The sequence below is a fragment of the Meleagris gallopavo genome, chromosome Z, assembly GCF_905368555.1.
Source record: "Meleagris gallopavo chromosome Z, MGAL_WU_HG_1.1, whole genome shotgun sequence".
Classification (NCBI taxonomy): Eukaryota; Metazoa; Chordata; class Aves; order Galliformes; family Phasianidae; genus Meleagris; species Meleagris gallopavo.
In genome coordinates this window covers 31,637,709-31,881,501 of record NC_139435.1, presented here as the reverse complement: position 1 = coordinate 31,881,501, position 243,793 = coordinate 31,637,709, and the positions used below count along the sequence as shown (strand labels likewise).

At 38.9% G+C, this 243,793-nt stretch overlaps 3 protein-coding genes, 1 non-coding gene and 1 pseudogene across 8 annotated transcripts; 4 read left to right on the top strand and 1 right to left on the bottom strand.

Annotated features, from left to right (window-relative positions):
• Positions 1-3,391: 3,391 nt before the first annotated feature.
• Positions 3,392-80,190, top strand: FREM1 (FRAS1 related extracellular matrix 1). Of its 2 annotated transcripts, XM_085213549.1 has the most exons (37): positions 3,392-3,753; positions 21,765-22,266; positions 26,589-26,683; positions 27,243-27,544; positions 28,039-28,235; positions 28,855-29,178; positions 30,947-31,055; positions 32,314-32,445; positions 34,714-35,058; positions 35,697-35,839; positions 36,281-36,477; positions 37,643-37,733; positions 38,540-38,707; positions 39,153-39,361; positions 40,637-40,730; positions 41,315-41,567; positions 42,885-43,082; positions 44,231-44,416; positions 44,938-45,134; positions 45,664-45,886; positions 47,070-47,214; positions 50,447-50,588; positions 52,842-53,037; positions 53,779-54,043; positions 58,524-58,938; positions 59,604-59,805; positions 60,326-60,470; positions 61,926-62,055; positions 63,287-63,359; positions 65,801-65,950; positions 67,119-67,357; positions 68,053-68,100; positions 68,356-68,538; positions 68,805-68,930; positions 69,636-69,751; positions 74,903-74,988; positions 75,916-80,190. In XM_085213549.1, the coding sequence occupies exons 2-37, from the start codon at positions 22,036-22,038 to the stop codon at positions 76,113-76,115; spliced, it is 6,555 nt and encodes a 2,184-aa protein (XP_085069675.1). In that variant the 5' UTR covers positions 3,392-3,753; positions 21,765-22,035; the 3' UTR covers positions 76,116-80,190. The 2 variants fall into 2 exon arrangements, with proteins under 2 accessions (XP_085069675.1, XP_085069676.1); XM_085213550.1 differs by lacking the exon at positions 3,392-3,753 and having other exon boundaries at positions 21,482-22,266.
• Positions 11,798-15,712, bottom strand: LOC146542193 (uncharacterized; annotated as a pseudogene).
• A 5,295-nt stretch (positions 80,191-85,485) lies between the features above and the next one.
• On the top strand, positions 85,486-86,485 carry CER1 (cerberus 1, DAN family BMP antagonist). The gene is made up of 2 exons (XM_003213532.5): positions 85,486-86,010; positions 86,192-86,485. The coding sequence occupies exons 1-2, from the start codon at positions 85,486-85,488 to the stop codon at positions 86,483-86,485; spliced, it is 819 nt and encodes a 272-aa protein (XP_003213580.2).
• Positions 86,486-94,096: 7,611 nt separating this feature from the next.
• Positions 94,097-137,885, top strand: ZDHHC21 (zDHHC palmitoyltransferase 21). 4 transcript variants are annotated; one of them, XM_085213833.1, is made up of 9 exons: positions 94,097-94,228; positions 97,039-97,162; positions 102,028-102,229; positions 103,926-104,024; positions 106,462-106,573; positions 108,169-108,307; positions 117,496-117,612; positions 131,243-131,286; positions 131,769-137,885. In XM_085213833.1, exons 3-9 carry the CDS (start codon positions 102,076-102,078, stop codon positions 131,899-131,901), a joined length of 798 nt encoding a protein of 265 aa, XP_085069959.1. In that variant the 5' UTR covers positions 94,097-94,228; positions 97,039-97,162; positions 102,028-102,075; the 3' UTR covers positions 131,902-137,885. The 4 variants fall into 4 exon arrangements, with proteins under 4 accessions (XP_085069959.1, XP_085069961.1, XP_085069960.1 ...); XM_085213832.1 differs by having other exon boundaries at positions 94,103-94,286; XM_085213835.1 differs by lacking the exon at positions 117,496-117,612 and having other exon boundaries at positions 94,101-94,286.
• A 61,747-nt stretch (positions 137,886-199,632) lies between these two features.
• TRNAH-GUG (transfer RNA histidin (anticodon GUG)) lies at positions 199,633-199,704 on the top strand. The gene has a single exon. It is a non-coding gene; the product is annotated as a tRNA-His (tRNA).
• Positions 199,705-243,793: the final 44,089 nt, after the last annotated feature.

Below are 243,793 nucleotides of genomic sequence, written 5' to 3'. Positions count from 1 at the left end.
ACAACAGTAGGCAAAAAAATGGCACATAGACTCCCTTTCACTCTTTCATTTTTTAACCAAAAGAATGCACTCTTCGAGATCTTAGTAAATATAAATGAAATAAATAGCATCATAATTGTGTGTAATATATTCAAGTTGAGAATCTTAGGGGTTTATAAGCACGCATCTTGACTTCTTAAGAGTAATCATGCCTTCAAATGGGCTTGATATAACATGGACATCAATGAATCAATTTGTTTCTGTTGACTGAAATAAGTTTTTCTTTCGGCAGAATAATTGAGCCACAAAATGCTTTCAAAGAAGTTGGACTAAAGATTTAAAATCAGTATCCAGAATACTTATTTGTAACCATGACACTCAGTCTGGCGAGCATTTTGTCATTCTGACATGCCTCAGCTATATTCATTACCTTTTTGAAGATGAAAGTCGGGGCAGCTGCGCCTGTGGAGAGAGAGCTTCAGCTTTCTAGTATGTGAGTGAAACTGTATGCTGGTTACATACTCACTTTAGGTTACAGCTTCATGGTCTCTTTTTTTTTTTTTTTCCCAAACAATACAGCAGTGCCCTGGTTCATAAATTAAGAGGTCAACTGTTTGTCATTAGAGCTGAAAATATCTCCCTAAATGGTAGGTATCTGAGAAATTCTTAAAAATGCTGTTGAGTTTTTACGACAATGGTCCTTTGATAAGAATGTTTTCTGACACTTACCAGGGAAGAAATGTCAAGAGTATGATGCCTTTTCATTTTGGACTCATTAGCTGAGAAATCTGTGCTACATTGTTTGTATAGAAGTGTATGTTACTCAACACTCGTACTGTTGATTGTGGGGAGAATTGAAGCCTTCTCCTATGCAATTTTTGGTAATGCTGATAAGTAATAATTTTCAGTCTTTCTGTTTCCTAATAAAAATTTTCTGAAGAGGGGAGGTGAAGAGGAAGGTCTTCTCCTAGATGATAGGTTATGCAGGAACAGCACATAGTACTGAGGAGGGTCAGACTGGACAGTAGGAAAAAAAAATATTTATGATGAAGATGGTCAACACTGGAACAGGTTTCCTCAAGAGGTGTTTTATCACAGAATCATAGAATCATAGAATGGCTTGGGTTGGAAAGGAACTTAAAGATTATTCGGTTCCAAACTCTAGTCATGAAAGGGTCGCCCCTCACCAGCTTAGGCTGCTCAGAGCCCATCCAACCTGGTCTTTTTTACTTCCAGGAATGGGGCATTCACAGCTTCTCCTAGCAGCCTATGCCAGTGCCCCACCACCCATGCAAGGATACCTTACAGACAGACAGAAGGATCAGCTCTCTGTCAGCATGACTGCACTTATTTTTCTGTTGACCATCGGAGAACTAATTGTTTCTGCTTTTCCCCACAGTTCAGCATATCTTCCTGTGTGCATCTTCAGGCTTTGGATGAACATGTGTCTTTTCTTGCATTCAGAACCTCATCCTCCTTACAGAAGTGCTGACTGAGTGAAGATCGGTGTACTCTTTACAGCAGTAGACATTGTATTAATTTAGGACATTCCTTATTAATGTAATTTGAAATAAAAGAGGAGATCACTCTCTTCTTGTGTGTTCTTGTCTATCTTATGTCTCTGTTGTTTTTCTCTACAGATAACAGCCAGGAAAGAAATAAACTGATTGTTACTATATCCTGTTAAAGAAAGCTTACAAGCAACAGCTGAATGAGTATCTTTACGTCAATAGTCAGGGCTGTGAGACTGCAGCTAACAATTAGGGAGGTATAAACTGTACTTATGTTTAATTCACAGGAAACAGAGCATTCTGTTCCCCGTGTGGACAGATGTTGAAATAAGAAGTTAGTGTATGCACAGAAGGTGTATCTTCTCTTCAGTGCTCTAGTGTTTCTCAAGAAAACTTTGGTAATTTTGTTTTATTCTTTAGAGAATGTGACATTGATAAACTGCAAAAATCAGTCATAGTTAAGGATGGCAGTAAGGAATGAAAGGCCAAGCTCACTGCTGGAATAATCAAATGTTGGGGACAACAGGAATCCACTTTTCGGTAAGCACAAATACAAACACACAAATTACCGCCATCCACATGGCTCAGAGCAGATAAGTACTCATTACAAATGTTTCTGAAACCTAAAAAAATCCAAGGATTAGTATGGGTCAGAAAACTAGGACATTATACCTCTCTGATACTGTTATAGTTGAAGGACTTTCTTTTTTGCCTAGTGTTTTTTCTTAAGCAAATACAGCCTGGAGTGTAGCATATTACACATGGTATAGCTTTGAGTTTCATTCTAACTTTCAACAGTCACTGTTTACTTCATCTGCCTTTATGCTGTGCCATGGGAATATTTACTGGTTCTTTTCTTTTATACCACTGATGGTGTCTTTCTGTTTTTTTTAGTGTACTTTCCTTTCAGTGTGACGGTTGAACTCAGCCTCCTTGATCATGCAAGAGGAGGCGACATGCCATGCAGTTACATGCAGTTACACAGTGGAGTTGACGCCCGCTTACACAAAGCAGCCAACCTTTCCCGTCACCTCCCTTTGACTTGTAGCAATAGTCCTGTGGCTAAAAACCTTTGCGTTCTCAATGCTTAAAAATGCCTTTAACTTTAAAATACTGAGGTGGGAATAAAGGTGGTTTGATCTGTCCCTGGTAATTCTGAGAAAAGTTACTCTGCATTGCAGCCTCTGTGCTTTTTAAGTGTGTGCTGTTGAGCTCTCTTCTCGGGGTACACTAACGAACCAGAGTGGCAGAAAATCTCACAGAGGGTCCCAGCAGACACTCTTATCTACAAATCTGATATAAATCTGGGGACAGAGGCTGGAGGGATATCTTGAGATACTGTACCACTGCTGGGATTTGGCCTATCTTCCTCTTTCCTGTGGTTCTGAATGGGGAGAAAAAAAATTGAATAATCATATCAACAGCAACAGTCAATAAAACAAATGTGTATTAGATTGAATACTTAAAGCTTTCATATGCAATAGGACTTAGAACCACATTCAGCCAAACATTTGAGTTTCTAAAACGGATCACATTTGTAAACATGCAATATACATTACAAAAAGTCAATAATTCACTTGATTTTAATTTCATGATCTGTCCCCCCCAAAAAAAGGATCAAATCTGCCTTGCTGTTATCTTTGGGAAGAAATGAATCATATCTGTATTTTAGTAAGGATTCTCTCTCCTTTTTTTGTGGGGATAAACTGGAACTGAAATGATTTGAGCTCACAACTCTCTCTCTTGTCTTTAATTCACACAAGAGTTTGTGTGCATGTGTGTGTCTGTGTGAGTGCATGCAAGCAGACAGGCAGCCAGCAGAAGTGGGAAGAAAAAATGAGCAAGCGCTATTAACAGGAGCTCAGTTTCTAGTCCCAACAGACTTAACTAGCAGAAGGGGAAGCAAAGATCTGGAGGCTGGCTGCCAGAGAAGCACTGCTGAGTGTAAACACTCCAAAGCATCTCAGAATGCCCTCATCATAGGCAGCCCAAAAGCAGTTGTGCTCTTGGGCTCTGCAGCCAGGAGCAATCCTGCAAGCAAAGAGTGTTTACTGTCGATTATTAGGACGACGGAAACTACAGCCAAGCTGACCAGAAAGACTGGAATTTCATCTCTCTCACTCTCTGTCTTTCCCTCTGTCACGCACACGTTGGGTTTCTTTCTCTGCCAGCCTTTAAAACCAGAGATTACTGGGTCAGTGACACTCATTCCTTTCATACAGCATGATCTTGTGCTCAGCCTCCTGAAGTAACGCTGCTACCTGTAAGTATCTGCTTCAAGTTTGTCGAATGCCGTGAATACTATTGTGTTTGTGCTTGTAATAGTCTTTAATGGCTTAATGAATGCCTCAGTGAGGCACTCGCTCCGTTTTTGTACTTAGAGTGGGTGAAAGCTCAGTTCTATAAGAGGGAACAGGCGCTGGGTTTCGCTGGTGGTTTGTGGCTCCAAGTAACTTAGTTTACACTAAGGTTTGATACAGATCTCTACCCTACGCTGGCTGTCTTCCACCAGCACTAATAAAACTTTATGCTTTTATGTTTTATAAAAGCTTGGAAACAGTTAGTGAGCGTTCTTTTATTACAACTGTCTTTTTAATAAAAACACACTGAGGGAGAGAAATGTGATACACTGCACTGAAAAAAAAAAATAATGAAATCTTTCAGTATTAGTGAGCTTCTGGAAGAATTTTTTTTTTTAAATGAGTCCTTCAAAATTGTATACTTTTATTTTGCAGCACGTATCTATGAGAGCTTTCACATGTTGGTGCGCATTTAGACAGCTGACTTTATTCATTTGAATTAGATGGATATTCATTGATCATATATACATGTAAATGTTTATGTGCTTCTGACCACACAAAGGCATGCTTGTGGTCTTTTTGTTTCTTGCTCACCTTTATATACTGTAATTAAACTCTGAAATAGCTTTTAGAGATTAGTTTCTCTCACTCTGTGCTGTGCTGAGATACTTCAGCAAGTCCTGTAGGCAATCACAAATAGTTTCTTGAAACAGTTACTGAAAGGATATTTCACAAATTGCATTTTTTGCTGTTCATAGAATTGCAGAAGTTCATCATCTCAGCTCACTCAGGACTTAGGTCAAATGCATCCGTGCTGTTGTCATGTGCCCGTGTGTCTGTGGGAAGCACCGACACTGTAAACCACCTGCTGCTAGCACAGCAAAAGTGTGCACACATCTGTAGAAGTCATCCCATCTCATTTCTCTTACATGGGTGTGACTGTTGTGGGCCTGCCAACATTTTTTGTTACAGTTCTTCACTGGTATTTATTTTGCATGCAACATGAGTGAGCGCAGCTTGCTTTGAGAGAAAAACTGGTTTGCATCAAAGCTCCTCAGAGTTTGAAAATTTTCTTCAGCTTAGATCCCTGCTCTGAAAAAAGTTAGGCAAGTGTTCTGACAATGAATAGAAGGCTTCTTAGGCAATCATTTGAATTTTTAATTGGAGCTGCTCCAGGCCTTTTCCCACATCAAATTAATTTTCTGCAGTCCTTGAAGGATCTGCTGTAATAATGTCTGCGATATTAACTACAGCATAACAGAAATGAATTTATTCATGGGGAAAAGAAATACTGACCAACTGCATCAGTCTACCTAACAGTGAATTTAGATGGCAGCAGTAACATGTAGTAACAGCAGCACAGTAACAAAGCACTAACTGATTAGCACTACTTTAAAAGTGGAATCTGCTTGGTTATACCTGCTGAAAGGTTATACCTGCACTAAGGTAGGCTTCTCCCATTTTCTGAGGCTCTGTGGCCATGACTGTGTCCCCCGATTAACTTCCCTTGAGCTAATGATGGCTGCTGCAGCAAGGGTATCCATACACAAATTCATAGCTTCACAGCTTGTGACATAACATCTTCAGGATGATGTGTCTGTCTTTTGGGCAATGGGGCAAGAGACCTGAACAGGCTGTCTTTGGGAAGTTGCTGTCCCAACTGCTATCACTAGCTGCTATCACTGTGAACAGCATTTCAAAGAACTCTGATAGCTGGCTATGAAAATAAACCTTTGTTGGACTCTGATTTTCTGACTAATGTCACCTCCAGTTCTCTGAAGACACTGCATCACCAGATGAGCCCACAGGCTGTAGCTGTAGCATGCAGGCATCCAGAATGCATAAGGATACGCCTTTATTAAAGAAAACTCTTCATAAAAGAACTTTGTGATTTTGCAGCAAGCTCCTCTCATACCGCTTTGGAAACTGAAATTTATGTCTGCCATAAATCCATTCTCTTGCCCTTCGATATCTGAAAACAAGAGATTGTCTCTTTTCGGAGAGACAAAGGATTTTTATCCCAGATCATAGTAGTAATCTTGATGAAAAGCTCAAACAAACCTTTAAGTTGAACATGTCTAAGGCTCAGAGAGATTAACTCTGTTTGTGGGAAAGTGTAAACCACACCATCTACCAGCTGTTAAGATTTAAGCATTCAAAAAAAATCCTCTATGCAGCATGTGCAGAAAATTGCAGCTCTTTTTTAGTTCCATAAGAAGCAGTACACCCCTCAGCAAGCTTGTCCTTGTGCAAGTGGTCTGCAAACCCTCTTTTACAGAAATTCAGAATTTTTTCCATTAAAATCAAGGTTCATCATTCCTGTCAACCCAAAAGCCAGACAACTAGTAACAGTGTGTAAAAACATTGAAATCACAGGCTGTGCTCCCCATAGACTTTTATCCATAAAAGGATGTCAGCTGGAGTTTGAAACCCCACTGCCATGTTGTTCCTCTGCAACGTGAAGCACAAGGCCAGGCATTACCACACAGCTTCCTGAGTTCATCAGCAGGTACATACTGCTGCGGAGACCTGCAGTGTGCCAGTGGTACTGCATTTCATCACCACTTTTGGATGACTGTTTTGCAGAAGTATCAGATCATGCAGCTCATAGTGCAGTGAAACAAGGTCAGTCAGACACAGGCTCCTGTCCCTGTCTGTCCCTGAGACTTTTTCTGTTCCTGTCCAGTGGGCTTTCAGGCCAGGGATGTGTTCAGCCCCTGGTGGAGCTGTCCTGCCATGAGCAGAGCTCCTCTAGCGCCTCATGTTTGAGATCTGGCCATAGCTTGCAAAGGCCATGGAAAAGAATGAGGCTACAGAGCTAGAAGCTTTGTGTTGTCAAAAAAGCAATGAATGCAATAGCCCAGTTTTTGCCTTCAATTGACAAATTCATGATTTGAGCTGAGGCTAAGAGTTTTGTCTTTGCAGAACAGAGTACAATGGTCATTGACTAGTCCTAGGCTACTTGCTGTGTTTGTCCTGTTTCTCTTCTATCCATTGCTAGTTGCTTGCTAAAATGAAACATCTGTTGTAAGTTAAAATCTCTTGGGAAATTCCCTTTTTTCACCTTTCTATGGTTTCCATTATTAGAGGTGTTTTTCATAATCTTTTTCAAGTTCATTTCTGTGTGGACAGAGAAAACTATTCCTCCACCTACTTGTTGTTACAGATTGCTCTTCTGTGAGGTAGTTCTTGTTTCCTCTCTGCAGTGCATATGATTGTATACAAAACCAGAAGAAAGGCTAATCTAGTCATTTGGTTTTACTGTTTACACACGTTTTCTCCTAGTTTTTACCCTCTGACCCATGACTGAGAATCTCCAGTATCAATATCAATCTCTCCCTCCTCTCTTTCATATTTAAATTTAGTTATTAAGTATTGTCCAGCTGCAGCAAGAGGATAACAGAGGAACATCTGGACATGTCTGGATGTGCTTTACATCCTGCACATTTTTAATTTCATGAAGAAGGGTCTATTCATTGACTGTGCAGTGAAACACTTGTTTCCTTACTTTCCAGAAAAACGTGCAAAGGATTTGTTGGGGGGGAAAAAAAAAGAAAAAAAAAAAGAGTATTTGGCACTAAGAAGAAAACTGCCACCTAGCATTCATTAAATCAGCAAATACGTTGTTGAGTACTTAATTTGGCTGTGGCCTGTAATCTTTGTTTGTAGTGTGTGGAACAAAGATGTTAAATAACAAACATTTGAAGGAGGTCATGGATGAACTGCACATTCTGAAGTGGCAATCCCCTAGTTAAACATTTTAGGGTCCTTTAATTGCCATGGGCTAACTTTTAATTGCCATAATAACAGTAATCTCTGTTTCCTAGAAACTGTGCAAGGCCACTATTTGTTTTCTTTAATCTTTCCTTTAAAAAAAAAAACAAAAAAAAAACAACAACAACCAATAGTCAATCTTGTTCATTAAAGCAAATCAGGCCAACTCCCCACCCACAACAATTGTCCTCCTTTCAAGCTTTGTGAAAAATGAGGCTAATTTTGAATGCCATTATTCAGTGAGATCTCTCAGGCAACTGGTGGTTCTGTCACATGGAGAGAAGCTCTTGAAGTCTCATCCAAATCTCACTGATGATTTTGGATGTCATTGCTGTTCAAGTTAGCTAGTGATTACAGATTTTTTTAGTTAGATTTCAGGTGTTACAACTGAGAGCTACTGGTGTTTTTTTCTGATCTTATTTTCAGTAGTTCTGCATTAGTAGATGTCCCTCCACATCTACTTTGGGATTAGACTGTAACTACATGCCATTAACTTTAATTACATTCCTCAGAACCAGACCCAGGGATACATACTTTTATAACTTAGAATTTAATAACTTAGAAATAACTTAAGAATTGCCTGAAACTTTCATTGGTATCTACATTTCTTTAAAGTAAATTCTATTCATACAAGCCTTGCAGTGGTACATACATATTTTTGAAAGATTATCTAAAAGACCAGTTCTACTTTGACACAGTCTGTTGTTGGAAGGGCATCTAACATTCCATAACTTATGGATAATTTTAGGGACTTACAGTTTCCTTTTCCTTCCCTTCCTGTCTTCCCTTCTCTGAAAACCAGTTGTATTTGGTGAGAACACTTATGTTTGTAATTAACCACTGCATAATTTTTCACATATGCACCAATAGCCCTAAAGGAAAATAATTTTAGCATTTGTAGAAAATGTTTAACAAATGGTATCTGAAGTTCTCTGTCACTCTCCACTAAATTGCCTACAGTATGCTCTGTTCCTCCTTTACCTCCTTAGAGTCACATCCATTGGCTTTCCAGAGGTTCCCTTTCCCTCTGCCTTCTCACTCAATATTATCTGAAAAGCAGAGAAAGGGTTCCACTGACAGATGAGAAGCTTTTCAGAGCCCCCTTGCTGAGTGTCCCTTGTACCTTGGATCCTTAGGGTCATGTTTTGGGCCAAGAAGAATAACCATTGTCCAAATAAGTGGAGGCAGACTCGTTTTCCAGGTTACCAACTTAGGGGTTGGTAAGTCTACATCCAATCATGCCAAAGAGGTCTCTTTATATATCACCATATCAGTATAATTTTAAATTTGGTATCTTGGGAATCACTCTACAATTTGGAGGACACAGTGCAGTGTTTTGCAAAATATAGCAGGTAATTAGCTTTGTCCCAGGGTCTAGAAAACTGTGTCATCACAACTATACAATCACAGCATGATTTAGGTTGTAAAAGACGCCTGTGTTACCAGACAAAAACACCAAACTGAAAGGTAAATCCTTAAGACCAATGTGATATTAAGAAGCAGTCATTCTTTCAGTGCAGCGCCAGATGCAAGGGGAGCAGCTCCACCTAAACACGTGTATCTGGCATGAAAAACCTTCAGCTTACCTACATTACTTATGTTACATACGTAAATGTTTTCCCAGACAGCACATACATATTCAATACTTCACCTGAAATCACTAACATAGGGTTCTGCCTCCTTGCACATGCTTGGTCTCATTGTGGTGGTGATCCTGGGACCTCTGGTGGTCATTTCGGTGTGTCCTTTGGATGAACACTGATCTTTTTATCTTATTAGGGATGGAAAGTTCCTTTGTGGGATGCTTTGCTGACTGCAGCCCAAAAAGGCTATTTATTACTGGTTCCTATATTTGCAGTGGCTTTGTGCAATGGTCTTGATATGTGGGCAGGAAATACCTGCAAACAATCTATCTCCTGTTATCCAGAGAGGTCATGATGCTTCACAACATCTGCAGGTAACTTCTCACAGAGAGACTACAGCCTCTCTGGGCAATGTGTTCCATGGTGTGCTCGTTGTGTTTCTTTCCCAGTATCTGAGGTGAATTTCCCTTGTAGCATTTTTTTTTTGCTGCACCCTGGCGCTCTGGTATGCACCTCCAGGTTCTCTTAGATGTCTGAAAGTAGCAATAAGCTTCCCCCTAGGTCCCTACTTCAGGCTGGGCAAACTCAGCTGTCACAGACTCTCTTGCATGCAAGACCCTGGTCATCAGTAACCCCACCCAGACAGATAGCAAATACTGCAGAATACAACACTGCACTGACATGACTGCTTTGCTTCTGGCACACAGCTCATCTGGTTAAGGTATTCTTGCCTTCCAGCCAGACTCTTAGAAAATCAATGAGGAAACAATCTAAAAATGCTGCACTAATCTTCCTGAAGTGCTGTTAACAAACACCATTGTTTCATTAAGCCTCTAAATTTATCTGAAATAACATGGTGTATTTGAAATTAATGCCTCAGTCTTTTGTTCTTTCTGGATGCAGAGGTGATGTATCAAGGAACAACAGGGGAGAACCAGGCCCAGCTATGGTATGAAGGGCAGAAAGCAGGGAGGCTGAAAGGATCTCTTGTAATTTCATTTTGCCATCCCCAGATTGAGAATGTGAGATCATGCTTCTCAAGAACTTCACTCAGCTGCAGAGGGAGGCAGCCCTTTAGGATCACTTGCAGAAACATATGGGGCAAGCATATGTGTACTGTGATAGAGGAACAATGCCTTCAGGCAAAAGCAGTTAAAGCAAGCCTGTAAGACACTGACAGTATGGGACCTATTTTGTGGTAGGGAATGTCTTACACTTTCACCATGAAATTGGACAAAGTGCTTGTGGCTCCTCTGGGAGCCTTTCTGCTCTCAGTGTTTGGTGCAAGGTAAAAAAAAGGAACCACAGCCTGCACCTGAGGTTGGTATCTGCACTCAGTCTTGGGTTCTATGGTGGGTGACAGAATTTAGACTGACTTTCCCCAGGATCAAGCTGTAGATATAATACTCAGTTGATGCCTGCTTGAGAGATGCAGCCAGATTTCTCTTTTGATTAAGACATTTAAAGCCATAATGAGAACAATGTATTTCATGAATGTTGTCACTGCTGAGATGGAGACAAGGCTGTTTTAAACAACAAAACGTTTTTGTAGCAGACACTCAAATGGATGTCTGTCATTTTGTGTGAGGAATCCTCTGCTCTGCAAATATAGCCATTTTCATGGTAAATAAATGCCCCAATCTGGTGTTAAGGAACATCAAGTTACTGAAATTGTCATCAGCTGTAAATCAAAGAATCATAGAATGGCCTGGGTTGAAAAGGACCAGAATGATCATCTAGTTTCAACCCCCTGCTATGTACAGGGCCACCAACCACCAGACCAGGCTGCCCAGAGCCACATCCAGCTTGGCCTTGAATGCCTCCAAGGATGGGGCATCCACAACCTCTCTGGGCAAATCACTAGGTCTGTGCTTCAGAACTGACAACTTCTTACCATTTTGCTGAGCTTCCAGTCAGAGTCTAGAACTCATAACTGGTTTCTTATCTGAGCCTCTGAATAGCTTAAGGAACTGGGGCAGCTCTGTAGAGGCATTTACGCATGCCTTGCTTCTTCACCAGGGGAGTCAAAGGATTTTAAGTCCATTGCAGGCCCCATGTCAGGAGTTTCCTGGCATGCTAAAGCCAGGAATTAGGACGAGAGCAGAGCAAGTGAAGGAGATTGTCACTCAGAACACCTCTCCGTGTTTTGCAGATGATATTTTTAGGAAACAGTTTATTTCTGAAAAAAATACTAGCAATCCATGCACTAGGTGACAAGTACCAGTCAGATATCCAGGTAAAAAGGTGCATGTGCTGAGAACCCTACTTTCTCATTTGGAGGCTGAAGCCTAATCTATTTTTCCCCTCTTCTTTCCAAGCTGTCCTTTATGGTAATGCAGACTATGTTTTAAAACTGTGACATATAGGAAGAAGAGTGCTGTCTCAGTGTGCTCATTTTGATAATGTGTTAAACACGCCATCCTGACAGAAAGAAAAAGAAGCTGCCATATATTTAGGGCAGATTTATGTATTTGGATTTTAGTAAAAGCTGTCTGTGAAAGTAAGCTCTTTCAAGTAAATGGAGCTTTTGATTTTATTTTTTCTTTCTAGTATATATTAAAAAACTTAATGAAATAATGAATTCCATTCTCCTTTGTGAGAAACATGCTCAAGATCAAAGACTTCCAATCAGGCAAAGATCTCTGTGAAGGGCATTTTATTCATTATTGCAATAATGGGCCACACACCCCTACTGACAAGGGAGAAATTGCACAACTAGTCAGTGAAATCCACTCCGTTATGCACCCTGGGTCCGACGCAGGTCAAGCCTCTCCTGGCACTCATTGGTTGAGCGTCTCAGGCTCACAGTCTTCCGATGCTCTTGCTACGTTACACTCCCATAGCTACATTACACTTCCAAGCTACGTTACACTTCCATACAATGTCTGTTACCAATCCATTGTCTTTGGGTATGTTCTGTACTTTTTACGGCGATAGGAGGACAGTATTTTCAACTGTGTGCACACTAGTTCTGTCCTGTTCCATACTCTCCCCTACCCTATATAATTATCTTACCTAGTGCATATGCCAATTATACCTAGGTTGGAACGCCCCAGTCTCAACTTTACTCTGTTCAGCAACTTTCTTTGTAAAAGGCAACTTATCCTATGCTACATACAGAAATACTGGCAATTTCCACTGCAAAAACACAATCTACCTCTCACAATTCCCCATCTTTTTCTTTTTACCCTTTTGTGTTTTTGCACTATGAAACACTTCTAATATAAGAAAACTACCTTGCTAACTGACCTGATGATTGATAATAATAATTTATCAAAACGAATCATCTTACTATTCTCTGTATTTTAGTATATATATTGATTATTACGAATAACAATTTCTTCACTCTTGTATGATTCATCCCAGTATGAACATGTAGTAAATCTTAAATCAGAGCATAATCAGCATTACAAGTTCTAAGCTACAAATGCTTTGCAATAGCAAAGAAAGAAATTCTAGCAGATGGTTTACAGAGCAGGGATCGTCTCCACCAGGGAATCCTGCGATGCCTCATTGGTCCATGGAGAGGCAGCAGGTTGTTATGTGACGCCTCATTGATTTACATGGCTGCATTTTGGCAGATAGGGTACCCGTCCTTCCTTGGAACTCTTCTGGCCTTACAATCCCAACTATCAGGGGCATCATGTCCTCCCCATTATGGTAATGGTAGCTGTTGGGGTACCCACATTTTGTTAATCAGGAGGAACAGCACATCTATCCTCTTATTGCTGTGCTCATAGTAGTCAACCATTAACTCCAAGAACTTGTTGGGCAGGTCATGCCTTGGACGGGTGCTGTTGAACACGCTTTGAGCCAAACATTCTTCATCTTCTCCTGTCTCAGACGGCTGCCTCTGAACAAGCTCTGAGTCAAGCATTGTTCCCACTTCTATCACCACCCACCGGTGCAAAGCTTGTTATCATGTCCCACAGTGGTTTCAGGAAAAAAAGCATTAAGGGGAGTGAGGGGAGAAGGGAAAGATACATGTTAAAATCACACAAAAGCAAAGGAACAAAATGAGTGCTACCAATGCGCATAACAGGACTCACCTTAACCTTGGATCACCTGGAGGCTAGGAAAAGTAATCTAACACCTACGCCAACTTTCAGACTCCTTGGGTAATTTGAGCCAGGCTAGTTGCCTCAGCATGTGCCAGACTTTCATATACAATATAATTACAAGCAATAAACACATTAGCATTAGGATTAAGAAGATCACAACAGAGTGAGGCACAGAATTAAAAACTCCGCTTGCTGTTGGTGACCAACCAATGAGTGTTTCCCGCCAGTGATGTTCTCCATCCTTCTTCACCCTTTCCAGGATATGGTGTATCTCTTCTGTATCACGGTTAACAGTAATCAAAATTTTTGTTGTTTTTTTTTTTTGTCCATTATCTTGGATGCATTCTAGCAGGTGGTACAGATTGTCATGTTGCAATAATTTCTTTACCAAAGCAAGATTCATTCCAACTGGGGCAGGTGGTAAATCATGGACTAATGTGTGATTGGACCACAACAACTGATATGACATAACTGGAACTGAATAATTAAAATCACATCCCATAATGTTGGTAAAGTTACAAACACAGACATTTGAATGATTGCTTGTATCTATAATAATATTACCTATGAGTATAAAATTATAAGAGGTTCTCATACACACACATCCTTTTGATGAGCACTATTTCAGGGGTATCATTGGGATACCTCTAAAAATGGAAAATATTTTGCTCAGTGTCAAGACAAATGTCTTGAGTCTTGATGGTACTACTCTCACAAATAAATCCTTGTTATTCCCATACAGCACATGAACTAACATCAACATTTGCCATTTGTTTCCGTTTTGTTGGGTCCATACTCTGTGTTCTAACAGGTAAAATATAACCCCATTGTGATTCAGATGCACTGCAATGACTGGGTATATGGTATATACCGAAGCACTGTGCACTGTTAGGACAAAAGCTGTGGCAAAGCTATTAACAGGATCATAAGTAAAATTAACTAGATGACATTAAGATTGAAATTCTCTTTCAAATTTGTTTACATTGACCCAAATCACTGTTGGCGTTCAGTCGAGTTAGAGAGCTCTCACAGTTTCTTGTAGCATCAGAATAGTTCTCAGAATAGTTCTGCTTTATTGTGTTCAACATGCATCTTATATACCATTCACTTACAAGCAAGAAATTTTTCCTGTCCCTCTAATCAGTTAATTGGCCTAGCTTCTCCCAAACAACAGTGATAAAGGATGAAAGGTTTCTCAAGTGTGATAAGATTAACAGTGCATACAAACAGAACCTCCTGTTTACCCTTAGATGCAAACAGATACCATTTGCTCTCTGTCTTACACTCCAGACTCCCAAGGTTTCACAGTGATAGGGTCTATCAAGGAGTCTGATAAACTCTTTGGTGACTTTGGTGATCTTCCCCCACAGCACTGACCCAAATCATCTTTCAAATTTCACTGGGTTGTTTCCTTTACCATCTACAACTAAGAGCTAGGAATATATTATTTTGAGTTATGGCAAGTGCGTCTACAATTAATTGGTGGTCTTTTATATTAATTCTTTCCCACTGAGATAATACATTAGAAAAAACTGCTGATTGGTTCTCAGTGCTGACAGGGAAGACTGCAGGGGCATTTCAATATACATAGATCACTTGTTCATCTAACATTCTACTTTTATTCTTTGTCCTGCATCTCCCCAGAGTACTATCCAGTACTATCCTGCCCTCATTCATTTTCTGAACATATTTCATCACTTTGCTTAACCATGGTTGAAAGTGTTAAGCCTCTGTTAAGATTAGAATTCAGTCCCATACACCCAGTATGCCCAATATGTGCACAGGACTGTGGCCAGCCAGTGAACATGATAGGATCAGCATAAGCAATTACAAATATTAATCTGGAGAAGATGCCTGTCCAAAACAATGACATTAATGATACCACAGGCATCCCAGAGAAAGGAGCAGGGTGAGAAGGGAACATGTGAGGAACAGCAACAGGATCAGCATTTGTGAGTATCTGGAAAACAAAAGAGAGAACTTCCCAGTTCCAGAGGAACCAATGTTAGAAAAAGCATAACTGGAAAAGAAAACAACAACAACAACAACCATTCCTGGTCGCAAGTGAACCAAAGTTGGAAAGTGGGTGAAATCCAGATGGTTAATTTTGTACATTTTTCCTTGATCGTCTTGAGCCTTCCAGATGTATTTGTTAAGGGGCTCTTTGACGGTTAAAGGGACAGGACCAATGTTCAGCAAATCAATCAACATCAGTTGTCCTGGGGAGTAATCATCCCAATAAGCAGCTCTTTGAGTAAGGGACCAAAGGGCACAGTGGTTGCCAGTGGTGAAAAAAAATTCCAGGTCCCCAGTAACCCTCTGATTTCTTTTCAATCAACAGGATCTGTTCTCCCCCTATTAGTGGCACTTTCCACACATACTCTGTCTCTGATTTCCTAGGGTGCAACCAAAATCTTTCTTTAATTTGGCCACCTTGGTAGCAGAATAGATGACTTCCTCAATAGTAACATCAGAGTACCAATCTTCATTCTCTTCATACGCATGCCCACTTTCTATCAGAAGGCAGAGAAGTGTCACCAGGTTTTCTGATTTGTCTATTTGGGCTCTCACATTTTCCAGATTTTCTCCTGGATAAAAGTCACTACCTGGGAAACAAGCATTACTCTCCCTCTCATTTACCAACTGTTCTCTAAGAGCTTGCTAAAGGAGGACTTTTGAATGTTCTCCTTTATCTGGCTGTCCCCTAAGATCTTCTACTTGGTCCTACAGGTATGTAGCCAACTCCTGCAAGGATTGAACAATATGGGTTTCTGCCGTGTGCTGTTTGTTGCGGATTTCTACGGCAGCAGTGAGAGCAGTTCTTAGAATTGCACAAATGATTGATTTTCCTTTTTCCTCCCCCATACGAGTTTGCTTGTGGAGAGAATTTATATGATCCACAATTCCCTCTAAGTTGGGCCAATTATTCTGTGCCCACTCCAACTCCATGGGGGAGGGTTTGGCACCACGCTTTTCTAAGAGACCGAGGAATGGATTCTTCCTCATTCCCCCCCTCTCCCCCTTTTTTTTTTAAATGACCATGCCTCAAAATATGTAACAATCTCTTTGGGGGGAAACATATATTATCAATAACTCAACACTTTGCTCCTAATATCCCTGAAGGGTACACACAGATTCTAAAAACCTCAAAAGTGTAGTGATCTCCTTGGGGGGAAACACGTAAAATTAACAAATCAACAACTCACTCCTTCTACCCCTGAAGGCTACAAATGTACTTTCTTCTACCAATAAGGCAGTTGCTACTACCACCTGGACACATTTGGGCTAACCTTGAGATACAGGGTTGAGTATACAGCTTAGGCAAGTATGCAATAGGTTTTCTTTTGTCTCCCTATTCTTGTGTTAGAACTCCTAAAGCAGCTTCTTCACTGACAATTACAAAAAGGTGAAATGGTTTCTTTAAGGCAGGCAGTTCTAACACAGGTGCTGTGATTAAGTCCTGTTTCAATACTTCTACTAATTCTTTTCCCTCCTTTGTCCATTATAATACACTGGGTTCTCCCTCTGACAGTTTTAGATAAAATCACTTTGGTGGCTTTTTTTTTTTTTTTTTTTGGACATATGCTTCTACTCCTAATTTACAGTATCCAATTAGACCCGGAAACTTTCACAACTCCCTCTTTGTCCTGGGCAGAGGAAGCTGCACAATACCCTGTTCTTTCAGAATTAATTCTCCATTTCCCTTCAGAAATTACATGCCCAAAGTATTTGACTTCTTTTTCCAGTACTGCAGTTTATTTTCAAACACCCTTAGCCCATGTTTCCCAAGAAATTCAGAAGTTTACTTGTAGTCTTCTTTACTTTGGACTCCTCTGTTCCACAAATCAGCAAATCATCCACATACTGTAACAGCTTTACCCCCTCTTCAACCTGAAACTTTTCCAAAACTTTCTCCAGCACTTAATTAGTTAAAATAAAACTAAAATATAAAATTGTATAATATATAATATATAATATAATATAATATATAGTAATATAATATAGTATATATGTATAAATAATAAATAAAATATAATAAAAAGAAATAAATTAGGCGATTCTGTGAACCCTTGGGGTAAAACAATCCACCTATATTGCTATTTTTGTCCCATTTCTAGGTCCCATCGTTCAAAGGCAAAAAGATCTTGACTCTCTGAGTCTAAAATGCAGGTCCAGAAAGCATCTTTTAAGTCTGTTGCACTAAACCATTTATGTCTGTGTGGGATCTGACTCATTACAGGGGTCAGGAACCAGGGGGTTTCATTTGAGAATTATTTCATTAATTTTTCTTAGATCTTGTAGCAGTCAATAGGTGCCATCTGCCTTCCGTAATGGCAAAACTGGAGTGTTATATGGTGCCACACGGAGTCCCAGAAGACCATTCTTAACTAATGTTTGTAATGTTGTATTACAGGCTTTAGACCCATTATCCTTTCTAAAGGAATGGGATATTGTCGCTGCTTCACAGCTTCACTCCCTGTTTGGGCAGTTATTTTTTCTTTAAGGGACTAATTGTGAGTCCACCCTGGTTTTCTTCCCCTGCCCACACCTGTTCCACAAGTTTTCAACTGCAATCCTAATTTAACTATTAAATCTCTCCCCAGTGAATTGGTCCCTGCTTCTGGCACATATAACAATTACCCTGTGATGATTTTATCTTCCCGTTTTAATTCAATAGTCTCATAAAGTGAAACTATCATTCTTGATCCTTCTACCGCTGTTATTCTGAAGGTGTTCCCAGTTAAATTAAGTCCCAGTATTTTATAAGCTAAAGATGACTAAGAATTGATCAAACTGTTCTGCTAATCCAATAAGATCTTTCATTAAAGATTTAATTTCCTTTTTAAAATTTCTCCCCAGTAAGTAGGGAGTTTACATATCTTGTATCTCCTGATAACACTGGAATGTCACTAAGAGGATACATGAAAGTATTAGTGGGGTTAATGGAATTAGATTTAGGAAAAGGAGAATTTATAATGCCCTTTTTGCATTGTTTCTATATTTTCTCAAGCTGGCAGAACTTCTTCTTTTCAACATCAGCACTAATCACAGAGCTTGGTTCAGGTGGGCTGTTAAGGGGCTGATCCGAGCCAATATCCTCTGCTCTGTCAGCTGTCTCCGGCCTCCCTCCTGTAGTTACAGGACTTGACTCAAGGCTGGGATGGTAAGGGGGGGAGGGAAGCGCCATTCCATAGAGGAATGCGAGTGAGTTTAATCTTAGGGAGAAGTACAGGGAGTAAACAGCGAAAAGGATCCCATCTGGGATTTCTCTGTTCTTCCTTATCTACACAATTTTGTCTAGCCATGATTAACTGCTATACTCCTTAAATATAACAAGCAGCATATGCGGACTCCTCTTCAAAAAAAAAAATAAGACAGTAAAGTGATAAATAGAGGACTTTTACTTTTATGTGCATGTTTGAAGCCTGATAAATGCAATCCTCGTCAGAACCTTATTTTGGCCAAAATACTTATTCCCCTGCAATTGGCTCTTTAGGCCATACAACAATACAATACCTAATCATTTTCTGTTTATCCTTATCAATGGTTTTTGAATTTCTCTTCCAATTTTTCAACATATTTTCCAGAGAACTTATGGCAAGCACTCCTCCAGGGGCCCTCTCTCTGCCCCCCCCCCCACCTCAGAACTCTTATTCCCCATTTCCCTCAGCAACCTATGCTTGTGCTACTGCAGGAACTGCTCTCCTGCAGCGTTGCACACACCAATTCTGAATTCTAGGAAATGAGGTCCATCATCAAGCAACCCTTTTGCAAGACGCTTGCATACAACATAAGAGACCCAGACCTCAACCTCCAAGGCAGTACTTGAATGTTCTTACTTTGGTCTGTGCACAGAGTTGCCAGGAATTACAAGGACAATCACACATCACCGCAGTGCCCGCTGTTTGTCCCTATCCCCCAGCTGTTCACGGATCTTGTCTCTTAAAAACATCCTCAGGTCCACAGATGGTTCCACGATGAACCACCGCTGCCAACTCACAGGACTGCAGAAATAAGAGCGGGGTGCACTGTCCTGTCCTGTAGGTGCAGGCTCACAGCAGGCAACACTGTTCCTGGATTTCAGCACCAAATTGTGAGAAACATGCTCAAGATCAAAGACTTACAATCAGGCAAAGATCTCTGTGAAGGGCATTTTATTCATTATTGCAATAATGGGCCGCACACCCCTACTGACAAGGGAGAAATTGCACAACTCCACTCCGTTATACACCCTGGGTCCAACGCAGGTCAAGCCTCTCCTGGCACTCATTGGTTGAGCGTCTCAGGCTCACAGTCTTCCGATGCTCTTGCTACGTTACACTTCCATACAATGTCTGTTACCAATCCATTGTCTTTGGGTATGTTCTGTACTTTTTACGGCGATAGGAGGACAGTATTTTCAACTGTGTGCACACTAGTTCTGTCCTGTTCCACACTCTCCCCTACCCTATATAATTATCTTACCTAGTGCATATGCCAGTTATACCTAGGTTGGAACGCCCTAGTCTCAAGTTTACTCTGTTCAGCAACTTCCTTTGTAAAAGGCAACTTATCCTATGATACATACAGAAATACTGCAGAATGCATACAGAAGTACTGCAAAAACACAATCAATCTCTTACACCTTCTGGCTAGAACTGTGATTTTTTCTTATCTACCTGCATAACTTTAAGCCAAAATGGAAATATTTTTAGATAAAAAGCTAGAAAACAAGAGTAAAGGTTTGGGGTCCAAATTACATAGTTAGCACACCTCTAACTTTCAACATATGCTAGTTGCAAAGACTTCAATCTTAAATCAGGGCTGAAATAAATGGATGTCTCTTGTGTTACTTTAAGAAGCTGATAATTTTGATCAAACTCCTAAGTGTTGTTCAGTGAAATGTAGGACTGGATCGATATGTACATGCCACTGAAGACCATTCAGAGGTCATTCTGCAGGAATCAGTAAAGAGAACACTTTTATGTGGACATTAATGGAGGAAATAGAGATACACGCATTTTTTCTTTTAAATCATTTTCACATTTTCTCACTGTTGATAGGGTCATGGTTATACTGTATAATTAAGTAGTCAGAATACTAAGAATCTGTAAGAACTTGAAGGAATTTCTTGGAATTTTTTAGGATTTAATCAGACTTAATTAAATCAATGTTGTTGCATATTCTTCGGGCTATAGATTAAGTTTGGAGAGCTGTATAAGGATTTCAGCAGTGCTTATTCAACAATAAAATAATTGTGCTTTTCTTTTGAACTTATAAATGTGAAAAATGAAGATTAATCTCAGCTTCAGGTATCATATCATAGAATCATAGAATGGCCTAGGTTGAAAAAGACCACAACGATCATCTAGTTTCAATCCCCCTGCCATGGGCAGGGTTGCCAACCAGCAGATCACGCTGCCAGAGCCACATCCAGCCTGGCCTTGAATGCCTCCATGGATGGGGCATCCACAGCCTCCTTGGGCAACCTGTTCCAGTGCGTCACCACCCTCTGAATGAAAAAATTTCTCCTAATATCTAACCTAAACCTCCCCTGTCTCAGTTTAAAACCATTCCCCCTTGTCCTATCACTATCCACCCTCGTAAACAGCTGTTCCCCCTCCTGTTCATATGCTCCCTTCAAGTTCTGGAAGGCCACAATGAGGTCTCCCCAGAGCCTTCTCTTCTCCAAGCTGAACAATCCCAGTTCCCTCAACCTTTCTTCACAGGAGAGGTCTCCAGCCCTCTGATCATCTCAGTGACCCTCCTCTGGACCCGCTCCAAGAGCTCCACTATACTGGATATGAGAGACTTTGTGTAATTTTCTTTTCTCTTATTATCTATTGTTCCCTATCACTACTTTTTTTTAAAATTATTTTTATTTTTTATTTTATTAAATCAAGTTAAAAAGGAGTACATTATCTTTTTTTTTAATTTTTTTTTTTTTGTTGTTGTTAAAAAGAAACACTTCATCTTTGTAGTTCAACATCATATACGTCTCTATTGACACGCAGGAATTGTCACTATAAAAGGAAAAATAGAGAGGTACAATGAATGTGTTCTAAACTAAAGGTTAAATGCCTCCTCCCTCTCCATCTCCCACCATTAAATGGCAAAACAGTAATGGATTTAACAAAAGCCCACACTTCCTCTATTTTACGTTCAGCTAAATTGAATCCAAACGAATACTCCCTTCTGTACTTTGAAATTACTCAGATTCTTATTAAAGATTAAGATTATATAAAGATAATACTCTTATTAAAATGCTATTCAGCTTAGCTAAAGTGGTCCAGCAGTAAAAATCTCACAGTAGCAGAGGGTCCCACACAGCAAATGATTGTATGTGCTTAGGTGCCTTAAATCCATTTTGAGAGCTGATTTGTTGAGGTAGAAGTCTCATTGGTACAAAGCTAATATTCAGAGCACATGCATTCTCAATAATTGTCTTCAAAGGTAAAGTTCATTTGCTTGTTGAAATAAACTGCAATTATAAAGCAATGATAAGGAAGTGCGTTTGTTTGTTTGTTTTCAACAGACGTTCAATATCTTATATCATTTCTCCCTGTTTATTTTTAGGATTTGCAGACATTGAAAGTGGTCAGAGAGAACATTCGTCATTTCCTCAGCCTTGACCAATGAACTTTATAAAAACTTGAGGACATTTTGAAAGGCATCTGTTCAAACTGCAGTTAAAAGGTTCATCATAATAGAAAAGTGGTACGTTTTTACCTGTGACTGACGTTTTGGTGCTCCATTATACAGTGAGCGTTTGCTGGAGGAGGAAGAGAAGACTCCTTTTGTCAAGAACTTTTCCACCAGCAGAAAAGAGCTGGCGTAGCCTCACAACATGAAGCCCTTTGAGAAAACCTGGTTGTTACTATTGCTGTCTGTTTTCCTAAGAGCTGTCTGCTCCTCTTTTATAAGTGTCAACCGTGGCATTAAAGTGATGAAAGGACAGTCTGTTTTCCTGTCAGAAGATGACCTCAAGTTTTCCATCCCCAGAGAGAAGGATGTGTGCAAAGTCGAAGTTGTGAGAAACGAGCCAATAACGCAAAGGGTTGGGAAGCTAACTCCACAGGTATTTGGGCCCTTTTTTGCTGTTCTGAATATTGCTTCACATAATTCTTTTTGGGTACTGCTTAAAGCACAAAAATCTGAATGTTCCGTTTGAATAAGATTCACTTTTTTTTTACTAAAAGTAGCCAGCTGACAGAGAATAGCACTCCTGAAATAAAAAAAAAAGCTGAGTTCAATAACACAAAGGTATAGAAATGATTTTGGTCAGAGCCTTCTTTCACAAATGTAGAACGAGCATTTCAAAACTTTGGGGTAGGACACATCTCTCACAGTCTCACAGTTGCCTGTTTTTCTACCATATCAGTATCCACTCCCCTTGGGTAATGTGTAGCCAGCTAGAACATTCTGCATTTCAGTCACACAGCCACTACCTTGGGAACAATTAGGAAAAAAATCATCGCCTACAATAAGCACATTATGTACAGTATTGTTTACTCTGCTCTGCAACAGCCAAATTGCTAACACATGGCAAATACATTTTAAAAAATTGTTTACTTTTAAAATTTTGAGCTTGTAGGAATGGTGAAATGTGTTTTATATGTCACTGTTCTGCTACTCATTTGCTTAAAAAATCTCCTATCTAAGTCATTGGAAGAAGGAATTAGAAGTAGTTGATGAGAAAATGTAACGGTAGAGACAGAAGATTAATGATTTTAAAATGAACCATAACCCAACAGCTTTTGTCTATGTTTGAAAAGTTAAGCATATACTTCCGTGCATTGGCAAATGTCTAGTTTTTCACTTCCTCTCAGGTTTCTGGTGGTCTCTGCAAGGCCAATGCAGAAATACCAGTCTCATGTTTTTCAAAGCATCTGGCCTGCTTGTCGACTTTCTTTCTTTTTTGCACCATTTTGCACCACTATTACTTCAGGCAAACCAGCACTTTCTATCCCAAGGAAAGCAGCAGACAATGAGCAGTGAGTGTGTGTTCTCCTCCAGAGCCTGGCCCCAGGAGGTGCAGGGCCTCTGCTGGGAATCTTCCCCAGAGCTTCTATAAGCTCAGGGCCCCTTATCCCCTTCCACTTCCCTGGCCTAGTTAGGTCCACTAGAAGAAAAGGAGAGACTTACATGCCTCTTTGCCAGGAGAACACTTTCATATGCAGGGCAGTTAACTGTGTGGTTGAATTTGCTTTCAACTTCTGCCTCAGCCACTAATGTGCAGTAGGACCTAGGTACTTTGAAAAAGCCACTTTTCCTCTGCAACCTAGCGTGCTTTAAGCACAGAGTCAGCATTTTTCAGAGGCATCAGGAGATACGTATGCATCACAACTTACTTTCTGATATACCTACGGTCCTTGTCTTCCTCTGCTCTCAGACTAACCTCTTTTAAATGTCTGTTCTGTCATGGTCCCAATCTGAGAATGCACAGCTGAGTCTGTGCCTATGCAAAGGTCTCTAACCTCTTGGAGGCTATGGGTGCACCTGAAAGGATGAGCATTTCTGGGCAGGTGGATGTGGGGTACCAAGCTGGAGGTGTGGGATGCCTCCCCTCCATCTACCCTGTCCTGAGTCCCAGGAAAAGTTAGGAAAAGTGCCTTCTCCCTTTTCCATCCTCTTCGAGGTAGGACCACTGCAATATGCTTCCAAATCAGCTTATCTACAGTCCTATTCCCCAGGTAAGGAAGCACAAAACAACTTTCAAAAGATGAGGGTTTCTGTTTTTTATGACATAATTGGATGTGCTGCCTGAACCTTAACCATTCCTGAAAGAGTTTCCCAGAGTTTGGCCATCCTGTTGCCACTCACGCTCCTTCTATCAGGAAATAATGCAGCCAGAAAGTATCCCTGATCAGATCTGTTTTACTGTCATTAAAGTGAGTAATGTACTAGGAATGTGTGACAATGTAATTATAATTTGTAATTTAAAAGCAGTTGAACTGGAAAAAAACAAAGCTTGGTGGTAATTAGGAGAAGATTCAGATCTCCTTTGTTGTACCTACTGAGTTTATAGACAATTAGAGCTGGCTGTTCATATAAAAGGAAAATATATTAGAAAACATAAAACAGATGTTTCTTTTTTGCAAAGCAGATTGAGTCTTATACACATATATGATAATCAATCAGTGTTAACAGATTTTTGTGGAAAGGTCTTTCATTTTCTACCCCCTCGTTGACAATTAAGAGGTGAAAATAATAATGTCTAGTAAAAAAAAGAAATCAGTTATCTGAGTTATATGAGTAGCCAGCCCCTCAGTTGTAAGCAGTCTCCTCTGGTATCACTGGAGGAATATCTGATTGCCATGTGCATGTCAGGCCTACAAGTCAGAAAAATCCTACAGACCTTGAGGGCTCTACACTGATTTACACCAGTGATGTTACTGAACTGCAGGAAGCTATAATATGAGCAGCTTTTCTGTATCATTTGTATTTTTCTTTGACTTGACCACTTGACACCTCTGACTACTTATCTTTTTTCCTATAATGTCACTTAGGACTATCTAATTCATTACTTACCTCTCACTTTCATGTTTTGTTATCTTGCATGAAGAAAGGGAGATAAAAGAAAAAACAAGAAAACACATATTGTTTCCCAAGTTCTGGAAAATAATGAGTGTCTCTGTGATATTTGAAAACAACTGCAACATAGTCAGAACCTTCACCATATGTGAATCAGATTTTCTTGAGTTCTTGTTCTCTTTTTCTAAGCAATACCAGCAAATAAAAAAAACAACTGTACCTTCCTTGGTGCAATATCATGGATTGGCCCAAGGTCATTTTAGCCAGTTGAAACAGAGTCGTAAATTCATGTATATGTATCTGATAATAAACTAATTCATTACTTACTGGAAAAAAATTACTTTGTACAATGTACTTCTTGATAAAAGATAAAAGCAGGCAGCACCTTTTAAAATCACATGAAATATAGAACAATTATCATATATCTTGAGACTCTGAGAATAACTTTAGTGGAAATGAACACTTCCAGTAACAAGAAAAGGTGATAAGCCCTAATTTCTAAATTAACTATTAATGTGCATATAAATGTGCAAGACATGCATCTTGGCTGTTTCATGGATTCACACTGAAGAATGTTAAGAACTACTGGTTTTTGTTTCTATCTAGCTACTGCATAGAATTAGAACTTGCATGTTTCTATACTGAATAAATAATTATAAGGTTACTTCATTTTTACGTTGAAATACAGAGCATCTAAATAATTTCTCCATTTATCACAATTCCAGTTAACATTTTAGAATCTCACCAGAATGCCCTTTCCATTTTACCATTCCCCAAAGTGGCTGGGAAGAAGTAGCTAATGAAAACAAGCCACATTTTTAAAAGACGCTTGGTAGTATGAAATTTCCTCTGTTCTCTGCAAAGAGTTGTTGTTTGCATCTGTGTGTTAATTCTCATTAGTTATGGCCTCATCTGAATTATTAGTGAATGCTAAACAGATTTCATTTTAGTCCATGGAAGAACTAATCACATGTAAGTACTGCCCTTAGAAACTGAATCAAAACCAAGCTTAACTTCACCTGGAATCACAAGAGAAACGTAGTGATTAACTTTTTTTTTCTTGCTGACAATAACATGCTCTTTTTGCAAATATGAAATATGAACATCGTTTGCCTATGCATAAGCTGTACAGTGGCCAGGCAAGTTTTCAAATTTTATTCATACCAGGTGTGGCATAAGAATTAATCTCTTTTAAATTAGTGCACATTTGATGTGAACTTCATTTTTGATGTGAACTTCATTTGATGTTGCTTTTATGTCACAGGATTAGACCGGGTGTTGGTACAGTACAGAGAAATGTCACCTGGTCCAGAAAAGGGCTGCAAGTACAAAGTCAGTGTTCCAAAAACATATGATGTAGCAAAGTTTCCAACAGAAAAATTTCACAGACTCAAAGTTGTATTCCAATTATAGTGGCCAATCCAATAATAGGATTTACTGTATAATCAAGCTACAGTCACAAGCAATTTTAAAAGCAATTAAACTCGATACAATTCTGCAGGAACTGCTGGCAGTTCAGACCAATTGAAAACAGTTCTTGTCCTGAAAACAGATGCATCCATACATCCACAGTCTGCAATGACAGAGAAGTGAGTGCTCAAACTGATTACTGAGTGAGAGGAGAGAGGAGGGAAGTGGTGGCAAGAAGCAATTGCCCTGGCATGCCTTTCTTATGGCAGAGTGCTAGCATTCCCAGTTACTGTGCTTGTTCTGGCTTTCTCTGAGAGACCAGAGAATAGGTGAATAAACTAGATTAAAGACTTCCCCAGGCCAATGCATTCTTGACAGCCAGAGAGAAGTGAAACAGAAGCTGTGAAGTTAGCTTCCTCAATAGCATTGTACTTGTCTGTTCTTTCTCTTGCATAGGTTTTTGACTGTCACTTTCACCTTAATGAAGTCAAGTACACCCACAACGGCTGTCCGATTTTAGATGCAGACACAGTCATGCTTAGGCTGTACAGGTAAGCAGAACCGGGTCATCATACTTTGCTGTATTTTCAGAACACAGCACTCTCAGGAAGAGCAAGTAGACCATTTTTCATGGAAAAAAAAAAAAGGTTCTGTTGTAACATTAGGTAACTACATAGATTCAGCTGCAGCAGCAGAAAAGAACAACCATCTATTTTACATTATTTGCAACGCATTTCAGGTACGCAAAAATGTGAAAGTGAAAATGTGTTTGTTATTACCCGGCTTGTTCGTTACAGAAAACCAGTGATTTTTCTGATTGCTACTGAAGAGGTAGCAGTACTTGAGAGCACAGCATGTTCTGTGTTTTACTGCTAACAAGGACATGTGTCCCTGTATATAGGCAATTAATAACCTATTCCTTTCTAAAATCTATTTACAAGTCGGAAGAGATGAGCAGGTGTATCTCATGGTCTCTGGAGATCTGGATTTGAGTGCACAAGAGAGAAAAGGCTTCAAGTAATTCTGTTTAGAAAGTGAGGTTAACACCAAATTCACGAAGAGCATCAGAAAGGGGATGAAGTGCAATTATTTTTTTCTTATTACCCATAGGTTTACAGAAAATGAAACATTTGTAGAAACATTCACTCTCCACGTTCAGTTACTTGAACCAGACTGTAACATCATCAAAATGCGCTCCCGAACTTTGGAGGTGCCTGAATACTACGGTCTGTCCAGGGCAATCGATAAGAACATCCTCACTTTTGACTACAACAGGAAGATGAATTTGGAATGCACCATTTCCATAGCCTCTTCAGAAACCCACCTGCCTGCTCATGGCCAGCTCATGCTGGGGGACGTGCAGCAGGAACAGCTTCGAGGGGATCAACCACAGAGCTTCCTCCTTGGCCCTAGTATGATGTACTTTAGTTGTTTGTATTAGCAGGTTCAAAGAGTCCTGGTAGATTAAGTCAGCTGCTTGCTCCAGACATGCTGGGTAAGAGTGGGTCATGTGAAGTTTAATGAACAGCTTGAGCTGTCTTGCACACTGAAAGGATCATGAAGTCTGTGTGGGGCAAAATTCAGTTCACCGATGGTCAGTAATTCCCAAACAGGAATCTGGTTTTTAGCTCCTAGATCTATAGATCAATGTGATGATTCTGGCAGTGCCAAAATCCTGTACAAACAGCACTGGGAATTGTTGGAGGTAGCACTTCCCCAAGAACCAAGGGAAGCTGGAGCAGAAAGATCTCAGCTAAGAACAAAAACCTGTAGGAAAAGTTAGAATGGGAAAGGAGTCCTAACTGTCATCACACTGGCTTTTTGTCAGGCTTAGCCCTAAGAACAGGCTTCCCACACTGGTTTCTGCTCAGCTAACTGTTTCTCTATGGCTTCTGTTGGATTACAGAGCACAGCCCAGGCCAGCAGTGCAGAAACAGGACCTGTGTGTTGGGACTGAGAGTCATCCATAACGCAAAAATGAGCTGTGAAGAGTTTTTGAGGAAGGGCATTCGATATAAGCACCTTGACCCTTGCTCGCCAGATATTGATTATATTCCAGTGAGGCTGGATCTCACAGACAGCAGAAGCAAAACTCTGCACAAGGTAGAATTTTATGCAACCTTACAATGTTTGATTGTCTTCCTGATTAAAAAATAAAAAGAAATCTGTTGCTCCCTTTTATCTTTAAGATAGGTAGTGGGCCTTCGTGGGTGTTTCATTGTTTTTGTTACCAGCTGGAGAGATTAAATGCATTATGAAAGATGCAACTCTGGATGTTTACTGCTAGTCTTAAGTAGTTTAGACTACTTAAATATTAACCCTGGCATAATTCCACATCTTTATAGAGCATGAACTGCACTGACTTCAACATATATGTAGTAATTTATAAGCTAAGAGCTGTGTGAACATATTCAGCTAATAATAATTAATGGCTCATGTATATGCTTCTGTCAGGTAAAATTATTCATGAAATTCGCATCGAATTAGGCAAGTTGTTTCAGCCCAGAATTAAGAACACTAATAAGACGAGTGAACCTGGAAGACCTTTACTGAGGTCAAAATAATTTATTCTGGGCATTTTTTTTCAATAAGATGTTTAAATTCTTCTATAATATATCACTTTAACAAGTGTCCCAACTATCAATGTGAAGGTAATGAAAATTGAACTTACTTGGTTTGCTCCACTTCTTCCTTTTAGTTCTCCTTTTTCTCTTTGCTGTAGACTGAGTATGCGTGGCTCCCTATTCAGATTAAAAGTGCTATGCCCAATCAAAAACCCAAGGCTGTTCCAATGACAAAGTTCATCTTGGAAGTAGACCAATTTATTTTAACTCCCATTACAACCACAACGGTTGATGCTGAAGACAAGGAAACTCCAAAGTCCCTGCTGGTGTTCAACATTACAAAGCCACCTCTGCAAGGCTTCATTACTCATCTATCAGACCACACAAAGCCTGTTGGTTCCTTCACATGGAAAGATCTCAGTGAAATGCTTATTGCTTATCAGCCTCCAAACAACAGCCACACAGAGAAGAGGAATTATGAGGTAAAAGTGTGATGCCTGAACATTTTCTGTTTTTCTTCTCAAGATTCTATAAGCTGTAAATAAACACTTTTTTTTCCTTTTTTTTTTCTTCCAGAAAAAGTAAATATTATTTCTCTAACTGTACACAATGCAGGGTCTGAGACAATATCTTTTACCACTATGACTGATATCAGCTTATCTGTCTAACGCAAACCAGGTCTTTGCTCACAACTTAAGTAATTTCTTTGAACTCAAAAATTTATAATCCTTCAATGAGTGAATATCTAAACAGTATTTTTTAGATCTTCTTGTTCATCTTCTTGTTCATCTGCTGTTCTTCTTATAATTATTATTTCTATTATCCCTATTTAATGAAGGGAATAGAAGCATCATTCTTTTAAACACACTCTATAGCCTTTGGTAGGGCCAGCTATTCTTTTTCCACTTCTGTTTTATGCCTATGTGACAGTAGTGAACTCTGTGCTCTTTAGACACATACCTAAAACCACAGAAGGCGGACAAAGTTCAGGACTGCCACTGGATTTCACAGCCTACTGCAGCAGTGGTGGTGTAGGGGTAGCATGAAGGGGTCCCTAGTAGTTCCTGCTAGGATGATTAAAACTACGTCACTAACTCTGAAAATATGATAGAAGCAGTGAGAATAGGCTGGTGCAGGTTTGTAGTAAGTAAGTAACTAGACCAAATGCCAAAGTATGTAAGGCCAAGGTTGTAAAAACACATTTCTGTTTTATGTGAAAGAACAGAGCATCACTTCTACCTTTTCCACTTTTGTTGTAAGTGATGTTTGTCGCTCCAGATCTGCCACAGAGTGCTGAAAGTGAATGTCTCCCACTTTAGGGACAGTGTTACTTTATTTTTTAAGTAACCAAAACATTTTGTGGAACTCAATAGTGTGCCAGTACAGACCACAAAATAAGAAAAATAAGTGGTAACCATAAAAAAGAGGGATGGGAGGAAGAGAAATCAGTTGAAGGAGAATATAAATACATTGAAATTAAATCTGATTAAATAGTTAAGAAATAACCCAAACAAAACAAAATAGTTGGTACTAAAGCAATGAAACTGTCCAAAGAAACATGAAATCAGAGGAAGATAATACAGAGAAAGGGTAAACTGGAAAGCAAAGCAGATGTAATACAGTCTGGCATCTCTTGCTGATAGAACTTGCCTTTTTTAACCTAAGCTGTCAGAGAAGCTGCCTTTTTGCTGTTTCCTTAATTTGAGGAACTATCATGCTACCAAACTTTCTCCTACCAAACGGAGCACATCTTCACCATTCTACTTTTGGAATTCACTGCAGATTTAAGAATTACAAGGCCATTGAACAGTTTGATAGATATACTTAAATATATAGATATAAAATTTTAAAATCTGTTTCTCCATGCCAGTCTGTATTTTATCTTCCAATTTTTTTGAGTCCTACAGGTATGTAAAAGTGGGAAAAGCCCTATTCTTTTATTACTGATATTAAAAAGTCTTATGTTAATTGTTGTGTTAATTGCATCCCAATCTATAGTTAAAGTTGATTGCTGCACACTGCAAATTACCCTTCCCATCTTTTGCTGGGAAGAACATTGCAGTCAAGATCAAGTACAGAATCTCAAATACACTTTATAAGCTAAATCAAGTTTCTTTTTTTAACTTATTACCTGATCTTAAAATCTCCTAGGATTTATCTCTCAGATAAAAACCCACTGCATGTGTTTTGAGGTACAGTTGTTTTTCAGGCTCTTTTTGCCAATAAACTCTTTGTCTGCTTATATTATAGCTAGAGGTTGAGGTTCACGACTTCTACTTTGAGAGGAGTTTACCACTCACAGTGCAACTTTCTATTAGAACAGCAGATACAAACGCTCCTCGGGTTTCATGGAACACAGGTGAGATCTCTGTTCCTCAGTTTATTCTGCTACAGAATTTATCACACTTTGGACACAGGAAATCTTGACAGAGCTATAAAATTCAGTTCTGCATCTGGAGTTTAAGGATCACTAAGTGAAAAGAGTGCAAATCTACCTTTTTTTCCACTTGTTTTTTTTTGGGGGGGGGGGAAATGTAGAAACTCAAATGTTTTAATTGAAATAAAAAATAAAGTAGTTACAAAAAAAAAAAAAAAATCAGGATTTTTGTATACAGCATTTTCTCCAAGAATGAACAAGACATAAAAGAGTTTAAGTAATAAAGACAAATATATGACAGAGTAAAGGTAATAGAATAGTGTGCTGTCTGTACTGCTCTAAGTAGAAATCTCAAAAAATGAGCAGAAGAGTCACAAACTAGACAGATATGCTCATTCAAAATCTGAGGGAGAATGAGATCGTAAAGCAATAAGTAGGAGCTGGGAATTGATGAAAACTGGAAAGAGAAAATACAAGTGCTAAAAATTGAGTATATGAAAAACACATATCAGAATATACATGATACCATGCAGGAGAAAAACAACCATGGCATGGAAGGATTGACTTGTGCAAGTCACTGTTGTATTACAGTCTGGGAATACAGGTCAGAGCATGAGACACCAACAGCAATTTGAAGCCTACAAATGTTGAACTCATTTAAACAAGTTTATCATTTCCCACTGGGGAAGGGACAGACTCTTCCATTCACATTAAAATTTACACTGATATTTAGCCACAAAAGGCAAAGGCCAAACAAGTCTGAAACTATCACCACAGAAGGAGCAATCTCTTTGCAGCGGAATAGGATAGGATTTGAGAAAAAGAGAAAAAGAGAAACTCCACCTGAAATGGCTGTCTGAATAAAAAGAAGAGATACTGTCCTCCATTGTGAATATCAATATGATTTTCAAATTCGGACTCACTAAGAAATGGAGTGCCCAGCTTCAGACAATGTGAGACCTCATACACAACACTTTCATCTCTACAGATGTCCAGAGATCATTCCAAATGGTCTGTTTGGTAACTGGGAACCAGAATATGCTGTTTCTCTGAAATACAAATTCCTTAAATTCAGTAACAGTAGAGAAGATGGTATCAGGCTTTTAGGCTGTTCTTGAGATGTCTGTCTCAGATATGTAGATGGAACCAAGCACGATTTTTTCCTGACTCCAGAAATGTTTAGAGAGGGGCACTAGCAACCTTGAGTGATGCTTTTGTGAAATAACTCTGCTGTTTGCAGGCCTCAGCCTCCTGGAAGGGCAATCCCGGCCGATCACATGGCAGCACCTACAAGTGGTAGACAACGATGATATCCAAAATGTTCGCTTGGTCATAGTTGATGGCTTACAGCATGGGCGGCTCACGGTGAGAGGTAAATAAATTCTTGTTTACACTTGGGTCCTGGAAATACCTTCTCTAGTGATGACTGGTGGCAGACCATGTGACGGTCATGGAGACACCAAGAGATATACATGAGAGGCAGATGTGCAGGGGAATGAAGGTGCAGTGGAAGAACAGGAATTTTGAAAGTTCACAGGCTCCTAAGGAAAGTCGGTTGCATAGCATAGACATTTTGGCAAACAGTGCATTTATGTGCTCTCCATCATTAAGTAGGGAAAAAAAAAGTCTGGTGTTTTTCCTACAAGCCAATTTCACACATGCAATTGGTTAATATTTTCCTCGCTGCGCATGAATTCCGCCTGGTGCTGTGAGTGAGCACAGGCAGCAGCTCTCATGCGGGTGTCTCCCCAGAGACGGTGCTGCAGAGTCAGAGAAATGGCAGCGGGGCGGTGTGCGACCTCGAGCTGCACCAGGAAGGAGGCCACAGGCGCGAGAGGAAGAGCTGCTCCTACGCTTCTCACTTCGGGAAAACGCAGCCAGAGGGAGCCGGGGGAGCACAGGAGAGGCCTTGCCCATAGCAGGCTTGCCGGCAGCCTTCCACTCCCTCTGCTGACGGCTTTCCTCTACTGCAGCCTCGGAGAAGGCACAGGCACGGCTGTGCAACTGCAAAACAAAACAAAAAAAAACCCCACAACCCAACCCCAAGAAGACAAACAAAAATCAAAACAAACAACAACCCAAACAACAACAACAAAAACATGTGTTTAAACTTTTTACTTTCTGAACTTTCAACTGAATCCCAAAGCTGAAAATTTAAAGAAATCATTGTCATAGAGCAGGCATGGCCTAGGTTAAATGCAGGTGTTATGTTTTGCCATTTAGGTAATGGGGATGCTTAAGGAATGATGAGTGATTTTGATTCATTGGCAAATACAGAAAACATTTGGATGTGGTTGCAATTTTCTAGCAGTTTAAAGGCTTATTTGAAAAAAGAGGTGATTAAATTACTTCTAATTTTCTAGCCCTCTGCATTTTCACTGTCACTGATTTTGCTTTGCAGTCTGATGAGTCACTGCAGTGCTGCTCTCTTTGGGAAAAAACAGTTAGGTAAAAGAAATCACTGCTGTTAGCAGTGTGGGAAGATGCTGCCACTCTTAATGCTGGCTTTTTGATGGTTAAATGTTTTTAAGTAAAACGCACAGCCTAGAAACATAGAACAATCATTTTAATAAAGCAATAAGGTGATGCATAGAATTTGACAGAAATAGAAACTACTGAGACATATGAAGTATGTTTCATCTCAGGAAACTCCTGGCATGCAGTTTTGGGGTCTGTGGGACCAGCTGTCTGCCACGTTATAAGCAGAAGCTCTCAGTGCCCTCATTTCCAGAGGAGCTCATGTGGGAGGTGGACCAGGGACAGTCTGATGTGAGTCAGCACCATCTTAATCAGAGCAGGGATTCCTTCTACCTGCAATGTGATCAGTGCAGTGCTTTGAGTGCACATGCACGAAGTTTTGTAATGCCAGTCCTAGGCAAAAACCCTGAGAGAGAAAGAGGCATCCATGGTATTACTCTGTGCCTCCTGTCACTTCTTTTTGTTTGATGGAAATGTAGTAGTCATCACTGCACCCTAAAAGCTACCTGTAATTCTCTTCAAGGAACAAAGGGAGTGAAAATGCACCTGCAGCTGTGAGTGTCTCTGTGCATATCACATGGCTTGGAGGGCCAAAAATATTTTCCTTAGAGGCCCTTGGTATACCATCTATTCCTGCATCAGCTGGGAGTTCACAAAACTTTTAACCTGCCTGAAGTATTTTATGAGTGTATAAAATGCTCAGTGAAGTGCCGATGGTCTCTCTTTCATGCATGATCACCTGCAGAAAAAAAACAAGAGCCGCAAATGTAATTTTTTATTTTCACTGGAACAAGGAATTATAATTACAGAGCACAGCATCCTTGATTCTTGAAATAAAAGCAAAGTGTCCTGATAAGAAAGCAGTTTGATATTAAAGTGAAAACAGTCATAGTTAAAAATCACTGGCATCTCAAACTGTCTTAATGCAGTACACATTTAGAAGATTTTTCTGTGCCACCATGGTTGTAAATTCTTCATTCTTAACTGTTCTGATATCTGCAAAATTATTTCCAGTAGAATAATGTGTTTGTTTCTTTCCTCCCCCTCCTCAGTTAGAAATACATTCTCCTTGTCTTTACCTTAGTAACTTATATTGGTGAAAGAATTTTCTTCGGGGTTGAACTACACATTTGTAATGCATTTGTTTCTGCTGTTTTGACAGGAGGAAAAGGATTCATGTTTACAGTTTCTGATATTCAGACTGGAGTGGTTTACTACCATCACGATGACAGTGATTCCACAAAGGATTTTGTGGTGTTCAGGATTTTTGATGGTCTGCATAGTATTCGCCATAAGTTTCCAATCAATATCCTCCCTAAAGATGACAGCCCTCCATTTCTTATCAGCAATGTGGCAATTGAAGCACAGGAGGGACAGACGATCCTGATCCAAGTCTCCATGCTTCAAGCTTCTGACATGGATTCCAGTGATGACTACATAGTATTCAATATTACCAAGCCACCACAAGCTGGAGAAATAATGAAGAAACCAGGGCCAAACTTAATAGGTAATGAAACACATCCACAATAGCACAATTTTCTTTTTCCTCTCATTTTTTTTAACTGTATTAAACATGACAACTAAACTTAACTTCAGCTCAGGGTGAATAATGGAAACTTTAGACTTTTGTTATTACGTGTGCAAATTCTCACTTTTCTTTAATGTTGGTCTATGTTTGCACCAGGCAAGTTATAACAGAACACAACTTAGCACATAAGTTTTCCATTTATTTCTCCAATTTGTTTTTTTTTTTTTTTTCCCCTCAAGAGGAACTGAGCTAGTCAGGAGATATTTTATCTACAAGGCTCAAAGCCAGTAGATGAACTGAGCTCAGAGTTCCTGTGTTAGACTGTGGAGTCTGGCTGTAATGCAGATTCTTTTATCCTCTACATAGAGGTGTTAGCCAGTTGCTGTGTTGCTGCATTTTTTTGAATGGTTACTGAGTGATATGGAAATGAAGGTAATGATCTGCAGGAAACATGAAAGACAATGAGAAAATGTTTCAAAGATCTTGCCTTAGCTGGAGTGAGAAAGGAGGCATGATGCCTCACTATTTACTATTTACTTGCACTGGTAATTGATAGTATTTATGTAGGATTAAAGTAATGCACAATTCAATAGAAGATATATTCTTTCACTAAACAGGGTATCCTGTCAGCAGTTTTCTTCAGAGGGATCTGTTTAATGGAATAATTTACTATCATCATTTGGGAGGAGAAGTATTTGAAGATTCTATTGAGTTTGTGCTGTGTGATAGCCATGACCCTCCCAATCTCTCAAAGCCACAGGTACGACATTGAAGCATCTCTGGGAGGGAACTTTCAACTTCTGCAAGACTTTCAAATAAAACTGGGATAGATCTCTCCTATTTGCCATCAACCATACTTCTTGGCTTACTTGTTTTTCATGGGGTAATGCTCTTTGTCTGTTATCAGTGAATTTCTCCCAAACCATAACATTAAATGCTGTAAATATTAGATTCAGAGCTGATACAAACAAACCAAACAGACCTCCTGAAGCCAACAGTGAAAGGACTGTTCAACCCAGGAGTTGAACATCCAGCATTGCTTGTGGAAAAAAAGGAATACTGCTGAGAGTTTTGAGATTTGAGCATCGTGTATCTCGTATTCCAGTGATATAGTTATTTCTGTATGCAAGTGTGTAAACTATTGCTTCAACACTTTCTCATCAAGGGAATGGTTGTTGATTTTGCCATCTTCTCATTTTAGGTGATGATGGTGCACATTTTACCTGTGGATGATCAGCTACCCAGAGAAGTTCCAGGAGTGACCCGCCACCTGGTTGTTAAGGAGACTGAGATTGCTTACCTAACTAAGAAACATCTCCACTTTATAGATGTGGAAGAGCACGATAGGGAACTCACGTACACCATAACCTCTTCCCCATTTTTCTCTTGTGTCAATGGGTAGGTGTGGCCTGCTGTATCTTCGAGGTGGGATCGAGCAAAGAGTAAGAATAGCAGTTTCAGTGGAGACAGAGTGCCTGTATTTCAGGATTTCCATCTGTTTGCTTAAAGAGCAGGTGATAATAGCTGAGTGCACATCTCTTGTTAATATTTAAGGCTAAGTTACAGCTAAAAACAGCAGAATAGTACAGTTGAATTGTTTAGCAAGAAATGCACCTGAAGTCTCTACCTCAGATTTGCATTTTACGCTGAGCAGTTGGATTCTACATTTCCTTGGATACAGTTCACAGAAGCTTTTGTAATTAATAGATTTGTGTTGACCTGGAGCTACTGAGACTGAGAACATGAGGTGCTACAGCTATTTCTAGGCAGTGTGCTACTGCCATGGTGTTGTGAGGTCCTGGACCAGGAACCTGTGTATCAGAATGGCAGGCAGGATAGGCTGCAGGGGACAACAAGGGCATGTGGTAAATTGCTGTAAGAGCAATTTACATGTTGCTGAAGCTGTTTCACTGTTCGGTAAAACATATTTTTGCAGTTGGTTGCATTGACAACTATGTGCTAAACTTTAAAACTTAGAAAACTTTAAACCACTATATGGTTTATGCTGCAGATCAGCATCTGCAATTCTAACCTCAAGCCACAAAGAATCATTAAGTAGCAGAGGGGGAATGGTGTTTAGACAGCTTCTTCTCCAGCTGATGAGGCACAGGCACTGCTGTTGTCTCCACTGCAAAGATGGCTTGGTCAAACTTCTTGACTGGAGAAGTTTGTAAGACGAAAGAGAAACAGAATAATTTCATTTTTTTTACATACTGATAGTTGCAGGCATGTAAGCATTAAGAGTGTGATTGGCTAGCATTGCAGGTGGTGTAAATAGGCCCAGCTGCACCGAAGCCGATAGCTGAGATGTGCAGAGACACATCAGCAGAAATCCCAGTGCTTGCTTTTAAGATATGCAGTAATTTCTTTCACAGTGCTGAAAGACTCACTTGTGGTGAGAGTTCTGTCATAAACTTTGAAGAATAGTAGGGATAGAAGAAAGAAAAAGTTTTTCCTTTCAGTGAAGTTGGGAATGGGAAGTTAATTTGAAACACAAGACCAAACTTCCTGACTGCTGTTTTTCCTGTTCTTTAGTATTGCTAACATGCATGTTTTTGTATAGCCACTCCGATGCTGGGAAGCTGTTTATGGTGGACACCATACCCAAACTGGTCAAGGATCCTGCTGCTCTTGCTCTGAGATCATTTACTCAGGTTTGTTGTTTTACATGGTAGTATAAATGGTGCCAAACACTCTTAAGAACAGTCAGACACGTAGCTTTTTCCTGACAAGAAAACAAGAGGTGAAAAGTGAATTGCAGTACTACTACATGAACATTGCTTTAGAAGAGCTAATTAAATTCTTGCTAATTCAATTCCAATTTTTAAAACAAATTTTCATCATGCTTCATATCTGCAAATGTAGCTCTCCATCTGAAAGCTTCAGGGGTTGCAGTTGCTTAGAGTGGGCTGAATTTGGCTTCTTTATAATGCTGAGATGAAAAAAAAGTGCACAAAATACAGAAATGGAGCCCTGACAGTTCTCTGTTTCTCCTTGGTGTCTCCACTGGTAGTTGTGGAACAGGCCAGAACAGACCTATGTTCGCTTTTACAGGATTTTGTTCTGTAGTTTGACAGATATCTTTTTTTAGAATATTGTTAATGTGTCCTGTTCTGTATCATGAAGAATGGTTAAGGCTGTGTAGTGGTGACCACTGTAATACTGTACTGGTGAGAGCTCTGAGTCTACCTGGTCTGAATCTCTGGCCTACTATGTGTGTCTGAATGGAAGATTTTGGTGACTATTTTAGTCTCTTTCATTGGCCTGTCTGTGTGGGCACCCTACCTCGGTGGGCAGAATGTCACAAACTGTCAGTAGATAAAGAGTGTAAGGAGTTTATGGAATAAATTTAGAAAGTTCATGTAACATCTAAAGAGGGGATGAAAAAGTTTTTTAATGTCCTGGCTAATGGCTACACCCATCTTCTCCTCTTATGTGAATGCCTCTTCACTTTTTACAGCATGCTGTGAACTATATGAAAGTTGCTTACATGCCCCCACTGCAGGACATTGGGCCCAATCCTCAACAAGTCCAGTTTGTATTTTCTGTCAGCAATCAGCATGGTGGCACTTTGTATGGAATCTGCTTCAATATTACTATTCTTCCTGTGGACAACCAAGCCCCAGAGGTAGGACGATGGAGAGGTGAAGGGTGAAGAGTTTGGAAATGGCTTGGGGTAGAAACAGAAATGTAAGGAAGTTTCCTGACTGGACTGACTTAAAAGAATAATCTTCCATGGGAAAGGGTTTCTGTGTCTGGCATGTTGGCTTCAGTGGGGCAGAGGAGGAAGGCAAAGTTTGGTAAGAATGCAACGTGATTTTTTGCAGCACGTAAGCTAACAGTTGCAATCACAAGTCCTAAATCCCTCCTTATTTGCTTATGGGTTTCTGAATGAGATCAGATCAGGGATGTGTGTATCAGGACATATTGTTTGCAAATTCCTTATGTTTTTCCAGCACAGCAGAAAAGAGTGCAGCCTTTGCCATTTTGACTTTCAAGGTGTCACATGAACTAGTACTACAGAAAATTGAAGTGCAGATGGAAACATCAATTCAGCATTCTCCTCCATGCAGGTTTTTACAAGCCACTTGAGAGTGGAAGAGGGTGGCCTGAGCACTGTCACAGAGGGACACATTCTCGTCTCTGACGTGGACACAAAACAGGAACATCTCTTCCTCCTTCTGCAGCGACAGCCTCAGCATGGGGCAGTGGAGTTGAATGGCGTTCCTATGAAGGAGGGTGACAAGCTTTCCTGCCGGGACCTGCGTACCCTAGCAGTCAGGTTAGAAGAGTGACTGCTTTTCTTCTTGTGACAGCTGAGTGTCCTGTCTAGATGAACAAGATCCCTGTGGAGAGGCAGAGCAAGGTGTGGAGGCTACAGCACTGCATTGCTCAGATAGTGTAGCTCCAAGCCAAAACTTCTTGTTGAACCTGATGACCACAACGGTCACTGTGGTGTCTGAGCAAAAGTGTTGCCAGTAAATGGAGCTGCCATAGCCATATGTAAGTAGGTGTCTCTATAAAGTACTGCCCTGTGCAGGTGAGGAGGCAATTCTATGTTCAGCCATATAGCTCTTGTGAAGAGGGCAATGTTTACAAGCTTCTTCTTTTATGGAAGTTATGTGTTTATCAGACTTACAAAAAGGCTTGTTTTGACACTGATTAATCTGAAGATGCAAATATTGCTGCTGTATTTGTGGTGAGAACAGGATGCTGGCTTCCTACATACATGCAGAATTACAGCTTCTTGACTTTATTTCATTCTGTTAGGCAAAGAAGGCTATCCTACAATGGCTGCTCCTAAAGTATTGCCTCCTGTTGTATCGTGTTGTCATCAGGGATGGATATTGGTGGTATGGCAGCGGAGGTAGAAGCTTCCCACCAATAGACCCTTATACTTTGTTGCCGTGTGACACATGGCAGCAGAGGGGCAGTCTGACATAAGGGTGTCTGAGATGGAAGTTTATATGAGACAATGGTGTGGAACTGAATTCCTCCATGTAGAAAAAATGGCACTCTGACATTTGTTGACTGTTGCTGAATGTTTATGGAGACTAAACAGAAGATCTGAACACAGTGAGGCTGTAGGTGGTATAGTATGCAGGTTCTTTTTATTGCTGGTGAAAATACACCATGACTATGTTGAAAAATACTGTTTGAGTAGTTGAGAATTTCCTCTATCCAACAGTGTTAATTGTGCTCTTTGTATCTGATGTAGTTTTCATGGAAATAAATAGGCATTACTTCACTGGAAACTACATACTGCAGAGAGAAAGCCTCTTTAATAGATAGCTCAAAAACAGCCATACTGCAGATGACAAAGGTTCAGTGAAAACTTTTCCTAGCTGATAACTGTCTTGTCTTGGGAGTATTCTTCATGCCAGGTATCTCACAAGTTCCTTGAATCCACTGTGATTTAGGACTCCAAGTCTTAGATAGGCACCCTTGCACAGGGATTGGCTTTCTGGTTTGTAGAGATCCACGCTATCTGGCATGACCAGATACCACAGCTTCTTTGTCTGTGTGAAATTATTTTAGCTCTTTTTTTTTTTTCCAGTTATCGGCATGATGGTTCTGAGACCCTTACAGACGAAGTCGTTTTTGCAGCCACAGATGGCATCCACTTCTTAGAGTTCACCCTTCAGGTCAAGGTCAGTGTGTTGCAGACTTCTGAGAGCATTTGTCTATGTAAAACACTGCGAAGTTTACCTTCTGAAAGTCTTTAGACCTTGGAAGCTGAGAGATAATGGGTTTGTTAGGCTTCCTTTTTCACACCATCCTTCAGGTTACTGTGCCAAATGTAAAAGCCAGTTTTTCTCAGACTGTTTGAAGGGCATTTGTGTTTGCTTTAACTTGAGCTCTTCTGCCTGGAATTATTCTCTCTGTAATTAAACGAAGGAGGAAGTTTTCATTCTCCAACTATAAATATCACTGCCAAAATTGTGCAGTCAAGCACAAAAAATACAGTGGATTTTCAGCTTTCTCACTGAGAAACTGAAGACAGAAGCAAGTTAAGTGTACCATTTCCTCCACAGAGTCTGCTTAGTTTGGTTTACCTTTGTTCTTGGATTTTAACCTTGGCCCTAATTCAGTTGTTTCAATGCAATTCACAGAGTGAACTGAGTATTCTGACCCTAACACTTTGTTGCTGGTTTGAACCGGAAAGCAAAACATTTAAAACAGCAGGTTTTCATTGGAATGACAATAAAAGATGTTAAATTCTCTTTCTGATTAGGTGTTGCCCATGAATGATGAGCCACCTGTTATGCGAACAGGGCTTATCAATGTGGTACGCTGCCTGGAGGGTGAAGAAGTGGTCCTCTCCTCAGAGTACATATATGCCACAGATGCAGACAGTGATGACATGAAGCTGGTCTTTGTGCTGGTTCGCCAGCCCTCCCAGGGGGTGCTGAGAAAAGCTGGAATTGTTGTGGAGCGTTTCTCCCAGGCTGATGTCGTCTCTGGCTTAGTCACCTATAAGCACACTGGTAAGGGAGACTGGGAGGTGCTCAGACAGTTTTGGTGGAAAATCTTCACCTAAATCCACAAATTCTTTGCAGTAGGAGCTGCTGAGAAACCACATGTGTTGTGATTGGAGAAAAAACTACGCTGGTTTTGAAACAGGTCTTACGGTGTAAAACTACCAACTGCTTCAATGTCATTTCTAAATTCCTTTTTGAACTGAAAATTATGGTAGATCAAACACATGAAATCATAATAATCCTGGAAAATATCTTTCACTGCTGCAGATACAATATGATTTTTTTTCCCCAGGAAGATTATTGATAAAACAGGAACTAAATGGAGTATTTTTATTTGTTTCATGACATTAAAGAAATCTTTGACTTTCTTCCATAATCGTGCATAGCTCAAGTAATGCAATGTTTGATATGAGGATGCAGTATTTTAATAGAAAACTGCTGACAACCTGAGGTGCTAACTGGTCGACTTGCCAGTCAGCAGAGGTACTCATTTTTGGAGAGATTACAGTCCATCTTTGCCTCACGGTAATTTGAAGAATTGTTTCAGATTCTTCAAGGAAATGGCAATTCTAAAAATACATCATTTTGTGGTTTTGTCTTTAAAATCCCCAAATATGTTTTGTAAAATTACTCATAGAAATCAATGGCTGGTTAACTCCCTTTCCTGCTTAATTTGGTTCTTTCATTAGCACGAAAGGGATTCTCTTTTCTTCACCCCTGATAACAGCTTTAATCTTTTTTTTTTTTTTTTTTTTTTTTCCTCCAAAGGCTCTGGTTTTCTGTGTAATTAGTCTGTAATTTTGTGCTAGCATGGGGAATATATGTGATATTTTCAGGCTTGGCACTGTCTAAAATGAACAGCTGGTATTTGAGAAGAGAATGAAGTACTTGATTATGGCTACTCATAACAAACTTTTCTTCAATATCATTAAGATACTGGGAATGCTGTTTTAATGGCAGTGCTTCGCAGGGGCAACAAGGGGCAGAATCTGACTTTCATAAGCACAATTGCCTGTATTTCATGTTCCTTAACTTTTACATGGTAAATGTGCCACCAGTACTTATTGTAAATGGGGCAGGGAGTCACTGCCCTTCATAGTCAATGTATCAGCCTAAGAACTGGGCTGAACTCACCCTTGGGTACTTCTTGCAAGGACTGTCAGCTTCCTATCATTTTACCATAATTTTTTTTTGAAGTCATTTTGGTCTCTCTTCTGCCTGCAGACTCTCCTAGCAGGATACAAGGCTCTTCTTCATGAAGTTTCAGTTCCTACAGTAAGACATTTATTCTGAAATGTAACTTTTTTTTTTTTTTTTTCCCAGGTGGGGAGATTGGCTTGAATCTTTCCTTTGAGATCTTAACTTTTGTTGTTTCTGATGATGAAGCTGGCCCAAATGTGAAAGACTGCTGTTATGATAGACCTCTTCCTCCTCCAGTTCCTCTTCACCGTCCCCTCCCAGTGTATAACCTTAACATCACTGTACTTCCAGTGGACAACCAACCTCCATCTATTGCAACTGGTGAAAGTTTCCTCTCACTACAGCATATTATTATAACTGTACTATGCAGTACTGATAGAGTCAGCTGAGATCAGCATGTAAAAGTTTTGAATCAGAATTTCCATTTTTTTTGCTTTTGCTAGTGCAGTATAACCGCCAAATTCAGTTGCAAGTACAAATGTCAGTGATGACTTGTGGCTCTTCAGCTGCATGCTTAAACCATGTGGCTGGAGATTAGAGTGCTTGCATCTGCTCCTATCCATCTATATACATGTATTGTTGCACACATAAGCTATGTCTGAGTAAAACTGAGCAACATCTCATCCTTGAACTTAGGTTCAGGCAATGTTAGGTTTATACAGTGCCAAAATATAACTCTACATCAATCTTTGCATGTTAAAAACACAATGAAGTAATAGTTTGAATAAATATTTAAATATCAAGGGACAAAATATTTTATTTCCTATATTCTGTTGATGAATAAAGGCAATCCTAGACTATGTCTGTAACTGACCAAACTAATAATGAAGCCACATTTTCACCAGTACTTTTCAGAATCAATAACACTCAGATGAAAAAGAAATAGTAGTGGTAATGTACATTTAGCCCAACAACAGGACAGAAAGTGAAATTTCCATTTAATCACAGGTTTTGGACAAGAATACTTGTTAAAGTTCTGTATATGTTTGTCATTTTCAATGTCATTTGTTTGTAGACAACATGTATATGTTCTGTATTCCAGAGAATATTTAAGCATATGTATGAGTAGCTCTGTAATTTACAGGCTATCACCTAAGCAATGTTCTGGAAATGAAGCATTGTCCCAGTAGGGAAATTAAGCAGTGGTGCATGAGAAATTGTTCATTATGTGCAATTCGTAACAGCTATCATGTAATTAATGCTCTGACAAACAGAGGTAACAACTGATTTTGAACAGCACATAAACTGTACTTAATAACTTACCAGTAAAATCAATTTGCAATACCCTTCCCCTCTGCTTTGTGATGGGGAACGTTGACAGTGTAAGCAAAAATCTCAAAAGCAAACCAAATTCAGTAACAGATAATTTATTATCTTTTCTTCCTTATTTATTATTTCTGTTCTCATTAACACATACAACAGTAAGTGGGCTAAATATGCAGTAATGCTTCTTGTTTGTTTTTGTGCAGGTGCAAGGTTTGTCGTGGAGGAGGGCTCCTCAACAGCCCTTACTTCTAACCATTTGTATGCCACCGACCCTGACACCACTGCAGATGACTTAGAGTTTGTCTTGGTTTCTCCTCCTCAGTTTGGTTATATTGAAAATATACTGCCTTCTCCTGGGTTTGAGAAGAGTAACGTTGGTATAAGTATAGGTAAGTGTATGCAATATACAGTAATAAAGCAGAGGAAGCACAGAGTGCTCATAGAGGGCAATACAATGGACTGTGGAAAGGTAGATGCAGGTGTGAGCATTAATATGGTCTTATTGATGAAAGCAGCTGCTGGCAAATTAAGAGCAGTGGGACTGTGCAGGAGGACTTCAAAGAGAGTCTGCAGTTCTGCAAATGTGAAGGAGAGGTACTTGGAGTAAACAAGGCAATTCTTTTATGCATCCCAGCTGCAATCTATTAGAGGTAGCAATATGAAACATTAATCTGCTTTCTCTGCCTCCCCCTTCACTCTCTCAAGCAAGCTTCTCCCAGCCTCTCTTCACTTCTGTCAATTAAGTGCTGTAGCTGAGAATTTGAAAAACCTGGATCCTGTGTTTATCTCCAAGGCAAAGTTTCAGAAGTGATTTGGTTATTGAAGGACATCGTTTCAGAATTGTTTACGCTGTGTCAGACCAGTGGGCAGGAAAACAATCATGCTAACTCAAAATTTCTAAAATTTCTAGCTTCGTTTCAGTTGAAGCACCTGAAAACTCTGAATATAAACTATGTACAAGCCAGGCACATGCGAATGGAGCCAAGAGCAGACCTCTTTGTACTTTATGTCACCGATGGCCTGCATCGTTCGACAGAGATTCCATTTTTTGTGCTGATCAACCCAACCAATGATGAAGTCCCAGAATTCATAGCAAGAAACATTACTGTAAGGAAAAAAGTAAAATGCTTGCCATAGAATTACTTTATACCAGAAAATACTTTCTAATTTAAATCAAAACATTTTTTGAACACATATTTCTCTATATCTTTCCTTTCCTTTGCATGATTCAGCCTGTTTTAGTAAACAGTTCAGATAAATCCCATTAAATCTGTACAACACTCTGGACGAGCTTTGGTGAGACTGGAGCTGTGCACAATTCTGTTTGGTAACCTGTAGTGAAGTAAGTGAGGGCTTAAAGAAATAAGTTATCTAGAATGCAGAAGGATCTTTATACTTCTGTTTTCACTAGTGTCTTTCATAACTTTTGCAGAGTAATTTTTGTACCTGGTAGTCGATCCCCTCTCTGTAGACTGTGGTTTTAATATGCATAATAACTGTGTGACAAGCAAGCCACTGAGGAAGGGACAGAGGAAACAGACTCCTAAACAAAAATTGCCTACTTAGGAAACCATGCTAAAATATTTTAAGTTCTTTTTATGTAAAAGAGTATGACATTTTTTTATTTTATGTTCAGGTTCAAGAAGGTATGATGAAAGAGCTGGATCTCTCTGTTATCAATGCTGTTGATCTGGATGTGCCTCAAGACCACTTGGTATTTGATGTTGTGCAGCATCCTTCACATGGATTCCTCATTAATGGAGTTCATGGCAATGATATTCTACTGTACAAAGAGCTAATTCACCACCAGAGCCGTGAGTTGCTTGTTCATGACTTTTCTATGGAGCTACTGAAGAATGGTAAGTGCAATGTTCTTCTGACACTGGTCTTTCATTCCTTTAGTAATTTGTAACAGACAAGGAGGCACAGTAAGAAATCTGCATCAGTAGTTTATTCATTTGCCTTAGGGGTACTTTCAAGAGAAAGTTTAAGAATAGAAATAAACCTATCTAATGCTATCTAATGATTTGAGGAGCTGTAAATAAATTCACCCTGAGAGGCCTACATGTCAGAAAGGGTAGTAGTATGTCTAGAGAGTCCATCTGCCCTTAAAAAAACAAAGAGAGTATTAAAACATACCAACAAGACATTTCAGAATGTTTCACAACACCTAAAATAGAGACAAAGAAACTATTTAAAAACATATTAGGTGATTATGAGAAATCTTGGGGTTAGATATTGCTGTAAATGAGAAGAGTATAAAATGGACCAATAGCTTACCATTATCAGTTATCCTACTTTGAAGTAGCAAACATCTTTCAAGAACAGGTGATTAAATTTGTATTTAACACTTAAGACTATGGTAGATTCTTCCATACTGAGACCACTGTGTGGAAATTGTATCTATCGGTATCAAGAAGGACATAAATTTAATTCAGCCTCACAAAATGTAGTTCAGTCCACAAATCCTGAGGAAAAGACTTTTTCCACCCATCAAGAAATATCCTTCAAAAATATGTAAGCAACAAAAATTACTAAGACTTCTCAAGTTTTATTTTCTACTTTCTTCCAACTACAGGGCTTTTTAATCATTTCCATAATGGAGAACCAGTTATATTCAGGTCAGCCATAGCCACAACTGCAGCTTTCTTTTCCAAGAATTTAAATCTTCCTGAAGATTATGTGAGATACAGAGAAGTGTTAACTTATGACCCTACTCTTTCTACGTTTCCTGTTAAAATGAGTTGGAGTGAGGGGAGCAGACTAACAGAGACCATTTTATGAAGGATACTGCTCCTTCAGGTTGATAGGCTTAGTGTCTTTGAATCACTAGTATATTATAAGATTAATAAACAGAAGCAGCCCACCAAACTCATCTTTTGGTGTTGAACAATACTTACTGTGACCAGGAAGTGTATAGAGGGGAGATGCAAGAGGAGTGATGGAAGCAGAGCAAAACAGTAAAAAATATTTTGCAGGAGACAGATTTATTTGCTTTATCTCTCTCTCTCTCTTTCCTAATTTTTTTTCCCCGATGTGTAGGTATGAAACTGATGTACATGCATGACGATTCAGAAAACCTCAATGACAGCTTTAAAATCCAGCTATCAGATGGGAAACATAAAGTCCTCAGAACCATTTCAGTAAAGGTCATCCCAGTTAATGATGAGAAACCAGTGCTGAGCAAGTAAGCCACATGTTCCTGTTTCTGACAGGAAAAAAATCAGACAAAATGATCCAAAAATGATCAAAACAGCTAATCAGTGACTGATAGGGATAGGAAACCATAATTAGTCACAGCCTAATGCCAACACAGATGTTTCCATGTGGGTCATTCACTATTAGTCTGTTTTGTAAAAGCATTTTTAGAGAAAGAAGGACATACTGAATGTTGCTATATATTGAGAAAATAGGGTTGGTATTTGCATTTAGAGAGAAAATGTTAAAAAACATGGACAACAAATTTGTTTTATCTTTCACAACCAACCTCAAAATTGGACCAGGGAGCCCCAGTACTTACACATGTCCACTATGTTAGCCATCCCAGATGCTTTGCTTTCCTCTTCCCTAGGGAAATTGCCTGTATCAAACACCCCTCTGGAAGCAGCTCTGGATTTTGGCATGAGAGAGACTACAAAGTTGATATCTTCATGCCTCACTGGGGAAAGTCTCTCAGTTTGATGATTATCTTATTTTCTACTAAAAATACTCTATTTCTCAGCCATAATTCAACTTCTGAAGAGGTATACATTAACTTCCTTTACTGTCCAAAACTAGAATTCATAAATGAATTAGATCTGGTCAGAAATCTCCTGGCAGACATTTTTTAGATAAACAGCTGGCTGTGAGTGATTTGAACCTCCTGGACATTACAGCAGGGAACTTGTCCCTTGGGATCCTCATTTTTCAGCCACCGAGTATTGTCAGGGGCTCCATCCCCCTGGCTGCTTTCCATCCTTAGGCAGGCAGATGGAGAGCTGGGGGCCTGAAAGCTTTGGGGATATGGCTCCAAAGCCTACATTTTAGAAATGACTCACAGCCTGTCAAGCAGGCTGCCATTAAAATAGGAATTCTGATCCCTCAGGATGTTTAGCTACAGAATAGCATACTTTTGGCTTATCTTCAAACCAGACCTACATTTACTATTCTAGAGAATTCTGAATGTTTTGTTTACAATGTAGATCTTCCTTCAATAACAAATGTTAGTTTTCTAGTCAGGATTATCAAGGGGCACATAGGGATAACAAGGGGGAAAGTCAATTTTGAATTAGAATAGAGGATATAGTTTATGTAGTCATATCAGATTCTGATAATCAATGATTAAATGCCATGCTAGTTTGTCCTTTGCTTGTTAAAGGTTAGTTTGTTGTTTTTCATCATTTTTCTCTGAAGAAATATGATAGAGAGCAGGAAGCTGAGGTTTTATCTTTGCCCAGCTGGATCCAGAAACCATTGCTTCTTTGGCTGGGAATGCTAATTTGCCACTTCTGTTGTGAACAGTAGCATACACTGAGCCATTTTCTTGCCAAACAGCTTTTTCATTGTATGCTCTTAATGCTTCTTACCTGTTAGACTTCCACTGTGATGCTTCTTAGCTGTTAACTCTTCCACTGTGATATGGTATAATGCCAGCAGTTACGTAATAGTACTCTAACATGTCCAACTTGACAAAGAAGTAGTTTAACCATCAACTGTCCATCTTTGCTGTGGGGTAGGAGCTCCCTTATGCTGTCACTGCAGTGTGTTACAGGTGGACATATGAGAATACCCTTTGATCTAATTGTACCTTTTTGCCCCAAGGAGTTTCAGTTCTCATCTCCATTAGCTGTGGTCAACACACTGAAGAATGGCTGGCAAATTGTCCCTATCTACAGTGACTGCCAAAAACTCAATCTGTCACTACTTGGATTGCATCCTTTAGCAAGGAGTGCCCTTGGGGAATGTAAGGCCCTCATGCATTCCCCTTGAAAGTTTAATCTCAAGATCAGATATGTGGGTGCTATAAAGACTTAACTGACTAACTGCTATGCAGAAAAATGCGTTGGAATTAGAATACATTTGGAGAACGTAACTAAATGTGTTTATCTTCTATCATTGTTTGTTTGAGCTTTAACTCCCTAGCTTACACAGTGTCTGGGTCAGATACCTGGTCTTTCAGTTTGCAAAGCCCCGGTGTGATTATCAGTGACATAAGTAAAACTTGGAGTTGCCTGACCTGTCATAATATGACTTGATGTGCCTTGTTACATGCTCCCATTCTGGTTGCTTCTCATTTTGCCAGACATGAACTCTCTATGCCTCATACTCAGTTTGAATATGGAAACATTATGAAAAAAGCTCATTTTTTTCCAAGGACAGTAATTATATTTTCAGATATCAATAAATAATTTTTAGACCTTGTTTGGAAATCTTAGTTGTTACTCTGTCTTGAAGCAAGCCCTTCATATGTAGCAAATGAAATGGCTGTTCCAGGGAGAATGTCTTTGGCAATTTTTGTGAAAATCCACCAGTATTTGGCCTTTGCAATAACATGGCTTGCACCTGCTCAGTTGAGTCTGGTAGAGCCTATCTGCCAAAATACATAAGGAATCTGTCCTTTTCGAACCTGCTCTGTGCCCTCTGTGCAGATTACCTTGAGCAGGTTCCATCCCTGGGGTGTCTGAATATGCTGAGTCCCCTACAAGCTCTATGAAATTTTTCTGTAGAATTATAATGTGATTTGGATGCTACATTACAAAAATATAAGGTATCTAACAGAAAAAATAGTAAAGCAGTATATGCAAAGGCAAAATGAAGGATAGTTGCTAGCTGAAAACTGAAACAGAAGAGACACAGTCAATTTTGCTGAAGCGATCATCTGGACTTATTTTAAACCATGTGGGATTTTCCCTAGAGCTCTCCTAAATTTTGCTTTGGCTAATGATGACCATTTCTTCTGGATCAAGAACACAGAAAAATTCTGCAATGAGGAGCATAGAAAAGTCACTTAGGGCTTTGTTGGGCAGAGTCTATTAAAGATAAAAAAATAGCATTCAACTGAAAAAGAATCTTTGATTTAAGTAACAATGGAGCTAATATTCTATGGTCTGTAGTAGCAGTAGCATGTTAACACAGCCTCTTTGGTTATCTTCCTGTCACTGTGAGAAGGTAAATGGAATAGGACCTGGGGGAAAAGACAGATGTGGTAAATTCCAGAATATTGTAGGTAGCTGCTTTGTTGTTTTTCACCACTGCTAGAAGTAGCTGGTCTATCCTGTTTGGTTCTCTTCTCTATTGAACTGGAGTAGGGACCCTCATTCCATTCTTTCTTCAGTTATTTCTGTCAGCATGTGGCTAATCTGTATTCCCAGAAGAGAAATTATATGTTGCAAAACTTGTATTTCTTTTGTTATGTCATATATAACTTCTAATTTTTGCAGGAAGGATAATATAGAGGTGTGTATGGGTGAAACTCGAATTATTTCTAGTGCTGTTCTGTCAGCTGAAGATAAAGATACCCCTAGAGAGAGAATTTACTACTTATTTGAAAGACTTCCAGAAAATGGCCAGCTTCAAATCAAGGTTAGTCTTTGTACTTCAGTATAAAGTAGGCATGCAAGCAACTCTGTCTTGTTAAGACACAGTGAAGCTTGTCTTCCTATTCTCCAAATCTCTTTCATGTTTTAAAGTAGACTGTTATGGCTAGTTCAACAGTAATTTAAACTAAACAATGCTTTCTCAGAGAATTTTACACTTAAGGCCAGTATCCTCAACAAGAGCAGAGGGAAGATGAAAACTGTAGCAGATCGTTTGAGGTGACAATGAAGAGCATGCTGTAAGAGTCAGCTCAGAGTGATCGAAAGCAAATGACAAAGCAGGGGGCAAAAATTCCTAGGTCAGTAAACGTGACAAGTAAGACAGTACTTCAGAGTTCAGAAAAAATGCAGGAGATATGGCTGAAAGAGGAAGAAATAAATAACGATTTAGAAAAAAAATATGGAGAGAAAGAAGGAAAAAAGGAATAAAATAGAAAATATATAGCAAGTATAGATCGACGTAACATAAGCCACTGTAACAAAAAGAAAAAAAAACACCTCCTTTTAAACGTGTGCATATAATAGAAAATAATTGATTTGCAAGATCTGTGAATAATTGTGGATCTCTGCAAGAATCTGTAGACCCCATGAAAATTTTGACTTATAACAGACTCATATACTAGGACAAAAGGCTGACAGTTTGAATATAGAAGGTACCTGGGCGTACTTGAGCGCTGTGTGCTTGATGTCATAGAAGCATAGAATGGCTTAGGTTGGAAGGGATCCTAGGGATCATCTAGTTTCAACCCCTTGCTGCAGGCAAAGTTTCCACCCACTAGATCAGGTTGCCCAAGTTCTCATCCAGTCAGGCCTTGAACACCTTTAGGGATGGGGCATCCTCAGCTTCTCCACACAGTCTTTTCCAGTGCCTCACTTTCCTCTGAATAAAGAATTTCTTCCTAACATCTAACCTAAATCTGGCCACTTTTAGTTTAAACCATTCCCCCTTGTCCTATCCTATCAGAGTGTATAGTCTGGCTCTCTCCTGTTTATAAATCTCCTTTAAGAAATGGAAGGCCTCAGTGAGGTCTTCCCTGAGCTTTCTCTAGGCTGAACAAGCCCAGCCCTTTTAGTCTTTCTTTATCATCTCTCTGATCATCTTTGGGTCCTCTGTTGGACTCACTCCAACTCCATGTTTTTCTTGTGTTGGGGGCCCTAGCACAAGAAGGCTCAGTAGTCCAGATGAGCTCTCATGAGGGCAGAGCAAAGGGAAAATAATCACCTTCCTCACCCTGCTTACTTCTCCTCTTTTTATGCAGCCCAGGGAATAGTTGGCCTTCTGGGTTGCAAGTACATACTGCTGGTTCATGTCAAGCTTTTTGTTTACCAAAAGCCCAAGTCCTCCACAGGGCTGCTGTCAATGAGTTCTCCTAGTCTGTGACACATATTGGGGATTACTCTGATCCAAGGACAGTACCTTCCACTTGGCTTTGCTGAACATCGTCAGGTTCACATTTGCCCACTTCTCAAGCTTGTCCAGACTTATTTGGATGCCATCATTTTCTTCAATTGTATCAACTGCACCACCCAGCTTGTTGTTATTTGCAAACTTGCTGAGGGTGCACTTGATTCCACCGTCTATGTGGGATGGGGGAGAAAATTGAAAACAAACAAACAAACAAAAAATAAGGTAGAACTCATCAGTTGAGATTAAAAACTATTTACTAAGACAGGAAAGGAAGAGGAAAAATTGATAGCAATGATAATTGTGTGTGTATATATATAAAAGTACATGTTCTGATACTTCCCTGAGCACAAGTGATACTCAAGAAATGACTCATCAGCTGTCAACCAATCCCCATCTAGTTCCCAAGCAGCGGATTCCCACCTGGCCAACTCCACACTATTTTTCATGATATGGTTTGGGAGAGAAATAGGAGCAGCTTTGTCTAATTAAGAAATAGAAATCATAAGCTGGATCAGCAAACTAATTTTCATCTTGTTGATGTCTGTGTATAGAAATGTACTTACCTGAGTAAAAGTGACTGAAATTCCATTTACCTGCTTTTACATATGATAGCTATATTTTCTCCAGCATTCTTATGGATCGTTGGGAACAACTGCAGCTATCTACCACCCTTCAAAACACAAAATATTCTGTGTGCAAAGACTCTAAAGCTTAGGAAGACAGCCAGGAAGCTGTCACTATCAGCTGTCATAGCTGCTAATAACCAGAATTAACTGTGGAGGATGCAAAGGAGACTGCATCTGTTTACTGAAGGATGTTCTATCTTTCTAGGTAGGCAGAGACTGGGTGACTCTCCAAACCGGAATGAAGTGCACTCAGGAAGAACTGGATATGAACCTTGTGAGATACGTCCACACAGGAGCTATAGGGTCCAAGAACCAAGACTTGTTCACATTTTATCTGTGGGATGGGTACAACAGATCCCCAGCTGTAGACTTCTACATAAATATCAAGAACTTGGAAAAGGGTAAAGATTTGCCTGATTGTGTTTCACAGTACCTGTTTCTGAAAAAATGTCCTGATACATGCCCTGATACATCCCCAAGCATTATGCAGGCCCTTGGCAAGTCTTCCTGCAGACCCCAAAGTCTATCTGCTCAGATTTCACTGCTAGCCAGAGTCCTGATGTTCCAGCTGCTGCAGAAGTGATTTTGAGATCTGAAAAGGCACTGCCTAGAGCAGTGCATTGCACCTTCCAGGAATCCCAGCTGATGTTCAAACAGAGTAGAAAATATTCTTCTGAAACTAGCTTTATGTGAGTAAACTGCAGTGCAGAAGAATGGTAAGAGTGTAATAAGGTAAGCAAAACACTGTTCAAAACTGTCCCTGCCTTCCAGGATTATGCTATGGTCTTACAGTCACCATTCATGGGATAACTCTTAGAGCACTAAATTAAGTGAGTTTGGAACTGAGATTGGAACAGATGTCCAGGGATGTTGTGCTGCTTCCACTCTTGCCAGTTTTCAGGCCCCAGTGGAATTAAGCCCTGTGCAGCCTGGAAATTGCTGGTGGTGTGGCTGACTCTACTCTGAGCAGAAGATAGCTAGTTTAGAGATATCCCAAAGTCCCTCCCAGTGTGAAATTCCCTAGAATCCTATGATTCTATAATTTTTCTCCTAGTGAGGGACTGTCTATAGCTAAATGATACGTATGAGATCAGCTTTCACTTCAGTACCACTATTTTAGTGTTGTTTTGTTTATCCTGCAGGAGACATTGCTGTTTTCATAAAACCTCTCAAAGTACCAAAAGGGGATCGAGGCTACATTACAACTGATGTCCTCCTTTCACTGGATGGTACTGACAAGCCTGAAGAGCTTCTCTATGTGATAACATCCCCACCTCAGTATGGACGAATAGAGTATGTTAGCTATCCTGACATCCCCATAACGAGCTTCAGTCAAATGGATGTTGCAAGTCAGATAGTCTGCTATGTTCACAGCACCAAGGCACATTCAAGGCAAGATGCATTCAGGTAAGACACTAAAAAAACCTCTCCACGTACCCTTCTCCTACGTGTTGTTGGGTATCTGCTGATAAAATATATATAAATAGGAAGAGGGAGCTCTGAGGGAATTCTCAACATTCATGTGACAAAGATATTTTCACTGTAATACATGTAGTTTTGACTGCCTTAGTAATAAATACACTTTCTAATTGATGCTGAAATAGTAGCTAGAGCCACATTTACTAACCTATACTGGTTTAAATATTACTCTAACACCCAAACATACACAGATGTTAACATTTAAGTGGGTGAGATGGACTTAGAATATCCTCAGTAGAATTTTTCTTTGATTCCTTCATATGTCTGACTTTTCCATCCAGCTCTTAGCCAACTGGTTGCCTGCCTTTTCATGTATGTCTATTGTGTTGTAGGCTTTTTGAATGCATAAGTGGTTTTTCAACACACCGAAAACGAGTCTACTTATCTGTTCTGATATAACAGTAGTTCAGAAATTCATGCAGACAGCCAGCTTTTTTTGAGCAAACCTGGCTACATATAGGCCACATTCAGCTGTCTAGTGATATTTAAGTTTACTTTCACCTGATTCTGAATTTTTCTCTTAGACTAGCTTAAATTAAGCTCCATCTCAACATGAATATTTTCTAATTTTATAAAATAAACCTCCATTAGCTAGAGAATGGAATAATGTAGTGAGTTATTTCTAGGTAATGACTGTAGAGGTGTCTTTAGAAGAGAGCAAATTCAGAAAAAAAAAAAATAGCTCAGAAGTAAATAAAATTTTTTGGAAGGAAGAATGCTAACTCCTTGTAACATTCGGAATTTTGCCTAAAATGAGCCCTTGACAGGAAAAGAACTTCCTGTAAAATTCAAGATTTCCATGTGAAAAGTTAATTGTTTTTCATTTACAATTATGAAAAATGAAATGTTTAGCTCCTAGCAGTTGCAACTCAGAACTATTCACACACTTCTAAGAGTGTGAAAAGATTCCTGACTTGAAATAAATTTTCCATGATGCACATTGAAGCTGCGAGGATGTATTTCATCAACTGTTTTTTTCCATGCAAGCCAAGAAAGTGGGGCATGAAAATATCAAATAAACCTGTTTATTTTGGGACTCTCCTCAGTTGAAAAACTTAAAACTATCCCTTCTATTAAATTTAATGTGATGGAAATTCTGGTTTTGAATTTACTCTAATTCTGAGATTTGTCTGATCCACTTATAATAGAAAAACGGGAAGGAATATTCTTTGGCTGTATGGAAACTTAGCAATACAGTTGTGAAACACTATGACCAAAACTAGAATTACCTTAGACAATGAAAGCACTAGGATAGGTAGTGTACAAGTGGCTTAAATCAGTAAGACTTGTGAACCAGGCTAACAAAAGTAGACCAATAATTCTACGAAAACTGTGCTTATAGACAAGGCCAATGTCCTTTGTTTAGGCCAACAGCTTGGAACAAAATTAGAAAGTCAGCCTTATTAAAAGTAAGACTGTGATTCTTTAATAAATATTTTCAATAATATTTTAATCACAATACTTGATGTTTCTTGATGTTAACATTTGGCCAAGAATTTGGTTTTGTATAGACATAAATATTTTGTGGCACAATACTATTACTATTTAAACAAGGAATGGTTATGTTAATTATATGGGTAATTATGGGGAATGGGTGGGTAGGAGGCTGGGAAATGATCTGATCAGATTTTTACCTTCCATTGAAGTACTTTCTTTGGTCATAAATTTGTGTGTATTGTTTGGTGCTGCTGGCCTGGAAGAAAGATTTGGCAGTGCTTGTTTGGACAGATGACTTCAAGTGATTAGCAACCTGACATCAGATGCTGGCAGCAGGATGCTAAAAGTACATGCTAATGTCCTCCATTTTGACACGCTGGCTCAATTTTGTAATGAGCTGGCACTATTTATGATTCCATTTTTATCTTTTAAATGCCATGACAGATGGTAGGTTCTACAGCCAACTCTATTGCCATCGAACTGCAGAAAGCATGAAATATTGGTAATGGTGAAATCAAACCACGCAACATGTCCTCCAAACTGTGCCTGAGAGTTGTCCCCTAAATTTCATCAGAGTGAGGAGAATATTGGCTGCTCTCCACTCCCAAGGGGAAAATGAAGCAGCCATAAACCAGAAATAAACAAAGCCTCCGAACCCCCAAGGTACAGGAGAAAAAGGACTTCTTGGGCACAGACAGCTTGATTTCACATCACCTGTGAAATCAAATGGCATACAACATTTGCATTGTAATGTTCAGCCTGATGTATGTAATCAAAAGGTTTGCTCCTGCCTGGTATTCTGTAGAAGATTCTGGATGAATCTTCTTTTCACAAACTGAATTATCCTAAGTCTTTCACTTACATATGGTTTGAGATATCATCCAAACATTTTACAGCTGTCAAAGGAGGTGGAGGAAACTCACTTCAGCTGCCATCTCCTAGATTTTTTGAGATGCAGATAAGTTCTTGACAGAACGTGTTTTGCCTTTTTTTTTTTTCCCCTTAGCATACTATTTATCATCACTATTCTAGTTCTGTGTTTGATTTTAGCTACATTACTAATAGCACAATGCTTTTAGCACTGGCACAATAGCATTAGGTCAGTGCAGACAGATGTCTTTAGGTTCCCAGCTGGGAATACCATCCTCAGTAAACATATTTCTAACTGTTATATTGTCCCTGTTATGCCTGTGCTCATTCCCATCTGCTTCATGGCATATTGCCTGCTTACAAGTTGATCAAGCCCTAATCATCCAGCATTGGTGAAGGTAGTGAGGAGTTTTAGATGGACAGCCTGTGTGATGCAGTAAGCTGCTCCCTGACCTACTGAAGGTGACGTATTCAAATCATACAACAGCAGACCAGGTTCTGACTCTATTTCTTTTAATACTTCTCCAGTGTCTATAGGCAAGAGAGTAAGAGGAGAGAAATAAACTAAATGTCAACCCATCCTCATTCCACTGCAATATGAAAGTGTGATAGATGGAGAGCAGCTAACTAGGTTGGCCCACATCTATTCTGAGACATGCACTGATACTATCCCAAACAAGATCAACAGTGGAAGTGTGGATATATGTGCCTTCAAAAGACTGTGCACCGGTGAATAGGAAAAATGAAAGGAAAAGAAGAAATTAGAGGATGAAGAATATGAACATTTTCTTTGCAAAGCAAAGAAAAACTGGCTCAGACAGAACAAATGTGGCTTAAAACCACTCCCCAATAAGCTTTTCTATGCACTACGCACAACCACAGAAAGCTTGGTAGAAAGAAAGATAAGCCTTACGTACTATGTGATGATGTGACATAAGAGATCGTGAAACATTTCCAAGGCAATTTTTATTTTCATATACCCTCACTGGATTTTGTTACAAGCATGTGCAGTGTTATTTCCTTCAGAAAAAAATACTTAAGTAGTGATCCTGGCAGTGAAACTTAGATCGATTTTCCCTTTATTTTTATCCACAACAAAATTTGATAAATGTCTGCAGAGCATGCTGTCACTTGTATGACAAAAAACCATATCCAGCTGGTAGATTTCCAACATATTTTCTCTCCAGGCGTGGATAGTTTTATCTTTTTCTAGTTTAGGCAAGGAAAAGTACCAGTAAAGTCTAATCATGTCTTTAGTTTATCTGGAGCTACTACTGCTTGGAGGAGAATTATATAAAACTATGCTGCTGTTAATACATTTTAATACATTGCCAGCATGGCAATAACTCTGCAGATCTGACTGCGTGGTATGGACAGCTACATTTTAAAAATTAATCTAGCTACTTGACAGTTCTGCCCAATATATTCCACACAATCTTAATTTCAGTGAAATTTCACTTAAGTTTTGTAAAGAAATGTTAGTCCTTCTGAATATGCAGAAATTCATAAGTATAATCAGTGCTTAAACCACTATGAGAACCAAGATAAGAATGGATTTCTATGTTTCTTTTCCAATTTTTCTTCTTTTTAAGGTAGTTTGGGATTACTGGGTATGACAAGCATGCAGCAGTGAATAGAACAAACCCATTGTCCAGGTAGATTATGTACTTCACACATCTCTTTCTGTGAGCTGTAGATAAAGCTAGCACTTTCACTGAAGATACATAAGGATATGTATAAAATGTGCATCTATGTCCTCAGCCAGCCCATCATTTCAGATCTGCTCCATTTGTATCTGAGCTAGAAGATTAGAGGACTTCGAAGACTGACGGTGTATCCTCAAAGCCATTCCTCTGGCATCGCATCAGATTTCTGCAGATGCAGTGTAAATATTTCTGTATACCTGCCCATCTGTTCTCATGCTTTTAAGTTATACATCTATTCCATGGTCTGAGTTTGAGCTCAAATCAGCTCTAGTTCTCATGTGATTTGCAGTATCACCGCAGGCAAGCCCTGTAATAAAGGTGTGCATTATCATTTTATTTCAGTACTTGGTGAATCAAGAACACATGCTGAAGACTACCTTGCCTCTCTTTGCCAGATTCATCATCAGCAATGGATTGAAGACTAAATATGGAACATTCATAATCTCCCTGGAGGCAGTTGACCAAACTTTGCCTACACTATCTAGGAACATGGGGTTAAGATTAATGGAAGGCAATATGGTACTCCTTTCTCCTGATGTCCTGCAGCTTACAGACTCTGACACTGCCACAGAAAACCTTACCTTCCTCTTGGCTCAGCTCCCCCAGTACGGTCATCTCTATTACCGAGGGGCTGTACTACAGCAATACAATTTCACCCAACGTGATGTGGACAATATGGATGTTGCATACAAGCACCGAGGTGGGGATTCCAAGATTGACAGATTTACATTTGTTGCAACAGATAGGACTAATCAAGGCTTCATCGTGAATGGGAGGGTGCAGATCGAGCCAGTGGCATTCACCATTCAGGCAAGTGTGACCACAGGCTTAATTAAAAGAGATATATAGATAAGGTAGAAAATGCAATGCTTTTGACTAAGCTTAGAATTGCTTTTTGCTGAAGTCTTTGAATTAATAGTGATATATTTAAGCTAAAATTCTTTCTTTTTGTGTTCAGTGAATCAATAACGTGGAGAACTAAAGAATTACTACATTACATTACTCAGAAAAATATATAACTATGCTTATGTAAGTGCAAAGAAAGGGATTATATTTAAGAAAAGAAAGACATCCTGCTTAAATTTGCTATAATATTCTATATCAAAATTTCAATAATAAGCTGAGTCTAACTATGGTAACAAATAAACTGATGGAACTTAAACTTGCTATGAGGAAAATGGAGAAGGACTATGGGGAATGTGGGAGACAAGACAGAGGTACACGGTATTTGTGTTTATCTCCCAAGTGTGTTCTGTTTCTCATTGCATGAAACAATTTGCTGTCCAAACTGAGCCTGGAAACCTCTCGTGGGAACTTAATACTTAACTGTATATCAGATTTCTACTGGAATAGACTGCTTGTCAAAGTGACTACTGCTCTCCTAAGTGAGCTATTGTGCTTTTAGCAGAAGTAGTACAGACAGAGAATGTTCTGATACTGTAAATTGAGTATATATTTGTCTAATTTTGATTTAGGTAGATCATTTGGACAAAACGGCACCAAGAATCATTCATCTCCGTTGCTTATCTGATGTGGAAATGCTGAAGAATGGCAGTTATGGGATCTACATTACTTCCAGGTCCCTGAAGGCAACTGACCCCAGTACAGAGGATGACAAAATATTTTTTAAAATCTTACGAGGTCCTCGTTATGGCTACCTGGAAAATATAACAACAGGTACTGTGTTCTGTAATTTTTGTCCTTTGAGACATACCAGACCAGATTTCAAAAGTGATCCTGTTAATGCTTGCTTGATACAGAAAATCAAAATTTCTTGGCAAATGTTGGACTAGTTTTGAATGCAACAGAAAAGCTTTTGAACTAAGACTTGAGTCTCATGTTCATCATTAATACCTACAGAGTTCCAGAAGACTGTTAGTAGCTGCAACTGAGAATCTTCTTGTGGGTAAGGAAACCTGAAAGATCGTTGCAGGGAGTAGTAAAGCTAGGTGTACTCTGAACTTTATGAAAAAGAAATAGGTGAACTAGGTCACTTGATAAACAGAGGAACTAATTGGCTGGGGCTTATAACGAACTGCGATGTTACTGTATAGCCGTATAAGCAGATTATGGGAAGTTCAAAGTCTCTTAAAAGTGTTTTTCAATTCAAAAAGTTGAAAACAGATGATGCAAATGAGCTAAGTGGTTCTTGCCTAATGGGCTTTTGGCTTATCTTAATTTTTCTTTTCTTTCTCAGGTGGACTTATCCATGAAGGCTTTAGCCAAAAGGATTTAAATAGCAAAATTATATTTTATGTCATCAATCCATTGTGGGAAGTGCATTCAGACAACTTGGAGTTTCAGGTCACAGATACCAATGGAAGTTCAGCGATTCCCCAAATGTAACTTTGATCTTCAGTTTTGAGGACTGCAGTGTAGCAAATACACCACTGCTGAGGGTTCTGAGATGGCTTGTGGCTTAGAACAAATGATTTTGTGCCTCCTTGAAACTGAGCAAAAGTGAACCTAGATATGATTTTAAGGACTTAAACTACCATTTCTTTTTTTAAAGAATACAGAAATCTATTCCCCTCATGGTGGCAAAGTAAAAAATGTTATTTTGACCAGAGCACATTTAGAGTCTCGGAGAATCATATAATGGAGTTTACTGTAAGTGAGTTAGACCCACAGCATTTGGAGATATAAGACAGTAGCTTAGGGACAGGTCTGCTGCTTCACGAGCCTGATTTTGCAGCTGTAAGTCACTCTTTCTCCTGTGCTGACAGCAGGTTGATTCTCAAAGGTCTAAGATCATGATGGTGGGATACTTACGCCAGCAGTAAAAGCTAATAGAATCATGCTTTTCAAAAGAGCTCTGAGAAAAGGTGGAGGGAGTATATTAATCTCTTTGTCATGTAATTCTGAAATTTCAACTAAGCATGCTATCAAAATTTCCTTCTGACACGTGATAAGCTTAATATACAAAAATTGCAGAGCACTTAATGCTAAAGACTAAAAATGGGATGAAGCTCTTCTGAGGAGACAGTGTTTCTTTTATTTCTACATGTAGGATTGAATGTTCAATCAATTTATTTAATCTGAAGTAGTTGAGAAAAAGAACCAGTGTTATTTAAGAAGGAAGAAGCAGAAAGCTGGCTTCAAGCTGCAAGCTGCTCTGCAGAGTGCTTGCTTGAGTGACAGAGAGGATGCAGACTGAACAGCGGGAGACAGTGTTTCCGCAGTTACACACTGTGCCAAGAGATGTCCCTATATACAAACACATCTGAACAAAGCTAACCGGAGCACTCCCTGGCTGCCCTGTGCTTGCTTACAAAAGCACTGATACTAAATGCATTATTAAAATGCAGCCTTATTCGTGGGAAATTATGGGTTCTTGAATATAAGTAGCAGCGCTTACTGTACATATATATATATATATATACTAGGAAGAGAGAAAAAATCCACTATTCCTGTGGGAAATAGGATTTTCAGAGAACTAGAACTTCTATGTAAAGTGTGCTGGATTTCAGAACAAAGAGAAATTTGGCTTTTAAGGGCAAAAAGTTTTGATTATTCTAAACTTCTAAGAGATTTAAACTTAATTCTTAAACTTGCTACAGAACCTCTTTTGTTTGCTTTGAGTAGACAAGGGATCAACTGGGGAATTTATTTACTGCTTCTCACTTTCTAATCTGTCAAGTCACACACAAGTACATTTACCAGGAGGCAAAGACTTAATATGTGTATTGGCTAGTCCGACAGTCAAGAGGCCACCTTACAAACCCTTCAGGCAGCAGGGGTGGGGCAGCAGGGCTGATTGCTTTGTTCTACATGTTTTTTTTCTCCTCTGCTTGCAGGCTGGAGCTACGGTGGTCTCGCATTGAAATGCAGCAGACTGAATATGAAGTGTGTGAGAACATGGGGACGGTGTCTCTGAAAATCACCAGGGCAGGACACTCTACTGACTCTGCCTTTATCGTGGTGAAGGTAAAGATGAAACAACACGTTTTTAACTGGAAACTGAATAACAGGCAGTGGAGCCCATTAATTTCTTCTTTGGAGTGAGAGGTATTTCATTAATTAGTAAAAAGGCCATGCAATTTAATCCAGACTTACTGTACAGACAACTGAAAACTTTCTGCCAGAATAGTTTTAAGAAGAAATGCCGGTAAGCCCAAGCTGGAATGTTTTGGAGTAATATTGTAGTTTTGATGAGCTTCTGTGACAGAGCAAGTGGGCTCTCGTGCTGTGCCCAGGCTGCGTTTCCATGACCTGCTGTTTGGGTTTACAGGCTCTGGGCAATCCCTGACTGGGGGACCTAGGATCTCTTCCCCTGCACAGGCTGAGGAGCCCAGCAGCTATTGCAGCTTCAGTGTCACAGTAAACCAGTCTCCATCTCCTCATAACTCTCTGCCCAAGGAACTCCCATGCCTTCAGTAACAGGCTATGTTGTATGTCAGAAGAAATAAATTGAAAGCTGCATATTTTTATTTTTGTAAAATAGGGTTTGTGCAATTTGACATCGCAAGTTTTATTTTTCCTCCTAGAATGGAAGTCCCAAGATTTTCTAGCAGTCCTTGCTAGCAAAATATTAACCCTTACAGTTATGATGTAGCCCTAATTGGAAATGTAGTTCTGTCCTTTTTCCCTCAGAAGTCAGTGAGAGTTATGCTATGACTTCAGCAGGAGTCATTCTGCCTTATTCTTCACAGACTCCAGCAAATTCAAAGGCACTGGTGTCCCTGAACATGTATACTTTCTCACATATCCCAAAGAATCTGTTGAGCTGGCAGGCAGATCTCTTTGCAAACTCTTCTTCCAAGGCCTCTCAAAGGGCAGAATGGGCAAGCACATCCTGGCTGATGCTGCCCTTCCAGGAAGCCATTATGTGCCCTTCCCAGAGTTGGGTTCCCAGGACTGGTGATCAGCAGCATGATTTGATGCTGTCCAGCTGCAATCTGATACAAGATTTTAAGATAAGCAATTTTTTTTTTTTTTTTTTTGATGGTAAGTTTTAAATCATAAGCAAGGATAAAATGACAGTTGCGTATCACAAGGTTATCCTGTAAGCCTTCATCTTGTTTTTCAGCCTAAGCATAGGTACAGCTTGGCATGTCTCACTGGGACCCCATGAAGAGAAACCTTCAGCACAGAGCAGAATGCACTGGTTTGGTGATATAGGTCACAGCTTGCCCTGTACTGCTTAATTTCTTTGCAGGTCAATGAAATATCTGCTGTGCTGGGAAAGGACTTTGCAGTGACTACCTCCAAACTTATTCAGTTTGATCCAGGTATGAACAAAAGCACTGACTCATTCTAAAATGAATTCCCTGATTTTGGAAGTGTAAACTCTCATTTTGGAGAGTGAAACCTGTTCTGTGTTCATAGACAGAGGAATTGAGTAGGAATAAAAATGCCCCAGTTCGTTTTCTGGAAGTGCAGTAGGTCCCCTTAATGTCACACTGTAGGTGTCTCTAGGCAAAAAAATAATGTGGGAGAGAGTTGCAGGATTGAGCATTTGGAGATTCAGTTTCATCTGAAAAAAAATTGTTTTTGCCCATCTAAATAGATTATCTGGTAATGAGAACCCATTTGTAATCATAATAATTCCATTTGCACATGCAAGCCTGATTTTTGGAACACATTCTGCAGGCATAGACTAGGATTTATTATAAAAAAGAGGAGTCCATAGAGGTCTCTGAATGTATCCTGCAATACCAGTAGAAGTTGTGCCACCACTGCCAGGAGTAAAATTCCAATGGCTTAAAGTCACAATGGCTACAGAAGAGACAAAATATAGGAAGTGTAAAAGGCTGAAATAAATAATATATATTTGTGCTATTAGATTAAGTGCTCGTCTTCATTTTGGAAAACAGATACGGGTAATGTGGTAAGTCAGTTCCAGCCTGACAGTTTTTATTCTAGCATCTCAACTTTTATTTTGCAATAAAGGCATCACATGGTAATGAAAATATATACTGCTGTATCCCATGGATGAATTCATATGCGTAATTCAGATTTGCTTGGCTAGCCTATAGTAAAATCTGTAGCTGTGAGTTCTGTTGGAGTTAAGGCACAAATATGATTGTTTTGGAAATACAGCTGTTATAAGCCATTTTGAGAAAGCTGAGTTTAATGAAAAGGTACAGAGCAAACAACTTCTGATTCATTTTCAGTGGTGGATATGGAATAATACCTAGCAGACAGCTGTATAAACTTGAGGAGAAAGGTGGAAATTAGCCCTAATTTTCAGTGTTCTGTAACACTCATGAAATCTTTGAGACTAATAAGCCACTCCCTGAGACTTTTTATTTAGTATTAGTTTTATTATATTATTTCTATTTAAATAAGATATAGAAGATAGATGAGAGAGATCTGTGTAAAAAAATACTGCACTTACCCAACATTCTGGCTCTCTTTCCTCTGAAGTACTGTGCAATCAGACTTATCAGCCTTTGGACTGAAATGGCTAGAGATTATCAGAAAGAGATTTTCAGTGCAAGGCTTTTCCATGGAATTTTCCTTTTCTGCTCATACAAGCAGATTCTTCAAGCAAGTTATCCAAGTAGCTTGGTGCTTATTTCTGTCTATGGTGGTGAGCCACAGAAAAATTAACTGTGAACATGGATGGAGATGCACACTGTCTCCCTTTTCTGGACACATTTCAACCAGCTGTGTTCTATCGTGTTGTCTTGAGCAGCTCTTTTTGAAAGTCCTTTGCTTAGGCTTAGCCGGGAAGGACCCTACTGCTTCATTCATTCAGGGCATTTATTTCTGGTCAAGAACTCTGATATTTATTCATTAATCACATATTTATTAAATGTTCAGTAAGTGTAGTAGTAGATTTGTTACAAAAACAATCAACAGCTATTCCTATTCACGGTACTGATTTGCACATTAGACTTGACTCAATAAATTGTAAATGCAAGTTAGGGGCAGGAGGAGGCCCTATCCAAGTTTGTGGGTCTACTTGTGCTAACTGAGCTGTTCTTTGCAAGAGGATTCAAACTGAAAAGGAGCAGGGCTATGGTAAGTGTCAAGAGGTTGTAGAGATTTTATTTCACTATATTGCCCTTTGACATTAATTCTGGATGTCAGCATTGAGTTTTTAGTGACATTTTCTACGATGTTTTTATGATAGCAGTGTGTATATTTAAATCAGTTTCTGTTGTGCTACCTCTGACTTTTTCCAGACAAATTTCAAAGCTTTTTTCCTAATAACTAGCCTAATCCTTTATGTTGGAATGATCTTTTCTCTTTCCCACTAACCCAAGCTTCAAGTTACCTCAAGTAAAGAACAGTTAACCGAGTCAAAATTTTGTAGACAGGTGTAAAATATGTCTTCTGAAAGACATATTTTACTTCAAGCCAGTGCATTCTCTTATCCTTTTGCAGGTGTGTTAGATGAAGTTTTCAGCATATATATATATGCTATATTTTATCTTGAAAATTCCAGAAGTCCAAAATTTGTGTATTGTAGTGTCATTTCTCATGTTTGAAGCAGCTTTTTTTGTTACAGTATATGCTCTCAAACTGAATCAACATTGTTTGGGAACAAATTTGAACCTTAAGTTATTTAGAAGAACAGCAGGAGTCCAGTCAGTTGGTAGCAGAACAATAGCATACACAAGCTACTTCATTCTAGCTGCAGACATGTTAATTAATATATTTCTGACACTCTGATTGATTGAAATAGCAATTAAAGAGTAATTAAAATGTTTATTTCTGTTAGGAATGTCAACCAAGATGTGGAATATAGCAATTACTTATGACAGATTAGAGGAAGATGACGAAGTCTTTGAAGTAGTTCTGAACTCCTCTGTGAATGCTGTTCTTGGCACCAAGACAAAAGCTGTAGTGAAAATTTTGGACTCAAAAGGAGGTATTCTCTTTTGATCTTCATCTTTAAACTGTGGGATAGTCTTGGCTAGGTAGCTACTTATTTTCAACCACAAGTTGTTCCTAACACTTACCTTCACATCAAAATGCTTACTTTCTTTTTAGAGAAAACAAGCCTGGCAGTTGCAGACCATTTATTTCCTCACACAATCACATCCATCCTCTTAGGAAACACAGCATGGGGAAAGCAACAAGTACAAAATGAGAAGAGTGGAGGGGAAACAAGCCACTTTTCATAACAACATGAGTCCAGCTCTCATTTATTGAAGTGAAAAAAAGGATTTTTGACTCCATTAGAGTTGTTTTTTTTTTTTCCCCCAGTGATTGTATAACACTAGTTACACGCTTCTGAAAAAGATTGACTTTCCTCTCAAAAAAGAATCTTAACAACTAGACTCAGCTCTCAGAAGTATATTTTCTAATGCCTAACAATCACAATCTACAACATTACAGTACACAGCAGTGATTACTACAGAGTTTAGGCCTTTATTTCCTTATTATTATTGTGTTTTTCAGTAAGTAAATGTGGTGCCTAAAAGCTTACCAGAAAGCAGCAGAAAAATACATAGGACACAGCAAAGCAGCTGAGTCCTATGAAGGCTGAAGAATGTTTTCCCTTCTGGCACTTACTGAAACTATATTTTAAATGGATTTGTTATAATGAATGAGGCTTGATTTAAAAAAAAAAAAATCCTTTTAAAAATGCAGATTTAGTTTTTCTCATAATGTAAAGATATTCATTGACTCAGCTAGATTGAAGGAACAACAGTGTCTGAGTTTATGGATAGGAAATTGGCTAGTCATAATGGGAATATCACTAACCTTAGTTAAAGATACCTATCCTTGCCCAAAAACTCAACACTTCAAATCCTAATTTCTACCTGGATACTGCTATATTCAGCAGATGTTTGGTAGGGATTGTGATCTGTGGTTAGATAGACACAGTACATACACAGATTGTTGCAGTCATAGACAGTTTTAATTAAAGAAATTCCATAAAAAAAGATGATTGAACAAATAGAAAACCAACCACATCAAGTGAAAGAATCTTCTAGCTTTTAATGACAAGCTGTTCATGTGGCCATGTCAATGTGACCTGTTATCTGTTCATGCAGCTAGAACTGACCATCTGCCATTTTTTGTCCTTTCAGGTCAGTGTAGTTCTTTACATTCTTCCAGCCTACGCAAGCAAGACTTCTGGAGGAGAACCACACTGTTTGCAGTTTCCTCAGGCTCCTCATCACCTTCCAGGCCTGGCAGTGTTCACTTGGAAGGGATCCCACCACATCCTTCCAAAAGGATGAGAGAACACAGAGGTGACATACTGCAGGAGCACAGGTTGGCCAATCAGTCAAGGGCCAGGCTGAGAGTGACTGGAAATGGCAGAATAGTAAGAAACTTCTGTATGATTTAGCTGATTTATGAATTAATTGGTATTTGCTGTCTTCATTTACTTGTTCTGTTTTTGTAGTGACTGTGCAATAACTATAAACAACCAGTTTGCTCTGAGTCTGATGTAAGAGCTGTAGAATTATTTAAAATACTTTGGGGAGGGCTGGAAGGGCATAGGAATGTTTCCTGATTTTTAAGATCTATGTATGTAAGAGGGAGGAATGAAAAAAGAGTTGGCCAAGGAAACATGCAACAAGCAACACCAGTAATTATGTAGGTTCTGATCTTGTATAAGTTATAGGTCAGCTAAAGAAAGACACAAAGTTTCACTGGAATCACTAGAGTCAAGCCAATGTAAATCTGGTCTTGAAGTTGTAAAGATGAAAATATTGTTATCTTAAGCAGGGTATAGTTACTGCCCATCGAGTTTTCCTGTTCAAGCAAAGTTGATTTAACTAGCTGGTTTAGTTCACATTCAGATACTATTATCTTAAAAGTTAATCTGGATTATAGCACACATTTAATATGTGCTATTTTCAGAAGCTATTGATTTTCAGAACTAAACCCAAGATACGCTGTATGTGATTTGTAACCTAAACTACACAGTAAATCTTGCATGTTGGGTTTTTTTTTGTTTGTTTCTTTTATGTATAAATACACCCTTTTCATTCTTATATTCTACCTTTTTTTCAGGTTCATTCTTCATCTGTATTTAGAAATGGAACAGATGTGGTTTACAAAGTAAGAGTATAATTAGTATTGCTATGATTTATTTGTTGATTCTGTTATTTCCTGGCTTTATGTAGACCAGTACTTTCTTTTTCTATGTATCTTTCTTTTTCCTTAGTATAATTTGATTTACAACAATTTATATTATTGCTTGAGCGGATTGGTCGCAGGCAGGAGAAGAAGGCAGTATTGAAAAAATTGCTTGTAAGTGCTAACTCTCTCTTTTACCTCTCCTGTTTTGCTTGTGTCTGATACTGTGAAACCAAGTACCATGGGATGGTATCACTCAAAACAGAGGATGGCACCTCATCAGCTAAAGCAAACAAGAAAGCTGAAGTGTCAGTAATTAACCAAGCACAATCACAGATAAATGCCGTTTCCACTAGGAAGACAGAAATCCCACAAGCTGATAAGGCAGAACTGGCATCTGATCCAAGCTCAAGACGTCAGGTATGAAACCTTTTGTTTTCACAGACATTTTTATCATCTGTTTTCAGTCATGCTCTTTCCCAAAATGAGTTAATGCCTCTGAGATCTGAAGCCTGACTCTTCCTGTTCCAAAACAAAGTTTAAACAATACACAGACAAATAACAGTGCAGTCCTTTAAGAGTTTTCATGTCAGTAAGTTTTAAAATGAGCTGTCTCATCAGTTTCATGGAGCTTGTTTTATGTAAGTATTTTCTTTTGAATGTTCAGATGCCATTCCTTTTTCTAGGACATTCACTCCTTTTCAAGGGCCTGTACATCAGATCTGAAGGGGCTCATGCATTATGAAGAAAGCACTCAAAAGTTATTTCAGTGTGATGGGATAGAATGGAAATTTTGGAGTTCCCAAAGCAAGGTAAAAATGTCATGAGTACGCATCTAAATCAGAATATGGAATCTACAGTAAGCAAGACTCTGAAGTTACGAATCACCCTGTAACAATAATTGATTTGCACGGGAGATAAAAGAATTGTCCAGAGTCACATCTGCTGTCACCAGAAGAGATGATTCTCAGAGACAAGATGAGAGCTTTATTGCTAGGATTACTTTTCATCTGTCACCCATAGGTGCTTCTGGACAAGCAATGTGAGCACAAACATACTGATACTTCTGGGAATAAGTATGAGAGAACCAGTGAATGAAGTCTTGACATAATTGGTGTGATTTAATAAAACTGGATATCTTAGGCATTCTATAAACATGCATCCTCACTCACCACTTACAGTCTCATACTGAACCATGCTACACTGCATTCCCTACACAGACCACAGAAGCCAGAAATATTATCCAAACTAATTTACACTCTTGAGAAGATTTCTGGATCTGAGATTTTATGTTGGTTTTAGACTACTGATTACAAATAGTAGGATCCTCCAGTAGGCATGTAGTTCTTTACATCTTTTAAATGATGTTTTAGCTCTGCTGGGATTTGTCAATGTCCATGTTCAGTTGGATTCTGCAGAGGCCATAAGCAGCACTTCCAGCCTCCAGCTTGATTATTAATGTGTAGAGCTGACTACTATGAGCAAGAATTGTTTTTCCTTTTCATCTTTCATTTTAGGAGGCAAGTATGAAAAAATGTCCTTCTGGATGGCGTCATCATGATGGCTGCTGCTATTTCCTGGTAGTGAATCAAAAGGTCAGCTGGGATACTGCTGCTCAGGCCTGCAGAGAACAGTAAGAGACTTTTTCAAACATGTTTGTTGTGCACTGGTTGTTTCCCTGAAATGGTTGCTGTTCCTAAGGTGGTAGTGATTTGGCTAAGTCCCACTTCTATTATGCTTCACAGCACCAAAATGATTGAACAAGCCCTAGGATTATGGCTCTGTGGAAAACAGAAATATTATTAGTCTCACTACATTTTGCTTTGTTATCCTACTTTATTCACTACATTAATTCATGGCTGTTTCCCACTGGGAGATGTGTGGCTTAGTTTGGAAGAAGAAAAATACAGCAAAAATTCAGTTCTTCAGCCTTCTCTGATTCAATACTTCCTTTGCTCTCCCTTCAGTAAATTAAAATGACAGCAGAGTTTGCCAGCTCTTGTGTTCCTCATAATAGTCCTCTCAAGATGCAGCTCCTCAGAATCTGTAACTACTCAAAAATCTTAACATCCAATCTTACAGAAAATTTCTGATTTCTAAGGATAAATGAAAACTGATTAATTATAATAATAGTTATCTCGAAGAAGGAGGCAAATATAAAATCCACCATTTAGTTAGTCTTGATCTTTGGAGGCTTGCTTTGTGGCTTTGGATTTCAGAGTTTAGGACTGAAAGAAATGCTAGCCATGGCAACGCTGAACTTACCCTGAGATTATGTATGTTCTGTATCTTGTGCTGAATACTGAGCCCCAGATTGAACAAAACAAGAGAGTTTGATAGTCCATTTCCATTGCTCTGTGAAATGAAAATTGAAACACAGATAAGTTGGACATGAAAGAAACAGAATATATTCAGTAAGCAGCTAAAGAGCATGCAGGGAATATGAAACATGGACCAGCAGGCATAACAAACCTTGATTCATTCTAGACAGTTACATTAGCTTATTCTGTTTTGGTAGTGGGCAAATGGAAACTTGACCTTGTAGGTGATGGAAGATACTTTTCATGGAAACTCAACACACATTTCACATTGTTGATTATTTTACCTAACGATTCAATTTATCCAAGTAAAGTTGTCAGTTGTGAATGTTCTAATTTTTTTTTTCTGAAAGATTCAACATTCAGTTGCTTCCTGGGGAATTCACAGTGAATTAATCATATTAATCCCTGGGAGGCGTTTCCATTTCCTAAAAGAGTGTGTTCCTCAGGACACATACTGTTTGTAGGAGATAACTTTGTGCTGAAGGCTACAGTGTGTAATATGGAAGTTAAACTGAGTAACAGTAAGTTAGTCACAGCGTGAAAAAGCCACACAAAGAGTCAAGGCATATCACAATCCCCAAGCAAATGAATCCTAGGGCAGTGACAATTTAATTAATGTCAGATTACCACAGACTGGGGAAGTTTTATCATGGTAAATGAAATACTCCTGACCTCCACCTGGAATTGATTTACAAAAGTACAACCCCAGGCACACACTTAGAAGTGTTGCTAGAAGATAACTTAATACTTATTTTGTGCTTTTGCTCTTCTCCCTGAACCCCCATCATCCACCCCTACCAGTTCTGGTATTTCTGTAATTAATATTCTTAATACTTCCACTGTTGACATTTAAATGACTGGTGTTTTCCAACAAGAAAATGAAATCAGCATGGTTGCCATTCCTCTGTTTTTAGTATATCATACAAACATTAGATACTGAATCAAAAAATAACAAAAAAAAGAACAGTCAGAATATCAGCTACTTTTCACTGAAAATGAATAATTCTTATTTAAACAAAAAAGATGTTATTTTCAATTCTTATTCAGTTTTGTTGCTAAATTTGATAGTATATAAAACAGGAGAAAAGCACACTGTTAAAGCTATAACAGTCTGCAACTAATCAATCAGCCATTTGTTCTTTTAGAGAAAACACTCTCATCCCAAGTTGATGGACTTGAGACCAAACTATTCAGTGAAAGCAATGCTACTGATTTATTGTGGTCACAATTACTGTCTGGATGTAACTGTATGCACATGGGCTTATGCAAACCTGTTGGGCTTCTTTTGCTGTATTTTCCATCACTGAACTTTGACATGCATTGCGTCCCTTTGTTACAAGTGGCATACCAGCCTTTGGTTTCCATATGCAAAGGTAAAAGACAACAGAAAGATGTGCTTGTCTTGACTCAAGCTGCTGTGTGCCATGGTGATAGTGAAACTGAAAACAACTCAGCTCACTGCTCTGAAAACCTTACACCATTTTAAAACCTCCTGCAATACACTGGAGAGAAAAGCAAATTCATTTCTATAGATTTGTTTCTTATGGATGAAGGGACTCTTGGCAATGTGAAGAGAAGCATCTGAGAGATATTATGGCTCAGTGATCACAAAGCAGCCTGATTCAGTAGTAGCCATTTCAGTCATTTATGCTGCAGTTCTTGTTTATACCGTAGGAACACTGTTTCCACAGGCAGCAGGACTCACTGATAGGAGACAGTTTCACTGCTGCCATCACTGAGGGGACTCTTCACTGGAAAGACAGTATCCACTGTTGCTTGTTCTGCCCTATTAGTCAAATCATGCCTTCATCTTCCTGAAGTTAAATATTTATTGAGAATCTAAGTATGATCCAATTTTTGATCCTTTACAAACAGCTTATTAAGGAAAGAGCTGTTCTTTTGTTCTCTGTAGATCAGCAACATATGGCTTCAGCCCTTGGAAATTACAGGAAGAATCATACTACCACAATGGTTAGATCCTTCATGACAACTCAGCACTGTATGATGCAAAGCAGGATGGACCCTGTTGTTCTACTCTCCTAACACTGTGCTTAGTCCTCCAACTTTAACTTAAAGTTGATTTAACTTACATTAGTACTGATGACTCAGATATCTAAAGTCATTTTAAAGGCTGAGGGTGTTTTGTCTGACTTTCAAAAGCCACTCCAGAAATGTATGGCTGCTGTAAACTCTACATCATGTCTATCAATCTCATCTGAATGTTTTGAATACCAAGAGGTGTCAGAAGCAACACTAGGCAGCTATTTCAAGGCACCAGGATTACTCCCCAGGCAGTCAGACAAAAGCCTGGGTTAATGAGAGCAGAGATTTTCAGTCACTTCCCCCTTCCTTCACTGTCAGTTTGGGATGTGAATTTACTGAAGCAGTTCATATCAGGTGTCCTCCCATCCTGTGAAGATCTCCACAACTAGTTGAGTGTGCTTTTGCAGAAGTTCATTTATCAGAGTGGTACAAAGCTGCTTAAAGTGTGCTGCTTAATTTAATGTAAAATCAGGAGTCTTCATGCTAAGTGTTTTGCATATAGCTTTTGAAGCACAAAGGAATAATTTGCAAGCGGACTGACTTAGCATAGGAATCAGAGGTGTGATTTGTTTTGGTTTTGCTTGTTGATTTTTTTTTTATTTTTTGCTTTTTTAAAATATTTACGAAGCAGTATGATATCCTCTCTGGAGTAATTCATATTATGAAGTGGTAGATGAATACAACTCCACAAATAACATTATCTGATTAATGTTTATAAGTCTCTTAAGTGTGGGAGTCAAAAGGACATGGCCAACCTCATTTCAGCAGTCTGTGGGGACAGGAAAAGGAGGAATGACTATAAACTGGAGCATAGGAAGTTCTGCACCAATATTGCAAAAGAACTTCATAGTGAAGGCAATGGAGCACTGGAACAGGCTGCCCAGGGAGGTTGTGGAGACTCCTTCTCTGGAGATATTCAAATCTCGCCTGGACGCCTACCTGTGCAGCCTGTAGAAAGGAGCCTGCTTTGCAGAGGGGCTGGACTTGATGATCCCTAGAGGTCCCTTCCAGCCTCTACAATTCTGTGATGCTGTGATAATCTTGTCATTTCCTGTGTCTGAATCTCTAAGGGTACAGATTAGTAAAATTATCCTAAGTGGTACTTCAGGACTGCTTTCATTTCTCTACAATACAGCAAAACCTCTGACTAGGTGTAACAATTAGAATGGTTGTTCTCCCTTCAGCCATGTGTTTCTCAGACTGTATTTAGAAAGCACTCCTATGGAGAAAAGATTAGATAACATTATAATTACTGCAGTGCTTTCACAATGCTGAAGTCTCTCTGTGGTACTTGAAGTAAAAGTCTGAAACTGTTATTGCTCAAACCACCCCTGTATATAAAATATTATATACAGTCAGTGATACAAATTGACACTTACTGTTTGTTTTTAGTTTTCCAAAAGCAATTGAAACAACAGGGATAACCCATGCTTATCTAAAGCGAATGACTTAAGTTCTGGTGCTTTGATTGTCCTTAAGAAGCAGACATATAAAATGCTCTAGTTTTGTTCTTGCTTAGCTAATGGCGATGCCACAGAGGCTGCTAAGCAAATTCGTCCTCAGCTTCAGCAACTGGTCAACCACTGCCACAGTAAATGGGAGTGGCATTCTGCTGCTGAATCAGTTATCCTGGGAGAACGGCCTGAGTAAAATGCTCTGCTTTCCTGGTTATTTTATTTGAGGAAGAAGCCAAAACATTCCAAGATCATTTGCCAAAATAACTGTTTATTTCCTTTTTCACTGGAAACTTGCTAGACGGACATGGTGGTTGGGCTCAGAGAAGTGGAAACATGCCACTCTTTTGACATAAGGGAATGGAGAGTATGTGCTAAACTTTGCCATGAAGCCTGGTCAAAGCCTCTGTAGGGAGGTGGCAGGACAGCACTGCAATCAGCCAGTGGAACCTGGGGAACCTGTACCATAAGGGGGTGCACAATGCCTGATCCATGTCAGGATGCTTCTAACTACTTTTCTGCTTGGTCAGTGTACCATTTGTGTTTCTGAGGCCATCCTGCCACACATTTACTTGCTGTGAACAGAAAATGTCAGCAAGGTTCTCTACACTTTGTTCTTTGATGGTGCCAGAACTTAGGAGGCTCTTGGTGGGGCATGTTACTATGTAGTTCTTGGTGCAGGGCAGACATGATTGCACACAGTGTGAGGGCTAACAGCAGGTCCTGCAGGCCTTGGTGTACAAAGTAGAGTCGTGGACCCACTGTACAAAGGGGCATATGTCATGACTTCAGTTCTTCTACAAGTGACACTAAATACAATTATTCTTTCCTTCCAGTACTGAGTTTCCTGTGAAATTTCAGGTATATGCTTTATATTAGAATCAGTACTTCTTGTTGGTCAGTCCATGTGAGATGTCTGTCACTCTGTGGAACTCTAATCACTTCATCCTCTCTTGTTGATCCTAGATACCTGGGGAGCCTAACAAGTGTGGCTAATGAACAACACATGCAGTGGTTGTGGGAATTCAGCGGGAGGAAGCCCTTTTGGATAGGCAAGTACATTAGCTGACAGTAAAGTCTTGTTTCCTCAGAAGCTTACAGTTTTTCTGCACTTTGGAAAGAAGAAACTGCAATAAAGGTTTAAGCCCAGGTTTCAAATGTAGCATCATATTCCACTTTCTGCGGCTTTTGGTATTTCAGATCAACTAAAAACCAAAACCCATCAATTACCTGGCTTTTTTTTTTCTTTTTTTTCTACCAAAATAAAAAGTTTATCTAAGTTGACTATTGCTGAGGTGCTTTTTGCCTTGAAACCTTTCCCACTTTAAAGCTAGTTAGAAAATCAAAGGTACCAACTTCAAAAACTGCAGTCAATTGGAATCATGTTTAATGGTATAATGATTCTATTAATCTGATGGAAATAAACTGCTCTGATGAGAATAAAGACTATAAACCCATTGTGTCAAATTTCTGATGGTAATCTCTTCTAGCTATGAACACAGTTCATAGTTGAAAATATACCACCCATTTTGGTCTTAAGAACTCAAAAGCTAAGTGAAAATGCATGTTTTAAGATGTGTTAACTAATATGCTTTCAAAAAGGTGAATAAAATTTACAAAGATCTGTAGGATTTTATTTTCAGGTGGAATCTGGATGAAGTCTGAAGCTATAAGATATTTTGTTTGGCTTCCTCAGTGGCAAAAGAGAAACTTGTGAGATGATAAGCAGGCAAGATATCAAAGAAAGTATTTTAGATCAGCCAACAGTGAGGAAAAGGATATTTTCTTGTATTCAGATGAATCTAGTTGCCATACAAATACTCAAGTGTATTTTATTTGTATTCCTCCAGATGTTATTTTTTCTTTCAGCATAATACTGTATGCCTTTTAAACAGAAGGACAAAAAAAACATGCTTCCGTTGGCATAAGGCTGCAGAGATGATGAGTCTCACTCATTTGTTCTTATTGATTTCACACAGGCTTGAATGACCAAGTCAATCCTGGACACTGGGAGTGGAACGGAGGAGAACCTGTCACCTACATAAACTGGAGAAGGGGCTTCAATCACTTTCCAAAGAGAGGCAACAACTGTGTAGTGGTGCAGAAAAGAGGAAAATGGCAAGCAACTGATTGCAGGAAGGCCAGACAGAACAGCTACATATGTTCAAGAAAGCTGTAAAAAATGGGGATCCCTGTGAAAGCATGTGGACATTCCTTTTGTTTCTGTCTTTCTGCAGACAAGTGAGGGTACGCAGATAGAAAACCATCTTAATTATCACCAAAGATTATTTTATATGCTGCCAGAGATGCAGATGCTTTGGACTCTTACCAAGAAATAGAGGTCAGTTGTAAACAGCGAGTTCTGGTCAAGGCTTTGATCTCTTTCCAAATACATCTATCTGTCATTCGATTCATTTGTGTTTTCACACTAAAGAACTAGGCCTGACAGCCTACATAAAATTTCTGTGCAAACATACTTATTAAAAAAAAAGTAGCACATCAGTCTGTGTTTCAGTCTTAAAGACTGAAAGATGTGGATTGGCTGATAGTTTAATTAAATTGCAATGAAAACTGCAGCTTTGTCCTGCAGTCATAGAGAAGGAAAGACAGCTTGGGACCAAAATGAGGGCAGACTCTGCTGGCTGGCTATAAACACGTTCTCTTGGGTGAGGATGGGAGAGACACTATCAGAATACTAGTGCTTCTTCTGTGGATGCCCTTCTACAATGTTTTACAAAAAGAGTAACCACAGAAGGGTTTACTGACATACCAACACCAACAAAGCTTCTTTGTTACTTTTTCGGCCTTCCAAGAACAGTTTCAGATCCAAATGAATCTTCTCCTACAGAGCTGCATGTTGTTTGACATTCTGACTAAAATCATGCAATGCTTTTTGGAGTTCCAGGATGGTGGTATCATTTGTGCAGTGTAATTAAATAATGTGGGCTTTCTAGATCTAATGCTATCTCAAAGAATGATTTACACATGCACACAAAATTAATACGGAAGCTTAATCCCAGAATAATATCATGGGATATTCAGTGATACATTAACATCAATAGGATTAGTATGTGTGTACAAGCCAGTGTAACTGCGAGAGGCACATTATATTAAAGCAGCTATGGATTTTCGAAAGTATTAATCTAAGTCCTTATTAGGGATTTGAGGTTTTTAAAAATAATAATAAAAAATCCAGATTTATTTCTGAGAAAGGCTTAAAAATCAGCATTTAACAGAAAAAAAAAAGCCAACCAGCTGCCCGTAACTTCCCATTTGGTAACACTTTGACCTGTCAAAAGACTTGTTTTAGGACCTTCTTACTGCCAGCCTCAGAATTAAAACAGAAACAAGTCCTAAGCTTCCTAAAAAAAAACCCAAAAAACAACTGCTCCCAAATATTCCCTCTGCCCAGCAGGAGTGTGTGACAGGTGGTGTGGCACAGCATATGGAGAATTTGCCCTGTTCCATATGAACTCTCAGCCCTCCTGCCTGCCTGCCTGCTGCCAGCAGTTGATTCTGTTCATGCCCTCTATAAATTCATAAATTTGTCCAGCCTCTGAACCAATTGCATTTGTGCACCATCTTCAACTCTGCTGTTTCTAAGGTTCCACAAAGTCTGGTGAGGGAACAGATGCAGCAGAATCACCTCTCTAAGCTGAAGAATACCATTCTGGGTTGTATTTATCCCTCCTTCTTGTCTTGTGGTATGTTAGAATAGGCATGTCAGTAGCTGGACAACCCTTCTATGTAGTGAGGACCTTTGTGAAGTTGCTATGGTAAATAAGCACAAGTGCATTACAAGTTCAGACGTAAAACACTGCGGACAGAACCTTGTCACCCTTAATGCTAATATCAACAGATACAACCTAACATATTTCCAGGACTTTTTTGTTATCTTTTTGCCACGCTTCTAGACACTTCTATAGACACTAACACTTTTGCTTAAGGCATTACACAAACCAATACACATATGCTGTTTCTAGAATTTCCCAAGCCACGTGGCTTCTGAGTACCTGTCCAGGTCTGTATTTACTTCTCATAGTTTTCAATGAAAAAAAGCCAGTAAGAGTCAGTAAAGCATGTGTGGGATCTCTGATTGCGTTCTGGAATCACTGAGAAAAACTACTAAGCATGTTAAGATAATAGAAACTTTTATTTCTTTGGAGATTTCCTGCTGTGTTTATTGGTGCTATCTTTATTAAACTTATGAGGATTGTCTAAAGACCTCTCCTAATTATTTAATGAATGACCATAACAGAGAGGAAATTTTGGCCATAGAGTTCTTGTTTCTTGACCAATAAGTAATAAATGGCTAATGCCTAGACTGAGAAATCAAAGATCTCAGGTTTTTGAAGAGGGGATAATTCTTCTATATTGTACCTTTCTTAAAGTACCTTGAAGTGATTGAAGAATATGAAACCTTCACTGTGAAACAGATTGTTACTTCTGCAAAATGTTTTTACCGGTTTCATTAAATCTACAACAATGTGTTAATAAAGCTAAAACTTTTATATGATAATGCAAGGACATTTCTAACCTGAAATGCTCCAGAATTATGTTTCAGTACAACAAACTCTTCTGAGCATGCACTCAGAAATTTTAATGTGTTCATCTTTAAAAATGAAGTGTTTTTTAAGCAATTCTTGCATCTTTTATTAGAATACCTGAGTTTGAAGAAAACAACAAACTCAAAGCAGGAAAAGCATGAGTAACTTTTTTTTTTTTCTATTGCATTTGGAAGATGATGTCTCTAAGAAGTTTAGGAAAGAAAGGGAATAAAACCCTAAAAAGTTACTGGGAACATTTTCAGTCTTCAATACTGTTCGAATTGGACTTTGAGTACACTCAGGGGGAAAAGGAGCATTCAGGGGATCAGCATAAACAGAGTAATTTTGAGAGGCTGAAAGTCATGTAAACTCTGGTGTTCACATATGGATGTTCTGAATAAACATGAGAACTATTTAATCAGAACTATCCATATGCTTTTTAAAAGCAACAGAATTAAGAGGCAACAGCATAGTCTTTAGGCTGGCTTTTTACAAAGGGAGATGTAATGTGAGCTTCTTATTTGTCTGCTTCTTTTAACCACCTCCTCTCCCTGTTAAACGTCTTATCTATTGACCAACTTCAAACAAGTTGGACAGAGAAGATGACTCAAAGATGACAGCTGTGTAAAACATTGCTAGGCAAATGGCCCCTAAAGCACTTTCCAAATCAATGTTTTCTGATCTGAATTCTTGTGCTTTTAAACTACTGAGATCTTGTAGTGGGTGGATACCTTCTGAAGTAATCCTGCAACCAGTGTAAAGACCTCTCTTCGTCCCCCAGATTCAGCCAAACACAGGGAGACCAAGATTCAGTAACTTAGGAACAAGCTGTGTGAGTGTGTTATTACCAACTTCATAAAGCTTTAATTTGGAAAAAAATGTGTGAAGCTTTTCAGATCTCTTCTGTGCATGCTTAAACTTAATGAATGCATTCAAGTCTTCACTCATTCTAAAATTATAAAAATAGATTAACTGAGTAACTATTGTGATTCTGCCTTATTTACATCACAAGACTGGTGCTATCCTAATGACTGTATTCAGAATGCCATATATATTGTTATGCCTGATTTTGTAATGTTAATACAAAACTGAAACATATTATTTTGATTAAAATACATTTCTTCAGCTTCCTTCCTTGTGCTGAAGGTTGCTTTCTTTCTTTAGCTAGTAATAAAAAAAACATCGGGTTGAGCATAGCAGAAATGTACCTACACAATATACGCATTTACTTTGTGATATTTCTGAATTCTGTCTCTTCTTTTGTGTTTTCCTGAAACTAGTCAGGCACATTTGTATCATGAACAAACTATATTTTTAAGAGAAAATACTGGGATGTTACTTTCAGAAGTAAATTTAGGGAAGTTGTGAGCAGATATGCAAGAGGAAGAATGAATTCAAAGAAGAATGCCAGTCCATAAAATTTTAATATGATTCTTCATTTAAACTGTAATGTAGAAAAAAAGTCACTGTTCCCAAGTAACATCCAGTCACCCTTGTGAAAGAGACGCAGATTTCACTTCTCTTTTATTACAAGAAGCAATGCTCCTTGTAATCATCTTTGACATCTCTGCTACTCTATCTCCCCTGCTTAACTACTATTTATTTTTGTAGAGCTGAGAAGTCAGCAGAAGTCTAGAAATATGATCTCTAAATAACTGGATCTAAACAGAATAAGCAAAGGATACATGCATACGAACAAATATTTCAGAAAAGTCTTCATACATTTTTACACTAATAAAGCATACATGCATCTTTTTTGTTGGCTTATGCTAAAAACATTTTTTTGTTGTTGTTGTTGTCAAAGTGAATCACCATAGCTCTTAGAAGTTATTCATGATAATCTAAGAAGGAAGGCATGTTTTCCCGAAGAATGAATTTTCCCCTCTCCCTTTGGCTCACAGTCCTATGGCATAACAAGCTAAGGCAATCGAGGATCTGTCTAATATGGCCCCTCAACCTGAGTTCAGAATGTGGTATGCTCTCAATTACTTGGTAGATACGTACTGGTATGATTCAGGAAGTGCTTCAGAGGTGGGCACCTTGTCCAAATATTCCAAGTTGAGAATTAGAACTGTCTATTTCTGTTAGAGCAATGAGTCAGCACAACACATAAAAAACAAACAAATTTAACCCAGCTCTGCTGGAGACAAACTGAACATTTTGCATCTAAATTGTAGCAACAGTTTTAAACTTGGATTCTAGCTCTGTTTGTGTAGCTTGGAGAATGGAAAATGTAAATGGAAAGGTATAAAATCAGGGAAGAAAGAAATAGCATAATGGAGGACTCTGAATAGCAAAAAAGTGAAGATCATAATGTACAGTACCAGGTTGAACAAAATTAAACAGATTTATATAATATGCTCTTTCATATTATACCTCATACAAGCCTTTTGGTTTCATAATTGTAACTTCCCCACGAGGCCTGTATGTGATCTGTTTCCCTGAAACTCAGTAAAACAAAGACCACAGATGGCTTTCTTTGATAAGTGCAATAATTGGAGAATAAACTGCATAGTGCTAATTCATTAATTCTGAGGTCTTCGTATGGGCTCTGTAAAAGATATATCTGGATACAAGTTTGTCTGCATAGAATGTGTTTCTAAAATGATAGGATATTTAACTATAAAATATAAAATCCATTTTAATGATTTAATCATCAATCATGCTATGATGAGATTATTTAGCTCAACAGAAGGCAAGTAATTCAAACCCTGCCTAAGAATTATTTTTAGGCATCAACTGGCAGTGCAACTAATTACTCAGTTTATGTCCATAATGACTGAATAAACTCCAGCTCTGAAACAAATGAATAATACCACTTTGCATTTGCATGGCACTTATCATCTATAGACCTGACAGTGTTTTAAAAAATGGGCAAACATTCATGGTGACTATTTTTAGTGAAAGCAGAATGTCCTGAATGAAATGTGACTATGAAGACAAATAAAAGCCTGCTTGAAAGACACTACTCCATTTAGCCACAAGTTTCAGAAACCAAAACACAGTGAAAACATGTGCTATGCTTACATGAAAGGGTAATCAGGCAGGAAAACAAGTTTTTATAAAGGACACTTTATACAAAAAAGGTTGCTTTTCGTAGAAATCTGAGATAAGCAGTATGTAGGATATAATGATAATGTGCCCAGTTCAGACTGTTGTCAGTTATTAGTCTATGCAGTTGATGTCATCACAAAGAGACATATAAATACTCGCTATTTTTAACTTCAGAGTGATTGTACTAACTCACTTTCTGAGCTGGAATGCCCTCCCGTAGTGCAAGCAGGCTCATGGAGGAATGGAGATGCTGAGGACATATCCTGCTACCTGCATGGTTATGCACACAGCTGACTCCAAAGCAGCTTTAGTCTGTGTGCAAATATAGAACAAACTGCACCCTGATGCATTAGGACCCATTTTGTCCCAAATTTGCCCTCTGAAAAATATCTACAGCTTGGTAGTGAACTGAGTACTGGCTCTAGTGGAACTAGAGCTGGCACACAGCTTTTGGCTCCAAGAAGATCATTAGGTAAAGAAGAAAATTCAGGAGCTGGCTTAACCTAGAGGAGATCAGGGCTCTGTTTTCTGATTTTAGGTTGCACAGTGATTTGTTGGCATTATTTCGCTTCAGCCATCTTTCTTGTTACATGATGCAGGATATAGGATAGAACAGCACAGCAAAAGGAACACCTAAACATACACTCCTAATCCAGAAGCGTGTCTTTGTGGGTGAGAAGGCCAACCAAGTATTCTTGGGTGTGTTAATAATAAGCACGACCAGCAGGTCGAGGGAGGTGATCCCCCCCTTCTATTCTGCACTGCTGAGGCCACATCTGGAGCACTGTACCTAGTTCTGGGCTCCTCAGTTCAAGAAACACAGGTAACTTCTAAAGAGAGTCCAGCAGAAGGCCACAAAGATGAGTAGGAGCCTGGAGCATGTTCTGTACGAGGAAAGGCTAAGAGGCCTGGGGCTGTTCAGCCTGGAGAAGACTGAGAGGCAATCCTATCAATGCTTATAAATATCTAGTGGGCAGGAATCAAGTGGATGGGGCGAGGCTCTTTTCTGATGGTGCCCAGCAACTCAACAAGTGGTAAGGGGTACAAACTGGAACACAGTAAGTTCCATAAAAGCATGAGAAAAAACTTCTTCACCTTGAGGGTGACAGAGCACTGGAACAGATTGCCCAGAGGTTGTGGTGGCTCCTTCTCTTGAGATACTCAAAATCCAACCAGATGCTTTCCTGTGTGACCTACTGTACGGAACCTGCTTTAACAGTGGGTTGCACTCAATGATCTCCAGAAGTCCCTTCAAGCCCCTACGATTCTGTGGTTCTATGATTCTGTGATATGCATCTTACTAAGTTATTATGCATTCCTTTATTATGCATTCCTCGTTAATATTTGCACTGCACCAGTAATCCACACCATTTAACTTTAGATACACCTGTCCAGAACATTCATTCCAGTACCATCATTTTAATTTTTATCCAATTGTTGGCAGTAAAATCCTTACAGTATTTGCATCATATTTGTTGCTTGCAACCTGGTTTATTCTTTGCAAAGAGCTGTAGGAAGAACCATCCATATGCTGCAGCAATAAAATCATTTCACTCATATTCATGCTACAAAGAGAAGCTTCTGGCAGAAACTAAGTTGGCACTATGCCATGCCTCAACCACATAATAAAAAATGCCTTATATGTATGCTTTTTCTTTCAGGTGGATTAGGGTAAAATTTAACCAACAATTAAGAAGTCTGCTCTCTTTTACCTTGAAGTTGATTTTTTTTTCAGAAAGTTTTGAAAAGGGGCAAATTGGGCTCTTTGGGTACTTCGTGATCATATCTGTAAACATGTGTGAGATACTTAGTGAAGTTTTGTGTATATAGATAAAATTTAATACAGGCATTAGATGGTCAAGATCACAGGTGGACTTTTCAAACAGAGAGCTGGTACACCACTTGATTAGATTTGGTAAGAAGACACTTCTGATAAAGGAAGTGAAAAACAGCTTAGGGGTAAACAGAAATAACTGTTTTTTCGTATAGCTATAATATAGAAGCAATAATATTTAAACTGTTTTACTGAGTTTTTTATACTTCTAAATTATGAAGCAAAGAGCTAAAAATTGATACATATTGTTTTAAACAATAAAATCTGTGTTTGAAAGACATTAATGTTAACCCCTTCTGTGTCAGTATAACACAATACACAAGTTCCAGTATCATCTCTGTCTTGTAATGTTCTAGCAACTACAATATTATGAAAAAAAAAATACAAAATGTCCAAAGGTAATGTAAACCATGCCCACAGCAAGGGATTTGGTCCTTTCCAAACCAAGCCATTCTATGATTCAGTGATTCCTTGAATAATTCTGGACTACTACCAACCTGTAACAAATACGAGGAATTTTAGACCCAAATGTCATTTGTATCAGCTAGATTTGTTGGGCAATGAAAATAGGATGTGAGGATTCAAACTGCAAGTTTAGGCTACTTAATTAACTATCTACAATCATTTGTACAACTGATTGTTTTTCCTGACTTACTGCTTTTACTCCCTTATACTGTACATGCTTATATAGATATGATGCAAGGACATTTTGTAGGCATTCTTCACAGGTGGTCTTGTTGTTGTAGTGCCAATTTCACTTTTAACATCTGTGTGAGAATCTTCCATTCCAGGGCACACCTGAGATTTTCAGGAAGGCACCAAACCCAAGGCACAATTAAATTTCTCTTGGCAGAAGCTACAGGGCAATAATATTTGTGGCTGATAGCCAATAAGATCATTCCACTGAGATCAAAGTACAAATACACTCACACTCATATTATTTCAGAAATCTGGTACAGACTAGCTCAGTTTTCAAATTAACGAATGAATTAGCTACAAACTTAGAAGAGCCTACTGAGATTGACTCTTTCCAGTAGGAAATGTAATATGTAGAGAATAGAGAACTGAAACTGCAAGCTATCTGAATTTTTTTAGTGTTTTTGGATTGAGAACAATGTCTGAGAAGTTTATTGAAAGTATCTTTTTCCCAGTACTTCCCTAAGTATGCCGTACTAACATCTTTTTTCACATATAATGTAAAGCATAAGTTATCAAAACATGGCCTTCACTTTAGATTTGATAGTTGTTATGTATGTGAGACATGCAAGTCTAGAATAATAAAATACATAATTTCTAAAGTCTTTCACTTAAATCCTCATTTTGTTTGCCAACTTTACTGTATGCGTGTAATGAGGTGACTGAACAGGAAGCAGAAGTGTTATTTTTGAGAATCTAGAGTGCTGCTTCTAAAATAAGAACTTACTCTGATTTGGTGGTATTTCTGCAGTCCAGTATCTGCCAAACTCCTGCAGAAGAGGTCAATCTAGGGCTAGTGCTCTCTGCCGGGTTCCTCTGGGTGTGCAAGCACAAATCTGCCAGTTTGCAGCAGTGCTGAGGCAGGCTTTGAATCATATTCCAAACGCTAAAGAACAAAATTAGAAGCAGCTTTTGAAAACACAAGCTGATTGACATCTCTACATCTAGCTTCGTAGCTTTTAGAAAACATTAGTCAGTTTGCCTTTTCCTGTTGCGATGAAATAATCCTCCCTGTTTTGACAGTCTCTAGCTTTGTGGAATGGAAAATCAAAATAAACAATGCAGACCACATTGAACATGCTAATACACAACCTCAAATGCTTCCTAGGCCTCAGCCAGACGGCTTATCCAAACATTTCCTCCTGTTGACTCTCTCTGTCTCCCACGCCATCCTGGGCTACTAGATTTTAGATAGGAACTTCTAATACACATTATAGAGATTGAAAACAATTTCATTAGCACAAACTCCGCTATCGTAATTGTAATCTTCAGTAAATTAATGCAATTAACTGCACTAGGTCTCCTCTGAGCTGTCCCCTCCTCTCAGTGCACAAGCTCAAGCAGACAAGAGGCTCTTGTATAAAGCTAGCACACAGTGCTCTCTGCAATGATAGCCAGTCTATAGCATTAACAGGATCATGTCACTGCTTCAACTTCAGCTGCTAGTGCTCCTGTGTCTTGGAGCCACAGAGCCACAGTCAGATTCACAGCAAAGGAAAAGAGGGCCACTTCAGCGCCTTTTCTATTTGGACAGAAATCTACTTGAAAGCCAGAGTTTTCATGAGCTGGTGGGGGAAAACCCAGTAGGTGTTAAGGAAACCCAGGAAGAGCCAAGCTTTTTTATAGCGTTTCCACAGACAGCAGGAGAGAGTCAGAAGCAAGGGGAGAAAAAAAAGTCCAGATTCATCTTTCCTAATGCAGAACTCTATGCAAACCAAGATTTGAGAACCTGGGCAGCACCCAGAAAGATCTCTCCTGTGGAAAACTTCTCTCCATCCCAGAACTCCAGTAAGAGGGAGGTTGAACCTCCCTATAGGAAAGATGCCAAAAAATTCTGGGACCATTTCATGTTACGGAAGAATTCAGCTTCTGAAGAAGTTGTTCTGCCAATCAAGACCAATGAAATGCACCAAGAAACCTGCAGAACCCTGCCTTTTTCCCAGGTAAGAACAGGTGTCCTCTCCCTTGTCTCTTATAATCAGCAATCTAAGATACATGGGTTAGTTTGCTAAGACACAGGGTCACTTCAGAATATGCAACATTAGCCCCTGAGAATGATTCAGTACTATCTTAGATTTATGTGTCATTCTACTATTGTGAATTTCATTCTGCTTTCTGTTTCAGAGTGTTGCTCATGAGAACTGTGAGAAGGTGATCGTCCAGAATAATCTATGTTTTGGCAAGTGTAGTTCCTTTCATGTTCCTGGTCCAGATGATCGCCTTTATACCTTTTGTTCTAAATGCCTGCCTACCAAGTTTTCTATGAAGCGCTTGGATCTCAACTGTACCAGTTCTGTCCCAGTGGTTAAAAAAGTCATGATTGTGGAAGAGTGTAACTGTGAGACTCAGAAGATAGAAGATCCTCTGCTTGGATCTCTACAGTTAGATTTTCTTGGAAACGTACCTGAGCATAATTAACCCATTCAAGGTAACTCTGAAGTCCCAGATCATACAGATTTGCCAAGAAAAGAAAAGAAAAAAATAATCAGTGAGACAAAACTTTCATCATACAGTTACACCATAATATTAAACACATTGACTTTCTGTTTAAACTGCATCTCTGCTTTGACAACAACTTTACTTAAAATTTAACAAATATTTCCTTGCTCAAGATTATGTGGTTTATAGGTACAGCCTTATTTTAGCAAGATACATCTTAAAAAGTTTTCCATCCTTTCTACACCTAACATCTTAGCACGCTAGGAAAAAACAGCTGAAAAACTAATGTGACTTATTTCCACAAAAACCTGAAGTACTAGATAGTTTATGCTGCGTTTACTTGCTGAGAATGCCAGTGTTGTTCTATTGGTAACACAGAGAAGGCTTTAGTCTCTTCACTGCAAAAACAGGTTTGTTTTCAAATCATGAGAGCGACTGGAGAGTTTAAAATATAAATGGAAAGAAGACAGAAAGAGAGCTGTGAAGAGTTCCTCTGATTGTTCCCAGCTGGAGTTCACTTTCCAGTAAAACTAACATACCTGACAGCTTACACACTTAAGATAATGGTTGCAAACGGTGTTTTGCCATAAAAACTACTTACTCTCCTTTTATAAATCTGCAGTAGTTCTCATTTTATTTTATTGAAAGTTTAACATAGTAGAAGGAGGAAAAAAAGCAGGTCTGCTTCCACATGAAACACCAGAAATTAATGGATAGTTATTACTGTTGTTATTTAAGTTCACTTTAGAAAGGCAATAAACATTTTCTGTGTGATGAATTTCAACCTCGACAGTGACAGCAAGATAAGTTTAAGTAATGTTCTCAGCAGTTAAACTAAACTAAAGCAATAAAGATGTGTATCTGTGATAGAAAAAGAGCAAAATAATTTTAGAAAGCTTTTTATTGGATAAGGTCCGATTCCAGTCCTTGCCAGCATACACCAGTGGCTGTTAGCTGACTGCTCGCTTTCCAGTTGCTTCTCCCTGGGTTTGTCTTGCAGCCCTAACATATCAGACATGCATCAGCTTTCAGAAACCAGACTTCATCCTGTGTATAATCCAACTTCTGTAATCTGCTGGGAATATTGTTCCAGTGCTATTGCCAAACTATCAAACTTTTGTTCCTGCAATGGAACTATCTGCACCTTTGGGTATTGGAAATAAGTATTGATACATCTGGTCAATTCAAGGTAAATGATCGCTTTGTAAATGGACTGCACAGTGATCAGAAGTGTCATAATAACCTGTCAAAAACATATGTTCACCATGGCTTCATAATACAAGGCCCATGTTTAATTTTTATAGAAAAGAGCATCTGAATGATAACCTGGTACAGAGTCTGAACTGCGGCAATAGCTGCTTGCACATTACTTGCAGTGAATGAACAATAGTATACAAATACCTTTAAATATAAAGAAAATTGTTTTTAAATAATAAAAATTGCATATTAAAACTGAGCAAAACTTTCTGTCTGTCCTTTTGCACTGAGGACTAACAAGTGGAACTTGTATGTCTCTTTGTATATTATGGTATGATATATAATGTCATTTCAAATAACAAGCTGTTAATGTTTTGTGATCCCTGTATCAAATGCATTACATACAGTAAATATTTATTTTAACCTACTTTAACATTTGTTCTATCTTTATTATACTGATCAATATCCTCAGCTGATGAAGTGAACTAGCATCTACATTCAAAAATGGGCTATCACCTTAGACTGAAAGGAGGATGAGTAAGCTGAAGTTATGAACAAAGAAAAAAATGTTTTTCTAAAGGGTAGTATCAGCTAGGAACCATATAGTTTTAGAGAACAAAGTAATGCAATCTTTTTTCAGTAGCAATTTCTCCTTACTGGGCACATCAAACACACAGCCAACTCCAAAAATTGGTGCTTTGTTAAAGAATGCTGTATGCAAGTGGAAAAGCTAAGAGAGTCCACTGTCTCGCTGTGAGGTTCAAACCTCAGTACCTTATCAAACATTTTGAGTTGTGATTACTAACATTCAATTTTAATAAAGCCTAAACACACACAAAAAACTGCAGTTCCTAATTTTTTTTTCTATCTTTATTCCTAAGTCTGTTATTTAACCCTAAGAAGTTAAATTTTCAGAGTTTTCTATTACTAATGTTTTAAAGCTGCATGCATATATAGGAATCTTTGTCTGCATTTTCTTCTTCAAGAGAACAATTTGAAAGTAGGACCTATACTTCCAATAAGATCACAAGACAATTAAAATGAAAAATCCTCCAGTCTCATAATTTTGACATGGTTGACTCTGGAACTGTGACTTTTCCACATAAAAATGGCAGAACTGAGGTTATATTTTGGACTGTAAAGCATTCAACCTAGTTTTTAAAGCTCTTTCTGTATGCTGATGATTATTGTAATCAAAGAAATCTATTCATGTAAGGTGTCTGCCGGACTGGATTCTTAGTGTGAATTTGCACAGCTTTAAAGTAGGTGAAAAGAGGTAATGACAGCTGCAGTAATTGCTAATTAGATTAGTGCTGTAGTTTTTTTGGATGAATGTTTAATTAACCCAGCAATGACTGGTTGCATGTAATTAGCACGGCACCCTGCAAAATCAAGAATGTGTTAATTGGATCAGATTTCTCAGCCTCTAAAATTTCTCATTAAGAATAACCTGTGCCTAGAGGCTAACAGGATTTTGTTCTCTCAGCACAGCTACGAAGGCCTCTGCTAGTATAATGATGTGGGTCAGAAAGGTGGGGGTTTACGCCCTTATCAATATATGGGTTCATACTGTGGTAATGCTATTAACAGCAGTAAGCCTGCATGACTTCTGTCTAGCTGCATCCATTCAGAAGCTGTATGCTTCATATAACGAATGTTTTTCCCACTGCAACTGATTACAGTGGAAGTGTTTCTAGTGCAAACCAACTTCACAGTGCAAGACAACGCTATAGTTATTAAACTGTCTGAATTTCTGCATTTTTGCTATTTATTTGAGCTACCAGACATTTTCCAAACACATTCAGAGTTATGTTCTTTACCTTGGAAATAACAGAGGAAAGGCACTGTTTATTCTTACTGCCTGAGGAAAGTGTATCTTCACTATATGCTGTTCTCCTGTGTAAGGATTTCATCAGACCGCCATTAATGCCTGTAATTACGTCAAACACCAGAGGGTAGCTCTTAATGAATTTCACCCCACCATAATTTCCAGGAAACCATCTCAGAAGCTGCCCTCAGTACTTTACGCTTGGTACTTTGTCCATCACGCTTATGAAATATTCACAGCTAACATCATGGCTGTCAGCTAACAAGCTTTAGCATGTTTTACTGACAGGTGGTGAAATCTCATCTCCCAAACTTCCTAGCTCCTCACAGCAATAGCAAGACAATGAGATTCCTTGCTCTTTGGGAGAGCCCCTTGCCAGTCTGTACAACTGCATAATCACATTGTGTGGGGGAACTGGGAGCATGTGCTGTGCAGGAGGATGCAAGGAAAGTGGAGTGGGGTTGAGGATACCTGGGATCCTCCATCAGCAGTCTGCATTTTGAGACTTTACCAGTGGAAACAGCAAACATATACTGATAGTGAATTACAAATAATTTACATTTGATATTTTGCTAAACCTAACTCCTTGAATATCTCGTAGGCAGCTACCAACTACTGCTCCCTTGAAGGCTCACCCTGGCAGCTGTCAGCACTTACTTTGCTCAAATGAGAAAGAATGGGGACAAGATAAGCAAGCTTGTACTTAGCCCACTGCAAGAGTATTGCCAAAAATTATCCCTGCTGAGAAGAAAGTCATCCTGTTTACAGAGCCTCGTGTTCCATGGTACCAGCAAAATGCATTTCAACTCAAATAATGAAAAATGGATCAAAATCTACAATTAATTAAAAAAAAAACCGGCAAAAAAAAAAAAAAATCTGAGGCATTTTTGTTTTTTGGTTTAGGGTTTTACTATTACCAGCCATTTACATACTTTTGAAGCTGGTTCAAACTCACCTTGATACAGAGGCATTTGACCATCCTGTCATCCTGCCTGGGCTTCCAGCAGTAAACCCTGGAGAGAGAGAGAAGTTAAAAGAGCTAATGCCAAAACCTCTATAGCAGGACATGTTGGCAGAAGAGCTCCTTGTGCCTATAGACTAAATTAGACTACTGCTTGGTCTACTTCTACTATAGCCCCCATGTAACCTCTCTGGGCTGGTTGAAATCAGTAGATTTCACCACGTTTACCACTGAGGCACATGGACCAGAAAGTGTACCCTGCCTTTGATTTCTCTGGTAATTAGGTCGAAGAGAGAGAGAGTAAATGGAGTCCAAAAGCAATTTTCCTTTAAACTAATGATTCATCCTCCGGATGTGACATTAGGGCTGACAAAACTTCTGGGCCAGGATCAGGACTGATCTCATTTCACTGTGGCGTGTCATTAATGCAGACTGCTGTTATGTATCAGAAATATGGTCCTTCATGACAGAAAGAATTTGTCTCTGATTCTAAAGCTAACAAGGGCCTTGTTTACACTGAAGTAAGCAACAAAAGAGGCGCGAAAGAAAAGAAGTGGCAGTAACAAACTGCACAATTTAGAAGGATCCAGGAAAGCAGGTGAATTTCTCAACCCAGGAGATACAGACAACCTTCTGCACATCAATCAAAGGGCACAAGTGGGCACAAAATGAATCCTGTAACACAGCCTCATGAAGCAAGGGACTTGTAAGCAGTAGGAATCCAGGGAGTCATGGTACATACTTCTCTCCTGCATGTGTGCTCCATAACAGAGCATCAGCTGTTACCGCACATGGCTTGATTTTAGCATGCTGATTTAATGTTTACAGAGTGCCAATAAAATTTTTATGATGACAGCTGGTGGGTCCTGTGCTAATTTATAAACAGCAACAACAACACAACACAGACATCAGAAACTCCAAGAGGGATTCTACACTATTGTGCAATATTCAGCACCGAAGAATATGGGTATTTTTCTAATTCTGCAGACTCTTAATAGTCTCTGTGTAATACACCCACTTTATGTAAAGTCCATACTATGCAGTTAGTATTTCACCTAGGTGAGTTCTTTTCTTCAGAATGGAATTTGCTATAAAGGCTCATTATTATCTATCACAGAGTCCAAAATCAAATTATCTGCATTTGCTACTCTGGTAAAAGTGTCATGTAATTTCTGTGTTTGAGTCTTTAAGTTAAATTGGTACACCAAGCACATGATTGCTTGCTTTTCTTCCTGCACTGTGCTTCCCCAGAAGAAAAACAAACAAATGGAAACAGATGTGCTCACTACTGAACTTGAGCAGACTACTACCTTTATTCCACAATTTGTTTACTATGAAAATCCAGGAGTAAAAAAGTAAAATACAACCTGTCTGATGAGACTATAGATCCAATGACTGGCCACTACCAATATGCCATGACAGCTGGCATCTGACTAGATGACAACATTATTTATTTTTCAGTCCACAGGAAAATTTCATCTGTCATACTTCCCCTCTTTATTTATTTTTCCATTGTACTACCCAAGTCCTTACTTCCCTATCTTGATTTTTTTTCCATCTGCATTTAGTCTTCAAAAAGTGAAGTGTTTTTACAAAACCACATATTACGCCTTTCACGTATAAATTTGCATGTGCAATTTGTAATGGAATGGAGGCTAAATTTTTTTTGTTGTTGTTACAATGACTTTTCCAGTGATTCTATTACCCACGTTTTCAGCATTCCAACTCACCACCCTGTCTTCAGTGACTTCCTCCTGCAGAGGAAGACGTAGATAGCAGCTCCTGAGGCAGTCCCATTCCCTCATCACAGAGGGTCGTCATTGGCGGTGCAGAATCCGGTTGGAGATCTGTAACTAGCGGTGTTCCTCAGGGGTTGGCACTGGGTCCAGTCTTGTTCAACATCTTCATCAATGACCTTGATGAGGGGATAGAGGCCACCCTCAGCAAGTTTGCTGATGATACGAAGTTGGGAGGATTGGCTGACACGCCTGAAGGCTGTGCTGCCATTCAGCGAGACCTGGACAGGCTGGAGAACTGGGCAGTAAGAAACCAGATGAGTTTAACAAAAGCAATTGTAGAGTCTTGTGTCTAGGGAGGAATAATTGCATGCACCGGTACAGGCTGGGGGATGACCTGGTGGAGAGGAGCTCTGCAGAGAGGGATCTGGGCGTCCTGGTGGATGACAGGTTGGCCGTGAGCCAGCAGTGTGCTCTCGTGGCCAAAAAGGCCAGTGGCGTTATGGGATGCATTAAAAAGAGAGTGTCCAGCAGGTCAAGGGAGGTGGTCCTTCCCCTCTGCTCTGCCCTGGTAAGGCCTCATCTGGAGTACTGTGTCCAGTTCTGGGCTCCCCAGTATAAAAAAGACAGGGATCTCTTGGAAAGAGTCCAGCGGAGGGCCACAAAGATGGTGAAGGGCCTGGAGCATCTCCCCTGTGAAGAAAGGCTAAGTGAACTGGGTCTGTTTAGCCGTGAGAAAAGAAGACTGAGAGGGGACCTGATCCAGTCTATGAATATCTAAGATGTGGGGGGCAGAGTGGCGAGGCCAGACTCTTTTCACCAGTGTGTGGAGACAGGACAAGGGGAAATGGCTAGAAACTGGAGCACAGGAAGTTCCATTCTACATAAATGTGCGCAAGAACTTCTTCACGGTGAGGGTGACGGAGCACTGGAACAGGCTGCCCAGGGAGGTTGTGGAGTCTCCTTCTCTGGAGATATTCAAGACCCGCCGACGCCTACTTGTGTGACCTGGTGTAGGGAACCTGCTATGGCAGGGGGCTGGACTCGATGATGTCTGGAGGTCCCTTCCAACGCCTTTGATTCTGTGATTCTGAGATACTAGGCATGTTTAGATCACTTTCCAGACTGGTTTCTGCTTACGAGTGTGTATTTTCAGGTTGGAGCAACTTTGGTTTGAAATGTTAACAATTGTCCTCTATGGCACAAAAAAGTGGACACTGAAAGATAAGAATTAGGACAAGGACCAAAATCGTAACAAATCACAGAATGAATCATAGAATGGCCTGGGTTGAAAAGGACCAAAATGATCATCTAGTTTTAACCCCCTAGTATATGCAGGGTGGACAACCATCAGACCAGGCTGCCCAGAGTCACATCCAGCCAGGCCTTGAATGGCTCTTGAAATCTGCCCAAACACCAACTGACGTTGGTAGATGTTGGGTGCTCTTTTTTCAGGATAATAGATAGCTTTTGGAAGAACCTGTCAGTACTAAGGAAAAGCTTTCAGTATCAGTGATGACCACCACACTACTCTTCACCCATTTCTGTGCAAGAAAGGCACAGCAGGGCAAGAGCCAACAGTTTCCAGAGGGAACCAGGCCTCTTAGCAGATGGGGCTGCCCTGAGGTTGCCAGGAGATCGCATCAGCGATGGGTGCTCCAGGCGTGAGTCCCAGATGGGAGCACTGAAATCACCTTCCATTACAAGCTGTCTGCAGCTCTGAGCCATTGCTAATTGGTCTCCGGGCAAAACTGACTGCTGAAAACAACAACAAAAAAATTACTTCTGCGGCCACAGTCGAGAGCCACCTCGAACAGGAACGAAGCCAGACCCACGGAACGCGCACGCCCTGGGCGGACCCACAGCGACCCACGCGCATGCGCGGCCGGGCACGCGGAAGCGGAAGGTGGCGCCTCCCGGCTGCTGCGGCGGTCGCCGTTCGGGAGCGGGGGAGCGGGGGAGCGGCCGAGCTGGCCCCCGGCGGTTGCTATGGAGAGCGGGTGAGAGGGGGGAGCGTGACCGTGGCCCCTCCCTTCTTCCTCCCGTCCTCGCCCTACGGTTGGTTCCGCCTCGTGCCCATGGCAGGGAGGGCGGTTAGGGGTCCGGCGGGGGAGGCGGTGGGCTGTTGCGGGACGCAGGGGGGTGAAACGCGGTGCCTTTAGCCTTCTTCGTTTACACACTTTCATTTTTTATCTCTGTTAGTTAGCAAATTGCAGGTGTTCAGACCGAGGTTCTGCTAAAGTAGTGTATGCTACCTTTGGTCAGCGCCAGGATAAGACGCTTCTTCTGGTATTGATGATGTGAGGGTGCGGTGAGTGCGTGCTGGCAGCCCAAACCCTGGTGGTGCTCGGCAGCCCTTTCGTGGATGCGGGCAATGTTCACAGAAACATCTTGCAAGGCTGTGTCTGCAGCAGAGGATAGGTGGGAGTGTCGTGGCTACCTGCCTGGTAGCTGCATCATAACGAGGTTTGAACAGCCAGCTGGTGTATCCGTGTGGAATGCTGGCTGCGCGGGGTCTGGCTGTGGCAGAAATACACTACTGCGTGTATTCGCTGTTTGGATGCTGTTTTTGTGAAGCTAAAGACCTGCTATTTCTTGTCTGACGCAGCTCTTCACAAAAATGACTTAAATGTGTAGCTGAAAAATGTTTCAGTCATTTGCTTTAAGTCCACTTTTTTTTTTTTTTTTTTTTCTGGTAAAGCATAGTTTTAGTTTTGTAGTAACTTCTTTAGACAGTAGCTCTTTAGTCAGAAGACTTCAGGAAAGTTTTAGATGCAAAACCACAGGTGAAGTCACAAGTTGGCAGAGCTTATTGATTGCTGCATCCTGGCTTTTGCTACCACACATGGAATGTATAGCAAGTAACGTATGTAGCAATGAAGTTGGTGAGGGATCTGGAGCACAGGCCTTGTGAGAAGTGGCTGAGGGAGCTGGAATTGTTCAGTCTGAAGAAGAGAAGGCTCAGGGGAGACCTCATTGCTCTCCACATCTGCCTGAAGGGAGGTTGTAGTGAGCAGGGGGTCAACCTCTTCTCCTGTATAACTAGCGATAGGACTAGAGGGAAGGGCCTCAAGTTGTGCCGGGGGAGATTCAGGCTGGATGTTAGGAAAAAGGTCTCCTCTGAAAGAGAGGTTAACTGCTGGAATGGACTGCTCAGGGAGGCAGTGGAGTCACTGACCCTGGAGATATTCAGGGAATGTTTAGGTGCTGTGTTGAGGGACATGGTTTATTGGGAACAATTGGTGATAGGTGGATGGTTGGACTGGATGATCTTGTCGATCTTTTCCAACCTTGGTGATTCTACGGTTATAAGTTTCTACTTCCTGTTCCTATTTGAAGTGCTTAGAAAACACTCTTTTTGAGAACTGGTGCTTTTCTTCCCCTAAATATATGCTTTATAGAATATAGACTTGCTCAGTTCGTATGAGTTCTATAAATTGTACTTCATAGTGAACCATATCAAGAAATATTAATCCATATAAACATTTGTTGGAACATTTGTGGAGAAAAGTTCTGGGGAGGTAAGATTTTGCAAGTTTCCATACTGAAGGAAAAAGATTTTTTTGCGTGTGTGTGTGTGAACCTTGCATTCAGGCAAGTCTGTTACCTCAGTTTTGGTTTGTGTGAAGATTTCTCTTTTTTTGGGAATGATGTTCTGCCTTCCTGTTTTAGGTTGTGGGCTCATTATTCTTCAGATATCAAATCAGAGTTCATACTGAAGGTTATTGTACTGAGCAAATACTGTGTTTATGACAGTGTTAACTGAACTGGGGAGAAGGAAGAGAGTTAAGAAAATGCTCTTTATGCATCCCCTAATAAATGTATTTTTTGGAAGTTAAAGAATAATTTTTGATTACATAGGAAGGAGTCAGCCATCTTTTGACAAACTTCTGACAATCTTTTCACACCCACAGGTGCCATTTCCTTTCAAATGCTTTGTGTTTGAGATATTTATTTAGAATAGGTAGTTACAAATTCTGTTAAGAGAGGGAAAAAATGCAAAGCCTTTGGCACACGGGTTTTATCCCAACTTATTTTGTTGGAAAAGTTCTAGGCATTGCACATATGAGTATTGATGTGTAGACATAAATAATTTGTTTCTTTTCATTGGTATTGTTGTAAATTGTCTCACAAATTTCTATTCTGAACGTACAGTAATTCTTCTTATAAAAAATGGAACATCCTAAAGAACTGACTAAATTATGTGGGATTGATCTTCCTATATTTTGGTGTAGGTTTTTTTGAAAGAGAGAATACAGACTTTTTTTTTTAAGAGTCTATTTTAAAAGTGAAGACTACAAATTCACTTTGCCTGTGAGTTAAATTCAAATCAAGTGTTTTCTACCTAGTCACTGGAATGTGCTTCTGCTTGTGTTTTAATATTTTCCCCCATATAAGATACATAGACCAAGGGAAGGAGAGAGACAAGCTAACTTTGCTAGAAGTCATCATATTAACTGTTTAATTAATAACTGTTTAATAATTAACTGTTATCTGTGCAGTATCACTGCCAGAGGAATAAAGAACAACAGAAGATTTACTGTTATAAAAGACATTGCCTGTTATACATACAGGGAGTACTGGGGTGTAGTACTGCAGTTTTCTATTGAACAGACCCATCTAAAATGTGTATTAAAATTTTGAAGTGTTCTGAAATTAGAATAAATAAATTTAGAACCAGTGTAACAGTTCAGATGTGAGAGGCTAAGGAGCTGTGTATCTGTGTAAATAGCTTGAAAGGAAGCTCTGTTCAGTGAGGTAAGATACTGGGTTGAAGATCGTTTGAGTATCACACTCTTTTCTATTTCAGAAATAATAGAAAAGAGAAAGTTCCAGAGCTGGATGATGAAAAATCTCCTGGTTTCTATGCTTGTCTTGAGAATGGATCCTTCTTTTGCATAGTTCCAAATTCGTGAAACTTGTCATCAGCAAAGGTAAGTTTTGTCATTGGTTTGATTTCATTTATTATGAAATTAAATAATGTAGCAGGTAGTCATCGAATAGTAAGAATTTGGGGTAAATTTCCATTGTAGGGCTACTGTTTTTTTCCAATGTGTTCCTCACTAGTTACTGCTCACACATTATACTTAGATTTAAGTATATCCACTTACTAGTGAATATTTCAGTTTTTGTAGATCTGTTTTGTTTCTTGAGCTGTTACTTCCTTTTCTGAAGATGCGAGTCCTGGAATATCTACTATTCTAGGATGACAGAAACCAAATGGGTTCCCCAGCATTTGGCAATTTTTCTAGGTCCTTAGAAACATGTTCTACGTGACTTCTTTTTTGTAAATCCATCCTAATTACTACCAATCAATTTGTTTCCTGTGTTTTGAAACAGTTTCCAGGAATGTAATCTCCACCTTTCTGGGGCTCAGAAGGAGCATAATACACCTGTAATTTCCTTGCTCTTAAAAAATAAAAATGTCACTTGCTTTTGTTAGTCTGCAGGACCGCGCCCATCAGCTCAACCTTTCAGTGATGAATGTGAATGTCCTCACAATGACATGGACTAGCTCCCTTCAGTGCCTGTCCAAAGGCTGCTCCAAAAGTAATGCCTCCTATTTTATTATGTTGGCCCATGATGTCAGAAGCAGACTTTGGTGGTATGGCAGTAGAGATAGTCAGGGTTTTATGATTTTTTGCTACCGGTATTCCACATCATAACATCCTGTAGTTCTGTGGATTTTCGGTAGTTCTGTGTGCGTGACTCTCAGAAGAGAAGAACAACTGCATATCCCAGGAGACTTTCACTGTTCCATTTCTGTTTTCCATTCAGAGGGAAAGATAAAACTGCTCACAAGTCACAAGTCTGCCCTTTCTTTTTCTGCTGATTACTGCGTTGTGTGCTCCCTAGCCATCTCACCTTCAACACTAGAGTAAGACTTTCAGTTTTGGACACTGTCTCTCATTTGATGTATTAGCTTCAATTCCAATTACATTATATTATATTGTGATATCTTGCATTCCGATATCGTATTTAGTAAATTAGTTTTCTCCCTTAGCTCATTTCCACTGTTTTGTTTTTAGGCCCATCTCCATACCTTTTCTCTGCCCCTCTCCTGGGGCGGGAATCCGTGGTCCTCCCTGCCCCATTAGTCATGGAACCAGGCCATACTGGCCCCAAGAAAACATTGGCAAGGCTGAACCTTCTCTACAGTACTCTATTACATGTTGTTGCTGTGTGACAGATGGCAGCTGAGGGGCAATCTGACAGGGTGGCATCTGACATGGAAGTGCATATGAAGCAAAAGTGTGGAACTGATTTCCTTCATGAGAAAAAAATGGCACTCACTAATATTCATTGATGCTTGCTGAATGTTTATGGAGACCAAACAGTGGATGTGAGCACAGTGTGGCAGTGAGTCACCTTGGCTGGTACAAATTTTTACAGGCGTGACATACAAGCTCTTGTTCATTGCTGGAAAAAATACCAAGCTAGTGGTAATGCCTATGTTGAATAAATGTCTTTTGTAGCTGAGAAGTTGTATTATTACAGTGCTGTTTGTATCTGTTGTAGTTTCATTGGATATAGATAGGTCTCTCCAAAAAGTAATGCCTCCTATGTTGCATCTCATCAGGTGCCATGAAATTTAGTATATTCAGTTTGTTTAAAGGTTTCTTTATCTGTTCCTCCTTTACTGAGAGTAAATCTCTGTGACTCTTTACTTTCTCATTGGTCTCAGGGGCCTGGAATTCCAGAAAGCAGGTCTTGCTCATGGAGATTGAGTTCAAGAAGGCAGTTTGACCTTTTCTGTGCCCTTTCACCAAGTATTCTGTTCCATTCAGCAGCAGGCCCATATTTACCCTAACCTTCCTAATGCTGCTTGTCTGCCGCTAGTGTTCCTCGTTGACTTCATTTCTCACTAGATTCAACACCAGATTCAGCTTCGTATGACTTTCCTAACCCCATCTCTGTCCATTCAAATGATATTTTTCTGTATTCTTCACGGGCCACCAGTTTATGCTACCCCCTCATAAATGCTTCATTTTTATGTCTTAGTTCTGTTAGGAACTCCTTGTACATGTGTGAAATTCTCCTGCCACTGTTGCCTAGGCTCCTGCTCATGGTGCTGGACCATTCTTGAACTTCGAGGTGGTCCTTGAACCTGACCTCTTCTCTACAAGATAGTCTTACAAGGAGTTCTCCCAAGCAGGTCCTGGTACAGGGCAAGGTCTGTTTTGGAGTCAGATTGTGATCTCACTGTTTGCCTCTTCCCTCTTTTAAGTAAGTCATCAGTATCACCAACTCATGGGTGTCACAACCTTCACATTCACACCTATTTCTTTGTTGGTAAGCAAGAGAGCTAGACAAATAGGCAGTTGGGTTCTGTGTCAGGAAGTTGTTGTCAGCACACTCCCGAAACCTGGAATATTTGAACCCTGCTGTTTGCACCCTTCCATCAAATACAAGGATGGTTAAATTTGCCCATGTGGTATGGAACCTGTCAATGTAAGAGCTCTCCCAGCTTTCTGGTTGAAACGTCATCTGCTTCATCAATCCTATGTCACATAATCTTTAGTAGACAGCCTCCACAGTGTTAGCCACACTGGTCTTCTTGCTGTGCCTGACATTAGCTCAGGATTTCTGGCTCAGGATTTGCCCCAAGGTAGAGTTGTACAGACTCCTGATGCCCTCTCATGTGAAGGGCAACTCTCCTCTGCTTCACAGTTGCAGTGTGTCCTTCCTCAAGTGCCTGTGTTTATCCATGGCAACACTGGTTCCATAACCTGTTCTAGCTTGTCTTTGTGATCTGAGTGAGAAAGTAATGCCACATTTCCATGCAGACCTCTAATTACTCTGATTTGTTTATACCTGTAGTGGTATACAAGCACTCCAGATGGACAACCAGTTATACTGCTTTCTCTGAAAAAGAGTGCAGTCTTCTCCCATTCAGCCCTGTTTTCTTAATTATAAGATCTCTATTATCCACATCACCCTGCATGCTTTGTTTGCCTGTTTTGTCCGCCACTTCCTCAGTCAGTGTTGTTATGTGGGTTATGCTTCCTGGTCTCCACTGGCTCTGTCTGTGATGCCAATGTGGAAGAGTATTTGGGTATAGTAATCTAACTCCCAGACTTTGGCCTCAGTAACAGCCGGTCCTTGATATCTGAGTCCTTGGCAAGCAGCACACCATATGAGATCACGAGTTGGGTCAGCAGATGCTGGTGCCTCGCTCCATGTAAGCAGAGAATTTCTCACACTTTGGCCCATCCTGCTTACAGTGCCACAGTACTCAGGCCCTGTCAACTTGGAGACTTCATTTTTTAGAGCTCCCTGCTCTCACTTGTTGTGAGGGCCCTGAAGAGCCATCCTGCAAATGCTCACAAGCTTCCAGCTTTTGCCATCTTGGTCATCTTCATTCCCAGGCTGATAAGTGCTTGTGTACCTTCTCTGTGCAGGTGGGTGTTAACTCTTGTGTAATGTCTTGAAGTAAGTCTTGTTAATCTCCTTTTTGGCATCCTTGATGTCACATTGTCTGCTTGCCTCCTCCCACAGCTCCTGTACTTGATAAGACAGATTCTCCATCAGCGCACACTTAGTCTTGCATAAAATGTTCTAAACCTGCTGATTGCCAAAGCTAACTCAAAGGCATATTAAGAACTAGCAGATTCAGGAGAACAATTCCACATAATTTATGTCTACATATACCCCTAGGTATATACTACGTGTACATCAAATTGTGCATGCAAAGTGAAATTAATAAAAGATCAGTAAATATAGGACTACATGTCCTATATGATTTTCATAAACCTAATGGTTTTAAGAAGGCAGTAAGCTATATTTAGTATACCATGCAGGTTTATAAAACAAATGTTAGCAAATTTGATGCATTCTTAAAGCGAAAATGAACACTAAAAAAATGAATGCTGTATTTGTAAAGGCACACCATTGTTCTATTGCAACAGCAATCAAAGGGTTGTGATAAATTGTAGAAACATCATCTTATTTGGCTTTGAGTTTATTCTTTCTCTAGATAACTAAAACAAGACATTAATGAAACCTGTGTATAGTGTTAAACAGAGAAGTTGTGAATGTCAGTGAGGATGAAGCTATCAAAATCCCTGAAAACAGAGGTAATGTCAGATCAATAAATAATATGAAATTTTGACAGAAGAAATAGAAATTGAAAGACATCCATCAGAAATGGGCAAGTAGCCCAGAGGTAAGTGAAGCTTATGCTGAAAGGAGAACCTCTTGGATAGAAGTGCAGCCAGGCTTTTAAATGTGTGTTACAACGTTAAGATTCTTAACATGAAGGCGGGATGACAAAAAGTGTAATGGTAGCAATCCTTCTCTTGAAAGTCCTGATTAGTAATGCTTATAATTTGTAGTGTAGGAAAAGTGAAAAAGAAACAAACACCAATTAATCATGCTCTGAAGTTCGTATTCATGGATTTTCTTCAGACTAAAGTTAATTTTAAAAAAACCCATCATATTAAACTATGAGAATGGAAGCCTTGCTGTTTTAAGTGTGAGTAATAGTGAAAAAACTGTTGCATGATACTTCTAGACAATCTATATGAAAGCTGTTAAGATAGTGTGCTTTCTTTCTCAATTTCTTTGTTATAAAGAGAGGAGAACATGGAAGAGAATACTTAGGAAGTGAGAAACAACAGAACCCCAGGAGAGCCTGTGAGGATGTTATCATGCAAGGTTTAAAAAATGTTTAGATTCCTTAAGTCATAAACTGTCAGGTTTCTTTTCTCTGTTTGAATGTATGTGAAACCCTGCAGGTAGCACAATTCTAGTTTAATATACTCTTTTTTCGTGGTTATTTTTGTTTTTATCTCTCTAGGATCATCTTTTCTCCTTGGATGGATTGATTATTACTGGTGTGTGTTCAATGGGACTTCGAATTCACTTTGTGGTTGACCCTCAGGGTTGGTGCTGCATGGGCCTGATAATCTTTGTTTGGCTGTACAATACAATCTTCATTCCAAAAGTCATCCTTTTTCCTCACTATGAAGAGGGGCATATTTCAGCTGTGGCAATTTTGTGTAAGTCTATTTAAATTAGTCCTTTTCTTTTACTAGTAACAGTAGTACATCTAACCACCAGTTATCAGGCCAGAATATAAAGAACAAGGTGAAAGTTAAGGCTGAGGGATAAAATAAAGGGTAAGAGTACTGGACATGTTCTGTGTTTTGTGCTCTAAGAATTGAGGCACTTGTTCCTTTCAGTGTGTTACAGTAAAACTTTGTGGAAAGTAGAGAAAAAGCATTTATACACCTTTCAAGTCTTGCAGCTAGGACCTTTTTACTGGATTAAATAGTGTAATTAGAAAACGTTGATGGGCATGTCAGAAGTTATGATGGTAGTACTGGTGGTTGAACAGTTCAGTTCTGCTGGCTCCAAGTGTCCCTTGATGAATGGGTTGGTTGAGTTGTGTTGATAGGATCAACTTGGGTTAAAGCTTGTATTATAACTACAACCATCTTTTTGGTGAAGATCAACCTTCATCTGAAGACTTTGAGCTGTAGAATGATTGGCATTTATTTGGTAAGGCAGTGGAAGTGCTTCTTGATACTAATTAATAAGGTCGAAGTGACAGATTGCTGCTACTATCAGAACAGTGTTCTCTGCTACGTTTTCCTCTCCCTTTTTGAGATCATTTAATTTCATAGAATGCATAGCATCAGATGTATATCTGCAATTCAGAAGGCAGAGTAATTCCTAATTTAGTACTGGATCCTGTACATTTTTGCTTATAGTGTAAAGAAAGCAGTTGTCACCTCAGAATAGTAGGCTGTTTACTACTACAGAGCAAAACTGAGAAAATGCTGTTTCAAATGCTGGATTATCCCTGTAGTGTAACTAACATATAGCTTCTTAAACATTAAGATGTTGTAGTGTGAGTAGCAGTCAGATCTTTTTAGATGGTGCTTTGTTTTTATGTTTTGTTTTGGTGTAAACAGTTCTGTCATGGTAAATGTCCTAGTGACTGTAATTTTGTCATTGCTTTCCAATTCTTGTGTTTATACAACACATTGGTCAAGCATTTCTCGAGTAGAGTATAATTTTCTTTGGGGTTTCAAAATAGAGTGATTTGAAACATCCAAGAATAGCACATAGCAAGTTAGTGAACTTGATGGATTTGTGAAGTTATGCTGGTGTTTTATTAAGACATTTGAGGATTTACAGCTGTCCCTACTCTTCTAGACCTCATAACTTTGTCAGCCCATGTGACCATGTGGCAGGGACTCATTGAATAGATGTGTAATTTGATGAAGCTTATAGATACCAGTACAGTGTTTTGTGATGATTTTTTTTTTCTTTAATTTCATTTGAAAACTAAAGAAGTTATCCTGTTTTTTAAATAAGGACTGTGGCTTTGCTTACTAGATCTTGGAAAATCAATTATCTTTGCTTTATATAATTAAAAACTGTCATAGTCTGTCTGTGCAAAGGTAATAAAATGAAGTTTTTTATAACCTGAGGAGTTTCATACACTTATGTGGTTAGTATTGTTTTAATATTTTATTTGTATAGTGTATGTCGAATATTAATACTTAATAAGTACAGTGGTTTGTTAAATATGTAAAATTCTGTTCATTATAATGAAAAAAGCTTATATTTTAAATTTCACTTACATACCTTTCTGAAATTTTAATATATTTGAAGTAAATGAAAGTGTGACGTGTTCTTTTTCCTGCTTTTTACCTGAAAAAGAATAACAAATGCTTATTTTTTCAGGTTATTACCTCTGCTCATTATTTTGTATAGCTTCTTTAGTAAGAGCCTCAGTTGCTGATCCAGGAAGGCTACCTGAAAACCCAAAGATTCCAATTACAGGTACGTTAAGTTGTTTCTATAGAGCTGAATAAAAATTACTTCAGCGTCATCAGAATAGTTGGGAATTAACGTGCTGTTGTGAGATTTAATTGAAAACACTGTTTAAGCATATATTGTTACTGAAATGAAAAGCTTTGTAATTCACTATTTCTGACATTTAAATTTCTTGTACTTTGTGTAGACTTTAGGCTTCTTTTTTTAAAGATTCACTTTCTGTCAGAAGTATGGTTATGCAGGAACTTACGCTAGGACATATTTAGATGTCCAGAATTTTGCATTCTGTGCTTTTAAACGCATTGCATGCGCTTCAAATGATAACATTTTTTAGAGATGCATAGTCATTTTAACTCTACTGCTTTTTTTTCTAGATAAATTTATAAGGTGCTGAAACTGATGGTAGAAGCTGTTGTTGCACGGGATTTTACCTGTGTTTTTTTATGCATTTTATTGTAATAAATTCTGTTTGTATGGACTGTTAACCAAATAAACAGATGGGTTGTACTGCATTGCAGTAGAGTAGCAACTTAACATTTGAGAATTCCCTCTGTACTTGTGAATTTATTCCACAATTGCTAAATGGTATCTAATGTACTAGAAATTGAAGGGCATTTGAAACTTTAATAATTCTCCGGGGAGAAAGCCAATATTTTAATGACACATTTGGTGCTTTTAAGGTACTTGTCTAGTCCATAAAGCTTTTACATAGCAATTGATAATTGAGTATTCAAGCACATGTTTTGCTACATGAAAGGAAGATACTTTTTCAATTTAGAAAGCATAACAAATCCAGTGAGGAGTGAAAACTTCAATCTCGTCTTGCAGTGACTTTGCTTTCCCTTCCTGATGGTAGTGAGAATCTGTTCTATCGTCAGGAACTGATGTTTACACAAAAACTATATAGGAGACAATAGGAAAGAATATGGTTGGGATTCAGATGTGAAACACTGATTGTGGAACGGTCTCTTACCGGAGTTCCTTCTTTTCCCATTATCTAAGCATCTGAGTCAGTAAAAAGAAAGGTTGCACAGATGTGATTATTCAGTCAGATTTTTTTCTACAGGTAAAGCAACATAGAGTCTGCAGTCTGAGATAGAGAACGAAGCCATTTAGTACAGCTACAGACATTTACATTTGTGATTCAATGTATTTGTTCTTTTTCCAGTTAAATACCAGTACCAGCAGGAGCAACTACTTTATGCATAAGCATTTCTTTCTCTTTTAGAGTATATGTTTGTGTAGATCTCCAGCCTTTTATCTTCATACTGCATTCATGTCACGTAGAAATGATACTCTGTAGATGTTTCTGAAAATGGAACACTTAGGCTTGATTGCAGTAATGATGTTATGATTTGAGGTGCATCAAATCATATTTAACGTGCATCAAGTTTTTGGTCTTTCTAAAGTAATAATTCGGTTCCCTGATATTCTATAGTTTGATGGGAAGATATATTTTGAATGGTATAAATTATATTCAAAAATGTAGTCGAGGTGTTTGCTATTTGCTACTTGATTGGGGGGTGACACCTTTGTGACACCGGATTTATGGGAACAGATTGTAAAACAGTTTCCATATGGCGTTATTACTAGTTTAATGATCTTAGATATTGTGCTTCTGTACTTCCAGTATCCAAATGTTATTTGTCAGCAAGAGAGACAAGATAAGGGCTGCCAGCGGGTGGCTTAAAAAATGTTAAATTAATCTTTGTTTTCTTTATGTAGTGAGAATGTTTTATCATGCCGAATTTCTGAATGATCTGTAAAAACTAGGCTTATTTTTTCCCTGGGATTTAAGGAACTTATGTGCATCAAAAAGTTGCTATTTATAATATTTAAGATTCTTAATCTTGCAGCCACTGTCTTTAAAGACAGAAAATATAGCATTTTTTTGAATTGAATTATTACAGTGTTGGTGCCATTTGTTTCCCAGGTATAGATGAACTTTCTGAGTGCACCATTAAATTTCATATTTTCAAAGGCTTCCTCTGATTTCTGTAATAGGATTTGGGAAAATAATAGGTAAGCTGACCAATAGTTGCTCCTGTCAATTTCAGCTAGTTGGTATTTCTGGAGATCAGTTTAACGCATCTCATGTTGGGCATAGAATACTAGTGTGTATTTTTAAATAAAAGCCTATCTTATATTTGTTTTAGCATTTCATCTTGAGATTCATCTCTTCATCTCTTAAGATGCTTTGAGGTGGAAGATGCTTCAGAAGTGTTCATAGTGTGTTTTATTTTAGTTAGCTGTATTCAACCAGTATGAGTCCTCAAGGTTTTGGAATGGCAGAGTTTATGATATTTCTGTTTAACAAGCTGCTTATTGTACTCATCTCATAGAAAATTTTTTTTCCTCCTCATATCGCTAAGATATGTGTTTATCATGAGCATGCTGTACTCAGTTCAAATCTTTCTAAAGCTGTCTTTACAATTTCCCCTAGAAAGAGAATTTTGGGAATTATGTACCAAATGCAATATGATGAGACCAAAGCGTTCACACCACTGTAGTCGTTGTGGACATTGCGTGAGGAGGATGGATCACCATTGTCCATGGTAAGACCAGGACAAAAGAAGATTCTAATGATCTTCTATTGTTTTAGTTCATCTTTTCAAAATCGTGGTTAGATTATTGTGTATTTATGCCCCTTCTTTCCCAGTAGTGCTGAATCATTCAGGCACTTAGTTCAGGGTAAGAACAGCTTAGGGATTCCTTTTTGTGTACGAGTAAAACTAAGAAAAATTAATGTTATAATGTAACATTTAATCATTGACAAATTGTTATATATCATACAATTTTCTAAAGTTTGTGTATTTTATTTTAAAAGTTGCAAGTTTTACTCCTTGACACTGATGCTGGTGTAATTAATTTGCATGTTGCATGTTTATTTGTTGCAGTTTAGTTTCTTGTGCTGGAAAAATATTTTTTGTAAGAAATTAAACTTAATATTTCTTGGAATAGAAATCAAAAATTACAATTTCAACACACAAGTGAATGTTTTTTTTAGTACTGAAAATATTTCACGGTTTTTATACAGTTTTTTATTTTTAGTTTACCTAATGTCTGTGCCGGTTAGAAAACATTACTGCCGTATAACAAATCCCATTTGTCATGGTCTCTCTTATTTTGTCGTGAAATTACTTCTTTTAGTATTTCTTGACTAGTCATGGTCAGCCTGGCTAAGATTCTTGGTTTAAAGTAAGTCAGCCTGATTGTTGCTTAAAATGAAAATAAGCTTTGCCATCAGTGGTTCTGTGGTATAATTTCCATCAAAGAAACAGATGAAATGAAAAAGATAGAATAGAGGTCAGGATCATCCTGTATTGATGTAGCCATTTTCAAACTAGCCTTTTATCTGTTTACAGCTCAGAAAATAGTGCCAGTGTAATGCATTTGACGTTATGGCTTAGTGTGGTGCTGTTGTCTGTGCCAGTGCTTGTGCTAGAGCTACTGTGCTTGTATGAAGTTATACCCCTAACCAAATTTTATTTATCAGTAATAACTTCTGTGAAGCAGATGAAGCAGACTAGACCTAGATTTCAAAGGCTTGAATGTCTGAATTAACATTTCTAGAGTGCTTGAGATTCCTTTACTTCGGAAGAACTGCAGAAGGACTTTCTGAATAGGGATAACTATTCTTCTTCTCCTGTGTCTTACATTTTTTTCTTAGTCATGTTTATTTGTCATTGGGGTACCCTGTGTTCAGATTTAATACAAATTTTTAATTTGCATTTCTAGCTTTTGGACTACGTTGCTCAATACAGGTGAAATGTTATTAGTGGAGAACACATACTAATGTGAAATTTTGCAGATACTTTAATCTTGTTACTAGAATATTACTTGAAAATGTGAGCGTATCATTGCTGTTTGAAGATGAAGAGAAGTAAGTCTTGCAATCTAAGCAGTAATTTCAGTAAGGCAGCTTAGACTTTAAGTGACCAAGTAGCCATGCTCTTTACAGTAACTGCCATCTCTAACATGGAGGCCATTGCTTTAAGGATGGAATTAGCACTTGTAGTCCTTACATTTGACTCATAAATCATCTTAACTTTTCTTAAATATAATTGGTAGTTCTGTAGCCTGACTATTTCATAAATAATGTTGACAAGCCTTTATATTTCTATCTTTGTATACTTTTGTTTCTCTGCAGGATTAATAATTGTGTTGGTGAAGACAATCATTGGCTGTTTTTACAGCTGTGTTTCTACACTCAAATTCTTAGTTCCTATACGCTGCTACTTGATTTCTGCCATTACTACTACTTTTTGCCTCTGAAAAAAGATAACTGGGTAAGAATTTCTTTTCTCCCCAAACTGAATTAGTGGATAGTAGTGTAATATTTTGATTACTAGACATTCCTTCTGGTGCTCTTGTTAAGAGTGAAAAAAGTACATGCAGATGTATGTTGTGAAGTAAGCAAATTCATTATGGTAAGTAACAATATATTCTAAAATGGTTTATGATTTTGAAGTGTTAAAAACCTAACAAATCTGGGGAAGAACACAAAACAGCTAGATTCCTTTAGAAGTGATCAGTGAATGCTTGTATAAAAGCAATGTAGCTACTTCAGATATTTTCCTTTTTTTTTTTTTTTTTTTTGCTTTCTATAAAGTAAATTTGTACAGATTTTTTTTTTTTTTTTTTTACTAAATACCTACTTGAAAATTGTAGTATTGCTGGAAGATTGAGAATTTATGATCGTTCTGAAAGGTTAAAAGCATACATTGGTTTGGAAGCAATATTTTGTCCTCTTTGGAAAATGTCATGTGGGCTAAAGGAAAATTAAATTTGATTTGTTTTACGTGGATGGTGTGCTATTATGATATTTCAAAGTCTTGTCTTTGGCAGAATGCCTTTGGACACACAGAGGAAATTAAATTATACATTGAAATAGAGTGAAAAGATGTTCTACATTTATGGAACTGAAGTTCCATAAGCTCTTTGTATCTAGTGCTTATTTGTTTACTACCTGTAGCATTCAGAATATTCAAGAGGTCGGCCTGAAATTTGCTGAATGCTTGAAAGTGTTAGAATAGCAAAGCTGATACTCTTTACTTTGGGGAAAAAAAAAAAAAAAAAAGTTGAGATCTTTCTCATAAAGATTCATAAAAACCTCTTCCTAAAATCCGAAATAAACTTTGTCTCAAACTATGCAAGCACAAGCTCACAAAATAGGAAAACCTAGAAAACAATATACATATAAAGAGACAGAAACCATTCCAGAAATTTGTAGCACACATTACATTTTATTGAGGTTTTCTTGTAAATGCTGCAGATTTTTTTTTTAATTCAGTTTTGATGTGACACCCCGTTGCCCTCTCTGCTGATGGTATCACATTTGTCTTTGAAAAGTGCTGTAGGCTTGCTCTACTATGTGAGTAAGGCGGGTCTCATTTTCTGTTTTGTTGAACATCTTAAGTTTCTTACCTTATTTTGTATCCTCAATGACGTAAAATAAGAGAACTAAACTTTCTGAAAAATACTGTTTCTGGAAGGGAATAATGGGACATCACCTCCTGAGTTCCTTATTTACTCTCTTGTCATTCTGCAAGGAAGGCAGTGCTCCCAGAAGAGCATACATGAACATGATGTGTCAAAGGAGATATAAAAGATGTAAAAAGAATGTACTCTTGTGATCATCTAGAATTCGTAGAAATGTTAATATGAAGTTCATAGATACCAGCTTCATATTATATGGAATTTACCAGAATTGAGGATTTTTGTATCTCACTAAAAAAGGAAATATTTTATTTTTTTAATCTTCATGAATATTTCCTTTTAAATGATTCAGAGGTCTCTAGTAACATGGGAATTGGAAGAATTTGCTGGCTGCATGGATCATCTTTACATAGATAGTACCCTTTCATCTGAGTTAGACCACAGGTGTAAGGATGGCAGCCTAAGTCCTCACAGCTGCTTGCTCACTTAGCCCCAGTGATCTAGAGAAGAGAATTGTAAGGGTAAGAATGTGAAAACTCACTGACTGAGAGAAAGACTGTTTAATAGGCAAAGCAAGAGCTGTCTGTGCAAGCAAAGCACAAGAAGGTATTCTTTCATCTAACTGACAAATAGATATTCAGACAGATATTTAGCCATTTCTGGGAAAGCAGGACTCCAACACTTACTGAGGTCACTTTGGAAGACAAACACCATCACTCCAAGCATCCCTCCCTCTTTCTTGTTTTCTCTAGCTTTTATTATTGCGCATCATGTCATATGATACATGGTAACCGCTTGATCAGCTGAGGTCAGCTGTCCTGGCTGTGGCCTATATCATCTTCTCATGAGCTCCTACACTAATTTTGCAGTGGGCATCATGAGGAATGCAAAAGGCCTTGACTCTGTAAGCACTGCTCAGCAACAGATAGAAAATATCAGTGTTATCAATACTGTTTTGGCTGCAAATTCAAAACATTGCACTGTATGAGCAGCAATGAAGAAAACCAAGCCTGCCATACCCCAAACCAGTATGCTTGTCTGTCTTAAAACAAAGAATACTCACATTTCTCTCTTTCTTTCCAGTCTGTTCTCTGTAAATGGACTTTTTATGTCTACCTTGCTATAAAAGCGTTGCATGATTTGAGGGAACCATTTCAATTTTTTTTAGCTACAGTTAAGATAATAAGAATACAAAATTCCAGTATTTCTTTATTAGTGATAAAAAGTCTGTCATCTGTGTAAAATTCTAGGTAGACGTGTTATATCTTGGATTTTGGAATCTTAATATTTTTGAGAGGTGATTAAATGTAAATGCTTTTGCTTTTAGTTTCAATAGCTTTGTAAACTACTTTGTAATTAGTAAAATAAGTTAACCTATCACATCTCAGGACAAGATGAATCATAAACTGCCTCCTGTCTTCCCATGTGCAGAATTTTCTGGTTCCAAGTGCAGACAGCTTGTAATGACTTAGACGTGAATACTGGAATGGGCATTGCAATGTTACTGGAAAGACTGTTTTTTCCTTTGTATGGCATATGCAGTGCTTCTCTAATAGTAAAAAAATTCCCTTTTTATTCAGAGAGTACTCTGAATGTTATAACTTCTAAGCAATTTCACTGTCTTTAGATCATGAGCCCAAGTTCTGTCAGTTTGCAGTATTTTTTAAAAGTAGGATGGAAGGGAACCAAATTCCTTACTTGGAGGTGGTGTATGCAAGAGAGGAAACAGAAAATCATATTTGCTTCAGTCCATTTACAGCCTATGTATGCTGATAATAGTAAATGGTTTTGGAAATGAATGCATTTTGAAGTTTGTTCTTGATAGCTTAAAATTGGGCAGATTTCAAGTCTTTTAGAGACAAGAATAGTTTTAATATAATATCTCTATATCTATGTGTCTATATATTATATATTATATATTATATATTATATATTATATATTATATATTATATATTATATATTATATATTATATATTATATATTATATATTATATATATATTGCTTTTGAAAAATGTGATCTGTGTTATTGTATATCACATACAAACATAGTGGAAAAATTTGGTGGACAAAGCAGGTCTGATGTTTTCAGATCTTTGTTAAGACTGGTATTACCCTTAATATTATTCAGCTTTCTTAATTTTTCAAATGGAAGTTTGGGGGCAAACCCCGAAATTCAGACAACGAAGAATAATTTGTTGGGGAGTCTAGTCAGTATTTCTGCCTGGAATATGACACCAGAGCCCCACTAGACTCATTATTTCAAGTGTAGCTAAGATTGTTTTGTCATAAAACTTTAAGCCACAGAATTGTTTGTCAGAATCATCTTTTTTTTTTATATCAGATGAACAGTGTGAAAATTTGGTTATAAGTAGGCTTTTAGTCAGTCATCTTGCAAAGTTCTTTCAGTCTTCAGATACTAATTAAGCTTGAAGTACTACAGTGTTTTAGAGACTGCAGTATATTCCACCTTTCATGGAAGTGCTATTTGTTGTAGAAGTTGTGGCTTTGTCCAAGAGCTTGTATTTTTCTAAGCTGATGGGCTAGTGTTTAGCACAGATTCAAAAACCTGGATGTTTTTTTCTACACAGCCATCTGGAATTAGCCTACTTCCTGCTCATTAGAAACACTTGTGATTTTTTTTTTTTTTTTTGGCTGTATGCCTTCCTCTCTCTTAATTTTTACTTTTCAAATATTAAATAGTACAAAATACAGAAGCTATGGAATTAAAACCACTTTTAATAATTTGTGATATAATTATCACATGCTGATTAATTCGTAAGTAAAATATTATCAGTGTTTGCTTGTTTGCATTTATTCCTAGGTGAAAATAATGCATTTTGAATTTTAAAGGCAAAGAGAAACATGGACATTTTAAATTAAGTATGTATGGTAAAGGTGATAGCTTTAAAGCTAGTAGAGGAAGCCATTTCAACAGAGGGAAAATGTTTTATCTTCAGGTCTTACATAGTATATATATATATTATATATATATGATCTACTGTCAGGAAGGATAGGTTGTGGTTATTGCTTCTATTTGTCCAGCAGGAGGAGTGCAATTACTACTAGAAACAAAGGAAATAATTAAACGTCTGTGCAAGATCCTAGCAGAAAACATTATGGTCCAAATAAGACAGCTTATGAGTTCTTTGGCTTTGATGATCAAAAATCCTTGATTTTTGGAAGCTCAGTCTAAAGAGTTGTGTCTTCATTAAAAGCCTGAAGGTTGGTAGATCTCTATTCCTTAGGATGTATTCAGTGTTGCAGATAGTGAAATAAGATTAATGAAAGATGTTAGGAAATATTCGTTAAAACTTGTGAGAATATTATTTACAAAAATACTTATTCGAATACTATTTACGCATTAATATTAACTGAAATCTGGAAGTAGGAATCATTCTATCCTTTAGTTTTGAGACACTAAAGGGGACATTTTTCCTTGGGGTTATGAAATGACCTACAGGACATGAGAGGCTTTTTTTATGTGTTAAAAACCTCCGTGGTTCTCTGCAAAAGCAAAACAAAAAACAGCCTAGCCTCCTGTATGATTACAGGGACAGTATGTGAATTCTGAATAAACTTTAGAAAATAAATACATTGTCTGCATTTAAAAAAAAAAAAAAAAAAAAAAAAAAAAAAGAAGACTGAGAGGATAGCACTTTTTAAAAACTTGATCTGTTGGTAATGTCATTTCTATGCTAAGGTTGTTTTGCCTTTTAAACTCTTTTTTACATCTAAAGTAATTTCAGAATTATCACTCTGGATTGAGCTCTGTGTAGACGATTATTTTTATAGTTGGAGTGCTTTTTGCATTTTATTTTATTTTTTGTGTGAGTGAATTTTCTCTCCTGCAAAACCTATATTCTGTAAGTTTTTTTTCTGCTTTTTTTTTTTTTTTTTTTTCCCTAACTTGGCAGCCTGGCTTTCTTCTGTATTTTTGTGGTATACAGATTGATAGACTGACTTTATCACCAGACTGAGATAAAAATGCCAGACATTTGCAACTGAGAGTAAATACACAGATTATCGTGTATGGAGCTTATTCTGTGTTCCTTTCCTAAGAGAAAGATGGAATGTTACTGTATTTTGTTAGCAGTTAATATACTATGTAGCATGTTTTTGTAAAGAAGCAGAATTGAATGAGTATTACTTTTTAAACAAAAATTTTTGAAGCTTGATGGTTGTTTTCACTTAGTATCTCTTCCAGAACAGACAATAGTCCTGGATTAGTTCTGCAGGAAGCTGTGTCCTCTGTACTAAGTGTGCTGTTCCTAAAATTGTAAACCCTTGGGAATAATAGCAATAATGGTCGTATTATTTATTATGACCTTGGGCTGTACTCATCAGTTTTGACCTCTTTATTATGTGTAAGGATAAACTTGTAACAGTCTTAGTGGTCAACGTTAGTATGTGTTACAGGGATCATCCATGACAGCTGATGCTTAGAAATTAAGACATGGTGTATGCTCCGCCATGGGGCAGAGACAAGAGAAAGTCTTGTTTGACTCTGTGTCATGGAGATTTGCTTTCTGTAGAAAGTTTTGGTAATTATTGAGATAAAAATGTTATACCTTATAGTTTGCAATACAGCCCTCACTTTCTTATTCTGTGCCACACATTTCTATCCATGTCTTTTCTCAGGTAATCCTCAGTCTTTCTGGTTTGTACAGGTAGAAGTAGTGGCTAATGGGAGCTTAAGAGCCTCTCTTAACAGGCAAAAAACTATGCTGGGAAAGCGTGAAATGGACACAGCATATCTGAGTTATATAGGAAGTAGGAAAAGTGAGGCAACAAGCCATTTGTACTGATGATTAGACAGAACGGTCATACTATGATGTTAACCAAAAAAAGAGAAGGGGGCTGGCTTCCTAAAGTGCTGCTTTCATTGTTAAATTAGTGTATATTACATCTACAGCAAGACCACTAATGTCAGCTGTGCCACATGTGGAAAAAAGCTGCTGTGAATCAAAATTCTACTGTTCTAAGCGAGAAAGTTTGTGTGTTGATGATTAGTTTATGTATGCTCACAGTTCGTGGCTCTGTGTCGTTCTTGCTCTGAATGCAGTTTGTGTGATTATGGAGACAGAGGCAAGCTGTCTTAATACTGTTAGTACACTGAGATGAGTGAGTCCCTAAATTATGTTTGAACAAGAGGACATTGGCAAGAGGGATCAATTACTTATTGTCTAGTCTTGGGCTGATCTATAGTACCTTTCTGTGGTTTGCTTATTAAGTAATATTTTTTTTTATCAGTCCTGGGAAAGAATAATAAAAACAGATTGAGATGAACTCACGTATAAAGCAGCAACATGCTAAGTGTGTAATTATTATACAGGAAAGACATGGTGCTCTTGGAACGGGTACAGAGGAGGGCCACTAAGATGATCAGAGGGCTGGAGCACCTCTACTATGAAGAAAGGTTGAGGGAACCAGGGTTGTTCAGCTTGCAGAAGAGAAAGCTCCGGGGAGACCTCATTGTGGCCTTCCAGTACTTGAAGAGAGCATATAAAGAGGAAGGGGAACAGCTGTTTACAAGGGTGGATAGTGATAGGACAAGCAGGAATGGTCTTAAACTGAGATAGGGGAGATTTAGGTTAGATATTAGGAGGAAGTTTTTCACTCAGACGGTGGTGACGCACTGGGACAGGTTGCCCAAGGAGGCTGTGGATGCCCCATCCCTGGAGGCATTCAAGGCCAGGCTGGATGTGGCTCTGGACAGCCTGATCTGCTGGTTGGCGACCCTGCATATAGCAGGGGGGTTGCAATTAGATGATCATTGTGGTCCTTTTCAACCCAGGCCATTCTATGATACTGTGATTATCATTGCTACGATTTAAATGAATTCCTTTTAGAATGTTTCTTGCTTTCATGGAATGACACATTTCTGTATCAGAGTAAAATTGTAAAAGTAGCTCTATTTTTGCAAATGATTTGGATTTCTGCAGAAAAATACTGTCTTGTTTCCGCAGATTGCTAGGTGAGGGCTCGGTAGTGACTTCTAGTTCATCACTGCATGAGACTTTGATTCCCCTAGGGACGTATAGCGGCTGGGGAAAAAATACTTAGGATGTCACCTCTTCTCATTAGTAATTCAGCAGCTTTGCTTCTTTTGCTGTAGACGCTTTCATGTTTTAGGGAGGAAGGAGAGATAGGAGTTCTTGGTCTTCACTAAAAGAAAATTAATTAAATTTTCTTTCACTATATCTTGCCTGGTAATACTGAATTGAGAGAGAGAGTTTTTTGTCTTACCATGAGTTCAAAGGGAAAAGCTGTGTTCCTTATTACTTACAGTAAGGTTTTATTTGGTATTAGGTGATTTTAAAAATTTATTTACTGTTTTGTTCTGAAGACTGCGTTCAAGGAGAAGATGTCCATCAAACTCTTGGGAGGTTGTATGTATCACTTTTATTAATGGGAATGTATAATGCTAGATCCAGAATGTGACTTCACTGCTAGCAGTCTTCTTTTACATCTTAGTGTTTTCTGTCAAGATAAGGATAAATGCATAGAAACATTTCAGATCAACAAAACGCTATCAATGAAGATATGAAGATATTTTATGTATCTTGCAGAACTTAGTATCTAACCTTGTTTTTCTTTAAATGTTGGGGAAGGTGGTTAAATGGGAAACTGAAATTATCGTGACTGATTTTGAGATGGTGTAATTTTAATTAACTAGTTGACTGAATAAAAAACAGTTAAATAGAATGGAAATGAATACGTTCCCTACATCCCGTCTTAACAAGAGCTGGCTACCAGTTTAGAAAAAGAGAGTGCATTTTGATTTTTGGTTTTTCATTTAGCTGTTTAATTAGTGATTTCTAGTTCTTCCAGTTATTATTGACTTAGTAGCCACTATAAACTTCTTCCTGGGTTTATATTCTGAAACTTAGTGGAAATAAAGGTAAAATCCTATGCCTTTTAAAATTGTGTGTGTGTGTGTGTGTGTGTGTGTGTGTGTGTGTGTGTTTTCTCAATTAAACCCCAGTATTCCTGAATTTGAGTTCTTCTTCCTTGAGTCCAAGTGGTTGAGCTTAAAGAATAAAAGTTCAAAAGCTCAAAAGCAGTAGGAATCTTTTTTTTTTTCATTCACTTCACTTTTATGTTCTGGTTGTAATTTATAGTATACTTGAGAGGTTTTAATAGTTTCCTGCTGTGATCTGGCTTTTCTAAGTGGAAGAACAGATGTGTACATTCAAAAGACAGCCTTGAGAACATAATCATGACTTAGAACTAAGAGAATGGGTGTGCTAACTCATTATCAAAGGATAAGATGGGGTGTGAACTTGCAGTACATCTACAGTAACTGCAATGTACAAATGTTTTTCTGTGATAAAAATAAGGTGCTTTATCCTTTGAAAAAAAGCTTTAAAACTCGCTTGTGCTTTTCATATTTTCTACTAGCTAAAATCAGACTTTCCAGAGCAGGTGGTACAGTAAATTCATATCCTCTGCTCTGAGACAACTTTTTTGTGCACCAGTGTCCAATGTGATAAGCTACCACTTGAGGCTGAGTAAAGATAAGTTAATGTGGAGTAATAGGCCGCATTACAGTTAGGTCAAGAAAATTGAGATACTTTGATTTTTTTAGATACTGTCTTTAAGCTAGGAATGCTACTATTTTTATGATAAAGAGATGGTGCTAAAATGAAATTTGTTGTGGCTGTGAGACAGTAAGTTCTATACATTAGACTGTTTAACATAATGGCTTTCTTATATTTTAAAGCTTATGTATAACAGTCTGACACTGATGAAGGTGGAAAAATGAGGAACAACTCATCTGAGCTTAATATATTCCCTCAATTTAAATATCTGAATTTTTAGCAGAATAGTGAAAAAACTGTTTATGTACATAAATGATTGTTTTATAATTTTAACACACAAATAAATCAATTAATTGCCACATTACTTAAAATCTGGTGTTTGCTTCTAGCTGTAAATCATCTAGAATGGTACTTATCTAGTATGTACAATCAGTTCAAAGACTTAAATTAATTTTTAAGTTCTAAAATGTTTCTCTCCTTTTTGTCTTGTTCTAGGATGTTTTTGTATTTAGACATGAACTTGCTCTTCTAAGAATATCTGCCTTTATGGGTATAATAATATTATGTGGAATAAGTGGACTCTTTTACACTCAGCTAATTGGTATTTTCACTGTAAGTATCTAATCCCTTAATTTTAGAAATACATATTCACTTTATTTTTGATAAAATTAATAAAAACAAAAAATCATATAGTATTTAAAGGACAATCTCTCACTATTTCCACTTATTCGTTATGTGGTTTATCAAGAATCTTGTCTTCAAGGAAATCTTAAGAAGCCTTCTGTCAAACCGGTGTCTAATAATTCACCTATCAAAGCAATTTCCTGATTTGTGTTAATAAAATAAAACCTTACATTGTTATGGATTGATAAAGCATACAAAGTCCTTACTTTGCTATATTTTGATATTTGTTTTTAATTTTAAACTCTTACATGCCATGGTCTCAGTATTTGTGACAGTGAGGCCTGCTGATAAATCATACATTTTGAGGAATACACTTTTTCTTAAGAATGTTAATAAACAAGCTTTCATATCTTCTCAGTTACTAAATTGTAGAATGAGACTGTATTACACTAAATTGTTACAGTACAAATTCATATTCTATACTTAAATGTATAGAAGGAAACGAGTAACCCGTAAAACCACTTCTACATGGAAAAGTTTCTTACTTAAATGAATTTAGTAATTTAATAAATATCTGTGAGAAGAAAGCACTTGTTGCTTCTGTGCATTCGAAATGAATCACTGCTAGTGAATCCTGTAAAATTGCATTAAGAATACATAGAAATGTTTAGAGTACTCCAGTGTTGAACAAAGATAGTGTTTCAGTCAGACCTCTACATATGTAAAAGAATGTATGATCTGGTTTGCCAGACACTTTTTAGACACAGTGAAGTACAAGATAACTGCGTCTTTATGACTACAGCTGATTGAGATCTACCTGAGAACTAATTCTGGCATTACCAGATGCATAATGGAAAACTTCTAGTTGTAATGTGTAATTCCTTTGTGAGGAATAAAGGAAACAATACCGTATAGTTTTGAAATCTTTTAGATAAAAATAATATTGTTTCCATTGTGTTTTCTTTCTTTGAGTTACTGTCTTTTGATCCTTGTGTAACTGTTGCGAAAATAATGCGCTGTCTAGCAATCTTCTGGCATTCTACTCTCTCAACTCTAGCTCTGTTTACCCTTGCACCTCTTTGTTGTGTGCCTGATTTCTGTTCCAGGGTCTAGCTGATAACTCAACTCTGTGTTTAAATGCCTGCACACATCTTTATGTCTGTGTACTTCAGAGTTTTGCCTTGTTAGGTATCAAGCTAAAGTGGTGCAGACATCTGGATTCTACTCCTTCTCCCGCTGGTGGAGGGAGACAGAAACTCAAGAATCATTAATGTTCGTATGCTGAATTGAGCATGTCTTTTGAGTCTGTTAAATGGCTATATGAGAAGAAACAAAAAGCCACTCTTTTAGTACTATGCCAAAACACAGACGTGATGCAGGAGAGAACAAAACAAAACCTACATGTATGGTTCAGTTCTGCCTGTTGCTGCCAGAAGCTACACTAAATTTCGGTACTATCAGTGTCCACCTATACTGTTAATGTACATGAAAGAAAAACTGAGTGAAACCAATTGTCAGACACACCTGAAACTTGGAACATTTGTATTTTGACACACGATACCTACTGCACTGCCTCTGTAATGCGCATGAACTCTAAGTACGTTCTTTCACCAGTCTGACTCCTTATGCAGTTAGGCTGCCACTGGCCTACAAAATAATAATGAAAAGCTGCATTCTCTGTGCCAGTTCTGTAGCATACTATGTTGTACATCCCATTGCACCTATTGAGCTGGCTACTGCCCTGAAACAGGTAGGAGCTGAAAATAATGTTTTCAAGATCAACCTCCTTTTCTGTGGGTTGTTGAGCCCCAGCATGCCTAGATAATTTCTTTTGTCATATTTGACAAACGAACACACCACAAAATTGCAGATACAGATAGACTATACAGTCTCTAAGAGTCAGACAGCAGAAGGTAAAGGTCTGAAGTAGGGCCTGTTACTGCACTCTGCCTGAAGTGGAACTTCTATGCTTGCTTTTTTATGCACAGTGTTTTAGGTCTGGGATTACTGGGAAGTAGAAATCTGTAATTGGGATCTCTGTTCACCCCACGCGATTACTGTTGCATTGACTCACTGAATATAGGCTAGAAGGATCTTCTGAAGGATAAACCCTTTCTCAGAGCAGGGCCAGCTGCATAGAAAGGTTTATTCAGTGGTAGTCTCCTCTGTCAAATATATCCAAATACAGAAGCAACACAGCCTCCCTGTTTAACCCGTTTCAGTGTTTCAGTCCTGCTAGTCAAATTTCAAACAAAAAAACCCAATCTGTTGTTGAGTTTGTGCTTAGTCTGTAACTTGTGTCAGAAAATCTAACTGTACAGTATTGTAGTGTGGGGATTTGCTTTCTCTGTGAGCACTTCCCAAAAGTTTTGGGTAGCCAGTGGAAAAGGCAGATGAGAGGGCAGCAGGTGAGTACTTTCAAGGCTTCCCAAAGGCACTTGTGATGTTGTAACAGAGAAACAAAGTAAATGGATGTGTCCACCCACAGTGCTAGGTGCAACGTAGATGCATTTTTATGTCCTGTAGAAACAATAAAATATGGTCGCTTAGAAATAGTAGTAACATGTTTACCGTGTTGGAGTTCAGCACCAAGCATTCCTGCATGAATAGAGCAAATTTTATCTGAAGTGAACTCTATTTAAAATGATGAATTCATGATGGAATTTATTGTAAGGTACAGACAAAATAATTACCACAATTTAGACAATTAGAGACTAGTAGTGAAGGTTTGAGGTTATTTTAAAAGAAACGCAAGCATAGGCATGCACGGTTACTTTAATTGCTCTGATTCTTGAGATAATGCACTTGCTGAAACAGCACAGATATCTGCAAGTGGGATGGAAGAGAGCATGGGCCTCTGGCTAGATGAGCTAAGTAAGTTCAAGTTTGTTGGGTTTTATCTTTGTTATGTACCTGTATTTCAAATTCTGCCAAAATTGGATTTTGAAAGGTAAAAATGAAGATTTATCTAAATTTGACTCTTAGTGTAGTAGCAAAACTTTTTGGATCTCCATAAAATGAACTTGCAGGCAATCATTATATAACTTTCCAGACACCAAGCCAATAGTTTATATTTCCTGTCTCTAAATAAAAATAATAGAAGCACCTAAGGCTTACTGTCAGTCACACAGAAGAAACGTGCTATATGAAACCATAGTCTTCTTCCTTCTTTAGCATCATCAATAGTAAAGAGCTAGTACCTGAAATGACACCTTCTTGCTTCTGTATGCGTGGATGGTTTCCACAGTATGACGACTGCTCGAAGACAAATGATTGGAATGTAGCTCAGTTGTGAAGCAAGATAGGTACTCCCCAGTTTTCACAGCACTGTGGTGCTTGTACAGATTGTTCATGCTTGTAGAAGGAGAACTGCTAGTTTATCTTTTTTTTTGCCACGGCAGCAGGACAGGTAAAGTTGAATGTATAGAATGCATTTGCATGTTGTTCCCTTTTTGTACGTCACTTTTCTGAGCAGAATTCCTCTTTTGGTAATTAAGCTATTATTGCTCAATAAGCCATATGATTTAAGAAATATTGGCATTTTCTCTCCTTGATGCTTTTTTTTCTGAAATCAGAAAGGTCTAACTCATGATGGAAAGAGCATACCCAAGATACTCAAATATGTTTGAAACAGAGCAGTAGCTAAAAACAGCAAAACATATTATGAAATGCAGGTGAGGTATTCTGCTTTGGGTGCTGACACTTGCTAAATTCCAGTGTTGCTGTGCAGTTGTCTGATCTATGTCATTGTGCAAGTCTCCTTGGTTATAACAGTAGATCCTTTAATGTAAGAGTTCCTAAACTAAAAGGGGGTGTTATCTTCTGTTGTCCTCTATCAAGTGTGTTCAGTGGATACTGATAGATGCTTGGATAAAGCCTTGTCTCTGATAAAAATAAAACCATTGTAACTTGTGTACTTATGGCTCTTGTGCAAAGTGACTACCAGACCAAGTTACTCAGTATGCATTAATCTGTCGTATCTGTTCCATCTTTCTTATTGTGGTATTACTGCTGGAGTATCTTGAGCACACTGCTATTAATATGTCATCAAGGTTCAGGCAGTCAAAGAGCAGGGGAGGTGACTTCCCACAATGAGAGTAGAGCAGCTGGTTGGCAAAAACTGTCCTTAGAAGAACTTTTGACATGAATTATTCTCATGAACTGGGGAGCAGCTGAGGTGGCCACTTTATATGAGATTAGTGCTTTCTCTCTAGAAACTAGCATATGTGTAACACACTTGTAGCAGGAAGGGCACGTGGTTCTTGTCATTCTCCTGCAGTTCTTTCCCAAACCTCTGTTTGCCTTTACTCTCCTGATCTTCCTGAATTTTAGCACTTCTTCCTCTCTTGCATAAAAATAACTGAATTATTTCTAATTTAGAAATCTCTGAAACAAGGAGAAAATCTCAGATTGTAATTTAGAGGATGCTCTTCTTAAATTCTCAGCATAACAATTAGTTTTATTACTAACCATTTTTGTGCTTCTGAAGAGCTGGGTGGTAGAAATCAGTTTCACCCAAGAAGTAAGATCATGTAGTATTGAAGGCCTGCTTGTTTCCTGTGCATTACAATACCTTTTTCAGTCCTCTATTCCCTGTCATTGCTTGTCCGGCAAATTTAAGTTTTGTCTTTCTTAACAGGAGGTGAGTCAGTATTTGTAGATTTCTGGGCAGCAAAGGCAAGCTTAGAATAGTACAGTAAGTTAAAAAAAAAAAAAAAAAAATTTGTTCTTCTGCTGTGAATACTTATAATTGGTACCACTTAGTTCAGATGGCTTCTAGCTAGGACTCTCTCATGAGCAATTATTTCCCAATCACTGCAAGAAGAACAAGTTAACAATATAGCTCTAGTACAAGTGCTTCCAAACTACTTCATCAAGGCAGAGAGATGTTGAATATATTTGTTATTTGTTAGTTTGTTTTAAACCATAAAAATGGTATTTATATATAAATTAATGTTTTGCTTGAGACAGTTCCATTGTAGAAAAAAAATAAGTTTTCTACAAAAACATCCAAAGTATGCTGTTTCAAGTAACTACTGCTTACGCCCGTAAGCAGTACTGCAATGACAAATGCAGTGTTTGTTTAGGAAGAATATTTTGCACTGAACTTAAGAGCAAATCTCGAAGAGCAGATGTTACTTCATTTTATTTCCATTTACCTTCTTTTTTTCTGTAATTATCCTTATATCACATAATAAAATTTGATTAGAAGTTAAATAGTGTCCAGAAGCTTGTTTCCTTTCTGGAGACACATTTTCTTCACATTTTCTCTTACTGTTTTTTATGCACAACAGATATTTGTTTTCCTAGCAAAGTGCATATAAACCAAATTTATTCATATGAAAAGACATAAATTCACCAAGAGGAAATAAAAAAAGTCTTCTCATCAGCTATAGATTGCTTCAAATTTATGATTACAAGAGGTAAAGAGCTGTAATCTAGTCTTCTTTAAAAAGGTGAAACTGTCAGGTTACTTGAGTATGTATTTCTAAGGACCAGCCCTGGCATTTACACTTGTCTGTTTCGCTCATAGAATCATAGGATCCTGTTCCTGTTCTGCTTACAGAAATCAGTATTTATTTTATTTTTTCATAATTTCAACAGTTAAATGAAATAAAACACAGGTTTTATGAAATTAAGTTAAATGAAATAAAACAGTTAAAAACACGTTTTTGACTGATATGGTAAGATTCTGACATATCAATTATATTTGATTCACAAGATATGACTGTAGTTCTGTACTACATTATACATTTAAATAATGTTTTATCTGATCATCTTGATATGTTGCAAAGCAACTCCTTTTTTAACACTTCTACTTTGTATCCAGTGAGGCTTTTAAGTTGCACCAGGCAGTACTAAAAATATTCGATTTTCTGGCCTGTTGTAAGGCGTGTGGTACCTTTTGCATATGTGAGGGCTGGGTTCTTCTCAAGATCTGCTCTGTTTTTTGTTTTGTCGGCTGCCACCTGTCTAAAGCAATCAGTTCTCTCTTTCTCTTCCTCTGTACAAAAGGAAAATCCCATCTTCCCATGTATGGTGGAAGGTAACAGGATAATCAGTTCAGCAGTGATCCTCTGATGTCATTGTGGGAGCCCTGTAAAAGCGGATTATCTGTGACCCAGATAAAATAATTAGAAATTACTCGGACACTTACAAATAACGGATCTACTAATCTCATTTCCAAAGTTAAAAAAGGTCTGTCTCTCAACATAACACTACCAGATGTTTCAGTTAAACAGCATCCTTTGCAGAGACTAATCTGAACCCTAATTTTAAAGGATTACCTTTGATTGTTTTTTATTTCAAACTCTAAACAGTTAGCGTTTTCATTTTTCCATATGTTCAAACAAACCGTATGAACTTATATACATTTTCTTTATTTTTCCATTATGGTCCATCAAGTAGGATTTTCTGTGATTTTAAGCCTATATAGCAGGTACACACTTTTCTTTAAAATTACTTAGTAAGTAACTTGTTCTTCTGGGACAAAACTATGTAATGGATGGACTTCTATAAATTTAATAGATACCACATGTTCTTTATGCAAGGGAGCATATGTATTATCATAACCTAAGTGGACAGTGACTTTATTAATTTAATTAATGCTGCCGGGGTTTCCTGTTAATTGATAGTTTGAACAGTGCACCGTGATATACCAGTATCCTGGAGCCTCAACGCTATGTGGATGTGGTAGAGAAATTTCCCTTCATTTGCCTTGAGGAGGATGGAAAGGAAAACAGTTTAACAGCTGGTGTTCAGCAGTCTGTCCGGTGTACAATATGATGCCTATCCACATAAATTTGTCTCTTTAGAAGCATGTTTGAGTGTTGATATTTGTTACGTACTATCTTGTATTGTTGTTGCAGTGTTTCTCCTTTTTGCCTTCAAGTAGCAAATGTATTTCAGTGGTATTTTTGTTGTCAGGCTGAACAGATATATCTCAACATGGACATCCTAAACTTACTAACCCATAACAATTGAACTTCTTACTGTGACTGATACAGTGAGAATGTATTGAGGAACATTGTTCATTTTAATCAGGGTTTCATTTATTTTATATTTATTAAAGAAAAGAAAGCAACTTTCATTTTAAGCAAATGAGATAAGTGGAAGTTGCAGAAATTAATTTTTTGTTTTTATCCTAAAGAAATATTTTCAAGCACTTAATTCCTTAAAAAGTATCATTTCATGTAATAACACAATGTAAAATGAAATACAAATAATAAAAAAAAAGGAGAAAAACAAATATAATTCCATGTAGAATCAGCATCAGGCAAAATTTTACCCGAGATGAAACAAAATAATGCAATGTAGGTGAATTTATTCTATGAACAAAATCAAAAGGCTGTTAAATTCTTTCCATATTTTACAGTGTTGATTCATTACTGTTTTACTGTTTAATATATTGCAAGCACGAGTTTTGTAGTTGTGCTAAAATGCTTTTTTCTTGAGAAATAAGTGTCTCGTAGTTAAAAAGTATTTGTAATCATATCTTTAATCAGATAATCTATTAAATACTATTTTGATGAGTGAAATAATAAGAGCTTTTTTTTTTTTTTTTCCCCAAGGATGGCAGAAAAGTAATCAAAGAACTATTAATCCTCATAATTAAGTTTAGCACAGAAGAAATTGGGGTTTAAAATTAGGAAATCAGGATTCCTAGGCAAGCATATACTTTACCCGGTTATAATAAACTGTGAAGTACAAATTGTAGAGGAAGAACAGAAAGCGTTTATGTATAAACCCAATTAATAATTTCAAATCAGAAATGCAATGGAAAATAAGTTCATGTGAACCCTGTCAGCCTGTGTCTACTCCATTCTTCTTATCCATTCTCCTTTTCCTGTCTCCACTTTTAATCTGCTGATACATAAATCTCCTATTAGAAGACTACATAAAGTCCAATAAATTAATTGGTTAGGAATTAATTGGTCTTGGTCTTTGAATGAGACTTTGCTAACTGTTTAAATTGAATCTCTAACTTATTTTTCTCAAACTGAGAAGGAATTAGATTAATTTTTAAAGAAATATATCCTGCCAATCTAGAAGTCTATGTACTTTCCATCGAAATAAAACTTTAATTTCCTTTAAAAAGCTCTCTCATGAGCTATTTAAAGTATCAAAATAAATTGAAGTGTAAAACATCCAAAGTGGCAGAAGATCTCATCTGTTTTAAATCATGGCATGTTTTTAGGTAAATTGAGAATACTTTTATTGAGAAGCATTATTTACATTAGTTTTAGAGAAGTGCAGTACTTTGAAAATTTAGTCAAAGTTATTTTATATTCTGCAAGAAAGCAAGAAAAATACCACACCAATAATATCCACTTCACTGCCCAGGGAAGAAGTCCTGATATAACTCTATAATTTTTCTAATTAATAAGAGAAGTACCTTGGAACAGCTTAAAATAAGTAACTATAATAACAATATATGCCCTTTCTCAAGACCAAGTGCATGGTTGTCAAATTCAGACATGAGACAATTAAATTGACTTCAGTGTGAGGACAGCCAATGGCTAGCTTTGCAAAGCATTTTTTTCCTTAATATTTTTTTCTTTTATTGTTATGTATCAAGAAATATAGTGTGCATGTTTTGTCATGTGTTTTGCGGTCAAGCAGGCACCTGCACCTGACACACCGTGGATTTGAAATAGACTGGGGAAATGTTTGTTCCATCTTCTTTGCAGATGCACTCCTAATTTGTTGTCATGTTTTCTTTCGCTGAATTATTTAGTAATAACTGACAAATACATAAGAAGTCTTATAAACACAATGCATCAGAGACTAGAAGTGTGTAGGAATATTCCTTACACATATACCATAGCTTCTTTTTTTTTCATTTTGCATGCAGTTCTCTGATATAAGGATTTTAAAACATAGAAGCTAGAACTCAACTAGTAATTTTCAAACTGAACCTAACTGATATTGACAAAATTAATTGTATTTTCTTAACTAAGAATTCGAGATTAAGAAAACAATGCTAAAAGGTAGCCATATATAAAATCAAAATGTAATTAATGCCAACATGGGAAATCTATGAAGTTCTTTTTGTGAGATGCTCAGTGTTTAGTATTCCTCAACTGCTCACCTGCCATTTCCATACAAACAAGAAAAGATAGGTAGAAGGAATGACAAGTTGATGGATTATTCAGATAGAGTGGTACTTCCACGAGAAAGCAATGGTTGCAAGTTCAGGAAGACTTGCAAAAAGTTTTGTTTGTTTTTCCTCTTTCTACGTAATCATACTTCCAAGCTAATTTTTAGATTTCTAGATATTTGAAATTAATCAATTAAGAAAGTGGGGCTTACTGCTTGTCTTCTTCTAATATGAGAATTAAATAAAACTGCATCGATTGTGCATCACTTCAAGCAAGTACAGAAGTAAAACTGAACTAAAGGTTGTGGCTACATGACATGGAGTTAATTCTGTGAGTTATGAATTACTGCTTCTCCTTTGGAAAACATGAACCACTTAGAGGAAAATATTTCTTCCATGTGCTTGCTCCATCATAAATTAGTTCATGATGAATCTCATTCTATATCACAATTTGTAAAACAGTGCATGGGATCTTTTTTGAAACCTCTTTTTTGAGGCAGCTGATTATACTTATTAAAAATATGGATGTGAAAGATTTCTTTTTCATTCATTTGCAAATTAATCTTAAGTCCACAGAATTCTCTCAATGCTCCTATCATTCCTAACAGAATTAGCTGTTGCAGTAGCTTACTTAGAGCAGGCAAGCTGCTCAACTTGTAGTAAGTCCTTAACGCAAAAAAAAAAAAAACAAACCAAACCAAAACAAACAACCCACTAACCCAGAAACAACCTCAATGAGAAAACAACCAAACGTTATATCTCCTCGTCAGAATCTGAGCACTTTTCCCTTTGTTGCCTTTTAAAGTTATACACTGTTAATGATTTCTGTGTTTATTTCCTCAGATTTCTTTTGCCTTTCTCACTAGGTTATGATTTTTATTTTTTTTTCTCCTTTTAGACACTTATTGGTGGGTGTGTGTCTGAATAGCCAGGTGTTTCCAATCGCTTTGGGGACCACATGACCCATTGTGTAAAACTGATCGTTTCCTCATTAGTCAATTTTGACTTAGTGTAAAGTCAGTATTTTTCTTGAAGATAGAGGTTACTAGGTCTCAGTAGGTATAACAAGGTGGTTCATACCACGTGATGTCAGACTGCCAACTCCTTAGAACATTTAAACATCAGCGTTGGTTATGAATCTGAAAAAAAAAAAGACAAACCCAAAAATTCTTAGAAGTCTTCTATTAATAGTAATCCAAGCTGATAGTATATGCAGACAGACAAAGCCTCTTAGGCTGAATGCAGTAATGCCGATGTTGTAATAAAGCCTTTGTATGCATTAAATGCACAAGTAACTGAGGTGATATTCTGATTGAAAGCCATTCATGAGATACGTTAATGAACAGGATACATTCAGAAGAAGAGTGGTTATTCTGGTCCTCCTGGTCCTTCTTTTCTTTTCTAAAAGAAGAATATATCTCCCTTTCCTTCCTCTTCCATCTCCAGAGGGGCTGCTGAGTTTCCTGGGGTGCTGTGAAGTTTCACTTTCATGTGAAAAGGTAAATTGGTTCACTGTCAAATTAAAATACATTTCAAATGAGCCCAGCTGTTTGGCAGTGGTGTTGGGAGAGGGAAGCAGGGGGGGAATTTGGGTAAGTTAGTCTCCAGCAGTTGTTAAGTAGCTAAACTTCAAAGAGAGATGTTTCCTCCTGTTCCCTCAAGCACTAGCTCACAGCTTTTAAAATGTGTCTATAAAGATTTTTTTTTTTTAATACGTTCTGAAAAGGTATCCCAGAAACAAAAGATTGGCTGTTTAGTCCAGTTCTTTTACTGTAAAGTAAAAGGATGATAAAGTATATTCTAGAACTTTAATGCAAGAAGAAGGAAAGAAAGGAGTATTTTCTTTGACTTCCTATCCAAATAAAATGCTTAGTATGTTTGAAAGATTTGGAAGTTTGACAGTCTTTTCTTGTGGACACTTTCGGCAGGTCCTATTGTAGTGCTTTTTGCACGTGGCAGAGGTTTGCTTTTTTGACACAAGCACACACTGAGCATCCTTCAGTTCTCAGTGCCATGACGACAACTAAGGAGAAATACTGCTCTCCCCCCACTCCATCTCCTAACAGGAAATTATTCTAAAAATCTCAAATACAATGTTTTAGGTAGCACTACAAACACATTAATGAACAGACCATGTGGAGAAAGAGTAAGAGGCTGTGCTTACTGTATTAGTTTGTTACTGAGTATCTGCATCCAAAGCTGTTTTAAGATTCCTTTTGTGTAATGGTAATGTAAATCCTTGATAGCTGGAAATCAGTTATAGTCTGGACTAGCATAGCACTGTCTGAAAACATTAGTTAACAGTCAGTGCTTTCAAACATACCATCAGATAGACAGCTTGAGGTGACGAGAAGATAATTCCCAGTGATATTTTTGCAGTTATGGAAGGGGCATGTCGTGAAACCACTGTTATAACCTCATTAATGTGTAATGGAAGTAATATCTGTGCTTATTTATTCAGTTGTTTGTGATCTTCATTCGTCAGAAAAGAACAAGACAAAAAGCTAGGCCAAGGAAACAAAATATTCTTCGGCTGTGCAGCCCAGTCCTGTTGTAATGGGGAAAATGTCTTCTAATGCTTTCTTGCTGCTACCAGTGGAAGGTGAGGGGAGGGAAGGCAGGCTGATATGCTAGACAGGACCATAGGGTTTATGGGAATTGGAATAAAAACCATTATTTACAATTTGCTGTCTCTTTTCTGGTCCTCTCTCACTCTTGAGCAGTTGTTCAAATCCGCCTAATGGTGGGTCCAGAATGGATTTATATCATCTGCTCAGGGCATGCCTTTTTGACAGAAACAAAGAGAAAAATTTTCTTCCTGGTAGGTTGGAGTAAGAATAGGCAACTTCTCTCCTGTGCAGGAGTGAATGTAGAGTTCAGCAGGTAGGCCAGAGGGCAGAATTTAAATTTGTGCAGTTTAGCAGTAAAGGGATCCTCTTCCAAAACTGCTCATGGTCAGGAAGAAGATGTAGAAGATGGAAGTTTGACTAGGGGAACTGAGCACATCTACGTGTCAGTGAAGTAGGGATGCTACAGAGTTCCTTTGTTACATCCCAATAACATTTTACCAGTGCCCTTCAGATGTTCGTGAAAGATGGTAGCAGAATCCCAGCAGTGCCTGTACTGAACTGAATGCAGTGGATGGCAAGAACAGCCAAGGAGCACAGTTTTATTGCTAGGTAGTGTTTCCAGATGACTTAATGAAGTCACAGCCTAATTAAGCCACATCCTTTGCATCTCTGGATGGCTGGGATAATAAAGGCAAGCTCTCAGTTTCATTCAAATGCTGTTGTAATCTGACAGGTGCATTATGTACATGCCTGAAGACTGAAGATTGAAGGGAAATATCAAGCTGCCATGACAAGAAGATGGAACCAAGAAAAATATTTAAATTATTGTATTTTGGATCTGATTAATGATTTTGGGCCATAATGAGCTGTGGCAGTGCTTGGAAACACTAATTCTGCTGGAGTTGAAGTGATACTTATCTACAAAGCAAGCTTTTCATTAAATACATGTGTGGAACTGAGAGAAAAGCACTATTGTTTGTAGTTTTAGAAGTTTTATTTGGAGATGATCAAAGCTTAAATTGATCTATTGGTTACAAAACCTGGTGACTTATTAAGTTAATTATGATCATGAAAGCATGATTTTGTTTACTCTTCGCAGAAGGGGCATCTTCATTCTGGATATTGTTTATTTTTTGATGAGTTTTAAAATAATCATATTTACTTTTAACACGTAACTCTAGAAACTGAAATGACTGGTATATTCTTAGCATTTGATTTTTTGTTTGCATTATGTTTGCATTGTGATACTCGTTAAGATCAGTATTGCATCCATTTCTTACTAGTTCCTTCTTTTCAAAGTACTACTTCCGTTAATGGTTCAATTTTATTAAGGTATAAATGTATTTAGTTCCTGTGGTTATCTCAGTGGACTACTCCAGGTCTAGAATGAGTGCTTATGAAAAATATGGCAAGAGTTTACTTTGTGCACGCTACTTTTGAATGTCTTGTGAATTAATTGTAATATCTGAATTTATTTGAACTTTAATAATGCTGTTGTTTTTGTTAATATTCTGTGGTGTGTGCTATCACTGTAAAATTACATGACCTAATGTTACATCGTGTTCATCATATTCGTAAAAATCACTTGACAAACTGAATAAATTTGTTGTGCATATAGTCATAGAATCATAGAATCACAAGGTTGGAAATGACCTGTAAGATGATCTAGTCCAACCGTCTTCTCATTACCACTGCTACTAAACCATATCTCGCAGCTCCTCATCCAGACGACTCTTGAACACTTAATCTCACAGCTTTCACAACTGTAAAAATGAATATGAGTAATATGAGTAATGGAATACGAGTAATATGTGACCTACTGGATGAAAGTCAAAGCATCATATGCTTATAATTGTTCCCTGCTTTATTTATTTCCTTTCAGAATGGCATGTTAATGTATAGGAATATAAAGAAATAGTTTTTCAGTCTGTTTTCTTTTCTTCAACAGGACACAACAAGCATAGAGAAAATGTTGAACTGTTGTGAAGATATGTAAGTGCTGTAAACTTTCTACATTTATTTGCTGAAGGAGTAGCTGCTTGTTTGATTGTGTGAGAGGCGAGGAACTGAAGGCACTGTTTAAATTATTTTGTATGTTAGTGTACCCAGTGATTCCTATCTCTTGCAGTAGCTCTCTAATCCTATAATAATTGGTTTTATACAAAGCAGACACACATTATTCTTTTTCCTTTCTGACAATAGATGAATGAAATTGCATTTTCTTAGAAAAATATAGATGAAAAACCATTTGTTTGACATACATTTCATTGATTCTGAGGTTCTCCTCTGCTTCAAAAAATTACCTTTAGCTGATCGATGACATAGATAATTTCTGTTTTCTGAAGCTGAGTTTCAGCTGCATGCAACAGTGGAAAAAACTCCAGTAATAGATCCCTAGCCAACATGTTTTGTTTTATCTGACTGAAGTGCACCATGGGAGTGCTGTCTTTCACTAATAATGCTGTCTTCTGTAGATCGAGGCCCCGAAAGCCATGGCAGCAGACCTTCTCAGAAGTTTTTGGCACTCGCTGGAAGATCCTGTGGTTTATTCCTTTCAGACAGAGGCAACCACTGCGAGTTCCCTACCACTTTCCCAATCACGTCTAAACGGATGGTGGGCACAGATGGTTCCTCCATGCTGGAAGTGCGTTACAGGTTTTATGATGATAGGACTGTGACAGTCTTCAACTCAATTAAAAACTACCCACCAATTGTAGACATCACAGCGTGTCCCAAAATTTATTTTAACTGTGGTCTTGATTCTGGTCTGAAATTAATATATTTTGTGTGTTTACATTTAGATATATTCACTTTCAAATTAGCTTTCCTAAAGGATTTCATTTGCCTTTGAAGTTAATAGTAAAAATGAATGACTGGAATGCAGTCTTAGAGTATTTGTTTGCTAATAATGACTCTTTCTTTTCTTTTTTTTCCTCTGGTAGGAAACAATGAAGTTTACATTGATTGTTAGCTTTCCCACTAAGTGTCTTAATTTTTTTTTTTTTTTACTTTTTTTTATCTGTAGGTCTTTTAGATAATATTGAGGTCTTTGTTTCTGCTGCATGTGTTTAAAATTCTCCTATACTGCCATTTATTTGTGATGCATGATTTTAACCATGCAGCACTGCACTATAAAAGATAGCATTTAAAAAAAGGAGACGTTTTCCTAAACTTTTGTCTGAGAAGTTATATGTATATGTTTAACATGCATATGTTTATATAGAGAGATCTTACATTTTACAGTCATCCTTCTGAATAGATGTAGTCTCAGTGGAAAATATTAATGTATTTATGTCAGCAAAAGCTATGAAAAGCCACAGGGTAAAATATGCAGATGTAAAGCATGTTTTCCCTAATACCACAAGGACTTCTTTGCAATAATTCAACAACAACAACAAAATTGTATGGTACATATACAAGAATGATTTCTTTTTAAAAATGCATATTTAATTTGTCAGCATAATGTACCATAAGAGATAGTATATTGTCGCTAGAGTAATGAACATTTTACATTTTCTCTTCCTTAGTCACAGTTAGCTGGAATTGGTTTAGGTTTTTATAAATGGGAAGTATTTGTGAAAATACTTAAAAATATTTATATAGAGATACAGATATTTGCTACTAAAAGGGATAGTGTATTATACTGATTACCATAGCTTGTTTTGGGCCCTTTATTTACAGAAGTAATTAACCAAAGAAAGCATAATTGCATTGTGGTGAAATGACAATGATTCCCAAAACTGGCTTGACTTTTGTAATTATGGAATTTATGATAGCATTGTATATCTGTACAAATGCTAGCATGAGATACTGATGATTTTTGAAAGTTCTGTGAATTTTCATGGGAGATTCACAGCTGCAATGCCTATGGTGTTTGTTGTCTACTCTAACAGGACCAGGATCCACCTTAAATTAATCACAAATTAATCACCTTAGAATTTTTTTATAGAATCACAAGGTTGGAAAGATCATCTAGTCCAACCGTCCTCCCATTACCATTCCTACCACAAGCTACTAAACCATACCTCGTTGCTCCTCATCCAGACGCCTCTTGAACCCTGCCAGGGATGGTGACAGGTTAGATATTAGGAGGAAGTTTTTCATTCAGAGGATGGTGATGCACTGGAACAGGTTGCCCAAGGAGGCTGTGGATGCCCCATCCTTGGAGGCATTCAAGGCCAGGCTGGATGTGGCTCTGGGCAGCCTGGTCTGGTGGTTGGCGACCCTGCACTAGCAGGGGGTTGAAAATAGGTGATCATTGTGGTCCTTTTCAACCCAGGCCATTTAATGATTCTATGATTAAATGACAGCCAAGTGATGGTAATTCTCAAAGGCACAGACTCAGAGTATACATCTCAAATATCTCTGAATTTGCAGAGAATCAGTAAATTTGCAAACAGTCCATTGAAAGTGAAGGGCTAAATTTGTCATGAATGCTATTCATAATGAATTTTTAGATCTGCTCTTTAAAATGTTAATACAGTCACTGCTTATGGTGGATGTTCCTTTACTGAATTAACAGTTTTGATCATTGAAATTGCTAAAAGAATCATCTTAAAATTACTTTAGTTTTAACCTTTTTCTGAGCTTTTAACGTGTGAACTGACTTCCCTTCGCTCTTTAAAAATAAATACAATACTTTGTTCTTTTAAATTTTGAGCCTAATATTCAACTGTTCTCTGTCACTGCATTTATAGATGTGACTTCAGAATTTAAGATCGTAATTGGCAGCAATCCATAAACAAAGGTGAGCTTGAGGAAAGTGGATGAAAAGGCTAGACTAGCATTTGAAATTAAAAAGAATATATGTATTTATTATAAAGTAATGCCTGTATTCACTTTTCTTTGGAAGGACTTCAATTACTATAATCTTAGGGGAATAGTAGCAGTCAGTTTTTGTTTATGTGCCAATTTTTATATGAGAAAAACTCTGTTTTTGTTTTTAAAAGTTTTTCATGCTAATCAGTTTTCATAGCAGGTCATTACACTTTGACGCTTGTTAAGAGAGAGGATCAAGAATATAATTATTTGTGATACATTTGTGATGGGGCATATATTTCATTCCTTCTGTTTTCTGATATCACTCAGTTAACTGTACATAGAGAACCAATTCTATGAATACAGAATCCTCTCAACTCTGTGAACGTCAGTTAAAATTTTTTTACATGATTTGTACAATGAAATGATGAGACCAGTGAATGTTACCTGTTCTGTGGGGATAAAAGTTCAACTCTGTTCCAGTATTTTCAAAAAAGAGGAAATACGAAACAGAAAAAAATCTGTCCTGATAAGGCACAGATTGGGGATAAACATGCTCTGAGTGGATAACAGGGCATGCATATAAACATCCTTGCACTTTTTCTCATGTTTTACAGTTCATGCTGATTAATTCTTAGGCTTGAGACATTACTATGCGTTTGGTCTCTGAGATTGAGTAGTTATTTTCAGACTGTAGTCTGCTTAGCTAATGCTCAAGTGTGGAGTAGAGCCTTTCCTCTCTTATTCTCGAAGTGCCCTCTTTTGGCCATATTAAGCAACGACGGTTGACTCTTGGCCTGAAGCAAGGACGGTGTGCAGCTGTTATTCTTCATTACTGCACAGTGGTTATGTGGAGCAATAATTGCATGATTTGGGTGTGTGTCTGTGCTAGTGGAAAGACGAATGTTGCAAGACAAGACTGTGTCTTAAATAGGCATAGTCTTGGGTCCACATCAAATGTTGTACAGCATGTGCAACTTTTATAGAAAATTTTCAGAATTGGTTGACTTTTCTTTCAAACAATAAATAATAAATTAAAAATGGCATTCTGAAGCACTTAATCACATTGTTCTACTTGGATTTAATCTAAAGTGAGTGAGCGTGAAGGGAAAATTCATAAAACAGTGGAAGTGAAGATGGGACCAAATGCTTTGATTTTTTAGCAAAGCTTACTGAGCTGAGTGAAGTTGAAAAGAGCAAGTATTTGCAGTTTGTGTACCCATGCCGTCATTATACAAGTCTTCTAATGTTCATTTTACAGTTGTCTAGTTTTATTCAACAAATTATACTTTTTAAAAACAATGAAAACATTTTGTTTTATTCCACTAGGCTACTCTACATCAATATAAGGAATACAGGGGACAAAGACAGGATTTCAGTAGTACTATGAAAGAGAATCTTTTTCATCTTTGCATTCAGATGAAACAAATGATAATAAGTTGGGTTTCTGGTAACCTGAAATTGTAATTAACATAACAACACCTTTTTGTAGCAAGTTATATACTTTATTTTGCCAACCTTTCTACCAGCAAGACGTCACTTGTAGCAGACTGCCACTGTCTCTTGTATTTGAAGTTGCTGACGCTTAGACGTATAGTTTAACTTTGCCATCTCCAATCTTTGTCTTCACTGTAGACTTAATTTTGATGCTGCTAAAAATAAGAAGGTGAGGTAGCCTTATTGGAACAATATTATCACAAAGACAAAGCTTAGTACTGTTAACTGACTCTTCTCAGTTTCCCAACTGGACATATCATTACGTTCCTTAAAAGTGTTTTGTTTGCTACAGTCCTGATTTTTGTGGACAAAAAATGTTGCTTAATCTATAGATATTCCAATCAACAGTACTTAATTGTACTACTAGTAGTAGTATAAGAATAAAAACTAAATGTACTTCCATGGTATCTGCCTCTGAAGACTAAGTTGTGTAAAACAGTGTGGTTATTCATTAGTACCACCTTCAATGTTAGTTCTCAGTCAATATTAGCTCTACAGTTTTTATATGTATGCAAGAATAATAAATTGATTTTTTTAGCACCATATGTAAGAAATACATTTTCAGTCATAATCGTGCAACTGGTTGAAAGTTAACTGTCTGAATACAAAGGTGCTACTCCATTTTTTGCATTTCAAAATAGTACTAGATTTTCTTCAGCAGTGAAAACTCGAATCTCTTCTTAAAGTCCAGAGACAAAGATTTGAGTCTAATGAAGATATCCAACTGAACATGGTACTTGTCCAGCAATGCTAATAGATAGAAAGAATGCTAGAAAGGTTAGTACGGATGTGTATATCACAAGCCCAGCATATAAACTTCTCAGGTTTATTCCTTTTCAGTCACGTAACTCCCCTCAGAGAATGCTTCTTTTTTTCCTGCCCTCTATATATATTGCTACTAGTTATACCAAATAACTACTTCTGTTGCATTTTGCTACCTCTTAAATATTTCAAATCAGCTCTGGACATTCGCATAGGTTTTCAAGTCCTGGTTAGGCTTCAGCTTAGTATGCTGCAACTGCCAGAGGTAGAGGCTCATTTTACCACATTTTGAGATTATCCATCAATGTCTCTCAGATTCTGTGGTATGCTTGCTTGTGTGAAGTCGTAAAGAACCTTCTAAAAATTACGTCCCATATCTCTAGAGGCTTAATTTTCACTTTGTCTTAAGCAGGAGTCTCACTTTAGTTTGGGTAAGTTAGTTTTCCTGTTGAAAACTAACTCCTAACTTAAAGCTAACAGAACTGAATTGTTATGTTCAAAAGACAGAAAGTTAAATTTAAAAATAATCACAATGTGTATCTTATGGGTTAAAGATGCGGGTAGTTTTTCCAATAAAATCAGGATGATACTGATTTCTCATTTTGTTTGGAACTTTTAGAAGCATTTGCATGATGTAGGAAGAAATTATCCTTGGGAGAAATTCTCCTTATGATTTATATTAGAAACCAGACGTTTTTAGGCCGACTCTTGTCTCATTTACCCATTCCATTGTAGTGAATTCAGTACTACGTGAAAGTTTCTACTTTGAATGACTTCTGTACATTCATCTGCCCTCATTTTCAGCTTTGATAGTTCTTTTCATAGCTTCCTGCAGCGCATATCAGGATAGACTAGTTCTACTTAAAACCACACTCATATTGAACAGAATAGATGGTAAGTTTCCTTTTCTCCTCTGAATTTCTTTAACATTGATTTAGTTGTTTAGATATTTTGCTTACATTTTCTGAATCTGTTTTTAGATTTTCCAATTCTTTTTAAATAGCTGCCATTACTCGATACTTTTTGTTTTACAAGATTAATCTATAATTCACATTGATGGCTTTGGGAAACTGAAGTCTGATAAATAGTAAAGTTCTTATTATCTTTTCTGTGTCTTTTCAAGCGAACGACTGGGTGTTGGCAGAAACTGAAAATAGTCTGATTTTCAGTAGAAGTCTCTGTCACAGCATTAGTTACAGCACTGGTTAAATTTCCTACTTCAGTAATTAAATTACGTCAGTGCATTTATACTGATGCATTAAAGCTCCCTCACTTTTTGTCATATGACTTCTTGTATGTAATGTAAAAACAAACAAATCTGTAAGCAGTGGTGGTGGCAAGTGCAAGCACACAACATCAAGGCATTTTCTGGCATGTTTGTGTGAACCCACTTAGGTTGTAGGTATTACCTAAAAGTTTATAAATTACCACTTATCAACTTGCAAACATAGAGATTTTTTTAAAAAAAGAACCTTTGGCTTGTATATTTTTTGTACAGTGTATTAAACCTTTCATAATCATTCCTGGAATCCTTTTTCTATCCAAGCTAATTAAAGGGATCTGAATTGCCAACATTTCTGTTTCATGTAAGTGCAGATTGGTGCCAGAGATGTCAATGCAGAGAAAGCTTATACATTTTGGTTTCATTCATATGAGTTATTAGATTTAGACATGTAAAACAAAATATTAGTGACCACAGAAAAATGCATCAGAAAGTAATAAAATAGGAGCTGGTGATTTTGGTGTGAGCAGTATTCTCAGACATAGCAGAAATTGTTTAGAGACCTGGGAAGATCCACTGCAAGAAAAGTGAGCAGAAGCAAAAAGCCAGTGGTTATATCTGCAAGGAAATGATTAAAATAGCTGAATTGTAACACTTCATGAATATGGGAGTTCAAACTACGTGATGATGGTTTGTGGCACAGGACTTGCATCTTCTGTTTCAACACATGAACTGGATTCTGGTAATAACAGTAATAAAAATCACTTTCAAACTGGTCCTTCCACAACAGCATAAAACCAACTTGTAAAATTCTATGTTCTATGTGTATTCCAGAAAAGGCCATTCTTGCCAACTGCCAACAATTTCATTTGCTCTTGTCTGCAATTTTATTGGGCCTCTTTTCCCCACATAATAATTTCCAATCCAGTTGATCTCTACTATGAAATTTATTTATTTTAGTATTTGCAAATTAGGTACAACTGAATTTTGTGTCTATATGCCTACTTTTTGTTGTGTGGAAACAGAGATCTATTCCCACTTTCCCATAAAAATTATTTTAATGTGTACACTACAATATTTTTAATGCCTAAAGCTTCTGGAAGTATTTCTTGATGTGTTTTGTCCTTTTATAAAGTGAATGAAATGAAGTATTCAATAGTACTTTCAGTCCATAAATTCATTTTAAGAGGCTGCCAGGTAGTGCAGATGAACAAATGCATACAAACGCTGCTGTAGGCTGACCAATTAACCATATGAGCTGCAATTATATTAGCGTGCAAGGGCAATTGGAGGGAAAATTGGACCCTGTGGACATCCAGCTGAGTAAACAGGCTTGAGGAAGGATGGAGGATGTGTTAGTCTGAATAAAATACAGCTAAGCTAATTTGAAAAAAAACAGACCAGAATTTGTATCAGTCACAGCACATTCTTTACATGTCCTCCAGTTTCACAATATTTTTCTCATTAGGCTTCCCCTCTCAAAAACATTCCCTTCGCTGAAGGATTAGTTTAAGATCAGACACATGCAGCAATAGACTTTATATTTGGAAAGCCAAAAAGCCATATTTCAGTCACACGGAACTGAACATAAAATGAACTGGACAGGTGCTCCTGAGGCATAATGACTCTTTCAATTCCAAGTAATAATTTATCTCCAAATAGAACATGATCTTGCTGTTTAAGATTTGATTCACAGCCTTACCTTTTTTCTTTCATAAAGCAAGGATCTTTTTTCATAACTGTGGTAAGGTTCCTGATTCTCTGGTGTGTTGGTTTCCATTTGGGTGGTGCACTCCTCTTTTTTTTCCAAGTGGTATAAATGCAGACAGCGCAGTGATTTGGCCCTACAAATGCGAAATTTAATCATTATTTTGATAGCTAATGGAAGCCAACCCATTGAGTTGACCACAGTTCTGGAACTCAGAAGATCCATCCTCAGCTTTTCGCGTGACCTCTGATTTTCTTGGCCAAGGTATCTGGGTGCCAGAAGAAAGAATTGGATGCCGTTGCAGTGACAAGATAGAAAACTGCAATTCCCTGCTCACATACTGTCCTGAGTGCTGCATTCTGTGACACGAGCCAGGGCTGAGGTCATGCACTGGATTCTGAGAGCTCCATGCTGCCCCAGGCTGCTCCCAGGGTCTGCAGTGACTTCAGTGACCTTGAAGGATAAATATGTTGCTGCATAAAAAGGATGTTTCAGCTTTAAACTGAAGGAGTGACATGATGAAAGAAGGAAAGATTTATTGTCCCATACGCTTTTGTTGGATGAGTCATATAGTACTGTGTCATATAGTACTGCTTCTCCACTGAGGCTAGTGAGGTAGAAGCAAAGAATTTAAATGGTAGTTCATTTTAATTGACTTTATTACTATAACTCAGTATTTCCAGTTCAGACGGCTCACCAAATGTCTGTTAATGATAAAATAATTTTATTTTCTATTCTTGTACTGCCAAGAAGAAGTTAAAAAGACCTGAAAATGTTGGGCTTTTTTTTTTACCTCTTTCCCACTTCATTAGAAAAGTAATAATTTGTTTGGCAAAGAAGTGGTTTTGAGTGTATTTTAACAAGCCAATGATTAATACACTTTTCAGAAAACGATACATTGCAGTTTTCTGACAGCAGAGTCTGATTTAAACCAGCTAGGGAGAACCAATCAAAAAAAGTAGGTCTCAGTGACTCTCAGAGACTTTAAATAAAAATGTAAACACTGTCATTTTCACCCTAAGTTAAATATTAAATGTGACTAATATCTGCAAGTTCTTTTGCATATGGTTTCTACACATTGTGGATAAGTAAACTTAAATCACTATGCTGATGTAAACTAGACTCTTGGGCTACAAAATTCAGGGTTGAGGAGATTGATAAGAAATTAACACTCCTTTTGGCTGAATTTACCAAAAAAGGAGGTTTCTCTGGTCTCTGAGTAGGTAGCCGATCTTTTATGGGTAATTGTCTCAGATAATTTTTCAAGGTGTGTGAAAATGGTGCACAGTTTTGGTAGAGTAACAAAGGACAGGTTGCAACTCAAGTCTAAGCTCTCTTGAGGTATAAGGAAGCCACATATAAGAGCTATCACAGAATATTTCTGTCCTGTGGTGTTTTTATTAGTATAGATATAATTTGGAGGCATAAAATTTATGCCATCTATACAGAAGCACAAAATTGTTAAATTCTGGAAAGATAGAATCACATTTTTAAAAGCTCTTTCAGAAGTGCTGCTAGCTAACAATAACAACCCTTGTTCTATTCTGAAGGACTACAGTGTTTTTGGAATAGTTTTGTCTTCTCAGATGCAGTTCTTGAGATGTGACCGTGCAAAAGGAAATCCTGCTAAGTAGGTACATACTTAAAAAAAAACAAAAACCTGTAAGCATCTTTTAATGTACAAGTAATAGCTGTGAAGCATCCAGCTTCCTGCTTTTAGCACTTCGGCCAGTCTGCGTTATTCCTGTCTTTTTTTCCTTTATAGTATTGACAAACTCCTGGATAACCACACAGATACAACTTAAAAGCTTAGGATTATTGAGCAAGATTTGCCAATTTATTCACTTTGTATAGTGTCACCATTACTGTTCTCAGTAAAGCCAGAAATTATTGGAATGATTTAAGAAAGAATGTTCTGTAAGCCCTTTCTGATGGTTGTTCTGATCGCTAAGTGAAAGGGGCAGAGAATTGTTTGAGGAGGAGGGCAGGTTTTTATCTGAAGAAGGCACAGTGTACCTCTCCAAGTAAAGGAGCAGTGGAAGCCTTATAGAATCATAAAATGACCAAGGTTGGAAAAAACCTACAAGATCATTCAGGCCAAGCATCCACATATCACCAATATTTCCCGCTAAACCATGTCTCTCAGTACAACATCATTATCATTCCTTGAACACTTCCAGGGTCAATGGCTTCAGTACCTTCCTGGGCAGCTCGTTCAAGCACCTGACCACTCTTTCAGAGAAGTTTTTCCTAACATTCAACCTGAATCTCCCCTGGTGCAATTGGAGGCCATTTCCTCTAGTCCTATCACCAGTTACACAAGAGGCCAAACCCCACCTCACCACAGCCTCCCTTCAGGTAGTTACAGAGAGCAATAAGGTCTCCCCTGAGCTTCCTCTTCTCCAGAGTAAACATCCCCGCTACCTCAGCCACTCCTCATAATGCTTGTACTTCAGGCCTCTCATCTATCCTGGCCAGTAACTCTAATACGAACCAGAAGAAGAAGGTAGACTTTATTCAAGACAAGATGAAGAATAACTCACATTTTCAGCAAATGGGAAGATTGCTCACGGTTTGGTGCAATTTTAACCTGTACGTCACGAGAGCATAGAGGTGAGTAAGATTCCATAGGCAAAGAACAAACCAATGTGTGCTGTGCAACACCAAGGAGGAACAAATATCACCTGGAAGATCTCCTCAGCTCTTCTTCAGCTGTAGCATATGTAGGATTACTGAAAGATGGGAGGAGGTATCAGTCTTTTTTTCACAGAAACGTAGGTTAATAATCTTAGTTAATCTATACACAAAAAATTTTCATATAGCATGTATCTATTCTGTCCCACACAGACAAAATAGAACATTGTGTTCAAAGAAGGCAGAGAGAAAAGACCCCCAAGGTCATCAAGTCTGACTATCCACCTACCACTAATATATCCCGACTAAACCATGTCCCTTAGTACAACATTTAAATGTTTCATGAACACTTCACTCAACCACATCCCTGGGCAGCTTGTTTTTGCACTTGACCACTCTTTCAGAGAAGAAATTCTTCCTAACATCCAATGTGAATCTTCCCTGGCACAACTTGAGGCCATTTTCTCTCATCAGTAGTTACATGGAAGAAGAGGCTGACCCCCATCTCACCACAACCTCATGATTATTATGACAGTATTTACTGCTCAGAAATTATCTTTCTCCAAATACTTCACTTACAGTCCTTTTCTGACAAATATATCTTTTCCACACCAGTTAATTCCTGCACAGATCTATAAGCACTTGTGATGGTTTGGAGATAAGGGGAGAGAAAATAAAAAGTGGAAATCGTTAGTAGTGCAGACACTTGTGTCCAGAGATAACTATACAATATCTAATTTGTTTTCAGTCTATTTTTTTTTTCTTTCAAGAGCTCTAGCTGGTGCATCTATTCAGATATCAAGACACATTTGCAGTGTCTTGCAGGCATTCTTTCTGGAAAGACCTTTTTATAGCCTTTGCTCACCTGTCACAATGATGCTCAAATACTTCAGAAGTTTAAGAACTTAAACAGGCTTATAAAAAATAGACAATATAATTTCATTTGCGTCCCTGCAGTCTCCTACAAGAAAGGTATTCTTGATTATGTCAAGAATCTGCAAATCCACTGCTTACCTTAGCTGCTCTGTCCTTCAGTTTACTATCTTTTTTCATTTCCAATTTTTCATTGCTTTCTTTTCCAGATTGAAATTTAGGGGTTTAATGTTAATGTGTTAGATGTTTATCACATCTTTTTCTGGTCACATCTGACCACTCTCTTCACTTAAACTAACTTATAAGGTGGAATTAAGATGTCTTTCAGCCACACATTTGTTTGATAATTTAAGTGTATGTGCATTTGAAGTCTTACAAAAGGAGATGATAAACAGTTTTATTGATGGCATTTGAAAGAAAGTGACAAATACAGTCATTTAGTGTGAAGCCGTCTTCCTTCTCACTCTATATCTGCTGGTTATTACAGCATCAGTCTGTGAGTTTGCATGCTAGAACACTACATTCAGGATACAATTCCCTAGAGTTAGCTGCATTGATTGTTCCTTTGCATAACTTCGTCTTTAACTCTAGTAAGTTTGATAAGGCCCAGCTTGTTAACTCTACCAGCCCTTCATTTATCATGGTGTTCATTAAATTTTACCATCAAACTTTTTTTAAAGAAGGGCAATTCATGTTCAGTTCTGGCTCCTCACAGGCAGATATGTTTTGTGGTCCATTAGACTGTCTATAAAGTAAAACTGACACTGTTTGGAAGAGTGAGTGCAGAATGTTTCCCCAACTGTTAATCTTACTCAGTTTTTGCACGCTCTATACTTTTCAAATTTTGTCCCTTCCATTACATTATTTTATCCAAGCCAGAGAAGTGTGACTAATCCAATCCAGATGAAATGACCATATCCTATATGTGAAATAATAGGAAATCTGGGCTGCCTAAAATCCAGGACTGCATAGCAATGTGGAATTTGAAGTACATGTGTTTTTCATCTCACTTGGATAAACTTGGTTAGACTCATGACACACATCTGTACTGAGAAGGAAAATCACATTGGAAATGATATTTAGTTTCCTGCCTTTACCTGTGGATTAAACTAAAGAAGAGAGTAGCAGGTGAGCATGTTTTAGGTGATAATGTTGAGATTCACGTTTACTTCCTTTTCAAATATTGGAGCTTTAGGTGGATGAATACCTTTGATACTGAAACTGCTCACAAGGAAATTGAAAATACTTTTCTGCATTCTGACCACTCCAAATATTCTAGTCGTTCATCACTATTAGCCACGGCTGGAAGTTTTACCTCTACTAGCTCACCTGTAATACAGAATCTCCAGCAAACAGAGGGTCAGAATTCCTTCATGTAAGCCTTTAAGTATCAAGTGTTCAGCTTTATTTCAAGTGTTAAATCCTGGCACTGGAAAACCACATCATGATTTCCCTATCCTCCTACCATAATACTCCCAGAAAGCAACAAGTGAGATTTTGTTTTCTCCTGGAGTGGTGAAATGGAGGATGTCACACCCTGCTAACTATGGAAAAATAATCTTAGAATGGCAAATTATATACATTTGATATTTATATATCCCAATGAAAAGAGAAAGTAAAACTTTCAGACAAGGAAAGGAGAAACAATGTATTTTCCACCAGTTCTAGGTCTTCAAAGAGTTTGAGGATCTCATGTTTTTTCTAACCCAGTGTGGTTTTCAGGGAGAGGAAGTCACAGCATGAAGCTAGCCACAGTGTTACAGGCAGAGATGTGGACATGGAGGAGCTTATGCATGGCAGCATGTCTACACAACCTTTCTTCCTCCTTGCTCTCCCTCTGTACAAACTTATAACACCATCCTAAATATCTCAGAGCACATTTAAGTAGGAAAAGGCCTCATAAAGCCAGGGAGATAAAATTTCTCACTGCTGCACTGCTGCAGTAAGTACAGAAGTTGAGTCATGAAGATCAGCTGATCCCAGCTGGGATGGGAGAAAGTTAAGATAAGAATAGTTTTTCTAGTTTTCCTTGCAGGAACCTTAGTCACAGGTCTGCGTCCAAGTAGCAGCTGATAAGTGGAAGATTGTGAAATCCCCTCTGAAAGACCTCCTTTTGGAGGTGATGTTGGCTCTTGTATTGTCCCCTGATGCACTTAGGAAAGAATAAGTGCATCATTACAGAAAATGTTTCGATAAGTTTTTTCCCAAATCAGGGCAGGAAAATATGCAAGCTAGCCATATATTGGTAGGAATTGTATTGGTAGGAAATGTAAAACAGACAGACGTTTAGAAAGGAAGGGCTGAACATGCATGTCTGATTTGCTTTAATTTTACTGGATGAGACAGGGGTTTTCAAGGTTTATCAAGCCGTTCCTCGAAGGCACCACTCAGAATTCCTTCCAGTGGCAACATGCTTCTGCTTCAGAGTTGCCATGGGAGGTGCAAGACACAGTGCAATTGCCAGCAAGCCTGAATGTGAAGACAACGGTCTCTACCTTTTCTGCTGTAGCCATTTTGTTCTTCTAAGATACAATGTCTTAGGACTGCACCGTTGAACTGCCGGCCTATGAGAGGTACACCATACTGGGGAACACAGTTCACTCTCCTCACCTTCCCAAAACTTCCATAGAGATCAAATTTTCAAATTTAAGACCTATCTCAGGTCTGTCGAAACTTCAAGTACTTAGTTGGAGATGATGTAGTTTATGTGGAATTCTTGGACCTCAGCCACAGTCTTGTCCAGTTTGGTCAGGTATCCCACATCTGTGTCTTTTATAACATAGCTAAGCTTTTCTTTATCTGAATATACCAGGAAGCCAAATTGAGATCTTCAGTCTTCATAGAGACTTCTCATTAAACTTAAGCTGCTGTTTTCTGAAGGATGAGGTCAAAAGTATTTGAAAACCCAGACATTAAAGTTAAATCTGAGATAAGATAATCTCTCTGGATTTTCATATTTTAAATATTTAGAAAATGAATCAGGAAAAAATCATAAAATAATAGAATGGTTTAGACTGGAAGGGACCTTTAAGATCACCTAGTTCCAACCCCCTGCTATAGGCAGGGACACCTTCCACTAGGCCAGGTTGCTCAAAGCCCCATCCAGCCTGACCTTGAATGCTTCCATGCAGAGGGCATCCGCAGTCTCTCTGGGCAACCTGTTCCTGTCTCTCACCACCATCACAGCAAATAATTTCTTCCTAATATCTAGTCTAAATCTACCCTCTTCCAGTTTAAAGCAATTTCCCTTTGTTCTGTTGCTTCATGCTACATAAGAAGTCCCTCCCCAGCTTTCCTGTAGCCCTCTTCAGGTACTGGAAGGCCTCTATAAGGTCCCCCCAGTTGGTGTCTTCTCTTCTCCAGGCTGAAGAACCCCAGCTCTCTCAGCCTGTCCTCGCAGGGGAGGTGCTCCAGCCCTCTGATCTTCTTCATCAGGCCCTCCTCTGGACCTGCTTCAACAGCTCCATGTCCTTGTGTTGGGGTCCCAGACTCCATGCGGGGTCTCATGAGAGCAAAATATCTTGCAATTGAAGCTAGTGTGCATGCATGGATGCACATGAACAGTTTGGACAATTTTGGAAAAGCCTTGATGCAAAACTACTACTCTTACAGTAGTTCTTGATTTAGACTGAAAAGCATAGTGCAGAGCGATATTTAGCCAAAACAGATAACTTAATTACATCTCTTTTTTTTGAGAAAGCTAAAAATGGCAAATTTATGAATAAAGGAAGTAAGAGGCATTTGTTTTCTTAGTTTATCACTTCAGTTCATTTATTGTTAGGATAAAAAATTGTGAGAGCATTGTGGAGAAATTTGTTTTTTCCTAATGGGGTAAACAACATTAATATATGGTTTAGAAAAGATGTGCTGGGGAGATAGCTTTAATATAACTGGGAGAAGATGACTGATGCTTTGCTAGTCTCTGTGCCCTATAGTCTTTGCAAGATATAGTAAAGGTTTTCACAAACACATCAGAAATGTACCTTGAATTATAACTGTAAGAGTTTTTAAGATATTTTAAAAGTTTCAAAATGCAAATATTGTATCACAGTAGAAGATCTGTACCATGAAGCTGAGATCTATTTATCATTTAAAACAGGTGGCAAAAAGGCAGCAGAGAAATAATTTGTAAGGAGAACAGTAACTGCAGACCTGCTAGTTTAGTGGGCATGCCCTTTGAAGGGCATGCTGTCTCCATCCATACTCTTTGTGTAATTCTTTCACATAGGCCAATGGGCTTTTAAAGATAAGAACCCAAATCATTAGCCAAATATATATTTTTTTGATCCCTGTTGTCCAAGTGCACTGGTGAGGTATTGAAATTATGCATTTAGTTTGTCTAATATGTCCTTAGATTTGTAAGCTGAACGGGTGAATTGAGCTACATGATTGCTTGCAGTCCTTTCAGAAGCAAGCTTTAAAAATATAATTTCTGTGAAACCTCAGAGCTATTTCCAGGCAAATAATGATTTTCCCAGGTGGGGACTGAGGTAAACTTTATACTTCTTTCCATTTATGCATATCTTGCTGTCCTCTGTCAGCAGCTGAACTCTCACTGCATGTGCTCCTTTTGAACGGTGCACAGAAAGCAATGGAGCTGGCTCCTCCTGAGCTCTTCCTGAGCTCCCACCAGCTCTAATTCACCACGCTTGCTGTTTCCCATGGGATTGCAGAGTCTTTGTTGGCTGGACAGATTACTTCATGCTTTACTCACACTGAACGAACATTTATCAGGTAAGACTGAATGAAAGGAAGGCACAGAAACATGCAAATGAGGGGAAAAAAGAAAAAAACAAACACAAGCAAGCAGAAAAATCATATCAAATCATGGTAGTATGAACCATTGCTAACATTCAGCACATGTGCATGGGTACCTAAATCATATACCTATAGACACTGAAAACCAACACTTATGTTAAGGAAAATCAGGAGGAGATAACCGTGCAGATAACTGTAAAATGGATCTGCATTGATCCTTGCCCATCTGGTTTCTACCTCAGTTTCCAGCCTGAGTGATAAAGGCCCAAAACTAGCATTCTGTTAGGACAGCTCACCGTTGTCAATGAGCTGTCAAAAACTACTTAGCAGGAGATGGTGTGCTGGTGCCCACCACACAAAGGGTGCTCATGGCAGGTACAAATCTTCACATGGACTAACTCTGACCCAAAAAGCTCTGCTGAGACACTGTGAGAAAACTCCTATGGACAAAGCGTTCCTGCAACTCCTGTGTGGGACGATTTGTGGTGAAATCTGGGAAAACGGATCTGATTTCCCTGAAGCCCCCTATCTTTTTGTGTAGTTTGTGCTGCCACATATTGAGTGATAAGCAAGTAGTGTGTTCTTGGTGCATAAGGTTGTGTCAGCAGGCCCCAAACTAGAAGTGTGCTGCAAGCAAAGAGCTTGCTTCACATCCAGGTACAAAAATGCAGTGTATCTGAAGACGCCTATCAGTATGCCTGTCTCTTCAAAGAGAAGGTGAAAAGAATCCATCCCCGATTCTTAGGAGACCTTGAACAAGCAGAATAATGACTTCCATTTATTACCTAACTTCTTGGCATTCAATCTCAAGGGACACAATTCAGATTTCTATGATTGTAGCGCAGCTCACAGAGATGAAATCCAACCCACAAATGATGTGGATGGAGTATTATCCAGCATGAACACTAAAGGCCACACTTCTCATGAAACAAGAAACTCAGTGAATTAAAGAACACTTGTGTAAGACACACAGTTCTTAAATATCAAGCTGTTTTAATGAAAGCAGCAAGGGTTAACTCCACCTCCATCTTTAAATAATAGTTTTGCTTTAGAAATTTTCTTTTTAGAAATTAGAAAAGTTACATGCTGTATTTTGTATACTGAATTAAAAACAAACAAACAAACAAACAAAAAACTCAAGCTGCTAGAATTCTAGAACTTTCAACTCTTGTGCTGTAGATCCATTGTTCTGCATGAATTAGTTCAGTGTAAATAATGCAACTGAAGCATTTCCTGGAGCTATTTTAGAACACACAGAGGAACTCTCTTGTTTTGGGCATGTTTCCACCAGTGTATGTCTGCTGTCTAGGCTTTAAGGTATTACAGCATATACAAGGTGCATATGCAAGCAGTTCTGTGGATATACTGAAATGATTTCAATATTAATTTTTCAAGTTACATTATCATACTTATCCCTGAGTTTGACAGATTCAGACTTTTAAAACCCAGTGATTTTCACCTGTCTCTTTGGCCATGTCTGCTTTGCCTTGCTTTGCTTTGCCTTGCTTTGCCTTGCTTTGCCTTGCTTTGCTTTGCCTTGCTTTGCCTTGGCTTGCCTTGCCTTGCCTTGCTTTGCTTTACTTTGCCTTGCTTTGCTTTACTTTGCCTTGCTTTGCTTTGCTTTCCTTTGCTTTTCTTTGTCATCAGCCCAAGAACCAGATGTTTTTTGGAAGCTCACTTGGCTGCCCAGCTGCAACTCTCAACACCTGTCTACAGCAGGCAAGGTCCTTCAAGAAAGCTCCAGCCACCCTCTATTTTCTATCTGTTCCAAAAAATACTGCATTGGAGTACCTAGAAGACTACACGTCAGACATTCGTGATGGAAACAAAAATATTTTCTGGAAAAACCTCCATGTCAACCTTTATTAGTTTCATAGCTGTCATCTCTGTTCCTAGTGGCTCCTGTTAGCCAGGACTTGGAGGTACCAAGTCTTGGAGATACCATGACATTTCTTCAGTATTTCAGAACTCCAGAGAAGAATTACATCTGACTACAGCAGAGGAAGTGGAAGTGTCTGTTTATGAAGTGCCTGGCTATAAAATATCTGGTGAAGGACTTAATAAGAATGCTGGCTTCCTTCACTCAGGCATTCACCAAAGACATTTATTAGGCAAATTCTGCGATGGTTAGATATTATTGTAGGTGTTTTTGTTTGTTGATTTGTTTGTTGATTTGTTTGCAAAGCCTTGTCTCTGAATTCATGCCAAGTAGCTAAGCTAAGCTAAAATAATACTGTTCTCAGCTCCTACTGCCATATTACTGAAGGAATTATCACATTTGAATTTCCTAGGATAAACAGCTCATTGGAAAGCAATGGATTGTTAGGCTTCTGTAGCTAACTACTGCTTTCTTAGTAAGAAAAAAAAAGTCCTGGTGACATAAAGGGCCTCTCTGTGTGAGTTTATGTGAATGGGTTATGTAGGTGCCAATGACAGTGTATGGAAAACATTTATCAGAAAACAGCAGGAAAAAGAGAAGAAAAGTAAATGCTGAGGGGCAGCATGGGAAAGCCTCTCCAGAGCTGTGAGGCTCTGGAGATCCACAGTCCTTTTAAAATGACAAGAGCAGACAAACTCTAGGCTAAGAAGAGAACATCAGCACACACTAAGGAGGTGGCTGCCATGTGTAGACAAAGACCACGGGTCTACACACACATATGTGCTCCTGGTGGAATAAAGGAACTCTCAAAGGACCTTCTGAGCATCTAAGACTCTTGTGAACCAGTTCAGCTTCTCACTGCAGAGTAAGCAGCTGGAGCTGGTGTCCCACCTTCAACCTGGAAATGACAGAAACTGTGCAAGTGTGTGCATGTATGTGAGGAAGAGTTGTATGGGAATAAGTGAATGTGAATGTGATGCGTGATTAACTATCTGCTGCTAACACTAATGGTTTGGGTTCAGATAGTTAGCCTAGAAGTTTTCCTATGAAATATTATTTCTGATCAGTATCTACTCAGAAGTCTATTGGTGACCATGGAAAGGGACTTGTCAACACTGGGAGGGTCTTTTTATGCTCCATAGATAACCTCTGGACACTAGACTGTTTCTATCCACTGAAAAAAAGTGCTGTTCTAGATTTACAGTAACAACAATTTTTCAGATTTCTTTTCTTTCCAAAGGCACTTAAGGTTTTTTCCAACAGTAAATTAAATAAATAAATAAATAAATAAATAAATCAAGATCATCTCAAAATTTAAACATTTATCTTGTTCACACTATTTCCTTAAATCTATAGCCCTAGTCCAGGTCTTTCTACATCAGCACTGTAAATACCGTGAATTCTTTGTCTGAACCTTTCTATTAGTAGGTGTTGGGACCTTATGGAGGGAAAGTAATTGATTCCTGTGGGCTCATTAAGAGCAGTGATGTTTGTTAACTCCCTCCTGGATATGAAATGTGGAAGTTGCCTTGAGGACAGCCAAGACTCGAGCCAGTCTGGAGAAAACAAACCTTGTGAAAATCCACACTGCTGGGGAAAGGTCAGGCTGGCAATTGTTTTCTTAATTTAATTATTGAAAAGACAGATATTCAAAATTGGATAGGTTAACTTGTATTTTATTTTGCTCTTTAGTAATCAGATTTCTGCCCTAAGAGGAAAATATATTTTGATACCTTCTCTTATTCTTTAAAAAAATGTGAAAAGTTGCTTTGGAAAGAATTAAAAAGGAGATTGGTCAGAACACATATTTTATTCCAATTTTCACTTGAAAAGTCATTACAGTTTTAAAAAATGTTCCATCAAAATGAAAGTATGAGTAACCTTGAAGTACATTTCTTTTATGTAATACAATATGCTTTCACCAAAACCAAAGTTTTTCCTCATAAATTTGCCTTTTTCTAATGGGAGAAAAAGGCCATCAAAAAAATTTGGACCAGTTGCATATTTCTCCCAGCAGTTTGTCTGAGTGTATCTCCAAGTATTTCTATAGCATTTTAAAATCCCATCTGCAGAACAGACCGGCCCGGGGGAAGGCTGGGCTCCCAGCTGGCAAAGGGGGCATGGGAGCAGCATGTGTGTGGGAAGCATGTGTTCACCAGTGCTGCAGGCACTGCTTTTTGGGTGCCAGAAATGCCCACTCTGTCCTCAGCCAAGGCAGGAAGGGCAACAGGCAGCAACAGAAGGAAGGCTCATTATTTACTCTGTCTTTCCTGGCTGCAGATAAAACATCCTCTTTCCGTCTGCGCCTACAGGATGTGTGCAGTCTCCCTGAAGTTTGGAACTCTGCTCCCCTGAGATGAAGCATGACGGCAGGTTTAGCACACTGGTCACAGAGGGCTTGGCAGAAGAGAACGCTGCAGGATCAGATCTGCTGCAGCTGGGCATCTGAGAGCAGCTCAGCTTCCCCGGCTCACCGTGGTGCAATAAAACTTTTATCCTCTTTTGAGCACAGGGAACTGTCTCATGATTACCTAACGTGTGGTCTCCCACTCCCAGCGACACCGCACTGACTGGGGATTTGTCAGCTGCTCTGGCAAGGCCGATTAGCGGCTGGAACAGTTGGCCTTTTCATCTCTGATCAGACTTCAGCAGGCGTGAAACTGCTGCTGAAAACTTACTGTGCACATTATGCCTGGGTTTCCCTGCACTGGAAGGTATGGTCTTTGGTTGTGTAATGTGTGCAGGCCAGGAGACTGGGCTCATAGCTGGGATGCTCCCTGCCCTGGCACCAGGGCAGTGCTGTATGGTGATGGAAGGAAGGATATGCCTGACCCTGGAGCCATGAGCCACGTGCTTATGTAGGGGAGTGGCCTGCTTTTTGCAGGTGTCCATCTCTTGCTACCAAAGCGGGCTGCCTGCCCTCCCAGCCTGGCTGCAAGCCAGTCCATGCTGGCCTTGAGAGAGACCTTGGGAGAGCACTGCACCTGACACCTCCAGGGCACCTGACTTGTCTGCCTACCAGTGGCTAGGTAAAACTCTCCTATGCTTTGTCCAGTGCTTGCTGGTATAATCTGCTCTGGCACTGTATTGTCTTCCAGACAAGCTGCATAGTTGCTGGTGTTCCCCATGTCTTTTAAGTGTTATCACAAATCTCTTTGACCAGGATGTTGGGACTGAGAAGGATTCTGTGATTCTGTGATATAATGCTTCCTGTGCATAGCAAGGGAGCTCAGCCATCCCACTGCACCTTACCACACGCAGATATTTTAGTATTCCAAAGATTTCTTAGGTTCCTATCTACCATTTTGACCTATGTCAAATGAAAAATGAAATGAAAAAGAAGGAAACATCCTCCTCTGTTGTATATAGCTCTTTATTTAGATGAAATCTTTATCTAGAGGAAAGATAAACGTAGGAGACTAGGATGCCCAGAGTTCTCAGTAATTTCATGTCTATCTTTTTTTATTCTGACCTCATCATTCTAATTAAAATAGGAAAATGAGGCAGCAAGCTGAGTGTAACAGCATACAAGGAGAAGGAAAGCAGTTTTCATCTTCTGATGCACCTGGTGTTGCTACAGAGCATTTCTGTTGCTAGGGCTCTGGGCTTGCTCAAAGTCATTTCTTTGGGTGCTATGCCTGTTTCAGGACTAAACTGAAAGGGCCAGGGATGCCAGCTCTGATGATGAGCTGATGGTGGTGGACCCATGCCAGACTTTCTACAGGTCACCTCAAAATCAGAAGCACTCAGAGCATGCACAGATCCCCTGCATATCAGCAGGAGTGTTTCATTTCTAAGCAGTAGCTACACTGGCCTCTCAGCTGCAGGAGTGATTAACTCTGGAGCTGATCTTCAAGCAATGGAAAAGGACTGAAAAAAGAGGGAAAAGGAGCAAACAAGTGAATGGGAAAGAAGAGATGCAATAATGAGGAGTCCTGGTGGTGGCTGTGTGCTGTAGCGTAGTACATCCATAGCACAGGCTGTGGTTCTGGAGTCTGACCTATGGTTCATGGCAAATTGGTGTAATGATCCTGTGAAATGCAAAGTCGTTTTTAGTAGAAAATGCTCAGACAACAACGTGGAAGATGACAAACTGAAAACACAGTAATTAGTAGAGAGATGCTAAGCATGTGCAGTGCTTGCTGTTCTGCCATTATTGTTTTAATGTGATAATTTTCAATCTCTGAAATATGATATTTCTGGCCTAAGAGGGACTTAGTAAAGCACTTGCAGAATCTGCAGCACAGTGGTGAAACTGATGCTGACCCCTTCAAGCAAGACTAGCAAATCCTGTTCTTTCTGTATATCCATCCCTTTTAACGTGAGCCAGGGTTTGTTGATTTCCTCTACGTGTTTATATACATACTTTCCTATTTCTGCCTCTTAAAATTGAACAAAAATTATCTGTTCTTCTGAGCCAGGCCTTCCTTCAGGGAATCTCGTGTTTTCCATTTTGCCTGGAAAACCCTGCAGGTTTTGTTTTGCCTTCTCTCCCTTCTGGCGGTAGGTACAACAGGCAGATGACCAGAGACTATGGAACAGAAGGGAGAAGCTCCCTCCCCCTCGCCTCCCCCTTCCCAGCCAGATCACAGGGGAGATCGTGGACATCCTTGGAAAGGGAGGGGGAAAAGTCTGCAGCACTGAAACCAAACTACATGCCCACCCCCGCTCTTCACACCAGCTCGCCAGCCGTCCTATTCCCTGTGACAGGCTGATTGCAAAGAGTTAAACTGTTTCCATATGTCCAGTAGGAGAACACAGTTTGTAGCCTTTGGCAACCTCCGCGGCATCCAGCTGCAGCTGCTACCTGTGTGTTCCCAGGCGCATGTGCCTGCATGTGTGAGTGTGCGTACGCACACCCTGGGTCTTGTGGCATCCAAAGCATGCCCCCGCTGCCTGGGTGAGGCCGGGCTGCCCACGCTGGACAGGCATTAATTCAGAGCAGCCCCTTTCCCTCCGCTCTTGCTCTCGGAGCTGACCACGAACCATGTCAAACAATATACAACTGAGAAGAATGCAAATAAACTTAAGTCTGCATAGCGCAGTGATGTAGTGAGCCGCCCACTTGCAAGATACTAAACTCGTGTACACATGATACACAAAGAGCGCTGACTAGTTTCACCAATCCCTTCAGACAGAAGGAAAAGAAAAAAAAGAAAAAAAGCCCTGATCCTTGTCTTTATATCAGTGAGGTTGGAGTTCTTGCTAATAAAGGAGCTTTTCCCATGATGCAGTGTGATAAGGATTGGCCTACATGTAGCCCAGCAAGCCACTGCTGATGTTTTCTTGATTAGGTGTCTTATCTTCCATTGAGCTGCATCTGATGAAGGTTGCTGACAGCGTAATGGCAGGGAAAACTTCGGACAGCTCCATAAAATGGCAGCTATGCTATGACATGTCAGCCAGGACCTGGTGGATGGTAAGTTGGTGTGAAAACTTTTTCTCCCTCTCCAAAATCGCTTTTTTTTTTTTTTTTTCCTTTCTGAACTCCTCCTTCACTGTTGCAATGCATATGCTGCAAAGTTCAGGCTGTGCGAAGTTTCAGGCTCCAGCTCGGTGACTCTGCAAGGCTCCCAAATGCCGCAGCCTGCTAGATAGAGTTTCTCTGCTATTGTAGTGGCATGGGCCTTCTTAGGAAACAGCAGCAAGGACAGCATGGGATTTCTCTTTCTCCTTTCTCTTCTTCTTCCTCTCTCTCTTAGTCTGTCCTTTTTTTTAATGTGAAATGCAAATTTTGCACTGCCTGCCAAACAAGTTGGTGTGAGAATGTGAAGGTGGAAGCAGCCACGGAAAAAAGAAAGCAGCCCTGTCATCACGCTCTTGCTAATTGTTAGTGAGTTGGTCTTAAAAATAGAGCAATCTGCTTCTTTTATTCTGTTTCCTCTGAATGATTATTTAGAAAGTGTATTGTATCATGTTGTGAGCAGCCTCCTAATCAGCATGCGATTGTCCCCCACGCTTCCTCTTAATTTGGAGTCCTCCTCCCTTCCAATGAATGCAGTAACTGGAGCAACTACTGATTAATATGCCGCTTGTCATAATTAAATTTAGTTAATGAGGCTATGCATATTCAGTCCATTTTTTCTTTGTTTGGACGAGCACGGGTTTTTTGTTCATATTTATACAGCTGCAAATGAAAGCGGGGAGGTGGAAAAAAACCTTAGAGAGATCAAGGAAGGTGGGACTCTAAGAGGCAACTTTTTTAACATCACTGGGCAGAAGAGTCCAAAATTTTATTTAATCAAAGTAGTGGGACGAGGACCGAGCCTTTTGGGAAAGAACAGCTTTTCTTCTCTCTGGAGCTACATGAAGTTTTCTCCACATACTGATTTTGTTGCATGTAGACAATGGTCTCTTGTATGCAGTAGCCATGCCATGAAAGGGACCTTCTGCTGGCTAACATTGCATTATGAATATTAATTTCATTCTTGGGTTGCTTTGTCTGGTCGTGTATTTCTACCCTTTTCATTCCTTCCATGATTGCCTTTGCTTGTTTGTCTGGATAATTATTATGCTTACTGCATGGGCTGCTTTTTCACAATTAGCACAGTGCTGAGACAATAGGCACTTTATTCCTGGGCGGTGGGTCTGGGGAGCACCAGTGGATAGCACGTCCCGGTGCCGGGACAGAAGGCAGCTCTCTGATTATAACTGCCTTCCAACACTGCTTTGCAAGGACTTCATTATCTTTCCAAAGGTGGATGTTGATACGTGCCTTCAGTGAGGGTATCATATCTGAAGGGAGTATTTAATTTAAATTATGCTTGTTACTTGTGATTGTTTCTGTACTTTTTAAATCCAGGGAAGGAGAGTTTTTCTGTCTTTACTACTTGTTGAATGCAGTGTAAGCATTCGTGTGAATTTAAAAAGAACATAGAAGAAAAGTAAATGATAAAAAGCTGTTCTGTGAGCCTACTTTTTCACAGGGAGTTGTACTTTATAGTGTTACATTTATTGTTTAGAATTTTAATGAAGTTTTTGTCTAAGTATGTGCAGTGTTGAAATGAGCTGTTAAAGCAGCTGACTTTAGGTGAAGGCACTGAAGTGTTGTGTAGCAGATTTCCTTAATATTGCATGTGCAAAGGTTTTTCTTAAGTTGCATTATAACAAAATTGTAATATAATTATAATATTATAACAAAAAGTCTCTGTAGGGACAGCTTTCAGTAAGCTGTCATTCCTTTCAAAAAGAAAATCAATACTTTCACTGCATGCAGTATTTTATCCCGAACTGTAATCTGTGGAATACAGGTAATGTAAATGTTCGTTGTCATGAATGTTGTCATGTGTGTTTTTCATGCTCACTTTAAAAAGGAAATTTAAAAATGTCTGACTGTTTAAGTGTGGGTGAAAATCAAGTGTTTTTAGCTGTGCCTTCTGCTTTGAGGCATATTTCTCATTTATAAATCTGTAGTTGTGGAACCTAAGGTACACTCATGCATAATATGAGTTATTTTCTCTCAGCGAATGACACAAATACCTTAGGATTCAATGTCATAGTGTACAAAGTTTTGCCACAGTTTATTATGCATTTACTTGTAGTAAATCTCTGTCAGGAATATGCAGTGAAAGAAAATCCCTCAGACTACTGAGTGAGGAAGGCAAGAGACTTTTTTTAGTTTTCTGCCTCTGCTTTTCCTGAATGATTGTAAACACTGAATTGCAAATGCCTCCTGGGGAACAGGAAATAGTGTGCTTAGATGGTTGCTCATAGCTGTAAAAAAGTTCATTAACAAATGCTATTATAACAGGCATCATTATAAATCTTGTATTTTTTCATCGTAGATAAGCTATCTGCTTTATAGTTGTTGTGCAGGATGGAGCTTCTACACCAAATGTGGTTTGAATTTTCCTAGAGTAATGGCTTGTTTTTTTTAAAAAAAAGATATTACAATGAAACTATTTTCTAGAAAACAATATTCTTTTCTTCTCTCTAAATTAAGTGAAACGGGTGCTCAGTAAGTAAAGTCTGTGTTTTTCCCCTATGGTATTGCAGTACTGCTGCCTTGTTTTCTGTGCTACTCTTTATTTCTTTCAGGCTTTTTATTTAACTTCAGTAATAACGAGTTGGTTTGATAGGGAAAAACGAACAAACAGAAGTTACACACTCTCTGCGTTCTTTTAAACATGGATCTATTTACTAAAAAGTGCAAGAAAGTAAACTTCTAATATGCTAAAAAACAATAAATAGACAGAAATTTTGAATTGGTTACCTCAGCCTTTTATATGGCTGTAGTGTTATTATGCATCATCTTCTTAATTTTGCATTTAACTCTGTGTTGAGAGAAAATACATATTTAGTGAAGAGAGACAGCCCGTATATCAACTGTGGTGAGGTACAGCTGGCTAATGCTGCAGAATTTTTTGACTAAAAAACCTCCCTTCATAAGTGAAGAGAATGGTGACGTGTGTGATTAAGAGGATGATACCTGTAGAAACTTGATTTTTTTTTCTGTTTTCAGTCTCATAATTCATGACAAAGGGCTGCTTGAGAATCAAAGTCATATGGTGCATGCAAATCTCTAAAATATATATAAATATATTTTCTAAAAAAATCTCCCTAATCTCAAAACCTCAGTTTTGTAATCATATATGCATGCATGTGCAGCAGAGATAGAAAGTGAAGAAAAATCTGTGTACTCAAAACTGCTGGGAAAAAATGTTGGCAGGTTTGTGTTAAGAGCAATACATATTTATGTTGCAAATACTGCAATTTCATTTTGCTTAATGGCTTGATCTGATGATGAAAACCGATCTTAAAATCTTGGAGATAAATGTTGTCAGTAAAAAGTTTACAGCTTTTCTTTCCTTTATTTTGGCTTTTAGGAAAATATTTTAAAAAGAGAGATCACACAGTATAAAAGTATTAATAGAGCATATTATCTTGAGAGAAGCAAAAATCATAACAATTTAGATAACTCATTTCAGCATTAAAAGAATTATTCCAATCTTAAATTTATTAGTAAAGCCAGGTTTTAATGTGCTTTTTGATTCTACACAAATGTTAATCACATTCCAAGGGAGTTGCAGTATGTCAATATTTTGCAGCAGCACATCTGTGCAGTTTTCTAATTTGGATTAAAATGATATTCATAACACAACAACTCCATCAGTTGTTCAGATGTACAGCTTGTTAATGAATCCTTTGTTCTCAATAATGACTTTTAATTAAATGATTTAGAAACAAATGTCAATATAACTGTGGACATATTGAACGTGCTGGGCTTATTCAAGGACCCAGAACACAATATCTTAATTCAGGGGGAGAACGGGGTAAGAAGAAGGGTTAGATCAAGGTTATATTCAGAAGATGTTGATTTACATAAGAATGCAAACATAACTTACTAGAAATCCTTTATTGAGTGTGTAATGCACCGGTTATTATGAATGATTAGCAAAAAGATATACAAATACTTGTGTCTCTTTTAATACATGGTATATATTCTTATGACATGCTGTAAATTTTTCTTTTTCCTTTTCTTTTTCTTTCTCTTTTTCTTTTTTTTTCCTTTTCTTTTTCTTTCTCTTTTTCTTTCTCTTTTTATCTTTTTTTTTCTCTTTCTTTTTCTCTTTCTTTTTCTTTTTCTTTTTCTTTTTCTTTTTCTTTTTCTTTTTCTTTTTCTTTTTCTTTTTCTTTTTCTTTTCTTTTTCTTTTTCTTTTTCTTTTTCTTTTTCTTTTTCTTTTTCTTTTTCTTTTTCTTTTTCTTTTTCTTTTTCTTTTTCTTTTTCTTTTTCTTTTTCCTTTTCTTTTTCTTTTTCTTTTTCTTTTTCTTTTTCTTTTTTTTTCCTTTTCCTTTTCCTTTTTCTTCTCCTTTTCCTTTTCCTTTTCCTTTTCCTTTTCCTTTTCCTTTTCCTTTTCCTTTTCCTTTTCCTTTTCCTTTTCCTTTTCCTTTTTTTTTGTTCCAAACAGCTGTATTTCAGTCTGTAGCTGGCTCAGGTTCTCTATATTCTTGGTATTTTTCTGTATTAGATTGTTTAAAAGCAGAAAATTGCCTGGAGATCTGCAAAACCATAACATAAATGCACATTTGTTTCTAATGTATAATGTATTTTATTAAGGAACAGGGGAATAATTTACTTAAGTTTTTGTTTTCTTTCATCAAGTCAATACCTAGTAGTAGCAGGGAATTTAAATGCTAACAGTATACACTAATGTGGGATGAAGGTGCTGTTGTTCATGTTTAATACTTGTTCAATGCTATTTTTTAAAAAAATATACTTTTAACCAAGAAAAATATGTCTATACTTGTTCACAGGCAGGTGCAATTCTAATTCCTCTGTGTCATTTATTTCTCAGTCTCTTACATATCAGTTAGGCGTTTCCAGCTACATTTGCTTCAGTGAGGTGCTAGCAACTGCAGTGCCCTCTGAGCAAAGCAACTATTCTACTTACACTACATACTTGTATCCAGCAAGAGATGCACACTGGGAGTCTGACAATGCCCTTTTTGTCTGTTCACTGTAGGAATTTGAACAGTTTTCTAATGAAGACAGCCCTGCATCAACAATCTTCTAAACACTTGTTTGCATGGTACTGAAAGTCTATGTATGCATGTGCTGTGTTGGCTTACGGCATGATCCAATGTTCAATGAAATTAGATGAAATCAACCATTTATTCCTACTGTATGCTTCTACACCTTTTATAGTGCTGTGGTACTTTGTGTGCTGCTGTAATTCATACAACTATAATATTCAAAATCTAATGTTTTTCATGTACCTAATCAATAACAGTTTTTCTTGTAACTTAACATGTGTTATGACAAAGGATATGCATGTACAAAGCAATAGATGGCACCTTCCTGGCCCTAAATCTTTGTAGGACCTGTAGAAATCGTATGCAGCACATAATAAAGTTGCTTTTTCTGATCTGAAGTTATCTGTCTGTTCAGTTTCCTTTTTTTTTTTTTTTTTCCCAGTTACATGTTTTCTTTATGGCACCATTTTTTTCCTGTGGAAACAAAAACAAAAACAAAACAAAAACAAACAAAAAAAAGGTTTTCTCAGTGGAATTTAGAGTAATTGGTCTCTAATAATTTGACGTATACTGAATCAAAATTTTGATGGAAAAACCCCGCATCATTGAGTTTTCTGCACTTTCGTGGGTTGAAAACTTGATCAAAACTAGAAATATATCTCCTCTTTAAGATACAATATCAAGCTCCTAGAATAAGATTTTAGGCTTGCAATCTTAAATAAAACAAGTTCAGTAAATAAATGGAAGACCAAGATAAGTGAAGGTTCCTACAATTTATTTTTGCAATGTAAATGGTACAAAAACAGACATAGAAGTTACTAGAGAAAAGAGAGTTGGAAATGAAGTTCATTAGTACTTGCTGCAAATAAGAAATGCCTAAGTATTAGATATAACTGAAATAGTTCATCAGAGATTTATAAAATTATGGCACAGACCGTATAACAAGGAGAAACTCTGCTGAGAACAAATGAAATCAATTCTTTCAAACTTGTATAGATAGTATGATTAAGGAAGCAATTTTGTCTTCTCTAACAGCTGTTGCTAAAAGCTTTACCATTCTGTGCTGTTACACACTGACACCATTAACTCTCTTACTAGAACTGTTCCAAATTCCAAACAAAAACACGCAAGTAAATATTTTCATCAGATCTGGTACAACGCAGTAAAGTCTGTTTTGCTGAGCAAAGGTTGAAGTCAAATGTCAAACTGTCACGGTCAATGCTCAAAATTATCAAAGATATTGAAGAATGAAGAAAAAACATTCTGTGCAGCATCTTTATTTTATTTTATTTTATTTTATTTTATTTTATTTTATTTTATTTTATTACTCAGTTCTCAGGTAATCTCAAAAATACTGTATTCCAGTGGAAACAAACTGAAGTTGTAGTAAATTAAGGATAGATTGTGCTCAGAAATGCTAGATCCTAATGTGAATTTTCCAGTGCTCTAGGAAATGTGACATTAGGCTTTTGATTTCTTCCTAGTAATAAATTTATCCAGTAAAATTATCCGATTTTCCATGCAAGGCAAACAATCTGTAAAATAAAGCTGTCATCAAAACCTTGTGGTTTTGCTTGAGAATTGTGGATACAATACAGCAGATATGTTCCCATTAAAAATGAACAGAGGATCCAACTGAATCCTTTAATACTGATCTTTTAAACTAAACCAGTTAAACATTTGAAATACTTCATACTGTGACATTATAACGCTTCCCTGTGTAACCAGACCTATTCCACTTATTCTGACACATTCATGTCATTTTTTTAACTGCCTTTTTTTTGTGTATGTTTTAAGCAGCTCTACTTTTAAAATACCATTACAACTACACTTTAGCTAACCACAAAAGGATTGTCTACATGCATTTTTCACTAGTAGTAAATACCAGTGGTGATTCCTCCTAAGAAAGTATCACTGTGTTACCTGAAAGTAAAATTTACCACCATTTCATAAACCAGTAAGATTCATCACACTATTCTGCAAGTCTGATTAGTTTTTCAACTGTCAGAACATTTCTGCAGACAAGCTGATGTTTCTTAATTTGCTACCTCAGTTTCCAAACCACAGTAATTGTTCCTGTACATGAAGGATCTCTCTGTTGCCTCTGTGAGGTACAGGAGATGGTAGAAGGATACTGGTGATGCTCGGGTGTTTGTTTGTCTTCTGCCCACAGTGCAACCACGGCTTCATATTTCATCAAGCGTTGCTCTCATGGAACAATCTTCCCTGCTTTATCAACAATGTAGGGCCCTGCTGGCTCATGTAGGTAAAACAAATTCTATGTGTGTCTACAAAACTATAATGTGAGGTTGTTGGGCCTGTCAATTAAAATTATTTTTGAGTGAATTGTTATGGGCAACAGAAGAAGGTTTTAAGTGGATTTATTCTGGAGACTAAAACCTATCTACCCAGCACCTGAGGCAAATGCGTGGACCTGAGGTACTGCAGTACTGGAGTACAGCACAGCCCTAACGCACATGAACTATCTGTCCTTGGCACAGATAATTAGCAAGTTAGAATAGCAAGTGAGAACTTGTGGACCGGAACATAAACTCAGTTAGCAATTTGTTTCATCTGAATTGTTACTGAAGTCTTCAGCAGCATTTGATTCTCACCACCAGCACCGTGATTCTGGTATATGCTTTTCACTTTCATCCTGTGATTCGCAAGACTCTGGCGCATGCTGTGTCCTGTCATAAAAAATCCTTTTTTAAAAAACCAAAATAGTTATGAACACATAAGTTATAAGGAGCTTCATCTAAGGCTGCAACAGCCTTAGTTAGGGAGAATTTGGTAGTCGGAAAAGTTTACACAGTGCAGGTAAACTCCGCAGTGATTAGCACTACTAGCTCAGTAATCTGTGCAAAAGCTTACATGAGAACGAAGTGAGCACATTAGTGGCAATGGTACATGGCTGTTTTTAATGCCTAAAACCCCTTAATCAAGGTTAATTAAGTACAGTGACTTTCAGGGCATTTCATCCAGAAGTGTTTTCTATCATGTTGCTAGAATTATCTGAAGGTATTTCTCTGGAAAGAGCTTGAATAGAATATAATTAATTGTTAGCATTGTTTCACAAATAAAAAATAATGAGCATGTCAGTAATTAACAGAATATCTTGACTGAGCAGCATATAGCCTTTCAGGTTTTCTATTCACTTAGTTGCCTTATAAATGACTCTTACCACAAAGACAAAAACTGTAATGTTTTTGTCTTTCATTTTTTCATTTTTTTTCCAACTCTGAGCTATTATATTTATTCTTAAATTGTTAATTATGTGGTATAATACCTGGAATTTGAAATATTATGTATGTAAGTCTTTCTCTCTTTAGTGATAATTTGAAGTTCTCTTGATCTAATTTGAAGGTTGAGCCTCACTTGACCAATCTTGGTGACTATTTTCATTATATCTGCACATGTTATCAACAGCAAAAACTTTACAGAGGTGTATGTGACCAGATTAGAAGGAAACCAGTCCTTTGTATTAACTCACAGGCAGGTTTCCAAGTAGGAAACACGCTTCCGTCTTGCTACAGTTTGAATTGCTGTGTTTATTAAGACCCACTAATGACTGAAGGGTAACTTACCTATTCCAGGTGAAGATATCCTAAAAGTAGCTTTTCCAAAACATTTTAGAAGTCACTCAGAGCTTTTTGTAAAGTTTTGAATGAGTTTTAGAAAATGAAAGACTTAGTGCATTTGCTATATAGTTCACATTCACATATTTTTTGTGTGCTCAATTTTTATGAACATTTAAAATTGGATTTAGAATGTTTTTTGTTTTTTGTTTTTGTTTTTTCCTGTCGTAGTTTGCATTAAGACTTGAATGTGTATAGAAGTAGGTCTGGAATAGGTATTTTTTACTATAATTGGAAAATATATCATTTGGGTTTTGGTTTCTTTTTACTTCATATCTTGCTACTTGTTTCAGTAATAATTCAGATGAAAAAATTGTTTAAATATGACTATTTAAACAGTTCATTTGAAGGAAATGAAAAGGAAGTCATGTTCTAGGGGGATAGCTGATAGGAGTTTTTAACAAATTCCGCAACACTAGTACCTTTCCATGCAAGCTTGTATGCATCTGATGCTCCGGATAGGCAAAGAGGGTTTTCACCGTCAGCACAGGGTTCAGTACAAAAAAAGAAATGCTCATAATTATTCTGCTCCTCCTTAGTGTTGTCATTCAAGATGTGGAGAGTGATCTACCCACCCTTTGCTGTCCTTCACTTTGCAGATTGATCTACAATTAACTCGTTACTTGTATCTTGTAATCAGAAGATCTAGATAGACAGTGATGAATGTATCAGAGCCTTTCTTTTCCTATCAGTGTCCTACATTTTTGCCAACAATAATGAGCTGTCACAGTGTGAGTTCTGGGGACGAGATTAGCGCACGGAAGAATGAGTAAACCTGTATACTAGGAGCATAATTAAATCAAGCAGAACATAATAACGAGCATGTTATAGCAGTTTGACACGAAACGGGCAAATGTGAACAGGCTGCTGAATTACATACATACACAAAACTGTGCTTCGTTGTTACTCTTTACATATTAGCAGTCTTGGTGGTACCATGCTCATTATCGCCCAACTTTGCATAGCTCGGTTTCCTGCGTGTGCTGCTGACACAGGCTACAAAGCATCCCTGTGTTCCACATGGTGCTTTCTGCTGGCATACTGTTTGTTCCAGAGCTGTGGGAATTGCAGCAGCACAGTCTTGGAAATTGTCTTGAAGTGTAACGGCGAGCAGGTACTGCTGTAAGGTATGTAACCTGTTTCTGTACAGAGAGAGGAGAAGCAGAGTGATGGATACCTCCCTGAAAAAAATCACTCTGCTTTCTCTGCATTCCAGACAGAGGTGGAAGAGAGAAATTTGAGGTTAAGTGCGGGCCCCAGAGTGGTGATAGCTTTGTAATGGAAAAAATTCAATTACGTAAAATATTAGACTCCTCTCTCCGCCTTAACTCCTCTCAATCTATTTAGGGGTAGTCAGGAAAAAAAATGAAACTTCTCAACAGATGCCTGGCTGCCTGGGTACAGAGAGGAAAACCATAATTTGTCTGTAATCCCTAATGCAAACAGTTGTTCATTAAGAAACAAAACTAATGTAATCTTGATGATTTGCTTGGATTTCTACTCTATCATGTTGTTTTGTACAGCTGGCAGGCTAATGTAATTTTACTTAGAAACCCAAAGCAATCTGGTACTCAGACAACACCATGCAGATTTAGGTAAATTTGGGGCTCAGATTAGCATAATACTAACTAATCATGAATATCATTTGCATTAATTAGAGTATTGGGGAAAGATTGTTTTTAAATGGTAGAAAATTGAAAAAAAGATTAAGGGCAAGGGCTTACAAACCTGTTTTTGCTTTATGCAAGAATATAACAGATGATTTCTGCTATAATGCCTAATATTTTAATGTGTAAGTATTAATTAGAGTATCAGGGAAAGATTGTTTCTAATTGGAAGAAAACTGAAAGAGAGATTAAGGGCAGAGTTTATGAATCTGCTATTGCTTGATGCCAGTATGTAGCAGATGATTTCTCCTATAATGCCAAAGAGCTTAATGTGTAAAGGATAGGGTGACTAATACACTACACAGCAGAGACACTATAAGGATTTTTTTCCCAAATTAGGTTTATTTCATGCTAAAAGAAGACTAGATGCTCTATGAGTATGTGTGTGATATTGCTAACAAAATTAAACTAGTAGGGTAGAGAAAATCTGCCTTTGAAGAGAGACGCTGTAGGATGAAATGTGATTGACCTTCAATGTTTTAGCATTTAGTACAGCTGGCATCTGAATAATTACAGTATTACTAGATCGTACGAGTAATTTCTTCAAAAAAAATTGAGTAGCTATACGCTGGACTGTGTAACTAATATAGTCCTAGATGCTCTCTTTTTTTAAATCTGATCCAGATACACAACACCTCACTTCCCTGCATCTCTTTGATCAGAGCTTTGAGAATAGATTTTATGGATGTTTTAAATATCAGACTAGGAAAGCATTTGCCAGACACACCTTAGAAGATATTTTCAAGAATCTCCTGTATATCAGCTAGTGGTATTTATAACTACAGTGTGGTACTACAGCAAGCCCTACTTGTATTTCTTCAGCAGAACCACAGACTTCCTGGTTAGACAATGCATTTCCAAAATAATACCCTGTATTCACAGAAACTGTAGTAAAACTGGTTTTACTGTGTAGCAGGTGTAATTCGTAAGAGTGTGGGAATATTGTATACTCAAGCAGTGTCTTGGTTTATGTATCCATCACATACACTGCCCCTTCTTATAGGATCAATAATTACAACATTTATTCAATTTAAGACAGTCTAAAATTGTAATCAATCTTGTCTCTGTCTAGACTACTGAACTTCTGTATTACTTGAGCCCTTGTATGTCATCAGGCATTTGAAAAACTTGTATCAATTCATTGCCACACATCTATCTCCTAAGGGAAAATGTGTTTGTGAGTATTATGTGAGAAGAGGGGAGGATGAAACGCAGTCAATAGAAGCTGCAGTGTGAAGGTAGGATGGAAATCATTTTGGTCTTCTCAAAGAATTCTGTGAGGCTTTCCAGTGTTTTTGTACAAGGAGCTGAAGACTTTTTGTGCTTCTTCATAGAAGTGTTCTTTAAGATGAAATTCTGACGTCAAGAAGAGCAATCTGGTGGCTTGAGAGATCTTTTAGGCTTCTCAGGTGTCACGCCAATCTTTGGGATGACATCATTATTTTATGGAAGTCAGTGAAATGAGGTTAGTAAGCTCTCATGTGCATTGCTGAGAACATGTTCAGGCTGCATTCTGAAAACATAATTTTCTCAAAGTTGCTGCTTCTCAAGCTTTAAGAAAGTGCACTGCTTTCTAGTAGTCTGGTAGTCTAATTCTGCTTTTCAAACAATGTCTCATGAGAAATCTGACACATTGTGGATGTACCCAGTCATTTGTGGATGTACATTTAAGTAATACATATCACACAGACAACTTGTGGCTGGATTTTTATTTTTATTTTTAATTATTATTTTCTCAGGAAATGTATCTTGGTATTCAAATTAATCTTTCCTGGCATTATGATCTCAATACCTACCATGTTTGAGAAACTGGATGACAATATCTAGTGAAATTTAACACATGAATATCTCCCAAAAACAAAAATGATGAAGAGAAGAAAATGTTTCATAGAGTGATATGGCAGTAAGGCTTTTATTTTATGGTCTCCCTATTCCCATAAACTAAAAGTACTGGTTTCCAGAGTGTCTCTGTGACAAAAGCAAATACTCAAGGGAATTTCAACAGGAATGACAGGCGATTGTCACTTAAGGGGTGGAATGTTTGAGTGCCTCTCCTAAGCCCTCTGACTGAAAATCATCAAAGATAACAGAAGGACAGCAGTTCAGTTTTAAGCACCTACAGCATATTGCTACAAAAAATCATCATATGAATAATCCTGGCAACATAACATGTAAGGTTTTATCCATAATCAAGCTGAACAAGAAACAGGTAAAATTATCACTTCGCTCTTTTGTACAAATGTTTTTGTACTAATCATAAAGAGTGCATCCCTGTCTGGTGTGCAGTACAGATGTGTTCCAGATCTGAAGTACAGCAACTTGCTCTCTAGCCATAAAATATGGGCAGTATTGCTGAATTCAAATTCATTATCAGTCCTACTTTGTACTGAATCCTTCTGCCAGGCAGGAGAAAAGCTACTAAATACATTTTCTTAGCTACCAGGATACCACACAAAACATAACAGAGTCCTCAGCTTAAAAAAAAAAAAAAAAAAAAGCAAATATCAACTGAAGAAGGGAATGTACAGGAACTCTGAATTCCAGAAGTACCCCCATAAAACAAGACAGAAAATCTGTTTTAAGCAGACTTTAAGGTAAATCTTTTTCTGTGAATGAAACTGCACAGGGAAGAGTAAGCCTTTACCCTGAAGAGAAAGGTTATTTGTTCAGAAAACATCAAAAGCCTGAATTCTCCACACTAGAGCAATATCTCTGGTTTTAGACATTCTGAGTGGACAGGAGATCAAGATTAGAAAATAATTAAGAAGTGAAAAATGTCCATCCTACAAAAGTTATTGTTGGTGTACAGATTTTGTAAGCATTTTACATGGGATTGAATTTTAGATTGGTTTATTTTTCTGTCCTAATTTCCCAAGATTCAAGTATTTTCTTTTTCACAGTGAACATAAAAATCCAGTTTTTGTTGTTGTTATTTGCTAGTTTTTTTGGCTAGTTACTATTTGGAAAGAGGAGGGGAAAGAGCATTGAGACAGACAGAAGATAGCTCACAGATGGGCAGACAGCACTTGTATGCTAGGGTCGTAGCCAGGAGAACATATGACAAAGATTAAATTCCCTCCTCTACCATTTTGCATACCTAAAATAGATAGCCAGAGAACTGAATATTTTCTTTTTCTGCAAATTTGCAAGAGTTTTAAGGAGGTTCAGGCACTCACTCTAAATTACCTACCATCTAGAGTAAAATATGAAATCTGGGAGACATGTCTTTTGTTAGTGAATGTGAAAAAAAGGCTAGAAACAGGATTTTCTACACTCCAGCCACTAAGATGTTGTTACGACATTATTTTCTTTTCACCTCATGATTAATTATATTTTGCCTCTTTTAGCTTGAAGTTTGGCATACTCTGTTAAATTACTATTGAAAATTTGATACGTTGGCGTTTTTTATTTAAAAAAAATTCTCCTTTTCTGGCTAAAGTGATAAAGGATAATAAAAAAGGCTTCTTCAAGTATGTTAACAGCAAAAGGAAAACTAGAGAGAATGTGGGCCCCTTACTAAGTGAGGGGGGGTTCTGGTAACGGGGGATGCTGAGAAGGCAGAGATACTGAATGCCTTCTTTACTTCCGTCTTCAGTCAAAAGGCTCTCCCCCAGGTTTCCCACACCGTGGAGGTTAGTGAGAGGGTCTGGGGAATGGGAGACTTCCCTTTAGTCAGGAAAGAGGACGTGCATGAGCGCATAGGCAGTACTAAGGTCCACAAGTCCATGGGACCTGATGGGGTGCATCCACGTGTGCTGAGGGAGCTGGCGGAGGTCATTGCCGAACCGCTCTCCATCATTTTTGAGAGGTCTTGGATAACAGGGGAGGTCCCTGAAGACTGGAGGATAGACAATGTCACTCCAGTCTTCAAAAAGGGCAAGAAGGAAGATCCGGGTAATTATAGGCCTGTCAGTCTCACCTCCATCCCTGGAAAGGTGATGGAGATGGATACCATCTCCAGACAACTGGGAGAAAAGGAGGTTATCAGGAGTAGTCAGCATGGGTTCACCAAGGGGAGGACGTGCTCGACCAACCTGGTGGCCTTCTATGATGCTGTCACATGCTGGATGGATGGGGGAAGAGCGGTAGATGTAGTCTACCTTGATTTTAGAAAGGCATTTGATACTGTCTCCCACGACATCCTTGTAACAAAGCTGAGGGAGTGTGGGATAGATGAGTGGACAGTGAGGTGGGTTGAGAACTGGCTGACTGGCAGAGCGCAGAGGGTCGTTGTTGGTGGTGCAGAGTCTGGCTGGAGACCTGTAACCAGTGGTGTCCCCCAGGGGTCTGTGCTGGGTCCGGTCTTGTTCAACATCTTCATCAATGATCTTGATGAGGGGATAGTGGCCACCCTCAGCAAGTTTGCTGATGATACAAAGTTGGGAGGATTGTCTGACACGCCTGAAGGCTGTGCTGCCATTCAGCGAGACCTGGACAGGCTGGAGAGCTGGGCAGTAAGAAACCGAATGAGGTTCAACAAAAGCAAGTGTAGGATCTTACACCTATGGAGGAATAATTGCATGCACCAATACAGGCTGGGGGAAGAACTGCTGGAGAGCAGCTCTGCAGAGAGGGACCTGGGCATCCTGGTGGACGACAGGTTGGCCATGAGCCAGCAGTGTGCCCTCAAGGCCAAAAAGGCCAATGGCATTCTGGGGTGCATTAAAATGAGCGTGTCCAGCAGGTCAAGGGAGGTGATCTTCCCCCTCTACTCTGCCCTGGTAAGGCCTCATCTGGAGTACTGTGTCCAGTTTTGGGCTCCCCAGTTCAAAAAAGACAGGGATCTCTTGGAAAGAGTCCAGCGGAGGGCCACAAAGATGGTGAAGGGCCTGGAGCATCTTCCCTATGAAGAAAGGCTAAGTGAACTGGGTCTGTTTAGCCTTGAGAAAAGACGACTGAGAGGGGACCTGATCCAGGTTTATAAATATCTGAGGTGTGGCGGCCATAGCGGTGAGGCCAGTCTCTTTTCAGTGGCACGTGGAGACAGGACGAGGGGAAACGGACATAAGCTGCAGCATAGGAAGTTTCGCACGAATGTGCATAAGAACTTCTTCACGGTGAGGGTGACGGAGCACTGGAACAGGCTGCCCAGGGAGGTTGTGGAGTCTCCTTCTCTGGAGATATTCAAGTCTCTCCTGGACGCCTACCTGTGCGACCTGGTGTAGGGAACCTGCTTTGGCAGGGGGGCTGGTCTCGATGATCTCTAAAGGTCCCTTCCAACTCCTACAATTCTGTGATTCTGTGATTCTGTGAAAAAAATCTACTTCAGCAAGAATTCCCAACTATCTTAAATTTCTCCTTTAAGAAATGTGTGAATTCTTTTGTGATTAAATTCGTGACTAGATAGAAAGTATTAAGTTAAACAGAACTTTCATCTTCCAAACTGTCTCAGCTGTTCACAGTCAGATCTGAAAATGTTTGTGAATGCATAGCACATTTTTCAAGAAGCTGAAATCTTCTGCCCTTGTGTCTAAATATTGCAGATACAAAGAGGTAAGAGCTATGATCAGAAAACATTTTTAAAGCATTGCAGGAAGTGACAAACTGCCACCTGGATGTTGTATCCTCTGTAATTGTTTTGTTATTTTCAACAAAACAACCGTTTGTTGGTTTACACTAGAATGAAACTGGATTTAAAGTATTCTAAGAGTGCTTTGAATTTGGACTTACTCTACTGTACTTCAAACACTGGAGTGTTTGGTCTCTTTTGAATGCTAAGGGATTTGGCTCTGTCTAATTGTATGGTTAATATAAAAACTGCTTGAAACAATAATAAATTTCAGTTGAAACAGTTGAGATGAAATAACATTTTGAAGAAGGGATACTAGTACCTTTCAGCAGCACATAGGTTTTCTCATTTTATTGTTAAGATGTAATTGAAAATAATCCATGCTTATAAATCAAAGTGTCAGGTGAAGCTCGTGATGATCATCTAATAACAATGTTCACCACAGCTTTTAGGGCTACACCTGATCTGTTTTCTTGGAGATAGGCTAGCCACGGCACTCAGATACACACAGTGATTCTAGTGTCACATGGAGAAGGGGCTAGCTGATGGAAAGAGCTTCCTACAGTGTAGGCATCTATAGCTGAGCTCTCTTTATAACTAAAAGCTATTTGGCCAGTGGAGGTTAGGGAAGGATTTCTCTTTAGAAGACAACTAAAGTAGACAGCCTAAATGGGACCTGTCTCACAGCAGTTTGATTTGTTAAGGCTTTGTCCTTTTGCTCTGCTAAGCTACCACTGTTTTAATTTCAGTTATTTTTCTTGGCTGCCTAGAAGGACATTTCATATAACTTCAGGAAGCTTCAGAAATCTCTGAATCACCTTTGATAAACTTAACTTTTTTTTCCTATATATTAATATATTCTTAAGAAATCAACATACGGAGTTGTCTTCTGAGTAATTTATATGGACACTGATTTCAGGAACATTTTTATAGAACGTAAATGATTATGTCTTTAGGAATGTTTGGGGAATAGAACAATGTAGTCTTTGTCCAAATTGCTTTTATTAAAGATCCATGAATAGCAGTACTTCTAGAAATCTGTAAATCTGGATGATTTCTTTTACTTGTGACCTGTGTCCAGCTGAGGTTACTTCTCTGCCTAACTGCATGGTACAGTGTCCTATGGTGTATGGAGCTAAGATATATATGAGAAAGAGTATTTTAGAACTGTATTAGAGTATTACATGACAGATGTCAGGAATTCAGTTTTTCAAGAAACTTGAGAGCTTAATGAGGTAGCAATTTGAACTGCTTGCAAGCCATTTTGCTCTCACAAAACAGGGAGTGAAAGCTATACTGTAGGCAACACTAATTTTCAGGAGTACTTCAGGAACTCACCTTGCCAATTAATCTGAAACTTGAACTAACACCAAGTAAGTAGCAGCATATACTTCAAAAATGTTTCCAATTTCACATGTCCGTAATGAATTCTCCTCAGTACTGTGAAATTACCCTTCATAGTTGAAATATAAATGAAAATACAGTTTTAATCCTTGATTTTTAAGAAATGATAATTTTGCCATTTCACAAGTTTGGAAAAGACTACTGAGATCATTCAGTAACAATCTGTGTAGAATTAGTGTAGTAACCAGCCCAATGTGATTATTCTGAGCTTTGTCTTCATCAAGTGATGAACACTTTCCAATCCAGTCTTGTGTCCTTCTGATTCAAGAGATGGCAAATAATTGATAAAGGATTTTGAACAGATAGTCTGAAGAAACCTTATACTATATGATGGTTAGCATATAAATAGACTCAGTAACTAGATTTGTTGGTGGTGGTGACTGTGTTCACAAGACTTCTTATATCCCAACATTATTATAGAAAAACTGGATACTTACTGTGAAGTAGAATAGTTAGAATAGAAAGAGCTAGTTAAGTACTTTCAGATGTTCCTTGGAAAGAGACACATTTGCATGCATATCAATGATAATCCACTGCTACCTCATATGGAGAAGTCAAAATCCCTCTTATTGTGCCATGCACCCTCTACCCGAGTGTTAGTTGTGTTACTGCCTATGAAGGTAGGCAGTAGTACAGAATAAAGATTGTTTAATTACTGAAAAAATGATTCATATGTGATTTTAATTTCATTTCCCCTATATCCTGATATTATTGGCCAGAACTTTTCTGCCTTTAGTTATACTCAGGTGAAATCCTACCATTACCGGGGACAGCTGTCTGTGCCTCACCCAAAGCACAAACTGTCTTCAAGAATTTCTTTGAAAAAAAGAGACGAAAGTGTGGGCCATGTGTACTATTACTGCTTGAGCTGACATCATATTTCTGCAGTGAGCAAAGTTGATGCAAAATGTTTTGTTTATTCGTTATATATTTTGTTTTTTTTTTTTCAAACACAAGATAAAACACTTTGGTTGAGTTTTATTAATATTTAATCAAAACTATGTTCAGGAAAAATATAATTCCTAGCCCATTAAGCAACTAGCTGCAACAACCAAGCATTATACCTGCTTGGTGATGAAGCCTACTTGCTTATTTGTACTATGAATAAGATTAGAAGCTCTTTTTTCAACTGCTTATAAAGAATCCTAGTGGGAGTGGATGGCTGAACATGTACAGTCACACACTATTCCATGCAGGTGGTAGTTTTCTAATAAATGCTTTCAAGATGGCAACTTTTGGTGTGTTTTTGAAAATTATTTTTAAGTGAAAACAGGTAATCTGGTATTCAGGACACGAAAAATCACTATCAGTCCTGTTGATATTATCTCTGGTTATTCTTATCACTCACAACCAGAGCTGTTCATAATTACCTTGAGACTGGTGCTAAGGAGGATTTCCTTTTTTTCCATCTCTCCTAACCCTCTAAGTCTGCAGAGACAGAGAGAAGAGCTGCTTTGGTCAGAGGAACACAAGGAGTACTGGCTGCTCTCTGTCCCCAAAGCACAGCCACAGGAGGCTATGTCAGTTACAAGAAAAGATTAGAAAGTCTAGGACTGCTTAGTTTAGAGGGCAGAAGAATGAGAGGATATACAAAAGAAATATAAATATTACACATTGTAAAGAAAGCAGTTGACTTATACTCATTATATAGAAGTAACACAGCACTCAAGTGGGACACGTGAGAGATGTATGCAAAAAAGTTTTTTGAGATGCTATGTGTGTAACCCACAGGACTCACTGTTAAAGAATATTATTTGACAAATAGTTTACTGAGTGTTCTGGATATAGTAGCAAAAAGGGCAGTAGAGTTGAGAATCGGCAAACTTTCAGTTCATAAAATTCTCAGTTTTAGTTATGTTGGTTGTTTTGAAATTAATGACTCCTGTTAATTGCTGTGGAAACTACAACATACAAAGAACGTTAATAACACTGTTCAGATTCTCAATTAAAAAACACTGTTTTTTTAAATAGGCACCACCACTAGCAATGCATTTTTGCTGGTTATGAGTGTGTATGCTGTGCTCATAAAAAACTGCCTGCAGAGGTGATCTGCTCCACTCACCGTTCACTGTTGGTGTCCATAAACATTCAGCAAATGTTGGTGAATGCCAACAAGTGCCATTTTTTTCTGCATGCAGGAATTCAATTCCACACCTTTGCTTCAGATGCACTTTTGTGTCAGACACCATTTTGTCAAGCTGCCCCTCTGCTGGCATCTGTCACACAGCAACAACATGTAATGGAATATTGGTGGGAAGTTTCAGTCTCTACTTCCATGTCATCAACATCTGCTTCCAGCATCAAAGACCAGTGCAATAAAAGAAAAGGCATTTCTTTTGGAGCAGCCCTCCAACCATTATAGTTCTATGAATCTGTGCTTATAAGAAGAAGGAAATCTTGTTAAGCACTGGAATAGGCTCCTCAGGGAGGTGGTTGAGTCACCATCCCTGAATGTGTTTAAAAACCGATGTTTTCCAACTTGAGCAATTCTACGATTCTATGATTCACCTTACAAACTCAAACTAAGTTCATTGTTATTATCTACATTGATACATAAGTATCATTATTATTTTCTACATTTTGCTCTGTGGCTAATAAGTGCTTTATGACTCACTCTTTTTGCTAACTTCTGTTGTTGAGGTTTACAGTAACAGTTCTCTCTCATCTTTTGAGCTTTTTACGAAGCTAAAAAAAATTAAGGGGAAAAAAAATTAACGTAGCAAAATAAAGCAGAAATCATGCAAAAATTTGGAGAGTTAAGTAGTCTTGAAGGTCTTACAGTAAAAGCTGGTAAAAACTGAGGATTTTAGGTAACAGCTAATTAACATATAAATAACATATTCTAAATCAAAGTCATTGAAATGATTGATTTTAGTGATATGATTCAGAGGTAAATCTGATGAAACAGTATATGAAACACTGCATTGATGCATATGTTAAAGAAGCAGAATTTCAAGGGACTGTGACCTGATCAATGTAGGCTGAGCAGCTCTGTGGAAGCAGCACAGGACTCAAAAGCCCAAACTGCCATGTTCAGCTTTGTTGCAAGCCTCCTTTTCTCCAAAAGGAGAAATGCCACTAATATGTCTATCACTTTTTTTTCCCAAGTACTTAGTTTCATGGATGGATGGATAGATTCTGTGACTAGATACAGAAACTGTAAAAAGCTGAAGAACTAAAACACTGAAACTGTGACAATCGGGGTGCTGCTGGTGCTGTGTTCACCTAGTATGAACACTTTTCTTCTTGTTTACCTGCAAGTTTGCCATTATGTGTAAAAGTGAAGTTCTTTTTGAACCTTGCCACACTTCTCAAACACTTCCACCAGACCCACATAAACAGAACAGCAGGCCAGATATACTGTCAATAACATTGTGCTTTTCCTTACCACTTTATGAAGAACAGTTTGTATCTTTTCTGTGAATGTAACCCTGTATGACTTCATCTGCAATGGAATGCATTTCTTTGATAACCTTAAGGATGTTTTCCAAACTAAATGAATCTATGACTCCATAAATGATCACACAGTTCTCCCTTCAAGGTCTGATACTGCAGTACAGACACAGTGCTTTGGTCTCACTACTACAATGAGTTTATGTAAGTTCTGAATGCTCCCCTGGGACTGACTGCACAAGTAGACTGGGGTGTGACACCCCACTTGCTGCTCCATTTACACAGCATCTGCAGTGAGGCATTTGGGCATTTCAGCAGCAGAATTGATACATGCTGCCAGAATGCTTCTGCCTTACGTCTGCATCGTCTTTATTCATCTAGAGTTCTTCTGTCTGAGCCACTGCTTCCTCTGATAATCCTCTGTTGAAACATTTGATAAAATAGACTCCTGATTTGCACTGTGAACTTATACATCCTTCATGCTTGGAGTGTGAAAGAAGGACATTACTTCTTAAATCATGTTTATTTCTTTTTTACATGTGCACTGTGTATATTCTTGTATTTACCAGATAATTATTAAGGGCTCTATTATTCTAATACCTAAATATATGTGAAAAAAAGGAAGCATTATTATCTTCTTTTTAAAGAAGAAACGTTATTTACAGCGAAATTCCAGTTTTGTAACTTCTGGCCTCTCTTCAAGCACTCAAATTATAACTCAATTCCTTTATCATATGCAAACAGAGAAATTTCTGACAATTCAGCAACTATAGCTATCACTATTACCCTTTAGAGAAAAAGTTTCTATTATATAGGTAGCAAAAAAAAAAAAAAAAAAAAAAAAGCTGAAAGCAATAAAGACTGTATTGACTCAGTAATATCAAGTGTCCTTCATTCAAGTATCTGTTCTGGGGCCCTTCTGATTTTATCAGAGAAGTTATCTTATTTTTTGGAGTAATATTTTTTATCAGCATGCTGGGCAGGATATAATCCTCTCCTCTCCTCTCCTCTCCTCTCCTCTCCTCTCCTCTCCTCTCCTCTCCTCTCCTCTCCTCTCCTCTCCTCTCCTCTCCTCTCCTCTCCTCTCCTCTCCTCTCCTCTCCTCTCCTCTCCTCTCCTCTCTCTCCTCTCTCTCCCCTCTCCCCTCTCTCCTCTCTTCTCTCCCCTCCCCTCCCCTTCAAACATACTTAGGTATCATTCAGACTTTTCAGCATCATTTTTCTTAGCTTTTTGGTATTCATGAACAGAAATTTGCAGTGCTTCCAACAACACACAGAGCCATTATCATATGACTGCTAAAGCAGTAATGCTTTAATTTAGGAAACGTGGATTTTAGACCTTTTTCACAATGAGAACTGTTATCTGTTTTCTGAGGAGGGAGACTCATAGAGCTGTGTCTAACTCTGCTTCCTTTTACCATGCCTGAACCTGCACCCTGTTTGAAATAGTCTACTATGCCTCATACCATCTCTTTCTGCATGGCAATTCCAATGCTCATGGCTGGAGCAACAGCCCAGGCTGCCCTGCTCTTTGTCTGGAGGTGGTGGGATGGGTATGGCTGTACGATCTTGCTGTCCCATGCTGTACTGACTGGTTAATCCCTCACCCCCATGGTACCCTTTGAGCTCTTAGTTTCTTCAGGGCTTCTTAACCCTTTACCTCTGTAGGACCGGTGTGGTCTTCAAAATACATGGTACACTGAATGGAAAAGGATGATAATAGGAGCACAGCGCTGTGTTGTGCATTTGAGCACTGAAGAGGTCTCAGCTTCACCATACCTTTGTAGCCATCGTGACCTACAGCAACAACAGTGAGAAAATGTACAGTGTACTTACATCTTTGCTACACATCTAGACTGCCAGACCTAGAGAAAGAGGATGTAATTTCTTCCAGGTAAAGTCAAAGGAAGGCCTTCTTAAAAAAGATGAATGCCTGTGGTGATGTATAACTTACAATTAAATCTTGAGTAGGAAAGAGTCTCCATCACAGCAAAAGTCTGAGCTTAGTGATCCAAGAAATTTCTCTCAGTCCCATTTTCCTGGTAATCTCTCTGCAAGTAACCCCCTGTTTAACCTGAATGGATGTATGGTTAAACAGCATTTCCCAGAGTTTTCAGAGAAACAGCCATTTGTTTGTCACTCATCTTCTTGTTTGTTTCTTTGCTGATTAGATTATAGACAGTAATCTGCCCTGGTCAGAAGGTGGGATCAGTGTACTTTGTTTCACAGTAAGCTTGTTTGTTAGCTGTGGGTCAAATATAAAGAAAAGTCTTCATCTAGCTGTAAGAAACGAGACATGTAATACAGCTACACATTCTTACTGGCAAACATTAAAAGTGGATGGCCTTTTTTGCTAATCTCTTTTAGATACTGTACTTGTATTTCTAGGCATCAGGGTACAGTACTGGGAGCTACTAAAAAATCTGCCTTCAGGCTGGATCTCAGATTAGAAAACTTTCTCAGCATTGAAACAAAAACCCATTTTAATATTAATAATCAGTGAGCTCTGGTGGGATGACTTACACCCAGAATTGATAAAATAACATTAAGCTCCAGATATATCTGTTAGTTTTTCTGTCCCAAAAGAGCAAGGAAAAGAGGAATTCCTTCCAGTCTTCCAAGTCTTCACCACCAAATTCTCCCATGATATGACACAAAACCTACAACTGAAGTTAATTCAGATAGTTACAGTGCAGCTAAATTTTAAATATAAGTAATTTCAAGTTTACAGGTGTAGGAACTTATCATTACATATTCCTAAATTGATAGCTACTGTTGGAAAAGCAGACAGTGCAGTAGCAAAGACTACAAAGTGGTACAAGTAGAAAGTTCTATTCTCAATTGTCTCTTTAGCAAGGCCTGAATTGGAAACTGAATGAAAGGGGTTTTAACAGAGGAAACAACTTCTGTGGATAGAAAAGGATAGAAAAAACATTTAATACTACAAGCTGGCAACTGCTGTAATACATCAGACCATCCTTCATATTTTGTTCCTATTTCTCTTTTATGAAAGACAAGCCAGGAATTGCATGTTGTTAATTAGAAGTTAGAGTAAGTCATGGCAATTTTCACAAAGATGGTATCTTAGAATCATAGAATGATAGAATCCCCAAGGTTGGAAAAGACCTACATCATCATCCAGTCCAACCTTTCACCTACCACCATCATTTTAATGTCGATTAATACAACATTTGCATGTTTCTTGAATGTCTCCAGAGATGGTGACTCTACCACCATCCTGAGCAGTTAATTCCAGCACCTGACCTCTCTTTCAGGGAAGAAATTTTTCCCAAGATCCAGCCTGAATCTCCCCTGAAGCAACTTGAAGGCATTCCCCCTCATTCTATCACTAGTTGCATGGGAGAAAAGGCTGAACCCCACCTCAACATAGCCTCCCTTCCGGTAGTTATAGAGAGCTGTAATGTCTGCCTTGAGCCTCCTCTTCTCCATACTAAACAATCCCAGCTCCCTCAGCTGCTCCTCATAAGACTTGTGCTCCAGACCCCTCACCAGCTTCAGTGCCCTTCCCTGGATATGCTTCAGGGCCTCAATGTTTTTCCAGTAGTAAAGGGCACGAAAGTAAACACAGTACTTGAGGTCTGGCCTTACCAGAGGTGAGTATGAGTGGATAATAACCTTCCTGCTTCTTCTGGCAACACTAGATACATTCTGATACAAGCCAGGATACCAATGGCCTTCTTGGGCACCTGGGCACACTGCTGGATCGTGTTTAGCCAAGCACTGACCAATGCCTTCAGGTCCACTTCTTCCACACAGTCTTTCAGCCACTCTGCCCTGAGCCTTTAGTGTAGCCTGGGGTTGTTGTGGCCAAAGTGCAGGACCTGGCACCTGGTCTTGTTGAACCTCATCCCATTGGCTTCATCCCACTAATCCAGCCTGCCCAGATCCCTCTGAAGGGTCTTGCTATCCCCAGGCAGATCAACACTTCCTGCCACCTTGGTGTCATCTGCAAACCTACTGAGGGTGCACTCAACCACCTCATCCAAGCCATCAGTAAAGATATTGAAAGGGATAGGACCTGATACCAACCCCTAGAGAATATGACTCATGACTGGTCACCAGCTGGATTTAACTCCATTCACCACCATTTAGCTCTGTTCACCACAACCAACTTTGTTCAGTAATTGTCTGTGAAGGTGTCTAACAGCAGGGCCTGTGATAAACTGTGATAAATACTCACATGAAGAATTACTCCAAAAACAAAAACAAAAACAAAACAAAACAGCAAAACAAAACAAAACAAAAAAACCAACAGTACAGTATGAGTGGTTCTCTGAACATGTACCATAGCTGTGTTTAATACACCTGCAAAACCACATCTCTATTGTTTGGACTTAATTCTCCATCATCTTTCCCATTTAATGTCTTCTTCCATTTTGTCAAGCAGAACTTGATCTCATCCTCTATTGGTGTCCTATTTAAATTTATATCTGATTGTTTCTTTCAGCCCTCTCACTTATGTGATGCTGGTAGGAACATTTCCCTGTATCTTGTCAGTCTTCCTCCTGCTGCCAGGGTTTCTCTTGTTTCTTGCCTCCATACTTCATGTCTTTTTAATCCCCATGATCTTTTTTCCAGATCATTAATGTGTTTTCTGACCTACTCTGGACAAGTTTCTTGCTTTATATCTCTTCCTGCGGTCATCCTCTAAAAATTCAGTCATAATACTGAAGCCAGGCTGAACGCCAAATGACTGTCCTCTTTTCCCAAGACAGCTTTGCTTTATCCCTACCAAAACCAGAAGAAAATAGACTATTTTATGCAGCACAGTTCCTGCTAAGATGTATAGCTAGCAACAGGAAGCCGAGGCTATTTCACATTGAGCACAAAACTTTGTGCCTGAACACAGAAATCTGAAATTCATTAAAAAGCATTCAGTGTGTTTCTACAAGAATCATGATAGAAGTGCAAGCTGGCAGGTACATTGCATCTGCTTAATGGTGGATTGGTCCCATGTAGCCCAACAGCCTTTCTGCCCAGCTGAAGTTTTCTTGGTCTGCTACTTGGGATTAGTCTAAGATAGTATCAAGATGTTAGAGAATGCTCAGGACTTGGTGCATTTAGAACAGCCAGAAAAAGTTTTGGCCAGAAAGCTAGGGGAAATTTTTGTTCAGAATAAATGAAATAAATTTGACTGGGAAGTAGAATGGGAAAAACAAGTCTCTTGCATATTTTACTGTGAAAATTCATAAATTAAGGTTGCAAACACTCTTTCCTTCTCTCTTTCTCTCTCTCTTTCTTTCTTTCTTTCTTTCTTTCTTTCTTTCTTTCTTTCTTTCTTTCTTTCTTTCTTCTTCCTTCCTTCCTTCCTTCCTTCCTTCCTTCCTTCCTTCCTTCCTTCCTTCCTTCCTCCCTTCCTCCCTTCCTCCCTTCCTCCCTTTCTTCCTCTCTTTCTTTCTCTCTTTCTTTCTCTCTTTCTTTCTTTCCCACTTTTAGTCTTTGTATCCCAGATGTGGTCACTGAATCGCTAAATTATTTTTCTGCTGAGAGGGAATCATAAGTGAAAATCTCATTTTTCCCTCTGTAAGAACAAATCTCTGTTTTCTGGCTAACAGACCAAATTACTAAACTAAGCTCCTGTCAACTTAACCAAACATGGAAAGAACATAATTTTCCTGCTGTAAAACAAAAGAAAATAAGTAACACCATAGATTCTGCCTGGAGATGTTTTCTTGCTATATTCCTGCTATTTGCTTTGGTTTCACATTATTCTGTTTCTCAGAGGAATGCTTTGCAGCAATGGTTGTATCCAGCCTTCCTGTAGTTGTTATAGAACACTCGCTATTTCCAACCACAATTGTCAAGCATTTGTAATACAGCTGCAAAAGCTCTCTTGTGGTTGAGCTGTAGGAAAGAAGTTGTCTGAGGAAAGCAAAAATGTTTCCATTTTAAATCCAAAAGCCTTTTATTTGTGGTTTAGTCAGTTCTGCCGAGATGTTAAAAATTTCATGCTATTACCCAAAAGTGAAAGGATGTGTCCTTGTATCTCACACAACTTTTCCTCAAGTCACTGACTTTGTTCGTATTAGCAGCCCTATGTATATAATATCTTCTGTAAAATGACAAGATGCCTGAAAATCTGGGCTGCTTCGGAAAATTGCATTTCAGACCTCATTTGTGAATAATCTGTGTTTTTGTGAGTAGCTATGCCTTTGTGTCTTACCTGAAAGGTCAGAGGAGTAGCAACAGTACACTGCTGTGAGAATTGTCAGAGTAAAAACTCAGCATGACTTTCTTATTAAAAGCCTACATTTTTTCCTAGGACAATGAAATCGAATCAGCTTTGATAAATCAAGACAAGCTTTTAAATTAAGCAAATGGAAAAGATTGTTTTGATGTTGTTTATGATCTTCTGCTTCTTAGAGGCTTACTCATAAATACTGATCTTCATTTAGGAATGTAAAGAGAAACCACTGTTGCAAAAACACCTGTCAGCGTTTCACCAAGAAAACAAAACAAAAAACAAACAAACAAACAAACAAGTGAACAAACAAAAACCAACCATCAGTAGATAAAATGGCAAATTAAATGAATATTTATGAATATTACATAGGTTGTTCCGAAAGTAATGCTTCCTATTTACTTCCACAGGAACTACAACAAGAGCATAATAACACTATTTGATAGAAAAATTCTGAACTACAAAGTACTATTTTTAAAATAGACGCCACCAGTAGCTATGCATTTTTGTCAGCAATGAGCAAGAGCCTTCATGCCACAGTTGTAACAGTCTGCACCAGTGGAGGTGACCCACTGTTGTTGTTGCCACTGCTGAAATACACCACCCACTGCCTCACTGTGCTCACATACGCTTTTTCATCTCCGTAAGTGTTCAGCAAGAATTAATGAATGTGAATGGGTGCCATTCCTAAAGGGTAAATTCAAGGGCACACTTTTATTTCATACGCATATCCATATAAGACTCCAGCTGCCATACCACCAACATATGCCTCTGGCATTGTGAGCTAACATGAAATAGGAGGCATTACTTTCAGAGCAGTCCTTGTACATGAATAGCTCACAAGGTCTTCTTGATGCAGCTCTTTGAAGTATGAAGTATGAAGATGTTGACATCACTGAAAACTGCAATGCTTTCACTCTTCACGATAGTGGTATCTCAGCTGTGTCAGGACATTTTTTACAGTAGCAAAAGAGCTTCTGACTCTCTCAGAGGAGTCACTTGATAGCTGCTTACACACAGGAAATCTGAAGCTGTAGGAATTATAACATAACTGTATTAAAGAGGAAATAAGTAAAGCTTTCAACTTTTTTTTCCCTTTTTTTTTTTTTTTTTTTTTTTCCCCTACCTCTGTGAACAGTCATCTTTGCCTAGAAATCAGTCTTTCTCAGGCTCCTACCAAGTGTTTTGGACCTTTCTGAAATCACTCCACAGGCAGTACTGTTTTCCTGGCTCATTGGTATAATCTTGGTATTTCAGGAGATTAGCCTTACAATCCCTGTTTTACAGGTGATGTGACTGCAAGATTAAGATACTTCCAAGGCTCAGACATGGCTAGGTTTCCAGATGTAGCAGATTACCATTCCCACAGCTGGAGCTCAGCTGAAGCCTGAGCAAGGCAAGGGATGAGGATAGGCATGTTTACCAATGAGTGCAACAGATCCTTCCTCATTTAGCCACACAGTGTTCTCTAGAACCTGTATCCCTGCAGACTGTGGGGCTACACTTCCTTATAAGAGCAGGTAATGCTCTACGGTAGCTGCAGCTGTACATAAATATGAAAGTACAAGCATATAAAACAAAGCAAAAATATGAGCATAGAAGAGGGCTAGCAACCATATGAACAGTATAACAATCAGAGAAACAAAAGAAAAAAGGAAATGACAGAAAAGGTATCTTTGTGTAGCTATGTGCAAAATAATATCAAACAGCAAGGGAACTGATGATCTTTCTCCATCTCTTTTGGATATGACCAGGGAACACCAAGTATGTCTACATACAACATAATGTGCACTTAATCAGTGTTGAGATTTAGCACAGGTTTTAATCTACTTATTTTATTTACAGTACTAAGTAAATCCAAAGGGAAGTTACCTCTCTTGTGAGGCTTTATAGCACCAGCAGGTCTTGAACTGTAACAAATAATGTTTCAGTCAGCTGTGAATGGAAAGGTGCCAGAATGAATTTAAGATATTTTTCTATAGACAAAGAATAATCCAGCTGGTTGCTGATTTTCTAATTTCGTATGTGGCAAGTTTACTTTTACTCTCCTTTTTCCCTCCTGTTAGGAGTGGTGGCATACCCTCTTTTTGCATGTAACATCACATGCAGTGAAATGAGGTGGAAAAAGTGTCAGCATTTTATATCTCACCCATATGGATGTAGCCGTAAAAAGAAATCTGCAATACATCAGTGTTTTGTAAGTAATGAAATCACTATACCTGCAAAGCAAATCTCTGTTTTCCAACTCCTTCATCTGTGAAACAGATAAAGATTCCTGTATACATACTTCACAAACATATTCACTTAAAAAGTGCAAAGCAACTATATTACTCGCTTAGGTCTCAAGTGAAGGATTCAACTTCTGTGGGATTCAATGGGATTTGTTCTGAAGTGGTATATGGCAGAGCAGCGTTCCCCTGTCCCACAACACAACAGTTTGTCTTGTGAAGCCATGGGCAGCTAGATATTAAAAAATAAGTCAAATCTGCAAAAATTCATTTTCATCCAGTTGGGACTCAACAACTACTCTTCAGATCTGAGCTGTGGACCATAATAGTGCTTGAACTGGGCTACCTAAGAGCTGTCTTTACAGAGTAATGTATATACTTATGGATTTACATTATTATTATTACTATACTGTAATGCTATGCAGAGATATTACATATATCTTGTATATCATATATTGTATATATGATATATGTTATTGTACATATGTTATATGTGAAAACATGTGTATGTGTATGTATATAGATGTATATGTACACATACACAAGAATATATACACATCTATATATACACACATATATACACACATACATATATGCATATACACATATGGTTATAGGTACATAAGTGGATACATACATGTATGTATACGTGTACATGTCTATACAGAAGAGAGAGGATAACTCTAGTTTTTTTAAATCTCACATTATTGACTAAATATTATCATGCCTATGCTGATCCTTGAAGTTGTTCTTGTAAAGGTGTGCAACCCTTTATATCTTCCCCGCATGTTTTATGCTGTTTGGAAAAAAACTTCTACATTTACTGCTTGTTACAGTCAACTGCTCAGCAATTTTTATATGCTCTAAAATGCAAATCTCTGACCCTCAACACACAACTTGTGAAAGTTTTGTTTACAAAATGAGATCTCTGGGATGCTGATAATTGAATATCCTTGCATATTTTATGCCTAGTTTAATTACCATGCATTTGCTTTCACATGTCTTGGTGATTTGTTTCTTGCCATCTAAGTCTTATCAAGAAATGATGTGTGAAAGGAGGGGAAAAGAAAGAACCTGAAATGGACAGGAATTCAGATGCTGCCATCTGTATTTTCCAGTAGTAAATGGCAGATTTGCAGGCCCAAGGAGGCTGGTAGGGGGCTGCAGGGTGCTGGGGGTAGGCTGGGGGTAAGCCTGAGCAAGGCAACCACGTCCCACCAGACCAGAGCCAACCTGACTGAGTTGGACCATATTTCCATGTCTGGATCAGCCTCATGGGGAAAAGGCTTCTCCTTGTCTCCAGCCTGAGCCTCTGAGGTCTCTGAAGATGAATACACATTTTCTCTTCTGATTCTGTTTGCCATTTCCTAGTTTCTTCCCTCCTTCATCTTGTTTAATTAATCTGGAGATTGTTCCTTTGGACATTTCCTTCCAAGCTCTCATTTTGTGATTGCCCTGAGAGAAATTTCTCCATTCTCTAAGTCTCTACACAAAATTATCTGGATGGATTGAAAAAAGTTTTTGAATGATTCAGAGAGTGAAGCTCCCTCCCTCCTCCCTTCCCCACTTCCCCCCTTCCTCCCTTCCTCCCTTCCACCCTTCTCCCCTTCCACCCTTCCTCCCTTCCTTCATTATTTGTTGACTAAGAAAAAAAAAAAAATCCAAAACATCAATGAAATGGATGGCTTAGACATTGATGTGATGAAGAACAGTGTTGCTCCAGGGGAGATTCAGGCTGGACATTGGGAAATACTGCTTTTCCAAAAGATTGGTCAGGTGCTGGAATGGGCTGCCCAGGGAGGTGGGGGAGTCACTGACCCTGAAGGTGTTCAAGGAAAGTTTAGATGTTGTACTGAGGCAAATTGTTTAGTGGAAACTATTGGTGATAGGTTGGACTGCATGATCTTGAAGATCTTTTCCAACCTTGGCAATTCTATGATTCTATGCACACAAGTGTGGTCAGTAGGTCAAGGGAGCTGATCCTGCTCCTCTTCTCTGCACTGATGAGACCTCACCTGGAGTACTGCGACCAGGTGTGGAGTCGTCAGTATAGGAGAGGTGTGGACTTGCTGCAGCGTGTCCACAGGGGGCCACAAAAATGATCCAAGGGATGGAACACCTCCCCTGTGAGGACTGGCTTAGAGAGCTGTGGCTGTTCAGCCTGGAGAAGAGAAGGCTACGAGGTGACTTGATTGCGGCCTTTCGGTATCTAAAGGGGAGATACAGGAAAGAAGGGGACAGACTCTTTAGCAGAGACTATAGTGATAGGAGTAAAGGAGAAATGGTTTCAGATTAAAAGAGGGAAGATTTAGATTGGATATAAGGAAGAAGTTTTTTACGATAAGCATGGTGAGGAACTGGAGCAGGTCACCCAGAGATGTAATGAATCCTTGGAGACATTCAAGGTCAGACCAAACCAGGCTCTGAGCAACCTAATCTAGCTGTACATACCTCTGTTCATTGCAGAAGAATAGGACTAGATGACATTTAAGAGTTCCTTCCAACTCAAACAATTCTATGATTCTGTTAGATCAGTAAATGGGTACTATGTGTGTTTCTATAGGCATTTGTGTGGGAGCTGAGAAGGGTGGAGTCAAAACTTTCAAGTAACCTTTCTGAAAGAGGGACTTAACGCCTCCTAATGTTTTTATGCTCTTTACATAATGTACTACATAACTGTAACCTCAGTGAAAGTTGGTGGAAACTGTGAATGATTCACCAATATCCTCATTTTTTTGAAGGCAATCTGAAAAAATGGTAAGAGGCTGACATCTAGCAGTAAAGTTCTTCAAAAGATGATGGGTGAAATGCAGTATTTAAAAGAGGCATTGCCAAGATTTGGTAAACCTCAAACACTTGCAGTGACAGAAAAGCTAGGATTTTGTAGTTGCTCAGCATAAAGTTTGGCAGGATCAAATGAAATTTTAAACTAAATTATGTGTGAACATTCATAGAATTATCTGAATGTGATCATTTTCTAACAAAGAAAAGGCAATCTCTGATCCTGTGAATATTTTAGTTAACTTCCTAAATGTTGTTCTTAGCTGAAGAGGCTATAAAGATAATCTCAGTTCATGAGCCAGGCTATGAGATATACTTCATAAGATGGGAACTTTTGTGAGAAAACACTGAGAATAGGATACTTCTTTTTAAATAAAAATATGAAAAGACTCAAAGGACTCTCAATTTGTCCAGCAAAATGTCAGCGTAAATGAGGTTACTTTAATGTATCTGAGAGCAAAATATTCCTCTGTGGATGCAATCCATAGACTTCTCGGATATACACTTCAGCTAGCATGAAGGTAGTTGTCTACCTTGGAAAGAATATAAAAATGTAAAATGTGATGTTTCCTGTCCAGGAGAGATGTTGAAATGAAATGAAATTCCTCAGAGAATGTGATACTGAAATATTTGTTTTCTTACCTCAGAAAAAGTAATCTTGCAATATATTGACTGTGAGACATTCCACATTCCTCAGTGAGCCAAGAAATAATCAGCAAAACAAAAACAAAAACAAATAATACTGAAGTCAGATGGCTATATGGTCAAATCAAAATGTTAAAATGGTGTTTGTTAGAACTGCAGGCTGAGCAGATTACATGGACAGTGCAAATATCTTGCCACATCTTTACTGGCTGAACAAGGCAGATGGAGCTGAACAGATAAATGATTAAATAGTAATGTCACAGAGACATCTGATTTTTCATCTTCTGTATCCTAACATTCTATTGCCACTACTAGTCTGCCAGTGCTTGAAGGAGTGCAAATCTGCAAAGCCTCTGCAGTGCTTCCTTTTGTAGTGTTGATTAGATATTTTGCCCAGTTAGGCACACAAGAAAATATATATGATGGTTCTGTTTGTCCAAGATTCTAGCAGTGTATCATAGCCTCTCCTCATGAAAACAGACACACACATGCATACACTTACAAACACTCACATTTATGTGAGAAGGCATTTCCATTTCCTGGCCAACAGATGCAAACTTTGCTTAAACAAATATAAACTGATAGATCATTTTCAGCAAAAGCAAAAATTTTCAGGTCTTACTAGCACAATACACTGCATTTAGTACCTGAAAATACCACAGCATAATAGATTAACCTGTTGGCAAACCCTCACAAAGCTTGAATGTGTTTTTAAACACCTTTCCGAGTTTAGAGGTTACCAGCACAATAGATAGAATACATCTTCTTTTAAAAATCCTTGTGCCTAGCAAGTTAGATTTCTTAAGATTAAGAAAGATCTCCTCAATACTAATTTTTGACTGAAAATGTAAAATGTTGCTAATGCAAATGTTTTTACGCTACCTAGCAAGCACAAGTCAATTGAGCAGAGTCTCCTGGTGCTTGGTACTATGTCTGGTAAGCAGGAAATATCAGCACTGGGCTGTGAACAAGTCTCTGAACTAACTCTAAAGAAGCAGTATGCTGCATGCCTATAAAAGGTTCAGCTGTTATGCCTGTATTACCTTCCCTCTACCAAGCTTCTGCAATTAGGGAACAGCTTATTAGGAGAACCAATTTTAAAAATCAGTTTTTATGAGCTGTCCTAAGGGCCAGTGCAAAAGGACTAAGAGGTTTGTAAAGCCTTCTGTTTGTTGGTGTGACAGCTATATCACATATGTACTGTAAGTTCTACTTTTTTTTTTCACTAGGATCTGATTTCCAGTTAGTAAAATCAGATTAAGAATATATCATTTTAGAGATAAATTCAGTTGCCTGAACAGAGGGTTGGGAATAAAGGGCATTTATTTGCCATGTTATTACTGCAGTGTAGTGCAGTAACTCTGTATCTTTCCCTGAATGACATCCCGCTGGACCAGCAAGCAGAGGATCATCATCAGAATGATATTGTGAGTGACTATATTGCTCCTGGCATTGAAGATAGAATTCCCATGTGGCCTCGGAGTTGTTATTACACACCCATTGCCTATATTTTTACTTTGAAGATAGTGTTCATCTGCTTACAGCTTTCCTGTGTTAAAATTCTGCAAGTTGGTATTACAGGGAGAGATCTCTGTTTGAGGCTTCAGCTGAGAGTAGGATTTGGGTACCTCCAGGTATAACATCTTCAATCTGACATCAGCAAAAACTCTGTTTTGATAAAATTACTCCCTTCAATAGGCAACACAGATCTGTGCTCTTCTTGTCTATGTCTACGTGCTCATGTGCTCAGTACAAAAGAAATGCATGTTTTACAGGTCTTTTGTGTAGATTGTAAATCAGCAGCATAAAAATCTCCTCTGCTGAAACGTAGTGGAAAAAAATAAGATTTTTACCACTGTATTTTCATTGACAAAAGTATTTTTCTTTTTGTTTGTTGCTCTCAAAAGTTGTCACCTTCTTGCCTTGCAATATAGTTTTATTTTCAAGTAGAAAGATCTTCCATAAGTGTTAGCAGCACTTTTTTTTTTTTTTTCTGTTAGCAAGTAGGTAACTATTTTCTTAACTGATTTTGCTTGTTTGTTTGTTTGCTTTAAAAATAAACAATAGGTCTAATGTAAGCAGCGGGTGATTTCCAATTACAGGACTAAGGAGTCTTAGAGTCCCTCAGGTGGTGACTCGTCAGAATTGCAGCAGGACATGAAAAGCTGGTTGCGATTCGGAAAGGAATGCAACCATATACCATACCATCAACAAAATAGTTGAATGTAAAAGCTGATCAGGAAACCAGATGCTTTAAAATCATGGATGCTGGCCATAGAATGTACATAATATTTCTTTGAAATACATTCATAGTTACACTTTTTGTAAAGTTGCTCATTTCTTCTTGTCGAGGCTTTATTTTGATTTTAGAACTAAGAGTTTGCTTTTATCTATGGAAGGTATCAAATTATGTTGGATGGTTTTAAATGGAAGCTAAGTTTTTCATTACAATTAAGTTTTGTTTCAGAGTAAATTGACAAGAAAGCTCATGAGCCTATCTTTATAAATAACAACAAATTTCTTTTTATTTTCGTGTATGGTTTACATTTGAGAGTGAGATAATTATACAAGAATTTGTGGCATTTCTCTGAGTGAATCACCCACTAATAATAGATCTTAAAAAAAGCAATCTGTGTCCAAGTTTTGCCATTATCCTTATGGATTTTCATTGTTACCTGGTATCTTCTAAGTTGGTACCTCCTACTATTTTTCTATATAAAAGCAAGCAAGTGGATCTCGGTAGAAAACTGATAAAAGTTGATCAGTGCTTTTATTTGTCACTTTTGGCTTGGTACCACCATTTGCCATTGCCTTCTTTATAGCTGAAAGCTATGTGTGTGTTCTTCTGAGACAACTGCTGCTAAGTGCAAGTGAACAAAGCTCTGCTTGGTGATGCTGAGCTATGTGTAAAAGCTTTCTTTAATGAAGTTGTGCTTGTCTGGCAGATGCCCTTCCATACCAGAGAAGGTTTCATGTGAAGTTCTGGTATATTTAGGTACTTGTACACTTGTACCAATTACTGTCTGGTGGATTTCTTCACTGCAGCTGCCACACATCCCCTCAAGTTTGTTCTTCCCTTCCTCCTTATTTTAGCATTAATTTTTCCCATAACCCCTGAAACAATTAGTACATAAAAACTATCTTGGGAAGAAATACAACTTGCTCTTCAAAGAGAGAATCAGAAAAACAGATTTTGCCTGTATTCTTATAGATTTCTTCTTTTCTGTTTCACATGTTATGAAGCCTCTGTGCATGAATTCGGTAAGAGAATATGATCAGTTCAGAATTCATATAATGTTCATGTCATGTTTTCTTTCATTCACTAAAAAATACTTTGCTCGGCCTTGTAGTTTGCCATCTGGGAAGAAATGGCTCACAATGTCACTTATTTCCATGGTTAATTTTAAAATTCTAGGCATGCTAGGCACAGTGTATATCTCCATCATGATGACCCACACATAACCATTATCACATTTTTACCCAGCTTACATTGTCAATCATCTTATTCTCGAAATGTTTCTAGAGTAGCTTATTCTAGGGAACCTGCTTTAGCAAAGGGTTGGGCTCGAAGATCTCCAGAGCTCCCTACCAACCCTGTGATTCTGTGATTCTGTGGTACTGCCTCCACAAACACACTGCAATTTCAGTGCTGATGCATGTCATATAATAACTCACATTACCATGAAACAATCGAGAAGTAATTGGGCTGACCCTTGTGACCTATTATCTAGAACCTCACAGTATTGGAGTAAACCTACACAAGACAGAGAATGAAACAAAATATGAGCTCAAAGCTGGTCGGAGTTCTCAGTTATTTCTGGAGGAGCGATTCATAAAATCAAGCTTTCTGCTTCCTCCTTTCTCCTGAAAGACTCAGCTCTGTTTTACGCCCATGCCAAAGGCCAGGTTTCTCTCTAGGATGTACGTCTGCATATGCTTGTGTTGGATATAATCTGAGAACAGGACTTGGCTTTGTGGTTTGGCTCCTGCAGCACCTAACTGCAGCCAGGCCCCTCTGTGACCTCAGTGTGACTGAGCTGATAGTTCACGACTCACTTTGGATATGCGCTTTCCAAATGGTAACAAGTACACCATACCAAGTCAAAACAAACGCAGAATGGTGGGTGGGTAGCAGGGAGAGCTCTTCAGGTGGGTTTTGAGAAGGTGTGCTGTGTTTTAGTGCAGACAGTTCAAAATGTCACTCTCAAAGTGACTGCATTTACATAACAATGTGAACCTTTTGCTTTGCAGCAATATTTTGAGGAAACATTCTGCTTTTGGGAATTCACGCAAATTTTAAACTGCTTTCTGTGCTTCCCCACTAGTTAATAACATAGATTTCAGCATCACAAATGGCTTTCTACAGCTATTAGCAAAACAGCACACTTTTATTAGCAAAAATAAAGCAGCCTTAAAGCATTGCTGGTCAGCAATTTTTACAGGAATTTCTCTGTGAGGAGAAACACAGGAAATCTCTTTATCTTGCCAGGTTCCAAACATTTCTGGAAAAAAAACATCTACTGCGTGACCTAGGTACTGAATTCACGAGCACAGTCTGCTGGGAGGATGGAAAATTTTATCCAGCCTTTCACTAGGGCTGAGTGGCTGATATTCTTTCTGAAATTGCACTGCACTTCTTTAACTCTAAAATCATACTAATCAGTTTTTTATCGTGATGCTACTAAGAAGGCAGCACTGCCTTTTGAGCGGTACATTGCAGTCTTACTGAGTCAAGAGTAGGAAAGCACTTACGTGGATGATAGAGATTACTTCAGAGAGACTGCTTTTGTCTGCTGAAACCCTCAGCGTAATGCTTGGCTGAAAAAGATAATGCAATGTTACTAAGTTTAACCTATTATCTAACCTTGCTATCTACTGTGGTAAGATTACTGCAGAAACTATGAGCAGAAGCTTACTAGGTGCTGTAACAAAACATGGTGTTCTACCTCACCAACACAATCAAATTTAAACAAAGCCTCTTCACAGCAATAAATTTACAAGTTCATAAACATTTAGAAACTGAATGGTTGAATCTATCATCTTCATACTTTCCTACCCAAACTGACTGTCTTGAAAAATGTACCTGCATGTATATAAGGTAATTTTATTTTATCTTTTTCTAGTTGTGTTGTTTTTGTTGCATTTTGAAGGATCTTTTTCCAGCCAGTACTGCAGAATAGGACTCTAGCATATTTTTCCTCAGTTGCAGACCAGAAACAGTGGAGTGGCTTCAGAACAAAACCTCTGCTCTTAACTTTATACTTGGTAGACATTATTAATCATTGCCATAAGTGTTGATATAAGCACCTTGTTAGAACAAGTATTTTATCAGAGATTTTGATTTGAAAAATCCAGGATGAGGAAATGTCTAGAAGTCTTACTAAAATTACATGACTTGACGTTATAGCTGATAACTTAGGACGTTAGTCATTGGGATGCAGCTGTTGCATTGCCTACTTTGTTTCTTTCAGTTTAACAGGGATTTTACACGTGAGCACAGAGCCATAAATTATGGATGGGGGAGATTTAATCAGTGCACACGGGAATGTACTATGCCATCAGATTGCAATTATTAGACCATTTCCACTTTCTTAAGAAGATCTTACTCTCAATTATTTGCTAGCAAATAAATGAGTAAACTAATAATAATGCCGGGGTCTTAGTCCTGCTTCCGTAATAGATGGCTCAGAAGAGATCCTTTGTAATTCAGTCTCAATACCATATGTCTCTGTTGACATTAAAGTGCTTAGTTCCAAATGAGTTGGCTTCATTCAAGCATCTTAATTCAAGAGTGGATGATTAGATCTTAAGCTAAAAACCTATTATGATGTAAGCACTTATGTTGCTGAAAGGTATTAAAGGAACAGCATAGTGTGGTAGATAAATCCTCTGTATCTAGTACTGACTGGTTAAACTTTTTTGATCTTCGAATAATATTGAAAACGAGCTTAAATGTTCGAAGTTGAACATGGCATAAGTAAACCTAGAGGTCATGTTATGTGAAAATAAATTTTGGTGGCTTTTTGAGAGAGAAGAAGCTCAGGAATGATATCTTGATGCTTTGTGAACAGAAATAATGTAAGTTGCTTCAAAGTGCAAAAAAGATACTACTTTTTAGAACTTTACTCTTTTAGAAGAGTAAATTTCTTATGTTCAGTCAGCAAAACGCAGTAAGAACTAAAAGAAAATCCTAGGAACTCTTCAGTCATTCCTAGACATGTTAACTAGCGTTTTTAATAATCTTGCAAGCTATAAATTTTATTTTTCATCCGTAGAACAGTGAAGTTATGTAGTGAGGAAAATATCCCAGTCCTTGTTCCAAGTGTAGAGAATTATTTTCTGATTCCTCACTAAATAAAAACTCAAATACAAAGTAAAAAATGCTATTTTGGAGGACTGATTTATGGCACAATTTAAAACTGTGTATGACCCAGGCTGCAGGAAATTTATTTTCTAAATTATGTATTTTCCCTCCAGTCCTATGACAGAAACATAAGATGAAATAATTATACGACGAACCTTGAAATGCTCTTAAATTCTAGTTCATAAAATATTTAATAAAAATAATAGCTGAATTTTAGAAGCAGTCTTGTGATTTGTAGGGTCTCATTTGGTGACTGTTGAGAGTGTTTGGTTTCAGCCATGTTGTCAAAATTGTTGCCAAGATTGTCAAGAAGCAACTCCTCCACAATGGTCTGAATGACTGCAGGAGTGCTCACACTCACTGCAGTCACCTTCACTGCTGTAATTCAATATATCCTTAAAAATCTGATGATGACTTATCACCTGTTATTGACAACCAAAATATAGATAACTCTTCCATTGTGAGTTATGTATATATACACAAATCTTTTAAGGAGTGTATGTTAGGGTTAGGGTGAAATGTTAAAAAAAAAAAAAAAAGGGAAAAAAATAAGGAAAAAAACAACCTGACAACTGATTAAAACTGATGATCATTTATTTATAGTTCTTTGAGGAGCAGCAGTTTACATGATGCTAACTTGCTGTTGTTTCTCTCTGCAAATAAAGAATACAGAACCCTGGGGAAGATGATCTAACAGAGAAGAGGAAAGAAAAGATATCTTTGCGGAGGAATTTAGGACATGTCTACATATGAAAAAGCCATCAACTTAAGAACATTTTTAGGCATCAGTTCTGTTGAAGAGGTACGGCCTTGCCAAATGGACAATGTTCTTTCTTCTTTCCATTCTCCAATCTTCAGTGAGGGATCACTGTTAAATCAGCACATCTTATTTAAGTAAGACATTAAGTAAGACATACTCTAAGATGTTTGTGTAGCCGTAGGGCTTAAGAACATGTTCTCTGACCCCATTTCTGTTAGGAAGCTGGGTGGCTGCAGGTGAGGGTAACTAGAAACAGCTGTCCCTATTCGCATCCTTGGCATGTAGACCATGGTACTGCTGTTGGCCTGTAGTAGTGGAGTCCCATTCCTGGGATTGTGTTGCTGGATCACTCAGCAGTGAAACCCTGTGTGAGATCCATCCTGAGAGCAAACATGTCTTTCTCAAGTTAAATCAAAGCATGTGAGGCCTCAGATTATTTGTGTTGACTGTAGGAAGAGGCAATATATGTGACCCGCTCCACTGAAGTCAGTTACCTGTGTTTTGGGAACTAATTTGAATTGGCTGAGTGAGTCCAAAGCCTGCTGATGTTTTGCACCCTATGGTTGTGGTATTTATCTTTGACAAATGACTTGAGATTTAGCCAAGTTTATCATCATCAGGAATAGTTTTACCCATCTACACTGATAATTTATATCTTCACTGGTCAGGATTTCAAGGAGAAAAGGAACTATTTTATTGTGTGTTTTGTCACTTTCTTTCATTAACTTCCTAGGGCTTTGTACCAAATAAGGCTGACATGCTCCACTGCTGTGTCACAACAAACCACTGCATACATCCATTTGGATGCATATACGTGAGGAAAGTAACCATATCAAAATCAGATGCAATGATAAAGTGAGATAAATTGACATAATATTTTGAACTTCCCCACAGTCCTCCTTATTTTGAGTAATCCTCTGAGAAAGTGTTGATACACAGGATGAAGTACATGAACCAATTAAGGTTTATGGGGAAAGAGAGGGTAGCAGGGAGGAGAAACACAGAGTGAGCAGCCGTTCATGAATGCTCGTTCCAAGACATCTGGAAAAAGGAGAGGCATTAAGGCAACTGTCCTTGTCCTTATTTTATAAACAAAATTGAACTTCAGGAATTAGCTTGTTGGGAAACTTTAGAAAAAAAAAATATTTTTCTATAGCTTTAAGCCCTACAGTAATGTGCAAGAATGATAAAAGAATTTGCAATCGAAAGAATGGACAATATCTAACCAAGGAGGAGGATCTGAAATGTGGGAGCATTCTCTCCCTGCTCTGCTCACACCGAAAGAGGAAGCCCACTATGTTCAAATTTCTTGAGTGAGAATTCTGCTTTACTTGGGCATTTATTTCTGACAATCTATATGCATACCTGAACCTACTCTTGATGACTCTCTATTCCCTCGTTAACCAGCCTTTGGTTTTGATGCTCCCTCTCTTTTACTGTGACATGCTTACCTTCACTCTCAGAGTGGTCTGTGGCAGATGCAGCAGCCTCTATGTTCTGAGCTGTAGCAGAAGCTTTGGTCTGCCCTGGCTCTGCGCTTCTGCTTTGCCCTTCAGGCAACATAGCACACACAGTCAGCTTCTTGCAGCCCAGGGCAGCTAGGCTGGGTGGTGCTAGCAGCTGAGATCCAAGAGAGTCTGTAAATTTAGGCTAGAAATCCCCACACATACATTGCAGGGCAGTTTTTTTCAGCACTGTCATGTTACCACTGTACACTTGTAGAAAACCTCATGGCTCATAGTGAAAAAAAAATACAAAGCAGCTCTGCCTGTAATAACAAGAAGATTTATGCGATGGCCATGCCCTTGGTCTTGGGGGATGCCATGTGCTGTACTCAGCACATGATGATAGGGAGCAGGGGAAAGATAAGAGCTATAACGATCAGCATACCTTAAAGCTTGTGAATCTTGTCCCTGGAATAGCTCCTGGGATTTGAGAGCTGAAGGCATGACCTCCCAGGCTGACACGAGGCTCTGCTCTAACATAAGCAGAGCAAGGCTAAAGTTTTATCATCTTAATGCTTCTTTTGGTCTTTCTAGAAAGCACTCACCATAAACAGATGGATCAAACACTGGCCTTGGCTGCACGTGTGTAGCTGAAAACTGCTACTGAGGCATGCTTGATCTAACAACAGTTTATGTGATACAAATTGTCAGCTTTTAGCTGAGTTTTATTTGTTCAGCGGCCTTTTTCATTATTGTCTCCATCTGATTATCCTCTGATGTTCACATGTCCCCAAGCTGAGTAGGAGATGTGTATTCTCCCTTTGCTAGAAGAGTGTGTTCTGCAGACTCACCTGCCGTGCACCAGTAAGTGCACGGAGAATACTGCTATATAGGAAGCTGAAATCACATCAAGAACAGGTCAAAATGCAGCATAGTGCCAGGACTGGCAAATCCTGGATTTTTAACAGGCATTTTCTTTCTCTTTAGAAGAGGAGCATCATGCTGAATGAACTAGAGAACTGCCTAACAGCCAACCTCCCAGTGTGAGGCTCAAGTGTTTGGTCACTCACAGCACTTCTAGCCTTAGGTGAAGGTACTGTTGTGTTAAGGTGAAGAGAGAAAAGAAAAAGAAAGGAAAAATACCCTTCCCTCAGAGGTTTTGGTTTTTTTTTGAACTGCTGTTTGCAGTTCAGCTAATTCACCAACAGCAGAATGTTAAATGGGAAGTCACACTTACGTGCTGTTTATAGTTAAGAAGAACATGTGTTTGACAGTAACAGAACATCCTGAGACCTTTCCTATTTGAGTCTATTTTTGGAGGCGCAGGGAACTCTCCCCTCACAGGACATTAACTCTGAGCCTTGAGGACAGCTTACAAATTCAGAAGCTAAATTAAGGAGAGGTCAATACTTGCTCATGCTCCACATCAGGTAAGAAACAAAGCTCATTTTGGTTATCCAGTTCAGTTTCCCCATTTTGGGGTTTTTTTGTTTTGTTTTTGGTTTTTTTTGTTCTTTAATAGCATGCAGAAGTTTTAACGAGCAAGAATCATTTCAGAAGAAAACCTCGCAGCCATAAGTATGTGGAATACAATCCTCGTGAATACTCAGTGGGACTGAGAATTTTGCAAGAGGACATAAAGTACAAAATTAAGGAACAATAGATGACACGTTCACTTGCACCACAAACTGGCAGTATAAAATGCCAGCGCAGATTTGGGCTGAGTACCAGAAACATCGGATAACAGGGTAGGAAATTACATTTGCTATAAGACTTTGGAAATTTTCTCTTTGGGAGTAAAGATGCATCTACTTTGTTTCATTGCTAACCTGAGTGCTCTGCTGGCTGAAGCTTGCCTGCTGGCTTCAATTTTCTCTTCTCGTTGTCATAGAGGTTGTGTTGTAAAACCTATTACACAGCTGTGATTAGATGTAAGTTGCATTGATGGCATGGAATTTTGTTAGTTTGAGGATCTTAGCTCTGTCATTTGCTCTTTTGTGTTATAAGTGTCTGTTATTATATATATAGTTGAAGACACAGCTATACCAGCTTTGACATTTTACTGTTTCTGAAAGCAGTTATTTGCTCTGACAGAAGAACACCTTGAGTTTTACATTCATTCTAGGCCTTTGGATATCAGGAAGAACTTGAAAACTGGAGGAAGGGAAAACAAAAATGGAAAGGAACAAAACCATAGGTCTGTGAGTGATTTGTTCACTAAGAACAATTACATGGTACTGGCTAGGAGAAAATACTGGACATTTACATAGTCACTTGTGGCTGATTATAGGGGTGCACAGAAAAAAGAAAGATGCTACAGCATAGCCGCATTTGAACTCAGAGAAAAATAGTGTTCCCCAGATGATTTCTCTCAGCTAGGAAATTTTGCATAGAGATCTCTCTGAAAAGATACAGTTGCAATGCTGTCTAATGAATTGCTAAAGATCTATCCCAGCCTGGGCTTTAATTCTAAGGAATGTTCATTGTATTTTCAGCCTGCACATGGATTAACATGAAGTTCAGAATCATCTGTGGCTCTATGATTCAGTGCAGAATCTGACTGAAAAAGATGCTGTAGCCAATTGACACATAGCCAGTGGAGACAGCCATAACTTCTCTCTAATCTAGCCATTGTAAAAGACTAGGCTGCCTCAGTGTATTTAGATATATAATTTCATTTCCCTTTCTTTTCCTGCTTATTACAAATACAGTCAGAGAAGATGGCCCACCTCTCCAGCCTGTTGAGGTCTCTCCAGGTGGGTGCATGGCCTCTAGTGGGTCAGCCACTCCTGTGAGTTTGGTATCATCCACGGATTTACTGAGCATGACTTTTTTCAAGTGTTACCAATTCACTGTGGAGTCAAAAAGCATGAAGTCCATGGTGTGATGCTGAGGGGATTCAGCTGAAACACAGCTGAAAACAGCAGATTGAGGCTCATCCCCTGACTGTGCTAACAGACAGTGGAAGAGTTTGGACTGGAGACACTGGGAAATACTTCGCTTGCATCAACTAGTGATCTGATAGTAGAGAATGCCCTTGAAAAGTGAGAGGACAGAGCTGTTATTGGTATGTGCTTCAAGTTTTCCTTCTTCCAGACTTACCTGCCTGAAGTTGTTAGCTATTTTAGGGGTAAGGTGGTCTTCTGATTTTTTTGTTTGTTTATTTAACCAGAAATTCAATCCCGGACAAAAGAAACATTTTTCCCAAAGCTTGCTTCTGAACAGAAAAAAATCTTTGTTTTGTAGGATTTTTATTTTTTAGACCAAAAAAAAAAAAAAAAAAAAAAAAAAAGTCAAACAATGAAAAATATAATAATAATTAAAAAGAAATAGCAAAAGATATTTAGAATGTTTTCTCAGGTGTGTAAAAAATGCTCAGCTGTTTTCTGAGCGCAATTAAAGATAGCTGGGCTGGGATACCATGACTTTGCTTTCCCTACTACTGATAAAATAGGAAAAAAGTGTTCTCTGAAAAGATTTTGGAGTCAAGAGAAGGATATATAGCTCTATAACTCTCTTGAGCCTGTTATTAGGAAACTGTGATAGCATGGACAATTAATAGGAAGGAAAGAAATGTCTGGAGGCAATTTTGAGAAGATGGTAGTGTGTAATTGCTTGTAGAAATACTTAGAAACTGCTGCTGCTAAAACACAGTGTATACTGTAGGTGGCACCATTTGTATAAATTTTATGGACCACTGAGGCAAAGAGGGGGATTTATGCAGTGTTCTGATAGCTTGCCGTGATCGTATAGTGGTTAGTACTCTGCGTTGTGGCCGCAGCAACCTCGGTTCAAATCCGAGTCACGGCAAACTGAAGGATGTCTTTTGGAGAGCTGTCATTAGAGGCTGCCTATCAAAAACTGCCTATCAGTGATGACAAGTAGCGAGACAACAAAAATAACCAGAGGCTGAAGCTTTTACAGTTTTGCTGAAATATTTATGTGATGCAAATATGAGCTCAGTAACCCTGTTGCCAAATGTGATTTTTATTTTTATTTTTAAAATTTAAAAGTTGATAAATACAGTTGATAAAAGTTGTGATATGTACAGTAGCATACTGAACGTGTAATTTCTGTTAGGTGCAGCTACTTAAGATCTGGTCTAAGCAATAAAGACTGTTTGGTTTTCATCTTTGCTAAATTTGTACGCTAATACAAAAGCCTAAATTTCTTGGAAATGGGTCATTGACAGATGTGGAAATCCCACTTCCCTAAGCAGGGCTGCTGTTAGAAGTTTTGTGCTGGTGATGAGAAGCCATCACCTGTCATTGATTCCAGCCATTCCCTTTGGATTTCCTTATCTACTCTACATCACTGAGTAGCATGGGCTCAGGTTTCTCAGGATAAAGATTTCTAAAACCACATGGATTTTATCAATTTACTGTAACTAAAGGAAATTTGTGTCATAATGACAATATGACAACAAAATTACATAGTTGGTAATAACTGGATTAATAAAAGCCCCTTATTATGGAGTTTGTCAGATTATTTGCATGTCACTGAATGTAGTTTATGGTTCCTCAATTTTACAAGAAGACAAAATCAAGAACAGTTTTTCTCTTGCTGTTGCATTCACTTTTGGTGGGACATCAGTCAGCCCTCTGCATAAGGGACGATGTCTCATCCAGGCTGAGCTGGCCTCAAGCTTCCACAATAGGCCAGCTCTCATAGCTCATGAACGGCAGGAGCCTGTCCTTCTGGAACCAAGGAGGATCTTTCCTTGCACTCATATGTGGTGAGGAAAGGAAACAACATTTTTTGCAGTGATATCAGGAAAAAATAGAAGTTCTGTAGGCTCACTAGCTTGGGAAGCCACCTCCCCTCTGGCAGGTGGGCTCAGGTGTCCCAGTTTGGGTGTAGTAAGTTGGTGACCCTCAACATCTTCTGACTTCCCTCAGGCTCAAGACAGCTCTTGCTGCTGTGTTTTTAGGGTATCTGGTTGGCCTTAGACTTCATGTCCAAATATCATCCAGCCTTTTGGGAATCCGAGCAATGAGCTCTCCATTTCTTGGTTTGATTGACAAAGTGGATGTGACTGATTTCCCAAAAGAAAGCAATTTAACAATATGCTCTAGTGTAAAGGCAAGAAGGATCATCTTTTGAACTCTATCCTTGTTCCTGTCTCCCAGCTTTGTCATCAGCAGCATTACATTTAACAGACACTAGAGTGACTCCTCACAGGTACATATATTCTTTGAAGCATCCTGATGAATGGAGTCCTTGAACTGAAATCACAGCACTGTAAAGCCAGAAATTCTGCTCTGCTTACACATCATCCTGAGGCAAAACACTCAAGGTTCGTCTCTGCTTGACCTCAAAGCTCCTTGATATGTACTTCTCTGTACTCAGTAATTCAGATTGACCTTTTTGGTCATTTTCATGATGAGTTACCTGGAAACTGTAATTATTTTGCTTCCTTTACTTTTCTTGTACTGATACTGATAACCATACTATGATCTTAATGGTAGCAATATAAACTGATAGGAAGAATAATGTAGGTAGTTTAGCAGATTTTTCTTACTAGTTCCTCCTCCAATTACTTGATCCCCTCATAAGAGAACCAAAATTCAAACTCAACTTCATACTAATGTAAATGGCTTTCTACATTCCATTTCCTGCAAAAAATATTTATGAGTGTTCCCATTTATTTGGGGAAAATAAAACAAAAAATTTGTAAATTTTTTTTTTGTAAAATTTGCAAAACAATTTGTAGGGATATCAGGATTGCAGAGTAGGAAGCAGAGGTTTAAATTTAGAACCTTCAACTGTACAAAGAATTACCTGCATGTTTCTGGAACATGCATATACTAGGAATAAGTACATATCCTTACTCCCAGGAAGCATGTCCAGGTAGCACTTTTCCAGTTGGAAACTCTGATTTAATATTGTGAGATTAAAATAATTGGCAAGGATTCAGTATTAGAAAAATCTATTTCTGCAACACTATGGGTTTTTTTTGTTTTTTTGTTTTTTTTTTTCCCTTGAAGTCCAAAGAGAAGATTTTACTTTTGCAGCCTTCTCTGCCTTTGTGAAGCAAGCTGATCTATCTAGTGGGCAAAGATTAACAATATTTGTAAAAAAGGCAGAAAGTGCATGTCTTTCTCTGCAGCTCTTCGAGGTCCTTTCATGCCTACTACTGTTCTTGTGCATGGCATGTTCTGCATAGAATGTAATTACTTCAGTACTTCATATTTGTGTTTATTTTCATATGCTTAGTCTACCTAATACACATTCTGGCACTGCATTTAATAGGACATGCCTGGGAAGATATTCCTTTCTTGTTACTGTATTTTGACATTATTTTTTAAAAGCTGCTGCAGGTGTTTTTTAGCTATGAAGAAAAATGCATAATTCTTAAGGAGGCAATACTGAACAGGGGGACTGAAAGAACTACTGAAATATTAGTTGAACCTGATGGTTGTTTGTTTTTTTCTCCCTTCATTATTGAGTGCAGCAGAGCTGGTTGTATGCTGTCTGATGTCCATATCAGGTGTTGAGCAGGATAGAAAGCAGTGGCTGTTTTGAATCTGCAGTCATCAAATCAAATTAATTCTGTTTTTCATTCTCTTTACAAGACTGCAGCTCATATTAAAACTTTTATAGGTCCCCTCTGAAATCCTTTCAAAGGGCTCTGGTCAAGAAGACTCTTTGAAAGAAGATCTTCTGTGGTAAAGAGAACTCCTGATAGCTTGAATAGCTGGTTGCGCTTTAGCAAAGAATGCCAGGAATTAATTTCACAGGTGGGATGATTTTACCTCTGGAAATTCAGCTGAGTTTACAGGGTACTATTGCTGGATGGATAGTAATTGGAGAAAATCTGGCAGAGAAGGAGATTCCTGAGCCTGATGTGTAAACACGATTGCATAAACAATGCCTGATGCTGCAGTTCTGTAGCTTTTCCCACAATGCGTCTTCGGTGTTTCTTGAAAGAAAACGTTTCCTGCTCTCTAAGTAAAACTGCGTGGCTTCTTACTTGTAAAGCTTCAGCAGTCACTCATAGTCATAAACAGCTGTACTGGAACACATGTGAAGGCTGTGGTCAATTTCTGAACTTTTCAATTTGTACCACTTTGGGTTAAGCTTTGGCTCAGTCTTGAATCCCACAGCTTTCTGCACTGCATTTCAAACTACTGAGTTGGGTTTGATTTTCTGCTAGATGAAGCTTTCAGCACAAATCTCATGGCTACCAAATGTCCAAACCAAATATAAATAATGTTTTATCTTGCCCTGTTTTTGCTTTCTCTGTGATTTTATACCTCTTGAATTCTAAATTTCCTATCTTTTCTTATAAGGATTTTAGAAATGTGCCCTCTTCGTCTGGAATTTCACAAATGCAAAATCAGTTAGAATTGAACACATTTGAGGGAAGTCTGTTTAAAAAAGCTTTGTGAATGTAATTCTTGTGCTTAATGTTTTAAAACTTTTTTTCTGCACTCTTATATAAAGTATTGCAAATGGTTTCTTTATGCCAAAAATGACTCAGATAGCATTGTGATATTCTTTTAAAGGAATTTCTTTGTCAAAGAGAAGTCTCCATTCAAAAGGATCTCAGAACAGAGCGTCTTTGAAATCTTTGGGAATGGAAGAAGAGTGCAAAGTGTTTATATGCCTTGTTAGTAGGGCAGATAAATTCTGTTGTAACAATCTGTAGCAGTAATATGATCACTGTAACTGTGCTGCTAAACCATTGCCTACCATCACCTTTTGCACTTGAATTACCTATGGAGCCAACAATACGGCTACTGCATCATTTCTTGTCACCTTTTTCTTGTGGATCCTGGCATTCACAGGTCAGATCTGGTGCTCCCAAGGTCCCGATTTACTCCTTAAAAAAAGAATAGTCGATTCAGTCTCTGATAAGATTTATTTTTCTCTCCAGAACTCCAAAACTCTCCAAGTTGTTTGTTTGTTTTGTTTTTTGTTGTTGTTGTTGTTGTTGTTTTGAGTGGAGGGCCTATCTAAACTCTTTAGGAAAATCTGGCATATATTTTTAGAATATAGTTACACTGAGATCTGCACACTGCTGCCATTTTTCACTGCGCTACTGAAGGCAAGAAGGTGTACTGACTTTTGTTTTGGCACAAAGAATAAAACTTCTTTATGACATAATCATGAAGGCATTTGTATGAAAACCATATGGAATAAATTAGTGTTTTACTGTTAGATTTGAGAAGGAAAAGTTGGAATTTTTTTAGCTAAAGCAACAGTAGGGAAACTAGTGTATAATTAGAAGTCCTGTTCACACTCACACTTTGAAGTTTCATGTGAAGAACTGAAATTGGTTTGAAAATAATTACAAAAGAGGTCTAGAAGAACTTCCATAAGAAAAAAAAGAAGCCTTCCTGGGATATAAAAATTGAAATTAATTTTGGAAAGAGATTTATGTTTGATCCACTGGCTGTTGAACTGCTTTTACTTTTTTACCATTTTGTTCTTCCCATTACTTCTTCACTAAGAGATGAATTCAATGGACTTAAGTATTCCTTACTAGTCTTCACAGTTAGTTGACGTGAATCCTGCTTCACAAGAAATTATTTTTCATCTTAATAGCTTCAGGATAATTTTCCTTCCTTACTGAACCATGTACAGATATCTGGAAAAGCTTTGCCTACAGCGGGGAAGTCTATATCTGGTGTCTTGATAGGATTTGACCTCAAAGTATGTACACTCTTCATTAAGGAGAGCTTTTGAGATCCCACTCTCAACTCTTATAAACAGCCGTTTCCCAAAAAACAAATACTTGTTGGCTTATCCATTTTTTTTACTCCCTGCTGTTTCTTTAAACTTGCAGTCAGTCTATGTGCCTAGGTATGAAGAAATCATTTGGAAAAAAAATAGTTTCTACATCATTGAGCAAAATACATAGACATCTACTGATGAAATCAGAATTGATCATTTGATCTGTTCACATATATATTATTGAGCATCTTCTAAGTAGTAAAGCTGTGTTTTTTCAATAAGAAAGCTCCTATCCATAGGCATGTGAGAGTGTTTCCGGAAAATTGTTTCCTTCTATATCCCAGCTAACTTCCACATCTCACCATTCCCAGACTAGAAGGCCTCCAGTTTCTAATGCCCTTGTCCCAGTGAACAGCAACACCCAAAAGGCAGCTTAAGGATGGTGAGTGAACGCTGATTAGTCAGAGAATCATGTCTGAACTTTTCCTCTCTTTGTTGAATCCTCCCAGTCACATAATTCTCTCTCTGTACAAATTACTCTGCTTTCCCTGGAATAGTTTGCTTGTATTTAACCACATTTCAGATCTAAACATGATGACTCCTATTCACTGCTTTTGATTAATGGCCCGTATGTATGCCTTCCCTATAAGAAAATACAAGAACTTCTCACAACAAAGAAATTAATTGCATATAATTTTATGTCTGCTTTGCTGCTTTTTCCTGATTTTTTTTTTATTTGGTTCATCTCTGAGGACGAATCTCTGTAGGCAGAGAGAAAGGAGATATATTGAAAAAACACTGACAGAGTGAAGTCGATGAAAATAATTACACCCAGACAACCTTAGTACCACAACTTCTACATCAACTGCTTGAAATCACACAAAAGGAGACATACAACAAGCGGCAGTGGACAGTGACCATTGTGTCATGCCTGCTGTCCCCTCTGTCAGAGCTATGCAAGCAGTATCACCTTGCACAGCATGGCTACAGGTTGGCAGATGGTGGTGCTGGCCTCCACAAGTGTGTACCAGTGCTGTTGTGGCACACCTGGGCATCTCCCACCTCAAAACCAGCATGGCTGACAGAAAGATGTGCAGAGAAGACTGACATAGATGTTACAGGGACAGAAAATGTTCCTTTTGGCAGTGGCAGTCCAGAGGGGAAATCATTCATAGTGTTCTGTTTGGCCAATGTCTATGTCCAAACTTACAATGCCATGGGAGTGCAAATCTTTTTGTTTTCAGTGCTGTGCATGAGGAAAATGTGGTTAAAGGACATTCAAAGTTATGTATTTATTTTAAAAGCTGTTGAAAAGTAAGTGTAAAAACGGATGTTTTCCTCCTGCTGTAAGTCAGATTTGAACCAAGGTTGCTGTAGCCATAGCACACAGTATCAGCCATCGGACTGTCACAGCAAGCTGGCACATTGTGACACGTTTTGAACAGACCTGGCAGAAAAATTACATTTAAGCTGCCATATCAAATGTTGACAGCACAGAGCCATCAAAGAAAGATTTCTTTGTTGTGGTTTGAGAGTTAATGTTTCAAAACATAAGCATTCATAGTAAATTTGTTCTAATAATTGTCTTTATTAAAGATATGATATCCACCATTGAGTCTCACTAGCTAATTCTGTGTCAGACAGTGATAACAAGAAAAGATTGATAATAGCAAGTTTCTTCACAATTTTGTTAATTAGTTACAAAAGTGGGAGGAATTGTGGGTATACCAGATGGTTGTGCTGCCATTCAGAAGAACCTCAACAGGCTGAAGATACGGGCTGACAGGAAGCTCAGGAAGCTCATGAAAAAGAAGTACTAAGCCCTACACCCAGGAAGAATATTCCCGTGCACAAGTGCAGAGCTGGCTGACTGAAAAGCAGTATGTCAGGAAAGGTGCTGGAAATTCTGGTCAATAACAGGTGGGCCATAAGGCAGAAATAAGGCAAGGAAGGTCAACAGCATCTATGTCTGCATTCAGCAGAGGATTGGCAACAAGTGAAGGGAAGCAATCTTTCTTCTCTACTTAGCACTGCTGAGACACATCTGGCTCTGTGTCCAGTGCTGGGCCCCACAGTACAGGAGAGACATGGACATATAGAGTTCAGTGAAAGGCTGCACAAATGATGAAGGGCTTGGAGACTGAAGAGGGTGAGAAAGCCAGGAGATCTTATCCACAAGAAAATGAAGGCTTGGGAGGAGATCTTATCAAAGTGCATAAATAACTGATGTGAGGGTAAAAAAAGATGGAGCAAGTCTCTTTTCTTTCATGCAGAGATTGGACAGAAGACAATGGGCACCAGTTGAAATACAGAAAAATCCATTTAAATTTAAGAAAAGCTTATTTCCTGTGAGGACATTTGAACACCAGACCAGGTTGCTTGGAGAGGCTGTGGAGTCTCCATTTGTGGATACTCCACAGAATACTCATAATAAATGCTCATACCCAACTGGACAGAGCCCTAAGCAAAACACTGTGGCTGACCTTGATTGAGCCACAATGGGACTTTACAGGGGCCAGCCATCCTCAGTAGTACTTTTTTTCTGTGGAAAGACCAAATAAATAAATAAATAAATAAATAAATAAATCAACCAAAACAAAACAAAACAAAAACAAAACAAACAAACAACAACAACAAACAACACAAACCTGTCAACTAAGATAAAATGTCAGTGCTTGCAAATCATTATTTTTTAAGATTTCTAAAATGTGTGTCTGTGCTTAACAGCACAGGCAGTTGAGCAGAGGGAGTCCATGACTGCCAAGAAATGGAAGACTGAATGCTTGACAACCTTTGATATTAACATCAGCAAAGCCTGTGTGAGCAGGAGGAGTGAGCAACAGCTAGAGGTTGAGCTTCCTAGTTGGTAGTAAAACACATAGGAGACAACTTTAAACATCTTCTATATTTGCAGAATTGCCAAAGGCTTTGTAAAGTGAATCTTGCCCAGTATAGGCACGTGTTACATTTTTGCTGGGAGTTAGAGAAGCCAAGTGATGGGTATGAATGGTTAAATGTGTACATTAGCAAGGCTGCATAGAATTTTTATAACTTCTCTTTTTGCCAGAGTGAATGAATACAGACAACATAGTTCCAGCCAACTCCCTATGGTTTGGAAAAAAGAAAGGATTAAGTTAATTTTTCTTCTACTAACCACAAACAAATAAAAAAATGTCAGTTTGTCAGTCTGCTCAGGCTATGCTATTTTTCCTTTCCTTTCTTTAACAACTCCACACAATGTGGTTGGTTGTACGCATTAGTATAATAATAAAAATATCCACAATTGTGCAGCAAATTGATTCAGTTTCTAAGAGTTTATCTTGTTCAAGTATTTGCAGTACTGTGGCTTTGATCCAATAGTCTAAATTATTTTCATAATGCACAAATACACATTTCTGCACCTAAAGCACAAATTACAGCCTTTTTTGGCATTGATTTCTAAGATTCTATGTGCTAAATAAAAGACTTTTACATCTGCAAGGCTCACATAAGATCTCATGCTGATTAAATGCCTATTTCATATTTGGGCCTTCTAGCAGCCCAGTAATCTACTTCTCTGTACCTTCCACCTACAGTATTTCTCTTTTATAGAAACCAAACCATACTAGTGTCAGAAAACTCAATGCAAACCTACTAACTAACTGCTTGGCGTTATTTAACAGTCAAGAAAAGGAGTTATTTTTAAAACCACTGACGTTTTAATCTCAAAAGCTTGTTTGAAAATTAGTGAGTACGTCTGCCTTTGATTCTGTTTGTGCATTTGTAACTCTTGAACCTGAATGGTTGTTGCTGGCAGAAAGGTAAAAACATCAAGCATGTCTAAAAACAAAACTTATGCTTCTCAGGATTCTTTGGCTCAATATCATGTTAGTTATGTTTCTTTAACAGACTGTGATTGTTAAAATATAGCTAAAAACTTGATTAGTTCAGAAAGTTAAGAATCCTGGCCTTGTGGTACTGAAACCTTCTTGAATATACTGTATCATTAAATGAACCTGAAAATTGCTCACTTTTGAGCTAAGCCCATGCGACATAGTATTATTCTTGCAGCTGGGTAAAATCTAGAAATTGGGGATTTATTTTTTTTTAAATTCATTTTCTGAATACATTTTATGTATGAACAGATTACATGAGGCCAATACAGTCTGCAGTACAACCAGGACATGTAAGCCATTTAACACTTTATGTAAAAATACTTGGGTTTGAAGCGTTTTAGAGTTTTTTTCAGTAGACATTTAATAAAACATATTTTATTAAAATCTGAGGTTGATAATGAGTATATTGCTATTTAAAATTACTTTTTGTATGATGTTAATACTACCTTAGTGCAATAGCTAATTAATGTTTTTTATTTTGACATGAATTTTCTTAGTATATAAAAGGTACTCTGTTTTGTTGGATATTAAACCCACCTTTAAGGGAATCCGGTTGGCAAATCTATGTGAGCCTAAAAAATCTGTAAAGAGTGGTTCTGCATCATGCAAACCTGATCAGTTAGAATTCTGATGCAGAGGCTTTTCTCACACAACGTAATGAAGAAACAAAGGGAATGGTGACAGTCAATAAAAGGCAACACCAGCTTATCCTATCCTATTCATCTGCACTTCAGTCTGCCTGCAACTGCATGCCAAAGCTCATTTTCATTCATGTCCAGCATCTCTTTTTACTTTTTTTAGTTTTAAAATCATTCTAGCTCCAAGATAAAACAGTGGTATCACCTACTGTAACGAGCATGTCAGGTCAGAGCAGGGCATTGTCTGGAGATTCCTGGCTTGAAATTGTATCTTTTATACCCAGATTTTGTGCATATGTGTGGGCAGCTATGGCCAAGCTCATCTGTTAAACTGAAAAGCAAAGTCCCTCTTAGTGTTCTTAGACCTTTGGGTGTCATAGTGTGGAAGAGCCAAGAAAATGTATTTGCTTGGCTGTCCAAACAGTACTCCATTTGTGTTTCTTCAGAAGAAAATCTTCCAACAAGTAAGTAAGGAAAATATTTATGGCAGCCACAGTTATCTTAATTGCTTCCTTAAAGATTCACAGCTTTAGTATGGTACGGGTAATCAGGATGTAAAGAGACAAACAACATATTCTCTAATACAATGGCTGCTTGGGGGAGTCACAAACCCTTACTTGTAGATGGTCTACAAAGCACCACCTATTTTGTCATAACCAATGCTATGAAATAGATACCTCATCACAATGCATATGGTAGCAGATGTGGAGGTCATAGCATTCAGCTATGGTAAGTTTATGCTAAAATAGGATTAATTTAGGCTACATACTCGGGGTTACATTTAATAAAATATTTCATCTTATTACTGATTTCATTAAACTGTGCATTTGATGTCTGTATTGAATTTGGGACCACGACGACTTTATTAATAATAAAGTTAACAAAATAATGATAAAAAAATACCTAATGAAGTAACTATGTCTTTGTAGTCAAAGCTGTCTTTGTTAATCAGCTTTCTAGAACACAGTTCCTGGCATCACAGAATCATAGAATGGCCTGGATTGAAAAGAACCACAATGATCATCTAGTTTCAGGTTGCCCAGAGCCACATCCAGCCTGGCCTTGAATGCCTCCAGGGATGGAGCATCCACAACCCTGTTGGACAACCTGTTCCAGTGCTTCACCACCCTCTGTGTGAAAAACTTCCTCCTAATATCTAACCTAAATCTCCCCTATCTCAGTTTAAGACCATTCCTGCTTGTCCTATCACTATCCATCCTTGTAAACAGCTGTTCCCCCTCCTCTTTATATGCTCCCTTCAAGTACTGGAAGGCCACAATGAGGTCTCCCTGAAGCCTTCTCTTCTCCAAGCTGAACAACCCCAGTTCCCTCAACCTTTCTTCATAGGAGAGGTGCTCCAGCCCTCTGATCATCTTAGTGGCCCTCCTCTGGACCCGTTCCAAGAGCTCCACGTCCTTCCTGTACTGGGGGCCCCAGGCCTGGACACAGTACTCACCCCCCCGTTCCTGCTGGCCACCCCTTTTTTAATGCATCCCAGAACACAGTTGGCCTTCCGGGCTGCAAGCGTACACTGCTGGCTCATGTCCAGCTTCTCGTCTACCAGGACCCCCAAGTCCTTCTCCACTGGGCTGCTCTCAAGGACATCTTTCCCCAGTTTGTATAAATACCTGGGATTGTCCTGACCCAAGTGCAGCACCCTGCACTTGGCCTTGTTGAACCTCATTAGGTTCTCATGGGCTCACAACAATGCTACACATGTAAGAGCATGCTTATTAGGAAATCTTGATTTTTTGAGGCTAGTTGCTATGCTATCCCACAGTTGGTATGAGTGGGATACCTGAAGAAGCATTCAGTTTAAGAGTGACTTCTTGAAAAGCTTAGGCTCATCCAAAGGAGGAGATATAGTACTCCAGTACAACCTCTATAAAATTATCATGGGAACCCAAATACTCTAGGAAAAGAGAGGTGTAATTTTAAACCAGCTATAATTTTCCTGTAACATTATTGTAACAAGAGACGATGTAATCTAGGCAGTAGATATGGTAGTAGTTACAGGAAGCATCATGGAAGTTACTTGTACCTTAAGATATCTTTGCATAGACATCTTCTAACACAATATCCAGAAGCATGCAGCTCATACTGCAGTTCTTCTGCTTCTTCCTTCTTTCAATCCTAGCAAAAGTGAATTGAAAATAACATTCAGTAAGTGAGTAAAAATAATATAGTAAGAAAGATTTGATTCAGCAGATTCTTCCCTCCTTCCTTCCTTCCTTCCTTCCTTCTTTCCTTCCTTCCTTCCTTCCTTCCTTCCTTCCTTCCTTCCTTCTGAAAAAAAAAAAAAAAATGGAGTGCAGCAATAATGAAGAAATACTCGTCAGGTCATTCCTATTACACATACAAACTGAATTTTATCATGGGTGATATTCAGTATCTTCACATTAGGAAAAAGTTCTCAAACACATTTTTTTTTTTTTTTAATTAAGTATCACCAATCAAAATAAAAAAATAATTACACTTTTAAAATTCACTTTTAACAAAACACACAGCACCACTACATCAATTTTCATTTTCTAGTAAGTTTTAAGCCAAGTTGCAGGAAATAAGCGCATCTTTCTTACTTGTTATTCCAACAGTTATACAATGTAGAATAAGATGGCCTTTTGATCATACTTTTTTAGCCAAATATTTTGTTATTTTCATCTTGGTCTAGTCAGCATTTTCTTTAGTGTGCATCCCAAACTCCTCTGTCCCTTCAGTTCCAAAGACATTCTTTCCTGAAATCTTCTCCATAATGGCAACTTATGCCACTTCCTCTACTGCATGAATAGTCATTAGCTGCATAACATGATCCTTCTAGCAGTACATTCTTTTCATTCAAATTCCTCTTTGTCTGCAAGAGGATTCCTCTCCTCCTTGAGTTTCTCTCTTCTCAGGTGGTTCCTGTAGGGCCCAGTTTTCAGTGTAGATTCATGTCATAACACAACTCACAGAAGCCGAATAAAAGATTGTCCATACACTGCCCAGTTACATGGACTGTGTTCTTTTAAAGTAGAAATTTCTTAAATCTCTGTATAATTTTGCTAAAATTGGAAGAGTACTTCGCTTTCTTTAAAAGGTAAACACCTGAGAGTAACTCAGGTTCATTCCATGAGGATTTTTACGAATATTGTCACTCTTGTTACCAGTATTTTTTTCAGATGGAAGTCCTGGGTACCACTAGAGCTGCGGTTACATAGAATGCCCTTTGTTTCAAGTCCAGGTGCATCATCTATACAAGACAATTCTTTCTGTTTGACTGTAAAAAAGTCTTTAAAGCCCCTCGCCCATATTTAAGATTTTATTCAGATTTTAAAGTGCTTTGTTTGAAAACATCCTCACTATTACAGTGGGTGATGTATAAAATTACAACACAAGTTCACTGTATATACTGCTGACAATACTTGCACAAGTTTAAGCATTAGGATAGTAAAATACTATTAATGACATAAACACAATGTACCAGTGGGCCCAAGAGAGCTTGAGTTTATTTCCTTCGTACTGTCATTTTGTTTTCTGTGTGTGTGAGAGAGAGCCATCTCAGTATGTCAGCATATCCCTAGGGGCAGCTTTAGTCCGTTTGGTCGTGACCCTTACACTGGCTGTACTCTGAACTCCGTAAGCACAACAACAGACATTGTGAACCCTACTTAGGTGCACTTTCTATTCTTGGTAACAAAAAAGTGGATTTTAAAAGTAGTGTTGTTGTAAATTAATAGTCATTAAAATACAGGGGTTTGAGTCAGGTTTCTTACACTGATTCCTTAGTGGATATCCTATTTTGAGTTAAGAAAATGCTGCTCAAGGGGAATGTGGATGATAAAATTAGAGCCACTGTTAGTTAGACACCCTGCTAAAGAGTCTGTACCCTTCTTTTCTGTGGCTCCCCTTTAGATACTGAAAAGCTGCTATCAAGTCCCCCCAGAACCTTCTCCAAAGTGAACAGCACCCGCTCTCTCAGCCTATCCTCGCAGGGGAGATGTTCCATCCCTTGGATCATTTGTGTGGCCCTCCTCTGGATGTGCTCCAACAGGTCCACATCTCTTCTGTACTTAGGACTTCACATCTGGATGCAGTACTCCAAGTGAGTTCTCACCAGTGCAGAGCAAAGGGACATGATCAACTCCCCTGGCTTGCTGGCCACATATCTTTTGATGCAGCCTAGGATGCAGTTGGCTTTCTGGGTTGTGAAGGCGCATTGCTGGCTCATATCCAGCTTGCCATCCACCCATACCCTCAGGTCCTTTTTGGCAAGGCTGTGCTCAGTCCTTTCATCCCACAGCTTGTGCAGATTGTGGAAGTTGCCATAGCCCAGGTGCAAGACCTTGAAATTGGCTTCATAGAATCCCATGAGCTCCTCTTAGGCCCACTGTTCAAGCCTGTCCAGGTCCCTCTGGATGGCATCCATTCTTGACATAATTTGTAGGAACTTTCCAGCCCCTTCGGCTCATACTGTTGGTCTATTTGTCCCTAAGCTGATGAACACTATCTGAAATACTTCAAGTATCAATCACCAAATCTTGGTGTCATCTGCAAACTTGCTGAGGGTACACTTGACCCACTGTCAATGCTATTGACAAAGATATTAGAATATAGGTCTGATCCCTGTGGGACACCATTCATCACTGATCTCCATTCAAACATTGAGACATTGACCACCATTCTCTAGATTCAACCCTGAATCCAGCTCTTCGTCCATTGAACAGTCCACCTATCACATCCACATCTTTACAATTTGGAGAGAAGGATGTTATGGGGTACCATGTCAAAGGCTTTAGGCCTTACTGAAGTCCAGATAGAGGGCATCAGTGGCTCTTCCCTTCTCCATTGAGGCAGTTATGCCAAAATAGAAGGCCCCTATATTGATCAAGAAGGATTTGCACTTATTGAAGCCACGCTTGTTCATTTCAACACTTACATCTTCATTTTGAGCATTCAAATGAAACAATTCAGATTGTTTATATGATCAGGATTGTCTCACTGTGGATCCACCCTCAATATGTACTTTTTCTGGGGGCTACAACCATCTATACTGGGACAGCAAAAAAACAGTGATGCAGTTTTCTCTGCAAGCATAAATCGTTCACCAATCTTTCCTCAGCATTTTCCTAATTTTCCTTTTTTCATGAAAAAAAAAAAAAATCCTATTGGAATTATATTTAACATGTGATGAGGCAAGAGGTTTTTAAAGGTTTAGAATTGTGAAGTGATGGCAGATTAACATGCTAGTCTGTTTGTAACTGAACTAGGTTTACCACTACCACCTCTTGCCTATTAATCTATGCTCCGTTCTCCAGAAGTAATAACCAGATCACATCTATCAGCATAATCATCCATGCTATCATTCTCTAAGGGGGCTCTCGGAATGACATTTGTTCCCTAAACAGTTTTCGTAGTACAAAAGACTATTACTGTGAATGAGATAATAAAAGTTCTGCTTTTGGAGGATGGTGATGTGGAAAAATAACTGATACCAACATAGATCTGTTGTGCCAGAACATCATGGCTGACACATTACTTGCCTCTAATATTAAAAAGGAAGAGGAGAATTGACCATAGGCTTACACTGACTAACCTCTGTAGGCATGTCATTCAATCTACGTGCAATTAAGTTTTCTATCTGTAAAATGTCTCTGAAAGGCATTGTGAAACTTAAGTTGTTAATACTGGTAAATCTTTATTTCTCAGAAGAGACAGTATATGGCCAATAGCATCTAGTTATCTATTAAATTGCTTAAGTGATGTATCAGTGTAATTTCCAGACCAGACATATTTCTAGGAATAATTAAGGTGTAAGACTTCTTTTTACAATGCAGCAGTAACATTTACAGGTATAAGATCTTGATATTTATGCAACCAAGTAATGACCAAAGAAACTGTTGCATGAGCTGTCTTAAATGAATACAACTGTCCTGAAAAAGTTGAAGTAAACGTAGCGAAACAAATCTCTTCTTGTATGATGAACAGTGATTTGAAATGTTTATCAACCTAGACTTTGTCTTCCCTCATTTTGTGGTTCACTTTCAGTGCACTCAGCCTACAGTACACCTGTACTACCAGCTTTGATGGTTTGTGAGTGGAACAAAGCACTGAGAGTCCAAAAATCTGACTTCTGTTTTCTGTTCTCTCTCAAATTTCAAACTGATTTTAAGTATGATTCTCTATATCCTGTATCTGTAAAATCTAGACAAAATAAATAAATAAATAAATAAAGTCATCATAGCTGAAAGAAAAATATTTTGAAAATGAGTGAAATACATGAAAGGGTAATTGCAACAGTATTAAGTATAAAACTGGCCTATGTGTGGCTCCAACTTAAATGTCTAACAGCAGCATCAACAAGAATAATGGTTTTGAAGTGCTTTAACCCTTTATAGCTATTAACCAATGTAGTTTCATATATTTATTTATTTCTGAGATGTCATTCTTCTCTGCAACATTATATTGAAGCAGTAAGTAGTAGTTGACATGTTTGTCATGATACGCATTTGCACTAGGACTCAGATGATGAAATTGGTCCTGGTTTTGAACTTCGCTTTTAAATGCAAAACCTAGTATAGCACAGTGACCTAATTGTTACATCAAAAACAGAGCACTGGCTTTTTTTTTTTTTTTTTGTAATTAGTAGATTACAAGAGTAACCTTACATATATGAAAATCATTAACGCTAACAGTTAATAACTTTTTAAATGCAGTTTTTACTTTCTGCATTAGGTTAGGCAATGTTTCTCCCCTCAAATTTAAAATAATTAAAGTAATATTCAACTGAGAATTTTTCTGGATAAAATAAACTCCCTCTGCTGGATCTTCAGGAGGGAGTATAGTTCAGCCTGGGTGATCAGATTGGATACTGGATTTTTTCCATTCATTTTAAGGAAGTGGATTTTCTTACCTATATTGTTCGTTAAAAGCATCACTTAAAGGACAAGATATTAAAGCTTTATCTACAAGGAGTGTTAAGCCGTTGATGGAGATTACTGGCTTCCAAGAGGCAGAGAGATCTTTCCTGAGAATACTGATTTTTCGCTAGTCATTAAAAAGCAATTCTTTTATGTTAAAAAAAAAACCCTAAGATTTTGAATAATAAAGAAAATAATGTTATAACTCTTGCAACTCATATCTGTTTTTCCCATTGTGGTAGAAAAATTGCTCAGACCTGTCTTTCAAAAGCATGAAAGCAGTTTAAATTTCATACGATTTGATGTAAAACCATTAATTCATCAAGAAAGCACCTTTCTGGAGTGGCTGCACAAAAAGTGAGAACAAAGCATTACCTACCTTTGGGTTCTTTTCTTAATGAAAACAGATACTATATAATTATACAATTATAATATTTATTAATTATGATTATATGATTGTAATACAACTATAATTATGCTAATTATATAACCTGTACTCTGTAACAGTAGCTTAAGGAAAAACACCTAGTGCAATGAAAAACAGAACTAAATAATGATATGCAACAACCATAATTCATAAAGTCTGCAACGAAGCCCTCATTTTTTGAAGTTTGCAATGAAACAAAAATCCACTATGAGAAAATGCACATTTCTTAAACTATGGTTGTCCTTTTGATCTTCTCTGTCCTTAAACTCTGAATGCTGGCTGCTGTGAACAAACGAAAGAGTGTCTGAGACATGTGACGTGTTCCTATTTCAAGCTGCAAAGTTTTACAGATGCTTGTAACATTCTGTACTTACCAGGGACTGTAACTAATTAAGCCTAGAAAGCTCTCTTGGACAGATCATCTTGTCTCCAAAACAGAGAGAAAGCATGTTCCACATTAAATTGTATTATTTTGCAATTCTAATTTAAGATCCTCTAGGAACTGGTTTTCATAAACCCCTCTGTATGTTCACTCCTCTTCCCTGCCTCTTGTACTAGACTGATACCTGACTACTATGCACCCAGACCTGTGGAGTTTTTACTCACGTAACTTTGACCTGAAGACATAAGATGTAAAAAACGAGTGTGACTGTCTTTCACACACACTCTCATTACTCTGTTACATTGCTATAGGAGAATTCACTACTCCAAACTAAATGGCTCCTCCTTCAGTTCCAGACAGCTCTTGTTTTCTAGTCTCTTTGCTATCTTTGTTGTTCTTCTTTGCATATGCTTAAGCAATTCAATATCCTCCTTGTAGTGAGGGGCCTAAAACTGAACACAGTACTCGAGGTATTGTTTCACATCATCTCTGTCAACCTTTGTAGGACTCTGTATGTCTGTCTTGTACTGGGGGACCCAGGCTGGACCCAGAACTCCAGCTGTGGCCCCACCAGTGTCAAGAATAGAGGAGAAGGACCACCTACCTTGACCAGCTGGTAACATTTAATATGGCCCAGGATACCATTAACTATGTTTGTCACAAAGTTATGTGTTTGACTCACTTTCAGCTTGGTGTCCATAGGGATCTCAGTTACTTTTTTGCCAGTTTGCTTTCAAGTCAGTTGGCTTCCAGCATGTTCTGTTGCATGAGATTTTTCCTCTCCATGTGAAGGGCTTTGCATTCCTGGTTGAATCTCACTAAGTTCCCACCAGCCCACTTCCCAGCATGCCAATGTCCTTCATAGCTCTCTTGTGTATCAAGAAATGCTCCTTCAATAGCTGATTGTAACACTGATGTTTTTACCTGTACAGACTTCAGTATTCAGTATTCGGTCATTCAAATTATCAGAAAACTTGGAGTAGGCATTATTGGAAAGTAGCAAAATAATTACTTCCACTGATTTGGAATGACTTAATATTTTGCTGTTTGTTTTGTTGTTGTTGTTGTTGTTGTTTTGTTTTGTTTTTCCCTGACAACAAACATTGTTTCTGTCATTGGTTCAACCAATCTATTCTGACAGCAAAATTTCAGGCTATTGCAAATATTATTTTGAGTCCTCCTGTCCTATCATATTCCATACTGCTGCTATTCACTTGTCTTCAGTTTTCTTTTATCTCCAGCATCTACTCTCACTGCTCAATGTCACCATCAGATTAGGGTTTGCCTCATATCCCACTGAAGAAAGAAAAGATTTGCACGTTCCCTTACAGCTAACTTCTTGTCTGTTGGCAGGGGTGAGATTGGACTGGCCACTGCTTTCTTCTTCATGCCATATCTCTGCTCCTCTTCATAATTTTATTTTTTATGCAGAGGAAGAATGCAGATCCTGTATGAATAGAGCACATCTTTTAATGCAGCAGATATTTAGAACAGCAACACTATAGACATGCTAAAGTCAGATATTTCCATAATGACTCCTCTCCTCTCCTCTCCTCTCCTCTCCTCTCCTCTCCTCTCCTCTCCTCTCCTCTCCTCTCCTCTCCTCTCCTCTCCTCTCCTCTCCTCTCCTCTCCTCTCCTCTCCTCTCCTCTCCTCTCCTCTCCTCCCCTCTTTTTCTGAAATGTTTTCAGTGGCAGAGTTAAATGGGAGAAGTCCTAATAAAATATTTCCATGTCTGCTATTCGAGTTCATTTTTTTTTCCCTTTCTTTATTTTGTCCTGTAGACAACATATCCCTGAGATTACATAAGTCAGAGCTAGCATTTAAAAAAAAAAAAAAAAAAAAAAGTAAAGGTATCAGAAATTCAGAAGACCTCCAAGAATAACCTGGGGGTTAGCACAGCTGCACTAAAGGTCCGTAAAATTGTAGTCTGTTAAAGCAGGCATGTTGTCTCATGTGTAGTGAGATGCTTCTTTTGTCAGATTTAACATTAGCATGCTGTGGACATATTTTTTTTCAGTAAATTGGCATTTCTGACCCAAAAACCAGAATCAAAGGAATAACTTTCTAGAGAAGAAAAGAAAGTAACACATGTAATCATACCCAGGCAGCCAGCTCATAAAGAGTCTGAAAGCTAGAGAAGTTTAGAGGAGTTTGCTTTTTATTCAGAACCAAAACATTGACAATAAATAGATAGATAGATAGATAGATAGATAGATAGATAGATAGATAAAAGCAACCAAAATACAGTTTTTCTTCACACTCAGTTTAAAGCCAAAGAAACTCATCTTTGTGTTTACAGAATCACAGAAACAAGAATCATAATGGTTGGAAGGGACCTCTGGAGATCATCTAGTCCAACTGTCCTGCTAAAATAAGTTTCCTACAGTAGCTTGTACAGGGAAGTGTCCAGGTGGGTTTTGAAAACCTCCAGAGAAGGAAACTCTACAACCTCTGGGCAGCCTGCTCCAGTGCTTTATCACCCTCAAAGTGAAAAAGTTTTTTCTCATGTTTCTATGGAACTTGCTGTTTTCCAGTTTGTGCCCACTGCCCCTTGTCATGATGCTGGTTACCACTGAAAAGGGCCTGGCCTCATCTACTTAACTCCCTCCGTTTGGATATTTAAAAGCAGTGATAAGAACCTCTCTGTCTTCTCTTCTCCAAACTGAACAGTTCCAGGGTTTCTCAGTCTTTCCTCTCACGGGAAATGCCTAGGCCTCTCATCATCATTGTGGCCCTTCAATGGACACTCTCTAGAAGTTTCCTGTCTTGAACTGAGGAGCACAGAACTAGCCACAGTACTCCACATGTGGCCTCACCAAGGCGGAGTAGAGGGGCTACCTGCTGGCCACACTCTTTTTAATGCATTCTAATATATCACTGGCCTTCTTGGCTGCAAGGACACATTGCTGGCTCATGGCCAACCTGTTGTACAGCAGAACACCTAGGTTCTGCACCACAGAGCTCCTTTCCAGCCCCTAACCTATGCTGATGCATACAGTTCCTTCCCGGGTGCAGTACTCAACACTAGCCCTTTTTGAGCCTCATAAGGTTCCCCTCCATCCAACTCACCAGACTGTCCAGATCTTGCTGGATAGCAGAACTGCTTCCTGGTTTATCGGCCACTCCTCCCAGCTTTGTATCACCAGCAAACTTGCTGAGGATGGACTCTATCCCTTCATCTGTGTCACCGATGAAGGTGTTGAACAAGGCCAAACTCAGCAGCAACCCCTGGGGAACGTTGCTTGTTACAAGTTTCCTACTAGACTCTAAGTTGCTGATCAAAACCTTCTGAGCTCTTCCAGTCAGCCAGTTCTCAATCCACCTCACTGTCCACTTATCTATCCTACACTTCCTAACCATACCTAAGAGGATGTTACAGGAGACAGTGTCAGAAGTCTTGCTGAAGTCAGGGTAGCCAACATCAACTGCTCTCCCCTCATCTACCCAGCTGATGATGACATTATAGAAGACTACCAAGTTGGTCAACTGTAATTTTCCTTTGGTGAATCCATGTTGACTATTCCTAATCACCTTCTCCTATTCCACTTGTTTGGAGATGACATTCAGAATAAGTTCTGACTTTTCAAATTCTTGATCAACTGTAGATCAGTAAATGTTGCATTTGAATCAGAATCACTTTTTTTTTCCTAATCAAAACATAAAATCATTCCTGTTGAAAGAAATCTCTAAAAGACATCTGGTCCAAGCCTTCATTCAAAGCAGGGTTATCTTGGAGCAAGTTCTTTGAGGTTTTGTCCAGTAATGTTTTGAAAATCTCCAGGAATGAACATTACACACATTGTCATGCCAACTTGTTTGCGATCATCCTCATGTAAAAAATAAAATTAACCCTTACATCAAATTTCTTATGTTGTGACCTACATCTGCTTTTTCTCCTGTCAGTACACACCTCCAAGAAGATCCTGTCTTCTCTTTTCTCTTCCTTCAGTTAACTGAAGGCAGTAATGATATCCCTTCTCAGGCATTCTATTCTTAAACTTGAGCAAACATATTTCTCTTGGCCTCTCCTTTACTGTGATGTGATGGGGCACCATACACAGCCCTTCACTTGACTTTCTTCATTATGTCCATGTTTTTCTTACTGGGGTGTAGAAAACTGGACACAGCATTCTAGATAGAGTCTCACAATTGTTGAACAGAGAAGAAAAGCCATTTCTCTGCACCTCCTGCCTACACTTTTGCTGAATTGAGTGGAATGCAGTTTGTCTTCTTCACTATAAGAACACATTTTGTGTGTTTACCAGGAACAAGCATCCAGCAACTGTCCATTTTCTAGATAGCCTCTATCCAGCCTGTACTGGTGTATGCATTATTCAATCCCAAGAGCAGGACTTAACATTTATTTTTCAGCCCATTTTCCCAACCCTTCATGGTAGCCCTGCTCTTCGGCAGGTCTCTTTTTTTGCTCACCCCCTACCTGCTGTTATTTACAAGCTTGTTGAGGGTGCATTCTGTCCCAGTGTCTGGATCACTAATAAAGTTGTTGAATACTTCTAGACCCAAACAGATCCCTACAGAACATGACAAACCAGTCAGTCATACTGTTTATCCCAACCTTATAAGCCTGACACTTTTCTTCCTACTTTATAGTAGTTCATCTACCTGTATCTCACCAATATGACTGTAGGTATACTACAGAGGATTGTTCTGAAAACCTCTCTAAGCTGAGATAAACAGCATCCTCTTGTCTATATCAGCTGCTACAGGAGGCAATCCAGCTGACTCCAGGAAGCAATTCCAGGCCATTTCTTACATCTGTACTCTCCTTCAGTCATCTGGACAAAACTTCCAGGAGGATTTACTTCGTAGTCTTACCAAGGACAGAGGCAAGGCTCACCAGCCTGAAATCTCCTAGATCATCCTTCTTGCATTTTTTGAACACAGATGTACAACACTTTTTCAAGCCATCAGGAACCTCTCAAATACTGTGGCCCTTCGAAGATTCTAGGGTGACCTCACAGTAATATCAGCCAGCTCCCACAACCCCTACAGACATATCCTTATGTAAGATCAATTTACTTGAATACTCCTTAACTCATCCTCTCCTCCCCCCAGGCTTAGGGACCTAGGAGACTGAAGACAGACATAGGCAGTAAAAAGACAAGGCAAGGAGGTCAGTGAGTACCTCAGCCTTTTCCACAGAAGCTCTTATTTCATATCCTTTACAATTTTCCAGCCCTACTATGTTTGGTCTTTCTTATCTCCATCCTTCATACCTCAGAAAGTTCTTAAGTTTTGGGCCTGTATTCTGCGATACCTGACAAAGAGACATGCCTTATTTTCTGTTACTGTTTTTGGCTGTCCTGTTATTTTCATGTTGATAAGGAATAAAGTAAAACAAACCAGTCAGTAGACAGTTCTGGAGGACACCACTACTTCTCATTGTCTCTCAATCCATCCTACACTTCACCTCACATTTACTGAACTTCTTAATCAGAACATAAATAATAAAGGTTCATATTCTTGTACCTGGAAAAAAAAACTAATTTGAAAGAATTCAAAAAAGCTCTGAAAACATAACCATGAATAATGTTTCCTCTATTTCTTCTTCCATGTTACGCAACTGAGTAGGAGCCATTCTACAACAATATTACCATCAGCCAGCACCAAGTCTAAAGGTGTACTGGAAAATTAGCTACAATTCACAGTTCCAGCTGTAGGTGGCACTAAATGATACTGTGCATCTTTCTTTTCCTCCACTTTTTTTCCTTAAAAACAAACAAACAAAAACAAAACAAAACAAACAACAACAAAAACCAAAGCAAAAAGGTATTCAGATTTCTTGTTTTCCAGCTAATACAGGCAGCCTCTAAACCTGCCAAAATTCATATGACAGGCAATTGAGGATGTTTGTTTGAGAATGTCACAAAACAACTTATGGGTAGAGGATTTTTGAAAATTGTGAGAAGTTTTGTTGGAAATATATAAATCTCATTAGGTAAATATGTTTTACTATAATTTTCCATCAAAATGTGACACAGGTAATTGAACGGGGCCCTTCCAAAGACCAAACACGAGATGTGGGGAAATATGTGTAGTATTCTAGCTAAGGCATACACAGCAGGAATCCAGAAATCCCATAATTGCTTCAAATCCATCTCCTGCTTACTCCCTTTGTTCTCAGAGCTTCAGGGATAGTCTCCATTTTAAGATTTTTAACCCCTTTCTAATTCTGTTTTTGCTGCTCATGAAGTAAAAGACTGACGGTGCTCAAAACAAAAGCTGTCTGTAATAGATAGGTTTTTATGTCCTTAATCAGATGTTCGTGCCCAGTCTTGCTATACAGCCACTTCTTATGCATTTGTCAATAAAGGAAGAAGGTGTTTTTTGATTTTTACACTAGAAAAGTTAAATATTTAGGACTCTGTTATACACATTACTATCATTTTTCTATGTGATCAGTCAAAAAAAAAAAAAAAATACACATAGATCAGCAGCATTTAAAACACATTTCCTTGTAGCCTGTCTTCTCTCAGTAACTGCCATAAATGCTGAATCTGGAAACTATTACAACATAATTAGAAGCTGAAAACTAATAATAATGAGACCTTGTAAACAATGAGCTCTATTCTCCCTCTGACATACAGGAGAATTTACAGATATATTATTGCCTTTGCATTCAAAGAAAAACCTTGTGTATCAGTACAGTAATACACAAATATCCACCACGTTCTTTCACAGCTACAGTGCTAATTTCACCTACTTTTTCTTTTTTTAATTATTATTCTAACAGTAGATGGCAATATTTAGTTGAAACTTGACAAACTTTCGTGAACTTTACAGACTTGTTCCAACACCGATTTTACTCATGAGACTTGGAGATACAGAAAAACAACATAATAGCAGCATATAATTATAAACTGTAAATCAACTAAATTGTTTAATGATCTATATGAATTAATAAAGCAATTACCTTATTTTCTTCTAAATTCCAGCTGCCCATGATAATTTTTGACCAAAAGCCAGCTGTGTTCTGATGATTCATCTGGCAATTTGGAAAAATGTCAATGCACTGAGGGTTAAGCTTTCCGTATACAAAATCATAGCTGGAGAAAAGTAGCAGGTTAATGTCTTGAAGGCTTATTGATAATGCTTTTCCTGAACAGTTTGGATTTGTATCAGAACTTGTCAGCATCAAGATTGTCAGTGTGGGATGATGCACTTGCAATTCTGTGAATTTTATCATACCTGTTTCGTCTGATAGCACTCAGTGGATGTTCTCATTTAATGCTGAAATTAGTGAGAATCCTGCTGCTGACTGGATGGAAGCAGGAACAATCCATTAACGTATGCAACTGTGTGTGGTTAGTCAGATCACAGCAAAACTGCGATGTCACCTTACTTTAGATGCTGTCTTTTAGTAGACACATGCCTCAGGTTGCACACTCAGGAATAAGGTGAGGCAATAGGTTTCCACTCACCCAAGATGGACAAGCAGCCTATGGATACATACTGACGATACCTGTGTGACATATCACCTTGTCAGAAGAGGGGAAAGATCAAGGAAGAGAAGTGGTTGCAGGTTGGCAATCTATAGACATGCTAGTCAAAGCAATGGACTTATGTTTCGTTAGAAAGGGTATCACAGCTTGAAATAAACATACTGAATTTCTTACCTCTGCCTTTTAGATCTGTTCAGGCAAAATGCTTTCTATAACTTTTAATTATTTTAAAAATTAAATATATAGACCTTAGTGTAACATATGGATCTGTGTGTGTGTCTGTCTGCGATTCAGTGTTGTGGATATGCCCTGAAATCTTAGTCTTCAACTTCTCAACAACAAGAAAACAACTTACAGTCAAGAAACATTCACAAAGTTCTTTTGTTTAAATTACAGAGAAAGTAAAATGCAGATCAGCAGATCTTTATGAGCCCCTGTGACCAGGGCATGGTATTCACCATAGTGCAGCACTCACATAGGCCAGGGCATTCCTGGCTTTTAGAGGCACAGCCAGGGTCTTCTTGAGCAGACAAGTACAGAAAGAATGTCACTAGAGAGGGAGAGTGGGAGCTGAGTGAAGAGAGGAGGCCCTCGAATGGGGAAGAGAGAAGAAAAGAGAAAGGAAGAAGGCCCAGACGCTGGAACGCAAGATGGCTTTTAATCTGCCAAGGGTTTAACAAAAGCAACGGTGAGGTTATCCAAGAGGGAGTGAGCTTCTTATCATAAATACACAGATGATTTCACAGGCATGCTCTGGATCTTACCACACTTCTATGTCTATCCTATTAAGTGGCGTTTGGTCTTTGTCTTTTCCTCGTGAAACAATATCTCCTGCAGAACTTCAGTGGAGGCTGCACATTCCATAGGGAATTTATGTGGACGTGAAAGAGTTCAGCAAATGTCCCCGGGTATCTATAGCTACTGAGCTTTTTTTTTTTTTTTTTTTTATGATAACGGAATGGAACGTAGAGTATTGAGAAAAGGAGTATTCTAGAGTTGTAAAATCTAGCAAATATAGAGCAGCCTCTGTATTCCTCAGATTCATTGAGGTTAAATTATTTCTAAAGAGGTGTTTAATCAGAGGAAGAAAGAATCATCTAAAGTTAGGGGTAAATAGATTAGGATTAAGTAACTGAAGCTGCCCTTGGTGCTTTGGTTGTGACTGCAGAATTCCTTTGAATTCATCTGCTTGCAAGGAAGCCCAGTGCAGCTGCTGGAAAAACTTCTGAAGGTGGTGTGAGTGAGAATGGAGGCTGCTAAAACTCTGGCTTGCTGCTAGGCCTGCTTTTGAGTCAGGACAGGAGAATGCAGCACAACAGGCATAGAACACTGAGAGCTGAGGAGCAAGACAAAGCAGGGGACTCAGGGCTGCTTGTCTTATGAAACGCTCTGCATTATACTTACAAAATAACATGTCCTTGTAGATTTCTGTTTATAAAATATAGGAGGCTGTAAGTGATTGAATGATCTTGGAAGGAATTAGCTAGGATAGATACACGCTTACTGTCAGTAATCTCTCCTAAAACAACAATGCATTAAGGCAATAATAAACTATTACTAGTGTGAGCCACTTGATAGGCGGAGGGCACAAATACGGCCCACCTCTGAAGGTTAGTTCAAGTGTTTGGAGCATAACTTTTTGTATGTTGTAGCCTGAAAATAAAATGGGTAAAATAGGGCCTCTGATTTGGTGCTGTCTTTTCTGGAATGTATAGTGCAACTGGATCTAAATTTTGGGAGAGTGCCCAGTTTCAGATGTCTAAAGCCTCTGTTGAAAGCAGCGGAGAATATATGCTGCCAAAGTTTTATGTATCCAACTGCAGATTGATTGTCTAATGGCAGTAGCAGGCTTTGATCATGAGCGTCTGGAGAGAGAAGCTTCGGTAGGCGCCCTTTTCCTCTTTTTTTCCTTTACTTTTGGAACTTCTAATTTTACTGTTATTTTTTTTTCCTATGATTTTCCCCTTTATTTACTGCAGACTTTTCACTGATACCTGAGGCGTAGATGTTCCTCTCCCCATATATTTCTGCTGTCTTAAGTGCCTGCCAGTAGAGGACAGTGCAAGAGGAGTTAGGTGAAGAAGGTGCAGGAGTATGCAATTGTTCTATCACCTTGTCTATTTTGAGCTTTATGGGTGAGAGAAACAGATGAAGATAATTTCCTCTCATTCTCTGTTTCATATTAGTAAATCACGAAGAATTTTTAGGTACAGAACATCCAAGAGGAATCATATGTATGCAAGGGAAAATTCCTTCCTTAGACTTTTGTCAATGTGTGAGTCAGATTTGAATAAAAGATGCAAGAAGCAGTTTCTGCTCTCAATTAGAGGTCTTATTCTGATGGCAAATGAAAATTTAACTCCAGTAGAATTAGGTGTGAAATCTTACAGATTCCAAGCCAAGCGTACATCATGATTCCACTTGGCAGCTAATAGGAAAAATTGCTCTTATTGGAACCTACTTTCCATTTTCGGTAAAATTGTGGAACTGAGGTTCTGCATGAAATGACAGCAAACTGCCATGATTATATCCTTAATCTATTTTTAATGCTCACTTCCTTCCCATAATGAAAAGAAGAGTGACACACCAACCTTCATAACTTTTTACTGAAAAAAAGAGTAGTGCCTCTTCATACTTCTATACCTAACAGATGGGATGAAATGACAAAGATATTCCTGAAAGTATATACTTGTTTCTTAGTGAAAAATCCTGTGCTGTCGAAGAATTAAAACATTTTTAATTGTTTGTCCTAGAATCAGCCTGCTCATTTTTCTTTGTGACTACAGTAATGTGGAATCATCTTCGAGGCTTCCAACTCTGCTACACAGACAGATGTTTGAATGATCTCCTTCTGCTCAGTATCAGCTGTTCAGCAGAGCTTGCCTCCAAAATAAAGGACCAGTTACTCCTAATTCTGATCGCCTTTTCAGAAATGATGCAGGGATTAGTTTCACGACAACAGCGCTTTTTTTTTCCTGAGGGCAAGTCAGAAAGCTTCTGCCAAACATAGAAGTAGATCACCATCCGCAGAACTTGCTGTGGTTCTTCAGTCTTAAAGTTTACTTACAAGCCAATTGCACAGCCAGTCTTATTTTTACTAATGTATGATGGAATTCATCACCCTGTTTCTTGTGGATTCTGCATCTCTCCCTTTCAGAAAGGAGGGATTTATATGTACTTTTTGTTTAAGTGCAGTAAATTTGAATGTGGAGAAAAAATGTAGTCTTGCAGTTTATTCTGTTGCGGGCACAGAGTGGGGCAGCGTATGTGATTCAGTGTTCAAGGATAAATAATCTTGAAGTCTACACCATCACATCTCTTTACTCAAAAGTCAGTGTTCTTGAGTGTGGGTGTGAGGAGGACATAGAGAATCGAATTGCCGAACTCCGAGAACAGGCGAGGATATAGTGTCAGAATGTAGCAGTGTCATGTAATTTTCTCTAAATTTGCTTCACCTGCAGTCCCCCTGATCACAACAGCAAGTTATCTTGCTGCTTTCCTTCCCTTTGGTTCCTATGCTACCACTGTAGGAGAGATTCTTTTCCTCCAGAATCTAAAAGTTCTCTGAGAGGTGAACTGAAAAGCAAGAAATAAAAATGAAACTTGACTTCACATCTTAGGGCCTTGACCGGGGAAGGGAGCAAGAGAAGAACGTTCCCTATAAATGAACTCCCAGCTTAACAAAACCGTAAAAACCCCATAAAAGATTAAGTATTGAAAATAATAGCAGTCCAGAAATATGGTAACAAAACACAGTAAATCATGTTTGGAGGGAACCTGTTTCATTTTCATGAATTAGGATGACCTCTGCATACTTCACCAAAGTTCTTATTTTACCACTCTTGAGCTCATAAAAGAGGGTATATTTCATCCCAGGGGTAATGTTAAGATACTGTGAGTTAAGCCCAGAAATATGCGCTGAACATCCCCCATTACCAGACTGGGTGGAGCGTTGAGCACAGGACTAAGCCTTGAGTAACCCTTTCAGAACCTCCCTCCTCTTGTGGCCCTCTGTATTGCTGCAGCTGATCCAGGAGTTTGTCCTGTGATGAGGTGACAGCTACTCTGCAGCCACGCTTGCTGGGCTTTCTGGAAGAGATCTTGATTCATAGGTGATAGTGCTTCTTATTTGTTCAGCAGTAATCAGCGGAGGCACTGTTATTTACACATAGCTCATGAAGGGAAGGACATTAACACAGAAATGGCAAGGCATACCTTGGCCAGCTTTGGGAGGGCTACCGTGCTGTGTGGTAGCCTCTGTTAAGTGGCACAAACATCTAACATGACTTCTACTATAGCAGGGAAGCCAAGAGCCACCTTTCCCTCACCTGTCACTTTTGAACATGCTACATATGCTCCTGCTCCCAGAGGCACAGGGAAAATTCCTAGATGGCCACTGCATCTGAAATGTTCAGGATAGACACATTCAGATAGTAAGAAAAAAAAAGTCCTCTCCCTCTCCTTGTCACCACTACAGCTGTGCTTGAACTCTACCACAGCTCTCCTCAATCTTCTTTCGAAGACAATAAATTCAGATTCTTCATCCTTCCCTGTTAGGCCTTATGTTTTCGTATTCCTGAAGATATATTTGTTCACATACGAGTCAAGCAAAGGACTTGAAAGGAAAGCCAAGCCTTCTGTCTGAATTCCTGTTGTTTCGTAGGAATCAGAGAACTGTATGTTATTTCTCAACTGGTGTAGGAGCTAATGCCTTCCCTTCTGGTAAGTTGCACAGCTCTGCCAACCTCCTCTGCCCAAAGCAAAGTACAGATGGGAAACTCCACAACTCCACGCTCTGCACCTTGTGGAGGTAAGGGCGGCTGGAGTTAGCTGCTCTGTTTCATCAAACAGGAAGATGCTGGCAACCCAGCTGCCATCTTAAAGACAAGGCTGCACTGCTGAGATAAACAATAATGCAGTGGCTTATAAACAATCGATGTTAGATGTTAGATGGTTAAGAATCTAAGGGGGAAAATGTAAACTATATATCAAATAGTATCTCTCTGCAGTGATGTGCCTTTTGGGAGGGCATGGAGCAAAGCTTAGGCAGTAAGACACGGACAGCTCTGCAGAAGGGTTGCACACAAGCATTCCTGCAGGAATTATAAATCTGCCAGGGTGACAGCACAGAGTGCTTTTTTTTTTTTTTTTTTTTTTTTTTGCTATGCTTTCCTTAAGGAAGAATAATTGTGCGCTGCTCCTGATAAACAGCACTCACCACCTCCGCTAAACTAAGAATGGAGGTGAATTCCGCAGCCTTAACGCAGATCCGTGTCCATAACTATCACTGCGTAGCGCTTAGGAAGCGCAGGGAACTTGAGCTGCAGTGGCACGAGGCTGTCATTTCTGCCGGCAGGGCACATAGCCTTGCTCGGCAGAGGACAGAGTAGGTGCTGTCCCTGCTGCTGCCGAGCGCTCTGCCACGGACGGGCGCTGCGCGGGGCCGCTCCAGTCAGCCCGCGGGGCCCACGCGCGGGCCGGGAGCGGCGTCCCATGGCGGGAGCGGGGGCGGCGGCGCTAGGGGGCGCGCGGGGACCGCGCGGAGCGGCGCGGAGCGGAGCGGAGCTCCGTCAGACGAGAGCCGACCCCGGCGGGTGTGAGGGCGGCCCGGCGAGCCGTGCCCCACCTCTGAGCGCCGCGGGCCGAGGCAGAGCCTTGGGGGGGGGGGGGGGTACCGATCTCAGATCGGTGGCAGCGGGAGGCTCTGACACAATTAGACGGCTTTTTTCTTTTCTTTTCTTTTCTTTTCTTTTCTTTTCTTTTTTTCCGAAAGAGATGAGAGCTCGGACCTACTGAAAACAATGCCCACTGAGCTAGGCCGGGTGACGGCGGCGTGTGGGGCAGAGGAAGGGGCAGCTGGTTGTTAGGGCGCAGGAGGAGTGTCCCTGCCAGCTGCATCGCCGCTCTTCTCCTAGCTCGGTCTGTGAGGTTTTAAAATCCTCCCGCATTTAAAAGCAAATGAGTAAAAGCTATGGCAACCTCAATACGGGACGGGGAAGCCTACAGCACAGCGTCTGCCCGCGCTCCTCGGAGTGCCCAGGAGACGCGGGACCCCGGCAGCGGGGACAGGTGCAGCGGCAGCGGGCGGATCGCGCGGAGAGCGCGGAACCCGCAGGGCCGATCCGCGGAGACGCAAAGAGCCCCGTGGCCGCGGCGGAGCGGGAGGCTGCGGACAGACAGCGCCAAACCCCCGGCCCGCCGCCCCCGGAGTATCCCTCGCGTTTTGTTTGTGGGTTTCCTACTTCATAATTAGTCTTTGGCGGAGGCGTTGTTGCTGTGTGAGGCTGGGGACGCTATTGCGAGGAATGCCCTTCTGCTCGCCCCTTGCCTCCTCGCTGTCCTTTCAGAAGCGCTGCTTGGATTTTGCAGCCCCGCTTGGTGCCGGCACTTGCAGGCGCAGAATCGCGGGACACCCACGGGTCCGCGGACATGGGGTACGCGGAGGGTACGTACGTGTGCGTGGCATCATCTGCTCGTGCATTGCCGAGGAGCTCACTTGTCTTAAATAAACCCGTCCGTCTGGATGGGTTACAGTAAAAAAAGATAAAAATCACAGCGACACAAAGAGAAAGCTCCCAACTTGAAGAACGATGGCACCGCTATGCTCTTCTAGGTTTTCCCTACTGACAGGTGAATGTGCTACCGCTCTTCAAGGATCAGGAATAAGCAATAGGATGCACCATAAATACATCGGAGTTGGAGATTAATATTTGCCCGGGCTCCGTATAACCACGTGAAAACATGAAGTAAGAATACATATTGAATTTACTGACGCGCATATACAGGGGGAAAAAAATACCCCTTCTGTTATTTCTCCGTGCAATTTTAGAGTGTTAGGCAGTGCTGAAATTAGGGCAACTGGAAAACAATTCATAACGGCGAGCAAAAACACAATAATGGTTAAAAAGACAGAAAGGTTAGCAGCACCCAAAACATCACAAACACCGTGCACTTGTTGGATGCAGAGAGTATTTATTTGGATGGCTGCTCATTAGGTTTCTTCATAATAAACTTCATAATAAACTGCTTTGTTTATAGTAAAGCAGTTATTGCTTCTTGTCGTACAATAATTACTGTCCGAAGAGGAGTTTGCCCCCTTCTGTCATGTCTAGTAATCTTGTTCTGTTGCTGTCAATGCAGTGATTTGGAGCTGTAACACACATTTTTCTTTTATTCTATACGCTCCTTGCATTTCAACTCCCTACTCGAAGAAGTCTGGCTTGCACTTATTTTATTCATTTGTGTTTGTTTAGCCGCTGATCTCTGGCCACGGAGGGCATGTATGTGAGGATGCTGTCGGTCTCGAAGATCGCGGTGATTGGGCATTATTCCCTGCAGCACTTTTGCTAACGTGTGCAGATGCCCCTGCAAGTGGCAGGGGAACTTTCCAAATCTACATTTATGAAATTTAAAACTCCTGTTAGCATTTCGGCATCTCAAACCGTACCTTTGCGTACACTAAAACACGTATGTCATTGTAATGCCAAGGGTGCTGGTTTTCAAAGCCTGAATTACTGTAATTCAGTCTTCAGGAGGCATAATTTGAGATAAGTGTTTGAGGTTTTTTTTTTCCCTCTTTCTATACCAACTACTTTGCATTGTTCCCTTTTAGCGATTTTTGCACGTATATTGAGCTCGTTGTTGAGCTTTCAGCTCAAAACACAGAAACGTGTTTTTTTAAAAGGGCACAGCAGTAGCAGTAGTGTCGGCTGAAGTTCTCAGACAATGAGAGAAATATTTAAAAGCACTTTAACAATATTCAGTACTGCAGCTGGGAAGGGAGAGTGGGGATATTTAAATAATATTAAAATCGGATCATATTTTTGTACTGATCATGAAGTGCACATGGAGTTCCCAAAAATCTGCCCAGCAAGTGATGATAAAATATACTTGTCGAGGGGACAAGGAGGCATGGCACTGTTTTAGACGGTTCTGATTTATTCTGATAGCCGGGCACAGCGCTACGGAGAACTCTGCACACAGTTACCGTAAGGGCAGCTCTTACAGATTTACCAGCTTATTAATTTGGATCTATCCCTGCAACGTTTTAGAAACGTTTCTTTCCTTAGGCAAATGTTCCTGTCTACCTTTGTGAAGAGTGATTTGCCAAGTGAAGGGAGCAATTTCCTATAGCAGCTAGTTTGACAAGGAAAACCGACGGTCTTAAATATCAAAGTGCATTCAAACCGCAATGAGATTCAAAGGAGGGAGTGTTGGTACATTTTGTTCCAGAGAACGAGCTATAAATAACGGCCCTCACCCTTGTTGGAAGGGGGTTGATTTGCCCACTTGGAAGGGCCGGTAGGAAATAGAAATTAAATTATTAATGTAATCAAACAGAAAAATCTGTCCGACGACGCTGAGGGTAACAGGGTTTTGTTCTGAAGAGTCGGCGACGTGAACAAGCCTGAGTGCGGAGCCGAGGCTCAGAGCGGGACCTGATGCGCTGTTGGAAGCTTTAATCTAATTTTATACCTTCCTCAAGGCGCATCGGAATGAGTTTGAACACGGTCATAATACGCTGAACGGTGCAGAGAGGTGCAGTCCGGCGGCTCCCGCCGCTCTGCACGAGAAGCCAAACCTGAGCGCCTCATTTTCTGTCATCCCCCCAAAAAACGCCTTCCACAGTTTCACTTTTTTTGCTTACCTGCAGAACGGGCTCTCTAACGATGTCAGAATTACTTTGACATTCATTTCTGAGATTAATGTCAATGTGGTGCACGTCGGCGAGAAAAATGCTTAACAACGCAACTACACAGTCCGTTTTGCTGAGAGATTTGGTGCCATTTTAGAGACTTCAACGTCCTCACTGCGGAAAAACCGAGCGCCTGTACTTTAGAAGAAAGGAACAGTAATAAGAAAAAAAGAGGGGGAAGAAGGCAAACTGACCCCGCTTTTAGTCCCCTAGACTCCTTATCCGCGGGCAGGGAAGAATTTATCTTTCCCACGGCTGCATTCCCGGAGCTACCCCTTCCCTGTTCTCGGGGGAGGAGAGGGGGGAAAGGGGGCGCGGGTTTGCGGTGAGCTCGGACCGCTCAGCGCACCACAGCGGCGGGGCAGCTCAGCGCAGCCCCTCCGGCCACCGAGCGCCGCGCTGCTCCGGGCTGGCTCCGCGACCCGCGCCGCCGCCCCCGGCCCTCCCGACCGGCCCTGGCCCGCCGCCCACCCCGGTGCTGCCGCCAGCGGCCGTGCGGCGGCTCGAGGTCCCAGCCGGCGGGCGGCGGCGCGGGTCGCGGCTCGGGGCGCGGTGCTGTCACCTGGCCCTGCGAGAGCCGCGTAGCCCCCACCCGCCCCGGGCGCGATCCCAAGCTCTCTCGCTTCGCTCCCGCCGAGTGTCCCCGGCGGGACGAGGCGGCTGTGCCGAGCTCCCCGTGCCCCGAGAAGCTTCCCTCTCCCCGCCGAGCCAGCCGGGGCCAGACTTTCCGCTGTTACCTCTCGCTCGTCCGCGGGAAAAGGGTCCCGCACTTTCCGCCGCCTACCCCAGCCTCCCTCCAGGTCCCGTCTGCGGGACTCAGCCTTTTTCCCTTCTGTCCTCTCGCTCGTCTGCTCGCCCGCCTGCCTCCTTCTTATTTTCCCTGCCAGTGACTTCAGCCCAAGCCAAAGGAGGTACAAGGAAAAATACAGCCGTGGGCTCCAGCTCTATAAATACAGCTCAGAGCGAGAGCTCAAAAGTTTGGAAAGAGAGAAAGGAAGAAGGCAGCGTACGGAGACAAAAGCTGGAGCGGCTCTGCGGGCAGGGAGCGCAGGGCCGAGGCACGGGGCTCTGGCACAGCACAGAGCTGTTGGCTCATTTGGTGGGCGGGCGGCAGCGGGAGGGGGCTCCGCGCTCGCAGTTTTGGTCTTAAATTGACACTAGTCCCTCACAAATGTCAGCCGATGGATCAGTCAGCTGTATCGATCGGATTCTGCAAGTGGAAACTTTCCTAAAGCGCCTTAAGCTGTCACTGGAGAAGGGCTGATGCAGTTTTTGTTTGTGGGTTTTTTTTTGCCCTGCTAGTGGGTCAATCCTAGAGGACTCAACATTTCCTTGTTCTCTCCATGGGTTGTGTGTGTCCACCATCAAAGGAGAGAAAAATGCCTCGCTAGCTCTTCAGCAGTGGGGTGGCAGCACCCCGTCTATGTCACTGTCCTCAAAAGACTGTCCTTATGGATAATGCTAAGGGAGAGATACAGTCTGCTGCAAAAGTGGCACACAGTTGTCAGGGGGGAAATGGCCAGTGTACATCTTCTGTATCCTAACTATATATTCGTGCTCGCTGCTTTCTAGTCCATCCTAAGCAAGCCATTGGTATCAGATGGCAGGTGTTGCTTTTTACAAAAATGTTGAGTAGTACCCAATTATATCATGCACAGAATAACAGCAACAAGAGTGAAGGGAATGTGATGAAACAAAGAAAAGGATGCACTGATGAGAGTCCACAATCTGTGAGATGGAGGGAGGAGGCAAAGCTGGGCTTAGGAAATGAAGCTAGGAAGTGGAGAAAGTGACTTTCAGCCTGCAGTCTTTGAAAGCGCATACGGACAAGCCAAGCTGGTCTGTGGTGAGAGTGCCAATTGGAAGCCGTGAGAGGCTGCAAGATGCAGTGCTGAAAGATGCTGCTGGCAGTGGCCAGCCTCCATAGCCCCTCCGCATTGGGAGAGCAGTAGGAGGCCCTGGAGCACCATCACTGGTGGCTGCTGAGAGGCAGAAACCAGGGGGTGGTGAGGGAATGAGGGCTGGGAGGCAAAGGAGGTGGAAAGAGTTAGCGGAGTGAGAAGCAGACGGCAGCTCCGCACTGATACTTTGCAGGAGCTTCTGCCTGCCTTGTGTGCTGAGCACTAGTCAGGAGAAGGTGTTCATTCACTGGAGTGCTCTATAGACTGCAGGCTGCAGGCTGCAGGCCGACTGTGGGACCCTCCTGCACCTCACAGTTGCAGGGAGCAGCTTTGTTGTGCGTGGCTGCCAAATGGGGCTGGGAGCTGCCACCCATTATGATGCCCTGCCTGTGCCACTGTCCCCTGGAAGAAAAATCTGGGAGGTCACAGCACAATGTGGATCTCCTGACAGGGGGCTGTGGAATCACCCCAGCTCCATTGGTGACAGACCTCTGGTAACTGTAGAGTTATTTCTAGGGAGAGGGCTGTGTCTGCCTCATGTGCCCCAGGCTGGACCGCAGCTGCCAGTCCTGCAGGAGCAGCTCACAGCCAGGGCTGGCTCTATTTAAAGCCTCGGCTGCTACTGCAGGCTTCAGGCAGCAAGTGCCAATCCCTTAGCTTGGCAGCATTATTTTTGGCCATGACTCTCTCCCGCAGCATAGGAAATACAATAAAATTAAAACAAATAGGAAAAAAAAGGGAGGGAAAAGTAGAGGCAGTGCAAACACTCCCCATGGAGAAAAAAGAGGAGCCCAGAAATGCCATGCATCCACCCTGTCCCACCATTTTGTGTTTGCTTCTGCCTGTGGCATGGCAGGTGTGGGGCGAGGAGCAGTGGCATGGCAATGTGGCTGCACATGGCTGCCCTGAAGCCTTCCTCACAGTCCCTCTGAGGACCGTCACTGTCCCTGTGTTCCTGTCTGTGTTGAGCCATGGGTACAGAGACGTCCCTAGGCCTAGTGGATGCTGTCAGGGCTGTGTTGGGCTCAGCCTTGGCTCCAGATTGGGTAGCACAGCTTCTTCTGTATCTGTGGCTGGCTGAGGTGTGACACTGGGCCTGTTGGTATGGCTGGGCTTCAGCCCTCACCTCACTCTGCTCATCTCAGCCAGGGAGAGGAGCTAGGATGTGGTGCAACTTTTCTGGTGCAGATGGATCATGAGCTCTTCCCTGTGCTGCTGTCACAAGCTGGCCCTTAAAAATGTGAGAGCTGCAGACATGCTGCATATCAGAAAGGAAGAATCCTGTGCTTTCCCAGGCAACTTATTAGCCAAAATTTCACGGAAAACATGAGAGGATGTTTTGGGGAGGGAAAAAAATCCACCAGGAAAACAAGATCCTCCATACACCTCCATATAAGGTGCACCTTATAAAGGAGAGAAAAACACATAACTTTATTATGGGAAAATGCTACTTATGTTTTTTCCTCTATCTGCCAACCTACACTTCAACCTTTTTACATCCAGCATGAATACATCCCTACATGTAAAACAGTCTTCTGAAATATGTGTAGTGTTTCTCTCAATAGGGTGAAAGATCTTTTGGTCACTTTCTTTGTAAAGACTCGCTCATTACTTTCCTCCACACACTGGAAAGTCTCGTGGAGGCTCCTCCATGACCTTCACATGCCTTTCTGCTGCTACAGCTCCTCCTGCTTCCAGCATATTTTTTGTTCTTTGGCTCATAACAAGCAGAAGAACAACAAAGAGGGCTAATGCTTGAGATGATAGAGAGGGGGCTGGAAAGATAGAGATGGGATCTGCTGTGCTTTGTTTTTGCATTAGCAACCAGTACGACTCTTTTAACAAAGCTTGCATTTGCTCATCCCAATCTGCCAGGGTTGTTCTTGGCCAAGACTGACCTCCTGCTGCTGGCAGTCACATCCTCCTCTGACTTTCTCCACTTCCTCTCCTCAAGAGCTGAGTGCTATCCTGCCCTGTCACTTGCTTGCATTAATGGATATTGTACTGCAAAATATATTACTTCATTAATCAGTTCAATTGGTTAACAGAAAGATTAATAGTCTTATTATCTTGAGTACATGTATCTCTATATTCGGAGTATTCAAAGAACTACAGGCTATGATTAAGCAACAGAGAAATCCCATTATAACCTTGTTTTCCATATGTTCAAGGCTTTCAGAAAATTTCGTCTTTGGAACTCACATCTCCTGTTTCTAGTTAAAAACTCTTTAAATGTGAGAAAATCTTCCTGCAAGCACAAAACCCAGCCTTTTAGAGAACTCAGTATATACTTAAAGTACAAAGCAGGGCTTGTATTTTAGCTTAAACACTTTCAAATCTTTTTTTTTTTTTTTTTTTTTTCTCTAAACTTAAATGTCCTTGAGAGCCAGGATTACTTGTCCAGCTGTGGTTATAGACAGGATATGGGCTGCATTTCAAAATGTGTTCTGAGAAGTTCACTTTAAGGAGTGGCTGCTGCTGAAGTCCAAAACCCTGATGTCAGGTAGCTCTGCAGTGTTATTCTGCATTCCCTGGGCCTCATTGTCCACTCTTTCCTACTTGTGGCTTTTTTTCTGTGCAGCAGAAATTACCTCGGGTCACTTGTGGCTTATACATATATTCTGTCATGCAGCTCACTCCATTTTTACAGTGCTTGTCTGACCTTGAACATGCTGCTGAGGTTAACCAGCTCTTGACAGCGCCAGGCTCATCAAAGCGTTTGGTTACCTCCTGATGTGATCATGGCTTGGAGTGTAATTTTGGTAGGTGCAAGCAAAATCAGCACTGACAGTAAGGGACGTTCAGAGAGGGAAAGCCTATGTTAATTTCAGAGTGTGCCATTATAAATGCAGCGAGGAACTGCAATTTCAACAAAATACGGCAACTGTACACCTGGTTGTGCGCCTGTATAGTGGTGACTACAGTGGACTTGAAGGGTCTCTATCACTTCTTTAAATACACACTTTCAATCTGAAGATTTGTTTAACCTTTTAAAGAAAATGGGATTATCAGTGTAGCCAGTGAATGCTCCTTTCAGCATTCACACCAGTACAGCATTCGCAGTAATGCTCTTAGAACATCCTCTCAAAGTCCAGACAGCAGACAACCACTTGTGTACATGGTAAAAATATCTATGCAAGGCTGAGGAATTTGTCTTCCTTGAGGCTGCCCATTCACAATCCCACATCCTGGGAGAGAAGGAGAAAATAAATGAGACAATCTCTGCAAAACTTTAACTTAGCCTCCTGCCAATGGCTGCTTCAACTCTTCCCCTCCTGTCTCAAGATGTTAGTTTTTGTCCTCAGATTTGTCCTTCTTAAGTTTAAAATATTAGCAATCAGATGGCTTCTTGGCCAGATCAAACTTCCAGTAGCTCACAAGCCCTCTCCCTACCAGTGCTGTTCATACACTGCTGATTTGATAGTGGCAGGGTTTTCTTTACACCTATGAAACTTACTTGTCTTCTCCTCAGCAACCTCTTCCTATTAACATCCCTGAATGACTCTTCAGCCCATTTCCCCTGAATTCTCTTTCCAGTGAGTTAAGAAAATAATTTGAAATCCCTTTCGTAATGCATCTTCAATCTGGGAACCTGATTGCTAATAAAAAATGTACAGGCCAAACTGCAAGGATGAAGGAAAGGTCTTGTAGTCTTTTGCCAAGAAAAGGACAAATTCTTTTGTTTCTTTAATGAAAGGATAAGTGATTTGTTTTTATTCTTTTTCCTTGAGGAACTTTTCTCCTCTTGTACTGTGTCAAATAGCAAAATAGAATCAGGAAAATAGAAAAAAAGGACTTGTAGTTGCATGAAGTGCACATCAACTCTGGGCAGAAGTTGGATGAACTTTTAATCCAGTTAAGCGAGAAAGAACAATGACTACCAAACAAACAAAACAAAACAAAACAAACAACAACAACAAAAAGAGAGACAAACAGAAAGAAAGAAAGAAAGAAAGAAAGAAAGAAAGAAAGAAAGAAAGAAAGAAAGAAAGAAAGAAACAAAAAAAGAAAGAAAGAAAGAAAGAAAGAAAGAAAGCAAGCAAACAAGCAAGCTATGGAAAAGGAAAATTTTCTTTAGAAAGGTGGCCAGTATAGATCTCTGATATGGACCAGAGAAGCAGGAGAGATAAAGAAGTTATGTAAGTGTCTATACTTCACAGTTTCCAAGCCAAAGTCTTCCAACTCCTGAAGCTCTGATATTTTATCGGTGCCCTCTTCTGCATCCTGTTCTCACACAGCTGGCACAGACTCCAGAGAGTACAAGATATTCAGTTATGCCGTTAGTGGAAGTAGATACTGGTCCCCGTTCATTCCCACACAATGCAATGGTGTTTGGGTCAGAGAGCAGCAGAATCCTTCAGAAATCCGTCTCAACCACTGTGACTGTGAGACCAGAACTTACTGGGATAGTTAAGCAAACCTGCCTTTTTAAAAACTATTATTCTAAGCACTTGGAATGTCTGTTATGGTTATCAAAAACTTTTTTTGTTTTATTTTAATGCTTTTTCAATAGTTCCATAAACTAATTAGATGATCTTCACAAGTATTCCCAGGCTGATGAATGTAGAATCAGGAAGACTCTAATATATTCAACCTTCTAATGGCCAAAAAAAGTGTATTGGAAGAGCATGCAGTGTCTCATACCATTTCACAAGTAACTAAAAAGTGATTAGTTATGGACTGTCCTTTCTCTTCAGGCTTTTGAATGCAGACTTTACCACTCTTTTCCACGTGACAGTGTGTAGTACAGTCTTCTGCTGGTTGCAGAGACCCCAGCATGAAGAGAGCAAAATGGATTTCTTAAAATGACAAGCATATCTTACCAACATTCATATTCCTGGGAGGGAATTAGATTCCTGATGTTCAAGCTCGTAAATGTCACCTCTAAGACATCGTGCTGGTCATCTTTCCTCCCTGTTTTATGGAAGCCTGTGTTGTCTTTCAGGCTTTTAGGCAGGTTTCCTTTGTGTTAGGTAAAGCAAGGTAACCGCAATTGCCAATACTGTAGAGAAGTTTGTAAGGTCTGTTATCTCAAATACTAGCTGTTATTTTAAGCACATAAGCAGTAAGAATAAGGGCATAAATCACGTTAAGAATCTTTGCTACCATAAGATCTTCCTCTGTCTTGCTGACAGAAGAAAAACACAGATCTAAAGAAATCTAGAGAAAATGTTGCCAAGCATAAAATAATCCACCCCAAGCTGCGGTTTCTACCCTTAAGAGCAGATCCTGGAGATGAGGGTCAGGAAAAGTTTCTGATCAAGTTTCATGCATACTTCTTTTTTCATGCAGAAATTCTGAATGTCCTAAGGCTATATGCTGAGACAGTAGCTTTCTTCTGGCGGAATGACAAGGTGTCATTCGGTGTGAGTGTATAAAGCTCACATCCACATTGCTTCAGCGTGCAACAGGTGTCTGCCAGTCCACACTAGCTCTCACAAACAAGCTCTCCTATCAGCACAAACAAGCTCTCCTCCATGTTTTATTTTTCCTTGAAATCCTCATGTGACAGTAAGGTCACATGAAAAGAACCTATGCTGCTTCCCTTAATCTCTGCTGCACTGTGCTGCAGTAATGCTAACTGCACGTTCATGAGTGGTTGATCCAGGTCCAGGCTGACCCAACAGGATAGGGCAGAAGTGAAAGTGGGAGCTGGAGCTGCTTCCATCACATAAGTCAGTGGGATAAAAATGCTTTCTGACAGGAGTTTGGGAGGAACAGAGAAGTTCTTCCTCAGAGGAGTTTGGGAGAAGTTCTTCCTCTGACTGCATTGGAACAAACCCTGTAAACAAGGAGTGCTAGCGGCCTTAGAAGACAAGGTCAGAAATCCTAGCACCAAAACTATCCTAGGAGTAAATCCAATCATCTATGTAACTGCAAGATGATTAAAGAATTTGTTACATGAGTACAGGTTATATGTAGCTATTCAGGAACACCTTCACACGTGAGCTTGGCAAGCACAAGTAAGCACGTCTGTTTCCACAGCAGGAAGTACTTTGCCACATCAATTTGAGTGCTATAGGACGATCTCATAAACAAGAAAGATTGGCAAGTTCAGTAGAAAGAGACCTCTAACCGGAGCTGGAAGGAGATTTAGATCTGGTAGATTGGTTTGCAAAAAAATAAGAAGCCAGAATAATCGTCCTCTAAGGGCCTGCCCTGGCTTCGTTTCACAATGATCTGCAATTTCTACACTTTAAAAAAAAAAATCATAAAAAAAATCTGCTACAAAAATACAGCTGTTACAAAGTCAGTTAATGTGCTGCTGCTCTGTTCACATAGCGTGGCTGAAAATGCTGCGAGGCAAAAGTAACAACAAAGATGTGCACCCCTTCCCTTCCTGTGCACCTTAATGAGGTGTGAACTCAAAAGGCTCTGTACGCCATTTAAATGCTACCATTAAGTCTCAGTTACTTTCTTTTTTTTTTTTTTTCCTATTAAAAACAATGATGTTACAGTTCCTCAGCAATCTTGTGTACTGAGTGAGGCAAGGATATGGGGGAAGAAATAATACTTTCCTGTATTATTAAGGACAGTTGAAGAGCTGAAGGCAGCCTTGAAGAGACTTTCTACTTTTTTAAATCTTCACTTTATAATCTCCTAATCTTCTTTTAATTTGTTCTGGTGATGATGTGGTGATGCGGCAGTGTAGTGATTGTGCTCCTGAAATACTTCAACAGAGGAAGAGGATTAAACAAATAAATGTGTATAATGGCAGACTGTGAACGAGGCAGAAATAGGCGGTGTGCATCAGGACTCTCCAGCTGTTCTCTAGACACGGAAAAGTGGACTTGCTGTTGACTAAAACTGCGTATGCCACATTTCTTCTCATTATAATCTAGGAGCCGAAACCTGTGTTGCTGTATTATCCAAGGCAAAAAATTTCACCTGCTGCAGTCAGTAACAACTTTGTTACAGATTGCCACGGGAATAAGGATTTTAGATCAGGTTCTGTGGCATCTCCATGATTTCTCCCTTGCTTAACATGTATGGGTAAGGCAGGAACGAGAAGCACATGTCCCCGCCTCGGGGAGCGGGAACTCCAGGCTTCGTGTGGAAGTGTGAAGAATGACTAATGCCAGTCCCTGGGAGACTCCTGGCCTGCACTGCCCTGATCTCTTTGCCCAGTGCATTCTATCCCAGACCGCAGTGTGTGCCTGAGGGAAGCAGCGGCAGAATCTGCTCTGCTTGTGCCAAGCTCAGAGTTATATTTCTATCTAGTTGCTAGGAAACTATGCGGGGGGCTCAGTGGGGCCAGCAGTGCATACAAACCAGCACAGCAAAAGTATGAACTTTCAGAAATAATGAGCAACTGTCGTGCACATGTGCAAATGGTGAATTTTCCATGGCATGCTGCTCAGATGGACGTGAATGGGTCTTTGCAGGAGCAGCAGGCAGCACCTTTTTATGGACAGTATTCTTTCTGTGAAAGATGGTGGGGCTGGAGCAGTTTTTTGCATTTGTGGAATGAAGCATGTAGTCAGAGCTACCCATCTTCCTTACTGCCTTGCTATGCACGAGGACAGCAGTACCTCTCTGGCACACAGCTGAAGCATACTCGGACCCTGCCTGCTCTGTGGGCACTCACTGTGCTCCTTATCTGCTCGGTTTGTTCTCTGATTGCAAGTCTGTGACTCAGGCTTTACAGCTGAACTATCCGTTTGCCAGATCCTCTTTTCACTCATTTCATTTCCCTGTGCTGCCAGCAGTGAGGAGATCTTGAAAACAAAACCAAAGGTTTTAATAAAACAAATTGCATTTATTAGCAGCTTTGAAAAAAAATTTGAAAACGTTGGTCTGTTACTAATTCTGTTACAAAGATGTCAAACAATTTTTTGTCTGTTACTTATTTTAGCAGGAATTCTGGAAGTGAATTCCTCAGACTGCTATCTGTCAGATCCAGATAGGTAAAACTGCATGCAATAGTTATCCATAGAGATAACTATTTATGCTCTTTTCTTATTTTATTTCCTTATTTTATCCAGTGTAAATGCATTGAGTGTTATCAGTATTTACATACACAAAACCTCAGATGAGAAAATCTGGAATCAACAGAACCTGAGTTCAGCCTGTTACAAAACACACAAGCCTTTCATTATATATACGGAAAAGAAAGCAGTAGTCGAGACATACTGGTGCTACACGAGTGAGAAATCAAAGGCAATATGATATGTAAAATACAACGTTTGCATTTAAAAATTTCTTCAAAAAGTTTTCCTAAGACAAACAGTGCAGGCTTCAGCTAAGCACAGTATCTATTACAGCTTCGAGCAGCACCATTTTGCTCCAGCTACAATACCTATTGCTCTCCAGGCTGCCACTGCTCCTTGTTTGACACAGCATAGGGAGCTCCGATTATTTGCTAAACCGGCAGCGGAGTTGGGCTTAGCAACTGCACAGGCTCAAACAAGCAACAACAACACCAGAAAGCTGCGGAGAGCAACGGGCCTGTCTACTAGGACTTGCATCTTTGGCAGCAGTCATGACAAGAATAACAAAATTAAACCTAAACCAACAAAAAGCCCGGAAATCTGTGATGAAATATCACCACAATTCTTGTAATAAACTCTGGTGAGTGTTGATGACCAGTGCAAATCACTAATTGTCTGTGACTCTCTGATTCAAAACTCGCATCCTTTGACAACAAGAGCAAAAAAGTAAAATAAATCAACACCCACAGATCCCCTCTGGCATGGAAAAAGGTCTGCTCTCCCACGACTGGCTGGCTGCCGTACAGCTCACAGCATCTACGCTACACAGCGTGGAATTGTTCATAGCACGAACAATCGCTGCCTCCATTCACTGGCCGTAAAAGAGCCTTGATTTCATTTTTTTCCCAATGTTCGACTTCTTCATAAAACAATCAGGAAAATAAAGAGAAAATAACTCAGCAGTCATTGTTCCAAAGTCTGGAAGTGTATGCTTCTGTTCCTGCTTTTT

Coding starts and splice junctions, on each gene's coding strand:
- ZDHHC21 (XM_085213833.1), top strand. CDS start 102,076: ATGGGACTTCGAATTCACTTTGTGGTTGACCCTCAGGGTTGGTGCTGC. Junction 104,025..106,461: donor CCCAAAGATTCCAATTACAG/GTACGTTAAGTT, acceptor AATTTCCCCTAG/AAAGAGAATTTTGGGAATTA. Junction 106,574..108,168: donor ATGGATCACCATTGTCCATG/GTAAGACCAGGA, acceptor GTTTCTCTGCAG/GATTAATAATTGTGTTGGTG.
- FREM1 (XM_085213549.1), top strand. CDS start 22,036: ATGAAGCCCTTTGAGAAAACCTGGTTGTTACTATTGCTGTCTGTTTTC. Junction 29,179..30,946: donor CAGAGAAGAGGAATTATGAG/GTAAAAGTGTGA, acceptor CTTATATTATAG/CTAGAGGTTGAGGTTCACGA. Junction 35,840..36,280: donor CCAATCTCTCAAAGCCACAG/GTACGACATTGA, acceptor TTCTCATTTTAG/GTGATGATGGTGCACATTTT.
- CER1 (XM_003213532.5), top strand. CDS start 85,486: ATGTCACTGCTTCAACTTCAGCTGCTAGTGCTCCTGTGTCTTGGAGCC. Junction 86,011..86,191: donor GAACCCTGCCTTTTTCCCAG/GTAAGAACAGGT, acceptor TTTCTGTTTCAG/AGTGTTGCTCATGAGAACTG.